The sequence below is a fragment of the Salvelinus fontinalis genome, chromosome 9 (genome assembly GCF_029448725.1).
Source record: "Salvelinus fontinalis isolate EN_2023a chromosome 9, ASM2944872v1, whole genome shotgun sequence".
NCBI classification, from domain to species: domain Eukaryota; kingdom Metazoa; phylum Chordata; class Actinopteri; order Salmoniformes; family Salmonidae; genus Salvelinus; species Salvelinus fontinalis.
In genome coordinates, this window is record NC_074673.1 from 38,295,234 (window position 1) to 38,583,591 (window position 288,358).

The window sequence follows — 288,358 nt, forward strand, 5'->3', positions numbered from 1 at the left end:
AAAGTGTCTAGTGGTACATTTTTACATAATTTCCATCGATTCCCATTTTTAAAGTGGCTGGAGTTGAGTCAGTATGTTGGCAGCGGCCGCTAAATGTTAGTGGTGGCTGTTTAACAGTCTGATGGCCTTGAGATAGAAGCTGTTTTTCAGTCTCTCGGTTCCTGCTTTGATGCACCTGTACTGACCTCGCCTTCTGGATGATAGCGGGGTGAACAGGCAGTGGCTTGGGTGGTTGTTGTCCTTGATGATCTTTATGGCCTTCCTGTGACATCGGGTGGTGTAGGTGTCCTGGAGGGCAGGTAGTTTGCCCCCGGTGATGCGTTCTGCAGACCTCACTACCCTCTGGAGAGCCTTACGGTTGTGGGCGGAGCAGTTGCCGTACCAGGCGGTGATACAGCCCGACAGGATGCTCTCGATTGTGCATCTGTAGAAGTTTGTGAGTGCTTTTGGTGACAAGCCGAATTTCTTCAGCCTCCTGAGGTTGAAGAGGTGCTGCTGCGCCTTCTTCACGACGCTGTCTGTGTGGGTGGACCAATTCAGTTTGTCCGTGATGTGTACACCGAGGAATTTAAAACTTTCCACCTTCTCCACTACTGACCCGTCGATGTGGATAGGGGGGTGCTCCCTCTGCTGTTTCCTGAAGTCCACAATCATCTCCTTTGTTTTGTTGACGTTGAGTGTGAGGTTATTTTCCTGACACCACACTCCGAGGGCCCTCACCTCCTCCCTGTAGGCCGTCTCGTCGTTGATGGTAATCAAGCCTACCACTGTAGTGTCATCCGCAAACTTGATGATTGAGTTGGAGGCGTGCATGGCCACGCAGTCGTGGGTGAACAGGGAGTACAGGAGAGGGCTCAGAACGCACCCTTGTGGGGCCCCAGTGTTGAGGATCAGCGGGGTGGAGATGTTGTTACCTACCCTCACCACCTGGGGGCGGCCCGTCAGGAAGTCCAGGACCCAGTTGCACAGGGCGGGGTCGAGACCCAGGGTCTCGAGCTTGATGACGAGTTTGGAGGGTACTATGGTGTTAAATGCTGAGCTGTAATCGATGAACAGCATTCTCACATGGGTATTCCTCTTGTCCAGATGGGTTAGGGCAGTGTGCAGTGTGGTTGCGATTGCGTCGTCTGTGGACCTATTGGGTCGGTAAGCAAATTGGAGTGGGTCTAGGGTGTCCGGTAGGGTGGAGGTGATATGGTCCTTGACTAGTCTCTCAAAGCACTTCATGATGACGGAAGTGAGTGCTACGGGGCGGTAGTCGTTTAGCTCAGTTACCTTTGCTTTCTTGGGAACAGGAATAATGGTGGCCCTCTTGAAGCATGTGGGGACAGCAGACTGGGATAAGGATTGATTGAATATGCCTTGCGGAGAGAATAGCTACACTGTTTTGTATTCAGTCATGCTTCCGGTCACCTTGCCCTGGTTAAAAGCAGTGGTTCGCGCTTTCAGTTTCACACGAATGCTGCCGTCAATCCACGGTTTCTGGTTTGGGAATGTTTTAATCGTTGCTGTGGGTACGACATCGTCAATGCACTTCCTAATGAACTCGCTCACCGAATCAGCATATTCGTCAATATTGTTGTTGGACGCAATGCGGAACATATTCCAATCCGCCGCGTGATCAAAGCAGTCTTGAAGCGTGGAATCAGATTGGTCGGACCAGCGTTGAACAGACCTGAGCGCGGGAGCTTGTTGTTTTAGTTTCTGTTTGTAGGCTGGAATCAACAAAATGGAGTCGTGGTCAGCTTTTCCGAAAGGGGGGCGGGGGAGGGCCTTATATGCGTCGCGGAAATTAGTATAACAATGATCTAGAGTTTTTCCAGCCCTGGTAGCACAATCGATGTGCTGATAGAATTTAGGGAGTTTTGTTTTTAGATTAGCCTTGTTAAAATTCCCAGCTACGATGAATGCAGCCTCAGGGTGTGTGGTTTCCAGTTTACAAAGAGTCAGATAAAGTTCGTTCAGGGCCATCGATGTGTCTGCTTGGGGGGGAATATATACGGCTGTGATTATGATCGAAGAGAATTCCCTTGGTAGATAATGCGGTCGACATTTGATTGTGAGGAGTTCTAGATCAGGTGAACAGAATGACTTGAGTTCCTGTGTGTTGTTATGATGATCACACCACGTCTCGTTAATCATAAGGCATACCCCCCCGCCCCTCTTCTTACCAGAAAGATGTTTGTTTCTGTCGGCGCGATGCATGAAGAAACCAGCTGGCTGCACCGACTCCGTTAGCGTCTCTTGAGTTAGCCATGTTTCCGTGAAGCAGAGCACGTTGCAATCCCTGATGTCTCTCTGGAATGCTACCCGTGCTCGGATTTCATCAACCTTATTGTCAAGAGACTGGACATTGGCGAGTAGTATGCTAGGGAGTGGAGCGCGATGTGCCCGTCTCCGAAGCCTGACCAAGAGACCGCTACGTTTGCCCCTTTTACGGCGTGGCATAGGGTCCCCGGCTGGGATCAGATCCATTGTATTGGGTGGAAGGCAAAACACTGGATCCGTTTCGGGAAAGTCATATTCCTGGTTATAACGATGGTGAGTTGACGTTAATCGTATATTCAGTAGTTCCTCCCGACTGTATGTAATGAAACCTAAGATTACCTGGGGTACCGATGTAAAAAATAACACATAAAAAAACAAAATACTGCATATTTTCCAAGGAACGCGAAGCGAGGCGGCCATCTCGGTCGGCGCCATCTATGTACATCTTTCGACTCTGTCAATCACTGCATTCTTAACCGGCAGACTCAATAGCCTTGGTTTCTCAAATGACTGCCTCGCCTGGTTCACCAACTTCTTCTCAGACAGAGTTCAGTGTGTCAAATTGAAGGGCCTGTTGTCCAGACCTCTAGCAGTCTCTATTTGGGTGCCACAGGGTCAATTCTCGGGCAGACTCTTATCTCTGTATACATCAATGATGTTGCTCTTACTGCTGGTGAGTCTCTGATCCACCTCTACGCAGACGACACCATTCTGTATACTTCTGGCCCTTCTTTGGACACTGTGTTAACTATCCTCCAGACGAGCTTCAATGCCATACAATTGTCCTTCCGTGGCCTCCAACTGCTCTTAAATGCTTGTAAAACTAAATGCATGCTCTTCAATCGATCGCTGCCCGCACCTGCCCGTCCAGCATCACTACTCTGGACGGTTCTGACTAAGAATATGTGGACAACAGCAAATACCTAGGTGTCTGGTTAGACTGTAAACTCTCCTTTCAGACTCACATTAAGCATCTCCAATCCAAAATTAAATCTAGAATTGGATTCCTATTTTGCAACAAAGCATCCTTCACTCACACTGCCAAACACACTCTCGTAAAACTGACTATCCTACCGATCCTTGACTTCGGCGATGTTATTTACAAAATAGCTTCCAATGCTCTACTCAGCAAATTGGATGCAGTCTATCACAGTGCCATCCGTTTTGTCACCAAAGCCCCATATACTACCCACCACTGCGACCTGTACGCTCTCGTTGGCTGGCCCTCGCTTCATATTCGCCACCAAATCCACTGGCTCCAGGACATCTATAAGTCTGCTAGGTAAAGCCCTGCTTTATCTCAGCTCACTGGTCACCGTAGCAGCACCCACCCGTAGCACGCGCTCCAGCAGGTATATTTCACTGGTCACCCCCAAAGCCAATTCCTCCTCTGGCCAGCTTTCCTTCCAGTTCTCTGCTGCCAATGACTGGAACGAATTGCAAAAATCACTGAAGCTGGAGACTCATATCTCCCTCACTAACTTTAAGCATCAGCTGTCAGAGCAGCTCACAGATCATTGCACCTGTACATAGCCAACTGTAAATAGCCAATCCAACTACTTCATCCCCATATTGTTATTATTATTTTGCTCCATTGCACCCCAGTATCTCTACTTGCACATTCACCTTCTGCACATCTATTACTCCAGTGTGTAATTGCTATATTGTAATTACTTCGCCACTACGGCCTATTTATTGCCTTACTTCCCTAATCTTACCTCATTTGCACACACTGTATATCGATTTTTTCTATTGTGTTATTGACTCTATGTTTGTTTATTCCATGTGTAACTCTGTGTTGTTGTTTGTGCCGCACTGCTTTGCTTTGTCTTGGCAAGGTCGCAGTTGTAAATGAGATCCTGTTCTCAACTGGCCTACCTGGTTAAATAAATGTAAAAAAAAATGTAAAAAAGAATGTTGTTTCTTAACATTCTCTGAACTATTTGAGAACATTCCCAATGTCAAACCAGTTGGAGAACGTTTCTAGAACATTACCTAAAAGAAATGTAACCATGTTTGAACTTTCAGGAAACGTTCTGTTAAAATAATGAAATACCAAGAAAATGATGTTCCTTAAATGTGCTGAGAAGGTTCCAAAGTCAAGCAACTATCCTGCACCATTCCCAGAAAGTTGTGGAAGGTTGTATGCAAAATAACTTTAGGGCAAGTACGCAATCACCAAGCTATTAGAAATATATGGTTCTCAGAATATTATGTGCAAGCTGGGTACAGACCCCTGAGTGGGTTAGGCAGATAACATAAACTGAAATCAACAAGGTGGTTGAAAAGGTGCATACAGGGCCTCCCGAGTGACGCAGCGGTCTAAGGCACTGCATTGCAGGACTAGAGGCATCACTACAGACCCAGGTTTGATCTCAGGCTGTGTCAGTACCGGCTGTGACCGGGAGTCCCATAGGGTGGCACACAATTGGCCCAGCGTTGTTCCGGGTTAGGGCAGAATTTGGCCGGGGGGGCTTTACTTGGCTCATCGCGCTCTAGCAACTCCTTGTTGTGGGCCGGGTGCCTGCAGGCTGACTGCCATCATCAGTTGAGCGGTATTTTCTCAGAGAGAATGGCGGTTTGGAGGATCATGTTTCGGAGGACGCCTGACTCGACCTTTGCATCTCCGAAGTCCGTTGAGAAGCAGCGACAAGATCGCAATTGGATAACACGAAACTGGGGAGAAATATATATATATATATTTATATATATATATATAATAAAAAATGGAAAGATGCAAAGGCCTAAGTAAAAGTGTATTTTCATAGGGGGGATATACTCACTGGTATGTGTCTCTATCAGTTTAAGAAGCTGAACCAGGCCCTCAGCAGCATGGAAAGTCTACACAAGAACTGCTGGCTACAGAAGGAGAGGAGGGTCAAACAGAACCTGAGGAGGCTAACTAGCGTGTCTCCTACTTTCAGAAGCCAAACCCTATTCCAGGTAATATGACGTGTGTTAACATACTGTGAGTAGTGCAGAATTCAGTTCATTGGACTGAGTATGAGGATTTTGAGCATGTGCCTCTCTCCCCTCAAGAGACCTAGTGATAACAGCAGGGCTGAGCTTAGTGGAGGGGGCAGCAGGGTACAGCTCCCCACCTGCCCCCCGTCCCATGCCAGCCGAGAGGACTGCTCCTCCTGCTCTCTCAACAGCCCTCTGTTCAGGATCCCCCAGAGCACCGCCGCCCCATCCCCACGAACCAGCCACAGAAGTCAGTACACTGAAGTACCTGTATCTGTAGAACAAAACACAGAAACAACTATTTTTTTCCTCCTTACTGCAATTAATGACCTACAATCTGCAATAGTAGCTGGTGTAATAGCGTGCTTAAACAACTAGTGTAATAATCTCTGGTCATCTCTGCACCTCTCTCCAGGTCTGATTCTCCCTCTTACCATTAACGGGGACACCATGTCCCCCCACCATCTGTGGCCCAGAGACACCCTGTCAGAGAACCCCTCCTCCTCAAGGGGGGGTAGGCGTTACGGGGGTCTGACCCCACGGCCCAGCCAGCACCCCAGTACCCTGAGCTTGACCCCCAGTACCCTGAGCCTGGATGGCAGCACTACACCCCTGCTCCCCACCCCCAGCCTGCTGGCCTTGCTTCCCCCCCAGCTGTCCCCGGAGCTCCATGGACTGCAGGAGGCTGTTCTGGGCTTCCCTCTGCTGCAGAAGAGGGTGAGGGAGCTGATCACTCGGGCTAGGGCCACTGAACAGGAGAGACAGGACCGACGCAACCTCACACTACGCCCCCTGGAGGCCCTGCGCTGCAGGTGAGAAGAGATACATACAGTATATTACCGTTTTTTTATCGCTTAGGTGCAATTTTCACAAGTATGTGGTAAATCCCAGCTCTTAGTAGAAAACTCAAAACAGATCATCATAAAGGCACTTGTTTCAAAACTCTAAGCACATTTTCAGTTGACTAAGTAGTATTTCTGTAAGCCCATTTGTGGGGAAAAACTAATTCTGATTGGCTGGCCCTGGCTCCCCAGTGGGTCAGCCTGGCTTCCAATTGGATGGGCCTATGCCCTACCAAGCCCACCTATGGCTGCGCCCCTGCCCAGTCATGTAAAATCCATAGATTAGGGCATAATTTATTTATTTCAATTGACTGATTTCCTTATCTGAACTGTAACTCAACAAAATCTTTGAAATTGTTGCATGTTGCATTTATATTTGTGTACAGTATATACTCGCATGTACTACTATGATGATGACTATTATGATTTTACTTCACAGTAAGTGAAGATCTGAGATGTACTATATGTAACAAATCAAATCAAAGTTTATTGGTCGGGTACACAGATTAGCAGATGTTACAGCAGGTGCAGCGAAATGCTTGTGTTTCTACTTCCTACAGTGCAGTAATGCAATATCAATACAATACCAATATGCTATGCAAATAATCCAGAAAGTCCAAAACAAGAAAGAAATGCATCCCCGGTACAGTAAATCAAATATGTGTCCAAAATGAAGTTGCTGGGGTCTTTTTGATGGGGGGTGGGCGGGGGGGGGTACAATACAACTTGCTGACTTGCCTAGTTAAAAAAAGGTTATATTAAAAAAAGTACAATACAATACTGTAAAATACAGTACAGAATTACAGTAAAGGTGGAAGATGTACATATGATTTCCATCCCGCATGGGCGTACCACCCTCAGTCAGGCCATAGATAAGGCATGCAGTGATTGAAACCCAGACCTATGTCAGGCTTGGATTCGCCATACAAAAAGGTTTTTCCCCAGGTGCATGAACAATGGGTATACTACTGCAATTTCCATGAGAACATATGGCTAAATGCTCAAGACAGGCTTGATGCAAACTAGTGCCTGCTAAATATTGTTTATTTTATTTCATTTGATTACATTGTGAAAGATACTGTGCATTCGGAAAGTATTCAGAGCCCTTGACTTGCTCCACATTTTACTAAGTTAGAGCCTTATTCTCCCGGGCTCCTGAGTGGCGCAGCGGTCTAAGGCACCTCAGGGACCTAAGGGACTCTCAGACCATGAGAAACAAGATTCTCTGGTCTGATGAAACCAAGATTGAACTCTTTGGCCTGAATGCCAAGTGTCACGTCTGGAGGAAACCTTGCACCATCTCTACGGTGAAGCATGGTGGAGCAAGCATCATGCTGTGGGGATATTTTTCAGGGGCAGGGAGACTAGTCAGGATCGACGGAAAGATGGACGAAGCAAAGTATAGAGAGATCCTTGATGAAAACCTGCTCTAGAGAGCTCAGGACCTCAGACTGGGGCAAAGGTTCACCTTCCAACAGGACAATGAACCCTAAGCACACAGCCAAGACAACGCAGGAGTGGCTTTGGGATACGTTTCTGAATGTCCTTGAGTGGCCCAACCAGACCCTGGACTTGAACCCGATCGAACATCTCTGGAGAGACCCTAGCTGTTCCCATCCAACCTGACGGAGCTTGAGAGGATCTGCAGAGAAGAATGGGAGAAACTCCCCAAATACAGGTGTGCCAAGCTTGTAGCGTCATACCCAAGAAGACTCAAGGTTGTAATTGCTGCCAAAGGTGCTTCAACAAAGTACTGAGTAAAGGGTCTTTTTACTTATGTAAATGTAATATTTCAATTTTGTTTTTGTTTATAAATTTGCAAAAATTCTAAAAAACCTGTTTTAGCTTTGTCATTATGGGGTATTGTGTGTAGCTTGAAGGGGGGGGGGGGGGGGGGGCGATTTAATCCATTTTAGAATAAGGTTGTAACGTAACAAAATGTGGAAAAAGTGAATGGGTCTGAATACTTTCCAAATGCTCTGTATCTTCAATGATCACACCTTTGATCACATGGGATAGAAATAATGAAATTTGATGTTAAGTCAATTATTATTTATTTAACCTTTATTTGATCAGGGAGTCATACTGATACCAAGGTCTCCTTTACAGATGAGCCCTGAAATACATAAATTCCAGAAAATACACACTTCAAAATATAAATACAAAATGCAAGCAGAAAGAAAAACACAGTCATAAACAAACAAACACATTCATCATTAATAAAGTTCTCAATCAGCTTTCTGAATTTCCCTATATGCATGAGAACATCAAATTTAAGAAAATTTCAACGATTGTTCCACAAATAAGGTGCAAGAAAACTTAAAGCTGATTTATCTAACTCAGTGGAGACCAAAGGAATTTCCAGAGTTAACTATACCTGAGACCAGTTGTGGTAACTCGTATGTCTAAAGTTTAGTAATGATGTTAGGTACAGTGTGACTTTTTGTAAAAGGGCTTCATAAATGAAAACATAGCAATGTATCAACCAACGTGACATCAAAGAAGGCCAACCAACTTTCTGGTAGAGAATGATGTGACGAGTACTAAACCTGTTGCCCGTAATAAAGCGCAGTGCGCTATGAGAAACTGCATCTAATGCCTTTAATGAAGTGGCAGCTGTGTTCATACAGATGATGTCGCCATAGTCTAGGACCGATAGGAACGTCTACTGAATAATCTGCATTCTACTATTTAGCGAGAGGCAGGACCTATTTCTATAGAAGAAGCCCATTTGTATTCTCAGCTTCTTAACTCATCAATATGCTTTCAAAGGACAGATTTTCATCTATCCAGATGCACGGATATTTAAAAGCACGGACACGATGAATATGGCCACCACCAATACATATGCTTAAATCAGTCTTATTTTTATGCGCTTTATTGAACAACATATACTTAGTTTTACCTGCATTCAGTACTAATTTCATGCCAATAAAGTTTTCCTGTAATACAATGAAGGCAGACTGTAGTTCAGAGCCTGGTCAACCGTGGGGGCAGTAGCATACACAACAGTATCATCGGCATACAAGTGCAGGTAAAAAAATTTGACAGACAAGTCGATATTGTTATTGTTAACAGTAAAAAGTACGACCCCTGCGGGACACCTTTCATAATATCCAGGAAACCTGATTTAACACCATCAGTAGACATACAGTGCATTCAGAAAGTATTCAGACCTCTTGACTTTTTCCACATTTTGTTTTACGTTACAGCCTTATTCTAAAAATTCTGAAATTTCCAAAAAGAAACTGAAATATCACATTTTCATAAGTATTCAGACCCTTTACTCAGTACTTTGTTGAAGCACCTTTGGCAGCGATTACAGACTCAAATCTTAGGTATGATGCTACAATCAATCAATCAATCAAATGTATTTATAAAGCCCTTTTTAAATCAGCAGATGTCACAAAGTGCTATACAGAAACCCAGCCTAAACCCCAAACAGCACGCAATGCAGATGTAAAAGCATGGTGGCTAGGAAAGACTCCCTAGAAAGGCAGGAATCTAGGAATAAACCTAGAGAGCAACCAGGCTCGGAGGGGTGGCAAGTCCTCTTCTGGCTGTGACAGGTGGAGATTATAAGAGTACATGGCCATTTAAGGCCAGATTGTTCTTCAAGATGATCACAGTGGTTGTAGAGGGTGCAACAGGTCAGTACCTCAGGAGGAAATGTCAGTTGGCTTTTCATAGCCGAGCATTCAGAGGTCGAGACAGAAGGTGCGGTAGAGAGAGAGAGTAGAAAATAGCAGGCCCGGAACAAGGTAGCACGTCCGGTGAACAGGTCAGGGTTCCCTAGCCACAGTCAGAACAGTTTAAACTGGAGCAGCAGCACAGCCAGGTGGACTGGGGACAGCCAGGAGTCATCAAGCAAGGTAGTCTTGAGGAATTATCCTAGGGCTCAGGTCCCCTGGGAGGGAGATAGGGAGAGAGAGAGAACTAGAGGGAGGATACTTAAATTCACACAGGACACCAGATAAGACAGGAGAATTACACCAGATATAACTGACTGACCCTAGACATAGACAATTGCAGTATAGATACTGAAGACTGGAACAGGGGTGGGTCGGGGGACACTGTCTGTCCCGTCCGACAATACCCCTGTACAGGGCCAACCAGGCAGGATATAACCCTACCGACTTTGCCAAAGCACAGTCCCCACACCACTAGAGGGATATCAACAGACCACCAACTTACTACCCTGAGACAAGGCTGAGTATAGCCCACAAAGATCTCCAGCACACGAGCCTGAGATGGTGCAAAACCGGACAGGAAGATCACATCTGTGACTCAACCCACTCAAGTGACGCACCCCTCCTAGGGACAGCATGGAAGAGCACTAGTAAACCAGTGACTCAGCCCTCGTAATAGGGTCAGAGGCAGAGAATCCCAGTGGAGAGAGGAGAGCCGGTTAGGCAGAGACAGCAAGGGCAGGTCGTCGCTCCAGTGCCTTGCCGTTTACCATCGCACCCCTGGGCCAGACTACACTCAATCATAGGACCTACTGAAGAGATGAGTCTTCAGTAAGGACTTGAAGGTCGAGACCGAGTCTACGTCTCTCACATGGATAGACAGATAATTCCATAAAAATGGAGCTCTATAGGAGAAGGCCCTGCCTCCAGCTGTTTGCTTAGAAATTCTAGGGACAATAAGGAGGCCTGCGTCTTGTGACCATAGTGTACGTGTAGGTATGTACGGCATGACCAAACCGGAGACAGGTAGGAGCAAGCCCATGTGATGCTTTGTAGGTTAGCAGTAAAACCTTGAAATCAGCCCTAGCCTTAACAGGAAGCCAAATGTAGAGGCTAGCACTGGAGTAATGTGTTTAAATTTGGGGGTTTTAGTCAGGATTCTAGCAGCCGTGTTTAGCACTAGCTGAAATGTATTTAGTGCTTCATCCGGGTAGCCGGAGAGTAGAGCATTGCAGTAGTCTAATCTAGACGTGACAAAAGCATTGATCAGCTTTTCTGCATAATTTTTTCACAAAAAGTTTCAGATTTTTGCAATGTTACGAAGATGGAAAAAAGCTGTCCTTGAAATATTCTTGATAAGAGAGAGAGATCAGTGTCGAGAGTAACGCAGTAGTCCTTCACAGTTTTATTTGAGACGACTGTACAATTGTCAGATCCAACAGCAGATCTCTTTGTTTGTTGGGACCTAGAACTAGCATCTCTGTTTTGTCCAAGTTTAAAAGTAAAACATGTGCCGCCATCCACTTCCTTATGTCTGAAACACAGGCTTCCAGGGAGGGCAATTTTGGGGCTTCACCATGTTTCATCGAAATGTAGTATCATGACTACTTTCATTAATCTGATGACTGTTATTTATTTAATCCACTAACTATGTTTAATTGTTACCCAATTCAATTAATCATGTAACAATGAACTAATTAGGATTTGGGGTACCACAGAATAGGTTGTTTAAAGAGTTACCATCTCCCAAATTAAACTCTATAAAGGTATATACTGTATCTATTTCATCGATAAACAGCCATTTTATTAATCATTACCTCTTATCATATCATCATTCTGAACAGTCATCTTATTAATCATTACCTCTTACCATATCATCATTCTGAACAGTCATCTTATTAATCATTACCTCTTACCATATCATCATTCTGAACAGCCCTCTTATTAATCATTACCTCTTATCATATCATCATTCTGAACAGTCGTAACCTCATGCATCTGCAAAAACCCCAGCCTTGCTCATGATTCAGCACTACACAAATTGGTTTAATTACTAGCTAACTAAATAATAACAGGATAACAAACACACTTGATACATGAGAAATAAGTCCCTAGAGGACTGACAGAATATGGCATTTTACCCAACAACGTGGAGAGAGAGAGAGAGAGAGAGAGAGAGAGAGAGAGAGAGAGAGAGAGAGAGAGAGAGAGAGAGAGAGAGAGAGAGAGAGAGAGAGAGAGAGAGAGAGAGAGAGAGAGAGAGAGAGAGAGAGAGAGAGAGAGAGAGAGAGAGAGAGAGAGAGAGAGAGAGAGAGAAAAAAAAAGACACTTATCGTCAATACATTTCAGAATTATTTTCACATTAATCATATAGTTTGCACACAACCGCGGCCCGTTTGGAATAAGAAATCATGAATGTATTTGCGTGTGGGTGTCTTTGTCCATCGTGTAGCCCTGAACAGAACTACAGAGTTCACCCTTCCATTACGCAAGGTTAAATGAATATCCTCAGTTAGGTGGTTAACCGATTTTTGTACTCCAACATTCATCAGGCTTGAGCCATGTTTCAGTTAGGCCAATGACATCAAGATTATGATCAGTGATTAGTTCATTGACTATGATTGCAATGGAAGTGAGGGGTCTAACATTAAGTAACCCTATTTTGAGATCTCTTTCAATAATAACAGGAATGGAGGAGGTCTTCATTCCAGTGAGATTGCTAAGGCAAACACCGCCATGTTTTGTTTCGCTCAACCTAGATCGAGGCACAGACACGGTCTCAATGGGGATAGCTGAGCTGACTACACTGACTGGGCTAGTGGCAGACTCCACTAAGCTGGCAGGTTGGCTAACAGCCTGCTGCCTGGCCTGCACCCTATCTCATTGTGGAGTTAGAGGCCTGTCTATGTTCATAGATAAGATGAGAGCAACCCTCCAGCTAGGATGGAGTCCATCACTCCTCAGCATGCCAGGCTTGGTCCTGTTTGTGGGTGAGTCCCAGAAAAGAGGGCCAATTATCCACACATTCTATATTTTGGGAGGGGCAGAAAACAGTTTCCAACTAGCGATTGAGTTGTGAGACTCTGCTGGAGAGCTCATCCCTCCCCCTACAAGCTTGGCACACCTGTATTTTGGGAGTGTCTGCAAGGTTCTCTCATCTCCACAGAGGAACTCTAGAGCTCTGTCAGAGTGACCATGGGTTCTTGGTCACCTCCCTGACCAGGGCCCTTCTCCCATGATTGCTCAGTTCGGCCGGGCGGCCAGCTCTGTGCCTCAGTTCTGTGCCTCGCAGCTCTACGAACAATTCCCTCAACCTCATGGCTTGGTTTTTGCTCTGACATGCACTGTCAACTGTGGGACCTTATATAGACAGGTGTATGCCTTTCAAAATCATGTCCAGTCCGTTAAATTTACCACAGGTGACTCCAATCAAGTTGTAGAAATCTCAAGGATGATCAATGGATAGCAAAGGGTCTTTACTTATGTAAATAAGGTATTTCTGTTTTTAGTAAAAAAATTGAAAAACCTGTTTTCGCTTCGTCATTATGGGGTATTGTGTGTAGATTGCAGAGTAAAAAAAACATTTAATACATTTTAGAATAACACTGTAACGTAACAAAATGTGCAAAAAGTCAAGGCCGAAGGCACTGTACATTGAATTCAATCTGTCAAATAATTTTTAAACCAATTACATGCAGCCTGGTCTTGGCCAATTGAAGAAAGCCTATCAATTAGCAGTGAGTGATCAACAGTATCGAAAGCCTTTGACAGGTCAATGAAGAAGGCAGCGCAATGTTGCCTTTTATCCATACAGTTAACGACATCATTTATAACTACGGATGCAGCAGGGATAGTGTTATGACCTGGTCTAAAACCTGACTGATGTACATTTAGAATACGTTTTCAAAAATAAGATCTTAGCTGAGAATGAATAAAAGATTGAAATATTTTAGCTAGACAAGAACGTTTAGAAATACGTCGGTAATAAGGGTCACCACCTTTTGTGAAGGGGGAGTACATGGGCCGCCTTCCAAACCAGTACCAGATATAATTGTCAGGTTAAAAATATGGGTTAATGATTCAGCAATCAGGGGGGCAGAGAACTGCAGCAAAAATGGATCAAGCATATCAGCCCCAGTGGATTTTTTAACATCAGTTTTAAGCAAGTTATGTAGCACATCAAGGATAGTAAATTGTTGAAATGAAAAGTAACAAAGGGGTTAACCATCGAGTCAGCTAGAGGCTAGCAGAGGGAAGAGCATTCGATTGACTGACCAGTGTAATGTATAGTGGGTAGTGCAAGTGTATTGCCTAATGTGAAAACAGTGTTATGAATGCACAACTAAAAGGCTTTAAAACATGTAAGACTGACTGCGTTACAAGTGTTACCAGTTTGGAGTTTTGTACTAAGATTTTTTCTAAATTCACCAAAGAGATAAAAAAAAAAAAAACGTATACTGCAGCCTTCAAGCTGTTCTAATATATTGAATCCAATCACTGATAACGCAGTTGGAATATTGATATTAAGATGAAATGGTATTAATTGCAATGCAACAGCCGCATGCTGTAATGACTGCTGCAGTACATCATGCTACGTGTGTGTGTGCAGGTACCTGCGTCTGTCTGAGAGTAACATCAGAACTCTGCTCCAGCAGTGTAAGGACAGTGGCATCGATATGGACATCCATCCTCATATGAAAGACTCTGACATTGATATCAGCAAGCTATTCAAGGACTCTCCCCCTCCATCCCCAAGATGAGATACAGACACAGATAGACACACATAAATCATGAACACACACATGATAAATACATTCTTGTAAAGTTCAACGCGTACAGCCTCATAACTGTGATCTGTCCTTTATATCTTCAAAAACAAAATACTTGAAATGTGTTTTCTTTTTTTGCTGTGTATAAAATAAAAGCTCTCCAAATTCATTTACAAATTCAACGAGTCAAGTCAGGGGTGAAAAAAACTCAACTTTACCAGAGATACTGTATATAATGACGAGATGGTCTTGTCTCCGCCCTAACAATGAGAGTCGTTGAACCAAAGGCAGTTTATCATGGTATTCCCATGTGGACAGATTTTGACAGGCATGGACCTCTCGCTTCACCGCTTCCTCTGGCTTGACTCAAACCTAACTTGTAAGTGCATGGTAAAATGTGACAGAATATGCAGTGTTTCCATTAGGCCACTAGAGGAAGCTGGTGAAGCAGCAGAGTGGTGGATCATCACCTGTCGGTCTCTGTCTGTCGGTCTCCTCACATCATAGACCATTTCCAGCCTGAGCAGCTCCCATTGGTCCATCGGGATGGTCATCTATTGGCATAATCACAAACTACAGGAAATAGGCTTTCGTTTCTATTCGAAAGCGATGTTAACAACCACACTTGTACATTTTTCTCACATTCTTTAACTATCATCTCCTGGTATTTTGAGGTTCTTTGTTGTATATAGACATGTAAAATCTAGCAATGATTATTTCAACAAATTAAGGGCAAATAAATTTCAGTTCAATTAATAGAGCTTTATTAAATCATACAGCAGATAAAAAAACATTAAGGCAGACTAGCTGTGAGCAATAGTTGCATGATGGGAAGTAATAATTAAATTCAAGGCTGATCTGTTAATATAAAAAATGTAACGTTATAAAGCCAGACAGAAAACCAAAAGCTGCTGGTATGAACCCAAAGATGAAAACACCATACTTATTTCAACTGGGTGTATTATGGCTGCTTTCGAGCTGTCCAAGCGATTCAATGCAATGATGGACAGGAACTGTGTGTGTGTGGCAAGTTAGCGTTTTTCGTCATGAATCTTGTTCTGGAGGCAGCTCTGCAGTGGTCACTAGCTGGCACAGTCACAAAGTCATAAAATCAGATTTTAAAACTAACCCTAACCTTAACCACACTGCTAACCCTAACCTTAACCACACTGCTAACACTTATGCCTAACACTAACCTTAACCACACTGCTAACCCTTATGCCTAACCTTAACCGCACTGCTAACCCTTATGCCTAACACTAACCTTAACCACACTGCTAACCCTTATGCCTAACACTAACCTTAACCACACTGCTAACCCTTATGCCTAACACTAACCTTAACAACACTGCTAACCCTTATGCCTAACACTAACCTTAACCACACTGCTAACCCTTATGCCTAACACTAACCTGAACCACACTGCTAACCCTTATGCCTAACACTAACCTTACATTAAGACCAAAAATAATTCGATTTTTTTTCTTCTTCAATATAGACAATTTTGACTTTGCAGCTGGCCTATCAAAGGGGAAATTGCTCAGTTCTGCCTCCAGGACAAAGACTCATGACAAAAGTCAACCTGCGCGTGCGTGTGTGTCTGTGTGTGCGTGCGTGCATGCTGACAGGACTGTCTTATAAACATAGTTATGGGTAAGTCAGTAAAGTGCAGATATTTACCTTTTGAAGGTAGAAAGAATTTCATTACAGTCTTCAAAATAAATTGCCTGCTGTTTGATCCTCTGTGGTTCTCTACTCTTACCTGACCAAATGAGTAGGGAAGAATCTGTGAACATCGTCACGTAGTTACTAGAGGTGAGGGACATTTGTTTGAGTCAACGTTTCATTGCACCATGATTGATCTAAACATAATTTCAAAACAAATTCCATTGAATCAAACAAATAAAATCGATACATTTAAAAGGACAATACATACTGTAGGTAAGACATTTGGTTGTTTTTCCCCAACTTAGGTAAGGAGCAATATGGTTGCCTTCTTACATTAAGCTGAACTTGGATCCAGATGACAGCCTCTTTCTCTGTGTCATGTAAGACAATGCCTGAGAAGGCAACATGGTTTGTCCCCTGGAGAGCCCATCCTCCAGAAACCTCTTACACTGACACAATAAAATAACAGCTAATTGGTTAAGATATGTAAGGAGATACAAGCCCATTGGATGGAAGGATGAGCAGTTAACAGAAATGGGGTCACAAAAAGGACAAAACATCTCCAAAGTCAACCCCAGATCTGCCACTGGACCTACTATTGCAAACAGAGTCTGACTGTGGACTGCTTCTCTTGCAACACTGAAAAAGCAAATACCTAACAAAAGTAAAGAACGGATGGATCTTGGAAGTATCTAGAAGGCCGCATTACTAGTGTCATTGCTGAGGTGCTGTGCCATGACAAGGAAGTATATACTGTAGGCGTGTTATAGTGTAAGGGGTAAGGAAGAGAGACACAGGAAGTGGGTGAAAAGCAGGAAAAACTCTTCCCAGTCTTAATCCGCCAACCCAAAACCCCCACCCCACTGTCCTACTGGTCCAGAGAGAGTCCCAGAGCCCTTCACTCCATTTTCTTGGTCCATTCCATGTCATCACTCCGAGGCGTGTGACCTGTCACTCTCTCTATCAACCTCTCCATCCTCCGCCAGAAGCCCACCTTGTCCAGAGGGTAGTTCAACCACCCTGAGAAAGAGAGGGACGGAATTGGGGGGGGGGATGAAAAGAGAGCGAGGGTATTGGGAAGAAATACATCAGGCAAGTTAACAAAAGGAAGATATCAAATGAAACATGCACACATCCCCCACACCACACCGTGTTCCAGGCAGCAGCAGATACAGAAGCTCTCAGAGGATCTTTGCTCCCTGCGGAGAGGAAGGAGATCTGGCTTTGGCACCAGAGTAATGCACACACTTACAGTTATAAATATGTACCGCATCTCCACACACCATACATCACACAGGGCCTGCTGAACTCAAATACCTCACATCCACCATCCACCCTGAGCCATGCTATAGAATCAGACACCCACTCCCAGGAGGGTTAGACATCAAATACGTTTTTAGTATTACACATACACGGGAAGGAAGAGAGCGAACGCACGTGGTTGTACACACACGCAAACCCACGCTCACACACACACGCTCACACACGCTCACACACGCTCACACACGCTCACACACGCTCACACACACACACACACACACACACACACACACACACACACACACACACACACACACACACACACACACACACACACACACACACACACACACACACACACACACACACACACACACACACACCTGAACACTTTATTTGGATCCACAAAGATACTGGAAGCAATGTAGGAATTGCCACACATACACACACACAGATATACAGTATTGATAGAGAAATACACATTCAGGGATACAGTATATATAAGGACTGTGTGCACACACATCAAACAGCCTATAGAGATCCATACTGCACACACAGTACATACACATACAGTGAGGGCATACAGTGAGGGCATACAGTGTGGGCATACAGTGAGTGCTGTGCATGCATACAGAGTAGAGTGTGTTGTGCATGCAGTGTGTCTGCGGTCCCTCTGTCCCTCTGGTGAACCTCTCTCTCCAAGAGGAGAGCAAAGCAGCTCCGTTTATTTGTTTGATTTCTCCTCTCTCTCCCCATGCAGGCCTATTTGTTAGCACTGACAGCAGGTTAGCATTAAATATACATGGAGATTGTCAGCCACTGGCACACAAAGGCAGGCGGCAGGCCGCGGGGACCCAGGCAGGTAAGGTGAAGGAGTGGGGACAGAGCTGTGGTGCTCCCCTGTGGCTGCTCCCCCCCCTCCACTCTACTCATCACAGCCCCCCCCCCCCCCCACTGAGGTTAGGGACTGAAGACGAGGGGAGGAGGGAGAGTCAGGAAGATTGTTCACACACACACACACACACACACACACACACACACACACACACACACACACACACACACACACACACACACACACACACACACACACACACACACACACACACACACACACGTGCGCTCACACACAAACACCCCTCTGCACACACACACACATCTGTTTTCCATAGGGGGGCAGGGTGACGCACAAGCATCCTCTCTCCAGTGCACTCTCTCAGACACACACTGAATACTCGATGTGGATCTCTTACTCGGGCCGATGCTTACAAACACACACATCATAACCAAACAGATTGCTTTTCCATGTTATTTATATCTACCACCACCTTTCAATGGAAGAAACCATTTGAAAATTCTTCTTGATTTATCGGTTTAGCCGTTAGCTCACCCGTGTTTAGCACGTTGTCATATGAACTTCTATGTTTTCTTCTAGTGGTAGGTCTAAGGGGGATAGCTTCTGTGAGCATGGAATGGTGCATGATATTGCAGTGTTCTTGGTAGGTGGATCCCTGCAATTTACCTATACTGTTCCACACTGCACTGCTGTAGAGGTCACTAATGTTTGATCAGTGACAATTCCTCTGCAAATATGCAGTGGCTTACTGTTAGTAGCCATGGTGATGCTGTGGTTACAGTAGGCGGTATGTCAGTAATGTGTTACAGTAGCCACGGTGATGCAGTAGTAAGTAGTATGTCAGTACTGTAAAGCACAGTACTGTGTATTACCTGTGGCTATGCAGTATTAATAAGTATATTAGTTCAGTATTGTACAGTACCTCTTAGGTAATATACAGAGTAGCGTATCCAGTGAGTATAACAAACATTAGGAACACCTTCCTAATGTTGAGTTGCATCCCCCCTTTTGCTCTCAATTAGTCGGGGCGTGTCGAAAGCGTTCCACAGGGATGCTGGCCCATGTTGACTCCAATGGTTCCCACATTTGTGTCAAGTTGGCTGGATGTCCTTTGGGTGGTGGACCATTCTTGATACAGGGAACTGTTGAGCGTGAAAAACCCAGCAGAGTTGCAGTTCTTGACACAAACCAGTGCGCCTGGCACCTACTACCATACCCCGTTCAAATGCACATCAATATTTTGTCTTGCCCATTCACCCTCTGAATGGCACACATACACAATCCATGTCACAATTGTCTCAAGGCTTAAACATCCTTCTTTGACCTGTCTCCTCCCCTTCATCTACACTGATTGAAGTGACATCAATAAGGGATCATAGCTTTCACCTGGATTCACCTGGTCAGTCTATTTCATGGAAAGAGCAGGTGTTCTTAATGTTTTGTATCCTCAGTGTAGTACCTGAAGTGATAAAGTAGTAAGCGGTATGTCAGTACAATATTGTATAGTACCTGTGGTGATGCAGTAGTAGGTCTCATGAGGGGACACATGGTGGATGCGGTGGTGTTTCCGTGGTAACACCAGGTGACAGTCCTGCAGAAGCGTCACCCAGCGGGGAAGACCAAAGTAGGAGTGAGACCATTTATGGATCTGATTGGTCAACGTCACGAAGACTGCCAGTGCAAACACAAAGCACTGCCAGGGGTAGGTCTCTGCTAGGGCATCTGAAAGAGAGAGAGAGAGAGATAGAGATAGAGAGAGAGAGAGAGAGAGAGAGAGAGAGAGAGAGAGAGAGAGAGAGAGAGAGAGAGATTTGTTGTTGAGGGAGAGAATTGTGAGATTCATTGAAAATGACAAGGTGGTTTCAGTACATGAAGCATCTTCACATGTAAATGAGTAACAACCCAATTTATACTATTTAAGATATTCACTTGCAAGTATGAAACAGTATCATATTATCAGCATATTTTGGAGAACCAGTGTTGGTGAGATGACAAGAAAGTCTATAAAGTTGTGGTGGAGTCTAGTTTGTTTGGCTCCAATCTCATGGTGGTCTTGCATGTTCCTCCATGTCCCCCTCTCCACTCACCTTGACACTCAGTGGTGAGTCTTACTGTGACACGGCTCATGACAGGGTCAGTGACCTCCGGCTCGCTCCGAGCCACCCTGAAGCCCTGACATCATGTCTCTTGTAAAACACATCACCCTGTCATGGTCTGAGAGTAACCCGCGTCTGTCTATCTGTCTACAGCTCCACTCCGCGTTGTGTCACACACACATCCTTTATGGATGAGACCTTGTTCAGGTTGTAATGCATGGGTGTGTGTGTGTCCATCCCCTCTCTCTCTCTCTCTCACCTGGCTGGTACGTCAGGAACTTGTAGGCCATATGTGCCAGGGGCAGTATTGTGAGCATGCAGTTGTCCCCATTGGTCTCTATGAAGTCATGTCGAGTGATGGCTGTGGGGTCAATGTGGTGTTCCCGGAATGGGCGGATGAATGCCTGGAGAAAAAGAGAACAAGATAGAGGAGGAGGGGAGGTAGTTAGAGGAATATCATTATGATAATTCACTTACATCTGAATATTCAGTGTAATCCAATCATGTCAGACACAAGGTAAGATGGGCTATCAATTGCAGTCACAGACAGAGGTCTACCTAGCCTGTACCTCCTCATTATCTGAAGGGCAACAAAATACCAAAGATTTCCCAAAACAATAAAATGGTCATCAGGTGTCGTTACTGGTTCAAATCCGGGTCGAAGGACCATGGCAAATATTTGAACTTGTGCAAGATTGGTATGGGTAGCTTTCACAGTGCCGTGTCCATTAAAACACAGTGCCGTGTCCATTAAAACACAGTGCCGTGTCCATTAAAACACAGTGCCGTGTCCATTAAAACACAGTGCCGTGTCCATTAAAACACAGTGCCGTGTCCATTAAAACACAGAGCCGTGTCCATTAAAACACAGTGCCGTGTCCATTAAAACACAGTGCCGTGTCCATTAAAACACAGTGCCGTGTCCATTAAAACACAGTGCCGTGTCCATTAAAACACAGTGCCGTGTCCATTAAAACACAGAGCCGTGTCCATTAAAACACAGCGCCGTGTCCATTAAAACACAGAGCCGTGTCCATTAAAACACAGCGCCGTGTCCATTAAAACACAGAGCCGTGTCCATTAAAACACAGCGCCGTGTCCATTAAAACACAGCGCCGTGTCCATTAAAACACAGCGCCGTGTCCATTAAAACACAGCGCCGTGTCCATTAAAACACAGCGCCGTGTCCATTAAAACACAGCGCCGTGTCCATTAAAACACAGCGCCGTGTCCATTAAAACACAGCGCCGTGTCCATTAAAACACAGAGCCGTGTCCATTAAAACACAGAGCCGTGTCCATTAAAACACAGTGCCGTGTCCATTAAAACACAGTGCCGTGTCCATTAAAACACAGTGCCGTGTCCATTAAAACACAGTGCCGTGTCCATTAAAACACAGTGCCGTGTCCATTAAAACACAGGGAAGAGATGCTGTAGGATGTAAAAGGATTGGAAGCTATATTATGTAAGTTGTCAGGTGGTGTGTTATGGTTGGGAATGGGATTTTCTACATAAATCCTAAACCCTGGAGCGAGACATGATAACCTGTGTTCGAGCAAGGATTCCAAAACTTTTTTGGCCCATGTCACCATTTTCATATCTGAAAATTCTCATGACCCCAACCATGTGAAAAAAATATGTAATTAACAGTCAGTGTTGACTTATTTATTTGGGGCTATGGCAGTCTATTGAAAAACATTCTAAGAATATTTCTGATTGTATTCTCAACTCAACATCATGTAATTTTAATGTGGGGCTATGACAGTCAATTGCAAATTAGTCTGGCATAATTATCTCACCACCACTAATGCTTGATGCATGTCATGTCGGAGCTTCTCCAAGTCAGGGGGCGTGGTCGACAGTGCGCACCTCTTCTCTGCTGTCACATCCAACCTGGATCAGTATTAGGTTTCAATGCAGACGAGAGCACTGAATCCAGCTTCACACATATATGAGCTGGCAAAGGGTACCATGAGTTCTATGGTGCTTTCAAGACAACTGGGAACTCTAAAAAATAAGAGGTCAAATCATGACGTCAGTGAACTTCAGGTTGGAAAGTCTGAGCTCTAGAAAGAGGCCCAAGTTCCCAAGTTGGAATTCTGAGTTGGATAACCTATTTTTCCCAGTCAGAGCTCGTTTTTTCCGAATTCCCAGTTGTCTTGAATGCACTGAGGTCAGAATTCTGAGATTTCCGAGTTCCCAGTTGTTTTGAACGTGGCATTAATACTCAGAGGGAGACAGCAGGGTATTCCCTTTCAGTCAGGAACCAAAAATCTTCCGCAATGATCCATGAATGCGTTGTCTGCAGCATTCGGTCACGACAGCTCAATCAGCTGTTTGATTTCACTTACCGGTATGTCAACTGAGCCAGGATCACAGTCAAATGGATTGGGAAGTAGGTCCCAAAGTGCTGTTCCAAGTGCTGGAGGTGAGCAGTCATCACTCATGTGGGACACTTACTGATGCTGTGTTCTGTTAGAAACAAGCACAGCCGAGGGAAGGGGACATGGTTCGCTTGGAAAGACTCTGTCTACAATAAGAATTATTTCCGGCCTCCCGAGTGGGGCAGCGGTCTAAGGAACTGCATCGCAGTGCTAGAGGCATCACTACAGACCCAGGTTCAATCCCGTGCTGTGTTGCAGCTGGCCGCAACCGGGATTCCCATGAGGGGAGGGTTTGGCCGGCCGGGATTTCCTTGTCCCATCGCGCTCTAGAGACTCCTTGTGGCAGGTTAGCGCATGCACGCTAACTGCAGTCACCAGTTGTACGGTGTATTCTCCGACACATTGGTGCCGCTGGCTTCCGGGTTAAGCGAGCAGTGTGTCAAAAAGCAGTGCGGCTTGGCAGGGTTGTGTTTCGAACGACGCATGGCTAGCGACTTTCGCATCTCCCGTACGGGAGTTTCAGCGATGGGACAAGACTGTAACTACCAATTGGGGAGAAAAAGGGGTAAAAATAAATAATAATAAAATCTTTCCAACACTATCTCCACATAGATTTGTGAACAGGTGTGTGCTCAATGGATGTGGTTTGATGTAGTTTAAGTTGTTTCGGTGTATCATACAATGTGTCGATATGGCAGAGGGAGACACATAACTAGAGTGCAGAGGCCTGCCCACCGTCCCGCCATAGATGGAGCCCCACCTGGGCAAAAAGCCCACCCTTCGATCCCCATTGAATCTGTTTTTCGTCAATATAGCCACACAGCACACTGACAGCACAGCACAGCACACAGGAAACTGTGCTGTTTCCTGCTCGGGAATCATGAGACATAACAAGATCTTGTGAATAGAATCCGCCGACATGTATAGCGGACAAAAGTCAATGCATGGGCATCTTGGCCCTCACAGCTAACATCCATTTGGAGAGCAGAAGCTGAGGAGTTTCAGTCGTTCTTCGCTCAACAGTGTTATCTGACGAAGGCAGTGATGTGAGTTGCTGTGCCCTCTCCTCCCCACTCATTGTTTTCACCATATCAATTGCAGGTGGTAATATCAAAGTCTCTGCAATAGTGTGTGGTTTCATAGCGTAGCGGGCTTAGCCATTCACCGTGGGAATGATTCAAGTGCAACGGTCAAGTACGACCTTTTCCCATTATCTAAGGGTGCTCTCTGGTTGAATTGTATCTTTCAGATTTGAATACATTTCATATCAGGCGACACGACATCGTTTTGGGAACCACTGGGTTAGAGGTTGGAGTTGGTCTCACAGTTAAACTCATGATCCACTGCCCTGTAGAGGAGTGTACATGAAAGCTGGAGGGGAAACATCTCCATCACGCTAAAAGGACCAGAGAGATAACTTGCTATAAAATACCTTGTAACAGCGGTGCCTGTCACTCACAACCAGCACCGCGTTAAGCTGAGACAGATACCTGCTTGTAACAGCGTGGGTGTCACAAATGAAAGGGACAGAGGAAGAGAATCACATGAGCACAAAGAGAAAATACGCAACCAAGGTCATTTATTTCCCACATAAAAAGAGGAATCTTTTGGCACCAAATTACCATAGCGTGTCACTGACGGTAAAAAGTAATTATCCTGTGTTTGTGGGCAGAACTCAATCACATGTATATCTGAGGACACATTGAGACACTGCTGGAGCAAGGGACACTATCTGTCAATATTTTGACAATTATCTTTCTTTCCGTTCTTCTCGTTCTCTTCTCCCAGTCAGTCTGTGAGATTAAAGGAGCGGTAAACCCCAGACGGCACACAGAGCGGGTGTGTGGACTCCTCGGCACACTGCAGCCGCCCCGAGTCACACCAGCACTAATCCCACATCGTTTAACGGCCTGCCTCGCCTGCCTTTCACTAATCAGGACTCACATCTACCATCGTCCTGGTTACCCGGCCATGGAAAGGAAATGTCCCTCCCCTCACCCTCGACTATGGACTGAACTGGTTTAAGACGTTCAATTATAGTTTTTTCTCCTCTAATCACTGTCATTAATGATTCTCCCTCAAGTGAAGTTTTTCTGTTTGAACCTCGGGACAAAACGGCGTATCCATCCACTAAGTGTTTCCTTTAATTTGCTGGTTAAGGGTCTTAAAGCACTCCTTTCTAGATGTCTGTAAATTCCCCCGCTCTTTTTGAAGTCCGATCGTTCCCAGGTGGAGAATCCTAATTATCCCAGACAGCGAAAGGATCGACAGCGAGCAGTGGCCATGTTACAGAGTCAGAGCAGTAAGCGCTGCACGGCGGGGCGGCAGGCTGAACAGGGACTGAGCCGTTCTGGAACTCCAACCAGACAGGCTGCTGATGAAAGGAGTGCAGGCAGCAGGCCCGGGCCCCTTAGCTGGAACTACAGGGGGCAAGCAGTCTGCTCTGCTAGGATGGCCCCCCTCTGCCTCACCAGGGCACAGGAATGAGGAATATACTACAGAGGAGAACAAGGCCTTTGTTGCAGTACAGTAACATACAGTAGCCAACATGTAGGCCCCTACACATCTTTAAGAAAGGTCCATGACCCACAATTGGGCTATTTACCTATTTGTTTTTGCTTAATTGTACACGTTTAACACTAGGTGTCGAGGTGTTCAGAATGTATATTCCTTGACATTATGTCTCATATTCCTAGTGATGTGTAGTCTAATATGTGGTGAGTCCTGTCATTTCAGAAAGCCATAACACCCCCCATCTCAGATTGTTCTGAAATCTTTTCTGTAATATGACGACCCTCCCACTCTGTTTGCCGAATTCTTTCTCTTTGCTCTTGTTTTCCTTAAATCGGATGTCGGTGGGCAGAGCCGGGAGGTTCGTCAGCGAAATGGTACACACCTGGGTGAGTGGATGCGTGCATAGATGGTGATAATGAGGGGTGTTTAGAGGTGCCAAAACAAATGAACACAAAGTAGCCCCAAAATGCCACAACCAAAAATAACAGTGTGTCTGCTTGGAGAGTCTCCTCGATGTATGGGGGAAAGGTGTATTTATCCCCGGGACACACCCTCCCCCAGGTATGTCCCATTTCGCTGACGACCCTCCCACATAAAACCAGGGACCACCAAGGACCACCAAAGCCCATAGCAGTAATTAGAAACAGATAAGATAAGCATTCCTGCAACATTATTTTGTTGATAGACTATTTCAACTCTGAAAAATTAAGCTAATTGATTGCACCCAAATTGTTCATTTCAATTTATAGATCTCATATAATATAATAGATAAAAAGGGCAGTAGCAGGAACAGCGGCTTCTAGTGGGCAAAACCTGGTACTTTCACTTAATTTATGGGAAAAATGCAAGCGACATCAATGGCTAATTTCTCTGAAAAGGGGAAAAAATCTAGCCAGTAAGAATAAACAATACACCGAGTCACAGATTGTCAAACATAGAGAATTGATACTGTACACTGGTCATTGGCGTGGGGTTTGACCATTTATTTCGATTGCTCACATTTGAATTATTGTTAAGAAGAGTTCTTTGTGCAAATCGGATGTTGGGTACTATATTGATTGAATATTATATGAATCCTATAATTGAAAGTGCCACTTTGGGTGCAATCAATTAGCTTAATTTCTCAGAGATCAAATTACATATATATAAAATAATGTTGCAGAAATGCTTATATTATCTGTTTCTAACCACAGAAACAATTTCAGAACAATCGAAGACGGTGGGTGTCAAACCTCTATTGTGCTTTTTGAGGTAGAATGACCCTGGTACTGTCTGTACACCTGACTTCACCACACAGCTGTGCTTTGGTCATAGAAACAGTCTGGTTACAGTCAAAATACAATACATCATATAATGTACGCAGAATAACATAAATCACTGTGAAGATCAGTGATGCCATTACACATACTGATCATAAGCAGAGCTGGAGATTAAAATGCCAATTCCTTTTCTCCTCCTGTCCCCCCTGACCCCTGACAATAGAACAATAAGCCCCGTCATCAGCAGATATACACACAGACCCAGCGATTCATCACCTCAAAGACGACACCCACTACACTGGACAACTTAAGGGCCAGGTGCTCTTTTAATTGGACAGGATAAGAGCGACCTTTTCTTTAATTGGGAGAGGGGAGCATGACCAAGTTGTGCTCGCGCATTAATACGGAGCCCAGGGTGCTGGAACCCCAGCCCCAGAGGAGTGGGTGGGGTGGCTGTGGTGGTGGTGGTGGCTGGCTTGGGGGGCAGGCAGAAATGTACTGTAGTGGTATATCCTGAGGGATAGAATGACATTTTGCTTGGAGCAGCCAAGGGAGGATGAACCACAAAAGACCAACAAAACCCAGAGCTACTGTATGGTAATAACCCTGGATGGCTGTACCCTTCACACAACTGGGGTGGAGGGGGGACAGGAAGGGGGAGACTGGCTGGATGTGGCCTTCTCAGCACAGGAGCAGGACGATGGGTGTGCTGGGCGGTGGTTTGCAGAAGGACAGGTCATGTATACAGACAGTGTGGGTGTGGCCACTGATATAGCTCATTGAGAAATGGGATTATATTATGTTTTGCCTAACAATCCCTCATATGACTGATATGTACAGTGCCTTCAGAAAGTATTCATACCCCTTGACATTTCCACATTTTGCTGTGTTACAGCCTGAATTCAAAAAAACAATTCTCACCCATTTACACAATACCTCATAATGACAAAGTAAAAACAGGATTTTAGAAATGTTTGTAAACGTATTGAAAATGAAATACAGAAATATCTAATTTAACATAAGTATCCACACCCCTGAGTCGATACATGTTAGAATCACCTTAGGCAGCGATTACAGCGGGGAGTATTTCTGGGTAAGTCTAAGAGCTTTGCACACCTGGAATGTACAATATTTCCCCATTATTCTTTAAAAAATGCATTATTCTTTAAAAAAAATATTCAAGCTCTGTCAAATTGGTTCAAAACTGTAATTCGGACACTCAGGAACATTCACTATCTTCCTCAGTGTAGATTTGGCCTTGTTTTAGGTTATTGCCCTGCTGAAAGGGGAATTCCTCTCTCAGTGTCTGGTGGAAAGCAGACTGAAACAGGTTTTCCTCTAGGATTTTGCCTGTGCTTAGCTCCATTCCAAACATTTTTTTATCCTGAAAAACTCCCCAGTCCTTATCAATTACAATTATACCCATACCATGATGCAGCCACCACTTTGCTTGGAAATATGAAGAGTGGTACTCTGTGTTTCACTGGATTTGTCCAAAACAAAAACAGCAAAAAAGTTAATTGCGTTGCCACTTTTTGGGCAGTATTATTTTATTTTTGCAGTGGCTGGGTGCTCAAATGGAAATTCAATGTTTGCTTCTTCTTTTTTCCCCCCCATCTACCAATAGGTGCCCTTCTTTGTGAGGCATTGGAAAACCTCTCTGGTCTTTGTGGTTGAATCTGTTTAAAATTCACTGCTCGACCTTACAGATAATTGTATGTGTGGGGTACAGAGATGAGGTAGGCATTAAAACATCATGCTGAACACTATTATTGCACACAGCATGAATCCATGCAACTTATTATGTTACTTGTTAAGCACATTTTTACTCCTGAACTTATTTAGGTTTGTCATAACAAAGGTCTTGAATACTTATTGACTCAAGGTATTTCAGCTTTTCATTTTTTATTCATTTGTAAAAAAAAATAATAATAATAATTATCCGCTTTGACATTATGGGGTATGTGTGTAGGCCAGTGACACAATCTTCATTTAATCCATTTTGCATTCAGGCTGTAACACAACAAAATGTGGAAAAAGTCAAGGGGTGTGAATACTTTCTGAAGGTACTATAGTCATTTGTAATCCTTCTCAAGAGTCAAATGATGAGTCTAAGGTCTGGGAATGACCATGAACTCAGAACCCTGTCCCTTACCTTCCCAAGGACAGGGATGTCCACAGAGCCCCAGGTGTCTGCTCCCCAGTGCACCATACCAGATGCAAAGTCTGCCATCACTATCCCCATTACTGTAGTGCGGAACAAAGGAGGAAAAGTATTTTACCAAATCTTTTGCCATAATATCAGACAACAAATGTTTTGGAGACGTAATGTAATTTCAGACTATTTCAAGGTCATTTCAAACAGAAAACCAATTTTTTTTTAGAGAAACTCACAGATACCGAATATGATTTTGTAGATGTGCACAGCGGAGAAGTTGAGGAGAAGGAAGGAGAGGTTGATGATGAAGAGAGAGAGGCACAGAACTACACTGATCCACTCCTGTAGTCGCTTACCTGAGGAAGACAGGAAATCACACATTACCTGAGGAAGACAGCAAATCGCACAACATTACACATTACCTGAGAAAGACAACAAATCACACAACATTACATGAGTCGAAAACATCCCACAGCCCATGTTGATGCCAATGCTTCCCACAGCTGTGTCACATTGGTTGGATGTCCTTTGGGTGGTGGATTATTTTTGATACACACAGGAAACTGTTGAACGTGAACAAAACAGCAGCATTGCAGTTCTTGAATCAAACCGGTGCACCTGGCACCTACTACCAAACCCTGCACTGAAGTATTTTCTCTTTCCCATTCACCCCTGAATGGCACACATACACAATCCATGTCTCAATTGTCATGAGTCTTAAAAATCTTTCTTTAACCTGTCTCCTCCCCTTCATCTATTCACCTGGCCAGCCTGTCATGGTATGAGCAGATATTCTTAATGTTTTGTGTAGTCAATGTGAATACAAAGATACGGCATAACAGATACAGTAATAAAGCAACAGAAACTCAAAAGTACAGTACATTTTCACTTTCACTGAACAATTGTGCTGATGACTACATTCTAAAGAGAGGGTAGAGTAACTTTCTTCCATTCAGGGGACCTGTCCTGTGATCTATGGTGTTAATGAGCAGAGAGAGGTCAGCCCTGCTACCAGGAGAACATCCCTCGGAGCTCTGTAGGGTCATGGGGTCATCCGCTGGTGGCGCCGCCACATCTTTGTCTGTCCACCACAGTCTGTGTGTGTCCCATCAACCACAGTGTTAAGAGGTAATCGGTTCGATGAAGACAAGTGTATGCCGAGGCTGGAGCTGTGAACCCTCGTATGCGGAGCAGCACTGACACAGCTCTAAACTCACAGGTCAGGGTGGGCCGGGCACGGGCGGGCGGACCACCGTGTCGCCACTCTGCCCCAGCGGGGGGGAAGGGGTGAATAATTCAGCAGTGGTGCGGAGTTGCTTAAGCTGGAGCTAGCCGCCCACTCCTGTACTGGACCTCATCACCACATCCACGGAGACTAGCCTGATCCCCTCTCCCTCTGCTTCCTTCTCACATTAAACCTCTCAATTCAGATTTCCTTATTTTCTTTCTTTACCTTTTAACCTTTGTGTCGCTGTCCGTCACTCTCTTCTCCATATCCAGCGCTTCTTTCTTTCTCCTTTTCCGTGGATGCAAAGCGTCAAGTGCCACAGTGAAGCCAGGCCTTCTGAAACTTTAATGCCATTAGACTTTCCTAATGCAGTAGATTGGCGTGCTAGGAGTTAATGGGATATTGATGACAGATTTTAATAAAGCCTCACAGGCTCAACTGACACCAATAACCTAAACCAAGTCCAATACTCATGGGTATATTAGTTTCACACCTCCCTCTCACAAGACATAGAACTGGCCCTCAATCATCACAGTCCACACACAACCCTTCACCTGTGTACTGTCTCATCTCTCACACAGCACTTGTTTAAGCTGTACTAGTACTGATGATGGAGGACACTGGAATGTTCCTAGCTGTTATGAGCTGCTCTAAATGAAACAGATGAATCAAGTGAGAAGCATCCAGGTGTGCACGCTCTGTGTGGCGGTGAGGCCAGGTGTGCTGTGGCCAGCTGTGGAGGCCAGGTGTGCTGTGGCCAGCTGTGGAGGCCAGGTGTGCTGTGGCCAGCTGTGGAGGACAGGTGTGCTGTGGCCAGCTGTGGAGGCCAGGTGTGCTGTGGCCAGCTGTGGAGGCCAGGTGTGCTGTGGCCAGCTGTGGAGGCCAGGTGGGCTGTGGCCAGCTGTGGAGGCCAGGTGGGCTGTGACCAGCTGTGGAGGCCAGGTGGGCTGTGACCAGCTGTGGAGGACAGGTGTGCTGTGGCCAGCTGTGGAGGCCAGGTGGGCTGTCGCCAGCAGTGAAGGCCAGGTGGGCTGTGACCAGCTGTGGAGGCCAGTTGTGCTGTGGCCAGCTGTGGAGGCCAGGTGTGCTGTGGCCAGCTGTGGAGGCCAGGTGGGCTGTCGCCAGCAGTGGAGGCCAGGTGGGCTGTGACCAGCTGTGGAGGCCAGGTGGGCTGTGGCCAGCTGTGGAGGACAGGTGTGCTGTGGCCAGCTGTGGAGGCCAGGTGGGCTGTGACCAGCTGTGGAGGCCAGGTGGGCTGTCGCCAGCAGTGGAGGCCAGGTGGGCTGTGACCAGCTGTGGAGGCCAGGTGGGCTGTGACCAGCTGTGGAGGCCAGGTGGGCTGTGGCCAGCTGTGGAGGACAGGTGTGCTGTGGCCAGCTGTGGAGGACAGGTGTGCTGTGGCCAGCTGTGGAGGACAGGTGTGCAGCAGAGGCTCCTGCAGAGGAATGCCTTCAGAGACTGGCAGGCCTCTACCACTTACCCACTGTCTGACCTCACTTCTTACACTGGGATGCTAACAAAATGTGTGAAAGATCCTTTCAAAGGTCTGTAATTCTTGCAGGATGTGATCCAACATTTAAGAGATGGTACCGTTCATCAAGGGGGGAGCAACCTAATACTACAGAACATATATGGACTATGCTTCCCACAGTTGTGTCAAGTTGGTTGGATGTCCTTTGGATGGTGGACCATTCTTGATACACACAGGAAACTGTTGAGCGTGAAAAACCAGAAACTTTGGCCCAAGATAATATATAGACCACACCATTTACAGGAAGGTTAATAGCACCATAGGTTTGTTGTCTCCACACTAAATATGACACAATTTCTACCATTCTGTCAATTTCACACATCCCCCACACACACCCACACATACCCATGGTTGAGCAGTCGGGCCACTGTCAGGTGATCTGCATCAGCCCTTGGATCCCTGATGAGAGGAGAAACTAGGCCAGGCCTCGACAGAGCAAACGCACGCAGCCAGAAACACAGTCCCCCTGTCCATAGGACCAGAGTGGTGTGCTCATTAATACAGTCCTGACAACAACATGCTCCCTGGCAACCCTCTTCCATCGCTCACACCAGCAGCCCCCGACTCCGCACGCTGGCATGGAATTAACCTGGGAGAGGCGGGAGATGAGGAAAGGGGGGTGCTAATAGGCTGAAATTAATCAACGACGCCTGATTCGGCGCAGAGGGACGGCGCCAGCACCAAACAACACCCTGTGAATGCTAATGGCCTTCTCCTCGCTCTCTCTCTATCTCACCCTTTTACCTCCCGCACCGCTTTACAGCGCAGCAGCAGAACGGGCCCCATCCCTCCTGCCATAGTGGCGCACCACACTGACAAAGGAAGTGATTTCTGAACCTCTCAGTTCAAATAATCTTGCAATATGAGTAGCTCGTGACATGGATCTCTGTGTGAGGGTGTTGGTAAAATACATGAACCAGGAGGAAGGAACCCAGGTTCTTTTCTCCTTCCTCCTGATACATGGGTCTGATTGAGTGTGATTGGGGTCTGCCTCTGTATTCCAGGAAAGGGCCTCCGTGTACCTGGCCTAGTCTGCTGTACAGATGGCTTCAGTGAATCGACAAGCATGTACCATAACGTTGTGTGAATATTGAGCAGAGCCCGAGTAGTCACAAGTAGTCAATATCTTGCTATTCCTGTGTAAAAAGATGCATGATTCGCATGCTTTCTGTACAGCACTTCAAAGCTTGCCCAGTATTCCGCCTCTATCTGGTCTGGACAAAGGGCTCTTTTCTTCCCTCTCTCCTGACTGTGTTGTCCTAAACGCTGAGGCCTTGTGTTCTCAGAACAGAGTCCCTTTGAAAGACAGCCTCTCACCTCCTCCAGAGCCACAGACAAAAACTAACTCAAAAACCCAGAATGTCTGCCTTTCACGGCACAAAGACCGAGTCAGTGGTGCCAACATACCATGACAGCATCATTCTCTTCCTCGCTTCTCTCTCTCCCATATCCCCCCCCCCCCCACACACACACACACACACACAGGCGCGCGTTCACACACACACTTTCACATGAACATTCACAATACAATTACGAACATGTATTCATAGTAAATCTGCCCTTTCTCCCTCTCTGTCCCCTTGTCCAGTTCTCTGTAGGCCAATCTTCTGGTGGGGGGGGGGGGGGGGGGGTGTAGTAAAAGTGGGTCATATGCTTAGAGCGGGAGAGACAGAGAGACTGAGAAAGAGAAAAAGACAGAGGTAGAATTCCCCTGATCAGGATGAACGGATCAGTCACAGGCCTCGTTCCTTTCATCAGTTCTCAGTGGACGGCTCAACCTGGGAAACACATCAAACACACACACACATACACATACCGTACACACACACACATACAACACACATACCATACACAACACACATACCATACACAACACACATACCATACAAACACACACACACACACACACACACAACACACATACCATACACAACACACATACCATACACACACACACAACACACATACCATACATAACACACATACCACACACACACACACACACAACACACATACCATACACACACATACAACACATCACACCACACAGAACACACATACCATACACACATCACACAACACATCACACCACACACAACACATCACACACAACACAACACACATACCATACACACACACACACACACACACATACCATACACAACACACACACACACATACCATACACAACACACACACAACACACATACCATACACACACACACACAACACACATACCACACACACACAAACCATACACACACACACACACAAACACGCAACACACATATCATACACAACACACACACACACAACACACATACCATACACACACACACACAACACACATTCGATACACAACACACATACCATACACAACACACACACACACACACACACACACACACACACACACACACACACACACACACACACACACACACACACACCACACACACAACACACATACCATACACACACACACACAAACACACAACACACATACCATACATAACACACATTCCATACACACACACACACATACCATACACACACATACACACACACACACACACACACACACAACACACACACAACACACACACACACACACAACACACATACCACACACACACACACACACACACACACAACACACATACCACACACAACACACATACCACACACACACACACAACACACATACCATACACACACACAACACACATACCATACACACACACACACAACACACATACCATACACACACACACACACAACACACATACCATACACACACACACAACACACATACCATACACACACACACACACACAACACACATACCATACACACACACACACAACACATCACACACAACACAACACACAACACATCAAACACACACACAACACACATACCATACACACACACACAACACATCACATACACATCACATCACACACACACACACAACACACATACCATACACACACACAACACATCACACCACACACACAACACAATACATCACACCACACACACAACACATCACACCACACACACACAACACACCACACACACAACACATCACACCACACACAACACATCACACCACACACAACACATCACACCACACACACCACAAATCCCCCACACACACACACACACACACACACACACACACACACACACACACACACACACACACACATCACACACAACACAACACAACACACAACACATCACACCACACATCACATCACACCACACCACACAACACACAACAAACATCTCACACACACACACACACATCACACACACAACACAACACATCACACACATGCAAGCACACAAAACACACACACCAAGCAACAATTACACAGAGAATCCATACATTAACCTATGGACAAGAACTACAACAACAAAATTAATGTGACAAATGTGACAGATTTAACAACTGCATAACAACACCATACCACTCTCTTGGGCCGTGTCTGTGTGTGTATCTAGGCTTGGTTCCATCCTCTTTCCCCTGTGAACAGGGAGAGAAAAGAGGATGGACAGATCCCGTGGTGTGTGTGTTGGCGATGTCGAATGAGCATGATGGGAGCCGCAGATGAGTAGGGTGGGGGAAGGGTGACGGAGAGATACGATACAGTATAACACGTACACACACGGAGACTGGGGTAATATTTGTCCTTTGTATTGTATTTATACCACACATGCGACCCATGATTCAAATTTGCCATTAGCCTATTAAAATGTTTATCTGACTCCATTTAACATTATATTATACCCGTGCAGGTTTAGAAACCAGTCTGAAATTTACAACACAATTGCTTTTATGATTTGTCTGCTGAGAATGTGGAAATATAAATCCTAACATTGATTGTTATTTTCACCGTGCCAGAACATTTTCGTAACTTATTTGATATAGCTTCTTATGTCTTGTTTCTCTGATTTGAATATTCTAGGATTTGATTGTACTCATTTACTTTCTGTACAATAGGGGTGGGAAGGTATTTGCTCAACACTATACTAATTGTTTTCTAGTGTTCTGATTTGTTTCCAAACTCATCCCTCTAAAAGGGAAGAGCACTAATTGTTCATTACTGCATATTGTTAGAATTTGGATTTGAAATTATGTTGGATGGTATGGTTTTATGTTGTACTCGTTTCCTCCATCCAGATCATGTGTCTCCTAACTCGTCATCTGTTTGGATCAGGCAGTTGATGGGATAACTTTGTGGGCTAGTTTTCATATTAATGATAGTGAAACTTTATTCCCAATTTATTGTTGTCATGAGACATTTATTTCGTAATCTGTATTTGTCATACATTGCAGAGGATGATATCATGATGTGTTTACTTTTACTGCTATTTCGAATGTTTTCAAAGTCTTTCACAAACAGTGGTGCGTTTTCAACGTGAAACGGACTCAGATGATGGGGCCTGACCTGTCCAGCTAAGCCACACACCTTCTGATGGAGGATTCCATCAGTGTCTCCTGACCCCTCCTGTCTCAGCCTCCAGTATTTATGCTGCAGTAGTTTATGTGTCGAGGGGCTAGGGTCAGTTTGTTATATCTGGAGTACTTCTCCTGTCTTATCCGGTGTCCTGTGTGAATTTAAGTATGCTCTCTCTAATTCTCTCTTTCTCTCTTTCTTTCTCTCTCTCTAGGACCATGCCTCAGGACTACCTGGCATGATGACTCCTTGCTGTCCCCAGTCTACCTGGCCGTGCTGCTGCTCCAGTTTCAACTGTTCTGCCTGCGGCTATGGAACCCTGACCTGTTCACCGAACGTGCTACCTGTCCCAGACCTGCTGTTTTCAACTCTCTAGAGACCGCAGGAGCGGTAGAGATACTCTTAATGATCGGCTATGAAAAGCCAACTGACATTTACTCCTGAGGTGCTGACTTGCTGCACCCTCGACAACTACTGTGATTATTATTATTTGACCATGCTGGTCATTTATGAACATTTGAACATCTTGGCCATGTTCTGTTATAATCTCCACCCGGCACAGCCAGAAGAGGACTGGCCACCCCTCATAGCCTGGTTCCTCTCTTGGTTTCTTCCTAGGTTTTGGCCTTTCTAGGGAGTTTTTCCAAGCCACCGTGCTTCTACACCTGCATTGCTTGCTGTTTGGGGTTTTAGGCTGGTTTTCTGTACAGCACTTTGAGATATCAGCTGATGTAAGAAGGGCTTTATAAATACATTTGATTTGATTTGATTCCACATTGGGACAGCTGACATAGGCATGGTACCCCTGGAGACTGACGTTGCACCCTGGTGGGAGGATACCTTCTATGAGGAGAGTACCGTGACCCTAACGACCATGGACAAAAAGTTAATGCAGGCCAAGTAGATGGCGACTATCTTGTTGAGTGTCTCGACTGTGTCCTGGCAAGCCTTTGGGAGGTAGCTATTACATGGACCCAAGCTGTTATTTTTTTTAAAGTCTAGTCACCTCTCTCCACATATTTCTCTGGTTCCTCTGATTGTCTTCTGCAATGCAGAGTATCCATGTAGTGGATAAATCTGAGAAGGTGATACAGGTGAGAGCCAATTTATCTGTGGCAATCTCTAAGACGTTCAAGACGTTCCAACAGAATTTCTGGGGTCACTGACACCAGGAGAGGTGTGAAGACTGATGAAACTTGAATCGACGAAATGTTACTATGTGAATTAAATTGTCATATTTGGATTGTTTCAAGAGTTCATAAAGAGCTACGACTTTTTATCTGTTCTATTTTATATGTAAGTGCCATGGATTTGTTACAGAGAAACTGTGTCATTCTGTTCATTGGACAGCGGCTAGTTCAAAGAGGAGCGACAGGTTTGCGCTCCTATCATTTAAATTGAGTTGATTAGATTAGAATCTGGGTGTGTTTTCCTGCCTATTGTTTTAACTAGCAAAGTGCAAAGAAATGTTAATTCAGGTTGGGCGTGAGTTCCAGCTTGAATTTGAGAACTTGGTAGAAAGCTCCTGTGTGTATCACACACACATAGTTTATTCTATTAGAAATTATTTTGAATTGAAGACACGTGTAACCACATTAAGTCTTCTTTATACTAAACAGAAATATAAATGCAACATGTAAAGTGTTGGTCCCGTGTTTCATGAGCTGAAATAAAAGATCCCAGAATTTCTCTATACGCACAAAAATCCTATTTCTCTCAAATGTTATGCACAAATTTGTTTACACCCCTGTTAGTGAACATTTCCCCTTTGCCAAGATAATCTATCCACCTGACAGGTGTGGCATATCAAGAAGCTGATTAAACAGGATGATCATTACACAGGTGCACCTTGTGCTGGGGACACCTTGTGCTGGGGCCACTTTAAAATGTGCAGTTTTGTCACAAGCTTTGAGGGAGCGTGCAATTGGCATGCTGACTGCAGTAATGTCCACCTGAGCTGTTGCCAGAGAATTGAATGTTCATTTCTCTACCATAAGCAGCCTCCAACATTGTTGGCAGTAGGTCCAACCGGCCTCAAAACTGCAGACCTATAAGGGCACAAGGCAAGACCCAAGTGCAGACACAAAAGGCAGATAATTGAGCTACGATATTTATTATATCAAAAGGGGTAGGCAAAAGGCAGGTCAGGGACAGGCGAGAGTTCATAAACCAGGTCGGAGTCCAAACAGTACCAGGCGATAGGCAGGCTCGAGGTCAGAACAGACAGAGTGGTCAGGCAGGCGGAGTCGGCGTCAGGACAGGCAAGGGTCAAAACCAGGAGGGGTAGGAAAAAACGGAGACTGGGAAAAATAGGAGCTAGGAGAAACGCTGGCACAGAGAGACAGGAATCACAGGGATAAATACACCGGGAACTAATGGGGAAAACAGGAGACATCTGGAGGTGAGTGGAGACAATCACCAAGACAGGTGAAACAGATCAGGGTGTGACAAGACCACGTGTAACCATGCCAGTCCAAGACCTCCACATCCGGCTCGTTGAAATTATTGCATGATGCATTTTTATTTTTTGTTCAGTATAGTTGATAGTCATTTACTCTGTGTTGTTCTGTAACGTATCATGTATTTCACGTACACTAACTGTTTGAGTGTTTTTTTATTCATTTTTATTCATTCAACTACAGATGCACACACATAAACAAGATCACACATTGCTAAATGGAAAGCGTCCTCTATTCAAGCAATGGTCAAGGTCAACAGTCAAATCCATACTGCAAGCTCCATGCTTTATGTGTCCTGTGTCCATGTCTATTGTTTTCAGACATAATGAACGTTGGGCTCTGGATCTGAGAGCTCAAGGAATTTGAAAAATGTCAGCTCTAGTTCTTTAAAGTGGAACAGACAGTGTTTTAACTACTTTGCAGATATGAAACAAACAATCATAATGTCAGTAAAAAATATATCAAATTTCCAGTTTATGCAACAAAACCAACTTTATAAACAGGTTTTAAGAATAGGTTCTATTTGACTCAACGTTCCATGATGTACACTAAGCATTGTTGGCAGAATAGATGGATGCAGTTTAATGCATGATTAATATAATTCACCAATATATTTCTTGGTAATCACAGCTGGCCTGGTACATTGTTTGCTGCTGTAAGAAATTGTAATAGAGACTGGAAACTAGCAATAACTACACTTCAACATAAGCCATATATTATACAAAAATACACATACTCCTCATTTCTCTTGGACATATGCTGGACTTAAGACGCCAACTACAGACACACATAATTCCCCTCCCCCATAATAACCACAGAACACACTCAACCCATGGTTGGAGCCCAGGACAAAGAACTATCTCAGGAACCAATGGAACGTGGACACTAGGCCTGATCAGGACTACCCAAGACCCAGATCGACCAATCGGAAGGCCAGACTCGCAGATCTACCTACTTGGCTTGTTGTCTATATAGTACTGTACAAGTCTTGAAACTCTCTCTTTCCCGGACGATTCAATAGGAGTCAGACAGAAAGAGCCTTGCTGCAAGATTTTACTAAGATATCTTTACATGTGATTAAACGGCCTTATTATAAAATTATCCACCTCGTCCTATTGTCTCCTCTTGTTCTCCTGTCAACAGTAAACGTTTTACTAACACTGCCTCCTTTCGGGATGGACTGTTTCAATTTCAATGACTCAATATTTTGTACAAAAACGGACGAATGTAACTAAGGCTGGGAATGTCAATACAATCAAACTAGCTAGATAGCTAGCTACAGTGGTTCTTCCTTTAAAAGTTGCAGCATACTGCAGCACAGCTTGCAGGGTGCCACACAATTCTATGGCACATTATTTAAGTGTCAGCCATTGTTGCCAGAATTATGCAATTAACCACAATCTGCCACCATCTACCACAAACAGTCACTGCATAAGCTCAAAACGTTTAAAGGAAGAACCACTGTAACTGCTAGGAGGATGTCATGTCATTGGAGAAGTGGGTGAGTGATTGACTTTTTCCCCTCATATCGTTGTCGGTTGCTATAAACAGCTAGAGATGCAGGTGTCATTTGGTTAGCTAGCAAGGAATTGAACGACTTTTACAGTATCCACTTAGCATATCTCTTGCATTTGCAAATTCACCCTGGCTATCTACTCCGATTTCAGAGCACTCTCGTCTGAGTGTGCCAGAGCACAGAATAACTGATGAATTTACGAACGGGTACCACCTATTGAATATGTTTGTGTCAGTAAACGTAGTCAAAGAAAGCAATTTAGTCACAAAAGCTAGATAACATGTAAACAGCCTAGCTAACGAGGTCTGCTTGGGCGAGTGGGGTGTTCTCTTATTTGTGTCCGGAAGTAGCTAGCTACATTGTGACTAGCATTAGTTGTTGATTTTGTTGTTGTTGTTGTGCAAAACTGCGGGAGAGAGAAACGACCTTTTCATGGTTGTTTGATCAATATCAATAAGACTGTAAAGTTCCCAAATGTAAGAGGTAAATACGTGGTATTGACATATTTGCAGAATACCATTAAGGTATAGTTTCTGCCGAATGCGTTCTAATAATCTAATTGCTGCAACTGCCTGTAAACACACAGTCCAGTTCAAAGTGAACGATGGCAGGCTTGTGTGGCAAATGGCTTGTTTGCATAAAGGCCTACAGTAGCTCTGGTTGGCTATGGTCCTAGCGGCGACAGATGTTTTTATTAACTGCAGTGTCTAGTAATTGTCCAAATGCACGGCAGCTTTTCCACTATATATTGTTATAGAATTTCACAAATGCCTTAGTATACGTAATTCCCAAACATTCTAAGAATTGATGAAATCTGAAAATGACCATATCTAAGTGCTCGCTTGTCAGAATATTTAAAGTGTCATATTCTTCCTATGGGTGTATATGAATATATTTTAATAAGATTTAATGTTGCTAAAATGCTGTCAGTTCCACTTTAAGTCTGTATCCACTTTAAGGTGGATACCCTTTCAAATGAGTGGATTCTGCTATTTCAGCCACACCCGTTGCTGACAGGTGTATAAAATCGAGCACATAGCCATGCAATCTCCATAGACAAACGTTGGCAGTAGAGTGGCCCGTACTGAAGAGCTCAGTGACTCGTAAAATTTCTGTCCTGCTAGAGCTGCCCGGTCAACTGTAACTGCAGTAATTGTGAAGTGGAAACGTTTAGGAGCAACAACGGCTCAGCCGCGAAGTGGTAGGCCACAAAAGCTCACAGAACGGGACTGCCGAGTGCTGAAGCGTGTAGCACTAAAAATCGTGAAGGGTAGAGGCTGTTCTAGCACCAAAGGGTGACTAACTCCATATTAATGCCCATGATTTTGGGGCTCCCGGGTGGAGCAGCGGACTAAGGCACTGCATCTCAGTGCTAGAGGCATCACCCGGGCTGTATCACAACCGGCAATGATTGGGAGTCCCATAGGGCAGCGCACAATTGGCCCAGTATCGTCCGAGTTAGGGGAGGGTTTGGCTGTCATTGTAAAATAAGATTTTGTTCTTAACTGACTTGCCTAGTTAAATAAAGTTTAAATAAAAAATAATTACAAAAATTAGATGTTCGACGAGCAAGTGGCCACATACCTTTGGTATCTGAGTAGACGGAGCTTTAAAAATGTAAATGTTCCCACAAACCCATTTCCAAGTTCTGCTCCACACTGATGGGAGGGAAATATTCAGTTTAATAACAGTAATTAGACCAGATTCCCACTGCCTCCATCCTCACTATAGCAAAGTCACCAGAAGATACAAAGGACAGAAGGAGAGTTCAATCAAATATTAATAACAGGCTTTGTCCTAATGTATTTGGGCAGAACATGTGTGTGTTTGAAACTATGCATCCAGCCTAATGTATTTAGCTACTCTGGTGGGTGTATAATTGAGGAGCACAGCAGGGGCAATGGCAGGTAGCCTATTTCTCTCTCTCTCTCTCTCTCTCTCTCTCTCAGCAGCACACATGCAGTCAGGTTTACAGCGGAACACACAGCGTCTAACAAATAGCCTGCTCTTGTTTAATGCATGTATCCTGTATTCTGCGCTCTACCTGGGATGGTCCAGAGGCCCAGTCTTTCCCAGGTCGATCCGGGTCAGACACAGAGCACAGGTCAGTCAAGGTCAGCGCACTGAGCTCCACTCTCAGCCTGGCCTTGAAGCCGTGACCCTGGGGTCAGGAGTCCAGAGCCGGCTTTTAACCCAGAGTGAGGGGCTTCAATAATTCAGCCTTCTGCCAGAGTACAGTGCGTTCACTTCTCTAATGGAGGTGACTGAGGTGGAGGGAGGAGCTTTGGGTGTGGAGGAACTCTGCTGGCAGACAGGAGGCAGTACTGGGCTAGTGGGCTCTACTCTGTTGCTAGGCTGGGTTGGTGTAATGTTCTGTGTTGCTGGGCTGGCTGGTGTTTGAGTGTACATTTACATTTGACATTTTAGTCATTAAGCAGATGCTCTTATCCAGAGCGGCTTACAGTTAGTGCATTCATCTTAAGATAGCTAGGTGGGACAACCACATCTCAGTCATAGTAAGTATATTTTCCTCAATAAAATAGTTTTAGCAAAGTCAGTGAGAGTGTATTTTTGTATTTTGGTGTTGGGGGAGGGGTGGGGGGGTGGATGGGTGCTGTGGGATTAATTAAGATACTCTTTGTAAGGTTCTGTACTGCTGGGCTGGGTTAGTGTAAGGTTCTGTACTGCTGGGCTGGGTTAGTATAAGGTTCTGTATTGCTGGGCTGGGTTAGTGTAAGGTTCTGTATTGCTGGGCTGGGTAGGGCTAGTGTATGGTTCTGTACTGCTGGGCTGGGTTAGTGTAAGGTTCTGTATTGCTGGGCTGAGTTACTGTAAGGTTCTGTATTGCTGGGCTGGGTAGGGCTAGTGTAAGGTTCTGTATTGCTGGGCTGGGTAGGGCTGTACTTTTCTTCACTGGCTCGGGCCGGCGGATCCTCCTCCAAAGACAAGAGGCCAACTGCATGTGGACAAGCTGTCCTGAAGGACAGTAAGCTGATATAACATTTACTCACCTTTACAGAAGGTCAGTTAAGTGATAGATAGGACACAGAACCAGAGACCATCACGGTTATTTAAGAGAGATTTGAATCTAGATCCACCTCTTTACACTACACAAGCATCTCCCCTGGACCTAGTTTGTGTTGTCAAAGTAGTTTAGTGTAAAGAGACCCAATGTGGTCTAACAAACTGTTCTTCCAACAGCATATGTGGGAACTGGTTCTGTAAGGTTCTGTACTGCTGGGCTGGGTAGGGCTAGTGTAAGGTTCTGTATTGCTGGGCTGGGTAGGGCTAGTGTATGGTTCTGTACTGCTGGGCTGGGTTAGTGTAAGGTTCTGTATTGCTGGGCTGGGTTAGTGCAAGGTTCTGTATTGCTGGGCTGGGTTAGTGTAAGGTTCTGTATTGCTGGGCTGGGTAGGGCTAGTGTAAGGTTCTGTACTGCTGGGCTGGGTAGGGCTAGTGTATGGTTCTGTACTGCTGGGCTGGGTTAGTGTAAGGTTCTGTATTGCTGGGCTGGGTAGGGCTAGTGTAAGGTTCTGTATTGCTGGGCTGGGTAGGGCTAGTGTAAGGTTCTGTACTGCTGGGCTGGGTAGGGCTAGTGTAAGGTTCTGTATTGCTGGGCTGGGTAGGGTTAGTGTATGGTTCTGTATTGCTGGGCTGGGTAGGGCTAATGTATGGTTCTGTACTGCTGGGCTGGGTAGAGCTAGTGTAAGGTTCTGTATTGCTGGGTAGGGCTAGTGTATGGTTCTGTACTGCTGGGCTGGGTAGGGCTAGTGTAAGGTTCTGTATTGCTGGGCTGGGTAGGGCTAGTGTATGGTTCTGTACTGCTGGGCTGGGTAAGGCTAGTGTAAGGTTCTGTACTGCTGGGCTGGGTAGGGCTAGTGTAAGGTTCTGTACTGCTGGGCTGGGTAGGGCTAGTGTAAGGTTCTGTATTGCTGGGCTGGGTAGGGCTAGTGTAAGGTTCTGTATTGCTGGGTAGGGCTAGTGTATGGTTCTGTACTGCTGGGCTGGGTAGGGCTAGTGTAAGGGTCTGTATTGCTGGGTAGGGCTAGTGTATGGTTCTGTACTGCTGGGCTGGGTAGGGCTAGTGTAATGTTATGTACTCCTGGGCTGGGTAAGGCTAGTGTAAGGTTCTGTATTGCTGGGCTGGGTAGGGCTAGTGTAAGGTTATGTACTGCTGGGCTGGGTAGGGCTAGTGTATGGTTCTGTGTGTCAGGTTGGCAGGGTGTTAGGTTCAGTCAGACTGACATGGGCAGGCAGTGTCAGGTGTAATGCTGTAGAGCAGCCTAACGCTGTAGAGCAGGTCTAACAAACTGTTCTTCCAACAGCATATGTGGGAACTCCTTCAAGACCGTTGGAAAAGCACTCCAGGTGATGCTGGTTGAGAGAATGCTAAGAGTGTGCAAAGCTGTCATCAAAGCAAAGGGTGGCTACTTTGAAGAATCTCAAATATAACATATATTTTGATTTCTTTAACACATTTTTGGTTACTACATGATTCCATATGTGTTATTTCATAGTTTTGATGTCTTCACTATTATTCTACAATGTAGAAAAAAGTTAAAATAAATAAAAACCCTGGAATGAGTAGGTGTGTCTAAACTTTTGAATGATACTGTATATAAAGGTCCCACAGTTTACAGTGCATGTCAGAGCAAAAACCAAGCCATGAAGTCAAAGGAATTGTCTGTAAAGCTCCGAGACAGGATTGTGTCAGATTGGCACAGATCTGGGGAAGGGTACCAAAACATTTCTGTAGAATTGAAGGTCCCCAAGAACACAGTGGCCTCCATCATTCTTAAATGGTGTCACGTCCTGACCTTAGAGATCCTTTTTATGTCTCTATTTTGGTTTGGTCAGGGCGTGAGTTGGGGTGGGCATTCTATGTCTTGCATTCTATGTTCATTTTTCTATGCTTTCTATTTCTTTGTGTTTGGCGTTTGTGTTTGTGTGGTTCTCAATCAGAGGCAGCTGTCTATCGTTGTCTCTGATTGAGAACCATACTTAGGTAGCCTTTTTCCACCTGTGTGTTGTGGGTAGTTGTTTCCTGTTTTGTCACCTTACAGGACTGTTGTGTCGTTCACTCTCTTTGTTGTTGTTTTTTGTCATTCAGTGTTCAGTTTATTTAATTAAATTTACTATGAGCACTTACCACGCTGCGTGTTGGTCCGATGATTCCTATTCCTCATCATCAGACGAAGAGAAGGAGCATTACAAATGGAAGAAGTTTGGAGTCCTAGACTTGGCCGCCCAGCCAAACTGAGCAATCGGCGGAGAAGGGCCTTTGTCAGGGAGGTGACAAAGAACCCAACGGTCACTCTGAAAGGGCTCCAGAGTGCCTCTGTGGAGTTGGGAGAACCTTCCAGAAGGACAACCATCTCTGCAGCACTCCACCAATCAAGCCTTTATGGTTACTGTGGAGTGGCCAGACAGAAGCCATTCCACAGTAACAGGCACATAACAGCCTGCTTGGAGATTGCTAAAAGGCACCGAAAGACTCTCAGACCATGAGAAACAAGATTCTCTGGTGTGATGAAACCAAGATTAAACTCTTTGGCCTGAATGCCAAGCGTCACGTCTGGAGGAAACCTGGCACCATCCCTACGGTGAAGCATGGTGGTGGCAGCATCATGCTGTTGGGATGTTTTTCAGTGGCAGGGACTGGGAAACTATTCAGGATCAAGGCAAAGATGAACAGAGCAAAGTACAGAGAGATAGGTTGATGAAAACCTGCTCAGGACCTCAGACTGCGGCGAAGATTCACCTTTTAACAGGACAATGACCCTAAGCACACAGCCAATACAACGTAGGAGTGGCTTTGGGACAAGTCTCTGAATGTCCTTGAGTGGCCCAGCTAGAACCCGGACTTGATCGAACATCTCTGGAGAGACCTGAAAATAGCTGTGCAGCAATGCTCCCGATCCAACCTGACAGAGCTTGAACAGATCTGCAGAGAAGAATGAGAGAAATTCCCCAAATACAGGTGTGCCAAGCTTGTAGCGTCATACCCAAGAAGAGTCGAGGCTGCAATGGCTGCCAAAGGTGCTTCAACAAAGTACTGAGTAAAGGGTCTGAATGCTTATGTAAATGTGTGTCACGTTCGAAGGAATAAATGTCGGACAAAGGCGCAGTGGATGTTGAGTTCCACATAATTTAATGATTAAAGTGAAACTTAGCAAAGACAAAAACAAATAAACAATAAACTAACAACGAACAGCGACTACAGAGATGCTACGTGCACTAACTCAAAACACATTCCCATAAACACAGGTGGGAAAAACAGCTACTTAAATATGATCCCCAATTAGAGACAATGATTACCAGCTGCCTCTAATTGGGAATCATACAAATCACCAACATAGAAAATAAACTAGAACACCACATAGAAATAAATAAACTACACTGCTCAAAAAAATAAAGGGAACACTTAAACAACACAATGTAACTCCAAGTCAATCACACTTCTGTGAAATCAAACTGTCCACTTAGGAAGCAACACTGATTGACAATAAATTTCACATGCTGTTGTGCAAATGGAATAGACAAAAGGTGGAAATTATAGGCAATTAGCAAGACACCCCCAATAAAGGAGTGGTTCTGCAGGTGGTGACCACAGACCACTTCTCAGTTCCTATGCTTCCTGGCTGATGTTTTGGTCACTTTTGAATGCTGGCAGTGCTTTCACTCTAGTGGTAGCATGAGACGGAGTCTACAACCCACACAAGTGGCTCAGGTAGTGCAGCTCATCCAGGATGGCACATCAATGCGAGCTGTGGCAAGAAGGTTTGCTGTGTCTGTCAGCGTAGTGTCCAGAGCATGGAGGCGCTACCAGGAGACAGGCCAGTACATCAGGAGACATGGAGGAGGCCGTAGGAGGGCAACAACCCAGCAGCAGGACCGCTACCTCCGCCTTTGTGCAAGGAGGAGCACTGTCAGAGCCCTGCAAATGACCTCCAGCAGGCCACAAATGTGCATGTGTCTGCTCAAACGGTCAGAAACAGACTCCATGAGGGTGGTATGAGGGCCCGACGTCCACAGGTGGGGGTTGTGCTTACAGCCAGGACGTTTGGCATTTGCCAGAGAACACCAAGTTTGGCAAATTCGCCACCGGCGACCTTTGCTCTTCACAGATGAAAGCAGGTTCACACTGAGCACATGTGACAGACGTGACAGAGCCTGGAGACGCCGTGGAGAACGTTCTTCTGCCTGCAACATCCTCCAGCATGACCGGTTTGGCGGTGGGTCAGTCATGGTGTGGGTTGGTATTTTTTTGGGGGGGGCCACACAGCCCTCCATGTGCTCGCCAGAGGTAGCCTGACTGCCATTAGGTACCGAGATGAGATCCTCAGACCCCTTGTGAGACCATATACTGGTGCGGTTGGCCCTGGGTTCCTCCTAATGCAAGACAATGCTAGACCTCATGTGGCTGGAGTGTGTCAGCAGTTCCTGCAAGAGGAAGGCATTGATACTATAGACTGGCCCGCCCATTCCCCAGACCTGAATCCAATTGAGCACATCTGGGACATCATGTCTCGCTCCATCCACCAACGCCACGTTGCACCACAGACTGTCCAGGAGTTGGCGGATGCTTTAGTCCAGGTCTGGGAGGAGATCCCTCAGGAGACCATCCGCCACCTCATCAGGAGCATGCCCAGGCGTTGTAGGGAGGTCATACAGGCACGTGGAGGCCACACACACTACTGAGCCTCATTTTGACTTGTTTTAAGGACATTATATCAAAGTTGGATCAGCCTGTAGTGTGGTTTTCCACTTTAATTTTGAGTGTGACTCCAAGTCCAGACCTCCATGGGTTGATAAATTTGATTTCCATTGATAATTTTTGTGTGGTTTTGTTGTCAGCACATTCAACTATGTAAAGAAAAAAGTATTTAATAAGAATATATCATTCATTCAGATCTAGGATGTGTTACTTTAGTGTTCCCTTTACCATAGAGAAACAATGGCTCTCTATGGTCAGGGCGTGACAATGTGATACCGTTTTATATTTTATATAAATTAGCAAAAAAATCTAAAAACCTCTTTTTGCTTTGTCATTAAGGGGTGTTGTGTGTAAAAAATTATGAGGATTTTTTTTTTTTTTAACCAATTTTAGAACAAGGCTGTACTGTAACAAAATGTGGAAAAGTCAAGGGGTCTGAATACTTTCCGAAGGCACTGTACATCACATACCCCCCACAGTGGTACAGTGTAAAGACAGCTGCTCCCCCTCACCACATGTCCCTGCAAGAATTACCTTAATTACTTAATACCAATAGACAGCATGTTTGCTCTGTTAGCCAAATTGAATCATTGCATTAATCAAGTGCATCATTATGTGCAATATGGTTTGGATGAAAAGCTCCTGTATAGGTTTGGCCACAACACATCCAAGGCTAAATGGTATACAAAGGAAGACACAACCGTGATCTGCCCAAAGATGCCTTTCTACCAGACGAACTCAATGCATTTTATGACAACAACATCATCATGCCAAGAATGAGGGCCGTTACTGACCCAGAGGATTGGGTGATCTCGCTCTCCGAGAGCGACGTGTACAAGGTCTTTAGTCAGGTCAACACCCGCAAGGCCGCGGGACCCAATGGTATTCCAGGGCGTGCTCTCAGATCATGCGCAGAACAGCTGGCCAGCATATTCACTGTAATTTTCAACTTCCACTTGTTCCAGTCTGTAATTCGCATATGTTTTAAGATGACTACCATCATTCTTGTCCCAAAGAACTCTAAGGCTTCATGCCACAATGACTACCACCCTGTAGCACTCACTTCTGTAATCTTGAAGTGCTTTGAGAGGCTGGGTATGGCACAAATTGATCCACCATCCCAGCCACCCCTAGACACATTCCAATTTGCATACCGCCCCAACAGATCCATAGATGACACAATCTCAATTTCTCTCCACACTGCCCTCACCCACCTAGATAAGAGGATTACCTATGTGAGAATGCTGTTCATTGACTACAGCTCAGCGTTCAACCCCATTGTCCCCTCCAAGCTTAGGACTCTGGATCTGAACAACTCCCTCTGCAACTGGATCCTGAACTTCCTGACGAGCCGACACTAGGTAGTGAGGGTAGGCAACATCACCTCCACCACGCTGACCCTCAACACAGGGGCCCCACAGGGATGTGTGCTTAGTCCCCTCCTGTACTTCTTGTTCACCCACGACTGCGTGGCCTTGCACGACTCCAACACTATCATCAAGTTTGCTGACGACACAAAGGTGGTAGACCTGATCACCGGCAACAATGAGTCAGCCTACAGGGAGGTCAGTGACCTGGCAGTGTGGTGCCAGAACAACAGACTCTCCAACAACGTCAGTAAGACCAATGAGCTGATCGTGGACTACAGGAAAAGGGAGGGGGGGGGGGGGGGGGGGGGGAGCAGGTTGAGAGCTTCAAGTTCCACAGTGTCCAAATCATTAAAGACTTAAAATGGTCCAAACACACGCGTACAGTCGTGAAGAAGGCACGATAGCGCCTCTTACCCCTCATGAGGTTGAAAAAGTTTGTTATGGCCCTCAAACCCTCAAAAAGTTCTGCATTTTGACTGTCTGCACCACTGCTTGGTTTGGCAATAGCACCACACTCGATCGCATTGCGCTACAGAGGGTGGTGCGGACAGCCCAGTACATCACTGAGACCGAGCTCCCTGCCATCCAGGACCTCTATATCAGGAGGTGTGGTAGGAAGGCCTGGAAATCATTAAAGACTCCAACCACCCAAGCCATAGACTATTCTCTCTGCCTCCGCACGGCAAGCGGTACATCAAGTCTGTCCCCAACAGGCTCTTGAGCAGCTTCTATCCCTAAGCCATAAGATAAATAGCTAACAAAATAGCTACACGGACTATCTGAGTTAACCTTGTATCCTCATTGACCTATTTTTGCACTGTCTCTATGCACACTCACAGGGCCCTACACACTCACACCATCATCTGCTAACTCACACATAATATGCACATACATTGATACGGACTCTACACACAAGCACACCCACTCACATACAAGTTGCTGCTAGTCTGTTTATCCTCTATCCTGATGCCTAGTCATCTTACCCCTATACATATCTACCTCCATCACTCCAGTATCCCTGCACATTGTATGGTATTGGAACTGACCCTGTATATAGTATGCTTACTTACTTATTGTGTTCTTCATATTTATTATTTCTCGTGTGTTTTTTTTCTAGTTATACATTGTTATTGATTATTGCATTGTTGGGATTTGAGTTTACAAGAAATGCATTTCACTGTACTTGTGCATGTGACATTAAACTTGAAACTTAATGAAAACAGAAAAGTTGCAAATCTAATGTTGAAGAGAGATCGATCTCATTAGACATATTTTACTAATGTAAATCTACCCTAACCTACTGTGCTTGAACTATGTGTGCAGTGCCCAGTTGGTCAGAATCAGAATTGCCTTAATTTGCCAAATACATTTTCATGTACAGGAATTTGACTCAGTGAAATGGTGCTGCCACAATAAACAGAATACACAGACAATAAACAGAGTATATAGGCAAAATATTGTTTATAGACACATAATTTACACAATCCACATACAGTATGTACACTGCGAACACTGAAGCTAAAAACTACAGAAGCGGCCAAACATTGTGGCTGCCTCTGGTCTATCTGATGGTAACCACACCGTACTATCTATAAATGGAAGCTGTTGAATAAGAGTCATAGAAACAGGCCTGAGATGTGGACAAGGGCAAAAAAAGATTACTATCACAGTCTAGATCGCTTACAGCCAAGGAAACTAGATCTTAAAGAGTAATGTAATAAGAACACCCCCCCCCCCCCCCCACAAACACACACACACACACACACACACACACACACACACACACACACACACACACACACACACACACACAAAGCCAGTGGCCTTGAGACCAGACCAAGACGGCTGGTGAAAGTAATCAGGAAAACAGAAAGCAGGCAGAAATGCTGTTTACTTCCAGGCAAATCCGTAAAGTGGGATAAAAAGCGCAAAGAGCAGTCAGCCGTGCATGACACACAGACATATGGCAGAGAGATACGTCCAGCTGTTTGCCTGTCCTGGGGTTGCTGTAATGAGCCTTAGCCTCCATTGAGCCGACCAAAGCTTCATCAATCCAGTCCTGCCGCTAAGCCTCAACATGTCCACAAACACAGCCCTCTCATTGCAACCACTCCTCGCCTGCACCTCAACACATGTCTGCTAGGTCTACTGCCATGGACCATGAATCCCTGACATACCTCTTCTCCTATTACTGCTGTCCCAGACTCGCTCTCACTTTGTGTCTCTCTGGATCACTGTATATTGGCAATTCCCTGGTAACGGAATTACACTGAGATTTAATTTTTCACTTTAAAATGTATGCCAAACAAAAACAATTGATTTCAAAGTTTAAGAAGCCCTACAACTATATGGACAATGACTACATTGAACAATTTACTGTTAAGAGAATTATGTTCTTAATGTTCATAAACTGAACTTCAATTAAACTACTCGGTCTGCTACCAAGAATTTATAAGGTTCTTGTTGAAATGAAACAGACAAAGGCCAGTCTAAAATAGTCAGAATGTTTATTTACGAGAGCTCTGCCAATCATTTCATGTACATTGGTTTATATACCTCTCATTTCGTCATAAATGTCCCTCCTCCTCTCAGACAATTACAATGCTGTTTTACAATTTCATTCCAACAGAAATATTGTTTATCGTATGCTGCAACATGTTACACAATCTACTGCAAGCCCAACAGTTTCTCCCCTCTCTGGGTGGTGAGACTTCCTTCCCTGTTATCAGATTCACAGTGGTCACAAGTTGTCTGCCATAGTTCCTTGTCTGCTAATAGTTCCTCTTTTCTTATGCACAAACATTCTTCATCATTATACAGAGACAGGGTATAATTATGTTAGTTATAGTCCTATCATTACTTTAAATGTATACATCATTTAGTCATTATACATAGAGTTCATAACATTTACACAATAAAAAAAACTGGAAAAACTGTAGATGTAAAGTTTGGTAACAGAATTATGGTAAAATCTACATCAGTCCTTGTGCATAGAGTTCTATGGTTTGTTAAACTTTGAAATCAATGGTTTTTGTTTGACATACATTTTAAAATGAAAAATCTGAGTCTCAGTGTAAAACCGTTACCATGGAAGAGCCCATATGGCCCACTAAACCGCCCAGCCATTTAGTGACTTGGATAAAATAGGACCCCAAATGCATGGGGAATCCTCTTAGAATAGTTGTCCATAATCAGAGACTTGAAGAGTCAAACATGCAACTCTGGTTTTACAAGATCATGTCCCTTTCATCTCTGTGCTGTAACAGTATCATCCCTCAACCCTGAGACCTGTCACTCCATTAACTCAACAGACGGATACAGTAAGAAACCTCTTAGATAACATTAGAGGAGTCCATGTAATGGAATGGGTGTTCTTGTGAACAGCTGTGATGTTGCAGTGTCTTGAAATCTGGTTTTGTGTTACTTCCAGGCCAATGTGTGGTCCAATACCACACGCTAATAGCTGTTCACAACCCTCTCACACTACTATCCTAACCCCAATCCCAACCCTTTCTTCCACATACACTGATACATCACACTCTTTCCCTTCTCTTTATTTATGTTTTGTTTAGTCTGATATTTTGACTCCTGTTTTCTTGTTTTTCTTTTTATAATTGTAAAGCAACTTTGGGTCCTTGAAAAGAGCTATATAAGTCCCATTTATTAATATTACTACTACTACTACTACTATTATTATACTAAGCAGAGTAACAGATTAGATATAAACTGGTGTGAGAACCAGCTTCACATCTGTCCGAAAGAAAACACTCTTCAATCCCCCATTACCAAGAACATACATTAGTACATTCATTTATTAACCATGCACTCTCCCCTCCATCCATCTACACACATGCACAGTAATTAATAACATGTGCCAGTAGCAGCATCATATGTCTGGCAATAGACAAACACACCCAGGAAAATGGCTGATCATTATCACCCTAATAGCACTCTGAATTTTGAATAGATGTAAAACCTAAACACAAGGAATCACAGTCCAGGACAAGCATAGAGGTGGACTATAGTCTTCTTTTCTCAGTAAAGCTCCCCTAAGTCTTTAGGCTTTCATGTTCCAACTGATCCCTGCACTGTCCAACTGATCTCAACTCTCCATAGTGTGCAGAAACAAGGCTCTCCTCTCAACCCCACTTCTGGAAAAGCACCAAATCAGTGATCTGCATTTTACAGCTCTAAAGTCTGTATAGAATAAACAAGCCTATGACAGAATTCAAATATGATATATATTTAATTATAGATGTGTAATACAGCATAAACGCACACAGTATTACAAGGTCCGTATTCCGTGTGATCTGTGTCAGGTTAAAATTATTTGGGGATTTTGGTTCAGAAATAAAAAACAATGTAATATCATATTAGATGAGTAGCCTACTCCTACACATGTGCATTAAGTGCACAGTACCTGCTTGGATCAGCTCATATTTATAAATGGAGGACACTTTCATTTCTATGAAAAAGTCTGGTGCTACAAATATAGAACTCATAATTTTATGTTGAAGCCAATGCAAGTATTATTTCTATAACAAAAGGGTTTTGCCCTTTTACCCAACGTTTAAAACGTTGGAATACTCAGAGAGGAAAAAGCAAAGCGAGAGGTTTTACTCTGCCCAAAATCTGTCCACGAAAATAAGACCACAAAGTCAGGAATTTTTGTATGGAGGGCAATGTGTCGAATTTGGTCAACAACAAAAATGGAATTGCTCATTTACAACGTGAGGCTTATAGAAGTTTCGTAATGGTTAGGTTGTTACAAATGCACTGATATAAGTGGACACACATGGCATTTCGGCAATACAATAAAATAAAAGAATATCTGCCCTCTCATTGGCTAGAATGGTCCCACCTGATCTCGCCTACTAACGCATGCCTGCCATCTTTGAGGACATATATTTTAATCGTTAGAGCGGTCACTCTACTATCTTGTCAATATAATACAAAATCTTTGCTATACTTCATCTCAACAATGACAGGTGTTATTATCATCCTCTATATAAACAGCCCATTACAGTTTTGGCGAATTATCAGCAGCGTGGCGCGCGTAGTTAGGTGACAGCCCTAATCTTAGTGAGGTTTAGTGTCCTTCATTAATTAAAAAAGTATTCTCCCCAGCTCATTGTCTTACCAGGTGAGTACAGTGTTGCAAGTTGTCGGGCCCCTGCATGCTGCGGTCCCCAACGAGGCGCCGTGCTGCGGGCAGCCGAACCGTGCTCATTCCCGTTAGGATCCTCCTCTGCCATAGACCGATGTTGAATCTCTCTCTCTGACAGTAGTACTGGCGCTGCCACCGCGATCCTCCCTTCCATTCCTCCAGTTTGAACTAAAATGCATAAATCATGTATTTCTTCAAACGAAGCCAGTTATTTGATTGCTAGGGAATGTTTGTCAGTGTGCTCTCCGCACCGGAGCTACCCAGTAAAACCCGGAACTACAATACGGATGAACCGCCTCTGACAAACAGACTTATAACGGCGGCTATAGTGCTACGTTCCTTTCGTCTGATTGAGACAACAGTTTATATAATTCTTCAAAGACAACAGCCTAGTGTGCCTATAACTGGCGTGTTTTAGAGCAGCGCTTTCATGTTCCGTTTATTATTGTAAACACTTATTTTTGCATTTCTCCATGCTTGCCAGAGTGTAGGGATAGTAAAGTTATGATATCAAAAAAGGTCTAAAACAAAAAGGTCATTGTTTATGGAAACTACTTAAATAGGTATTTTAAAAAATCTTATATTTTCTCTGATAATGACAAAACCACAGCGATAAATACCTGGCATTGGACCGTACGTCTGTGACTGACTTTCTTTTCCTCCAGCACTTCAGAGATTCAGCTGTAAAATATTGAGGATCCCTAATGTCCTGGCGCAACAGCGAAGTGAACCATGGGGCGTATTCATTACGGAAACCATGTACTGTTTAAGAACCAAAAGGAAGAAAACGGAGCAAAACTACAGTTTCTATTGGACAAATTTAGGTAGGTCCATCCCCGTTTAGTTCAGTTTGCTTCCGTTTGAGACACGTTTTGCAACAGAATAGGCGTAAGGAATACACCCGTGGTTCGAGCTGATACGCGGGTGATGCCATTGCCCACTGGCACCGATCCAACAGTGCACTACAAAAACAAAGACCAGTTGGTATTTCACAAACTTTAATGATTAAAATATGACACCGCAGGCCCATATTCTCTATTCCTTTATAGAGTTTAGTTAATTCAATTGTCCTTCCACATTGTTAAACAGAAATTGTCTTACACCGGCAATTCCTCTTCACAGCATCTGGTTTTCTCATGCAGACTTGTTGAAATGTAAAAAAAAAATATATAATCTTAATTTAAATCTTTCAAGTTATCACATTACCTTAGATTGAATGAAGTAAACGGACAACATAATAGTGATACATTTCTGTTGGCTAGGCTGCTTCTGACAAAGTAGCCTAATGATTGTATTCAACTGCACCTGTTGTGTGTGCTGGCAGGAGTCCCCATAGAGATAGTTAGTAGATGCAACATTGTATATGTTCCATTTGGCGACTGTGTGAACTTGGGCAGCAACATTGAGGCATCTCCATTGTGAAGTAGTACATTTTCTTCTTCTACTACTTCTAAACTCAGCAAAAAAAGAAACGTCCTCTCACTGTCAAATGCATTTATTTTCAGCAAAGTTGTGTAAATATTTGTATGAACATAAGATTCAACAACTGATACATAAACTGAACAAGTTCCACAGACATGTGACGAACAGAAATTGAAAATGTGTCCCTAAACAAAGGGGGGGTCAAAATCAAAAGTAACAGTCAGTATCTGGTGTGGCCACCAGCTGCATTAAGTACTGCAGTGCATCTCCTCCTAATGGACTGCACCAGATTTACCCCACTCTTCCACCAAGGCACCTGCAAGTTCCCGGACATTTTGGGGGGGAATGGCCCTAGCCCTCATCTTCCGATCCAACAGGTCCCAGACGTGCTCAATGGGATTGAGATCCGGACTCTTTGCTGGCCATGTAGCACTCTCTGTAGATTCTCACAGTACGGACATTGCAATTTGTTGCCCTGGCCACATCTGCAGTCCTCTTGCCTATTTGCAGTATGCCTAAGGCACGTTCACACAAATTAGTAGGGACCCTGGGCTTCTTTCTTTTGGTGTTTTTCAGAGTCAGTAGAAGGGCCTCTTCAGTGTCCCAAGTTTTCATTACCGTGACCTTAATTGCCTACCTTCCATAAGGAGTTAGTGTCTTAACGACCGTTCCACAGGTGCATGTTCATTAATTGTTTATGGTTCATTGAACAAGCATAGGAAACAGTGTTTAAACCCTTTACAATGACGATCTGTGAAGTTATTTGGATTTTTACCAATTATCTTTGAAAGACAGGGTCCTGAAAAAGGGACATTTAGTTCTAAAAGTAGTGTGTTGTTGGAACAGGTATAAAGCCAATGTTGATGATTTATTGCCACCTGCAGTTATGGCATGTTTTCTCAAAAGTATAATTCATTGGCCAATCCCTCCTGATGACCTGGATGGAATTATGTGATCATTCCTTAACTCATAGAAAGTCCCACCCAGTTGACTACCTAAGAATGGTGAAAGTCATCAATGGCACTGCATACTCTATGCCCTAGAGTCTACTGTCTGAATAGCCACCCTGGCTCTTCTCCGGGTACGTCGACAGCGGTGGACAAACATCTGGGCCGAGGGTAGGCTGAGCTCCTGCTCTTGTTCTTGGAAGAGTGGAGCACTTGCAGCACTTGAAAGGGGAGAGTCCCGTGGCAGAACAGGGAAGGGTGTTCCGGGCATACTCCACCCAGACCAGTTGACGGCTCCAGGTTGTGGGGTTGGTTGAGACCAGGCATCTCAAGGTGGTTTCCAGATCTTGGTTGGCTCGCTCCAACTGACCGTTGGTTTGGGGATGGAATCCATATGACAGGCTGGCCAACGACCCAATAAGGGTGCAGAATGCCTTCCAGAACTGAGACGAGAACTGAGGACCCCGATCGGAGACAATGTCTACCGGGAGTCCATGGATCTGGAAGACATGGTGCACCATAAACTGGGCCATCTCCTTGGCAGAAGGTAGTTTGGGGAGAGGGATAAAATGGGCGTCCTTGGAGAACCGATCGACTACCGTCAGAATGACAGTGTTGCCATCAGACGGAGGGAGCCCACATCCGAAGCATCAACTTCCACCACAAATTGACGCGAGGGGTCCAGATGGATGAGCATGGGAGCTGTTGTGAACCGATGCTTCAGGTCCACAAAGGCTTTGTCAACAGCTGGAGACCATTTGAACGGTACCTTGGGAGAAGTGAGTTCCAAGACGGGGGCCGCCAAGGTGCTGTGATCCCGAATTAAATGATGGTAGATGTTAGCAAAACCAAGAAACCCTCACAACTGCACCCTGTACGTTGGTTGAGGCCAATCCACCACTGCTTTCACCTTTCCAGGATCCATCTGAACATTGCCCTCAGCAATGACACATCCCAGAAAGGTAATAGTAGAGCGGTGGAACTCACACTTCTCAGCTTTCACAAACAATTGGTTCTCCAGGAGGCACTGAAGAACCTGCCTGACATGAAGAACATGTTCTTGGGCAGAAAAACAGGAAAAAACTGGATGTCGTCAAGGTACACGAACACAAACCGGTTTAGCATGTCCCGGAGCACATCGTTGACCAAAGCCTGGAAAACAGCGGGGGGGCATTGGTGAGTCCAAATGGCATGACCTGGTACTCATGATGTCCACTGGCTGTGTTGAAGGCTGTCTTCCACTCATCCCCCTCATGTATCCGAACCAGGTGGTAGGCATTCCGAAGGTCCAACTTAGAAAACATGGTGGCTCCCTGGAGAGGTTCAAACGCAGAGAAGAGGTAGGGGGTAGCGATTTCTTTACCGTAATGTCGTTAAGTCCCCTGTAGTCAATGATACAGACGCAGGGTCTTGTCCTTCTTTTCCACAAAGAAAAACCCTGCGCCGGCAGGAGATGCAGATGCACAGTGGCCAGAGACTCCTCTATGTACTCCTCCATAGCTTTGGTCTTTGGTCCAGACAGAGAATACAATCGACCCGAGGTGGTGTAGTGCCTGGGAGAAGATCAATGGCACAATCATAAGAAGGGGGAAGGGAAGTAGCACATGCCTTACTGAACACTTCCAGGAGGTCATGGTATTTAGTGGGAATAGCTGAGACATCCACAGTCTTGCTAACATCCTGAGGAAGACGACTTGGGGGAAGACTGTGCTGCTTGAATGCAGTGGGAATGGCAAAATGGGCTCCAACCCAGGATGGGGCTTGTGGTCCAGTCATTCACCAGATTGTGCTTTTGTAGCCAGGAAAATCCCAAAATAACCGGAACATGGGGAGATGCAATGAGGAGGAACTGTATAGTACCAGAAACCCGTAATTGAACGGGCACAGTACTATGGGACTTCCCCTATAGGGCGGCCGTCCAGTGCCCTAGCATCCATGGGGACAGAGAGAGGCTGAGTGGGAATACCAAGCTCCGAAGCAATAGTGGCATCCATAAAACTTTCATCAGCCCCAGAGTCAATGAGCACTCGGATAGACTTAGATTGGTCTCCCCACAGCACAAAGACAAAAAAGGGTGTGCGGGTGATGGGAATTAGGGAACTCCCAGTCTGACTTACCATAGTGCTGGTACCCACGAGAGACAAGGGTTTCATAATAGGGCAGGTAGATTTACAAGAGGGCTTGGGTGGCTTCGAATCCTCTCTGAAAAGCTGCCTCCGGAAACTTCCGGAATCCCTTGAAGGTGAGCGAGCCATAGCGGGTGCACGAGTGTGCCCGAGACCAGACTTCCTCTCACTCCTACGTTCCCTTAGGCGTTCATTGATTTTGATGGTTAGGGCGATAAGTGAGTTGAGGTCCACCGACAATTCCCGAGCAGCTAACTCATCCTTTACATCCTCAGATAATCTGTGCAGAAAAGTATCAAAAAGAGACTCCAGATTCCAGGCACTCTCGGCAGCCAATGTGCGAAAATCAACCGCGTAGTATGCCACACTACGGGAGTTCTGACGTAAGTCAAGCAGTTTACTGGCCACCTTTCTCCCAGATACCGGAGACTCAAATACCTTTCTCACCTCTGCCATAAATTCGTCCAGATGACCACAAATGTCTCCCAAACTGCCGTAGCCCAGGAGAGCGCCCTTCCCGACATTAGCGTAATGATATACACTATCTTCGATCGGTCTGAAGGAAACGAAGATGGCTGTAGCACCATAATAAGCGAGCATTGAGAAAGAAAACCCCGGCAGGAACCAGGATTCCCCGAATATCACTTCGGAGGAGGTAAGCAGGGTTCTCGGGGAGCTGGAATAGGCTGTGCAAACTCACCACAGAGAGGGAAAAATGTACTGGGTGATGGTTTTTCAGAGGTGGCAGGCAGCCTCTGAGCTAACTCCCTGATTTGTTCCATACTAGCCTTTAACCCATGGTCGTGGCGTTTCGTCAAGGAACTGGGCCCTTCCAAAAGGCCCTGTAACAACTCCTGATGTCTCCAAATGGTGGCTCCCTGCATGGAGACAGCGTGGCTCCCTATCATGACACAAGGCGAGACCCAGATGCAGACACAGGAGGCAGATGGTTGGAGTCTTACAATGTTTATTAATCCAAAAGGAGTAGGCAAGAGAATGGTTGTGGACCGGCAAAAGGTCAAAACCAGATCAGAGTCCAGGAGGTAGAGAGTAGCAGACAGGCTTTTGGTCAAGGCAGGCAGAATGGTACAGAAACAGGCAAGGGTCAAAACCAGGAGGACTAGAAAAAGGAGAATAGCAAAAAGCAGGAGAATGGAAAAAAACGCTGGTTGACTTGGAAAAACATGCAACACGAACTAGCACAGAGAGACAGGAAACACAGGGATAAATACACTGGGGAAAATCAGCGACACCTGGAGGGGGTGGAGACAATCACAAGGACAGGTGAAACAGATCAGGGCGTGACACACACAGTCCATCTAATATTATTACACATACTAGGCCTCTAGTTTATAAGCCTCGCTACCTGATCTCGCAAGCTTACATGAATGGTTCGCTACCTCCATCAATCTAGTAATTGCGAGGACCTATCGTGGTTCAAACACACCAACACAGTTGAGGGCACGACAACACCTCTTCCCCCTTAGGAGGCTGAAGATATTTGTCAGATCCTCAAAAAGTTCTACAGCTGCACTATTGAGAACATCTTGACTGGCTGCAGCACCGCTTGGCATGGCAACTGCTTAGAATCCGACCGTAAGGCGCTACACAGGGTAGTGAGGCCCAGTACATCACTGGAGCCAAGCTCCCTGTCATCCAGGACCTCTATACCAGGTGGTGTCAGAGGAAGGCTCAGAGGAAGGCTCTAAAAATTGTCAAAGACTCCAGCCACTCAAGTCATAGACAGTTCTCTCTGCTACTGCACTGCAAGTGGTCTGAGACCAAAACGCTCCTGAACAGCTTCTACCCTCAAGCCATAAAACTGCTGAACAGTTCATCAAATGGCTACCCTGACTATTTACATTGACCCCCTCTTTATTTGCACTGACTCTGTTGCACCGGCTCTATGCACACTCACTGGACTCTATACACACACACACACACACACACACACACACACACACACACACACACACACACACACACACACACACACACACACACACACACACACACACACACACACACACACACACACACACACACACACACACAGAGAGCTTCTACTCGGTTTATTATCTATCATGATTGCCTAGTCACTTTTACATATTATCTCTACTACCTCGTACCCCTGCACATTTACTTGGTACCGGTACTCCTTGTATATATCTTCCTTACTTTTCAACTTTGCATTGTTGGGAAAGGGCTAAGGGAGCATTTCATGGTAAAGTCTACACCCGTTCTATTTGGCGTATGTGACAAATGCTATTTGATTTGAGGCTAACAGTTTATAACCTGCTATAACCATTGCAAAGTCTATAATATTTTCTAACATCTAGGAAATATCAATTCCATGTTCTGATTATAAATGTTGGGCTCAAAATATATTGAAATGTAACATTTAAATTGTAAATGATTAAAACATATCCCTTAATTTTTCAAGGAAAGCTGGCCAATATATTTAAAGATACAGTACACATGCATTTGCCAGTTGTAGTTCAAATAAGTTATATGGCAAGTTGACTCAAGTTCAACTGCTCCCAGGGCACTGTGGTATATCAATGCGTTCCGATGACTGATTTCTGGGAACGGTACCGACCTTCTGTCCAGCAGAAGCCATGAGACTCAACGGCTGAACCAGCTGCTTAAACACATGGATGCAATTAAAGCAGAGCCGTATGGTCGTCAAACCAAACCAACAGTATTATTGTTAGTTTAAAGGGAGGTGGAAAGAGGTTTTATATGGCTGGCTTTAGATGACATAAGCTAATTTCTCTCTGTTATATTTTGTATAATCCAGATTTCAAAGTCATACATTGAAAATAAATTCCTGATATGTTCATCAAATGTTATAAGATTTAGGGAAATATTATATTAAATGTATTATAAACAAGTTCATTCAATCATCAGTGAATGATTTCTGGAGTAAGCTTTTTTTATCCTGCTGTACTAGGAAATGTGTTTCCACATTGATTGTACATGTTGTTTAAGTAGTATAGCGATCATTGCAGTTATATACATTTTATTAGGCCCTAAATAATTGTGTAAAAGCAAATGGGGGGAAAAATCATAATCATGATCCACAATTAGTTAATGATAGTCCCCCCAACAGATCCTTTCCCTGAATGTAAAGACCCCATGTTCTGAGAAAACGGAAGACATAGCTCCACATATTACATTTCATACATGTGTTATGATCAGTTTTCAGATAGAAACATGTCTACCCCTTATGAGTCACTGATAATGATGAGTGCTAGGTAGCTGCAATCGGAGTGTTTGTGGAGTGTAAAAGATGAAACCATTAGTTTACAGTGAGAGCATGCTGTAAGTGAAGGTATGTTGTCCTCTCCAGGGTACCTCGCTGACTTTCATTAGAAAAACAAGACACACAACACACACACACACATTCCCTTTATTTGTGATTGATTTATTTGTAATTTTTTTGACCGTACTAGTTGCATTCTGGTTAATTCACATTTAAAAAGCAGACGTCATCCAGTTTCACTGAAATTGATCATTTTTACAATAACCTTTAGGTCCATAGATTGGAAAATCCAATCAAACCATTATGTTTTTCTCAACTTTATTTTGTTTTATGTCTTTTTATTTTGTAATTACAAAAAAGAAAATATGTAACAATAATAATAAAAAGGAGGAAAACGCAGAAATATTACGACTGGCAAACAATCACAACACAGCACAAGTACCTAGTTACTGCAAGGTACAAAAACAAAAGAGAAGAAAACATATGCAAAAAAGGAGAAAAGATTTGGCACCTCTGAAGTTTGATACAAGAAGCAACAGAGGCCAAGGGAAGCCTTTCTAGAGACTAAAATCAGACAGAGGCGTTTATTTTTCTCTCCCGTTTTTTCTTTTGTTAAAAAAAACCTCACAACCGGGAAGCAGGGACGATAAAAAATACTGCACGTACAATACCTCTTCTCTCCTTCATATCCTTTTTCTCTCCTTTTCTTTTTTAATAGCATATCCCATTAATATTCATTCCCCACTGCTCGTAATAGCTGCGCCTGGTGGCGGAATCCTTAGAGTTTTACATGTGAGTAGCAAATGACACTTTGATTGGCTGTGATGTTGAAATGGTCCTCCCCCACCGGGCCTGGGTCGGGGTTCTGGGCTGAGCCGGGAGTCCTGCCGGGCCCAGTCTCACGGCGCGTGCTGGCTCAGTGTGTGGTTCTGGAAGGGAAGAGAGGAGAGGAGAACACATGAGGAGAGAAATAATAAGCTACGTGCCCACACCTCCGAGCCCCCACAGCCACCTACCCCCTCACGCTATCCCTATCTTTATACACAACCGTCATGTCTGTCTGTCCGTCCATCGGATGGCCCCAGCCTCCTGTAACATGAACTACCTGCTCTCCACACACACACACACACACACACACACACACACACACACCATTTCTATTCATCTTACATAGAGCTGCAGATAAACACAACAGTCATATTATATTAATCCATGGAAACATGAAACAATGATTTGTTTATTCAAATTTATGAGGCATGCATCCCTTCTGATATTCTTCTAAATATTTGAAAACACCATCTCAATACCTTATGAGGCCCACCTTTCAACGGCTCTCGAGCGCCACACATAAATTCATAATAAATACGCACAAAACACCTTTATCAAAACTAAATTCACAACACCCCCAGAAACAACTGCAGGAGCTTATATTCTATGCACACCTCAACCAGAGGGTATAACGTCACAAACCAAACCAGATATGATGTGAAGAGTTACATTTTCAATCACAGCAGATATGGGGCTCCCAGAGGCTTGTGTGTTAGGGAGATTTCTGGTAGGCTGGCTGGTTCCTCTGCGCTCTCCCCTGGACCATAAACCCAATTCCCAGGGAAAGCTCAGCAATCATCCCCCTCTTTTCGCTAAAAGCTGCTTTCCAAGATTAATCTCTCACAGAAAGATAGGCCCATGTTTTTGTGCACCACTATGAAAAAAGAAAAGGGGGGAAAATCTGTAGGATTAAACATGGTTTTCCGTTGATAAATACTTATTCTTTGGGCCTTATCTTGGTGCGCATATTTTGCACACGACTGTTGGCAGAGCCAGGCTGCACTAGTTCAGCAGAGGAGGCCAAGCGCCCAGTCCAGGTCTTAAATCCTTCAACTGTCTGATTGCAGCCGTTCAGAGCCAGTCTTTCTTTTCCTCTTTTAGTCTCTCTTGCTCTAACCCTCCCCCTTTTCCTGTGCCCCTCCCCCACGTATGTGAGCAAGAACACGCACAAGGGAGGCTCTCCAGTGAGGAGCTGTATCTCACTGGGAGCCACTGACCCCATTATGAGAGCAAACCACTTCTCTCTCTGAGCCTCACCGCCTGCAGTTCTGCCCCCCTCCAGCAGAGGTCAGGATTGACTCTCCCTCTGCCTGCTTATCCTGTTAGTCAGACCACAACAGACTGGAGAGCTCCAGCCAGAGGAGAGGAGGAACATTTTAGACAAAACAGAATACTAGATCTGGATTTCATCATCATCACGTAAATGCACATGTCAGTTGTATCTGTGCTTGCTTTTTGTGTACTTTGTCCTTCTGTGACCGCAAATGGCATGCATTTTTTGGATGCGGCCTTGTCTTATCTTAGTAAGGGAATGTGTTTATGTGTGTGTGAGAGGGAGGGAGAGAGAGAGAGAGAGAGAGAGGGAGTGAGTGAGTGTGAGTGCATGTTTCCCCCAAGGTTTCCAGGGTTTTGCTGGTATGTATTGATTTGCAGAAGGATGGGATTGAGAGGCAGCGGCTACTCCCTTGGGTCCCGGGTTACACAAGCACCGCAGTGGCCTGATGGAAACAGTACAGCTAGGGAGAGCAGAGGAGAAAGTAGCCACACAAACACCCTCACCTACACTGCTGCACATTCCACAGGATGGACACACCGTTTTACAGACACACACAAACACGCACGAACACACAACAAGTAGCACTTGTTTAATTTGTTAATCAGTGTTAACGTACACACTGCGATGCTGGTCTTAGTTAGCGCTCTTCATTTGAAAGCGGCATCAGGGGCAGGAGTATTGATCACGCCGCAGGCGATCAATGGGGCGAATGCCGTGCGTCTCTGAATCTGATAATGACTCTCAGTGTGACATCAGTCCTTTGCAGCTGTAATTGATATATTCTCCAGGATGAGGAGATCAAGGGCTCTGCTCTTTAAACAAGTGGAGACGGAAAAATACACCCCATCATCTCACAGAGGATCACCCCAATACTGTACCTGACAATCTATCCCTTAAACCCCTACAACCTTAAGAACCAATAAAGACAGTAATTGATCCTGAAACAACCTCCTCCTCCCTGTCTTGGACTGCATCATATCTCTAGCCAACTCCACATTACAAACATCTAACCAGAGCCAAGACAAAGACATCTAGTGTACAAGATAACCTAGCCACTGTACTAACAAAGGCAAGACATCACTGACAGTGTTATCCCTTTGTATTGTACCATCAAACTAAATGGAGAGAGCCTGCTCTCATGTCACCATGTAGCAGGGGGACACTGTGTGATGGATGGAACAGCGCCACTCTGCAGGGGGAGGCTATGCAGTGGGCAGAACAGCCCCTCACTGCTCAGTCAATATCTACGCTGTCATTGTTTTCCTAAACTGGTTATAAAAGAGAGGCTAAATCCTGCCGAGCTGTGGGCTCATGGGAAATATGGCCCAGTCGCATTACTAATGCAGAGACTGCGAGACTGCTGCATACACACAGGAAGGGAGGGGAGGCAGGAGATAAAGATAAAGGAAAATCAAATCTATGTTTCCAACACGGTGCTTTTTCTAACCATGTTAACAACGCGTGAGAACCTGGACAGGGCTGCCATCATGTCACTTTCAATAAGGCGTCTTAGGCGCCGCCGCAGGGCCCCCTGGCCCCTCCCGGCTCCTGGTTTTGTGGCGCCCCCTGGGGAGCAGGGAGGAGTGGGGAGACTCAAACATGTCAGTTCACTAGGCGTCCTTTAGCAAACACAGGAATCGAATGTTCTGTACACTAGGGGTTGGAACCGGTTCAGGGAACAGAACTGAAAACTGGAAAATAACGACATTTTTCAAGTAACAGAATCAGAACTGGGAGCGAAAGTAAAGTATTTTTTTCAGTCTCACAAAAAACGCAACAAGGTGCCTATGCAAAGCCCTCACTTCGTCACTCAGAAACTTGTTCTAGTGTCTGCCTGCCAGCTGAAAATCTTTGGCAGTGTGTGTGCAGGCAACCTGCCTTTTCCCCTCCGAAGCATAAGCTACTGTAGCCTACTGACGTTAGATAAAGCTACTGTAGCCTGCTGACGTTACATAAAGCTACTGTAGCCTGCTGACGTTACATAAAGCTACTGTAGCCTGCTGACGTTACATAAAGCTACTGTAGCCTACTGACGTTAGATAAAGCTACTGTAGCCTACTGACGTTAGATAAAGCTACTGTAGCCTGCTGACGTTACATAAAGCTACTGTAGCCTGCTGACGTTACATAAAGCTACTGTAGCCTGCTGACGTTACATAAAGCTACTGTAGCCTACTGACGTTACAAGCGTGATTCAGAAATTAGGGAGAAATGTTTCATTAGAGAAAAATTGATAAATTTTTTCAATGCTAATTGCAGACACTATATTTATCACGTTTCACATTGGATTTATTAACTACTAAAAAGGTAAGAGGTGTTTTTAATTCAGGTGCTGCTCTGCACACACACGCTTGTTAGCGAGCTAGCTCTGGTCCAACTTTAAGCCAACTCTCAGAAGTTCAAAAACATTCAAAATTCCTCCATAGACGCTGCTTGAAAATAAGGAGGCAGTTACTCAGTGATGTGTTGGAGTTTCCTCAAATATAAGGCTTTGCATTTAGGCCAAAAAGTATGTATTCCTTTGCCGTGTTTTCTTGCAGTATTACTTTAGTGCCGTATTGCTTACATATGCATGTTTTGTAATACTTTTATTCTTCTTTTGACTCTGTCATTTAGGTCATTATTGAGTCACTACAATGTTGTTGATCCATCCTCATTTTTTTTTTCTTCCAATCACAGCCATAGCGGTTTTAAATCACCAATGGCCTCATGGTGAAATCCCCAAGCAGTTTCCTTCCTGCAGTTCAGAATGACGACTGCATCTTTGATGCGTTTAGGTGGTTTAATACGTCATCAATAGCATTATTATTAACTTGACCATGCTTAAATATATATCCAATGTCTGATTTGTTATTATTACCTATATACCAATCACTACCCTTCGTTATGAGGCTTTTGAAAAGCTCCCTGGTCTTTGTAGTCGAATCTGTGCTTGACATGCAATACTTGATTGAGGGACCTTTCAAATGTTGTATGTATGGGGGACAGAGGAAGGGGTAGTCATTCAAAAATCATGTCAACCCCTATTATTTCACACAGTGAGTCAATATAAATGATTATGTGATCTGATAAACAAAGGGTGTGAATACTTATGCAACGACTATATTTTAGTTATTACATTTGTATTAATCTGGGAGAGGCTCTACTCAAAGGACTAGCCTGTCTTTCTCTGCTCTGTTTTTAACACAAAATTAAAAACCACCTTTGCCGCCCGGTGCACTTTAGTGTGCCTTATTTTTAGACCGCTGACAGTCTTCCAAGGGCCGGAGACTAACAGATGGGCTGTCTTAAAGCTTCATATGTTCCCAGGTTTTCACCTCCGAGAGACAGGAAACTCACTGGGGAGTGCGCTACAAATAAACGCCCCCCTGCCCTCCCCCTGTATTCCCTCTTTCCTCCCCCCGCCTCTCCTTAACCTCACAACCCACCCAATAACTGTGCCCGTTCTCCAGACATGTCCTGTTTCGCCATCCTCCCCCCTTGCCCCCACCCTGTCACCCAAGGGGGACTTCCCCTCCCCTGCTGCTATCCTTCAGTAAAGCCAAGCTCAGACTCAGAGACAAGCGCATCCAAAAGACTCACACACACAAACACTCCCAGAACTGGCTAGCCATAAGACAAAACCACATAGAAACACACTAACCTAGTTAGACCTACTATAACATCCTAGTTGAAATAGCTTCAGCTAAATTACAGAAAATAGGCCTGATTCAGCTGGTGCCAGTAATGAGTCTCTCCTTGGCCTACACAGGTATGGGGTTCAGTCCCTCATCATCCCCCTGTATAGGCTAACAAATTAACACACCTACCCTGACCTCCTGATCCAATTGCTGACTGGCATACCCTCTAAAATGCAATATGAGTGTTGTGTTAGTGTGAGAATATCCCCTCAAATATTTATTGGTTTACATACACAATATGATAAGAACATGTGCACCCAGAGAGAGAACAGAGAGGGGGCCTGTGGCTGTACAGGCTCTATGGGGCGTAGTGGAGTGCCTAGTGCCAGATGAGCTCAGGGGCCCCAGACGGACTGTGCCATGGGTGACAGAGTACAGAGAGACATGCAGTGCTACTTTCCCATTCGCTATCCCAGCCCGCCCGGCCTGATCACTAAAGCACACTCCCATTCCCTTTCCGTGTCACTGTCATAACAGACCCAATCCCCACAGGCCCCCAGGGAGTCCACCAATTTGATTACAATGCACCCTAAACTGAGGGGGAAAGCTAATAGTAGGGAACAAAAGTGCACAGAGAGGGGTGAGGGGAGGGGTTTGATGTGGTGCGCTTTGTGGTGTCACAACTATGATCACCCAGAGGGGGAGAGAGAAAGCGAGCGAGAGAGAGAGAGAGAGAGAGAGAGATGGGAACATTTTACAGAGAGGAGAGCGCGAGGAAGGGTTGATGGTGCGACTGTGAGCTGTCAGTGGTGTGTGTGATTTATAGAGTGTGTTTGTGTCAGCCTCAAGCTGCTGAACGGAGAACATCAGGGTGTAAAAGACCCCATCCTATGTGTTCTCTATGATGGAGATGGAGAAAGAGAATGACAGAGATAAAGAGACCAAGAGAATGACAGAGAGAGAGAGGGAGAGAGAAAGAAAGAAAAGACCATTACCAAACCACCAGTGTGGTGATGTATGATGTTGATCTAGTGATGTAATCCACATCTTTGTGGTTGATCAAATCAGATCACAGTGTAACTACGTCTCTACACTGTTTAGTGCCATGAGAACCCACTCAGGGACAATACCCCGGCTCATACGTCACTGTCACCGCCATGACAGTTCCGGGCCTGTTTTGGCATGAGTGGAACGACACCGCACCATACAGCGCTAGTCCTGTACCGCGACAACACTTCTCAGTTAAACTGTCATGTCTGACTAGGTACGATGCTTTGCTCTGTGGAGGCAGACACACAAACAGGGACAGGTTCCAGGAGGAGAGAACTTCCCCCCTTCCCTTCCTCCTTCCCCCCTCACTCTCTCCTCTCGCTCTCTCTCTCTGATAGAATACAAATCATGGAATGTAACAGACAGATAGAGAAGGGATGGAGAGGGTGAGAAGAGAGATAGAATAGTTGATTCAATCCCGATGGATCTCCCTCCTCTTTGTCCCAGCCTTTCTCTCCCACTTCCACGCTGGCCCCTAAATTATTCAATTTCTACCAGACACCTCATCTCTCCGGGCATCAGGGCAGCCATGGTCTCCCTCTCTCTTCATATCACTTAAGTAGGGTTGTTTCATGAGGGGGAGGTTTGTGACAGAATCTCTATGGGGAATGTGTGTGTGGGTATTATACAGGGTGTCATTGGATCTTTAGTAAACAACCCATATTCACAGAGTCCCTTTCAGAGGCTTGTAGCAAATAATGCTTGCGCACACACACACACACACACACACACACACACACACACACACACACACACACACACACACACACACACACACACACACACACACACACACACACACACACACACACACACACACACACACACACACACACACACACACACACACACACACACACACACACACACACACCATGGTAAGACGACAGGATGTGAATGTCTTGATTCCCTCGGAAGATTAGCTCACCCCATGTAGAGCGTTTTTCATTTGAATTCACCTCACTCAAATTTGTCTGAGTTTCTTTCGCAGTGCGGGAGTTCGGGAACGAAAACAAAACACACAGAAACAGGTAAACAACTTAAACATGTCCTGGGGCTGAGGATGTGAGGGACGACAGTATGTTCCTGTTCCATCTCCTCAGAGGTCTGCAGGTTGTTCTATGCAGAGGTTGTTCTCACCCCCCCCCCCCCCCTTAACCCTCTTTCCAAGCACGACTCAAAATCCCTGTTCTCACCCCAAGTGTTGTTGCTATACAATTAACGTGATTATTGAGCTGAAAAAGACAACACCATTGATACCGTGACAACAGCTTCACACCAATGCCTGATCACTAGACCAGTGTAGGCTACCACAGTGGACCATAGTGTTCTGCGGTGCAGCTCAGACAGACAGGTATGCCAAGCCAGACAGCTGTATCTTGTATGTGGTGCATGCAGTCCCTACACTGCATCTCTCTGAGCTGGCCAATCAGCTTGCGGGAGGGAGCGGGGGGCAGTGGGAAAGTGAGGTCTGCAGAGAGCCCCCCTGGTCCCCATTCTAATAACATGGAGCGACACTCTGCACAGCGGGGCAGCTGGGACTCAACCAGACACCGCCACTGGGACACCTAGATCAAATCTTGCCTCCACACTGTGGCACGCCATGGTGATCAAACTAAGGACTCCCCAGCCACCTACACACATATCCAAAAACACATCCTTAGTTCAGAGAGACACACTACAATATTGACACACTGTAGCGTAGCTACGGCAGCGAGCATTGACAAGGACTATTAAAGAGAACACTACTTAGACTCCATAGCGCACGCGTTCTAAAACAGACACATTTCCTAACGTGAACATACACGAGGCTAACAAAGACACTGCTCAGTGCACAACTTGTCCAATCAAACAAGGCAGGCCGAGAGATCAGACACTGCATGTTAATCGTGTGCCTTCTCTACTCTTAGACCCAAACCCCAGCTCCTACCATTATAAGAGAATTGTGTGAGAATGCACTACACTCAAATATTCAACACTTTCGGGATGTAGAGGGAGGAGGAATCAACAAACAAACAAGCCAGAGGACCCCCCTACTTCCCTCCCCCATCCCCTCCCATTCTAAACTGCTGACTGGAGTTAAATATTTACTAGTGCTAAAGGAAATAGTGTACACACATGCCAACAGAGGGGGTGTGCTGGCCTGGGTGGGGGCGCTGAATTAACCAGCATAGTGTAAAGCTCAGCCATGTGGTCAGCCAATGACAGCAGACCACAGAGGGGTGAGACGGGGAGGTGGAGGCTCTAAGGCACCTGGGGGAGACAAACAACAACCACAAAAAAAACAAGTCTCTGAAGTTTCCAGTAAAGGAATCCAGATCTGGCAGGCTGGGTATAGCAGTGCTGATCAGGGGCAATAAGCATCACTTATTTACCGGCTTACGTCTGTACTATTTATGGGGCACTGGGGAGAGGCACAAAGGACTAGAGGAGAGAGGAGCTGAGAGGGGCTAAAATATGCATGGGGGCTGGTACATGGGACTAGGATAGAGAGAAAGAAAGAGGGAGGCAAAAGCAAGAGAGTTCAGAAAAGTAAGGGAGGTGGGGTAGGTGGCCATGAGGGAGAGAGGATGATGCAGTGACGTGTCCCACCAAAGGCTCGTGGGAAGGCTGAAGGATTAAAGGAGGGTGGCCCTGGGTGGGCCCTCAGAGTGCTGGGGTAGGGAACCCCAAGCACGGCACAGCCCAGGCCAGCCATCCATTCAGACCTCATTAAACACAAACACCACAACAACCAGCCTCACTACTAACCTCCACGACCAGCCCACACCCCCCACTCAGACCACTCCATCTCCCCCACTTAGACCTGCTCCTCTTGGGGACAGGCAGAGCGGTGGGCTGGCGGGTGGGGGTGGTTAGTAGGAGTCAATGCTCAGATATGGAACAGGGCCAGGAAATGGAAGAAGGATTCACACATCAGAGGATGCTGCTGTGGCCATGTGAGTGTGGTGTTCCAACTTGGTGATGGAGTGAGTGGTCCTACGTAAAGAAGCTCAGAGAGGAAAATGACTTATTATTGACGGTGTGACCCGGTCAGGAGGGGAGAGGTGTGGTCAGGATGGAAGGAAGGGAGGAAAATGGAGGAGTGTGGAAAGGTGGAGAGGCACGAGGGGGCCGTGCCACACTGTGCGATCGGCTGGTGTTTATCTCTCAGTCGTTCGGCCTCGGGGTGAGGCAGACAGTGACCGACAGGGTCCAGCGCTCCTCCTGCTGCTAAATGGACTGACCGGCCATATGCCCACTGCCGCCGGCCCTACATCACTGTCACGGAAGGGTGGGGGTGGGGGGTCTGGGCAGGGGCTTGAGGGCTCTGTGGACCGGTCAGGAGATTTAGGTCATAGCCCCAAAATGGAGCCATTGATATTATTTGGACATTAAGCTCACAGGAAGCTCACTCCCAGGGCTAGCATACACACAGACCCTCTCCTCTACCATCCACCCTAGTGGAGCGGGAAGGAGCCACATGAGGAGGAGCGGGAGGGAGGGTGTGGTAGTAACAGGCGGCTGGGTGGGTCCATCCTCCAGCCTTTAGCTCATTGCTCAGGGTGATGGATCCAGCCACGGGCAGGGCAGAATAACGCTGACCCCAGCTGCCCACTGGACCCACTCTTGAGTGAGTTATACAGAGCTGGGTCCTCCTCGATCTGTCTGGATACTAACGACCCAACATGGCCAGAACCCTGCCAGGACAGGGTGGGAGGAAGGAGAGGGGACGGAGGGAGGGAAGGAAGTAAACCTGATTAAGGGGAGGGGTGGCTGGATCTGGACATTATTGTGTGTCAGTGTCCTCTGTGTCTAAAACAGAACGAGTTAGTATAAGTGTGGATGTACTAATATATATTGAAGTATGTGGTTGCGCAACGTGGACTCGGGTAGACATAGCATAGTAAACGAAAATCCGGGACACTCAAATTAGTATCATATGTTACATTTGGTATGCAATAATTTGTGAATGTCCATCATCCATTTCGGATGATATGTTACGAATTACAATTCGCATGATATGTTATGAATTGCAATTTGTACTATGTTATGAATTTGCAATATTTAAGATATGTTACGATGTGGCGAACATTAGCTAGGCCAGGGGAAGGGTTAGGAGTTAGGTTAAAGGGTAAAGTTTAGGGTTAGGGAAAAGGTTAGCTAACATTAGCTAGACCAGGGGAAGGGTTAGCTAACATTAGCTAGGCCAGGGGAAGGGTTAGCTAACATTAGCTAGGCCAGGGGAAGGGTTAGCTAACATTAGCTAGGCCAGGGGAAGGGTTAGCTAACATTAGCTAGGCCAGGGGAAGGGTTAGCTAACATGCTAAGTAGTTATAAAGTAGTAAGCTGCAAAGTTGCTAATTAGCTAAAATGCTATAGCTGTCCGTGATGAGATTAAAACACACAGCCTTTGGGTTTCTAGACGTTCACGTTATACGCCCACCTATTGACCCCAACCAACCACCCTCCTTTTGTTTTTGCCTTAAAACCTGTTGAGGATGGGGGCGCTGTTGTGACTATTTATGCTAATCGTGTAATTTTTGAAACGGCTTCCCACAAAATCCTTGATCGTACAATATGCATATTATTATTATTATTGGATAGAAAACAGTCTATAGTTTCTATAGGAGTTGAAATTTTGTCTCTAAGTGGAACAGAGCCCATTCTACAGCAATTTCCCTGACATGGAGTCAGATTTCAGAAATTTTGGCCCCTGATCTGGAGTCAGTTAAAAGGGCACTGTTATTGCTATGAGTATACGGACACTGCTTACGTCTTCCCCTGGATGCCTTTACGTGATGACGATTTGAATGGGGTCGATTGCGCGTTCACAGGCACTACAAATTAAAAAACCCTGAGGCTAGTCACTCTTTTGGAGCTGCGTCATGCGCCTAGAGGACACAAACCCGGACCTGTTCCAAGCATTAGTGGAGGAAGTAATAATACTCGGGTCATGTATTCTACTCGTTATGGGATTTAAAAACATCAAAAGGTAGTTAATTTAAAGCGTTTTATAGCAATTTATATCCGTTTAGTGCGATTTTGGGACATTTATTTCTGAAACGCTGTGAATTGCTGGGCACGCTTCCAGTTCATCCCGAACGCAGTTGGCATTTCCACATGGCAAGAGGACAGCTTTTCACCAAAAGACGATTACTCCCAAGAAAGGATCCTTTGCCCAAGATACTGATGGAAGAACAGCTCAAAGTAGGACATTTTTATTATGATAAATCGTGTTTCTGTCGAAAAATGTTAGTGGCTTAGGACGCCATGTTTTTTGACGTAGCTTCGCTTGGCGCAAACTGTATTGAAAAGTAAGGATAAATTAAAAAATGTAATTCCGCGATTGTATTAAGAATTAAATTGTCTATCAATCCCTGTCCACCCTATATTTTTTAGTCACGTTTATGAGTATTTATGTATAAGAGTAGATCACTGTCTAAGTGGCGCACGGACATTTTCTCACCAGCTTGGCTACATTTCACATTGTCTAACCATGATTTTGGTGGCTAAATATAAACATTTTCGATCAAACTCTATATGGATTGTGTAATATGATGTTACAGGAGTGTCATCTGAAGAATTCTGAGAAGGTTAGTGAAAAAATTAATATATTTTGGCGATGTTGACGTTATCGCTCACTTTGGCTAGAATCAATGCTGGGCTGCTATGTGCTATGTGCTATGCTAATATAACGATTTATTGTGTTTTCGCTGTAAGACACTTAGAAAATCTGAAATATTGTCTGTATTCACAGGATCTGTGTCTTTCGATTAGTGTATGCTGTGTATTTTTACGAAATGTTTGATGATTAGTAAGTAGGTAAACACGTTGCTCAATGTAGTTTTTCTAGTCCATTTGTGACGGTGGGTGCAATTGTAACCTATGCCATCTACCTGAAATATGCACTTTTTTCTAACAAAACCTATCCCATACCATAAATATGTTATCAGACTGTCATCTGATGAGTTTTTTTCTTGGTTAGGGGCTATAAATATCTTAGTTTAGCCGAATTGGTGATAGCTACTGGTGTTGGTGGACAAATAAAAGATGGTGGATTATGCTAATGTGTTTTTAGGTAATAGATGTACATCTTTACATATTGTGTCTTCCCTGTAAAACATTTTAAAAATCGGACATGTTGGCTGGATTCACAAGATCTGTGTCTTTCATTAGCTGTATTGGACTTTAATGTGCGAAAGTTAAATATTTTAAAAATATATATTTTTTGAATTTCGCGGCTCTGCCTTTTCAGTGGGGGGGGGGGGGGACAGGTTAAGTAACCTTCCTTCTTCTTAACCATACCAATCTCAACATATCACACTTAATGGAGTGTCCCTGATTTTTGTTTACTGTGTTACATCTAGTCTATGAGACCAGGCTGGGTAGTGGTACCCCATCTAAATGATGGCCTCTCACTATGGTAATGGTTTCCTGGACGTGTGTGTGTGCGTCAGGGGAGGTGTGTGTGTGCGTCAGGGGAGGGGTGTGTGTGCGTCAGGGGAGGGGGGGGGGGGGGTGTGCGTCAGGGGAGGGGGGGGGTGTGTGCGTCAGGGGAGGGGTGTGTGTGTGCGTCAGGGGAGGGGTGTGTGTGCGTCAGGGGAGGGGTGTGTGTGCGTCAGGGGAGGGGTGTGTGTGCGTCAGGGGAGGGGTGTGTGTGCGTCAGGGGAGGGGTGTGTGTGCGTCAGGGGAGGGGTGTGTGTGCGTCAGGGGAGGGGTGTGTGTGCGTCAGGGGAGGGGTGTGTGTGTGTATGCGCGTCAGGGGAGGTGTGTGTGTGCGTCAGGGGAGGGGTGTGTGTGCGTCAGGGGAGGGGTGTGTGTGCGTCAGGGGAGGTGTGTGTGTGCGTCAGGGGAGGTCGTGTTAGTGCGCGCACCAGAGGGCCTAGCCCAGCTTCTAGACAGAGATTGTACAGTATACTATATCTCTGTCTAGCAGTATAACACTTGCAAGTTATTCACCGACCTGTGTCTGTGCCTGTTTGGTGATGCTTTCCCACTTCCCGAAGCTATACCCATAATCGGTAGATGGTTCTGATTGGGAGGTCGTCGTCTGCATGGCCGAGCGGTGCCCAGGAAATAATTAAATCCAATTGTTAGATTCTACCACCCCCCTCCAAATCAAAACCAAAACATGGATTCCATGTTGTGTTCTCACTTTGCGCACACACCAGTCTGTGTTTCACACCTGTTTGTCTAGCTAATCAGCCTTGCAATGTGCACCATGCTGCCCCAGAGGGGAAGTAGAGGAAACGTGTGCGTGCAAAGCGAGAACAAAACATTGCCATCCATATGAGCTGTAGATATTGCTCCATTAGGAGCAATTATTATTGAAGTCAGATCATATGATTTCAGATGATATTGGTTGAGTGGTGCCTGGCAGACATGCTGCATGGTGCTGAGAGATGACATCAGTCTGTGTCTATATGTAGTTAGTACTGACCTGGAGCTCAGTCTGAAAGAAGAACTTCTGTGGACACTGGGAACAGTCGTAGATCTTGTCCTCCTGACCGTGGACGGCAAAGATGTGCTGCTGCAGCTTATTGGCCTGGACAAAGACTGGGGGTGGGGAGAAGGAGAGGGCGTGTTAGATTATTGGTTTCGGATTAAAAAGACCAGTGACAGGGCAGAGCTATGCTAAACAGTGAGCTAGGTTACTGAATGAACTATGGAGGAAAAGTGGGAATCTGTCGCTCTAAGCGCAAATACAGAGGCGAGGGAAAGACACTCATTGCACTAAAACAACAACTTCAACAGCATAAATATAAATATAAAGAGAAAAGAGCGATGACAGGGAGGGGATTAGATATGGAGAAATGGGGAGGCAGCCGGGGTTTTTTCTGTTTTGTTTCAGTAAACTTAAGTTTGCTGTGTGTGTGTGTGGAGAGTCTGAATTATTAACCCTCCCCAAAGGAGCAGCATCCCCTTACTTATTCATAACCCGCACAGGAATAGAGTTAAACTTTTTTAAAAGAGTGTTGTGTACCTGTGGGGGAAGGGAGTGAGGGTGGGGGGAGAACACAACCAAACAACTATTGAGAGGGAGGGAGAGAGAGAGAGGGAGGGAGACGGGGGGGGCTGCTTCATGGTCTGAGCTTCTGATGCAGACAGACTAACAGAAACCGACAGACAGACAGACATATAAGCAGGTAGACTCAGCCAGACAGCGAGGGATGTCCAATTGATAGAGAAACATACAAAAAAGCAGACAGACAGACAAGCAGGAAGTAAGAGAACAGGCAGGAGACAATGGATAAAGACAGACAACATTTAGTCTCAGCTGCGGTCAGCCATGTCTGTGTCTCAGTGTCTATAATGATTTCTGACTCCCACAGCGGAGCTGGAAGTCCAATGTGACTTTGAGCCTGCTGCCTGGAGAGGCCTGGCTGCTTAACTCGGAGGACACGTACAGAGGGCCTTTAAAACAGCCGGACGGCCACAGAGGATTAGTTACCCTCCTCTTTCAACCTGCTTTTTATTCTCTGACCTCTCAGGGCCTTTCTGATCCGGGGCACATCAGACACAGGGGACCACGGCCAAGCCTGAAGAACCTTGAGGCGCTCTGCTTGGCCTGAAAGTCTTGGCTACACCTGGCCAGCCCGGTGCCGGTTCCCTGTGATGGTCGCTGTGACGGAATCATGCCGACTGTGGCTGGGCTAGTCTCTGTGCTAGGCCAACCCTGCCCTATGACTATGGCTGTGACTGAGTGGAGCTGACCTTGTCACAGGGAGTCTGGCCTACTCAAGGGGTACATCGACTCTAACTTTCCCATCAGCAGGACAGGACTGTTAAAGGACCTGAGTTCTCCATCTCAGAAGCACAGAGTTGACCTCTGTGGAACATTTCTGCTAGGTCTACTTGGCTATTTGTCATAATATTTTCACCTTCTTGCACAATGGATTTGATTCCAATGTGTGGCGTGAGTTTTTTCTATTTTGGCTAATTACTACATGGACTACCATGTCTTTCCTGAGTCAGGACTTCTCTCCAACCCAACTCTTTACCTCCCACTGAACTGATCGTTAATACAGTTCAATTCAGTAGTGGAGGAGGAGGGCTGCATGTTACCACAGGAGGGGTTATAGGGTGGAAGGTATGGAGAGAGGAATAAGGAGATGGAGAGGATTTATCTGGGTCAATGTATTAGCATCGCTGCTATTCAATGGGCGACAAAGTGCAGTGCAACTTTGTGTGAGGGCCTTCAGATCTAGTGGAACATGTGTTCATATCGTGTCTCTGTGTGTATGTTAATGTTGGTCAGACACTCAAGCACCTTGACTGCCCTCCACCTGGCCCCCCTCTGAGGCCCCACACCGACCCCTCACCTGTGAAGCAGACGGGACACTTGAAGGTGCCGCCCATGCCCTCGAAGCTGTGCTCGATCAGGTGACACAGGAGCTTGGCCGGAGAGTCAAACATCTGGTTACACAGCTTGCACTCGTGATTGATGCCTTCCTCTGCAAAAGAAGAACACACCATACAACAAGGAGGGTCAGAAAGTGAAGGCGGGGATAAACATATTATACACACACATTATCGTCAAACACACACACTCTCACTCATACACAGACACAAAAGGAAAAGTGTAAGCTCATGTACAGGTAAGTTTGTGTACTAAAGTATAGCAGTTCAATTCAATCATTGCCTCTCTCCTGCCTGTCTGCTCATGCTGCAGCACGTTGCACAGCTCCAACACATGCCTGTCCCTCTGCCTTGGCCACAATGTCCCTGTCACAGAGCCCAGAGAGGGATACCATGATCCTGCACTAACAGGTCCAGTCTGAATCCTACTGAGAGAGGGCTGTCTGTCCTTCCTTGCGTCTTTCCCTCCATCCTCTCCAGATCTGGCCTGTGTGACCGGCCCGCTCCCCCCCTCCCCTTCTCCCAGTGCCTCTTCTCTCCCGGCCGGTAATTGCCTGCCACCCCCAGTGGTCTGGGCTATGTGCCCTCCCCCTGCTCGCCGCTCTATTTTAAGCCTGCATGAATGCCATCAGCGGCCCCCTCCGCCGTGGGACAGATGAAAGGTGGGCGTTGGGTCCTGGCTGGGTGCCTACGCTCCCGTCTTATCGGCCGAGCGTCACACAGGACCGAGCCGCGCCCGCCCCCGCGCCATCATATTGCCTCCACTGCGCCCCAATCCTAGCCCCTCGCTGAGTCCCGAACCGTGGAAGCCACCGCCGCCGGTCTCTGTCCCCCCTGATGGCAGTCTCCCCTGCCGTCCCACCACAGACAGCCTCCCCCCTATGCCCCGAGGTGCCCCGCTGCTCAGCAACAGGGGCACGCAGGGTTGATAAAGTCTTCAATCAAACATCCCTGACACCCCCATGACCCCCCCCCCATACCCAAACCACCTTCACTGATTCAAATCTCCTCTCTGTCTCAAAGGCCTCCACAAGGGTGACTTAATCCCTGTCTGAATGGCTAGGGGAAGGAGGGGGGTGTGGGGCTGGGTGCGGACGGGGCTTAGGGGGATTGGCGAGGGCACTCCTTTGCTCTGCCCGTCCCCGCTGCTGCTTCCTCAAAGACATCATGTTTTGGTGGGATGCCTTTCGGTCCCAAACCACACTGAGATGGAGGTTGATTACCATTTCAAATATTAAATTGAGGTAAGATTGAAGCAGCAGGTGAAATCTCTCATGAACCCAGAGACACAGAGAGAGATTCCCTCAGAACTGTCTTTGAGAGAAAACCCTAGAGCCACAACCACAATCAACAGCATCAACTGACCAATAGAATCCTGACCTACAAACACCAACTGACCAATAGAATCCTGACCTACAAACACCAACTGACCAATAGATCTAGCCTACAGGTCCAAAAGTGAAAACCAAGGTGAAATGAGGGTTATGTATGGGAGACATCGGGAGAATTGAAGGCAACTATGAGTAAAGAGAGAACAGAGCTCAGTACAGAGAGCAGGGGATAATTGGGCTGTCTGACAAGGGCCGGGGGCGCAGAGTGAGGGGGCCCAAAGCGTTTTTCTGTGTGTGTCCTACGAAAGTAATGTATTTTCTATGACAAATACAGTGGTTTTGATCAGTGAGTGGGGAGTGTACTCTGTCTGTCCTCCCTTTCAGAGCGTGGAGGGAGGGCTGGTGAGCACTGACAGGCACAAAGCGGACTGGGGTTGGGTCGGTTGGGCTGTGTGTGTGTGTGTGTGTGTGTGTGTGTGTGTGTGTGTGTGTGTGTGTGTGTGTGTGTGTGTGTGTGTGTGTGTGTGTGTGTGTGTGTGTGTGTGTGTGTGTGTGTGTGTGTGTGTGGGGGAGGGAGCCATGGAGAGATGACAGGACCCTGAAACATCCTGATGGCCCGCTTTGTGTCTGAGAGAGCATTTGATCCGCGAGACGGCCACACAGCTGCATGGCTGCTGCCCCGGGAGGCCCACGCTGGGGTAGGATGGGAGGGAAGGAGAGCAGAGGTTTGCTGAAGGTGAGTCCTATTAGTTTCACTAAACTAGAACACAAAACCAAACTATATTCAACTTGCAGAAAGTGTATAACATATACAGTAATTACTCCTGTACTACACTGCTATTAAATCACTGATGCAGAATATCATACATACAATCCTTATTAGTGGTTGATCTCTTTGCTATTCTATGACTATTAGACTACTGGCACCAACCGGTTCAATTGATTAACCACAAGTAAGAGGTTTCCAGACTTGGCACGTTAGATGAGTGTAGGCATGTTTGGTAGTAGCAGCATATAGAGCAGTCATTAATACGGCAGAAGGGAGAGGTTAAATAGCTACAGGACATTTCATTCTTCAAAAGGCCCCACTTCAGCTATCTGTACCACAGATCAGACACGGAGAACAGGAAGAAAGAGTAGGAAAGAAAAGAACGGGGAAAAACACTGATCTGTTAAGAGGCTTGATCAGTATGCAGAGTGAAGAGAAGAAGAGAGAGTGTGTGAGGGCGAGATAGAGAGACTGGGAGAACATTTAACTCCGATTGAGAGGGGAAAAAAACCTTCCCCACCTCCTAAGGTATGCACCATCTTAATTGAGAAATGGCATGACGCCGCCACATATACGCAGAATTACTGATGAAGGCTTGCCAGGACACTAATGGGAAAGAGAGAGGGAGTGAGACAGAGGGAGAGCGAGAGAGAGACAATGTGAGACATGGAAAGGGGATGGGAGAGTGAGGAAGCGAGAGGGGAGAAGAAAGAGCGATACAGGGAAAGAAAGAAGGTAAAGGAATACAGACTGAGGTGGATAGAGAGATTGAGGGCCTTGCAGCAACGGAGAAAGGAAAGGTGTGAAGAATCAATATTTATGTATTATTCCTAAACTGTTATTCCACCGACTGAACAGGAGTCTTATCCTGTACAAACACTGCTGCGGTACAACGGGGCGGCTGCCTCTGTTGCTGCTTAGCCAATGTGCTTCCAGCTAATTGACCAGGGGGAGTCAGGTGGAGCCCTCGCTCGCAGCCCTCCCCGGGGACTGTCCCGTCTACACAAGCCCCCCCCCCCCCCCCCCCCCCCCCCCCCCCATCCCCTCCCCCTGTCGGCTCCTCTCCCCCACCCACCCACAACACCCTGCAGCGTGCACTGGCACACAAATGAGCTCCTTGGTTGGGAGCTGGGCCTCCCCTGGGCCCCGGCCCCACTCCCCTCGCCCTGCGGCCTAAAACCTGGCCTGGCGATTGATGGCAGGGACGGCAAGAGATACACCAGGGGAGAGCAGAGGGAGGGAGGGGGGCAGGAGGGCTGAGTGGTTGAGGGGGTGAGATGGAGGTGCTTGGCTCCTCTAGGGGGCTAGCTCAAGGTGTGTTGCCATGGAAACACAGAGGGAGAGGAGGGAGAAACGGAGGCATTCTGAGCTTGACCCATGGTGGTGGGGCGGCAATGTGGGCCAGAGTATACACACACACACACCTGCTGCAGAGCTGGAGGGGTCCCAAGAGCTCTCCACCTCTACTCTTCCTCTCAGACACACACAGAATGCTGCAATGCTGAGGTGATCCCTGGAGCTCCTAACACCCACACATAGACTCTCACGCGCCTTCACTCAATCTCTCTCTGACACAAACATCTTGTTTACACACAAACAAACTCTCCGTCTGCCAGTCCGTCCATCAGTCATCGCTATTCACTACTCTACTATCACCAGTTTAGTGACTCTGCTAGTGACTATCCCCCTCTATTCCTCTCCCTCTCTCCTGGCCACGGCTCTGGTTCACACGTTTCCTATTATCTGTAGTAAATATATCCGGAGCGCACTCTCCGGCGGCCAAGCGTGATGGAGTCTCCGGCTCCAGATATTTTTGGCAGACGTGGACAGCATATGGAGCTGACCAGCTTGGAATCTCCTATCATATTACATAACAGTAGGATGCTGGATCTCTCCACCCTGTAGAAACCGACCTTCATGCAAACAGACAAACTCTCCTTCCAAAGCACACTAGATAATCACAGTTCTTTCCCCCTCACTCACTCTATCATCTCCCCCTCCTCTCACCAACTCCCTCCATCAAAATTATTGTTAAAACTCTGCCATTCCTTGACACTAGGAGGTTCCTCAGAAGAGGAAGGGGAGGACCATAGTAAATAGTGAAACTAACTGTTTTGCAATGAAGGTCTAGAGTAGCCACAACAGCACTGTAGGTTAGCACCTCCTCTGGGTACATTGACTTCAATACAACATTTAGAAGTCTCATGGTTCTCACACCTTCCATAGACTTACACAATAATTACGACAACTTCCGGAGGACATATTTCAACCTATCAGAGCTCTTGCAGCATGAACTAAAAGTTGTCCACCCAATCAAAGGATCAGAGAATTAATCTAGTACTGAAAGCATAAACTACAGCTAGTGAGTACCGCAGCGCATTAAATGTGGTGACGAGTTGACTCATCAAGAAAGACAATACAGTGGCATGCGAAAGTATTCACTCCCCTTGGCATTTTTCCTATTTTGTTGCCTTACAACCGGGAATTAAAATACACTGCTCAAAAAAATAAAGGGAACACTTAAACAACACAATGTAACTCCAAGTCAATCACACTTCTGTGAAATCAAACTGTCCACTTAGGAAGCAACACTGATTGACAATAAATTTCACATGCTGTTGTGCAAATGGAATAGACAAAAAGTGGAAATTATAGGCAATTAGCAAGACACCCCCAAAAAAGGAGTGATTCTGCAGGTGGTGACCACAGACCACTTCTCAGTTCCTATGCTTCCTGGCTGATGTTTTGGTCACATTTGAATGATGGCGGTGCTCTCACTCTAGTGGTAGCATGAGACGGAGTCTACAACCCACACAAGTGGCTCAGGTAGTGCAGTTCATCCAGGATGGCACATCACTGCGAGCTGTGGCAAAAAGGTTTGCTGTGTCTGTCAGCGTAGTGTCCAGAGCATGGAGGCGCTACCAGGAGACAGGCCAGTACATCAGGAGACGTGGAGGAGGCCGTAGGAGGGCAACAACCCAGCAGCAGGACCGCTACCGCCGCCTTTGTGCAAGGAGGAAGAGGAGGAGCACTGCCAGAGCCCTGCAAAATGACCTCCAGCAGGCCACAAATGTGCATGTGTCTGCTCAAACGGTCAGAAACAGACTCCATGAGGGTGGTATCAGGGCCCGACGTCCACAGGTGGGGGTTGTGCTTACAGCCCAACACCGTGCAGGACGTTTGGCATTTGCCAGAGAACACCAAGATTGGCAAATTCGCCACTGGCGCCCTGTGCTCTTCACAGATGAAAGCAGGTTCACACTGAGCACATGAGCACATGTGACAGACGTGACAGAGTCTGGAGACGCCGTGAAGAACGTTCTGCTGCCTGCAACATCCTCCAGCATGACCGGTTTGGCGATGGGTCAGTCATGGTGTGGGGTGGCATTTCTTTGTGGGGCCGCACAGCCCTCCATGTGCTCGCCAGCCAGGAAGCATAGGAACTGAGAAGTGGTCTGTGGTCACCACCTGCAGAATCACTCCTTTTTTGGGGGTGTCTTGCTAATTGCCTATAATTTCCACCTTTTGTCTATTCCATTTGCACAACAGCATGTGAAATTTATTGTCAATCAGTGTTTCTTCCTAAGTGGACAGTTTGATTTCACAGAAGTGTGATTGACTTGGAGTTACATTGTGTTGTTTAAGTGTTCCCTTTATTTTTTTGAGCAGTGTATATTTTTGGGGGGGTTTGTATCATTTGATTTACACAACATGCCTACCACTTTGAAGATGCAAAATATTTTTTATTGTGAAACAAACAAGAATTATCACAAAAAAATCGAAAACTTGAGCGTGCATTACTATTCACCCCCCCAAAGTCAATACTTTGTAGAGCCACCTTTTGCAGCAATTACAGCTTCAAGTCTCTTGGGTTAGGTCTCTATAAGCTTGGCACATCTAGCCACTGGGATTTTTGCCCATTCTTCAAGGCAAAACTGGTACAGCTCCTTCAAGTTAGATGGGTTCCGCTGGTGTACAGCAATCTTTAAGTCATACCACAGATTCTCAATTGGATTGAGGTCTGGGCTTTGACTAGGCCATTCCAAGACATTTAAATGTTTCCCCATAAACAACTCAAGTGTTGCTTCAGCAGTATAATTAGGGTCATTGTCCTGCTGGAAGGTGATTCTCCGCCCCAGTCTCAAATCTCTGGAAGACTGAAACAGGTTTCCCTCAAGAATTTCCCTGTATTTAGCGCCATACATAATTTCTTCAATTCGAACCAGTTTTTCAGTTCCTGCCGAGGAAAAACATCCCCACAGCATGATGCCACCACCACCATGCTTCACTGTGGGGATAGTGTTCTCGGGATGATGAAAGGTGTTGGGTTTGCGCCAGACATAGCATTTTCCTTGATGGCCAAAAAGCTACATTTTAGTCTAATCTGACCTGAGTACCTAATTCCATATGTTTGGGGAGTCTCCCACATGTCTTTTGGCAAACACCAACTCTGTTTGCTTATTTGTTTCTTTAAGCAATGGCTTTTTTTTCTGGCCACTCTTACGTGAAGCATAGCTTTGTGGAGTGTGCGGCTTAAAGTGGTCCTATGGACAGACACTCCAATCTACGCTGTGGAGCTTTGCAGCTCCTTCAGGGTTATTTTTGTTCTCTTTGTTGCCTCTCTGATTAATGCCCTCCTTGCCTGGTCCGTGAGTTTTGGTGGGCGGCCCTCTCTTGGCAGGTTAGTTGTGGTGCCCTATTCTTTCCATTTTTTAATAATGGATTTAATGGTGCTCTGTGGGATGTTCAAAGTTTCTGATTATTTTTTATAACCCAACCCTGATCTGTACTTCTCCACAACTTTGTCCCTGACTTGTTTGGAGAGCTCCTTGGTCTTCATAGTGCACTTTCTTGGCGGTGCGCCTTGCTTAGTGCTGTTGCAGACTCTGGGGCCTTTCAGAACAGGTGTATGTATACTGAGATCATGTGACACTTAAATAAAGTCCACCTGTGTGCAACTAATTATGTGACTTCTGAAGGTAATTGATTGCACCAGATCTTATTTAGGGGCTTCATAGCAAAGGGGGTGAATACATATGCACGCATAACTTTTCCGTTTTAAATTTTTATTTTATTAAACTTTTTTTTTTTTTTTTCACTTCACCAATTTGGACTATTTTCTGTATGTCCATTACATGAAATTCAAACAAAAATCTATTTAAATTACAGGTTGTAATGCAACAAAATAGGAAAACGCCAAGGGGGATGAATACTTTGCAAGGCACTGTAGTTTAACCATTTTTAACAAATTAATATCTTAAATGGAGGAGCAAGAGAGAGAGAGCGATAGCTATATTCCGTCTTTTTTTCCCACTTTCACTTAGCTAGCAAATGCAGCTAGCTAGGTTAGCCTACTCAAACACCCGGCTCAAACAGAGGGATGCTATGTTACCTAGCTGGCTATTCAACACTGGAACTCTTCCAAGTCAAGGTAAGCTTTAGGTTTTACTAATTTATTACCACCGGGGCCCGCCGGTGTAACTGCTAAACTGCTTACTGACTGTACTGCATGATTGTAGCGGGTTTACTAACATGTTAATTCTATTAGCTATGTTGACAACGACTTAGGCTGTGTGTAACAGTTATGATATGAAGGTTTGGCTTGGAAAGGTTGTTTCGGTTGGTTACAGACAGCTGATGTGTTGTTCACGGAAGTCCATAAGCAAAGGGAAAAGGTGAGAAGAGCGGGTAGATACAAACAACTTGTTGCATTCCTTATCGTATGTGGCTATGAAAGTGAACTGTTTGTGTGTGATCAGGGGTGTATAAACAGAAGCAAACGGTCCAAAATGGGGATAAACATTCCTGAATTAGTCCAACAGAAACTCTTGTTTGCAACTGTTAGACTAATGATTACACCCTAGATCAGCTAAATGCAGGCAAGAGTGTGCAAGGCGATATTGAATGTGTCACTGTCTGTCACCTCAAATCTTTCTCTCAACCTGTGTGCACCTATGTTGTAAACGTTCATTCATAGGCTAGGTTGTAGCAACCTCATGATGGGTAGAAGGAACATTTGAGTATCATGTAGTAGTCTAAACCTATCAATGTTACATTGAACTGGGTGAATTGAATATGAATGGCAGTCATCCAATATGCTTTAATAGAAATAAGGCCATACTCAAAAAAAATGATCATCCTCACTCATCTTAAACTGTACCGACCGCCACTGCTTGACACGCTTTTGGCGAGCTTGTGACCTAAAGACTGGTGTACTTGGGGAACAGTGGGAAAATGTCCACCATGATAGGTGCACAATGTTCGGGGCCCAAGGTTTTCCATTCTGATTGGGTCTGTTGACACACTGTAAGGTCAAATGGACCAAACGGCTCACTCTGAACTGCAGAACAGAAGCCATAGTACAAAAGCCTCTGTGACTGGAATCCCTCATCTCCAAGATCCCCCTCATCTCTGACAAGGTCCTCAATAACCCTGCTAGTACTATTCTACTGAACTACTAACCACTACTCTTTTTTCCTCAGACCAACTCCCCACCTCCAACCAATCACATCTCATCCCTCCTCCCCAACACCTGGGCTCCACCAATCAAGTTTAGGCAGTAGTCCCGTGCCCCCTGCCCAGCAGCCCTGGCCGCCCGCTGTCCATCCAGGCCTCTCTCCCTGGGAGAGCTGCTTCTCATTCCCCCCCCCCACACACAGATAAAGAGGCAACACACAGAGACACAGGCAGGGACCCCCCAGCCAACGCCAGAGAAATGGGAAATAATCAACTAAATAAGCCTGGAAGTGCTGCGTGTCCTCGGCTTACACCTAGCAGCCTATATGGTGACAAGATGATTATGTTTAGGGATCTTGAGAACACGTCAAAAATAATGACAGCCACATGAAAGAAAAAAAACTGCAAATCAAAAAATAAATTATATGTCATTTTAAATCTCAGGGTCGAAAAATATATATATTTTTTAAATGTACGTGCACAAGTCCAGTGAAATGCCTTTCTTGCATGATCCAAACCCAACAATCAATAATCTGTCAGAGCTAGGTTAAAGCGAGAGGGAAAATATGGAAATTATATTTTCAAATGCCAGACTTACACAATAACAACACCAGACAGCCAAGACGGATTGTTATGAGCGGGGAGTATAATGTATGCACAGATATTTGTGTTTTGAATGTTAATTGAATGCTCAGAAGTGCCCATGTGGGAATAGTTCTAATCAGTGCACCAATAAAACTGCCATATGATCTTTATAAGTCTTTATAAGTGCAAGTCACTCCCAGGGCCTCCATTTATTTCAAGTGGTGTTCTACATCTTCCCTCCTCTACCTTTTACTGACCCCATCCATATGTTTCCATATGCCTCTGTCTTTTAGCCCACATCATCAGCCCACAGCCTGTCCTTAAAGGCTGCAGATAGACCACATGATGAGACACTGACACACAGGCCCCACATAACACATTAGTTCTAATTAAAAGGTGCTATTTGGGAACATACACTGAATGCACAAAACATTAAGAACACCTGCTCTTTCCATGACACAGACTGACCAGGTGAATCCAGGTGAAAGCTATGATCCCTTTTTGATGTTACTTCTTAAATCCTCTTCAAACCAGTGTAGATGAAGGGGAGGAGACAGGTCAAAGAAGGATTGTTCAGCCTTGAGACATGGATGTGTCCCGTTCAGACGTGTATGTGTGCCATTCAGAGGGTGAACGGTCAAGACAAAATATTGAATTGCCTTTGAACGAGGTATGGTTGTAGGTGCCAGGCGCACAGGTTTGTGTGTGTCAAGAACTGCAACGCTTCTGCTTCCCAGCTTCCCTGTGAAACGCTTTCGACACCTTGTCGAGTCCATGCCCTGACAAACTGAGGCTGTTCTGAGGGCAAAAAGGGAGGGGTGCAACTCAAAATTAGGAAGGTGTTCTTAATGTTTGGTATACTCAGTGTACGTTCTAACTGACATTATTAACTGGGTGGTTCGAGCTCTGAATGCTGATTTGCTGACAAACGTGGTATATCAGACTGTATACCACGGGTAAGACAAAACATGTATTTTTACTGCTCTAATTATTTTGGTAACCAGTTTATAATAACAATAAGGCACCTCAGGGGTTTGTGGTATATGGCCAATATACCACGGCTAAGGGCTGTTTCCAGGCACTCCGCGATGCGTCATGCTTAAGAACAGCCCTATGCCGTGGTATATTGGCTATATTCCACCCCCCGTGCCTTATTGCTTAATTAACCATCAGCCAACATCACTCTCTCCAGTGGAAGGCATTGTGACTCTGTGGTAGTTCCCACTGAGAGCAGCAACACAAATCATCATAACCCATCCAACCAGGTTACCAAGCGCTTCTGTTCTGTATCTACAGCTGATCACCATGGCAACAACGATTGACTGTAACCTGTAATCAAGGCTGGTGTGAATAATGTGTTCCTTTTTATACAGTTATCTGTGTGACTGGAGCTTTCTCTGGCCATTGCTGGCAAACACAGCTGTTTCTGAGATTGAGGGACAAGGTTTTCAGAACAGATCTGTGCCAAAACACTGCAAAACTAAGAATCTGTAATAAGGAGACAACTAAACGAAGGAAAACATGATGGTTATTTTACTCATTGATATTGCTCATACAAAATGCACTGCTGTCTAGCATACACCCGCTGATCTAACCTGCTGCCCACAGACTTCAAGGTGAAACTCAGCACTTATTCCATGCTCAAGACTCAACTTTAATAGTTGCAACACACATACAGAATATATCTACACAAACACACCCATCACAGATTGCTAATTGAGGTGACTGAAGATTATGTAGATAGTGTAATTAGGAGTGTTGTAAATGGTGGTATAGGCTTCTGCCTGGCTGCTGCTGGCCTGTATTTCTGGACAGCCCTGGTCTGAGAGAACCTTATTGAATCTGAGGCCTGGCTGCTGCTGGCCTGTATTTCTGGACAGCCCTGGTCTGAGAGAACCTTATTGAATCTGAGGCCTGGCTGCTGCTGGCCTGTGTTTCTGGACAGCCCTGGTCTGAGAAAGCCATATTGAATCTGAGGCCTGGCTGCTGCTGGCCTGTGTTTCTGGACAGCCCTGGTCTGAGAGAACCTTATTGAATCTGAGGCCTGGCTGCTGCTGGCCTGTGTTTCTGGACAGCCCTGGTCTGAGAAAGCCATATTGAATCTGAGGCCTGGCTGCTGCTGGCCTGTGTTTCTGGACAGCCCTGGTCTGAGAAAGCCATATTGAATCTGAGGCCTGGCTGCTGCTGGCCTGTGTTTCTGGACAGCCCTGGACTGAGAGAACCTTATTGAATCTGAGGCCTGGCGCTGTGGGCTGGCGCTGTGGGCTGCTAGAGAGGCAAGGCACCTGACCGGACTCACAACTAACACCACTGGTCATCAATCTTCACAAGGTGCTTTACTACCCTCACTAGCTGCAAGAGATGGTCTGTAGTAGTATAGTATTCAAACACATTTTGCACAAAGAGACACACTGTTGATCATTAACATAGTGGTGGTGGACCATCACTACACTGAAGACAGCTTCATCTGAGAGAATGTTTCCCTGTACTGCCATGGCCTTCAACAGAGCATATCACACAGCCAGGCCAACAATGCCACTGCACTGTGTGTATTGGTGTGTGTGTTTCCACATTTGTTCATTTCTGTGCTTTTATGTGTGTATTTCTAATCCTACCATGCTGTGGTGCATGTGTGTGTGTGTGTGTGTTCATCTGTATACATGTGTGTATGCATGTGAATGCCTAATCCTACGCCCCTGGGTGCACTGGGGGGGTTTATCCACGGTAGATCTCCCAAATGCGGCTAAAAAGCAATCTCCATGAACCATTCCACAACAATTTCTCATTGTCATCTCTTCCCTAAGGGAGATGACAGATTCCTGGGACTTAATTTCCTGTCCCCCACCCCCAGCCCAACTCTCAGCTGCGAGGGGAAATAATCACAAACAACAACCCCAACGGCAGCAGATTTGAGCGATCACACAGATATGCAAAAGACATTCCAACCTACTTTGTAGCTAGCGATCGGCAGCCAGGGTCGTGTGTGTGCCTGCCGCCCTGCTCTTCCCTTTATGTTGTTCCTTTTTCATTAAAACACCAACTCAGCCTTTGGCCGGCTGGTTGTGAATTATCTGGCCGCCAAGGAGGGGGTGAAAGAATCTGAGCAAATATGAGGAAGCAGCAGGATGCTAATAATGCCCCTCCTGCTGTTCAAGTGAACCTGCAAATGTGTCCATCTGGGGGGAGAGAGAGGACGGAGAGAAAAATAGAGCCATAGAGGAGATAACTATATACCAGGGGAAATCTGGGGGAAAATGGAGACAGACAATTAAAGGAATTCTTTATTAAATGATTTTGGGGGGGGGGGGGGTCAAACTGAGACCAAGGTTTCCTTTACAGATGCGCCACGAATTACATAGAGTACAGAAAAATACACACATCAAAATGTAAACACAAAATCCAAGCAGAATTTCATTATTTATTTAATTCCCATCCAGTACAATGCCTTGGCAACATTGATTCCCTCATGTCAATAAAGCGATAACATCTGAGAAAAAGAGTGATGTAGAGAGAGAGAGAGATGGTCTCTGGCTGAGTGCCTGCTCTGTGGCTGTAATAGTGAGTGGAGCATTAGGAGTGACCTTGGCTGTCCCGCCCCCTGCCCTGAGCCCAACTGTGCGTTGCCTCTGGATATTCCACACTGGGCCGGGCGGCACCGAGCCAAGCCCAGCCAAACCCCACCACGCTGGGCTGTGCTCAGGCCCTCCATGCCCGGCCCATGGTAACACTCTACATCAGCACACCACTCACAGATAGACATCCCAGCACACACACTAAACAGACACACACACCACAGACACACACACTAAACAGACACACACACCACAGACAGCACATCCATTCTCCACCCAAAAAAGCATAAAAATACTGCAGCTTTAATGAAGACAATAATAATTTGTAGGTCATGCGTGTGAACCTCTGCCAGAAGCATCAACTGTTACAACCCTCCCTCTGTCTCTTCACGAAGCGTGTATGTTGGCTGGTGTGTGTTCGCAGACTCTACTGTTAGGGTTTGGAGGGAAAGGGGAGAAAAATGTAAAACGGAACCAAGTCCAGACGACAGAACAAGACGACTTGTTGAAAAGTAAGAAAATCAATATACCAAATGTAATTGGTCATCCTAAACTCTACTCTCTGTCACCCATAACTTTGATACATTTTATGATGTGAGAGAGGAACTCAACTCACAACTCCTATCAATTGGAGATCATACTGGGAACAGAGCCGGAAAGGAAATTGCTGCCAATCATGGCTCCTACATGTGAGGGCATATCGGTGTGTGAGACTGAAATAATTCTACAGCAATTCAAAGGAATCAGAGCAGGCACAAATACCTGTAGAGCATGGTGGCAAACCGGTGTGATCAGTGTGACCAGAGCCAAGAGAGCTCTGTAATACCAGGAAGAGAAGCGTTCGTTTCTCCGAAATAAAACCACAAATGGCTGTCCCTCCTACAGTGCAGAGCACTTTGCTCCCAACAATTTGATGTCAGAGAAAGGAGGAACATTTTTACATTCACATTTTAGTCATTTAGCAAACGCTTTTATCCAGAGCGACTTAGTTAGTGCATTCATCTTAAGATAGCTAGGTAAGACAACCATATCAGTCATAGTAAGTACATTTTTCCTCAAAAAAGTAGTAGGAAAAGACAAGTGTATTAAGGATGCTCTTAAATGCCCTTTTCCTCTGGAACTCATTCTCCCAGAATTCATAGCTCTACTTTGTTTGTGAGTTAGTGTAGCAGCAGAGCCTTTTAAAAGCGTCTCGTTGTGAGCATGATTCCCAAATGAGTCTGGGATTCCGCACTGATAGGGGCAGAAAGAATTCAAGCCTAACTAGCAGCAGTGAAGAGCGGAGTGCAGGACATAACAGAACATAGGCAATCAGTCTGCAGAGGCACCAGAGTTCACACTGGCCACAGGGTGAGACTGCACCAGTGATACACACAGCTTACCACCCAGCCCCCAAGCCCTGCCTGCCTGCCTCACTCGGCACTGTGTACTAACGGCACCACTTAGCAGCCAGACAGGGGCTCCTAACCAGGGCTGTTTGAAGGTTATCTGTGGTATAAAGCAACACACTAATATTAATATCAGTGTGTCAAGGATGCAAGTTATTAAAGATGACTAAGCATTATGAGGTCATGTGAAGGGAGACCTTCCCCTGGGGGAGACATCAAACAAGATGTTCATAGACCCCCAGTCAAAATAAATCAATATTAATGCACACACATCCACAACAAAGGACGCTATGTCAGCGCCCCCATTTAGAGGACGCTTTTTCATCTTAACTTTGCCTCCCTCTTTCTCTCTACTTTCCCCCCCATAGAAGGAGGGAGGAGGAGGGGGAAGAGGCTGTTTATCCCCCTAAGCAAGCTCATGTGTCCCAGCTAAGAGGCCCTCAGTCAAATCAAAGGCTCTCCCGCCATGCCAGGGCTAATGTGGTGTCACCTACACACTGAGGCTGACAACCAGGTAGATGTAGGGAGGCAGTAGGTGGAGGGGCTACTATTTCTCATCCTCCTACTTCCTCTCTGTACCTGACTGTCGGACGGGTCTGTCTGGGTCTGTGTCTCCAGAGCTGCACAGTGACTGCAGACAGGTAGAGTAAAGGCGTCTGTATGCTTCCCAGCCGAAACAATTAAAAAATGACGCCATTTTGAGACTAAGATCTCCTCTGCAAAATAAAAATACAAATCTATGACAGATTTCTTGAGTTCTCTCAGATTAATTCTGACTAGTTTGAGGAAGTGTATACTGGCTACGGCATCTCAAAATGGACAAACAGTACTATTGTTCTTGTTTTTTCAAGCAAACGTCTTTTAAGAGAGTATGTGAGCACACTCGTTCGGTTTGCCTAGCAGAGTTCGGCTAGGCGCCAGCCCAACTGAAGCATGCTGACGCCTTAAGTGGCTGTAAAATGTCAGAGGGGGGGATGTGGAGTCTTTTCCCTTAGACTCTAAGAGAATCAAAGTGTCACAGGCACCAAATCCCATCTGAATGCCTCCATCCTGTTCTGGTGGATTCTGTGGCTTTGGACTCTGTGAAAGAAGTGAAAGAAGTTCCTAGAAAAGTACCTAGATTACACTTACCATGAACTTCTGATGACTTTGCAAGTGAAGGAATTAACAACTTTACTGGTACAAATACAATAGTGATAGAAAGGACCTGCCTACAAATATGTCTTTAGTGTGCCCGTCCAACAGCGTATGCAATTTTTAAATTGCACACATTAACATACATTACACACACATGACCACAAACACATTATGCAGAGATAACAGCTGGAGCTGCATTCAACGTGAGGGCAGAGGGGGAGCCTGTGCATAATATCATTGTTGTTTTGTTCTCTGTTCCCTCCCTCTCAGTCCCTCATCAAAATAACATCTGTTTGCATCATACCGACACCTGACAGGCAGCTGATGTCGCCCCCTGCTCCACTTCTCAAAATCATAAAATCAGCCCAAAAACTGGCCAGCGTGTGTGTGTGAATCGGAGTGTGTGTGTGTGGCGGAGCACATCTGGGTGCAGAGCACTCATCCTCATCCAGATGTGTGCTTCCACGCTCTGCAGCCTAACGCACACCTGGACACCGTCAGCAGCCAGACACAACGGGGGGGGGGGGGGGGGGGGGGGGGCTAGCCCCTCCCCTCCAAAACAACAACAAAATACTCACACACACACACAATTAGCCAAATACATGTCAGAGGAGCTTTGTATTTCCATGGACATGGACGGTGCCCATTAAGGTAATAAATAGATTGTGTGTGTGGGTTGGTTGAGATGGTGGTTTTCTGCAAGGTACAGTATGTGATAGGATACAGCCCTGGTTCCCTCTCTCTCTCTCTCTGCAGTGTTGGGTGAGGTAAGGTGGGACTCAAGAGGGAGGGATGGCTGATCTCCGTGTAGTCACTAACGGCTGCCTGCCTGCGCCCTGTGCTTGCCCCTCTACAATCCCCCACACACAGCAGCCCCAGCCTAATCCCCCATGATACACCTGGGCACTTTCAGAACCACAGAGACCCACGCTGCAGCTAGAGGCTTGCATACGGACATCCAGATGCTGAGTGTAATTAACTTACCTACCTCTGTGTGTGTGTGTGTGTGTACATGTGTGCATACATGTTTGATCTGTAGGAGATCTCAGTATCTCACTATCCTGCAGAAAACAAAAGCAGAATAAGTTTCCTTCAGCCCACATCAGGCATGCACACACACACTGGCACACAGAGATTGCAGGCAGCCCTTTCAGAGTGCGAGAGTGAGATCAGGGATGGATACCTGCTGTGACACAGAGGAGGCAGTTCTGGGCTAGGCTATGCTCAGGGTCTTAATGACTTAATTGAGGTAATTATTTGGATAAGAAGTCCAATCACCTGGTTCTTTTCCTGAAGGTCCTCATCAGGATCTAATTAAAGAGCTGGTCCCAGTATGAGCCCTCACTGCCAACCAGGCCTGATGCATCAGAACAGAATTCAGGCTTAAAACTGACTGCGGTATAACAGGTAGGTAAAAACAATGCAGCTCAGGGACCGACTCCCTTCCGCGTCACCTCTCTGTGACCTCCGCCTCTCCCTCTACACCATCTCTCATTTCATTCCCGCTGTCAATCTCCCATTCACTCAGTCCATCTGCACTACTACCTCCTTCATTCATCTCTCCATCACTCTCTCGCAGTCCCTCTATGGATTCCTTTCTCTTCTCCAGCTCCATCCTTTTCCCCTACCTTCTTCAAGCCTCCCTCCCTCCCTCCCTCCCTCTTGGTAGTGGAGCCAGGGTGCGTGTGGAGAGGATGCTCTCCTCTCCTGCAGGAGCGCTGCTGTGCTGGTTTAATTGCGACAGCACCCTCATGAGTTAGCAGAGCACGTGGCGTGTCAACACCTCCACAGAGTGTTCAAGGGTAACCAACGGGGGTGCAGAGTCCCCCCGTCCTCTCCAGCCCCCCAAGCTGAATCCTGAAACAGGCACCAAGAGAGCACCCATCAAAATCCCACTCCTCACATCTCATTAATCAGCTGCCAACATCAAACAGCAACTCTCCCCGCTTCCCGGGGGCCACCGGGCCGCCCGCCTGTCTAGCTGTTTGGGCGGTTGTGTGTTGGCAGCTCTGTTGTGTGCCACTTGTTGGGTGTGTTGTGTTAGATGCGTAGTTGAAAGTTCAATAATTGTGTCTGTTATGTGTGTATTGTCAGTTGTATTTTGTGAGTGTCATGAGTGTGTAGTGTCTACTGTGTGTCATGTATGTCACATGTGGTGTCTGCAGAACGAATGTGTTACAGGACAGTATATGTTTGCGTCATTTATGCTATTTGCATAATCAGACTACAAAACACGTCTGAGTGTCTGAGGAACTTTCTGAATATTATTTATTAAAGCATATTGATAATCTTTTGTGCCACTGAAATCTGACTCCACACGCAGCCACCACACGCTCAATAAAGCTCTAACTCACTGCCCCACACACACAATCACACACAGCCACCACACGCTCAATAAAGCTCTAACTCACTGCCCCACACACACAATCACACACAGCCACCACACGCTCAATAAAGCTCTAACTCACTGCCCCACACACACAATCACACACAGCCACCACACGCTCAATAAAGCTCTAACTCACTGCCCCACACACACAATCACACACAGCCACCACACGCTCAATAAAGCTCTAACTCACTGCCCCACACACACAATCACACACAGCCACCACACGCTCAATAAAGCTCTAACTCACTGCCCCACACACACAATCACACACAGCCACCACACGCTCAATAAAGCTCTAACTCACTGCCCCACACACACAATCACACACAGAGAGCAACACAGACACTGTGTCTACCACTCAAATTCTCCTTGTGTGATGAATAGCTCGGAATGCACTTCCTTAATGACAGCAACACATCGAGTGTGAGACATAGAGCGAGCGAGAAAAAGAGGGAGCTCAGACAGCCCACTCACATACCATGGCCCCAGTAAGCGAGGGGCCATGCCATCTCAGTCTCTGCACTGGGCCTCATGGTGCTGGGAGCTCATCTGAATGGAGACCTCATTAACAGGTATACAGTAGCCAATGGGTAGATAGAGAAGATGCTAATGAACACACTAAACAGAGGAGACTCCACCACAAATCTGCCCGCCTGTCATTACTGCTTTCCTCCACAGCCATATGATAGTTAGGCCCAACTAATGTGTTACTTACCTGCAAACAACTAAAATCCTTAGACATTTTAGATTAGTTAAGATTTCTAATATGAATTGCTTTATTTCATGGGGATATTATAGAAACAAACAACCATGTCTTAATATTGGGTACAACAGCAACAGCAGCAGCCCCTACTGCAGCCAGAGAGTCAGTGGTTCAGCCTCAGCCTGTCTCCCACCCAGTCCATTGTCCTGATAGCCATTGACTTAGAGCGTAGAGTACACAGGGTTTCCATGGCCGCCCAGCAGGGTCTGTTCCCTGAGGTCCAGCCATGCATTTGCAGTGGTTGCCGGAGCCTCCCTCCCTCCACGAGCACAGTCCAGCAGAGCCAAGCACAGGAAGAGAAGAGCTCAGGAGCTGGGCTGACTTCCTGTGGAGCCACGGCAGTAATGGCAACCAGACACTGAGCACAGAGAGAGGCCTGCCTGCCAGCGCAGAGGAAGTACCAGCGCCACCCGTAACCTGATCTCTGCCCACAGCTGTCCAAACACCAGGGTGAGAGAGGGAGCGAGATGGAGAAACAGAGGGATGGAGGAAGAGGGTGAGGGGTGAGGGAGGGGGCCCCTGGGGGCCTAGGGCAGGCTGGCGCTCCCCACAGTGAGGGGTACATTCTTTCAGCTCCTCTCGGTTCTCCCCCACCCCCTCTCCCCTGACACTCTCACCCGCTCCATCTCCTCCTCCTCCTGCCACAGTCTGCTCCAGGAGATGGGCCAATCAGGGGGGAATTTTGGAGAGGGTTGGGGTGGAGGGAGGGGAGTGGAGGAGCACAGAGTCAGTGTAAGTGTCTTTGTGCGTATGTGTGTGCCAATGCTCAGTGCTCTGCTCTTATCTGGCCTCTGTAGATTGTGCGGGTATGTGTGTGCCCATGTGAGCGGGGTTGTGGGTGTGTGTGTTTATCCCTCTGTGTTTGTGGGGGGCTGAGCTCTAATCTGGCTCCTGTATGCCCATGTCAGTGTGTGCTTTCTACTCTCTGCTCACTCTCCTGGGGATGGTGACAGTAAAGTCGCTTTAATCCCTGCCAGCCCCGGCTCTACAACACACCTCCCACAGCATGCTATTAAGGTCCGAACACACGCACACACACACTTACAGGTCACAGTCAATGACACACATCTCTAAGCCACGGCCACGCACCACCTTGGTGAGGGCTGCCTGTCACACCTGAGCTAATCCACCAGCTCTGGCGCTACTAGGGAAGAGGGGACAAACCGTCTCAGCCGCCAGGTTAGGGTGCCCTCTGCCTCCTTACGCAACTCTTCCACACATACACAGAGGTAATGCCTGATTAAAATAACCATGATCAGGCATTAGGCCTCACTGTGTCTGCCACTGTCGGACAGCTTCCTGACCATGGCAGTAGCGATATCCTGATCATCTGCGTTCTCAGCCACATGAATATGGGCCTGCCACACTATACTGCCTCATACCGAGTAGCACCACAGTACAGAACACAGACTCACACAGGTCCCAGATGCAAGGTAGAGAGGCCCATCACAAAAGGACAGCAATTTCTCCTTCCCATCCTCCCGCTCTCTCTCTGGTTCTCTTCTCTTCCCACGTCTCTCCATAGATAAGCACACTATCCTCAGACAGACAGACTCAGCCCAGAGGGGAGAGGAGACAGAGTATGTTCAAATGAACAGAGCAAAAGAGAAATAAATCCTAATAACTACCCCCCCCTCGCCCCCTCAAAAACACAAAATGGGGAAAAGCTGGGAAAAGGGCCTGTGCTGTTTCTGGATTAAAGCAGAAGGGAATAGGGGGGGGGGGGGGGGGGGGGGGTAGTTGGTGGAGGAGGGGGTGGACACGGGAAGGGCTCATGAAGAAACGAAGCGGGAAGTCACATCTAAGCCCCAACACTCCTCCAAACACTCCTCCGAAGAAAAGGATTTACTCTCCCAGGGAGGTAGAGAGATGGAGGGAAGCTGGAGAAGAAGAGAGGCAGGGGGAAAAAAACTGCAGAGGGAGAAAGACAGAATGGACTGAGAAAATGGAGGATGCCATTAAGAAAGAGGGAAGCTGTGGAAAACAAGAGTCATTTGTCAGATGCTATGAACTGCTCTCCATTCTCTAGGTTGGGTTAGGGTCCTATGAAGGCCAGACCACTTGCTTCAGGCCAATATTTCTCTGAGGCAGGAATGAAACTCCCCACACTACATAATCTGTCTGCACTGTTACCAAGCACATATACTAGACTGCCAGCACCTAAAAGAGAGGAATGGAGCTCTAGAATGTCTTGAACCAGAGGAATGGAGCTCTAGAATGTCTTGAACCAGAGGAATGGAGCTCTAGAATGTCTTGAACCAGAGGAATGGACCTCTAGAATGTCTTGAACCAGAGGAATGGAGCTCTAGAATGTCTTGAACCAGAGGAATGGAGCTCTAGCATGTCTTGAACCAGAGGAATGGAGCTCTAGCATGTCTTAAACCAGAGGAGTGGAGCTCTAGCTTGTCTCCACAGTGGAGGAGACCAATAGAATAGGGCTGTGGGTGGAATGGCTCAAGTCCACCATTATGGAGACCAGGTCTGTGTGCTGCCAAATCCATGTCCTCATCTCCTCCCTTTCCCCCCCATCCCTCCATCCCTCCCTTAGTAGGGCTGTATGCCCACACTGGTGATCAGCGTGTGTGTGTGTCCCCTCCCAGCTGGACAGAGCCTTTCCCCACGAATGAAAAGGCTCTCTTGTCAGCCCTTCGATTGGTCTGCCTGTCCTGCCGGGCGGCGTGCAGAGACCAGGAGGGGAGGGGCCACAGAGTGGCAGGGCCAACTGCATCCAGGGAGGCCGAGCCTCATTCATCCACAGGACAGGACGCTGGCACCACCCGCACGCTTTCATCAGGATCTGAGATGCCGATACACACACACACACACACACAAAGTACACAATACTAACGCATGCACGCACACACACACAACCTCCCTACAGCAACAACAAAAGGAGGGTACTCTCACCAGGGTTAGCATTCTTGTGGTGCTGCAGCTTCAGAATAGACTAGAGACATGTGTGCATGGTTTGTTTATGAGGCGAGCTCCAGTGTCATTGTTCTGTTTTCATGGGTGAGGGCATGTGTGCGTGACAGAAGTCCCCCATGCCCAGCCCACAGAGCCCCACTGACTCCAGCCTCCGCAGCAAGCCCCAGTCCCCCATGACGAGAGCCTGTCAGTGTGTGACTGGGAATATGTGTGTGTGCCTGTGTGTCAATGTACAAGAGAATACTTCACACACGAAAACAAAACCAAATCTGACAAGACAATATGATGTGAGCAGCATCTGTTTACTATGCGTCACACTCCTTGCATGTGGCTGTGCTCGCTGCTGTTCCTCTCCCCTCAGTGATCCACAAAGACGGCTCTGTGGATCACTGCTGTACCACTGAGCTGTGACGAAGGCTGGGTTCAACACTGACCATTGGACCTTAAATGGCAGACAGGACTGGAGAGGTATTATAGAGAACTTGTTAACTCTAACTAAAATCATCAGTTTCCCCAGGATTTAACCCACGTGACCATTCTAAAGCCTGTAGTAATACAGAACAGCAAAAGACATTCTCCTGTCCTAAATTGCACCTGCAACACCCCCCCCCCCCCCACACTCTCATATGGCTGTTGATCCTCTGTAAACAAACGATTAGCCACCAACTACCCTTCCAACCCTCCAGCCCCAGGCCTGCCCCCCTCTAGCCCAAATCTGGGGGTGGCGTCCTAGGTTTGGCTTGGTTCTTTGGGGCTTGACCGTCCTGTGCTCTCAGGGCTACTGGGAAAGTTTGGCCTGGGTGACAGCTGTGTTGGGCCCCTCCCAGCCCTCGGCCTTGGCCCGGTGGGGGCTCTGATGTACTTCATTCGGGCCCGGGAGCTGCTTTTAATCTACCAGCGGGGCTCCGCAGCTGCTGTAAAATAGCCCAAAAACGTCTGTCCACACGCTCAACTCCTAGTAACCCCTTCAGCACTGCCTGTCTGCACCCCCTGCCTCTTCTCTTTCACCCTCTTTATTTTTCATTGGTGGCCATTCAGTCGTTCTCCTCTGCTTTTCATGTTCTCTCCTTCTGTTTTCCTACAGAACGTCAGCCAATGCAATATAGCTACCAGATCATCAGTCTGCCAGCTACTAATAACATCAAAGCTGATTCTAACCCACAAAACAATATTTTCATGGTTGGTTTATTACGGTCATTTCCCTGCTTCCCTTCTGACCAGAATGGACCCCTGTATGTGATCAGACAGGAGAGATCAGTGGGAGAATGTCAGAGGTAGAGGACACCCCCCTCCCCCGTCTCCTGTTCTTTACACCCACCAGGGCCACAGCCAACTGCTGACCACTGCACCTCTCCACCCCTCATTAAAATTCCAGGTCAAATCACCCACTAAGAAGGTTGACGGAAAGGGGAGGGACGGGCGGAGAAAGGGAGGGTGGGGACGAAGGGAAACAAGAAAGAGGGCCAAAAATACGTAGAGAGAGAGGGAGAGTTGGCGATGCTTTGCTCTACCTTTCCCAGTGGTGTAGTGGAGGGTATACACATGCATACCTGGCAGAATTACATGATTATTTGCATCATTCTAGCGGCCATTTGTTTTGCAAACTCCATCTCATGTGCTACAAAAATACCACTAACCAAACAATAGTGCTAGGTTCCTGCACACCCGAATTCAAGGGTAACTACACTCAAAAATCGAATATATATTTATTTTTTAAATGGTCTCCTGATGTGGTTTAAGCATTGTTGTGGACTATTACAAAAGTGTGCCAGAGCGAAAACTTGAAAACAAATGGGAAAAATCTGAAACCTGTGAATTTCTGACTCGTGTATCTATTTCAATAGTAGTCTTACTATTAGCTTACTTGCATAGTACAGCTTGGGTTGGCCTGACTGTGAAAGGCCAATATGGGATTTATCATTTAGAGTATATGTCACTGTTTCTCATAGAATTGTTCATACAGGGCACCTTTCCGTCACCGGGCAGGCAGTTTGGGAAAATGTTGCCAAAATTACAATATACCCACTTCTCTTGGCACCAGTACACTACTGGCCTTTCCTAAAATGGTGGCGTGTGTTGGCAGCGGCCTGGCGCAGCAGAGTTTAATTCAGCCCTTTATGACTCACACGACTCTTCCCAAACTGCCCAGCTGTCATTCAGAGTCCATCGCTTGCCCTCCCCACTTAAACAGTACATGCATATGCATACACAAAAATTCCCTATCATGCCCATACACGGACAGTTGCATAGGGAGCACTGGGGACAGTTGCATAGGGAGCACTGGGGCAATGTCACCCGATAACTGTCACCCTCCCACTATAAAAACATCTATATCTGTTTTACAATCAGTCTTAATGCCATGTATGTTTTATGGGTATTTGTAAGTGCTTTAATGCAATACCATACTAACAAGTAATTGTTCTAATATATATTTCATGCAACAAAAATCTCTAATTAGTGCTTGGTAACAGAGTCACAGCCAGTTAACATATATTTTGGGGGAAACATGCAAAGCAGCATAACATGCGGTACTTTAGTCATTATCCATTATGTAACATATCATCTGATAAGGTACTTAGTTGACTATATCAACACCACTTTTGGTATCATTTGATGTAATATTTTATCATGAAAATACAGATAACCCAAAGAGATTTTTCGGTAACGGAGTAACATGGTAACAGAGTAACATAACGGAGTGGTAACAGAGTTACATGGTAACGTAACGGAATAAAACATTTGCGAAATAGCATATTGCAATAAAAATATCTATCGGTATTTGAAGGACAATTTCCTTCCATATTGCAAGATTGATTGTGTCATGGAGTCATATGGGAGTCATAAAATTAATTAAGATTATTTTAATTTAATTTAAATTTATTTATTTATTTATTTGTCATTTAGCAGACGCTCTTATCCAGAGCGACTTACAGTAGAGTGCATACATTTTTATTACATTTTACATACACTATGTAAAATAAGATGTATTGTTTTGTTTCTTTCATTGCCAAGCACTAATACATTTTTGGCACTAAAGATATATTCAAACAATTACACAATTAACAAAAATATAAAACACAACATGTAAAGTGTTGGTCCCACGTTTCATGAGCTTAAATAAAAGATCCCAGAAATGTTTAATGCGCACAAAAAGCTTATTTCTATCAGATTTTGTCCACAAACATCCTTATTAGTGAGCATTTCTCAATCCATCCACCTGACAGGTGTGGCATATCAAGAACCTGATTAACTTCTTATGGCTGGGGGCAGTATTGAGTAGCTTGGATGAATAAGGTGCCCAGAGGAAACTGCCTGCTCCTCAGTCCCAGTTGCTAATATATGCATATTATTAGTATATTTGGATAGAAAACCCTCTGAAGTTTCTAAAACTGTTTGAATGATGTCTGTGAGTATAACAGAACTCATATGGCAAGGCAAAAACCTGAAAAGAAATCCAACCAGGAAGTGGGAAATCTGAGTTTGGTCGATTTTCAACTTAGCCCCTATTGAAGATACAGTGGGATATTGGTCATGTTGCACTTCCTAAGGCTTCCACTAGATGTCAACCGTCTTTAGAAACTTGTTTGAGGCTTCTACTGTAAAGGGGGCTGAATGAGAGGGGATTGAGTCAGAGGTCTGGAAGAGTGCCAGGAGCTGGTCACGCGCATTCACATGAGAGGTAGCTTCTGTTCCATTTGCTTTTTCTGAAGACAAAGGAATTCTCTGGTTGGAACATTATTGAAGATTTATGTTAAAAACATTATAAAGATTGATTCTATACATCGTTTGACATGTTTCTACGGACTGTAACGGAACTTTTTGACATTTCGTCTGCAACTAGTGAACGCGCTTCGTGAGTTTTGAATTGTTTAGCAGACACGCTAACAAAAGTAGCTATTTGGACATAAATGATGGACATTATTGAACAAATCAAACATTTATTGTGGAACAGCGATTCCTGGGAGTGCATTCTGATGAAGATCATCAAAGGTAAGTGAATATTTATAATGTTATTTCTGACTTCTATTGACTACACAATATGGCGGATATCTTTTTGTCTTGATTGGTCTCTGAGCGCCGTACTCAGATTATTGCATGATTTGCTTTTTCCGTAAAGCTTTTTTGAAATTTGACACAGCGGTTGCATTAAGGGGAAGTGGATCTAAAATTCCATGTTTAACATTTGTATCTTTGATCAACGTTTATTTTGAGTATTTCTGTTAATTGATGTGTCTCTCTGCAAAATCACCTGATGTTTTTGGAACTTCTGAACATAACGCGCCAATGTATACTGAGATTTTTTATTTAAATATGAACTTTACCGAACAAAACATACATGTATTGTGTAACATGAAGTCCTATGAGTGTCATCTGATGAAGATCATCAAAGGTTAGTGATTAATTTTATCTCTATTTCTGTAACGGCAGCCTTCCTTCTCTTCAAGAGAAGAGGAGGTGTAGCAGGGATCGGACTAACACGCAGCGTAGCCAGTGCTCAACATGTTTAATTAAATGATAAACAGAGAACACTTACAAATACAAAATAACAAAAAGTGGCAAACCGATACAGTCCTAGCTGGTGCAGAGAGAACACAGAGACAGGAAACAACCACCCACAAACCCCAACACAAAACAAGCCACCTATATATGATTCCCAATCAGAGACAACACAAAACATCTGCCTCTGATTGAGAACCATATTAGGCCAAACATAGAAACAGACAAACTAGACACACAGCATAGAATGCCCACCCAGCTCACGTCCTGACCAACACTAAAACAAGCAAAACACACAAGAACTATGGTCAGAACGTGACAATTTCTGCTTTTTGTGACTCCTGACTTTGGCTGGAAAAATGGCTGTGTTTTTCTGTGATTTGGCGGTGACCTAACATAATCGTTTGTGATGCTTTCGCTGTAAAGCCTTTTTGAAATCGGACACTGTGGTGGGATTAACAACATAATTACCTTTAAAATGGTATAAAATACTTGTATGTTTGAGGAATTTTAATTATGAGATTTCTGTTGTTTGAATTTGGCGCCCTGCACGTTCACTGGCTGTTGTTAACGGGATTGCAGCCATAAGAAGTTTTAAACAGCATGATCATTACACAGGTGCAACCTTTTGCTGGGGACAATAAAATGCCACTCTAAAATGTACAGTTTTGTCACACAACACAAGTTGAGGGTGTATGCAATTGGCATGCTGACTGCAGGAATGTCCACCTGGGCTGTTGCCAGAGAACTGAATGTTCATGTCTCTACCATAAGCCGCCTTCAATGTCGTTTTAGAGAATTTGGCAGTACGTCCAGCCGGCCACACAACTGTAGACCACGAGTAACCACGCCGACCCAGGACCTCCACATCCGGCCTCTTCACCTGCAGGATCGTCTGAGACAAGCCACCTGGACATCTGATGAAACTGCGGGTTTGCACAACCAAATAATTTCTGCACAAACTGTCAGAAATCGTCCCAGGGAACCTGACTGCAGTTTGGCGTCGTAACCGACTTCATCGAAGGTGAGCATTTGCCCATTGGTCACTGGCACGCTGGAGAAGTGGGCTCTTCACGGATTAATACCGGTTTCAAATGTACCGGGCAGACAGTGTGTATGACGTTGTGTGGGAAAGCAGTTTGCTGATGTTGACGTTGTGAACAGAATGCTTCATGGTGGAAGTGGGGTTATGGTATGGGCAGACATAAGCTATTGAGATGAGAACGGACACAATTGCATTTTATCAATGGCAATTTGAATGCACAGAGATACCGTGACGAGATCCTGAGGCCCTTTGTCGTGCAATTCAACCGCCGCCATCACCTCATGTTTCAGCATGATGAGGCACGGCCCCATGTCGCAAGGATCTATACACAATTCTTGGAAGCTGAAAATGTCCCAGTTCTTCCATGGCCTGCATACTCACCAGACATGTCACCCATTGAGCATGTTTGGGATGCTCTGGATCGATGTGGGTGTTCCAGTTCCCACCAATATCCAGCAACTTCGCACAGCCATTGAAGAGGAGTGGGACAACATTCCTCAGGCCACAATCAACAGCCTGATCAACTCTATGCGAAGGAGATGTGTCGCGCTGCATGAGGCAAATGGTGGTCACACCAGATACTGACTAGTTTTCTGACCCACACCCCTACCCTTTCTTTTTAAGGTATCTGTGACCAACAGATGCATATCTGTATTCCCAGTCATGTCAAATCCATAGATTAGGGCCTAATGAATTTATTTCAATTGACTGATTTCCTTATATGAACTGTACCTCAGTAAAATAATTTGAATTGTTACATGTTGCGTTTATATTTTTGTCATTTGTACTTTTTTTTGTTGTTGCATTAAAGCACTTACAAATACCTACATAGCATTAATATTTGGCACTGAAAAATACATTTTTATAATGGGAGTGTGACTCCGTTTCCGCATGGCCTAGCCCAGTGGTGACTCACATGGCCCCTCGGCAGCACCCTCTTGCCACGTCGTTCCCAGCTTCAAACTCAAATAGTTTCACACGACTGGGCGATAAACAGCGACAACTGTTGAAAACCCAACTACCTCCTCCTCGCTCTTTTCTGCTTTACCCTGCTCTGGGTATATACCTTCCCCCTCTACCTGAGACAAAAAGACACCAGACTCTCTGAGGCATTGTCTGCTACGGCAGTCTACTCTTTCCTTTCTCTCCTGACTTTTTTCTTCTGAAACTCAGTGATGTTGATTCTTCCCAGGAAATAAACCAATCAATTGGGAGGAGAGAAAGAGAGAGGCATAGAGGGAGAGTGACAGAGAGAAAGACAAGAAAAAAAGATACAGAAAAAGAGACATTAGTGCGCCCACACCTTCTCTCTGATCTCTCTGGGCTCTCTCACATTAAATACATATTGTAAATGAAGCGTTATGGCCTGGGCAACGCAACTGCTAATAGGCACACCACAGGCAGCCGCGTGTGTGGGGGGCTGTCACTGAGGTAAAAATCACTGATGAAGGAGACGGGGAGAAAGGAGGGAGGGATGGAGGAGAGGAAGGGAAGGGAGGGAGGGAGAGAGAGAGGGAAGGAGAAGACGGAAACGGCAGGGGACAAACACAGGAGGAAACTTTTAAATTATGCGCTGGAAAATCTGTGTTCAACAGATCGTCAATGTGCCATCACGTTCTACTTTTCTTCACACACAGAGAGGAGTCTGTCGAACACACAGACACATACTGCTGCACTGGCTGGAAGTAGTCTTTCATGGTCTCTAAGCATGAACACACACAGACACACACACACATTCACACTAGCATACACACTAGAAAGTGGAGGGGAGGGGGTGAGGGTATTTTGACAAGGTCTCTAGGACTGAACAGTTTGTGATAACAGTGGTTAAAGCACTTAAGCTGCCGTAATTAGTGGGAGCTCCGTGGTGACAGAAGATTCACATTTATCTGGCGTTTCACAAGCCAGCGTGAGAGGGATAAACAGCAGAGACTAACAGCTCGGCAACAACACCAAGCTTTTATACTGACGAGGACCCACACACAGACAGACTAACATACACTACACTATCTCACAGACACGCATATTAAAACTCACACATTCAAATAAACAACTCCTTTAAAAGCAAGAGTGGTAACAGGCCTGGTTTAGGTTAATTGGATTAGCTCAAAGGGGCTAGGATAACTAATTTAAAATAGAGGGAGAGCTTGGTAATCTGGTTCAGACTGGAGACCAAACAGTGTCCTTTAGCTGGCCTTTGTTTATGCACACTATAGTGCACTGGTCTCGGGCTGGTAATATACCTCCAGTGCTGCTTCGCACCTCCACACTCCCTTTAACCCCCTGAGAGACATAATGGAACAGACCTCCAGTATCCACTACAGAGGGGGAGGGGAGTGGTGGCGTACCACCAATCTACGGCCAAATAAAAACAGCTTCAGTCAAGTTCTCTTACAGTGTCCATACTCCACACCCACCACCTCTGCAAATGTCCCCTTTTCACTATTCTGCCTGCCAACTGCTAAACCCCCAACCCCCATTTCAGCCCTCAGAATGGGAGAAGGGAGTCAAGTCTATGCAGGCCAAACCCTGATGCCCCAGGGTGCACTATGCTGAGAGCTGAAGATGGATGGAGGGAGTGAGGGATGAATGGAGGAGAGTGGGGATAGAGAAGAGTTAGGGATGAATGGAGGAGAGTGGGGATAGAGAAGAGTGAGGGATGAATGGAGGAGAGTGGGGATAGAGAAGAGTGAGGGATGAATGGAGGAGAGTGGGGATAGAGAAGAGTGAGGGATGAATAGAGGAGAGTGGGGATAGAGAAGAGTGAGGGATGAATGGAGGAGAGTGGGGATAGAGAAGAGTGAGGGATGAATGGAGGAGAGTGGGGATAGAGAAGAGTGAGGGATGAATGGAGGAGAGTGGGGATAGAGAAGAGTGAGGGATGAATGGAGGAGAGTGGGGATAGAGAAGAGTGAGGGATGAATGGAGGAGAGTGGGGATAGAGAAGAGTGAGGGATGAATGGAGGAGAGTGGGTTAGAGAAGAGTGAGGGATGAATGGAGGAGAGTGGGGATAGGGAAGAGTGAAAGAGCAGAGGTTATACTCCCCTCTGTATTTAATTGGACAGTGAAGCTAACATGTGTTCATTTGGCTCTATACTCCAGCATTTTGGATTTGAGATCAAATGTTTTATATGAGGCGACATTACAGAATATTTTCATACATATCTGTTTTAGCGTTTAGACATTAAAGCACATATGCATCTAGTCGCCCCATTCTATTTTTTGTATTTGGACAAATTCACTTATAGTGTATGAGTCTCTGCTTTGAGACAGTCCAAGGCTATAGACCTAACATTCACCTTTCCCTGAGTCATTACCCCATAATCATGACTTGAGCTTGTAATACTGCCAAAGCATTCAATTGAAACACTTCTCTCTTGTAAACAATGGCAATTATTATTATGCTAATACCAATGGTCTGCTGAGGACACGCAATGCAAGATCAGGATTCGGAATCTTCTTGTTTCTGCGGCAACAACATTAATTCATTAATTAAGTCCTTCAGCTCGTTATTTTTCCGACAAGGTGTAATTTTGCATCATCCTTTACTAATGATGTGCTACAGCTCACCTCTAATCACGAAATCACAAGAGGGCAGAGGCGCGAGATGAGAGGTGCGAGGCATTCTACTGTTCCGTGAATGGAATGTAGAAGTGATCAGAGAGGAACAGACACCTCCCCCCCACACACCGACCCAATCAGCACCCATCCTGGCCATGCCGAGCCAGGGCTTCATTAGCAGGTAAACATCCTAATCGTCACATTAGAGCCGAGAACGATAGGAAAGCTGAGGAGAAGAACGCGAGGGAGTGGAAAGAAGAGTGGATAGCGGAGGCCATTATTGTTACAGACACCTTGTCAGTAGAGGTGAGGAGACCAGACTGGCCTCTCAAATGTAGAATACCCCCCCCCCCCCCCCCCCCATTACTAAACCCCTCACCCCACATCTCTGCCCACTCACCCCAGAATCACCTCCTCACCCCTGTACCCAACACAGGCATCACTGCCTCTCACACCGCCATACTCCTCATTCACATATCTATCCTTCCTGTCCCGCTAGTTCATTTCCTGCTTCCTCTAACACTGCCCCTACAGGCCACTGCTCACACAGACACAGCAGACACATCCACATTACATTAATGAACAGCATCCATCATCATGAATCTGGCCAAAACATACTGGGCACATCATTACACCTGTAAACATAACACAAAAATACAAAATATTACAAATACCCTTATTCTACCCATAAGCCAGTGCTGTTGGCACCCCTTCCCACAACCCCCACCTGCAGTAATTAGAGGTGTCCTTGACTGCGAGATGGACTGCTTTTCACACTCATGGACCCTTCCACTTCAACAACTCTGCTCCAATGAACACCCACTGTGTCTGCGCACACGCACACAGTTGGGTTGATAGAAAGGTATGGTTTTGCAGCCCATTGTTAAGTTCTGTCCTGGTCTGATTGAGGTTGCTGATGTCTGGGTAAGTGTGTTAGGAGGAGCTCACACAGTAGACACACTGGTATCTAACTGGTATTATTAGCATTCATACTCTGTGTGTGACCGTGACCATGCCTGTGTGTGACCGTGCCTGTGTGTGACCGTGCCTGTGTGTGACCGTGCCTGTGTGTGACCCTGGCTGTGTGTGACCCTGGCTGTGTGTGACCGTGCCTGTGTGTGACCGTGCCTGTGTGTGACCCTGGCTGTGTGTGACCCTGGCTGTGTGTGACCCTGGCTGTGTGTGACCCTGGCTGTGTGTGACCGTGCCTGTGTGTGACCGTGCCTGTGTGTGACCGTGCCTGTGTGTGACCGTGCCTGTGTGTGACCCTGGCTGTGTGTGACCCTGGCTGTGTGTGACCCTGGCTGTGTGTGACCATGCCTGTGTGTGACCCTGGCTGTGTGTGACCCTGGCTGTGTGTGACCCTGGCTGTGTGTGACCCTGGCTGTGTGTGACCCTGGCTGTGTGTGACCCTGGCTGTGTGTGACCGTGGCTGTGTGTGACCGTGGCTGTGTGTGACCATGGCTGTGTGTGACCATGCCTGTGTGTGACCATGCCTGTGTGTGACCCTGGCTGTGTGTGACCGTGGCTGTGTGTGACCCTGGCTGTGTGTGACCGTGGCTGTGTGAGCGCATCCAGGCGAATGTGATAAATGCAGCAACTCCTTCACAATCACACTTAAACTCCCCCTCACTTTCTCTTTTTTAGTTTAGTTTATTAATTTGACCATTTAAAAAACAAGCACACATAAAACTTGAAAAAGCCATACATGCACACACAAAGTCTGGGACTTATTTACACTGTGGTCCTCTTGAGACTGGTCTGATTGAGGTTGCTGCCCCTGAACAAGGCAATTAACCCACTGTTCCTAGGCCATCATTGAAAATAAGAATTTGTTCTTAACTGACTTGCCTAGTTAAATAAAGGTCAAATAAAAAGTAAAAAGACAAGATGCTAGACAAGATCAAACACAGTATGGCAGTGAAATAATCAAACAAAAACATCATTCCAGTTACATCATAGGGGTTATTCATATGGGCACAGAAGACATCAAACATATTTTTACTTCATTTTTAAAGCAATGGCCGTGTCTGTCTTACTTTAGTATCTTGCGTCAGTATCAGAGGGCCAATACCAAACCCACAACCATCTGGCCAAGTATGTCATACATACAGCACTGTCACTGGCTCAACCTGTGACCCATTTGGAAAAGTGGATGTTTATGCGGTTCTCTCTCTCCATACTCCTGTTTGTCTCCTGTGACCGTGTCTGAAATCTGTCTTGCCTACTATTTACTAAAACTACATCCTGTGTGTTCTGATCATACTACTTTGAAATGTACCATTTAGTAAAAACTAATGCAGTAAGCAACACATAAACAGACCTGGTTCAACCATACTTGGAATACGGCAACTAATGTGCGGTTGTGTTGACGCCCGCCATTCGTTCATTTTGGTACAGCGCATCATTTTATCCAATTATCAGCCATTGTCAAACACACGTAAGTCTGAAAAGACGATTCTCTTCTTCAATAGTGTGCAGCGAATTCTACTGGATCCAAAGCCGAAATGAGTATGACATCCTGGCATTCAAAGCATACTCACTTTTTGAAATGACACATATTATACTGTAAAACACTATTTTTGCATACCCAAAATACTATTTAGAACGCAAGTACGGTTATTCAGACTAGAGGTCGACCGATTATGATTTTTCAACGCCGATACCGATACCGAATATTGGAGGACCAAAAAAGCCGATACCGATTTATCGGACGATTTTTGTTGTTGTTGTTGTAATAAGGACAATTACAACAATACTGAATGAACACTTATTTTAAATTAATATAATACATCAATAAAATCAATTTAGCCTCAAATAAATAATGAAACATGTTCAATTTGGTTTAAATAATGCAAAAACAAAGTGTTGGAGAAGAAAGTAAAAGTGCAAAATGTGCCATGTAAGAAAGCTAACGTTTAAGTTCCTTGCTCAGAACATGAGAACATATGAAAGCTGGTGGTTCCTTTTAACATGAGTCTTCAATATTCCAGGTAAGAAGTTTTAGGTTGTAGTTATTATAGGATTATAGGACTATTTCTCTCTATACAATTTGTATTTCATATACCTTTGACTATTGGATGTTCTTATAGGCACTTTAGTATTGCCAGTGTAACAGTATAGCTTCCGTCCCTCTCCTCGCTCCTACCTGGGCTCGAACCAGTAACACATCGACAACAGCCAACCTCGAAGCAGCGTTACCCATGCAGAGCAAGGGGAACAACTACTCCAAGTCTCAGAGCGAGTGACGTTTGAAAAGCTATTAGCACGCACCCCGCTAACTAGCTAGCCATTTCACATCAGTTACACCAGCCTAATCTCGGGAGTTGATAGGCTTGAAGTCATAGTGCAATGCTTGAAGCATTGCGAAGAGCTGCTGGCAAAACTCACGAAAGTGCTGTTTGAATGAATGCTTACGAGCCTGCTGGTGCCCACCATCGCTCAGTCAGACTGCTCTATCAAATCATAGACTTAATTATAACATAATAACACACAGAAATACGAGCCTTAGGTCATTAATATGGTCGAATCCGGAAACTATCATCTCGAAAACAAAACGTTTATTCTTTTAGTGAAATACGGAACCGTTCCGTATTTTATCTAACGGGTGGCATCCATAAGTCTAAATATTCCTGTTACATTGCACAACCTTCAATGTTATGTCATAATTACGTAAAATTCTGGCAAATTAGTTTGTAATGAGCCAGGCGGCCCAAACTGTTGCAAATACCCTGACTCTGCATGCAATGAACGCAAGAGAAGTGACACAATTTCAGTGGTTTAAAAATATACTTTTGTGTATTGGTTTTAAGAAAGGCATTGATGTTTATGGTTTGGTACACGTTGGAGCAACGACAGTCCTTTTTCGCGAATGCGCACCGCATCGATTATATGGAACGCAGGACACGCTAGATAAACTAGTAATATCATCAAACATGTGTAGTTATAACTAGTGATTATGATTGATTGTTTTTTATAAGACAAGTTTAATGCTAGCTGGCAACTTACATTGGCTTCTTACTGCATTCGTAACAGGCAGGCTCCTCGTAACAGGCAGGCTCCTCGTGAGGCAGGTGGTTAGAGCGTTGGACTAGTTAACCGTAAGGTTGCAAGATTGAATCCCTGAAATGACAAGGTAAAAATCTGTCGTTCTGCTCCTGCACAAGGCAGTTAACCTACCGTTCCTAGGCCATCATTGACAATAATAATGTGTTCTTAACTGACTTGCCTAGTTAAATAAAGGTGTTAACAAAACAAAAAAATTTAAAGGCAAAATCGGCGTCCAAAAATACAGATTTCCGATTGTTATGAAAACTTGAAATCGGCCCTAATTAAATCGGCCATTCCGATTAATCGGTCGACCTCTAATTCAGACACGGCCATTGTGTGATCCAGCTTGGTCTGTCTCTGTGCACGTGTCTGTCTTGATCCTGCCAGTGTCTGTGCTGTGCTCTCAGCCTTGCTCAGTGTGTGTTCTGTCCAGGTGCTGGGACTGCTGTGTGTCCCCGAACAGGGACTCAGAGGGCCCCTGGCTCCCCTTCGCCATGCGTTAATGAGCAGTGCATACGCAGGCCATATCGATCCAGGGGAGAAGGCATGGGCAGGCGCTCTGCGCCCCGTTAGCCAGCCACACAGGACCAGGGCCTCGGGGCACGAGCACCTTCAATCAAACCATCCATCACTATCTCTTCATCTGCATACAAGCCCTCCGAGCCCAGCCCCACGCCGCCACACACATACTAAAGAGTAGAGCAGCCACTCCTCCCATCACCAGAAAATAACACTTCCCTCATTAGGACTGTCTGTCATACCTCTCAACTCTTCCTGGTTTAGGAGATACAACCTTATAGCTTCTGAGTGTCTTCCCGGTCCACCAGAGTCGACGCTACCTTTAAAGACAGAGGTAGGCCCTAAATGAATTGTATTGGTGAGCAGTACACTCCACCCAGCACTGTGCCCTCCCTGGTCCAGAGACCTAGCTCGCTCTATCTCCCTCCCTCTCCCTCTCTGGCTCATGCAGGTATCAGATTAATTACTGCAGGAGTGCTCTTAACATCTGGTCGAGTGTCAGGCCTATCGGGGGAGTGTGCTCCGTCGCCTCTCAAAGGGGCCAAGGTGTGGGATAAAATAAGAACAGAGGCGGGCGTCTGGAACAGCGTGTCTCTGTGTGACACCGGCAGGGTGACAGTCTAGAAGACTAGTAATGGGGTGGGCTGAACAATGTGTTCCCTCTGGAGCCGTGTGGGAGTGTGAGGCTAGGTGAGTATATGTGCTGCTATGTATGAATAGTCATGTAAGCAATGTATGTGTGATAGGATGTGTTTAGGTCTTGTTTGACCACGTTTGTGACAGTATTCGTATTATAACATCCTTTATTTATGACTGACAAGGCTCCGGACCTTGCCCACCTCTCAATCTGTAGGGTTGTAGTGAGCTGCAGGTATACAGGTCAAGAGAGCTGAAATTAAGGCGTGGGCTGCCAGCTTTATGTTTTCTGTAATTAAAACAGCATTAGGCTATTTATTTCCTCTCCCCGTGCGGAGCTGATTGGGCATGAGGGAATGCGGGACGTGTCTAAGCAGAGAAGAAGCACAATTACACGCCATCAGCAGACAACATTAACTCACTAAATAGGAACACGGCAATACAACGTTATTATTTTGGGGGAAGATTAATTCAGGGTCAAAGCTAACATTTATAATACTTTGCGATGAGCATCACGTGGGGCGGTAGGACAAAGGGGGCTAGGGTCACGCTACACAATGAAGAGGATGGGGAGGAGGAGGAAGGAGAAGGGGGTGATTTTCTTCTCTTCTTCCCTGGTTCCCTGGCCTATAGGAGGAGAGGAGGAATAGGAGCTCTACAGCTCAGCCAGAGAGCCTCTCTCTCATTAGCCCCATCGGTCTCAGGACCTCCATTAGCCTCAGAGCTAATGTGTTTCAGTGGGCAGGACTGACCTTAGCTCTGGAGGGGGTGGGCTGTCACTACTGCCACTGGGAGAGGGGTGAAACTATTCCCCCCCCACACTACCCCCCAGACTGGTACGTCCCTGAGATGCTGTCCACCATCTAGCTTAGAAAAACCAGGGCAGTGAGTGTTTCATTGTCTTAGTAGAGGCCTCTATGGGTAGTGAGAATATAGAAATGGGTTAGAACTCAAAAACAGTCATTATTATTACAACCTGAACACCATGTCAGGTCAGTGAGAAACTAGGAATACCCAAATGTAATGCCAAGACAATTACAGAGTGCAGATTGCAGGGGGAAAAAGTGAGGGAACAAAATAGCGGAAGGAAGGAACTGAGTTTGCATGAATAAGCAAGAGAGAAAGAGAGGCATAGGTTGGAAATGTAGAGAAATTGTGCGACAGTTGCTAGGTCGCTTCCCCCTCTTCCCTGGGCTGAGGGGAGAGAGGGATAGAGAAAGAGAGAGAGAGGGATAGATAAAGAGAGAGAGAGGCCTGCCCTCCTTTAGCATTCTGTCCACATTGGGGGGATAAATTATTCACGCCCGTGGAGACAACCGCCTCATGGTGTAATGAGAAGGACACGCATTTATACCAAATATTGCTGTTGGGAAACTATCGATCAGAAAGCTATTTGTTGAAAGTTTAGTGTGGAAACCAAGACTGTCAGCGTGTTTTAATGTGACTGGCAGACCAGCCGCAAGTCCCACCCCTCACTCTCCCTCTTTTTTCTCTCCAGCCAAATAGCTTCAGTCTCTCAGAGAAAATTAACATGTATTTGTTCTAGAGGGTTGAGATGGAAAGAGAGAAATAGGGAAGAATGAAATGTGTAAACCAGACATTATTGTTGAACATGTTGAGAGAACACTGATTGAAGACACCATGGACCCTTCTTTAAAGGGACAATCCACCCCAACCATTAATTCCTATGATTAACAGTTAAATAGTGTTATATAACACTAATATGTGATTTTTTTTTATTTTTTTTTACAAACAAATGTTTAATTTTGTTGTCATAACGAGGTTGGTAAAGAAACTCTAGAAACATTTTTGGAAATCTGTTGCAGCTCAAGTCAACTACAAAACCCACAATGGAATTATATTTTTCTCTGGGCTGGCTGGCTGGCTAGCTAGGTAGCTAGAAAACAACTGCACACAATAATATGAAAGTCAATATCAGCATGTGAAGTAGCTATCTGTAAAATCGCCTAAACAAACTGCACTGTCAATTTAGGAGTCTTACTCACTGAGTTCAACTTGCAGGTTGTCTCTGCCAGTGAGCTATAAATGGCTAGCGTTGTAACGTTGCTTTTTTAGTTTTTGTAAAGAGATGGGAAACTCCATTAGAATCGTATTAACGTCCATTATGTTGCCCATAATTCATCAATGGGCCGCATGGTGCATTCTGGGTGATTCTGGGCCAAGGAGAGCTCTCCTTCAAGGAGTGATGAGAGTCAATTGGGCGCTAGTTCAAAAATAAAACATTAGCATGAATTTTGTGAACAAGGAGTACAACATTGCAAATATTTTCCAAGGTGTGAGATAATTAACTTGTTCTTTGTAATATCGAATAACTTTGGAATCGTGACATTACGTACTTTCGAGGAAAATAGGCAGGTTTCTTTCAACTCATACCCTAACTCTGAGAATGGTTTGCCTGACGATTAGCATAGCAACACCGTGACGCAGCATGACAACGTGAATGCGATGGTTCGACAGTCAGTGGGGGGGGGGGGTTGGTTTTCCACAGACACAGGGCAAATTGCGACATGGTACTTGAAGGAGAAGCAGAGTTGAATAATTTGGTACATTGTTTAGATTAAGCACATCTAAGCGAAATATATACTTTGTCATGACGATATAAACAGACGGATGTGTTCTAGACAAGTATGGCCATACCATCTATTCGCTGATTTGGCGATCTGGACTACAGGTAATTGTTTTAAAAGCGGTATGAAAAGTGATAGTGTTCATCTCCCGAGACGAGAGTTATATAGCCATGACACGCTCCCACACAATTTCCTGATTTTCACAGACGGACAACTTAGAAGTTAAATCATGGGGACAATTTTTATTTGACCCACTGACAGAACATAGACTTTCACCAAATTGACAGGAGTGTCCAGAATTGTATTTCTGGGGATGGATTATCCCTTTAACCCTTGATATCTCATGTTAGCAGTTACCAGGGCTGGATAGAGTAGTCTGGCAGTGGTACCCTTCAATCACTGATCTGATCCATACTACACTGGATTAAACCAGGGGAGATGGCACTGAAGTTACATTACACCACTGTTCACACCAGTGATACCAGAGATATAGAGATGACGATATGAGATCTCAGTTTAGCCTTCAGTTTGGCTCACACACACTGTCTCAGGCTAGGACTTCATATTTCCTTTAGGGTTGAAATCAAACAGTGCTTGGATTGGCATGCACCAGAGGAAGCCTGTCAGTCCTATGGGTAGTGGCTCTTCAGAGGGGGTTTATGGTTAGGGCATGTTCCTCTATTAGGGAAAATCTGAATGATTCTGAAAAGAGCCCACACATACACACTCACAAGTACACCCAGAATTATAACGCCCTTGCCATTTCTTTACTTGTGCTAGTGGATAGATTAACGATGGACCAGGCGTCATCATAGCTTAACTTTAATGCAGGTCTGCAAGAACTCCCAGAAAGAAAAAGGAACACTCCCGTGCCCCCTACCCCTCCTGCTCTCTCCATACTGACCCCCCACACACATCCCCAGTAGCCCCCAATTCCCCACTCCCCTCCTGGCCTCCCACCATCTCTCCTGCAGCAGTAATAGATGAAGATATTCCTGGCTGGTAGGGCGCAGGGGAAATCAGAGCACTACCTGTGCAGAATGTGTGTGGGCTGGAGGGGATAGGGGCCAAGGGCCTGGGCACTCTCGTGAATACCTGCTGGCTGTCAGGGGGAGAAATGGGGGAGGGGGGGGGGGGGGGGGGGGCGCTTCCATGGATGTTGGGGTTTCTAGCTGGAGGGAGAGGATGCATTGATGAAACTACATATAGCTCTTAAACTACACACTCTTCAGTAAAGAGTTCCACAGGTAAACCTAGCGTAAGCACTCATACCTTTTTCTAACTACCATTGAAGACATTCCGGCACAGTCTACTCTAAGTCTCTCCCCATCACCTCATGCACTGCCATGTAGTCAGCCACAGCTGGTGTGTGTGACGGCCCAGGCAGGGAGCAGAAGCTGTGCTTTCAGGTCTCAGCTCCGTCAGGAGATGCTAATAACCCTGCACTTACCGCCAGCGACACCTTTCCCCTCCCAGCCTCTCCCAGCCGTCCCAGCCCCAGACAGCTATTACTGCCTCACTATGCACTGGGCCTGCCAAAAACAGCACTACAATTACAATATCAGGGATATGCACAGGGCTGCTGAAGTAAAGGAAGAGGGGGAACTAAATAAAATACTGACCCGACATGCAGTGTTGCGACTGAAAGAAAGGTGAACTATGATAATTGCGCAAGATCATCACTGTACTGACGCAGTATAGGAGTTCTTGGAGTACAGCTCTCAACTCAGCTCTCACGGACCAGGGTAAGAAGTATTTCTGTTACATTAGACAAAACACCCTCAAAATCATACAGACAATCCTAACACCCACAGCATCATACATAACGCATGCACAAACACACATGCGTTGGGGGCACCGTAGCATCTCCACTGGTGCAGGTCTCTAATGAAGCCCCAGTTGTGGCGGTATGGAGGCGTCTCTCTCGCTCCAACGGGATAATTACGCTGCTCCCTGGCAGCTGAGTTTGGCAGATGTATGGGAGGCAGCGCGCGGCGCCGAGCGCACCATAACGAGCGCCGGGGAGCGGAGGTGGGATTCGGCAGGACCCCGCCATCCGCCATTAGCAGGTTGGCACCGTCACAAATGAGTGTTTTTCACAAGAGCCCGGGAAGGCTGGGAAATTCCAATAAATTTTTGCGCTATGTCGCAGCACATGAGACAGTGTTGGGAGAGAAAGAGAGAGGGATGAGAGAACCAGGGAGGAAACAGAGAAAGACGAAGGGTGAGAGAGAAGGGAACAAAAGGAAAGGTTCACGCTGCCATGACCGGATTAGTCACCTCTCTCAGCACAGGGAGCCCAGAGCAGTGCACCCTGGGAAATTACTGAATCAGAATGCATTGATTTTCTGTGGGGAGGGAAAAAAAGTGAAAGACAAAAAAAGGCCTGAAAAACAGTCATGGCTGAGAATTAGGGAGGAGATTGTAGGAGACCTTTGTATTATTATTGGGAGCAGAATAGAGAGAACACCATTGTACACAGCTGTTTGAGAGGGAGACGATAAGAACGGGACACTATTGTTACAGCATTTCTCCAGTGCCCTCTCTTCCTTTCATTTCAGTCTCTTCCCATCGTCTTACTTTGTAATTAGGAAAACACAGCCAAGATAAACCTTGAGTACGGGGCGGCAGGGTAGCCTAGTGGTTAGAGCGTTGGACTAGTAACCGAAAGGTTGCAAGTTCAAATCCCCGAGCTGACAAGGTACAAATCTGTCGTTCTGCCCCTGAACAGGCAGTTAACCCACTGTTCCTAGGCCGTCATTGAAAAATAAGAATTTGTTCTTAACTGACTTGCCTAGTTAAATATAAAAAAAATAAAAAAAAGGTAAATTTGTAAGTCGCTCTGGATAAGAGCGTCTGCTAAATGACTTAAATGTAAATGAGTACCTCACTGCTAAAACAGCGTGTCCGTGCGTGCATGCGTGCGTGTGTGTGTGTACAGAACATGCCTGGTTGTATCAAATGCCATCATAAACTACCCCTAGTGTTACTATCCCAACGCCACAGCAGCAACCTTAGATCAGTGAGATGCAGTGTACCTCGTCCGGCTGCATTCACCCACAGCTGTATTCCATATGCATGAGGATGACTGGTACTGGTTTGATCTGCTGCCATGTTCTGCCTCCCTCCACATCAGCAGCAGCTGTATCATTTAACGGTCATTTGTAAAACGCCGTCAACAGCAATCAGTGATCACCAATCACTAATGAACCAACCCTACCTATGTCTTATTACAGCCTGAATCACATCCAGGAATCAGTACACACTTACTCATGACAAAAAAAGAATGGGCGCCTCGCTCTCTTCCTCTCACTCCATCCCTCTCTCCCTCCATCCATCTCTCTCTCTGATGCTAAACGATCGATTTCAAGGTGACCCTGGCTGAGGAGAGTGTTTTCCTCTCGCTGCTCCAGCCTGGTCCCAGTAATTAACACCAGCGCCTAATGAAGTCCAGCTGCTCACCCGCGCAGACTGAACGCGTGCCAAAATCCGGGAGAGCCCCTGTCAGGCAGCCATCGCTCTCCTCACACCCCCACCCTCTCTCCTCTCCCCTCCTCTCTCCATCCTCCCATCCCTGTGTCCGTCCCTTATCCCTCTCTCCATCAATCCCCTGATCTTAACCTCTCCGTGGCTTTGGAAGGTCAGCCTCCTTCCATCAGTGGCCATTCTGGACATCTCTGCCCCCCTCCAGGTTGCTGCCATCAAAAACACTGATCATGCAGTCCTCCACTACTTCTCCACCTCTTCATCGCACTCCCTTTCCCTGCCAAATTACCTTAATTCCCCACCGTCCAACTGATCCCTTTTCCTGCCAACTCCCACATCCCTCTCTCTCCACTGACCTAATAATCTCTTACTTACTATTTCTCACTCTTTCCATCAGTACTGTCTGCCTAACTGCCTTTTCACCAATGAGACCAATTCAAGCCCAGTGTAACCACAAAGTCGACAACTTCTTGATTTGAATTTGGGGATTGATTCTATTATTTGGGGAGTAATAATATACAGTAAAACAAAAAGTTTGTAACAAATATTTTGAAATCCCAGAAAACCCGTGGCAGCTTGGATCTTAATCCACATCAGGTTGCCAGAGTTCTCCCAGCTGTACCGTTCCCTCATGTTGCCTCCCTCCTCCCCTCTCCTATTTAACCGTGTGATGCTCACTAGCCCTGTATCAAAGCTGCACGTGTCTGCCAGCCTGTCACCTCTCTGGGAGCCTCGCTTTGCATCCTGGGAGTGGGGCTTTGAACACAGAGGACGCCTGCCTCTTCCACACACACACACACACACACACACACACACACACACACACACACACACACACACACACACACACACACACACACACACACACACACACACACACACACACACACACACACACACACAGAAGCTAATAGGGGGGGTGGGGGGGTGCCGCGCCGGGATCTCCACCCACGCCCCTCAGCAGCTTTAAGGAAGGGGGCGTTCTGCAAACTTTCCCCACAATCCTTTCTAGCTGACATCCCGGGTTGATCTGGGAGTGGAGAGAGATGAGCTGTGACATCCTCTCATAAATCCCACCTGGAGCCTCGCTGACATATCAGACTCAAATCACCTCCAACAGACAGACAGGAGATGCTAATTAGCGCAGATGAGTTAGCAACTTATCATTTTACCTGACTTCATCAGAAAGACTAAAAACTAACTGCCATTCTAAGTGAACTATGAGGTACCAGGCCATTAAGACCCTTAGAGAACCATGGAAGTCAAAGATGAACTGATTTGTTCTCTGTTGATTCACTCGTCTCTATTACTCTCCTCCCCGTCCAGGACTACATCATTCCTCCATCTCTGCTCTCTGTCCTCTGCCGTGAGCTCGCACTCAGGACAGTGTGATGTATTACGGTGTGTGATTCTCTACTCCCATGCACCCCTCCCCCCAAGCCCCCCCGTACTGTCTCTCACCACCGCACGCCACACCTTCCTCACCAGCTGCGACAGATGCCGCCGTCACTCGAGAAAATAAATTCAGAATACTTAACGAATTAAGTGAGGAGCTAATTGTGGCTGGCCCGTGTTCATCATGCGCAAAAAGGCAAGCGGCTTGTTTGTCTTTTAACAATTACCAGACAGAGCAGGGAGAGGGGGAAGGGAGGGGGTAATTGTCCCATTCTCCCCAGCAGCTGGCTCAGCCACACCTGGGCGGGTGTGAGAGCCGGGTGGGGCGGGGACGAGGGGGGAGAGGAGATGGGCAGGTGCACCTCTGCCATCACTAAACTAAGCACGAGACGCAAATACACTCTCTACCACTGTATAACACAGACATTAAAGTCTGGGCTGGCATTAGTGCTTGTACGCACAAACTAGTGTTCATACTTACACTGGTATAAAACACACACTTAAAAATGTATTACATGCTACACCCCCTTTTCTTTCTCTTCATTCTGCACACACACACACACACACACACGCCAATTTTCCATTCTGTTCCCACACATTTTGGAGGAGCTCCCCCTGAGCAGTTCTCTTATAGATCTCCAAACAGCTTGTAATTACTTTTAATAAACAGCATAAGAAGCAAATCAAGCGCAAACATGGAAAAAACAAGCTCTCAGGGGGATCAAACAGCACTCAGCCTTGCAAACAAACACTTCACCAACATCAGAGCTATTTTATTCTTTCTTTTTTACATTCAAACATGTAATGCTCAGTGGGGGTAACTAGAGGAATGCAGTAGAGACCGGCACAGAAAGACAAGAAGTGAAAGAGGGAACGACAGGAATACAATGGCCGGAAAGTAGTTACTATTATTGGGTTAGTTGCTACCTAGATTCTGTGGGAGGCTACCTGACTCTGACTGGCTGGTTGCCTATGACCATGTGCATACGTGTGCTCATGTGCATGTAAACATTGCAACAACATTACATTATGTTGTCTCTATGACAAGAGGTCTCCTGACATTCTGTGGAACAATTGACACCTCTCACCTCCTATCACAGCGAAACAGTCTAGTAGATCCATAAAGGAGCAAAACCAAATCTACTCAGCCTCCTCTCTCCATCCATCCCTTTATCCTACATCCTTCTCTCCCTCCATCCATCCCTTTATCCTACATCCTTCTCCCCATCCCTCTCTCCCTCCATCCATCCCTTTATCTTACATCCTTCTCTCCCTCCCCCTCCATCCATCTCTCCATCCATCCCTTTATCCCCCATTCCGCTCTCCCTCCCCCATCCCTCAATCCCTTTGTCTTCCATCCCTCTCTCCACCAATCCTCCTTCCCTGTATCCTCTATCCCTCTCTCCCTCCATCCTTCATCCCTCTCTCCCCCTCCCATCCTCCCTCTAACCTTTTCTCCCTCCAACCCTTTATCCTCCCTTCCACCCTCTCCCTCCCTCTCTCCCTTTATCCTCCCTCCCACCCTCTCCCTACATCCCTCATCCCCCTCTCTCCCTTTATCCTCCCTCCCACCCTCTCCCTCTATCCCTCTCCCTCCAACCATCCCTCTCGCCCTCCATCCCCATCCCTCTCTCCCTCCATCCCCCTCCCTCTCTCCCTCCATCCCCCTCTCCATCTTCCATCCCTCTCATCCTCCCTCCATCCTTCTCTCCCTCCATCCCTTTATCCTCCATCCTCCCTCCATTTATCCTCCATCCTTCTCTCCCCTCCCCTCTGGTGTTCTGGCTGGCTGGCTCCAGGTGGTGAGGGATGTGCATGAGGGGCCTGTCATCTGTTCCCATGTTCGTAGCATCTCTACTGTGTGTTACTACGTGTGTTACTAGGTGTTCAGTGGAGGCCAGTAGAGAACCAACATCCTCCAACAGACCACATTTACACTGCAATGTTCTACAGTCAGGGGGAATAACAGTTATGGAGGAATACTTCAGATGGTGACTATTTGAAGGAATTTCATAGATGATACAATAATTATTTGAGCAGTGGACTGAAGGCAGAAGGCAAAGCTTTCATCGCTCAAAAACGCTGCCTTATGGCTATCAGGCTGGCACGGGGCGCACACACACTCATGCACGCAGTGGAGTGAGCCATCATCCACATTATCCACATCCATTGACTCCTAAAGCTTTGTGTGTGCTGCCTCATTAGGTCTTCAGTGACACACAGAGCCCACACCAGGCCTCTCTCTCCAGCACCTCTCCCTCACTCGCTCTTCATCTCGACACACACACACCACGCGCAAACACTAAAAGGAGACTGCTCAGGCACTGCCCTAGGGAATACTCCTCACACATTACTAGTGGAGCGCAACACAGGCATACATCACTAGAGGCCGATGGCTGGGCCGTCACAGGAAGAGTACAGGTCTGGCCTCAGTATAAAGGGTTAGTCTCATGATGTCACTGAAGAGCATGCATGGAATAACACTTAAAACATCACAGGAGGACAGAAGGCATCTTAAACATCACTCATGCATTAAGGGTAACATATGACTTAAAGTTCTAGACAGCACCACTACCGTTGGGAACGTGGCTCTGATAGTAGGCGCTGATTTACCAGTGAGAGGTCAGGTGTGCGCCAGAGTAGAGGAGCAGTAACATGAATAGTAAAGTACTGTGACATCACTTCTGGGTTAAAGGGATCAGCCGGGACGCCTTTCCGCCCCGCTGCTCATCTGGGTTCATGCTCGGGGCGCTAGCTCGCTAACTTCCTTGAAATGAATAAGTAAGAATTATGAATGAGAATGCATCATTAGCTGGGCTCCCCCGAGGGCAATTAGTTTCAGGTGAGTGGCTGTACCCTGGGCCTGGCTGGGAGGGGGTGTTCATCATGCACACACAGCCATCGGGGGTGGGGGGTGTGGACCTTTACATTGGTGTGCAAAGAATATGAGAGGGTTTGTGTTGAGAGTGGGCGCTACAGATCATCTTTACACTGTAGCCATGCCAGTAAGCAGTCTGCTGCTATTTCTATTTGATTTGGAGTATTTTACACTCTTATCTCATGTGCATCATGCAGTGTCCTGCCATATGGCCCTGTTGCCCTATGTAGCCCTATGGGCCGGTCCCCCTCCCCACTCTTTCCCAGTGCTCAACAGGCAGGGCTCCATTCACACAGCTAGGTACGGAGAGAGAAGGGGGACAAACCTTGCAGATGGGCAGGTTCTCCTACAGGCCGTCCGACAGGCAAGGTGGGTGGAAAGAGAAGGCAGGGTGACAGTTAGTCAGTAGGTCCATGATTAGATGGGGGTTAGAGGGGGGGGGGGTTCATACATGGGGGGTTATGGTGGGGCAGCGGCTACCGTAACATGCACCGGATACTCTCTCTGTATCATTCAATGTGATAAACCAACTCACTCCTCTCTGTTTTCCTAAGACTCGGGTTAATATCCAGTCACAGCTCATGTCCCAAGCAAATAAATATGATGGAAATACCCATGAAATTCATGAGCATCAGTCATAAGGCTACAGCGCTCAACTAAAGTGGTTGGATCCAGAGTTCGGTTTTTCAGACTGTGGCCTTGCTGAGGGGAGAAACTCTAGTAGATGCTTTAATGCGTGTCTCCATTACACTGATCTCTTCCACTGGTACAGTTACTGGAATGGGGAAGAGGGGGAGAGCGAGGGGGTGGGGTAGAGGAAAAGAGAGTGAGTGGGGGGGGGGGGGGGTACAGCTAAATCTACCAATAAAAGAAGATGAAAGTCAGGTTAAACACAATATGCTAATTGAAATGTGTTGGCTGATTAAGGCGATTGAAAGGAGAGTGGGCGTGCTGTGAGTTCTGGGCGCCGGTGATTAGTGCGGCATTAGTGTCTGCATGCTTTTCCTCAGGACGTGGTGGAGAGAGCAGAGCCGTGTGTGTGTCGATGTGTGTGTAAAGGAGAGAGCGAGAAGGGGTGGGGGAGAGGCCATGCGTGTGAGATGGGAGAGCTCCTCAGCCTGTCCTGAAGTATGTCTGCCCACGCGCACAGACATGCACAAAATGGCGCGCCGCTCGCATATTCTGGCCAAATATCAGTAGTAGCAGTAGTACCGTACAAATATTTGTATCAGCTACCATGAGTTTGTACAACAGAAGGTAAAGCTAAAAACAGCTGGGTATCTACACCACAATACAGTCTCTCTCTTTACCTTATTTGTTGCTGTAGGTTGGGTTGCTAAGGCAGTCTCTGCTCGCTCTGAATTCCCTTTTCACTCTTCCTCTCCCTCACTTCTCTCCCCGCTCCCTCACTTCTTCTCTCCCCGCTCCCTCACTTCTCTCTTCTCTTTGTGTGTTGGTGTCTCTCAGGACCACACTGGCCTTTTTTTCGCAGGCTTTATTGTTTTCCGCTGTGCAGCTGCAAAGCATGGAGGAGCCCCCTGCAGGTGTGAGTATGTGTGGTAACGCTCTGCCCCCCCTGCTTCTCCCACCCCTGCCAGCAGGGGGCGGGGCAGCGCGCTGGGCCCGTTGCCCCGCTGAGCCCTGCCAAACCGGGGTTAAAATTACGCTCTGAACGCATAGAGCACTGTGATTAACCACACAGGTGGGACCCCCAGTCGAGGGCCCAGGGGGTGGCCCCACTGTGGTGCACAGCACCCCCTCAACAACCCCCCCCCCAACCTTACACCCCTCTAGCCTATAAATAGGGAAGATGCAGAACCACTGAACTGTATGCAGTTTCCTAGAACAACCCTTCCATCCCTATTCCCCGTCAATCTGAGGAAAACAAAATGGCGTCGACACTGCTGTGAGAGCTTTTGTCTTAAACGTAAAGGCTTCACCACATCATACGAAATAGTCATTTGTAGTCATGCCTGATTGCCTGTAGTTAAATAGCTACGTCTTCATGGACATTTACAGGCTCTTAAAATCCAAACCTCAATCCCCACATTAGTCCTCACTAATGACTTAAATCTGTTCTTTAAATATTCTATCGTTCTCTACTCTGTTCTTTAAATATTCTATCGTTCTCTACTCTGGTCTTTTCTCCTTTACTTCAGAATTTCCCAGCTTTCCCTCTTTCAGCAGCCACCTTTCTAATATATTGTCATCTCTCCTCTGTCTGTCTTGCTAGTGGTATCCCTCCATCCGAGGGAAAGAAAATGAAAGTGATCTGGCCCTCTGACACTCTCTCTCCCTGGGAAATGAGGGGCTCTGGTCCGACACTCCTATTGTTCAGCATGTGGCCTCTCACTCCCTCTCTCTGTCTGCTTCCCCCTGGAAGGGCTGGACTATTATTATTGCGATTATCTCCATCGTGCGCATGCACGCAGACATGGGCATCAGTCACAGCCCACACGGCAGGCACGCCGCAGGGATTTACAACACAATAGCAGAACACTGGGGTGTCCCCACTGGCAGGTTATCACCCCGGGCCAAAATGGCTTCTCTCTCTCTCCTCTGCTCTCTATCTGAGGGTGAGAGATGAGATGTAGAGTAGCTGGCTGTTTGGCTTTGGGAGTGTGTAGAAATGTATCGTGGGCGGAGAGTGTAAATAGTGTACACAAAATAGCAGTTGGTGGGTGTTAGTATACTGTAGGATGTACTTATTGGAAAAGTGTAAACATATGTCAAATGTATTATTTATGACACAATCAAGTTGTTTATTCCTATTATGAAACATGGTGTTAGGAAGAATATGGGCACTTACTTTAATGATCAAATACACTGTTGAAGAGGATTCGAGTACTAAGGAATTACCGTATTAATACATTCATGTTGAAGAGATTAAGAGGAAAAGGTACAAGTCTTTAATAAGAGAGCAGTTTCCCCTCTCTCTCTCTCTGTGTCTCTCTGTTCATCCCATTATATCTGATTTAGTCTGACAAGGTTTTTAGGAGGCCATGGGTACACTCTACACTGCTTTACCCTGTGAGCAGTTAGTGCAGCTTTGGGGGACTCTATCACATTACTGGATTAGATTATACAGTTGGAGGTCTCTCTGCCTCCCTTCAAATCACCTGTCCACCAGGACAGAGACAAACGCTGGCACAGCCATGAGGAAAGCTGTATAATCACATTCCAGTCTCCCGAGCTCTCAGTGCAAGAGGCGTCACTGCAGTACCTGGTTCGAATCCAGGCTGCATCACATCCGGCCGTGATTGGGAGTCCCATACGGCGGGGAGGCCGTCATTGTAAATAAGAATTTGTTCTTAACTGACTTGCCTAGTTAAAAATATAAATAACTTCCCAGTGGAGAAACGCTTGACAGGTCAATGACTTAGATACTGAGTGACATGCTGACAGGCCAATGTAATGGGGGGGTCTTTAACAAGGTGAGGGAGGATATAGGTAAACAGGTTTATCTGTGTGTTTGTTGTGAGTGTACGTGTCGTGTGTAACAGAATACTAATTCTGCTAGCGTAATCACACGTGACAGTGTGAGCTGTCTGAGCCGTGTTGTCTCCTCTCCACCCAGCCATGGTACGTCTACATTAAACAATCAGAGAAATAGGAATGGACGGGCAATGGGAGAAATACACCCATTCCCCTAGGCTCACTGCCTCCTGGAGAAGGCCTCTCGTATGGCAGTTGCCTGGCGCACCACTCAGGTGAATTAAAACACCAGGTTTTTACACCCCCTTTTCTCCATGTAATCAAGGACTTTTCCATGCCTGCTCCTCCACTTCTCCCCGTCTCATCGATTATCCTCCGCACTCAAACTTGGCTAGCAACACGAAAATAAATCCGCAGCTAGTGAGGATGCATGCACAACAAGCCATCTGAGGGGAGCATCAACTTCAGCTGAACACATCAGTTCACAGAGTTTTGCTAATCACCCATGTACCTCTTCACTCTACAATAACTGTGTCACAACTTTTCCACAGAGACAGTTCCAGGTATAGGCTTTAGGGAGATCTCACCATCTTCAATGCTAAGTGAGTTTGTGTGTGTGCATCCCCACACTCTGTGGGGTAGAGGTGTATAAGAAAAGTGACAGTGGGGAAGTTGCACAAATCCCCCCCCCCCCCCCCCCCCCCCACACACACACACACACACACGAGTATACTCGCACAGGAAGGAGATAGGATTGAGCAGATGTTGGAGCTTTCAGGAGGTAAACTGATTGAGATGCAGTGTCACCTTGTTAATGATCATCCAAGACAAAACTGGGAGGGGAAAGCGGGAGTATGATCACACCTTCACAAATGTCACCGTGGATAACAAGGCCGGGTAGGTGAGGTGTCTGCAGTTAACATCTTCACCGTGCAAATGTGAAGAGAGCAGGGATGTACAATTGGGAGGTGTGTGTGTCAATGTCAACTGCGCAGGTGAGTTTATTTCAGGTATCTCAGTTACATCAGGGGGATTTGTTATGAGAGGGGCTGAGATAGTATATATGACAAAAGATACCCACCCAAGCTCAACCACAACACACACATCTCTCTACCACACACAGACCTGTGACGGCAGATGCACATTAATAACATTTATGGAAATGTAAGGTGAATGTCTGAACACCAGCGAAGTAGCGGAGAGGAAGAAATGAGGTCGACATGATTATCACTGCTGACAAATGCGTCGACAAGTTATCATTAGTGATGTGACGCACAGACAACACACACTGAAGACCTCTTGTTCTAGATCCCTCTCTCCAAAACTACCTGTCTGCCACAATGGGGATGAAGACTGTATGCATCACCTTACAAACTGTAAACAATGGAGTAGAATGAAGAATAACTTCACTGTTGCTACTGTTCTAGCTAACAAACTAATGTATAACATAGAATGTGTGTACAATGTAAAAATCCGAACATGTTTCAGGACATTTTAGGTTGGAAATGCCTAGTGAGAACTAAGACTTGCGCATTCTGAAGGGTTTCTATAAGGAGAAAAGAGGGTAAAATATCAAAGCTCAGGGATAACCTCAGCAGTCACATATCGAAGCTCAGGGATAACCTCAGCAGTCATATATCAAAGCTCAGGGATAACCTCAGCAGTCATATATCAAAGCTCAGGGATAACCTCAGCAGTCATATATCAAAGCTCAGGGATAACCTCAGCAGTCATATATCAAAGCTCAGGGATAACCTCAGCAGTCATATATCAAAGCTCAGGGATAACCTCAGCATTCATATATCAAAGCTCAGGGATAACCTCAGCAGTCATATATCAAAGCTCAGGGATAACCTCAGCATTCATATATCAAAGCTCAGGGATAACCTCAGCATTCATATATCAAAGCTCAGGGATAACCTCAGCAGTCATATATCAAAGCTCAGGGATAACCTCAGCAGTCATATATCAAAGCTCAGGGATAACCTCAGCATTCATATATCAAAGCTCAGGGATAACCTCAGCATTCATATATCAAAGCTCAGGGATAACCTCAGCATTCATATATCAAAGCTCAGGGATAACCTCAGCATTCATATATCAAAGCTCAGGGATAACCTCAGCAGTCATGTATCAAAGCTCAGGGATAACCTCAGCAGTCACATATCGAAGCTCAGGGATAACCTCAGCATTCATATATCAAAGCTCAGGGATAACCTCAGCATTCATATATCAAAGCTCAGGGATAACCTCAGCAGTCATGTGTCAAAGCTCAGGGATAACCTCAGCATTCATATATCAAAGCTCAGGGATAACCTCAGCATTCATATATCAAAGCTCAGGGATAACCTCAGCAGTCGTATATCAAAGCTCAGGGATGACCCCAGCAGTCGTATATCAAAGCTCAGGGATAACCTCAGCAGTCATATATCAAAGCTCAGGGATAACCTCAGCATTCATATATCAAAGCTCAGGGATAACCTCAGCAGTCATGTATCAAAGCCGATAGATAGCGTAACTTTTTAATGATTGTTTCGTAATCTGCTCAAGAAAGAGAGGAGCGACAGGGAGAGCAGAAAACTCCTCCTCTGTGATCTCTCCTCAATTTTCTCACCACAGACGCCTCACCAGATAAAGGTAAAGACACTGCTCTTTTTCACTGTTGAAAAAACGTCATCCATTTTTGAAGAGGGGTTCGAAATAAATAAAATAATAACATTATTGAAAATAATCTGCCTCAATTCCATAATTAATCTCCAGTTTTTCTGAAATTTACGATGTTAATTAACCCAAAATTCCCTCCATGGAGGCTGAGAGAGACAAGCGTTCAGCCTGCCCCCCTTCAAGCCCCCCCCTATCTCTCCCCATCTCTCCCCATCGCGTTACAGAAAGGAGAGGATTCTCAGGGTAGAGGGCTGAAGGTGGAGATGGGGGAGGAGAGAGAGCATGGGGACATGGATGGGATGGGCTTTCAGCCCTCAGATAGGAGAGGAAAATGAACACAGTGTGATGGGAAGTAAGAGAAAAAGAAAACTGGGCTGGTGAATGAATCCAGTGGGGAGAAGCTCTGTTCCCAGCCAGACTGGGCTGGGCTAGGAAGCAAGCCTGTACACTATAGCTGTGGTTCTGTTCTGTACCAGCTCTCTCTCTCCAGACAACTACTGCAGGACTCAGGAGGACCCACGCACTGAAAATCCATCAACCGGCACAACTCCGATATCAGCTGTCAGGCCTGGAGAAGGCTGGGGAGTCGCTGCGGCTCTCAGTGTTCTGCCGTTTGTTCTCCCAAATTACTCACAGGCCAAGCTTGTTAATCTACACTACAGTACACTGCGGCAGCAATTATTAGTTACAGAATAACAACACAGAGGGAGGAAGCCCGTAAAAAACTACAGAGGAACTTTTCAGTTGAGCACACATACCTCTGTGCTGCATCAGAGCCTGTTAACCTGACTTGCCTCCAGATAGCATGTGTTGGGAAATGTCATCCACCTGGTGGGAATCAAGGGGGAGTCTGTCTGGCATCTTTGGGCTGCTTTTAAGGTTTCGCTAACTTTGTGGAGACCTAGTTACAACATATTATTACAATGATATGCATACTGTGGGTGAGGTAATATGCCGCCCTCATGTGATCGTCCCTGCCTCCTAACTCTCCACTGTGTCCTCTACATCCAGGTGTGGATGTCAGTGCGCGGTGGTGAACACACAAGGTAAGTAGTGGGTGGCCAATCAGACCATACAAAGGAAATGCTCTACAGTGCCATTATTTTATACTGCAGAGGACCATGTTGGTTATTCACCATGTGACTGATTCATAAATTACTAAACTGAACCTGCTATTTACCGAAACCTTAGCATTTTCATATATTGTACGTAGACTTTAATGTTACTGGTAGAGCAGAGAAAAAACACTTCATCCTTATAATGACCTAGAGTGTTGACGAGAGCTATTGCCTGGGAGAAATTCCAGTGATGAGGAGGAAAAAGGGAGAGCAAGAAAAGGAAATGTTTGTTGCCCTTTTACTGTACACCACGGCCTGCAGTCACAGCCCTGGTCGCATAGTGAAGAGTTAACGGAGCAATCAGACCTGCAGCCGCGGCCTCAGCTGCGCAGTCAAGTGTTAGACAATGGAACAGCTGTCGAGTGCGGCAGCTCCAGAAATAGAGCTGTTCATTTCACCTGTCTGTCTCACACCTGTGTGCTGTGCAGGCTGGGGAGAGAGAGGGCGAGGGCTAGGCCAAACAGAAGGCTGTGGAGCCAGAGGAAACTGAAAGGAGAGACGTGCACAGAGATAACAAACACACGCGTAAACACACAAACAGGAAGTGACTAGGCTGACTCACCAATCATGTGATTGGCGACGTGGATCTGGATCTCCCGCTCTGTCTCGAAGGTCATTTGGCATTTGATGCACTGGTACGTCTTCTTCTGCAATGCAACAGACAGGTAGACAATCATTTTAGAGAGGGAATCAAACTGCTCATTCACTGACACAATACAAAAAGGATGTACTGGGGGGAGGGGGGGGGGGGATATCTCCTTGCTGTTACACAGAGCTGAAACAAAAGCGGAGCTAAGGATTGAGCGTCCCTGGGACCTCACTGTCAATATCTAGTAGAGCGAACAGGCCACACAATGCCTCAGCAGGGCCGAGCTGCAGGCCCCGCCAGGCCCAAATGAAACGCAGCCATGAATTCACACATCTAACTGAGCACAAGTTCTTACTGACACGCTAGCCACTGGGAACTGACACACTGCTAGAAAATACTGTTAAAATGCTTATAGTATTGTATGAGGGAAATCTTTTAAAAGCGAGGCTATTTTTGCACCCATGATAAGTATAAGTGGGAACAACATGGCGTCAACTGACATAATAAAATAAAAATGACATTAAAATATTTAGATTTCAGATCACACAAAAAGGATTAGGAATGATTGAATACAATGACGTTCATTAGATTTGTCTAAATGCAGGGCATTAAACGTTTTGTTGGGTTGGCAATAACTTCCATTTATTTTATACTGCAGAGGACCATGTTGGTTATTCACCATGTGACTGATTCATAAATTACTAGACTGAACCTGCTATTTACCGAAACCTTAGCATTTTCATATATTGTACGTAGACTTCAATGTAAATCAATGTGCTGATCCAGCCATAGTAGGGGAAAACATTATAAGTGTGTTCTTACTTTAGGGATAGAAGAGGCATCAGTCACCTTCTTGGCCCCGCTGTTCTCTGGGCTCATCTCGGGGTGGTCCACCAGAACGTGGCTCTCCAGGTCCTCCAGGGTCTCAAACTTCACAGCACACTCGGGGCATCGCAGCCCAACCACAGCCTTCTCTCCGCCGGCCTCCTGGGGCGTGGTGCCCCCACTGGGAGACTGGCCGTTGGTAGCCCGGCTCATACAGCCAGCACACAGCCCATAGGGCAGCCCGTTCACATCCAGCTTCACCAGATCCTGCTTGTTCTTGAACTCCTTGAGGCACAGGGCACACTTGTAGTGCTTGTGTTGCTGCAGCTGGCCATTGGGGGAGGAGGAGGCTGAGCAGCCCCCGCCGGCTGAGAGCTTCTGCATGTGGAAGGTGCCGTGGATCTTGAGCTCCAGGGTGGAGGTGACCGTCTGCATGCACACCACACAGCGGAAGCCCGTCAGAGAGTTCCTCAGGTCCGGGTGCATCTGGCAGTGCTCTATGAAGTCCTCCTCGCTCTGCAAGGGCATCTTACAGATGCGGCACGTGCCCGTGTCCAGGCTCTTGCTGTGGGTGACCTTGTGTTCGGTGAGCGTGAGCAGGGAGGGGAAGCGCTCTCCACAGATAGGGCACATGTAGTGCTTGGCGGGACCACGGTGGGTCTGGGCATGCTCCCTCAGGCCGTTCTCAGAGAAGAAGGTCCGTGAGCACACGTTGCACTTGTGGTTTCCCTTGATAAAGTCGGCCTTCTTCTTGCGGGTGCCGGCGTCGTCGTCCCCGGGCTGGATGTTGTGGTCCCTTAGTCGGTGGTTCTGCAGAAGACTCTCCATAGTGTATGCCGCTCCACAGATATCACAGGCGTACATGGGCTCTGAATTGTCCAGCTCCTCCTCCCCTCCGCTGGCCTCATGGCTGTTGGCTACATCCTGACTCACATTCTTTAGCAGCATGTTCTGCAGGTCAGCCTGCTCCGTGGCCACTGTCGATCTTTCGCTTCCTCCCCCACGCTTGGAGCTCTGGGTTACACCGTTGGGTGTGCCATTCTGGCTTCCCCCATTCCCAGTGCCATTCCCCCCATCAAAGACACAGTGCTTCTCCCTCAGGTGCCTTTCCAGCAGAACGATGGCGTGGAAGGCCTTGCCACAGAAGCGGCAGTTGAACTTCTTACTGTGGGTGGTGATGTGGCACTGCAGCTCCACCTCTGTGCAGAACGTCTCCCCACAGAAGATGCACTTACGGGCCTTGCTGGTGACACCGGGGCCGGTGGGGTGCCCCAGGTGACTGTGTTTAACGTGCAGCTCAAGGTCACTCTCCTTCCGGAAGTCCCAGGTGCAAGCTGTGCAGCGGAACATCTTCTTCTCGTTGCTGTGCTTGACAGCTAGGTGGACCTGGATGGACACCTTGGAGTCAAACACTTCCTGGCACAGCGTACAGTGGTACAGCACAAAGGTGTGCATGTCCAGCAAGTGCTTCTGCAGATCATCCACTGAGGAGAACTGCTTATCACAGCTCTCACAGACGTACTGGGTGGACGTGGTGGTGTAGTGGACTGTCAGGTGCTGCAGCAGAGACTCCTGGGAGTCGAAGTCCTCTTTGTTGCACTGCGGGCAGGACTGCCTCCTCAGAAGCATCTCCAGGTGGGACTTGAGATGGGCTTGAAAGCCCTCGAAGCTGCTGAAGCGCAGGTCACACTGGTTGCAGGGGAAGTCTCCATTGGACCCTGCCGTGGTGGAGTCCCCAGCCAGCCTATGGCGTTTGGGGGAGGAGATCTCCACATCAGAGGAGGCGGGGCTGAGTTCCGCCACCTTTGCTTGCCGCTTGTTATTGGCCAGTGGGATGTTTTTGTGGTTCTCCTTGATGTGCTTGGTAAGCTTGAGCAGGGAGCCGAAGATGGGCGAGTTGGTGCAGTAAGGACAGGAATAGACCTCCATGAAGGACTGGGAGGGCTGCAGGACGGGAGACTCCATCTTGGGCATGCCTCCTCCACTGCAGTGGGTCTGCTGGATGTGCTCCGTGAGAGAGGACTCCGTGAGGAAGCCCATGGAGCACTGGTTGCAGAAGAAGGCGTGGTTGCCCTCCAGGGTGGTGGAGCCTGCGACCATTCCTCCAGGCAGACAGTGGGACACACGGATGTGCTCCTGCAGGGTGTTGATGTCTGCAAACATGTCTGGGCAGTAGTTGCAGTGAAAGGCTGACACGTTGGTGAACTGAAGCAGGGGGAAGGCCGCTGAGGCGCCTCCACTGCCTCTGTGGGCTTTGCGGATGTGTTCGTTGAGGTTGTAGAGCGTGGGAAGGGTGTCCAGGCACAGCTGGCAGGTGTGGTTCTGCTGGGGCTTGTCTGCATGGATGGTCTTCAGATGAATCTCCAGAACGGCCAGGCTGTTGAAGTCTCTCTTGGAGCAGTAGGGGCAGCTGTAGGTCACCTTGGCCATCCAGTGACCCCCGTCGTCATGGTCAGAGTTCGGGGCCAGCTTGCGCCGGCTCTGGATGGGCTTCAGGGTGGAGTCTGGGGTGGAGCCCCTCTCCAGAGAGGCGCTGGAGTCCGGGGTGGCGCTGCTCATGGATGCCACGCTGCCCAGCACGGGGTCAGGGCTGGGACTGTGATTACTGGAGTCGGGCTGCCGGTGGCTGTCCATGTGGCAGTAGACGTCCTCCACAGAGGGGAACTGCTCTGAGCACACGGGACACTTGTGTTTGTGGTTAGCGTGGGACGTCTCGATATGGGAGAGCAGCAGGCCCTCATCGCTGAAGATCTCGGGGCAGTGGATACACTGCAGGTCGGAGCGGTCAGACAGCTGGGGGTGGCGGGTCACTACGTGCTTCTCCAACTCGTCGGTCTGGCTGAAGGTCTCCTCACAGTAGTCACACATGTACAGGTCCTGGTCCATCTCCCCTCCACTGCCCGCATTGCTGCCACGCTTCCCCCCTTCCTTTTCAGCACGCAGGGCCAGGTGCTCCTTGTTCTTCCTGTGGGCCTGCATGTGGCTCTGCAGAGAGGATGTGGAGGAGAAGCCTCTCTTGCACACGCTGCACTTAAAGGGCTTGCTGGAGCTGTGGGTCTTCAGGTGAATCTTGAGATGGTCGCTGCGGGAGAAAGCCGCCTCACATTCCTGGCAGCTGTATTTCTTGTCTCCGGTGTGGAGCTTGACGTGGCGATCGCGGCTGCGCTTGTGCTTGAACAGGCGGCTGCAGAAGGTGCACTTGAAGGGCAGCTTGTCGCTGTGGATCTGCTCGTGGCGCTTCAGGTAGCTGAGGCGGCTGAAGGACTTGTCGCAGAACTGGCAGGGGTAGGGCAGCCCCGCGCCCCCTTCCTCCTCCCCCGTGCCCATGCCCAGATCGCTGCAGCCGTCCCCCAGCATCTGTGACGGTGACGCCACGTCTTTGCTGGAGGGAGAGGACCCTACCCAGGAGAGCCCAGGGTCATCATCACCATCTGGAATGCAAAACACAGACAGAATTAAAGTGTTAGAGAGGAGATTTAAACCAAATCTAAAACAGAATAGAATTAAAGAGTCCCACAAGATTTAAGAAATAAGGACAAATTGTATTTTCTCTCTCTTCATCCTCCCTAAGCAAACATCCCCCACCCCCTCTAGAATTACATCTGCCTTATCATATATTGTCATTATGGGGACAGGGTTGAAATTCCGAAAACCGATTAGAAGACGCTCAATAGTGAGGGTATATTCTTATATAACAATGTGAATGGAATAAAACACGGGATTCTGCATGCTTTTCTCCAGTTTGGTGCTGACACAAGGGGAAGTCTATTAATGCACACATAATATAAATATACACAAAGAGCATATATTAACTCTGTCCTGCTTTGTGTAGTCTGAGGGGGCCTGCCACAGCCCTCACGTCATCTATTTAGCATCTAAACTAGAGCCCTCTGAAGGAGAGGAGAAACGCTCATGACTTATTGAGCAGGAATGCTGCGAGCCTGGAGTCCCACAGTGGCTCAGACAAACCCAGAATTCTCCAGCTCAGTCTGTTTGCTTTATTTGACTAAGTTTCACACTCTAAATGTGTGAGGAGAGAAGCCTCTGGTAGTCATCACACATAACCAAATGTTTACAATAAGTAAACAGCCTCCCGCATTTCCCCTCTCCACACATACATCTTATAAAACACGCTTTTTACATGAAACTAGTCTGTAGCTAGAGGGCACGTGACTCAATCTGCATCTCATTTGTATTTTGGCTGACAATCACAATCAAACAGGTAACTGTCCTCTCAGCAAAATTAGGCTTTAAAACAAAGTATTAACAACATTCTTTATCTAAGAAGAGAAGTAATTTGCTACTTATCTCTGTGGAACTATGAATATTTTTCCATTCCCACTACCCACTCCTATAGTATGTGTTATACAAAAGGTATGCACTGCAGATTTGGTGGAAAATAGATGAATGTGATGAATCGATACACTCGAAAATGTAGATGCTGTGCAGAGCAAATAAAAAAAACTGCAGGGGTTTGTGGGTCATTTTGTTGTAAAAACATGAATTATGAATTTAGCTTGGAGCTAGGAAAGAAACCTATGCTCTAAAAGACTGTAAAATAGAGATATTACATGGAAGCTAAAGGCAACAGGAGAAAGATGCCATCCAGCAGCAACAATCAGGAGAGTAATATTACAGGACGAGTGCAAATTAATAAATAAGTATGAACAACACCAAGGAAATGGACAAAGCTGGAAAGAAAAGATGTTGGGAAATATCTTTGAGAGAAATTGTACAGAGATAGGGGAAGCAGGAGAAACTAACAATTACAGCCTATTAATATGCTACAGATCAAACCAGTAACACGCTGTTTTGTTGAGTACATAAATCCTAACATGAATGCTATTTTGAGCCCGAAACGTAGTACCACCTGCTTTACCTGTGTGTGTGCATGCGTGCATCTGTGCTAGTGCGTGAGTGTGTGCTGTATTTATGTGTGGGTAACTATGTAAGCGTGATGGAGGGCGGGAACAACTCTGTTTCTCAGATTACAGTTAAGGCCTGTACCCCACTGTCTACACAGCTGGGGTGTCTGGACATCCCCTCCCTATTGTAGCCATTCCCCCCAGTCCTCCTCTCATGCCTTTGTGTCCGTGTCAGGATAAGAGTCATCCTGACACAAGTTAAACCCCGGCAACACAGGAGCGAGAGAGCGCCTCGGCGGCCCGAATAAAGAGAGGGGATGAAAAGCCCAAAAGGGCCTTAACTGGGGTGAATTCTTTGGCTGCACAATGAAAGCGTGGCCCCTGACAGGCTGGTCTCTGATGTGAGCCGAGTGGAGGTGAGAGAGCAGAGGGGAGAGCTGCTCACGACTGACAGGTACGCCGTCCTGCCGAGCCCCAGCCATGTACTGCACCACATCACACCACATACAAAGGAGCACTTGCTTGAGCATGAAGAAGAAGAAATAAATAAAATGAGAGATAATAAGTAGAGAAGTGGGAGGGAGAAAGAATAGTGAGGGAAGAAGAGAAGAAAAAAAACTCCTGGCACATGTGGTCATTCTGGCGAATTCTAAATCTATTAATGCTAATGCAATCCCTCCGACTGCAACAGAATGTGAGAAATCACTTTTGAGAAAGGAGATTATAGTCATTAAATAGCCTTAATCCTCAGAAGTGTGGCTGTCGGAAAATGGAAGATCACATGGCTTTTAGAGGGCTTTTGTCATCGGTCCGCCGGGGGACTTGGCAAGAGCACTAAACAGGGTAAGAAATTTCAATGAAAAGTTAAATTAGAAAAGAAACAGAAAATAAAGAGGGGGAAAGGCGAGGGGGAAGCCGGGAGAAAACCGAGAAAATACTGGGATGGGCACGCAAACACATGCTGCTCCCATGTCTCCTCACTCCAGCGTTCCCAAGCACACCCCTGATGGCTTCTCTGTCTTTATCTCGCTCTCCCCGTCCGTTCCACCCTCCGTCCGCCCATGTCTTTCATGTTGTTACTCATTACTGAATTAACAGGCTACAGTCATGGCTGCCCCTGGCGCTGGCCTTCACCTCTGCTGCCATGGCCCAGGTGGAGGGGTGGGGCCAGGCAGGGAGGAGGGAGGGCCTGGCAGATGGAGACACTGCAGTCCAGAGGAAGAACGGCCATCCTGCCTCCAATCAGGGCCCAGTAATTGGAACTGGCCGAACAAAACACATGGCCACAGACGAAGGCCCCAACTGAGCTCTACCTGAGCACGAGCATAGTGGTAGGGGATGGATGGAGCAGGGATGGCCACTTTGGTCTGAGTTTCAAGAGGACGCCCCATGCTGCCCCACCCCCCACCTCGCTCTATCCAGACTGGGCCGGCCTGATGACGCCTGTCCCCTCTCTAATAGGCTGGCCAGCCAGCCGGCATGCCGAGGCCGGAGCGTGGAGGAAACACGGTAATGAAGACATGCCCAGCCTGTCGTCCCCAGCTCTAGCCTGCTCTTCCCCTCATCAGACACAAGGACAGAGGCCCGTCTCCCCGTGTACCCCATCCCAAAACCATGCCACCCCTGAGAAGCCGCTGTAGCGGCGTCTCCTCTGATGTGCAATGGAAACACAGCCCCAGAAAGCAAAAAGCCAGGCTGTTCATTAGAGCAGGACGGCCTCCCTCTGTTTCCACATGATGTCCACAACACTGACTGGCAGACAGAGACTGCCTTCCTTCATGTCCAAACAATGTGATCATTAATAATCTGTTCTATCAACTGTACTGCCACTAAAGCTGCTCCATATGCATATGGAGATAATCTGCAGTGTCAACGTGCTCCTCCTGGGGGGAAGAAAAAAGAGCAAACAGCCAGCTTGACTGGGCTGACATCTCTCTGCTGAGACTTGATTAAAAGCAGGGGGTCTGTTTCTATCCTATTCTAGAAAACAGTCGTGTGTAGTCACTCAGGCCTTGAACAACCGTGGTGTGTCTGTTATTTATGCTGTACACATCATTTCAATAACACACAACATGGTTTGGACTAGGACAAAAACAAAGTGGGTGACCATTGAATCAATATTTATGGATGATCGTAATGAAGGGCCATAGCTGCTGCCACCCCCCAGTGGGTCAGAGACAACAGGAATCAGGTAACAAGACTGGCTCTACTGAGGGAGCAGTGGGTAACGCGGAGGTATTCTCTAATAAGACTACTGTACAGTATGTGTGTATGTTTATCATATGGGCTCACCTCGTCACATTCCCCTGCACTCCACTCACACCCCTCCTCCCTAATTAACATTTCCACCTTTCAGTCTGGCTCCCTGCCCAAACTTCCACCAAGCCCCCTGCCTGGCTCCCAACCCCAACCCCATCCCCTTGGCCCCCTTCCCATGGCCCCAGGCAGCAGAGACGCACCGTAGGGGGCAGAAAAACAACTTCCACCCAGGTCTCTGACAGGGCAGCGCAGCACGCAGGCCAGACAAGCCTGGAGCAACGGACAAGCCGACAGGGGGAATGAAACTTTCAAGAGGAGAACCTCTCCCCATTTTCCAGCTACTTCCGTCCTTCCTTCTCACCTCTTCTCCCCTCTTCCTTCCTCCCACTATCAATCCATCATTTCCAAACTTTTCCAGGGTTAAACTATCAACCCAAATCTTGTGGTATGCTATGCTATAACTCATTCCTCAGTCAAATACTGTATCACAACACACACTGTGACTTCTGATGGGGTCTGAAGCCATGTGGGGTTGTTGTTGACCATCAAAATGTTTAATCTCCCTCTTTCGCAAAAGTACACACATTTATCTCCCTAGAACTAGTCTGTCTCTAGAGGTCTCCAGTCCACTGCTGTCCCTCAAACCCATGGGACGCAGTCTGTCAGGGACCTGAGTACTGGAGGACACACACACACAGGGTGGGTGAAGTCAGAGCGGACACAGTCTGTCAGGGGCCTGAGTCCTGGAGGACACAGTCACACGCTGCCCACAGCCCATATGGAGCAGTTGGCGCCCAAAAGTGCCCAAGCAGCCGGCCACATTCCCAGGGCAGAAGGTGAGGGGCAGGGGGCATCGGGGTGAGGGGGGCATGGGGCGGAAACAGCTGACAGGCCTCTCCTCTCTTCACCGCCCAAGAGACATTCAGGTGACAGGAGGGGAACTGGGACAAACATGGGTGAGGTTGACCATTATGAGTCACTCAGTCCTATAGAGACAACCTTGAACCACTAAGGACCTCCATCACCCCTCGTACAGTACATTCTGAAAGTATTCAGACGCAATGACTTTTCTCACTTTTTACATTACAGCCTCATTCTAAAATGTACTACAGATTTTTTTCTTATCAATCTACACACAATACCCCATAATGCCAAACGAAAACAGACTTTTAGAAATATTTGTAAAATTAAAAATCAAAAACAGAAATACCTTAATTACGTAAGTATTCAGACCCTCTGCTATGAGACTTGAAATTGAGCTCAGATGCATCCCGTTTCCATTGATCATCCATGAGATGTTTCTATAACTTGATTAGAGTCCACCTGTGGTAAATAAAATTGATTGGACATGATATGGAAAGGCACACACCTGTCTATATAAGGTCCCACAGTTTACAGTGCATGTCAGAGCAAAAACCAAACAATAAGGTCGAAGGAATTGTCCGTAGAGCTCTGAGACAGGATTGTGTCCAGGCACAGATCTGGGGAAGGGTACCAAAACATTTTTGCAGCATTGAAGGTCCTCAAGAACACAGTGGCCTCCATCATTCTTAAATGGAAGAAATTTGGAACCACCTTCCTAGAGCTGGCCGCCCGGCCAAACTGAGCAATCGTGGGAGAAGGGCCTTGGTCAGGGAGGTGACCAAGAACTTGATGGTCACTCTGACAGAGCTCCAGAGTTCCTCTGTGGAGATGGGAGAACCTTTCAGAATGACAACCATCTCTGCAGCACTCCACCAATCAGGCATTTATGGTAGTGGCCAGATGGAAGCCACTCCTCAGTAAAAAGCACGACAGCCCGCTTGGAGCTAGCCAAAAGGCAAGGACTCTCAGACTATGAGAAACAAGATACTCTGGTCTGATGAAACCAAGATTGAACTCTTTGGCCTGAATACCAAGCTTCACGTCTGGAGGAAACCTGACGCCATCCCTACAGTGAGCATGGTGGTGGCAGCATCATGCTGTGGGGATGTTTTTGAGAGGCAGGGACTGGGAAAATAGTCAGGATTGAGAGCAAGATGAAGAGAGCAAAGTATGGAGAGATCCTTGATGAAAACCTGCTCCACAGTGCGCAGGACCTCAGACTGGGGGTGAAGGTTCACCTTCCAACAGGACAACAACCCTAAGCACACAGCCAAGACAACGCAGGAGTGGCTTCGAGACAAGTTTCTGAATGTTCTTGAGTGACCCAGCCAGAGCCCGGACTTGAACCCAATCAAACATCTCTGGAGAGACCTGAAAATAGCTGTGCAGCGACGTTCCCCATCCGACCTGACAGCGCTTGAGAAGATCTGCAGAGAAGAATGGAAGAAACTGCCCAAATACAGGTGTGCCAAGCTTGTAGCCCCATACAGAAGAAGACTTGAGGCTGTAATCGGTGCGAAAGGTGCTTTGACAAAGTACTGAGTAAAGGGGCTGTATACTTATGTAAATGTGAAATAAAAAACAGTTTTTGCTTTGTCATTATGGGGTATTGTGTGTAGATTGATGAGTGGGGAAAAAAACGATTTAATACATTTTAGAAGAAGGCTGTAACGTAACAAAATGTGGAAAAAGTCAAGGGGTCTGAATACTTTCCGAATGCACAGTATGCCAAACAAAAACCATTGACTGCAAAGTTTAACAAACCATACAACTCTATGCACAAGGACTACTTCTAACAACTTACACTGAAAATGGAAGTTTGGTAACTGAATCTTGGTACAATCTCACTCAGTTTGTTATGCCTACAGATTTTCAGAAAACTCTGTTAAATATCTGCTCTGAATTAAGATTAAACGATGTCTGCAGAAAGAATGGGGTGTCAGCGATTTTTTGGGGGGCGGGAGTTATTGAACTACATGAAGTGATTCAGATTTACACCGGGTAAAGTTACTACATAACTAGAAAGTAACGTCCAATAAAATTCATAGAATTGTGAATGTGCGTCGAGAGAGAGAGAGAGGGAGACCGACCGTGATTGGTTAAGATGAGTTTGACTCAAGTCTTGGTCGGTCTGTGAGAGCTGCAGGAGCCAGCACTGTTAAACAGCTGCACATTAATTACATGTGAAGTGTACCAAAACAAGCCTTGCTACAGAGGCCATGTGGAGGAAGACGGCAGGCATCTGGTTCCTCTTTCTCCCTCTCTCCCCCTACTCCATCCTGCACTCTCTACCTTTACTTCTACTCTCTCTCTGCCCATCTCTTCTTCTCGTCCCTCTCCAACCTTGCCTCTCTCTCGCTCTACCTCGCGCTCTGCCTCTCAGTCCCTCTCCCTTGCCTGTGTCACAGTGGTATAGAGGTGTGTGAGTAACAGTTTCGGAATGTTCCCTCTGTCAATGGGAAACTGTGGTGTGATCCATGGATGAAATCAACACCACAAACCTTCAACAGACCCTGCTTTGCTCAACCGCTATGGTTTCACCTGCCACCATAGCTGCACCACCACATCATCTGTTAGTCAGCCCTTTGTCCGGCTATGGTGCTCTTATTCTCTGTGATCTGAGCGTCCTCTCTTTCCCTGGGCTTTAGGCAGACCCCACCGAAGCGTTTTCTCCGTCGTTCAGCCCTCAACCGCTCCCCTATGATCAAACACATCCATTCTCTCACAGCTCACCAGGTCCTCTCGTTGCACGTAACCCTCTTCCCTCTCTCCTGACTAGACTCCAGGGCTTTTCAATAGGTTGTGACTCACGTCTTATGACGCTGTTCTGTTCTGTAGGGTTATGAGTCAGACACCGTGTTGGTCTCTGTGCTGTGACTAAGGTGTATGCTGAGGATTTTCTAGGTTAGAGCCGTTCTCTCAGCATCATTCAACAGAGCTCAATCAACTAAACCTCATTATTAAAAATAGCCGGCATCGCCGGCGGCAGGTTCAGAATAGGAGGAGTTTAGTGGAGGGGTTAGCGTGTGTACTCAGAAGGAGGGGCCTTGGGATAGAGGAGTTACCAGGAGACATCAATTACGTAATGTAACTCCTATCTATCTGTGGTATGACAGCCATGTCCACTCAGAAATCTAACAAGAGACATATGGTCTTTAGTAAACACAAATGGAGTATGAAACAAACAACCCTTTACATACTGTCCAGGCCTGGCTAAGAACACCAAAACAAAATCTGCTTCAGAAAATCAGCTACCCCAACAACTAGGGACATTGCCACCTAGAGTCTGCCTGGGAGAATACAAGGCAGTGGATGGTGCCAAAATGCTTCCACAGTATACTGCCCCAAACATGCATCCATATATCTACTGAATGAGATGGGGGAAATACATTACACCACTACATTGTGTCAGTCAAATGACAAATAGACAGACAAAATGTCCTCATGTTGTGAGCGACTACAACCAGACTAACGTACACTCTCTGTACCTCTACCAGTGGAGCAGAGCTAGTTGTCATTCTGCCAGTTTTCCTGTTCCTCTGAGGTTACCCCATGTTTGTAGACCCCCCACCCCCACCCTGGTGTAGTAGGGCCTGTAAATAAGTCATGCAGGCAGCTGGAGCTGAGCAGAAGCAGTAGGCTGAGCTGTGTGGTTTCAGATGGGGAGATGGAGGCAGAGAGGCAGGCAGCAGCAGCCTGGGCTGAGAGATGGGGGTTAGGACTGGGGCTCCTGGGAGGCTTGAGCCCCAGGGGACCCCCAGCACAGGCAGAGAGAGGCGGGTACCTCCTGCCCACTGTGACACCCTAGGAGCCCCCCGGCCTCTCTGGGGAGGAGCGGCACTGAGAGGAACACCTGGACCTGCCATTAGTGACACACTGAGGGAGTAGAGCACAGACGGTGAGTAGGAACCACACACACACTGGCAGAGACACACACACTGGCAGACACACACACACACACACACACACACACACACACACACACACACACACACACACACACACACACAGAGCTACACACACACACAGGCAGAGCCACAAACACACACACACACACTGGCAGAGACAGACAAACACACACTGGCAGAGACACACACATACACACACTGGCAGAGACACACAAACACACACTGGCATAGACACACACACACTGGCATAGACATACACACACAAACACTGGCACACACACACACACACACAAACACTGGCACACACACACACACACACACACACACACACACACACACACACACACACACACACACAGGCATAGACACACACACACACACACACACACAGGCATAGACACACACACACACAGGCATAGACACACACACACACCCACACTGGCATAGACACACACACACACACTGGCATAGACACACACACACACACAAACACACACACACACAGGCATAGACACACACACACACACACTGGCATAGACACACACACACACACACTGGCATAGACACACACACACACTGGCATAGAAACACACACACACACTGGCATAGACACACACACACACACTGGCATAGACACACACACACACACTGGCATAGACACACACACACACACACTGGCATAGACACACACACACACACACACACTGGCATAGACACACACACACACACACACACACACACACACACACACACACACACACACACACAGGCATAGACACACACACAGGCATAGACACACACACACACACACACACACAGGCATAGACACACACACTGGCATAGACACACACACAGACACACAGGCAGAGCCACACACACACAGGCAGACACACACACACACACACAGGCAGAGACACACACACACACACTGGCATAGACACACACACACACTGGCATAGACACACACACACACACACACTGGCATAGACACACACACACACACACACAGGCATAGACACACACACAGGCATAGACACACACACACACACACACACACAGGCATAGACACACACACTGGCATAGACACACACACAGACACACAGGCAGAGCCACACACACACAGGCAGACACACACACACACACACACAGGCAGAGACACACACACACACACACAGGCAGAGCCACACACACACACCGGCAGAGCCACACACACACACACTGGCAGAGCCACACATACACACAGGCAGAGACAGGCGGACACACACAGACACAGTGCCACAAACACACACAAAACCTCTCCGATTCAAGGGGACAGGCATGGATACACAAGCAGTAACACAGAATAGGAACCGATACAGAGCACAGGCCCTGATTGACAGGTACTCACACACACACACACACACACACAGGCAGGCAGAGCCACACACACTGGCAGAGCCACACACACACACAGACAGAGCCACACACACACACACACACACACACAGACAGAGCCACACACACACACACACACACACACACACAGACAGACAGAGCCACACACACACACACACACAGACAGAGCCACACACACACACACAGACAGAGCCACACACACACACACACACACACAGACAGAGCCACACACACACACACACACAGACAGAGCCACACACACACACACACACACAGACAGAGCCACACACAGACAGAGCCACACACACACACACAGACAGAGCCACACACACAGACAGAGCCACACACACACACACACAGACAGAGCCACACACACACACACACAGACAGAGCCACACACACACACACACAGACAGAGCCACACACACACACACACAGACAGAGACACACACACACACACACAGACAGAGACACACACACACACACACAGACAGAGCCACACACACACACACACACACAGACAGAGCCACACACACACACACACACAGACAGAGCCACACACACACACACACACAGACAGAGCCACACACACACACACACACACACACACACACACACACACACACACACACACACACACACACACACACACACACACACACACACACACACACACACACACACACACACACACACACACACACACACTGACAGAGCCACACACACACACACACACACACACACTGACAGAGCCGCACACACACACTGACAGAGCCCCACACACACTGACAGAGCCACACACACACTGACAGAGCCACACACACACACTGACAGAGCCACACACACACACAGACACACACAGACACACAAAACCCCTCCGAACACACAAAACCCCTCCGATTCAAGGGGACAGGCATGGATACACAAGCAGTAACAGAATAGGAACCGATACAGAGCACAGGCCCTGATTGACAGGTACTCACACACCCACACAGTGAGCAACAGAGAGGGGGGCAGGGTGAAGGAGACACCTGGACAACACTGCTATTGTGACTGTACACTGTGAATAAGGACAGGATAATTAGTCCGTTATTAAACTCCTCAGGGTGACACCAGAGCACCCAGCTGGGGTTCAAGGACACAGAGAGAGCTCCACCTCAACACTGTCATTACACCACCTCTCACTGTCACACAGAGACCGGGTGAGGGGGGTGAGGTAGAGAGACAAAAATAGGAAGATGTAGAGGAAGAGAGAAATAGGTTGTTAGAGAGATATTTACAACTAGAGCTGCCCAAATCATCTGCAGCAACAAAAAACATTTTCTCCACAAATGTTTGGATTTTCCTGTTCTGTAAACCTCTCCTGGACAGGTGATGGGAGAGCTGGTCAGAGTACAGCGATGTGTCTGGGCAACATGCCTTCAGTCTGCAGCGCTAATCTACCACACACACAATTCGTTTTACTATCCTTTAGGGACCAAAACATTTATTGCCATTTATAATCCTATTTCCCTAAACCCTAACCTAAACTCTAACCTAAACCCAAACCTAACCATAACGCCTAACCCCAAATTGTAACAATAAACCTAACCCCTAAGCCTAAAATAGCCTTTTTCCTTGTGGGGACTAACTTCTGGTCACCACAAGAATAGTAAAACCACACACACACACACACACACACACAGGCTTTGTACAGATCTCAGAGTAAGCCCAGCCACCTGCCAAGCTACACCTACAATACTCTCCACTCATTTCAAGTCCAATGAAACTAGTACTCACCGCAATTTAACTGCAATTAGGGTTAAGAGATTTGTACTGATTATGTATAGCTACAATTGCCTAGCTGTAGCTGACAATACTGGTGTGATTGAACTGCCTATGGACTGTGTGGATACACGCTAGCAATTAGCTGAGCAGAATGGCTATATCAAATACACAGGGTGGTGAATCAACAGGCCATTATTGTAGCTTGGCCATTACCTTCCAAACAAACAAAGCCTGTCCCTGCTTCCACCCACACAGCCACACAGTCACAGCTAGGCCAACCAGGATCAATGCCTGGCAGGACTTGTCTCTGACAGGGAGCTACACAGAGACAACAGGTGGGGTTCCCTGTTTAGTGTACTTCCACTTTCATAATTGCATTATTATTTTCCAACTAACAGTCCCTGGCCCGCTCCTACACACATACACGCACCATGCATATGCCTCATAATTGTTTACTGTTCAAACAAGGGGCGGGACCTTTGAACGAGGGACAACGGTCAGAGGGGGCATGTCTGGGAGTCGGTCAGGGCTGGCTCAATGATGGGCTGATTGTTGGCTTTGTGGGTCTGCTTCACACAAGACCAGAAATAAGAGAAGAGCTTTTTACTTAGAACTACAAAGTCCCCCCCAAAAATCTGTATCAAGTTCAATGTGGTCATCAACAAAAAGAGCCCAACTTTAAAACGAAAAATAGGGGAAAATATAAGTTTCTTTGTGTATTAAAGAGCGCAGAGCCGCACAGTGTGTATCAAAAGGGGGTACGGACAGGGGGAAAGGAGCCACAGAGAAAAGAAACGGAGGACGAGACAAAGGTAGAGCTAGTGGGGGGAAAAATATCTGTCCAACATGAAACAGATCAAAGGCAGAGGCCGGGAGAATGAGAGGCCAGGGGGTCCTGTAATTACGGTCTACATCCGCCAAACCATGGAGCGAGAGAGGGAGGATGGGGGTTCCCAAAAACTTCTCAAATCCATTGGCTCCTGGGGTTGCCTTTGCTCTAGTCCTCACCCCCCCACCCCCAAACCCCCACCAGGCCGTACAAACAGTGCCAGATCTAGTTCTGCCCTCCTCCCCGCCAGCGAGGCCCCAATCCACTCAGGGGTCCTCCCGCTGGCCTGCGGGGGGATGGCTGTCCACTGTGACTGCCCGACAGAGAGAAAAAAACTTTTGTTGGGAACTTCTGGCATCGCCCCAGGGGCTGTTCTCTGGGAAGGAGAAACCAAACTGACCTTCACACACACACACACACACACACACACACACACACACACACACACACACACACACACACACACACACACACACACACACACACACACACACACACACACACACACACACACACACACACACACACACACACACACACACACACACACACACACAAAACCATGAAGCAAACCCTCTCACATTATGTTACATACAAAAACATGCATTCAATAAGCCATCAACATGCCTATATGTGAGAGAGAATGCTTACACACACATACACTCGCACACAACTGGGTTTTGGGGATGCATAGTGGAAGGAATAGATCAATAGTGACCACTGGCTGGTTTGACTCCACAGCAGAAAAAAGGATTGCAGAGGGACCAGACAAAAAATACTGCACCCTCCCGACTTCAAACACCTTACCACCTCCACGTTTTAATAAAGCACAAGAACAGAAACATGGAAATGTTAGGAAAAAAGCCAATGCGGCTTTTAGCTCATTGTGCTTTCATGCCTTTCTACGGACCCCACGCCCTCCCCCGCCTATCCAGCTTTCTAATGCTGCCTACCCTCGGCATGCTAATGACAGATCACCCGTTTGGCTGCCCGTCAGACTGTCACGATTCAGGGTACAGTAGACCACAGTACTCCTCAAAAGACACCATACACCCCACCTGGTCCTGCAGTAACATACACCCCACCTGGTCCTGCAGTAACATACACCCCACCTGGTCCTGCAATAACATACACCCCACCTGGTCCTACAGTAACATACACGACCACCTGGTCCTGCAGTAACATACACCCCACCTGATCCTGCAGTAACATACACCCCACCTGGTCCTGCAGTAACATACACCCCACCTGATCCTGCAGTAACATACACCCCACCTGGTCCTGCAGTAACATACACCCCACCTGATCCTGCAGTAACATACACCCCACCTGATCCTGCAGTAACATACACGACCACCTGATCCTGCAGTAACATACACCCCACCTGGTCCTGCAGTAACATACACCCCACCTGGTCCTGCAGTAACATACACCCCACCTGGTCCTGCAGTAACATACACCCCACCTGGTCCTGCAGTAACATACACCCCACCTGGTCCTGCAGTAACATACACCCCACCTGGTCCTGCAGTAACATACACCCCACCTGATCCTGCAGTAACATACACCCCACCTGATCCTGCAGTAACATACACCCCACCTGGTCCTGCAGTAACATACACGACCACCTGGTCCTGCAGTAACATACACGACCACCTGGTCCTGCAGTAACATACACCCCACCTGGTCCTGCAGTAACATACACCCCACCTGGTCCTGCAGTAACATACACCTCACCTGGTCCTGCAGTAACATACACGACCACCTGGTCCTGCAGTAACATACACGACCACCTGGTCCTGCAGTAACATACACCCCACCTGGTCCTGCAGTAACATACACCCCACCTGGTCCTGCAGTAACATACACCCCACCTGGTCCTGCAGTAACATTCACAACCACCTGGTCCTGCAGTAACATACACCCCACCTGGTCCTGCAGTAACATACACCTCACCTGGTCCTGCAGTAACATACACCCCACCTGGTCCTGCAGTAACATACACCCCACCTGGTCCTGCAGTAACATACACCCCACCTGGTCCTGCAGTAACATACACCCCACCTGGTCCTGCAGTAACATACATCCCACCTAGTCCTGCAGTAACATACACCCCACCTGGTCCTGCAGTAACATACACCCCACCTGGTCCTGCAGTAACATACACCCCACCTGGTCCTGCAGTAACATACACCCCACCTGGTCCTGCAGTAACATACACCCCACCTGGTCCTGTAGTAACATACACCCCACCTGGTCCTGCAGTAACATACACCCCACCTGATCCTGCAGTAACATACACGACCACCTGATCCTGCAGTAACATACACCTCACCTGGTCCTACAGTAACATACACCCCACCTGGTCCTGCAGTAACATACACCCCACCTGGTCCTGCAGTAACATACACCTCACCTGGTCCTGCAGTAACATACACCCCACCTGATCCTGCAGTAACATACACGACCACCTGATCCTGCAGTAACATACACCCCACCTGGTCCTGCAGTAACATACACCCCACCTGATCCTGCAGTAACATACACGACCACCTGATCCTGCAGTAACATACATCCCACCTGGTCCTGCAGTAACATACACGACCACCTGGGCTCGGCACAAGACCTGAATTACTGGAGCCAGGTGGTTAATGCAGTAATATTGCATTCCATTTCACAACCATAGAGACTTTTTAGCCACTGGCTGAAAGGACAGGAACATTTTATTCAATTTCCTAATTTTATTAAAAGGGTTTGACTGATTGAGTTTAAATCTGCATGACTTCAACATGTCAAGAGAAAATAAGGACACGGCAAAACAGAAGCTGCCAAACTCAGAATCTAGGCCATTCACCTGGATGCATATTCACACCTCTTACAGTACGTCCATCCACACACCACCACCCCTCCTCCTGTGACACAAAGCTCGACGCCAGGCGAGGCTAAAAGCCCATGCCTGCCCCAAAATTTAATTAATATAACAATTAAATTAAATCAAACCCCCAAGTGTTGTTATTACTTACTGGTGTTCCATTACTGAAATTGTATTACAAAAAAAGAAATAATTAAAGACGTGGCTATCTAGAAAAAAACAATTCCTCTTGCCTTGTTTAATGTGGGTTTTCCTTGTTGACCCTCTCTCTGCTCTGATATTGATACCTGAGTTACAATGATGGGACTATGGGGTCAGGCCTGGAGTTGGGTGGGGGGGTCTAGTGTTGAAGGTAAGCAGTTATGTTGGGAACCACTTTTACCATAATGCTAGCTAGCTACTAGCTAGCGACACAAGTGGACACTACAACACTGTGTTCCATCAGCCATGGGCCAAATGGAGAATAGTGGACCAGATCATTCTCTCTTCCAGATGAACTTACCAAACAGGAAACAGCAGCATAGAGGCCCATGAATGGAAGGTGGCTGGCCATGAGGAAAATAACAAACCAGTGACTATCTTCCAATCTACACTTTGCTGAGATGTGATTTGTGTATCTTGACAAGCTGTTCATTGGTCTCCTCCTCCTCATTACCCAACACCCCCAGTCTCTGTGCTCCCTTCAGCTTTCCTTAACTTTTCCACACAGTGGCAGAGTGCTGGAGGATTATTAGTGTTCTCCTCGTGCCTCCGATCCATACCGACCCTTATCAGCCCCTCACCAGTCAGCCCTAAGTCCCTCACAGCTGTCAGCCCCCCCCCCCCCCCCAGCCTCTCCTCCCAGCCTCCCCTCCCCCTTTATCTGCTCACTCACAGGCCGCACTGTTTGGCAGCCGACCGGGGGGGTGAGCAAGTCTCTCTCTTCTCTCCAAAGCCACAGCCACCCCCCCACATCAGCAGCAGCATCATCACCACCCCAGCCCTCCCTGCCTTCCCCAGCACATGGAAACAGGCCCGCATTGCTGTGCCGCGTCCTGGGGGAGTTCATTACTCGAGCAGGGCGCTCCCACCAGTGAGCCAGAGTGCAGGCCCGCCACGTCCCCACCGCGCTCCACTGGAGCTGCTCTCATTAAAAGGAAAAAAAGAACGAAGGAGAAAAAAAAGAATGAAAGAAAGGAAAGAGACTTCTTGCTTCTGAAAAGACAGTGATGCAGCAAGACTAATAACGTGACCGCTTTAAAAAAAAGAAAATTGTTGTTGTGTGTTTTGGGTGTTGGGTATTCGAAGTCTTGTCTGATTCTATCCCCTGTGGCTCTGCTTACTTATTTAGGAGTATGTTTTCGATCATATTTGAAAATGAAAAGCAGATTTAAATATTTCAAAAGGTCTCCTCTGTGCGTGGGATGTGGGGAAGAGGGAATATAGGGAGGATTCTCTTGGTCCTTAACCCCAATTCTGGGCCTTCGGCTTTGAGCTCACTGCCTGGCCCCACAGTGCTCCCCACCCCCTACCCTCTCCTTGGGGTGGCTCCAATGTCACAACCACTGACAAATCAATGCTCACTCACCTATACACATTTTGTTTCCCCCAGCAAAAACAACTCAAATATGCCTCCCCCCACATCATAGCCAACTTCTCTACCTCACCCAGTGTGGATGCACCCCCACTCCATCACCCACCGCCCCCTCATCTCCAGTGACTGCCAAAGAGCAACAAATTCGAATCAGGCACTAAGCAGGCCGGCTATTTCCAGGGACAAAGGACAGGGAGAGGAGCAGTGTGGAGCAGGCCTGTGGGGGAGGGGGAGGAGGGAAACAATGGCTGCTCCAGGCACCCAGGGAAGCAAGCCAGTCACATGCTGACGTCAGGGGGTGGGGTGGGGGTAAGTGGGTGTATGAGAGAGGCTGCCAGAGGCTGGTCCAAGCCCCACTGGGGAGCCCTTCGTACAGGAAGAACTGGAGAACAGAGCCTCCCCTAACTCCCATCCAACCGTAGCATAGCTGACATCACATCGCCTCCTCTGTGGCTGGCTGCTCTCATCAACTTCACTGTAATGTCTTCTGTTGTCGCTACTAGCGCTGCTTCCTCAAAATAATATGCTGTCCACTCCGTCTCCCTCCATATCAGTCTGTCCTTTTCCTCCCTTTCTCTATGTGTCGTTCCATCTCCTCCCGTTGTGCCCCCTCATTATGGTTGCTGAGTGGTCTAGCCTGACCCAGACATGGGCTGCCTGCCTCACGATTAAAACATCCCCTTTAATGCAAGCCTACAGCCTCTCAGATTCCATCACACACACACACCTCAAAGCCGCCCTCTAAGATTACAGAACAGTCCACACATAAAAACGGGGCCAACCGGTCTGACAGAGAGCTGTAAAAACAACAGAGTGTGTGTGTATGTATATATATATAGTTGAAGTCAGAAGTTTACATACACTTAGGTTGGAATCATTAAAACTCGTTTTTCAACCACTCCACAAATTTCTTGTTAACAAACTATAGTTTTGGCAAGTCGGTTAGGACTAGTACTTTGTGCATGACAAGTAATTTTTCCAACAATTGTTTAGAGACAGATTATTTCACTTTATAATTCACTGTATTTCAAGGGCTACCTTCAAATGCAGTGCCTCTTTGCTTGACATCATGGGAATATCAAAAGAAATCAGCCAAGACCTTAGAAGAAAAATTGTAGACCTCCACAAGTCTGGTTCATCCTTGGGAGCAATTTCCAAATGCCTGAAGGTACCACGTTCATCTGTACAAACAATAGTACGCAAGTGCAAACTCCATGGGACCACGCAGCCGTCATACCGCTCAGGAAGGAGACGTGTTCTGTCTCCTAGAGATGAACGTACATTGGTGTGAAAAGTGCAAATCAATCCCAGAACAACAGCAAAGGTGCTGGAGAAAACAGGTACAAAAGTATCTATATCCACAGTAAAACGAGTCCTATTATCGACATAACCTGAAAGGCCACTCAGCAAGGAAGATGCCACTGCTCCAAAACCGCCATAAAAAAAGCCAGACTATGGTTTGCAACTGCACATGGGGATAAAGATCACACTTTGGAGAAATGTCCTCTGGTCTGATGAAACAAAAATAGAACTGTTTGGCGATAATGACCATCGTTATGTTTGGGGGAAAAAGGGGGATGCTTGCAAGCCGAAGAACACCATCCCAACCGTGAAGCACGGGGGTGGCAGCATCTTGTTGTGGGTGTGCGTTGCTGCAGGAGGGTCTGGTGCACATCACAAAATAGATGGCATCATGAGGGAGGGAAATTATGTGGATATATTGAAGCAACATCTCAAGACATCAGACAGGAAGTTAAAGCTTGGTCGCTAATGGGTCCTCCAAATGGACAATGACCCCAAGGACAACAAAGTCAAGGTATTAGAGTGGCCATCACAAAGCCCTGACCACAATGCTATAGAAAATTTGTGGGCGGAACTGAAAAAGCATTTGCGAGCAAGGAGGCCTACAAACTTGACTCAGTTACACTAGCTCTGTCAGGATGAATGGGCCAAAATTCACCTAATGTATTGTGGGAAGCGTGTGGAAGGCTACCCGAAACATTTGACCAAAGTTAAAACAATTTAAAGGCAATGCTACCTAATACTAAATGAGTGTACGTAAACTTCTGACCCACTGGGAATGTGATGAAAGAAAAAAGCTGAAATAAATCATTCTCTATACTATTATTCTGACACTTCACATTCTTAAAATAAAGTGGTGATCCTAACTGACCTAAAACAGGGAATTTTTACTAGGATTAAATGTCAGGAATTCTGAAAGACTGAGTTTAAATGTATTTGGCTAAGGTGTATGTAAACTTCAGACTTCAACTGTATATATATATATATATATATCTCCTCCCTCACTCCTCCCCGGCACTGCTTTTCCCTGACATTTCACATGACAAAAGGTGAGCCACACCTGTACACAGGGTTAAAACTATTATGAGCTCTCCCATACTGGCCTTTGCCACTGCTATGTGCGTTTGTCTGTGCGTGTGTGTGCGCGCGTCTGTGTGCTTGTCTGTGTCTGCGTGTGCGAGTCTGTCTTCAGCGGTGTGTTAGATAATGTGTGAGGCTGTGTCCTGTAAATGACCCAGAGGTTTTCTGCAGTTTGTTCCAATATAATGTGAGGTCCTCTAGAAAATACGCACGGAGCCCATGTGAGGACCCGCCATGTCCATTCAACAGGGGAGGAACGGTGACAGAGGCAGGAGGAAATTCTTATCTACAGGGATCCATCTCAGGCCTACAGCCCAATGGGGACCAGACTGGACCCAGGCATAATGTTCAGACAAGAGAGATCAGACAAAATATGTGTATGTGACCGACAAAATATGATTTGATACAAGCTAGTGTTGTTAAGGAGACTTTGCAGTGTGAAGGAGACTAAGTGAGAAAGAGGGACATGTTTGGGGCAGACACTACAGGGTGTATGAGACAGAGAGAGAGAGGGGCAGTTTTGAGGTCTACTCAACAGGGTGCATGGGAGAGGGGGTGTGACGAGGGGCAGTTTTGGGGGAGACTCTACAGGGTGAATGAGATGGGGGGGGGGGTCCAAGAGAACAGTATGTTCCTCATTATCCTGGCTCACATACTAAGACACACACGTATTGTACACAACGACAAAGGAATAACAGACCCTAAATTGAGGAGGTAGACACCCATTATCTTCCTGAAATATTTTGCATACCTGACAGCCTACAGGAAATTACTGACAAACTCAATCATCTGGTCACTTAGTCTGAACATTGAACCACCATGTCAATGAGGAATAAAACGACAATGAACTGAAACATATGACATTGGTCTCAGCACATAGTCAATTACAATGTTATGTACATTTATATGTTTATAAGCTGCATGTCATCGCTGTTTGAAGAAAACCTTGTTTTTGTGCCAATATACACTACCATTCAAATGTTTGGGGTCACTTAGAAATGCTCTTGTTTTCCATGAAAACATACATGAAATGAGTTGCAAAATGAATAGGAAATAGTCAAGACATTGACATGGTTATAAATAATGATTTTAAAAAATAAATAAAAATGTGTCCTTCAAACCTCCATTTGCAGCAATTACAGCCTTGCAGACCTTTGGCATTCTAGTTGTCAATTTGAGTTTGAGTTGATTTTATTTTTACAGGGACAGTGCACATTAATCTACGTTTCAGTAAAAGTGCCGGTTTTAGCCAGCCAGCTAATTTGTTGAGGTAATCTGAAGAGATTTCACCCCATGCTTCCTGAAGCTCCTCCCACAAGTTGGATTGGCTTGATGGGCACTTCTTATGTACCATACGATCAAACTGCTCCCACAACAGCTCAATAGGGTTGAGATCCAGTGACTGTGCTGGCCACTCCATTATAGACAGAATACCAGCTGACTGCTTCTTCCCTAAACAGTTCTTGCATAGTTTGAAGCTGTGCTGTGGGTCATTGTCCTGTTGTAGGAGGAAATTGGCTCCAATCAAGCGCCGTCCACAGGGCATGGCATGGCATTCCAAAATGGAGTGATGGCCTTCCTTCTTCAAGATCCCTTTTCCCCTGTACAAATATCCCATTTTACCACCACCAAAGCACCCCCAGACCATCACATTACCTCCACCATGCTTGACAGATGGCATCAAGCACTCCTCCAGTATCTTACATGTTTTTCTGCATCTCACGAATGCTCTGCTTTGTGATCCGAACACCTCAAACTTAGATTCGTCTGTCCATAACACTTTTTTCCAAACTTCCTCTGTCCAGTGTTTGTGTTATTTTGCCCACCTTCATCTTTTATTTTTATTGGCCAGTCTGAGATATGGCTTTCTCTTTGCAACTCTGCCTAGAAGGCCAGCATCCGGGAGTCGCCTCTTCACTGTTGACGTTGAGACTGGTGTTTTGCGGGTACTATTTAATGAAGCTGCCAGTTAAGGACTTGTGAGGCATTCTTTTCTCAAACAAGACACTAATGTACTTGTCCTCTTGCGCAGTTGTGCACCGGGGCCTCCCACTCCTCTTTCTATTCTGGTTAGAGCCAGTTTGCGCTGTTCTGTGAAGGATGTAGTACAGTGTTGTACGAGATCTTCAGTTTCTTGGCAATTTCTCGCATGGAATAGCCTTCATTTCTCAGAATAAGAATAGACTGACGAATTTCAAAAGAAAGTACTTTGTTTCTGGCCATTTTGAGCCTGTAATCAAACCCACAAATGCTGATGCTCCAGATACTCAACTAGTCTAAAGAAGGACAGTTGTATTGCTTATTTAATAAGCACAACAGTTTTCAGCTGATTGCAAAAGGGTTTTCTAATCATCAATTAGCCTTTTAAAATAATAAACTTGGATTAGCGAACACAACGTGCCATTGGAACCCAGGAGTGATGGTTGCTGATAATAGGCCTATGTAGATGGGCCTATGTCGTTTCCAGTTACAATAGTCATTTACAACATTAACCTCTTTGGGCTCAAGGGGCAGTATTGAGTAGCCAGATAAAAGGTGCCCATTTCAAAAAGGCCTCGTACTCAATTCTTGCTCGTACAATATGCATATTATTATTACTATTGGATAGAAAACACTCTCTAGTTTCTAAAACCGTTTGAATTATATCTGTGGGCGAAACAGAACTGGACTTAGAGCAATTTTGCTATGTGTATGTCAGAATGCAGAATTTTGCTGGCTGTTCTGAGACCTGTGTATTAATTTGCCTGTCCTCTATTGGTTGAGATGCACTGCATACGCCTTCCACTGGGTATCAGCGAATAGGGAGAGTTGAAATGGAGTTTCTACGTAGGTCCCAAAGGTTATAAATTGCTTGGAACCGAAGTGTCCCATCTTTCCACTCTTCGCTCTGACGCAGGGAGGGTCTTGGCATGTCATTTTAGAAGCTCCCGTATTAGCTCCTAGATATATCCGTCTCTGTTTTTATTCGATATAGGGGTTGAAGACATCGTAATGTTGTTATTTTAAACCAAATTATATCAGTTTATGTCAGTATATTGCGATTTTCGGGTATTTATTTTCGTGACGTTTTAGGAAGTTGGGTATCTCTGGCCCACATGGCTATTGTTTACTGCTAATTGCAACGTTGAAGACGACGTTCTCATTTACATTTACATTTAAGTCATTTAGCAGACGCTCTTATCCAGAGCGACTTACAAATTGGTGCATTCACCTAATGACATCCAGTGGAGCAGCCACTTTACAATAGTGCATCTAAATCTTTTAAGGGGGGGGGGGGGGGCAGAAGGATTGCTTTATCCTATCCTAGGTATTCCTTGAAGAGGTGGGTTCTCCAACCTAGCAACGATTCTTTTGGACAAAGGACACATTTCCCAAGATTCTGATGGGAGTTCATCGAAAAGAAAGAACTATTTATGCTGATAATTCATTGTTCTGTTGAAAAATGTCAAATGCATAAGACGCCATTTCCTGCAGTGTAGCCTTGCGTTATCGCAGCCTGTATTGCGCAGTAAGGTTAATTTTAAAAATGTAATTCAGCGATTGCATTAAGAACTAATTTGTCTTTCAATTGCTGTCCAACCTGTATTTTTTTAGTCAAGTTTATGAATAGTTTTCGATAAGAAAAGGTGCCTTTACAAGATGGCGCCGGACAGATTGCTTGACGTTATGGACACTATTCTCATTGTCTAAGCACGATTTGTGCCGCTAAATATGCACATTTCCGAACAAACTCTATATGCATTGTGTAATATGATGTTACAAGACTGTCATCTGAAGAATTCTGAGAAGGTTAGTGAAACAATTAATATATTTTGGTGGTTTATACGTCATAGCTATTTTTGCCTTGAATCAATGCTGTTGTTATGTTTGCTATTGTGCTAAGCTAATATAACGCTATATTGTGTTTTCGCTGTAAAACACTTGATAAATCGGAAATATTGTCTGGAATCACAAGATGCCTGTCTTTCAATTGCTGTACACTATGTATTTTTCAGAAATGTTTTATGATGAGTATTTAGTTATTTGGCGTTGGTGTCTAATTTTTCTGTCTGCTTTCAGTGCAATTTCTGACTGTAGCTGCAATGTAAACTATGATTTATACCTGAAATATGCACATTTTTCTAACAAAACATATGCTATACAATAAATATGTTATCAGACTGTCATCTGATGAAGTTGTTTATTGGTTAGTGGCTATTTATATCTTTATTTGGTCGAATTTGTGATAGCTACTGATGTAGTAAAAAACTGATTGAGTAAAAATAGTGGTGTATTTTGCTAACGTGGTTAGCTAATAGATTTACATATTGTGTCTTCCCTGTAAAACATTTTTAAAAAATCGGACATGTTGGCTTGATTCACAAGATGTGTACCTTTCATCTGGTGTCTTGGACTTGTTAATGTGTGAAAGTTAAATATTTAAAAAAATATCTTTTGAATTTCACGCCCTGCACTTTGAGCTGGCTGTTGTCATAAGTGTACCGACGTCGGGCTTGCACGCCAAACAGGTTAACAATGTCTACATTGTATTTCTGATCAATTTGATGTTATTTTAATGGAACAATTTTTTTGCTTTTCTTTCAAAAACAAGGACATTTTTAAATGACCCCAAACTTTTAAACGACAGTGTATATATATATATATATTTTTTTTTTTACATGTATTGAAATCAGTAACTCTCCTCAATGTACTCAATGTCCAAAGAAAATGTATTTAAAAAAACTTAAATATATATGTTTGTTGATGGCAAAACATGGCTGTTTTTAAGGAGAAGTTTATCTTTAACTGTTATACATGTATAACACTTGTATCTTTCATCAAAGTTTATGATGAGTATTTCTGTAAATTGACGTGGCTCTCTGCAAATTTACCGGATGTTTTGGAGGCAAAACATTACTGAACATAACCCGCCAATGTAAACTGAGATTTTTGGATATAAATATGAACTTTACCGAATAAAACATACATGAAGATCATCAAAGGTTAGTGATACATTTTATCTCTATTTCTGCTTTTTGTGACTCCTCTCTTTGGCTGGAAAATTACTATGTTTTTTTGTGACTAGGCGCTGACCTAACATAATCGCATGGTATGCTTTCGCTGTAAAGCCTTTTTGAAATCGGACACTGTGGTTGGATTAACAAGACGTTTATCTTTAAAATGGTGTATAATACTTCTATGTTTGAGGAATTTTAATTATGATATTTCTGTTTGAATTTGGCGCCCTGCAATTTCACTGGGTGTTGTCAAATCAATCCGGTTAACTTCTCTAGGGTAGGGGGCAGCATTCGGAATTTTGGATGAAAAGCATGCCCAAATTAAACTGCCAGCTACTCATCCCCAGAAGATAAGATATGCATATTATTAGTAGATTTGGATAGAAAACACTCTGAAGTTTCTAAAACTGTTTGAATCATGTCTGTGAGTATAACATAACTTATTTAGCAGGCGAAACCCCGAGGACAAACCATTCAGATTGTTTTTTCTTTTGAGGTCACTCTCTTTACAATGGATTTTCATTGGGAATCCAGGTTTCTAAGGGACCTTCTTGCAGTTCCTACCGCTTCCACTGGATGTCAGTCTTTAGAAAATGGTTGAGGTTATTCCTTTGTGTAATGAAGAAGTACGGCCATCTTGAACGAGGGTCACTCGAAGTGTCCTGTTTGTTAGAAGCGCATGATCAGAAGGCTAGCTACAGTTTGTCTTAATCCTGTATTGAACACAGATCATCTCGTCTTCAATTTTATCGATTATTTACGTAAAAAATACCTAAAGTTGTATTACAAAAGTAGTTTGAAATGTTTTGGCAAAGTTTACAGGTAACCTTTGAGATATTTTGTAGTCAAGTTTCACAAGTTGGAACCGGTGTTTTTCTGGATCAAACGCGCCAAATAAATGGACATTTTGGATATATATCGATGGAATTAATCGAACAAAAGGACCATTTGTGATGTTTATGGGACATATTGGAGTGCCAACAACAGAAGCTCGTCAAAGGTAAGCCATGAATTATATTTTTATTTCTGCGTTTTGTGTCGCGCCTGCAGGGTTGAAATATGCTTCTCTCTCTTTGTTTACTATGGTGCTATCCTCAGATAATAGCATCGTTTGCTTTCGCCGAAAAGCCTATTTGAATTCTGACATGTTGGCTGGATTCACAACCAGTGTAGCTTTAATTTGGTATCTTTCATGTGTGATTTAATGAAAGTTTGATTTTTATAGTAATTTATTTGAATTTGGCGCTCTGCATTTTCTCTGGATTTTGGCCAAGTGAGACAGTAGCGTCCCGACTAAACTCAGATTTTTGGATATAAATATGAACTTTACCGAATAAAATACATGTAACATGAAGTCCTCTGAGTGTCATCTGATGAAGATCATCAAATGTTAGTGATTAATTTTATCTCTATTTCTGCTTTTTGTTACTCCTCTCTTTGGCTGGAAAAATGGCTGTCTTTTTCTGTGACTTGGCTCTGACCTAACATAATCGTTTGGTGTGCTTTCGTCGTAAAACCTTTTTGAAATCGGACACTGTGGCGGGATTTACAACAAGTGTATCTTTAAAATGGTGCAAAATACTTGTATGTATTTAGGAATTTAAATTATGGGATTTCTGTTGTTTTGAATTTGGCGCCCTGCAGTTTCACTGGCTGTTGACGAAGGTGGGACACTAGCGTCCAACATACCCTAGAGAAGTTAACGGGATTGGCGAGGGAAGGGATCACTAAGAGGTTTTAAATGTCCTGAAAAGTGTCTGTTTTCAGACAGCATTTGACGTGTAAATATCTGAGAAATTTACACCAAAACCCCGTAGCACAGGAATACAAATGAATGTATGGAAACACATGCAGTCCTCTTTTCTCCCCCTCTTCCTAAGACCCTGAAAAAACTCAGTGTGGATATTCCACCAGATTAAGGCTTTTTTCCTGGGAACACACAGACAGCACAAATATTTACTATCTGCTCTTCAGACTGCGAGCTGAACATGACGGCACACAAGAATAGAGGGGGAAGTTACATTTTTAATCGTACGATTTTTTGCCTTCAAGCAAACAAGCTGAATACAAGAAGGCTAGCGCCAACACACACACACACACACACGTTGTGTCCTTCGGCAAATTCTCCTTTTTCACTCTTGCATGAAGTACAAAAAAATGAAGAGGAGAAGAGATGGAAAGGGAAGAGAAAACATCCCCACAGAGTTTTTCTCCCTTCCTGGTGCGAGCGCGGGCCCCCGCAGAGCCCCTATGTAATTTCCAGTCCCTCAGAATTCAGGTATTAATAAAGGCCCCATGGGGAACTGCACACAATATAACCCTACATTTTCAGGCATTATGAAAGGACGCCCCCAGGGGTCTTTGGCTCAAATGTATGAAATGCAGGCATTGTAAAAAAAACACCCCAGGGGAGTCCCCCTGCAATAGAAATCTGCTGAATTCAAAGCATTTTCGGGGCTCTGGTGGGAGCCATTACTCCCTCTGGAAGCTTTTTTTTCTATTATTTTTTTTACAAAACATGTGTTGCTGACATGTTGACAGATTGCTGTTTAGGTGCATGCACAAGCCGAGTCTTTTCAGAGACAGAGCACCGCACTCTGCCAGAGGCTCTCAGCACTCCGCGCCCAAAACGTGTACCATCCATATTTTATAACAGGGAGAGGAAAGTAGGCTGGAAGAGAGAGAGAAAGAGAAAGTGAAGAAGAAAGAGAGGGACGGAACGATAGAAGAGGAATAGAAAGATAGAACGAGGGAAGGGAATAAATGGAGGGAGGAAGAGGGAGAGAGAACTTTGTGAAAAATGAACCCTGTGATGAACAACAACCCTCCTGCGCCTCACCCCACTTCTCCCGCTCTCTGCACGCTGTGCCCCCCTTCCCTCCTCTCAATCCTCCTCTCCTATAGAGGCAGGGCTCTTGCTCTCCCTGGAAAACCTGAGTTTACAACCAGCTGTGACTGCATTTGTATCTGTGCCAAGGGCTTAGTGGAGGAATCTTCAGGCCACCCTTAGGCTCCAAGCAGAGGGAGGGAGGGAAGGAGCGCGGGAGGGAGAAAGAAGGAAATGGAGGGAGAGACAGAGAAAGCAGCAAAACCCAGCTAACACCAATAAGATGTGATATACCCACAGTCCAATGTGTTTACGCTGTCAAACACACTCGAATCAAAATAGATTTTACTTAATAGACAGAAACAGACAAAACCACACACAGACAGTACCATATGGTGTGTACACACACACAGTGTGTAAAGAAAGGAGCTGTCTGGTGATTTTGCCTCAGGTTGCAGGCCTCTCTCATCCCAACCTCTTCTCACTAGTCTCTCACTACTACTCTCCCTCCCTCAACCCTCCTTGCCTTCTCTTTCGCTCCATCTCCCTCAACCACTCTCATTCTCCTTGTCTTTCTCCCTCCCTCTCGGTTGAGGAAAGTGATCTGTGGCTTTAATAAGAGCCCTGTCCTCGTGTCGGATCCAGCTGCCACCATGACGACAGGCAGGAAGGAGAATGGAAATGTATTCATGGCGTTGGGAACCTGGGGCGAGGGGGGCACGGGGCACCCTAGAGACATCCAATCACCCAGGGACCCCAGCCTTAAACAGACACTCTATCCTTTCCTTTCTCCCTCCCCCTCTCTTTCTAGACAGATTCCCTGGCAGGCAGGCTGGGGGCTCCAACACCATGCCCACCTGCTGAGGAAAGAGAGCACAGCTGCACCCAGAGATAGAGAGAAATTGAGTAGGAGAAATTATATGATCTTAGAGGGAGAGCGAGAGAGAGAGAAAAAAGGGTGAGAGTGAAATGGAGCAGTAGTGAGAGTCAGATTCCAGTCTCCTCGTCTCATGGGTGACCGTGCCAGGCAGACAGAGGGCATACGGGGCATGCCGGAGCTCGACCTAAATGTCCCAACACCCTTACCCTCTACCAAACACACACAGCCTGTGCTTCATGTCCTGCATGAACACACACAAGTAAACACCAGTATGCTAGCACTTGCAATAGCCTTATGTCTTAGAATGTATGCATGTTTGCATTTGTATGTATGAGACCAGATGTGTATCTGTAAGAGGAAAATAGCTATACATCAACTGCCGTGTTGTTAGAAGGATGCTGAAAGTGTCATTCTCCCAGTCCCCTCTCTCTCGCTCACTCTCACGTCCTCCCTCGCTCTTTCTGAGGTGAGGGTGTGAGTAATACAGTGCTTTCTAACTGCCGAGTCTGTAACCCCCCTCTCTCACACATACACACTCTCTCTCTCTCCCCCGCGCTCCTAACAGCTCTTTTCAGTCTCCTGAAGGCGGGTTAACTAGTGCTCACCTCCTATTTATATCTGACAGGCTGAAGCACCACCCCCCTCTCCTGACTGACAACTCTCTCACCCACCCACAGAGCTCCACTGTTCAGCACCAGCAGACCCGTCACTGCCTACCTCGAAACTCTCCCTCTCCCAGTATCTTGCCGTATTATCCTCATTTACTGCATAGATACCCTGGACAATTCTCTGTGTGTGTGTGTGTGTGTGTGTGTGTGTGTGTGTGTGTGTGTGTGTGTGTGTGTGACAATGTGCTAACTCTGCCCCCCACTTTCCCGCTGCTATGCCACATGGGTTGAAGAGCAGAGGTGTGTCTGCTATATATAAACCAGCTAAACTAAACAGAGGATTGCAGCAGGGATTGCACAGGGACCCCACAGAATGGAGTGGAGGACGAGCCCGTTCAGGCCTGAGCGGGGGGGGGGGGGGTCTGAATGCTGCCATTGGCTCAGGCTGGCCCACTGGTTCTGTGATGGTACCTGTGGTGTCTTATCCCCGGGGCCCACACCTCCTCCTAACCCACCCCCCGGCACTCAGCTCCAACCCTGCCAGGCGGGCAGGGGTGGGGGGGGGGGGTCATCTGTGCAGTACCGCGGGGGAGAAGGGGGATGCAGATGGAGGGGTTCTCACAGCCAGAGCCCAACCTTGACCGGTTGCAGGGCAGCGGAGCAACGAATGTTCTCCATTTGATCTCTAGGTTTTTTCCAAGCTCTCCTCAGGGAGCCAGTGCTACAGATTTCTTATCCTGTTGAGACTCTCCACAGACTCTTCCCACACAACGGCACGCATGCACAGATCAACCTCTACTATCGGTCTCTCTGACACACACACACACCACTCCATGTTCCACAGAAACACAGACGTACACACAAAAAACACAAACTAAATTAAATAGAAAAAACACACTACACAGGCCTATGTCAAGGAAATAGACATCCTCTAGCAAACACACCGCTTCCACACAGACGTACACACAAACACACCGCTACCACACAGACGTACACACAAACACACCGCTTCCACACAGACGTACACACAAACACACCGCTACCACACAGACGTACACACAAACACACCGCTTCCACACAGACGTACACACAAACACACCGCTACCACACAGACGTACACACAAACACACCGCTTCCACACAGACGTACACACAAACACACCGCTTCCACACAGACGTACACACAAACACACCGCTACCACACAGACGTACACACAAACACACCGCTACCACACAGACGTACACACAAACACACCGCTTCCACACAGACGTACACACAAACACACCGCTACCACACAGACGTACACACAAACACACCGCTACCACACAGACGTACACACAAACACACCGCTACCACACAGACGTACACACAAACACACCGCTTCCACACAGACGTACACACAAACACACCGCTACCACACAGACGTACACACAAACACACCGCTTCCACACAGACGTACACACAAACACACCGCTTCCACACAGACGTACACACAAACACACCGCTTCCACACAGACGTACACACAAACACACCGCTTCCACACAGACGTACACACAAACACACCGCTTCCACACAGCTAACACGAACACACCGCTTCCACACAGCTAACACAAACACACCGCTTCCACACAGCTAACACAAACACACCGCTTCCACACAGCTAACACAAACACACCGCTTCCACACAGCTAACACAAACACACCGCTTCCACACAGCTAACACAAACACACCGCTTCCACACAGCTAACACAAACACACCGCTTCCACACAGCTAACACAAACACACCGCTTCCACACAGCTAACACAAACACACCGCTTCCACACAGCTAACACAAACACACCGCTTCCACACAGCCAACACAAACATGGCCTCTCCAGCAGAGTCAACAGCAGCAGGAGGAAGGATGTATTGCAGTGAGTTTTCCTCTATAAAGGCCCAGCCCTGGACTAGACTAGACTGGCAGCCAGAGTATGCTAAGAGCAGCTCATAGTCTGGCTGATCACAGGGCTTCTGTACACTGGGTGGCCTATTGGTCATAAGAATATTTCAGGGATGAAAACTAAAACATAAAATCTAATGTGGCCTGTTGGGACTCTTATTAGCTGAAAAAGATGAGAGAGAGAGCGCACGAGAAAGAGACGGGGGTCAGATCAGGGGAGACTATTACCCCATTAGGGCTCAGAGGGTGGAGGGGGCAGGCAGAGAAACCACGTGTTGAAAAGGAGTTTTGGGTGAGGCGGTGGAGGGAGCAGAGCAGCCCTTCAGCTCAACAGGCTGCCCAAACAAAGCTCTGGCCCACCAGGCCCCTACCAACACAGCTGCACAGCCCCGATACACAGACACAGTCTAGAGTTACTGCTTCTCTCGGATACGCCCAGGCAGAGCAGGTCTGTGTGGGCCATGGAGTGAGAGACCAGCATGCAGCACGCAGGGGGATATTACAGGATTTCAGGTGAAATTCACCGGTCACACTGGCTTATGTCAGCCGTGGAATGGAATTACTCCATGGCATTATGCCTGTGCTCAGTCCCCCTGCAGACAGTATGGCCTCTCAGACCATTATGCCTGTGCTCAGTCCCCCTGCAGACAGTATGGCCTCTCAGACCATTATGCCTGTGCTCAGTCCCCCTGCAGACAGTATGGCCTCTCAGACCATTATGCCTGTGCTCAGTCCCCCTGCAGACAGTACAGCCTCCCAGACCATGATGCCTGTGCTCAGTCCCCCTGCAGACAGTATGGCCTCTCAGACCGTTATGCCTGTGCTCAGTCCCCCTGCAGACAGTACAGCCTCCCAGACCATGATGCCTGTGCTCAGTCCCCCTGCAGACAGTATGGCCTCTCAGACCGTTATGCCTGTGCTCAGTCCCCCTGCAGACAGTATGGCCTCCCAGACTCACATGTACTCAGAGAAATAGGAAATTAATGGAGCCACTTTATGAACCTGCTGCCGAGTGGCTGAATTACCTGCCACTTGTCTAAACACCTGGGACCCATCCTCTAGTCTACTTCCATCTCCACAAGATGGCCTCCCAGCTCTGACTACCACCCATACCAAGATGGCCTCCGATTCTGTGAATCCCTAATCAAGTAAGCATGTGTAAGCGCACACACGTACGCGCACACGCACACACAGAGTGGTGGCGTGTGTTTATCCCCAACAGATAGAGGGACGGAGGCAGCACAAGGCAGAATCCCACGGGTGCCACAGAGAACTTAAAAGGATTCGTCAGTGAATGTTTTTTAATTTACCGTTCTTTTCAATAATAATATTAAAGCTGAGGTCCGGGGGGAATACCAGCCACCAGTCGAAGCCTGGGATTATTCTGCAATCTCCACCACTCACTCCCTGGGGACTGTATGTTTTATTTCATTTCTTTCTTTCCTTCTTTTCTTCCACTCTCTCTTCACTCAGCAACATGTAGTTCTCCCTTGACTCTGAGCTGAAATCACATCTCCCAGCCTTCACTCTGACAGGAGGCAGGGAGGCAGTCGCCAAAGAGGAACATCAGTGTGAGACACGTCTCAGTTCTGGGTCATCCAGTGTCGTTCAGCATTAGGGTGTACGCAACACAACACGTAAACGTTAAGTATCTAATGTCCAACCAACCCCTGGGTCACTCATAGTCATACACCTACCCTGTGTGAGCTCAGGCCATGCTCCCTCTCCCTGTCTGAACTCACACTAAGCCCCCCATAGTCCCCAACATGACTCCCCCTCCCCTATCAAACGCACACACACACACACAAAATCGTGCTAAGGGCTGTTATGTTAGGAGCTTGAGTGGCTCTGTCGATCGTTTTTGCGGTCATTAAGGAGCCTTGATTAATCTGGAACCAGATGCCCCTGCAGGGGGCCCTGGAGCCTTCCATTAATTCCAACGCTCCTAATAACTCCTATTGTGTGACCTGTGTTAGCTTTAAAACAAGTCTGTCCCTTAGGAACACTAAGCAACACTGGTGTTAGTGGCGTATGACTACAGCCAACAGCAATAGGAGCCCGGAGAGTGGGGGGGGCATTAGCCAGTCAGAACCAATCACGTGTCTAAGGCTTGATGTGAAATATAAATGTAAATGTGCTCACATATCTCACTTGTTTAGTCTACAAACCTCTAGTACACCAAGGTCTGAAAGGAATGAAACTGATGGGTCAAAAGGTACAACACTGGATATACATACCAAAACAAATCCAGTCAGACAGTCACATAAGGACACAGACACAGGGCCCGATTCAATCCAGTATATCATGGCAATGAGTACGTATTCACACATCTCCTTATTCTGAAAACTGCAGGCTTTAGCTACCCGTGATTGGAGTCCACCCAGCATTTACTGTACACATTTCCTACAATTCAACAATATAAAGACTATGAGGAAAAGTTATTTGATATGCTACCATTTAAAGATGCACTATCAAGACATTTCTCTGCCATTTCCTGGTTATTACAATTCTTACACAGTACCAGTCAAAAGTTTGGTCACACCTACTCATTCAAGGGTTTCTCTTTATTTTTACATCGTAGAATAATAGTGAAGACATCAAAAATATGAAATAATACATATGGAATCATGTAGTAACCAAAAGTAACCAAAATAAAAAATATATTTTATACATTGTAGAATAAGAGTGAAGACATCACAAAAAAAGAAAAAAAAAGTGTTAAACAAATCAAAATAGATTTCCTATTTGAGGTTCTTCAAAGTAGCTACCCTTTTCCTTGATGACAGCTTTGCACACTCTTGTATTCTCTCAACCAGCTTCATGAGGTAGTCACCTGGAATGCATTTCAATTAACAGGTGTGCCTTGTTAAAAGTTCATTTGTGGAATTTTTTTCCTTCTCGCATTTGAGCCAATCAGTTGTGATGTGACAAGGTAGGAGTGGTATACAGAAGATAGCCCTATTTGGTAATAGACAAAGTCCATATTATGGCAAGAACAGCTCAAATAAGCAAAGAGAAACAACAGTCCATTATGACTGACATGAAAGTCAGTCAATCTGGAAAATGTCAAGAACTTTTAAAATTTCTTGAAGCGCAGTCACAAAAACCATCAAGCGCTATGATGAAACTGTCTCTCATGAGGACCGCCACAGGAAAGGAAGGCCCAGTGGTATCTCTGCTGCAGAGGATAAGTTCATTAGAGTTACCAGCCTCAGAAATTGCAGCCCAAATAAATGTTTCACAGAGTTCAAGTAACAGACACATCTCAGCATCAACTGTTCAAAGGAAACTGTGTAGATAAGGCCTTCATGGTTGAATTGCTGCAAATAAACCACTACTAAAGGACACCAATAAGAAGAAGAGACTTGCATGGGCCAAGACACACAAGCAATGGACATTAGACTGGTGGAAATCTGTCCTTTGGTCTAATGAGTCCAAATTTGATATTTTTGGTTCCAACCGCCATGTCTTTTTGAGGCGCAGAGTAGGTGAACGGATGATCTCCACATGTGTGGTTCCCACCATGAAGCATGGAGGAGGAGGTGTGATGGTGCTTTGCTGGTGACACTGTCTGATTTATTTAGAATTCAAGACGCACAACCAGCATGGCTACCGCAGCAATACGCCATCCCATCTGCTTTGCGCTTAGTGGGACTATCATTTGTTTTTCAACAGGACAATGACCCAACACACCTCCAGGCTGTGCAAGGGCGATTTTACCATGAAAGAGAGTGATGGAGTGCTGCATCAGATGACCTGGCCTCCACAAATCAACTGACCTCAACCCAATTGAGATGGATTGGGATGAGTTGGACCGCAGACTGAAGGAAAAGCAGCCAACAAGTGCTCAGCATGTGGTACCTCCTTCAAGACTGTAGGAAAAGCATTCCAGGTGAAGCTGGTTGAGAGAGTGCCAAGAGTGTGCAAAGCTGTCATCAAAGCAAAGGCTGGCTACTTTGAAGAATCTAAAATATATTGTGATTAACACTTTTTTGGTTACTACATGTTTCCATATGTGTTATTTCATAGTTTTGATGTTTTCACTATTATTCTACAATGTAGAAAATAGTACAAAAAGAAAAACCCTTAAATGAGTAGGTGTGTCAAAACTTTTGACTGGTACTGTAGTTCGCCCAATTTCAGTTTGTGACAAAACAACCAAGTATAGTGTAGAGAATCATTGTACCATTTAAACCGCTGTGAAATATATTTTCCATAACAAAAATGTTTGTATTTTCAGTGGATTGAAGCTGGTGTACAAAACCGAAAGTAAAAGACGCAAAAACAAAATGTAAGAACGGGAAGCATAGAAATAGAGCACATAAAACATCTATACGTCACATTTCTATGTGAATTTGGTCGGGTCACCCAAAACGTTACATAATGTAGCTTTAAATACTACTCAAGGTATTGGATTGATTGAATTGAAAGGGGGTAACGACCCGAGTCCCCTGGCCCCAAAAGAACTCAGTGTTTGTGGATGTAGCCCACCCTGTGTTTATCTTACCTGCAGTGTAGTGTATTCATTTCAGTGTGTGTATGATGTCTTACCTGCGGGGCAGTGGTTGGTGCGGTGGTCAGTCAGCTTCGCCAGACACTCAAAGTCCTGCTGGCAGTTGTCGCAGGTGAAGATGGACTCATCGTCCAGGTCATCATCCCCAATGTGGTCGTCATGGCTGGTGACACTGTGGTCCCCATCCTCTAGGGCTGCACGCCGCTCCTTCCTCGCCGCCTCACGGTCCAACGCAGCAGGGACATCTGGTACAAAAACACAGAGAGAGGGAAACTGAGTACCAGCATGTGACTCATACAGCCGGAACTACTGATCTACTGGAGATTGGTCAGAGGTAATAGATTATTTTTTGATTGAATCCATTTGTACCAGCAATTGAACAGGACAAGCACTATTTCAAGTCCATCTCATACTAAAGATATCCCTGGTCACATGACCTGTGTGTGCTCTCTAATGGAGGGTCTATGTGAGGTGGCATTAGAGGGTGTATAAGGACTCAGGACTCTGGAGGGAGACGACTCATGCCAGCCTGTGTGCCCACACTGCCACCCATGGCATGCAGAGAGGAGGACCAGTGGAAAAATCGGCCTCCACAATCCTCCCTCCACCATTGTGGCTCCATTTTCACACCTTATTATCACATTAAACGCTCTGTTCCAAAAGGACTGCACTGGAGACTGAGGAGGGAGGGAGGGAAAGGGACAGAGAGAAAGAAAGAAAGAAAGAGAGACATGGGGAATGTCAGTGCAGAAGAGGAGGGCGGTAAAGGGAAAGAGAGGGAGAGGGAGTGGGGGTGGTTTTGCTGGCTGGCTCCCTAAGGCTCCACATCCTGTCTAATCATGGTGGACTTGTGCAATCAGAGGAGAGCAGGAGGAGGCCATTCCTGCACTCCACAGCTTTGATTTGGCAGTGCCCAGCGGTCTGCCCGCCCGCCATTCTGCTGCTGGTAATGGGCTCTGGCCCATGACCCCAGCCCCACAGCACAACTTAGGTTTTAGGTAGGTAGGTTGGTAGGGAGAGAGAGAGCGTGTCTGGGCTGGATCAGGGAGATAGAGACTGGGTGTGGAGGTGCTCTAATTCCACACTCGTCCTCTCGGGGAGAGATGCGGAGGGTGGATGGTGGGATGAATGGATGGAGGGATGAATGGAGCATTTAGGGGGAAAGGAGTGGGAGGGAGGGTTATGGCCATCTGTCCAGTGGTGAGAGCACCGTCTGGACAGGGAGGAGAGTGGCCCCTAACTGATGCTACACGGACACAGTCCTACACTGCAGTCACAAAGACACAGGCACCTTTACACATCTAGACATGAACATACCCACATATTCTTTGATATGCGCCTTAAACAATCTTTCATCCATGACAGAGGAAATGCATATTAGCAGTCAAACACATGCACACACATGAATGCACAATCAAACTAACATTAATACATGCATGTGTACACACACACACACACACACACACACACACACCGTCATTCCCCCAGGTGCCCTCACGCCAGAGGTATGGGTACTGCCAACTCCAGTACATGCCAGCACAACCGGCTACCATGACAACAAGGGAGGAGCCAGATGGGACCTTGCTCTTCCCCTCTCCACCTCCTCTTTTCCCCCTCTCTCCTTCCCTCTTCTCCACAGGGCTCAGGGAGATGGATGGGGCTCGGCAGGAGGAAGAGGAGAGGATGAGAGTGCCTGGTACAGTTGGGAGGGTGTTTGGTGTGTGAGGGGGGGGGGCGCCCCATGCCATCCAGCAACCACTCCTCAGCCCCCCACCACCCTCACTCTGCAGCAGCCCCCCTCCCCTCCAGTAAGCCTTTCAAATCTCTGATGGAGGAGGTGGTCTCAGGAGGGGGGTCCGGAGCACACTTCATTTAGAGGCCTTCTACACAGTGCTGCTGCCTCCGTCATTAGGCCTCCCTGGATGTGCCTGCTACTGGGGAAGATTGATACGGTGGTGGTGCGCACCCCAGCTGTACCCACTGCAGCTCCAGCAGTGGCCCTGATGAACACAGAGCACACTATTTATCTGGAAGGAGGAGATGAGAGGGATAATGGTCCTGATTGGCGGAGATTTGTTTTTCGGGAGAGGTGACGGATACTAGTCAACGTAAACAAAGTGAGCTGGCTTCTCTACCTGGTGTAGACCACACCACTGTAATAGGACTCACAATGGATAGGAGGGGGTTTACAGCTAAACACTACTACACAGTTGCAAAGTCTAACACTGGCACCATATCTAAGATAAAGTCCATTAGTTGAATGTTATCATCCACACAGCAACACTGCCCTCACAGGCAAAGACAAAATTCACTACAATATTACCCAACCAGACGCACACACACCTAGATGTGCCGTAATGTGTGCTGAGGTCATTACTAATAAGGCTCTGCAGAGTCGTTTGAGACGCGCAGAGTGTTTTCAAACATCATTCAATTTGAGGGGAGGAAACCGAAATGAAATGAGGGCTTACGTTGGAAGTGGTGTCCAAGGAGACTAATGATTTCTAAATGGCCATTCAGATGAACAAGGCCTCTTTATGCCCCCAGATATATTCTGAGAGACCATATTTCTCATCCAGACAGCCTGCTTTCTGCCTACCTGTCTGCTAGGTTGGAGAGCTAAAGATACACAGAGCTCTGTCAATGGTTAATGCAATGACAGCCCTGCTAGTGACCAGTTTTCCTCTGCGAATAGTAAACAATAATGTTCCTAGATATCATGTAGCAAACACAAATGACATGTCTGTGTGAGGTCAATAAGGTCGTAGGTCAAACACCTTTCTCTGTTAGGCAGGCATGGCAGTTGCCAGCGGTTATTCTGACAAGATAGTTGTGGAGATAATGATTGATGCGTTTCATCTTAAAATACGTGCCGTTTAAACTCAATGCTCCTGACCACTGTCTGCATAAAACAACAATACCTACCCAACAACAAATTTTACCCTCACAAAGACAGTTTTAACAAAGACAGTTTTAACTGACCCCATTACATTATCCTATAACCCCTCTCCTCCTCTACTTTTGCTTTCATATGTTTGTTTTATCACTCATTTAATAGTCCACTCCTGGCTGCCCCCCTTCCCGGTCTCCCATCCAGAGTAGGGACACTTAATGAGGGCCTGGGGCTTCCAGGGGTGGGGGAGTGTTGGGGACACAGGCAGGGTCTGCATGGCGTGCAGCAGCAATCCCAGCAGCACACGTCATGTCTCCCTGTGCCAGCTGGAGCTCCTGTCCCCCACTCTGCGGAGAGCCATTATCTCTGAGTCACAGACCGTCACCACGCCAAGAGGCCGACCAAAACACACACTTATACACACATTTACACAAACACATAGTAAACACACACACACAGTCAAATAAAATTAACTCACATACACAAACACGCACCAGGCTCGCGTTCAAATACTATTTCAAATATCTCAATTACTTTCACATACATTGGAGGTAAGTATTCAGATACTATTTATTTGAAAAGACAAGTAGTTAAATGTAAAATGTATTTGGAAATAAACTTGGAAAGTATTTAAAATACTCAAATACATTGACTCAAATACACTCCCATTCAGTTAACCTAGGTATTAGAAAATACTATTTTAAATAAGTATTTAAAAATACTGTCAAATACAATTTGGCAGACTATTCACATACTTATTTTGGGCTGAGTATTTGAAAACAACACTGGTGTTAGTGGCGTATGACAACAGACAAATAGTAATAGGAGCCCAGAGGGGGAGGGGCTTAGCCAGTCAGAACCAATCACGGGCCCGAAAATAAATACCAGATACACATGTATTTTAACCCAGGTCTGGGGCGCACCCAGACACACATTGTGAACTTGAAGAAACAGGTAGGACAAATCGAAGAATTCAGAGAGAAAATGTACAATCTCCATATATCCTCCCCAAAAATCACCTGGGACAGATGATGGGGTGAAGGTGAGAAAGAGAAGAAGAGGGGGAAAGTGGAGAAACACTTGGAGAAGAGGTGTACATTTGAGAAGAGACCAGTGGAGTTAACAGGGTGAGAACATGGTCCTACAGTAATGATAGGACGGTCATCTTAACCCTTCCCCTTAACATCTACAACTGGACTGGCACTTCCTGGTTGTAGAGGGGAAAGGAATCACTGCATACCAGCAGGTTGTGCTCAAAGTAATACCCTTACAATATACTGTAATAATCAGTAGTTGTTTTTATTTCCGTTCGCTTTAATGCTATGGAGATACAGTATGCTAAGAGTAATCATTCGCTCGTTGGCAAGTGTACTTTCAGATTTTATTAAACTAATTATTTCCTCATGAATAAGGTCACACTTTTCATATCTGCTGATTAAGCCTCATAGATAGTGTGTGTGTGTGTGTGTGTATGTTTATGAGAGGGAGGAGGGTGTCTAATGTTTGTAGATAATGCCCCTCTCCCGCTCTTGCTCCCTCTCAGAGGAAAGGCAAACAGACATGTTTGTGTGGGGTAATTAGATGAAGAGAAGTGAATTAACAGAATCCACAGAGCAGTGGTGTTGCCGAGGAGAGCCCCGCCTTGCTGGGACCCGCTAATTACCGCTCGTTAGGTTGATATGTTTTTGTCCCCCTGTTTTAACGGTGCAAAGCTCCAACGTGAGATTTGGAAATAATTAGGAGCTGGGCGATGTGGGCTTAATGGACACCGTCAGGCATGCGACGGGGGAGACATGACAAGACAAAGGCAACAGCAAAGACAGAGAGCCTCTCTTTCTCCCTCCCTCACTGCAACACCAGAGTACAGCGATCGCCATCTTAGAGGTACACGGAGGGGGATGGATCTGTGGGCAGGTAAAGAGATCTACTCTCACCTCTTATAATCAGCTTAACAAATATTATTTGACTTGGAATAAACATCAGCTGAACTGAAATACTAATCGAATGTCGGGGAATGTTCATCTATACTCCCTCCCCTCCACTCAAAATGCTCAGAACCAAAAACTACATTAAGTGCCTATTGAGTTTTGACATTTAAAGTGAAGCTTGTTACGATCCCCCTGGCTAGTTCCAGTCCCAATGTCCTGACCTCTGGAGGCAGAGCAGTTTCCTATTACTCATACAGTGGGCACGCAACGGAAGTGAGACTTGATCGTACTGTACACAGAGGGAGAATACAGGCATACCACAAACAGAATACAGACACTTTAATGGAGTCCTCAGAGAGAGTGAGTGAGAGAGTGAGTGAGTGAGTGAGTGAGTGAGTGAGTGAGTGAGTGAGTGAGTGAGTGAGTGAGTGAGTGAGAGATAAACTGTATGAGCGGTTTGAGCACAGAGTCAAGACTAGGTGTTGGAGCAGTGCTGTGAGCCAGGACGGAGGCCTGTTTGGGACAGAGAGGCGTAAATCTGCAGGACACCCGGCCCTGGGTCGCCCAAACACGGCCCGGTACACCACTCCACCGCCATCACTATCCAGCCTGCCTGGGAGAAAGAAAAATATGAGCTCCAAGTTCCACAAAACCAGTGTTTTTATAACAAGCAACACGAGTACAAGGCTGCCTTTCAACTCTCCACAGCACACAAACATTCAAACCAACCGGCGGCAGCCAAGTGAAGTATAACATGGATGGACTGCAAATAGCTCTAGCGGAGTATGTTTGAGAGGGGATTCAGAAGGAATGCTCCACTTTACTGAGAACATGAGTCAGGTACAGCACATAGACAGTAAGAAAAACAGGCCTGGTGAGGTACATACAGTTGAAGTCAGAAGTTTACATACACCTTAGCCAAATACATTTAAACTCAGTTTTTCACAATTCCTGACATTTAATCCTAGTAAAAATTCCCTGTCTTAGGTCAGTTAGGATCACCACTTTATTTTAAGAATGTGAAATGTCAGAATAATAGTAGAGAGAATTATATATTTCTGCTTTTATTTCTTTCATCACATTCCCAGTGGGTCAGAAGTTTACATTACACTCAATTAGTATTTGGTAGCATTGCCTTTAAATTGTTTAACTTGGGTCAAAAGTTTAAGGTAGCCTTCCACAAGCTTCCCACAATAAGTTTGGTGAATTTTGGCCCATTCCTCCTGACAGGGCTGGTGTAACTGAGTCAGGTTTGTAGTCCTTGCTCACACACGCTTTCAGTTCTGCCCACACATTTTCTATAGAATTGAGGTCAGGGCTTTATGATGGCCACTCCAATACATTGACTTTGTTGTCCTTAAGCCATTTTGCCACAACTTTGGAAGTATGCTTGGGGTCAATGTCCATTTGGAAGACCCATTTGCGACCAAGCTTCAACTTCCTGACTAATGTCTTGAAATGTTGCTTCAATATATCCACATAATTTCCCTCCCTCATGATGCCATCTATTTTGTGAAGTGCACCAGTCCCTCATGCAGCAAAGCACCCCCACAACATGATGCTGCCACCCCCGTGCTTCACGGTTGGGATGGTGTTCTTTGGCTTGCAAGCCTCCCCTTTTTTCCAACCATACATAATGATGGTCATTATGGCCAAACAGTTATATTTTTGTTCCATCAGACCAGAGGACATTTCTCCAAAAAGTACGATCTTTGTCCATATGTGCAGTTGCAAACCATAGTCTGGCTTTTTTATGGCGGTTTTGGAGCAGTGGCTTCTTCCTTGCTGAGCGGCCTCTCAGGTTATGTCGATATAGGACACGTTTTACTGTGGATATAGATACTTTTGCACCCATTTCCTCCTGCATCTTCACAAGGTCCTTTGCTGTTGTTCTGGGATTGATTTGCACTTCTCGCACCAAAAGTACGTTCATCTCTAGGAGACAGAACGCATCTCCTTCCTGAGCGGTATGACGGCTGCATGGTCCCATGGTGTTTATACTTGCGTACTATTGTTTGTACAGATGAACGTGGTACCTTCAGGCATTTGGAAATTGCTCCCAAGGATGAACCAGACATGTGGAGGTCTACATTTATGGCTTCTTGGCTGAAGTCTATGTAAACTTCCGACTTCAACTGTACCATTGTATTCACTATGCCTGGTAAATGTCTCAAAAAGAAGGTCAAAACTATTTATTGAGCGAAAAAAACGTGTAGAATATTCTGAATGACCAAGGCATGTGGCTCTTCCTGTTCAGGAAAAAATGTAACACCTTGTGCCCTTAAAATAGCCACCTCTAATCACTATGGGAGGTTCACTGGGTTTACAGTGTGAGAAAAGGTTATTTACCATTTGTACAATGTTGTATGAATCTGTGATCCTCTAGGCTTCACGTCCGCTGTCAGGTGCGCCCAGTATGGGTACTAACAAAAGGTCTGGGGTCTGGGACACACAGACACAGGCTGAGCAGGTGCAGCCGCACCGCCCCCCGTCTCTCTGGGGAGCCCTCTCCTTCTCCCAGTAAACACGGGACCTATTTAAAGCAGGCCTCTCTCCACAGCTCCCCTGTCCTCTGCCGACTGTTTTTTCAAAATACAGGGCTCCCCCCAGGGAGCCAGAAGAAGCACTGTGTACCAGGCTCAGTGTGTCTCTCCCCCAACCCCCACCCCCCCCAGAGAGGCAGAGAGGCAGAGAGGCAGGGAGGCAGGGGAGCGCAGCACCCAACACCAGCCCCTCCACCCAGAGAGGCAGGGGAGCGCAGCACCCAACACCAGCCCCTCCACCCAGAGAGGCAGGGGAGCGCAGCACCCAACACCAGCCCCTCCACCCAGAGAGGCAGGGGAGCGTAGCACCCAACACCAGCCCCTCCACCCAGAGAGGCAGGGGAGCGTAGCACCCAACACCAGCCCCTCCACCCAGAGAGGCAGGGAGGCAGGGGAGCGCAGCACACAACACCAGCCCCTCCACCCAGAGAGGCAGGGAGGCAGGGGAGCGCAGCACCCAACACCAGCCCCTCCACCCAGAGAGGCAGGGGAGCGTAGCACCCAACACCAGCCCCTCCACCCAGAGAGGCAGGGAGGCAGGGGAGCGCAGCACACAACACCAGCCCCTCCACCCAGAGAGGCAGGGAGGCAGGGGAGCGCAGCACCCAACACCAGCCCCTCCACCCAGAGAGGCAGGGAGGCAGGGGAGCGCAGCACCCAACACCAGCCCCTCCACCCAGAGAGGCAGGGGAGCGCAGCACCCGACACCAGCCCCTCCACCCAGAGAGGCAGGGGAGCGCAGCACCCAACACCAGCCCCTCCACCCAGAGAGGCAGGGGAGCGCAGCACCCGACACCAGCCCCTCCACCCAGAGAGGCAGGGGAGCGCAGCACCCAACACCAGCCCCTCCACCCAGAGAGGCAGGGGAGCGCAGCACCCAACACCAGCCCCTCCACCCAGAGAGGCAGGGGAGCGCAGCACCCAACACCAGCCCCTCCACCCAGAGAGGCAGGGGAGCGTAGCACCCAACACCAGCCCCTCCACCCAGAGAGGCAGGGGAGCGTAGCACCCAACACCAGCCCCTCCACCCAGAGAGGCAGGGAGGCAGGGGAGCGCAGCACACAACACCAGCCCCTCCACCCAGAGAGGCAGGGAGGCAGGGGAGCGCAGCACCCAACACCAGCCCCTCCACCCAGAGAGGCAGGGGAGCGTAGCACCCAACACCAGCCCCTCCACCCAGAGAGGCAGGGAGGCAGGGGAGCGCAGCACACAACACCAGCCCCTCCACCCAGAGAGGCAGGGAGGCAGGGGAGCGCAGCACCCAACACCAGCCCCTCCACCCAGAGAGGCAGGGGAGCGCAGCACCCGACACCAGCCCCTCCACCCAGAGAGGCAGGGGAGCGTAGCACCCAACACCAGCCCCTCCACCCAGAGAGGCAGGGGAGCGCAGCACCCGACACCAGCCCCTCCACCCAGAGAGGCAGGGGAGCGCAGCACCCGACACCAGCCCCTCCACCCAGAGAGGCAGGGGAGCGTAGCACCCAACACCAGCCCCTCCACCCAGAGAGGCAGGGAGGCAGGGGAGCGCAGCACCCAACACCAGCCCCTCCACCCAGAGAGGCAGGGAGGCAGGGGAGCGCAGCACCCAACACCAGCCCCTCCACCCAGAGAGGCTGATGAAAACCAAAAGGAGTGTCATGGAAGGGAGCGAATTAAATCACACACAAACAGCCTGACAGCTGCTTACCAATGCCATCACCTGTTCCAGCCCGTGGCTTCACACACACACACGCTAGCACACACCTCCTCCTCGCACATTAAAACTGTTTTCCTGTCGTTGCCTTGGGGAAATTAAAAAATATATTATGGACCTCCAGAGGTTTATATAGGGAGATGGAGAGAGAGAAAAAAAAGGAAGAGGGAGACAAATGAGAGAACGAGAGAGAGAGACACGTGTCCTCTTTTTCAAACTGTCATCTAGTCTACATCATCAAGATGTCCATACATTAGTTAGTGAGGACAGAAAGGAGGGCCATCTTCCTGTGTCTCAGTCTGCCCCTTGTAATATCTTCTTCTCCTCCTCCTCTTTCTCCTCCCTCCTCTCCTCCCTTCAAAGGGGAAAATAAAACCAGTCCATTCTTTCCCCCGGACGGCTGGCGCACACTCAGGTTGGAGCCCGGAGGGGACTGAAAGCGTGCACAGCCACGAGACTGACTGACATCTCACTTTGCAGAGAGAGAGACAGTGGAGTGATCCAACACACACTGTTAAAGGGACATCCTGGAATCAAAACAACACACACACACTATAACCCAACAAATACACAGACAACGCACAAAACCTTCAAACTATCGTGGAAACATCATCCAAATTACAGTACACATGATTTTTTTTACTAATTGAATCCCTAACTGTTGGATTGGACGTCTGGGATGTTTTCAATAACAATAGTCTTTCTAGAAACGTTCTTCTTTGAAAAATGGGTGCATGTGTTGTGATGCTTATGCCTTTGATGCCTGTAGTGTTAGCTTAGCATCTCATTTAGCATCTCTGTCTGCTGCACTGTCTTCACACCATTCTGTTCTTATGTCGAGAACACCATTCTGTTCCTATAGCGAGAACACCATTCTGTTCCTATAGCGAGAACACCATGCTGTTCTTATGGCGAGAACACCATTCTGTTCCTATAGCGAGAACACCATTCTGTTCCTATAGCGAGAACACCATGCTGTTCTTATGGCGAGAACACCATTCTGTTCCTCTGTCGAGAACACCATTCTGTTCCTCTGGCGAGAACACCATTCTGTTCCTATGTCGAGAACACCATTCTGTTCCTATGTCGAGAACACCATTCTGTTCCTATAGCGAGAACACCATTCTGTTCCTATAGCGAGAACACCATACTGTTCTTATGGCGAGAACACCATACTGTTCTCCTATGTCGAGAACACCATTCTGTTCCTATGTCGAGAACACCATACTGTTCTCCTATAGCGAGAACACCATTCTGTTCCTATAGCGAGAACACCATTCTGTTCCTATGTCGAGAACACCATACTGTTCTCCTATAGCGAGAACACCATACTGTTCAGTAGTGAGGTCACAGACAACACCCACAGCCCAAGCCCAATGGTGTAATGGCAGGGCCGGGAGGGAAAAAAGCCCTTCTCATTGGTGTCGCTGATGCAACGGCCATCCAATGGCTACGGGAGGAAATGAATGAAATAATCTAATTCAGCTCCATTACAGCCCCTTATCGGCCCTTTGCTCAGGGATATGAGACTACTTTTTCCACCATGAATCACAGTCCACATGGACAGGGTGCAGTGTGTGTGTCTGCATTGATTGTGTATGTAAGAGGTCATGGAGAAACCATCACCTCGGAAAATTCTGCCTGTAGCATAGCGTGTATATAGCCAAGTTATCGCTACTCATTGTGTATTTATTATTACCTGTTATTATTACTTTTCTATTATTTCTGCATGTTTTTCTCTCTGCATTGTTGGGAAGGGCCTGTAAGCATCTCATTGTTAGTCCACACCTGTTGTTTATGAAGTATGTGACAAATACAATTTGATTCGAGCATGTGTTGTGTGCTTAACCCTGGTGTTCTCTATCAGACAGTGAAGCAGGAGGGTCTTTCCAACAGGAAGCCAGCAAAACAAGGCTGAACTTCACAGCTCTGGTGGCACTTATTAAAACATCACCACAGACTGCCCCTCCTCCTCCTTCCACAGAAATGACAAACGTCTGTACTACTCTCCAAAAACTCCCCCCCCCCCCTCTCGCTCCTTCACTCCGTCTCACTCGTCTTCTCCATGCTTTCCACCCTCTCCCTCTCTTGGTCTACAGTGTCAGACCTGGCTCATTTTCTGTCTTTTCTCTTTTCCGTTTCTCCCCCTCTGGGCCAGGGATGGATGTGTTGTTTTTCTGTCTCAGGGAGGCTGGGGTGGAGGGTGGGATGTGGAAAGGAGGGGGTAGGCAGGCACCTCCTGTGGGACAGACCGAAGGGGCCCTCTGAGGTCCTTGGGGGTGGGGGGGGGGCACGTCCCTCAACCCCCCCCCCCCCCCCGCTGCTCTTTCCAAACTCAACACACATTTTCCAGAGAAGGGAAGGAAAAATATTTGAATTTAATACCAGCAAAAGCCTGCCAGTGTCCTTGTCGACATCATCTCCCAGGGAATAAAAGGAAGGAAGGTTTTTTAGATTTTTAAATAAGAAATGGCGGGCAGCCCCCCTGAGCCTGAACACAGGAGCACAAACAAACACGAGAGAGAGAATGATAGAGAGAGATTGTGAGTGTGTAGGGAAGAGGTGAAGAAAAGCAGCAGGGAGGAAGAGAGCAGAGCTAGTGAGAGCACTGGGACTCCCCTTCCTGCTGTATCTCACACATAAAGCACTTTCCAGCCACCCAGGACCTCAGTCAGCACCCCCCCCCCCAACCAGAAGCCCCTGCCTCATCACACCCTCGGGGCCTCACTTTCCAATTCCCCCTCCCAGATGAACCGACAGAGTGAGGGAGGGAGAGAAGGAGGGCAGAGAGAGAGAGCACCGTTTAGATAAAGAACATCCAGCTCTCTTATCTCTCTGCTGTAAAATAACAGAATAAATATTCTCCTTCTTCATAATGTTGGGCTGACTCAAAGACTAGAGGCCAACATGCCACCATAATCAGTCAGTCACCATCCTCATACCGTGTTCTGTAAAAATGGGTCCATTTAGCTGCTGCATCATCTCCAGGTACAGCCATACCAATGACTCCATGGGTGTGACTGTGGGTCTGCACTGCATGTAAAGAACATTGAAGTGGGTGCCATGCTTTAATCAAATGGAATCCTTAACAAATGATCTTGATTGCATTCACCATGATGCTATTTGGGCCCATCAGGAACCCATCCCACTGCTGTGCTATAGGCCCTATGTGAATAGCTGGATAAAGCAGGCTGGGAGGGAGGACAGGGAGGGTGATTCAGTGCAGCTACTTTACCACAAAACCTCAAACAGGATGTGAGACTGCTGGAGCCCCAGAGTCCTGTCTGCTCTCACATGCAGGCCTGGACATCAGCGTCCTGTGAAAAGCTTGCTGTCCCTCACGCCATATCTCCCTCTCTCATCCCCCTCTCCCTCGGAGCAGAACATTCTGGGCCATGTGGAATTGATATTAAAGATTCTGATTCAGTGGGTAGTCTGGCGGTGGACCTGGAATGTGACATATAGAATCTAATCTGTGTCGCAGATCTGACAGCTGCCTGGCAGGCTGCACACTTCCGAATAACAAAGCGGATACCTGTTTGGACGGACGATGAATCCCAGTTCCTTGCAAACTCCGACGACTCGCCTTCTTCTACCGCTAGAGAGAGGGGGGGGGGGGGGGGGGGGGGGGGAGAGAAGAAGGAGAGAAAGACAAGAGAGAGGGATGCTTAGAAATACATACAGAATCTGTAGGACTACATCATTTTGTTGGTTTATCTTAATCTACATGACAGTGCCTTAAAAATACCAAAGGTAGATCTCAAAACAAGTGTTCAATCATTCATTAGCTGGGTGGTTGGGTGGGAGAAAGACAGACAGGGGACCTTTGATGTTGTCTGTCTACCCTGAGTGACTGGGAATGTGTTCTCCTCGTTTTGATGTCCTAATTTCAGAGGCGTGAGATATGTAACAACAGCAACCAGATCAGAACAGGAAGGTGTGATGAAGGTTTTCCTGGGCACTGCAGAGGAAGGAAGCACCGCTGGCACACAAACAGGAAATGGCAGTAGTCAGGACACAATGAGGACTCCCCCCCCTCCTTCCCCTCTTTCCCCTCAACCCCATGGCCCAGGGTATTGGCCAACAACAGTCTAGTAGAAGCCACGAAAACAAACTGTCAAAACTGTTTTCTTTATTAGCGAGAGGAGGTGGTAAGAAAGTCCCAGAGCTAGTACGTAGACACTGAGTTTTTTTGTTAATGTGTGAATTCCCCACCTAAATTTAAATAAAGTTCAGGAAAAATAAAAAGCTTATTCCACACCATAATACTAACAGACCCATTCCAGAAATAACACTCCTCTTAATGGTCTGAGTGTGCAGACTGGACCATGCAGTGGCCAGTCCATTTTCCCATCATGCTCTTGGTCTGTCCAGGCAAAACTCAGCAGGGTGGTCAGAGTGGACTCCTCACCAGACCAGTAACACTGCGTTTCATATTCCCCAACAAAGCCAAGGGCAACAGACCCTGTTTTCCATTCTTCAACCATCCCATGTTCATTTCATGAGTGCGATCCAGACATCCAGAGCTGGGACCAGTGTGTCGGCCAGACTCCAAGAGGACTGGCCTTGTTGCTGATGGCCTAGAGCTAAAACCCAGCAGGCTCCCAAGCCCCTGGAAGACTAGGGTCAACTCTGGTCCTGCACCATAACATCTCTCTCCATCTCTCACTATTCCTCTCTATTTCTCTTTCTCTTCCCTGAGCTAGCCAGGACTCTGTCGAGAGAGAGAGTCTAAGCTGCCAAATGGCAGCGCTTCAGCTTGAGCAGTGTCTCTCAGTAGTACCTTTTCACCATTCATAGAGTATTCCCATAGTACAGAAGACTCAGAGTTCCCTCTCTCTGGGTGTTTCTGAGGAGAGATCACTCTTCATGCGTGTTTGGGGGAAACTGTGGGCTGGATCTGGACCAAGGTCCCATTAGAACTGTAGTAGGTACGGGCCCAGACTGCTCTAAGATCCTCCTAGAGGACATTTACTGAACTCCACGTGTTGTCTGCAGCCTATGGCTCATACACCAGGTGCTCGGGAGGGATTCAAGGCACTATTTGGACTGTCATATAGAGGAATTATACTATTTGGGGAAAAAATACAATTTGTCACGCCCAATGAGGCATTTTCTTAGGAACGAGGACACAGTCTAAACCCCACTGTGTCATAACACATGCTAGATCCAATACAAACGGCGGCCAAAGTCTACAGTCAGTTGATCTTCTTTAAATAGGTCTAGCCTGCAGTGGACCTGTTCATTCCTAAAAGACACTGCTTTCCCAGCAGAGGAGGAAAAGCACTAAATTACACCCAATCAGGGCTCTACTCATCCTCCATTTAGCGCTTCATTAGAGGGGGAATATTAAAGTGTAGTCAGGCAGAGAGGAGAGCAGAGCAGGGTAGAGGTGGTTCTTTCTACAAACACAACTACCCAGTACTACTGCACTCAGCTACCTGCAGGCAACAGCACACAGCAACCCCATCCACACTCAACTGTACACACAGCTCCCCAGCTAAAACAAGTGAAGCTCGGGACACTACCAGGCCCCAGCCTCCCACACAGAGCTATAGTGCACTGGGTGTAATGCAGAAAAACCGTCCATCTCTGATGGAAGCAGACAGGATCATTACCGGCTTTAAAAAACTAATTTAGAGATTACAGACACCTATTGATTGGTCTGGGCTTTCCTGGAGGGATTTATCTCCAAATGTTGCTAGATTATGTTTTCTAACCTTTATTTAGATTCCATAGATTCCTTTCCACTACATTTAAGAATGCAGAAGGCCATCATTGGGATAGAGTTCAGAGGCAATGCAGATGCTCACACTACACACTGAACCATACACCGTCTTGTTGCTATGGAGAGGCAAGGTAAGGGACGGGGAAAAGGAGGGGAATGCCAGTGCTGACGGACCGGGGTTTGGGGCTTGGCCCTTGAGATGTGGACACAGGACGGGATACAGATGTTTCCCGGAGAGATTGGTCCTGCGGGCGAGACCTAGTCCACATGACCAGAAACATACTCTGAAAACAGCCAGCGGAGGATAGAGACAGACCTCACACCACGATCACCAGGCAGCCAAACAAAGCAGGAGAAACAGACAGAGAGAAAGAAAGAAAAAGAGAAGGGGGAGATAAAGATAACGATCATTAGAAAGAGATAAAAACACCATTCTAATAAAAGCGTGACCGTGGGGAATTGCTCGTCTTCATTAGCAGAGAGGATATATTTATTTATTTTCAGATGTCCTCCCCCTGCCTGCGTCCCATGTGTACAGAGCACTGTTCATGTGAACCCTGAAGCCAGCGGGAGGTAGAGAGAGTGGGAGAGTAGTGGAGGGGGGGACTGCTAAACAGAGGCAGAGAGAGTGGGAGTATGTAGCAGAGAGAGAATGTAAGGTAGGGGAAGTATATGCAGAGTACTACTTTATATACAGTAGGTCCCTCCCCTGTTTTTAAATTCCCTCAGAAGCTCTGTGACGTCATCATTAACCCACAGTAAAACAGCCCTGTGAGAGGAACGGGGGGGTCTAATGAATCCAACATGTTTCAGTAAGTTACCTTGGATACCCTCTGTTTCCTACTTACACTGACCAGCCTTTGCCAAAACACACACCGGGGATGTGAGAGAAATGGGAAACCGATACCTAGAACTCAACAACCAGAATGGGATCTCCGTTTGCCCTCCTCCCCTCCCAGTCCACACACCACTGAGGTGTGGTTCAGCCCCTCTTTCACCAACTGGGACTATTTCCGCAAATCAGAACCTAAGTTACAGACTGGGTGTACTCAGTATTGGTGTTCCTCCCTGACCACTATAACAGTCCCCTACCATCTCTTAACACCTGTCAGTATGAAACTGAGAGTATCTGAGCCAGGTAGAGAAGGGTTAACTAAATACATGTTAACCAGAGTATCTGAGCCAGATAGAGAAGGGTTAACTAAATACATGTTAACCAGAGTATCTGAGCCAGATAGAGAAGGGTTAACTAAATACATGTTAACCAGAGTATCTGAGCCAGATAGAGAAGGGTTAACTAAATACATGTTAACCAGAGTATCTGAGCCAGGTACAGAAGGGTTAATAACTCCTAGCTCCCAGAGGGAGCACACTGTGTCTAGCAGCATTGCAGGGGCAGGCTCCTCTCCTACTCCCTCCCTCTTTAAACTATTATTTAAGAGATTGAAAAAAACAAAGCTCCACACACACACACCTACCCAATCCTTGACACAATTTATTTCTATATTATTGAAATGCCTCTGTTAATTGCTGCTCTGGCGGTGCGCGTGCTGCTATTTGCATTTCTGGGCCCTGTTGCTGTAACATCCTGACACACCAGCGAATGTAGCTGGGGTAGCGTTGCTGTCGGAAACACAACAATCAGCGTAGCAGCGAATGGCGCGGGGGTAGAGATCAAACGAGACCACTCTGGACGACCTCACAAACAGTGAGCGTGAATTTACCCGACAAAAAGCCCTTGTGCCCATAAGGGGGATGGGAGAACAGCACTGTGTTCCAAACGCGCCCTTTCCAAACGAGCCCTTTCCAAACGCGCCCTTTCCAAACGAGCCCTTTCCAAACGAGCCCTTTCCAAACGAGCCCTTTCCAAACGAGCCCTTTCCAAACGAGCCCTTTCCAAACGAGCCCTTTCCAAACGAGCCCTTTTATTTATCCACAGAACGCAAACAAGGTGCGGGGGACCTCGGAGCACACACCCAGACCCCCGATCAGACAAAGAGCCTACCTCACTCAGCCTCTTCATTCAACCCCAAACACACACAAACAACTGTCCTCCGGTCTACCCCAGGGAGGGCCTTGCATTGACAAAGAGACTGCTCAGGTACAGGCAGTAAAGACAGCCTGAGTCTGCAGCCATGTCCTAGCCTAGTGTTTCCCAAACTCTGTCCTCGGACCCCAAGGGGTGCATGTTTTGGTTTTTACCCTACCACTACACATCTGATTCAAATGACCAAAGCTTGATGACTAGTTGGTTAGTTGAATCGGCTGTGTAGTGCTAGGGCAAAAACCGAAAACGTGCACCCCTTGGGGTCTGAGGACAGAGTTTGGGAAATGCTGGGCTAAACCTTCTGTTAGTACACTGTAGAACACAGGGCTTGTGCTAGACACATATAGAAAGAAAGGACAGAGAAGGGAAAGGCTGCTACTTCATGCAGATTGGATAATGAACACTAACAGAAGGACATGTAAAGGAGTGTGTGTCAGTGAGAGAGCTCTGCAGACCTAACCAGAGAGCGGTCTCACCTGGGCCCAGCTCCACTGCAGCCGTCTGCAGGAGAGGTAGACACAGAATACGTAATGTGTGTGGAGCCGCTCCCCTGGCCACGAGGGGCGTGCTGCACAGTCCTGCTGCTAGCCCCCGGCCATTCTGTCTAATTAAGTCTTCTACACTTAAGGGATAAAACCTTGCTCTCCCTATCTCCCACTGGAAGCCATTAGCAGCACCCTATTTGCAGGTCCATGAGTGTGTGTGTGTGTTGTACAGAGCACGTGTGATTTGTATGAATTTTTAAATGCATCCGATAGTGTGTGTGTGTGTGTGTGTGTGTGTGTGTGTGTGTGTGTGTGTGTGTGTGTGTGTGTGTGTGTGTGTGTGTGTGTGTATACTAGAGTGTGTGAATGCATTTCTTTAAGAACAAAACTGCAGCCCTACGCCCTGGGAGCCTACCCGGCAGGCAGCAGCAGTTTGTTACAGCCCAGAGCAGAGCCCCGTTAGAGCCCTGCTAGAGCCTAAGCCGGACCCCTTCATTAACATGAACTCGCACTGGATCCACAGGTCCACCGCCTCACCCCTGCACCCTCCCATACCCCCTTACCACAACACCCTGCACCCTCCCATACCCCCTAACCACAACACCCACTACATCACCCTGCACCCTCCCATACCCCCTTACTACATCACCCTGCACCCTCCCATACCCCCTTACCACAACACCCTGCACCCTCCCATACCCCCTAACCACAACACCCTGCACCCTCCCATACCCCCTAACCACAACACCCACTACATCACCCTGCACCCTCCCATACCCCCTTACTACATCACCCTGCACCCTCCCATACCCCCTTACTACATCACCCTGCACCCTCCCATACCCCCTTACTACATCACCCTGCACCCTCCCATACCCCCTTACCACAACACCCACTACGTCATCCTGCACCCTCCCATACCCCCTTACTACATCACCCTGCACCCTCCCATACCCCCTTACCACAACACCCACTACATCACCCTGCACCCTCCCATACCCCCTTACTACATCACCCTGCACCCTCCCATACCCCCTTACTACATCACCCTGCACCCTCCCATACCCCCTTACCACAACACTCTGCACCCTCCCATACCCCCTAACCACAACACCCTGCACCCTCCCATACCCCCTAACCACAACACCCACTACATCACCATGCACCCTCCCATACCCCCTAACCACAACAACCACTACATCACCCTGCGCCCTCCAATACCCCCTTACTACATCACCCTGCACCCTCCCATACCCCCTTACCACAACACCCACTACACCACCCTTCACCCTCCCATACCACAACACCCACTACGTCACCCTGCACCCTCCCATACCCCCTTACTACATCACCCTGCACCCTCCCATACCCCCTTACCACAACACCCTGCACCCTCCCATACCCCCTTACCACACACCCACTACACTGCATCGCGTCAAGCAGCAATGGTGCAGTCCGCAGCTAGACACACAATCAGGCCTCATGTACGCGGAACAACACACACACATCGTACCTGAATTATGGCGGTTTGATCTCCGCACATAAGATGATCTCTGTACACAGTTTTAGATCTCTATACATTTATAAAACAGACAGAGAGTAGAGAACACATCCCTCATCTCACCCTTACATAAACATGAAAGCGGTGAAATCATTACAAAACTCCAGCGCTCTACTTCCTAGTTCTATTAGCCATGTACAACAGGAGCTGTGCGCTACTTCCTAGTTCTATTAGCCATGTACAACAGGAGCTGTGCGCTACTTCCTAGTTCTATTAGCCATGTACAACAGGAGCTGTGCGCTACTTCCTAGTTCTATTAGCCATGTACAACAGGAGCTGTGCGCTACTTCCTAGTTCTATTAGCCATGTACAACAGGAGCTGTGCGCTACTTCCTAGTTCTATTAGCCATGTACAACAGGAGCTGTGCGCTACTTCCTAGTTCTATTAGCCATGTACAACAGGAGCTGTGCGCTACTTCCTAGTTCTATTAGCCATGTACAACAGGAGCTGTGCGCTACTTCCTAGTTCTATTAGCCATGTACAACAGGAGCTGTGCGCTACTTCCTAGTTCTATTAGCCATGTACAACAGGAGCTGTGCGCTACTTCCTAGTTCTATTAGCCATGTACAACAGGAGCTGTGCGCTACTTCCTAGTTCTATTAGCCATGTACAACAGGAGCTGTGCGCTACTTCCTAGTTCTATTAGCCATGTACAACAGGAGCTGTGCGCTACTTCCTAGTTCTATTAGCCATGTACAACAGGAGCTGTGCGCTACTTCCTAGTTCTATTAGCCATGTACAACAGGAGCTGTTCTCTTTTAGAAGCCTTTGGGTGTTCACTTCTCTCCAACTCACATACGGCACAGGGTCACACTGATAGCATGCATCCTGAACAAACCCCAGACAGACTGCACACTAACATCTATGGGCTGCCTGACTATTTAGAATGGCTGATTACTGTCCTTTTTACTCATGGTGCCCTTGTGTCTTTTCAAACCAAATGGTCCTCTACGACCACAGACACACCTCTGAGCTACAGGTGCAGCCAATGGCTTTACACAGACACACCTCTGAGCTACAGGTGCAGCCAATGGCTTTTACGTAGACACAGCAGAGGGAAAGACAAAGAGTCTTGGGTTTCAAGATAATTAATAAAAGATAAAAGCCTGGCTTGTTCTGCATGGCTTAATGGATTTGAATAGCTGGGAGAATGATGGGGACACGCACAGTGCAGTCTGCATGTGATGGACCAAACTCCCCCTAGGGAACAAGCAATACTACTGACGACACCCATCTCCTCACACACACAGCCCTGCTCACATGATCTGACACACACTCTCTCTCTCATTTTCCTACACACGCATTCACTCAAGAGAGACTCATCCACTCGGTCTGTCTCATCCTCTCATATACATTCATACATACGAACACAGTTGGGGATTAGGGCTTGGTGCTAGACCGTGTTCACTCTTGTGGCTCACTACATCGTGCGCAAACACACAAAGACACGCGACTGGAATACAAGAGGATTCCTCTGCCAGTGAAGAGAGCTGAACATCATTGTAGTCCTGACTAGAAGGCCAGCAACCAGGGCCGTCTGCAGCTAGACACACTGACTGGCACGTTGGGACTAACACAGGGGAGGACTAAACCAACTCACCACTAACAGCAAGACAACAACAATGTAGTCATAACTGAGAAAACAACAAGCCATTAAAAACTAATATCTACACAGCTATAAGTCATTCATCAAAGTGATGGAAGTGTAGAGCTGAGTGCTGCAGTCAATCTGTATCTCTATCCCCCCTCTCCTCACCCCCACTGCAGCTAAAGCTTTACCACAACGCATGCAGGGCCCCATTGTCTGCCCTGCCGTTCCCCACCAAACCATAATCAAACGACAACGTGCGCACAATGGCGGGGATGTCAATACCCAGGGTGCTCCTCTGCGCTAGCTGTGTTCACAGAGGAAGTGTGGACAGAGGGGGCTGAGAGGGGCCTGCAGGGGCTCTTATCACTGCACCGGGTCACTCTGGCCAATCACACACTGACTACAGGCCCAGGAGGGCGGGGGCCTGGAATTTCCTGCTGGACAGGACACAAGCACATAGATCCAACCTTCCCATCCAACCCCTACCCCTGTCCCCACCTCTTCCCCCTCGGATCCTGGGGGGGCTTTCCCATTGGCTGGCTGCAGTGTCCCTCTGGTCGCCGCTGCTCTACCACTGGCCAAGCGTGATGCCAATCTGCAGCCCAAGCCATCCCCCGGGGAACTCTAACTTCAATGGTCTGTCCTCCAAGCCACCACCATGGGACAGCGACAGAAGCTGATTAACCAAATACTTTTATCAGCACTGAAACCGCTCTGCCGCACAAAACAGCCTTAAAAACACAAACCACCACCACTGGCCAGAAAAGCACAAATGGGTAAAGAGGGAACACAGCAGAGAGCTTAGATGGCAAAGAGAAAAAAAACACAAAGCTTGACGGGGCCCACAGCTCTGCCTCCCTCACTGAGGGCATTGCTGCTCCAAAATCCTGTCCAGCCGCCCCCCCCCCCCCCCCACCACTAGCCCCCTCCGTAACCAAACACCCCCCTCTAACCCCCGCCTCTACAGGAGCATGAGTTGAGGCCGGAGAACTAGAGGACAAGCGAGAATGGCGAGAGCTGGAGAGAGAAAAAAAAATGAAGGATAGGAGTGGAAGAGCAGAGGATGGAGGATAGGAGTGGAAGAGCAGAGCATGGAGGATAGGAGTGGAAGAGCAGAGCATGGAGGATAGGAGTGGAAGAGCAGAGCATGGAGGATAGGAGTGGAAGAGCAGAGCATGGAGGATAGGAGTGGAAGAGCAGAGCATGGAGGATAGGAGTGGAAGAGCAGAGCATGGAGGATAGGAGTGGAAGAGCAGAGCATGGAGGATAGGAGTGGAAGAGCAGAGGATGGAGGATAGGAGTGGAAGAGCAGAGCATGGAGGATAGGAGTGGAAGAGCAGAGGATGGAGGATAGGAGTGGAAGAGCAGAGGATGGAGGATAGGAGTGGAAGAGCAGAGGATGGAGGATAGGAGTGGAAGAGCAGAGGATGGAGGATAGGAGTGGAAGAGCAGAGCATGGAGGATAGGAGTGGAAGAGCAGAGCATGGAGGATAGGAGTGGAAGAGCAGAGGATAGGAGTGGAAGAGCAGAGGATGGAGGATAGGAGTGGAAGAGCAGAGCAGAGCATGGAGGATAGGAGTGGAAGAGCAGAGGATAGGAGTGGAAGAGCAGAGCATGGAGGATAGGAGTGGAAGAGCAGAGGATGGAGGATAGGAGTGGAAGAGCAGAGGATGGAGGATAGGAGTGGAAGAGCAGAGGATGGAGGATAGGAGTGGAAGAGCAGAGGATGGAGGATAGGAGTGGAAGATTAGAGCATGGAGGATAGGAGTGGAAGAGCAGAGCATGGAGGATAGGAGTGGAAGAGCATGGAGGATAGGAGTGGAAGAGCAGAGGATAGGAGTGGAAGAGCAGAGGATGGAGGATAGGAGTGGAAGAGCAGAGGATGGAGGATAGGAGTGGAAGAGCAGAGGATGGAGGATAGGAGTGGAAGAGCAGAGCATGGAGGATAGGAGTGGAAGAGCAGAGCATGGAGGATAGGAGTGGAAGAGCAGAGCATGGAGGATAGGAGTGGAAGAGCAGAGGATGGAGGATATGAGTGGACGAGCAGAGCATGGAGGATAGGAGTGGAAGAGCAGAGGATGGAGGATAGGAGTGGAAGAGCAGAGGATGGAGGATAGGAGTGGAAGAGCAGAGCATGGAGGATAGGAGTGGAAGAGCAGAGGATGGAGGATATGAGTGGAAGAGCAGAGGATAGGAGTGGAAGAGCAGAGGATGGAGGATAGGAGTGGAAGAGCAGAGCATGGAGGATAGGAGTGGAAGAGCAGAGGATAGGAGTGGAAGAGCAGAGCATGGAGGATAGGAGTGGAAGAGCAGAGCATGGAGGATAGGAGTGGAAGAGCAGAGGATGGAGGATATGAGTGGAAGAGCAGAGGATAGGAGTGGAAGAGCAGAGGATGGAGGATAGGAGTGGAAGAGCAGAGCATGGAGGATAGGAGTGGAAGAGCAGAGGATAGGAGTGGAAGAGCAGAGCATGGAGGATAGGAGTGGAAGAGCAGAGGATGGAGGATAGGAGTGGAAGAGCAGAGCATGGAGGATAGGAGTGGAAGAGCAGAGCATGGAGGATAGGAGTGGAAGAGCAGAGCATGGAGGATAGGAGTGGAAGAGCAGAGGATAGGAGTGGAAGAGCAGAGGATGGAGGATAGGAGTGGAAGAGCAGAGGATGGAGGATAGGAGTGGAAGAGCAGAGGATGGAGGATATGAGTGGAAGAGCAGAGGATGGAGGATAGGAGTGGAAGAGCAGAGGATGGAGGATAGGAGTGGAAGAGCAGAGGATGGAGGATATGAGTGTGGGTGGATGACTAGCAGCGGTCGTGCGTTTTCAGGTTCGGTCTTCTCAGGCAGCTCTTGGCTGATGCCCTGGGGAGAACTTGGCTAGTCTGAGCCAAGCAGAGCTCTGTTAATCGCACACTGTCTCCCTGGCTTGATCACTCACTCTCTCTTTCTCTTGCCTGGAGCATCCAAGCAGCAGCACCCACGCCAAGACTCAGCCTTAGCCCCAGCTCTACAACCAGAGGAGCACTGGCAGAACCAACCCCAGACACAACCAAAAAGAAAAGGCCTTTATCTGGTGGAGCAAGTCAATGGAGGAGCAGAATGCCTGACTGGCGTATTACATTCCACCACAAAGCAGAGTTCCACACCAGAACAGGATCCACCTGGCTGGTCTCCAACCAACACCAGAGATGAGGGGTGTCAGGTGTGGAAGGCTCTGATCACTCTCTTTAGCCTGGATCAAACAGACACACACACGGAAGAAGTCCTGTTCGAATAGGGTCGTAAAATCAGGGTCAAGTAAGAGCTGGGACACTGGTGACTCAGTGGAAGGGAGAAAACGGGCAAATGGAAGACAGTTTCCTTTAGATAGGCCAATTATGTTTACACTCACAGGATAGGTCCCGTGTCTTCACAAAGCTGTGGTTTTATCACACACACACACCTCCTCCCCTTTGTACACATGTCACACTCCTGACTGTGCTGTGTTTCTCACTCTTGTCGTCAGCAGGCATTTCCTGAAGAAAGCCCTGGGTGCTGTGTCAACTCTCCCCATTCCTTTTGATTCTGCACCGTCTGCACCGTCTGCACCGCCTGAGCCTGCCTGTTCTACCTTTGTCTCAGGGAGCTAAGGAATCCACACACTCAGCTTCAGAAACAGAGCCAAGAGCTTATCAGCCGACAACAAATCCACCCTTCTCCACACCAAGAGAAACACTCAGCTTTATATGTATATATACACACACACACCTGTCTCCACTATGTTAGAGAGCAGACAACACAGTGGAAGATTAAAGGGCCTCTCAGATCTCCAATGTGGTTTTTCATCCTTCTCAACTGTCAGAGCAGAGAGGGAAAGGATTTCAATATACCTCCAGCTTGTACATAAAACACCAGAGAGGAAGAGAAAGAATGTAGGAGGGAGGGAGGGAGGGAACAGGGGATAGAAAAGAGGACTAGAAACATTTGTGAAGAGAAAAGCAGACATGATTAAATCACAAGGGCTGCCTCCCGCTGTCATTGAGTGTGACACAGGTTCACAACAGGAACACGCTGACGAGGGTGACGAGGTAATCACGTTCCAAACGCTCCGCTATGATGCCATCAAAAGGGGACGGGGCAGAGAAAGAGACAGACTTCTGTCCCTCCTCCCCACCCCCACCCCAAAAAGATAGCATTTGACTGGTGACCTAGGAGGAGGAGGAAGGCCTCTCTGGATTAGAGGCCCTCAGGAGACCCTCCAGGAATAGAAGTGCTGCACAGAGCTACACCACCACTGTACCCAACTCACAGCCGCATGTACAGATAGAGACCCGCTCATATAGACATTCACAGAGACAGGGAGAGACATACACATTCACATGTACAGGGGAAACACAGACACACAGGGAGACACACATGCACTTAGGCTGCGTTTACACAGGCAGCCCAATTCTGATCTTTTTACACCTATTGGTATTTTGACCAATCAGATCAGCTCTTCTGTTTATAAATGTGCAAAACATCAGAATTGGGCTGCCTGTGTAAACACAGCCTTAGGGAGGTACACACATATTCACCGATCCAGACACACACACTGACAATGGCATCAGACTCAGAGAGGACTCGGGGCAGCTTGGGAGAGAGAGAGAGGCAGAATGGGGACCCTTAATTGCCTTACCCTGTAGTACAGTCTGGGGAGTGCTTTTTGACTTGAGATTCCAATTTCACACTAAGGCATTATTTAGTTTGATACAGACTTGATTAGGCATTACAGCAGGCCCCTTTTTCTGGAGGAGCTTTGTGGCTCTCAAATCACTAGAGGAGAGATTAACTCTGCAGTCACGCTCCTTCTGAGATCCACAGCCTCACACAGCCTGCCGCCTGCCTGCTTGGTGCGGCAGGAGAGGGCTCCTCTTATCCCAAACACTAACACATTCAACTTTTACTAGTCACCAGTCAGTCTCCTCAATCACTGCCGCTAACTTTAGTAGAGCCTTATAAAATCTGTTTTGTTTGTCAACTGCACACCAGCCAGAGACCGTTGTTTGATTAACAATATACTGCAGAGTTTGCAAAACAAGTGGCTACTGGATTGGTGCAAATAATCATGATATCATTCTGTCAGATAGGCATGGGCTACTTTGTAGTTAACATTTCATTGAGAAGGTTTTTGGTAACCTTTCCATCTACAAGAAGACAGTTGTCATGACATCAGCATCATCGCTAAGTGGTAGACAAACGTGCACACACATACAGGGGAAAACTCTTCAGAAAGTTGAAGGAAAATACAAATCACTGATGCATTTTGTTCATGTCTGACAATAATCTTGGGCAAATGAATGCATTTTCTAATAAATTCAATACATTTAGTTGATTTCCTACAGTTAAATTCCGTTTTAATGTCTGGACACCGTGAGTCCTACTATAGCCAGACGGACCGTGCTGAGAAAGGGAACATTTTACAGATGAAGTTGAGGTGAAGATGCATGACTATGGAAACCCCTAATAGCTTCCAACTAGTCATTCACTGTAGAAGCTGAGCAGGGGATTACCATGGACATGGTGATGCAGGGCACCACTCTAATCCAGCCTCCTCTGCCCTCCCAATGTATGTTCGGGGAAGAGGAGAGGATGGTCCCTGGACTGCACATCAACACGGCTGGACCAGGGCTAGACTCTACATTTTTAAAACAGAGATCCATCGACCAACACAGGGGCCCAACAGAACACAGCAATATCTTCTCACCCGCACTCCTATTCTCTTTCTGCAGACTCTCACGCTGTCTCTCAGCCTCTGTTTGATGGTGACATAAAGGATTTATTAGTGGAAAGAAAAATGGGAGAAAAAAATACTGATTTATATATTTTTTAAGACTTTTCATCTCTTTCAACTCCTTCCTTCACACACACACACACACACACACCTTTGTGTAGTCTGAGTGATGGACTCAAAAGCCTCAGACGGTCTACTCAGACTTTTGCCCTTCGAGTGGCACTCACAGACAGAGATGGTTTCAGTGGACAATGTTGGACAGATAGACTACTCTTCTTGTTGTTTGGCTGGTGGGTCGGCACAATCCTCATTAGACTACAAGCTAAACTTCCCCCTGGAAAGACTACTTCTTAAAGACAAACACATTTCTCTCTATCTCTCTCTCACACATCTGCACCTCGTTCCCACACCCACCTCTATTCTCCAGTGGCTTCCAGTCACTCATGGCATTGGAGGTAGAACAATACAGAGCTGTGAATGGGAGCAGAGGCCTTCCTTCTCATCTTCACACATCTCAACATATGGACTCTGTTTCCGGCCATCAACGCATCAATTCACACGGACCCTAATTCTAACCCTAACACCTAAGCCTAAAATAGCCTTTTTCCTTGTGGGGACCAACAAAATGTCCCCACATGTAAGAATTTTCCTTGTTTTACTATCCTTGTGAGGACTTCTTGTCCCCACATGGATAGTAAATCCAAAAACATACACACAAAACTTCCCTGATTTAGATCGTTTCATTTGAACTTCAATAGGAAAATGACAAGAAGTGTGAGAAAGGAGGGAGACATGGAAGGGGGGCCTTTTCACCCTCTCTCTCATCTGTAAGTAGCTCACCATCCAACAATGTGTGTGTGAAGTGAAAATGCACCACGGACAAGACTAACAGCAAATGAAAACATGTCAGATGTGTGCATGCTTTGTGAATGTCATTTTTGCTCTGAAATCGAGAACGACTTTAATAGTGTCTTCCCCCCTCCTCACCCTGCTCTTTGCACGGCATATTGTTCTGGCCTCTGTAGGGGGTGCTCGCCATTTGACAGAGGAATTGAATTAAAATAAATCTGAAAAACACAAGTGACTTCATAATCAAGGACTAGCCATTCTCCGAGGTTGTGAGGCCAGCATAAAGGAAGGCTACAATAAGGGCTAATTCTGCCTGCGCTAAATACTAATGTGTGATGCGAGGTTCTAGGCAAGTGTCTAGCCCTGGGATAGAGAGAGGCTGCTTCACAGCTTAAATCAATTTGGAGATGACATTGCAAGCTGTATCAAGGCTCTATACTGCAAAACACAGAGCAGCGCTTTTCTCAAAACACAAAGCTCAAAAGACGAGGCACAGTTGCAGATGGGGATATTTTTTGACGATATTACGTTCGTTTTAACAATATCGCAATATTATTTTGCGCTAGCCGCACCAACACTCCAGTATTTTTCATTCATAGCTTGTTTCTCCATCTTCTTTTAAAATAGGGAGCCAATTTGTTTTCAGCACTTTTATTTCCATGACTGATCAAAACTCGTTTGCTCTTGTCCTGCAGCAGACATATGGAGATCAATATGTTTGGAACATCGAATTGCAATAAAATCATAGTATCGAATCACAATACATATAGAATCGTGAGAATATAATTCCCACACCTAAATATCATGATAATTTTATATCGTGAGGCCTCTGGCAATTCCTAGCCATACTTTTAACCATGACTTTATTCAGGTTATACAATAAAGTCTGTGGCATGGTGCAGCATTGTCATGCTGATAGAATCAAACATGTAGGCTTAAAAGCCCAAGCAACAAGACCAAGACAAATATTGGACCACTGAAAAACATTTCAAAGAATAGGATATATGCTTCTGTTTCAAAAATATTTTAACATTCTCATACAAAATGTTCAGCATTTATTTATCTGTATTTGTATTATTTTTACTGCTCTGGGGTTATAATTATTGCTTGGATATCCTTATTTACTATTATGCATTGATTTCTTTTTCAGTCTGTGCACTGCACAGAACACCGGAAGAATGATTACTGAATTATCACATTATTGTAATGTTTGTTAATGGGTTAATTAATCCCGTAAAGGATAGGTTGCCAACTGACGATTTGACACGAATATAAATGTCATTCATTCATGTAAAATACTTTGCTAATCATTACTAAAATATAATAATATACCTAATTACCACTTCACACTTGGATGAAGTGGGAGTTCTGTGTTTCTTCATCTTCTTCCTGAATGTACTTGATGTTTTGTGATTCAAAGAGCTATTTAATAACCCAACACAGCGAATGTATACACACAGCCCAGGGCACTCAATCCATTGGAGTAATTTCTCTCGGTTTTTAACTCCACGCGTTTTTCAGAGGAAAGTTTCCAGGCGCAGTGGAATCAATAGGTTGAGCAGAAGGAAGCTATTGGAGGATTTTTCCTGATGCGTGGGCACAGTAAGTCTCCCATCTCCCACCCAGGACTGTTCCAGTTGCCTCCCCCTGCAGCTCTGAGACCCATACTAGCCCTGGAAGGAGCCCAGGACCCAAGCAGGATCCATTATCCAGGGCCTGGCCAGCAGGAGGCCTAGCAACTCCTGGCAAGAAGTAAAAATCGAATCCAATTTATTTGTCGCATGCTTGGTAAACAACAGTTGTGGACTAACAGTGAAATGCTTACTTACTAGCCCTTCCCAACAATGCAGAGAGAAAGAACATAGAGAAATAATAGAAAAGTACAACACGTAATACACAAGGCAGGCTGCAGGGGTCAGAAGGGGTCAACACAGGACCAAAGCTCTTCATTAATGACTTCGGCATCAGGCCCTCTCCTCTCCCCTCCCCTCCCCAACAACCACCCTTTAATCATCAGAGCTGGGACGAGGAGCCTTCCAAGCGAGTAGCTTCTCAATAAATATATGCATCAGCCAGGTGTGGCGAAGGTGCTTAATTGCCCCCTTTGCTTATGTTTAATGTACAGCCTACAGAGAAACTGTGGGGTCGAGGAGCAGCTGCCTAGAGAAAGGAGCATGAACACAGCCTCACGGACATCATGGCGGGCCAAGGAGACAGAGGAGATGAGAGGAGAGCAGGAGGAAGAGAGGTGACAAAGACGGGAAGGGTTGAGGGTTGAAGGAAACTGAACAGGAAGAAATAAAGTGGGAAATGAACATGAAGACCTCTGCCTACGCTGTTGGACCAGACAAACAGCAGTGTTCTGCTGTTCTGCAAGTGCTGATCTGGCTCTTGTAGCAACCCTCCAGAAGGTTCATGGTTCTGGCCTTCTCTCTCTGAGGTCAAAGCAGAGCTGGGTCACAGCCCTCTGCCCACACTGGAGACACTGCACTGACATTTGCACACAAAACCCATTAACACACTCACTCACTCACTAAACCACTCACAGGCTCACAAAGAGCTGAGCTTGACATATCCCATTTACGGAGCCTGCAACTTGCTCAGGCGTTTAGGCCGGTTAACTCTGGGTGTCTGCCACAGATCAGCCTGGTTCAACAAACGTCCTCAGGTTAACATTGCACAATATTTGACTGTTCTCATTTTTATTTTATTTTAAAGAACAGCACACGACAATGAAACAAAATAACAAATCCTACATCTACTCCCACACTTGGCTTGTAGGGTAGAGAGAGCATTGGCCGTTCTGAGGTTACGGTCCTGTACACATCATTTGCACAGGAAGGAGCCGATTAGGAACAAAACTTTCTAAAAGCATTGTTCCAACACATTTTAATCCGCCCAATGCAGCAGCACAATCAAAGTTTGAGAGCGAGGGACCTAGGAGAGGACAGACTCCACAGGGAGGTACTGGTGGGGGAGCTGTGGTTGGCAGGCTGGAGGGGTGGGGGTAGAGGGTGGGGGGTGGGGGGGTTCAGGGGGAGCAGTGGAGAGGGAACCAACCACACAAACATAATTAATAGCAAAAGTCACCCCGGCGTCGCTCGCTCTTTAGAAAGGAAGCGCGGAGCGGAGAGGGTCCTGAGCGGGCAGTGGTTACGGCCCAGTAAGTCTAGAGCGCTGATAAACCCTGGTGCTAAGCCGGTACAATGGCACAGCCTACGACTGAGCTCTTCCATTAAGACAGATCCTTCCATACACACTAGCAGGCAGGCTGCTGATAAGGAGTTGTCAATGGCAGACACACTGGTCGCAAGGGAGCTCACCCTGCCTGGGCACACACATCTCCACACCAGTAGGGACCGCTGTAGAGTAAGACTCTACACTACAGGAAGGCTGGCTGCATCACCGCTTGGTTTGGCAACTGCTTGGCATCCTACCGCACGGCGCTTCAGAGGGTAGTGCATACGGCCCAGTACATCACTGGGGTCGAACTCCCTGCCATCCAGAACCTCTATTTCAGGCGGTGTCAGAGGAAGGCCCTACTAAATATTGTCATTGACTACTGCCACCCAAGTCATAGACTGTTCACTCTGCTACTGCGCACCAAGTCTGACAAAAGGCACCTGAACAGCTTCTACCCCCAAACCATAAGACTTCTGAACAGTTCATAAAAATGGCTAACCGGACAAATTACTTTGAAACTCTTTTTTATTATTTGTCTTAAATTGTTTTGAGTCCATTGCACTGGCTATATGTACACTCACTAGACTCTACCCACACACTAATACTACACTGACACTCCAACACACACACACTTTACATACACTGCTGCTACACTGTTTATTATACGTCCTGATTGCCTAGTCACTATTACCCCTACCCACATCGTACACATTCACTCTGTACTGGTACTCCTTGTATATAGCCTCGTTATTGTTTCTATTGTGTTACCATTTACTTTTTTTCATTTCAAAAATATTTGTCTTACTTTTTACCTGCATTGTTGGGATAGGGCTCATAAGTGCATTAAACCGTAAAGTCCACACCTGATGTATTCAGCGCCTGTGACCAATAACATTTTATTTTGAAGGAAGGAAGAATCAGATCCATCCCTGACAAGATCTTTAAAATAACCGACTGATTCTAAAGCGACGTTTATTATAAGTATCAGACCACTATAAGCAGTTTATTCCATTTCCTATTTCAATGACTCATGTAACTGAAGAGCACTGTACCTTTAAAAAAGACCCCCTTTCCCCATCTTGAAAAATGTGCAAAATCCATATAATATTGTGCAAACCAATAAGCTCTATATAAAAATAGACGACCGCTGTGGCTGAACAATGACCAATTACTTTTTTGGTCATATCAAAATACAAGACAAAAATCGCTCTCCCTGCTGTGTAGTCAATGAACATTTTACAAAGGCTTAGAAAAATCTATTTTGTGGTTCATCTACCATTAATACAGGGCAACAGTCTTCTATACTCACAGATTGAAAAAACTATTGCTAAAAGACATTTCATGCATGCCTGCCTGCTGCTAGTAAACACAAAGGCACATAAAAGTGTAATATCACTGTGTGTATATAATGTGAAAGAGACAAACCGGACTTTCTCGCTTTATTTTTCCCTCTTACGCACGCGCGCGCGCATGAGAATAAAGACAGGAGAGCAGGCTCTCATCACTCAATCCGCACTGTGGTATCTCACTTCACTGTTTTATAACAGCCTGTTGACCAATGAAACTTTGGCTGTGCTACCAAAAGCCTAGGTGACAATAAAAATGCCATTTAATGTTAAAATAGATGGTTTTAGGAAGGCAGAGAGAGGGGTAGAGGGATGCCAGGGATATGCTTCACACACACACTTCCTGAAAAACGAATCCACATCAATCCATAACAATATGCAGCAGTAACACTTTCAATGAGATGCTCGCCTGTATATAATTAACACTATAATTACTTGAGTACCAGCATTGTTGTTACAGGGTGCTCAATTGCTTTGAAAATTGCATAGTTTGTGTTATAACAAAATATGTAATAAAGAAGAATCCATTTTCTTCTTGTATAACAAAAAACACTCAACTCTATTACTATGCAATTACTGAAGCGCTATGTCACATGTTAATACAATGTTACTACTTAGGTAACTACAGTGTTACTACAAAGGTGTACGAGCAACTGAATAATCTAACCATAATGTAGATTGAGAGATGATTTAACTGCACAAATAATACAATCAAGTAAACTCTATTATGTCAACATAAAACTGGCACACAAAATGAATATCTACACTACAGAATCTAGAGAAGAGAAACATTAAAATCTCAGCCAGGTGGAGCTAAATAAATAGATTAAGATTTTTGAAGATTTTACTGCAACTTAGAAAAATGTTGTATTGATAGGGGAAGCTGGTGTAAACAGTAGTACTGGTGGAATTTGCGTGGAAAGAAGGGGGAAAGCAGAGGGGAGGTGGAGCCCTAGACAAGCCTTGTTCCAACGGCTCCTTCTCCTCCATCCCAGGTTAAAGGTCCTATTTGATTTGATTGACTAAACAACACTGTGGAAAATAAATAAGTGCTCTCTCGCTCCCTGGATGTCATGTGCACTCATTCCCGCTTAATGTCCTGTAAATGAAGAGGATTTATTAATGTGTAATTAAGTAATAATCATCACTACATAATGCATGAAATACTCATGGGGACGGGGGAGATATGAAACAGAAATACCCCGGCCAGGCACTCTACGCAAAGACACACATTAAAAAGGGATTAATCGGGAGAAAGAATATTTTGATAAGAACCACTCGCTTCCCTCTCCCCATTAGTAAAACAGCCAATCATAGCTATTAATGCAACCTCAATTAGCCATCTACAATTAGGAAAGAAAATCCCCCCCACCACAAACTACTGATGATAACAAGGATTGGTGGTTTCATCAAATCCTTTTTCATCATAGCCGGTTGACTGTGTGTAGCAAAAGAGGAATAAATATGAGTCTCAATGTGTTGAATGACACTTTAATAATATTTACATACTGCTTTGCGCATCTCATATGTATATAGTGTATTCTATTCCACTGTATTTTAGTCAGTGCCCCTCCGACAATGCTCAATCTATTATTTATATATTTCCTAATTCCATTCTTTTACATTTAGATGTGTGTGTACTATGGTGAATTGTTAGATACTACTGCACTGTTAGATACTACTGCACTGCTGGAGCTAGTAACACAAGCATTTCGCTACACCTGCAATAACATCTGCTAAATATGTGTATGTGCCTAATACAATTTGATTTGAGCATTGGCATTGACAGGCACTCGTAGGAGTTGAGTGAGCAGGTGAGAGACAAGAGGACACGAAAAACACAAATAATCCCTGGTGCATGCCCTGTACCACTGACGCTCACTCATAATTTGAGAATATGCCAGTTAGTGAGAAAGGTGTTGTGCGGAGATAGCAACAGAACACATCTTAGTTACACATAGATCTGGCCTCTGGCTGCTGTGCATCACTGACTGAGCACAAGCTTTGTTTATTCAAAGCCACAAGCTGCCACTGCCAAACACACACACTCAGGATACAAAACAGTACAAAGACTAGCTATCTTTATGCAGAGAAATTGGGATTTGTTTTCACATGACATATAGTACATGTACAAGTAACTGTCAAAATAAAGGAAACAGCGTCTTAATAGGGCATTGTGCCACCACGAGCTGGCAGAACAGCTTCAATGCGGCTTGGCATAGGGTCTACAAGTGTCTGGAATTCTATTGAAGAAACGCAACACCATTCTACCACAAGAAATTCCATAATTTGGTGTTTTGTTGATGTGGTGGAAAACGTTGTCTCAGCCACCACTTCAGATTCTCCCATTAGTTTCCACTTGTGTTGAGATACTTGTGATTGACACACCCGCCCACCATGCTCCTTTGAGACCCCTCTTGAGATCTTTAACTCTAGCCATAGCAGCCGAAATAAAAGGAAACTGGGCATTTTTATACATGACCCTAAGCATGATGGGATGTTAATTGCTTAATTGATTCAGGGACCACACCTGTGTGGAAGCACCTGCTTTCAATATACTTTGTATCCCTGATTTACTCAAGTGTTTACTTTATTTTGGGAGTTACCTGTAAATGCCGTGTAGTTAGTTCACTAGTATTAGTAATTGTTGAAATAATCAAGTGATCCCTTTTCCACATTCAGCCTATATGTGATCATTTTAAAATGTCTTGCTTTGAACCAGTGTATATTTTAGTAGACACCAAAGGTATCCCGAGAGGTCATGACACCAATCTCTGTTGACTCAGACTGGGTCATCAACCCAGTTTCAACTTGCCATTAGTCTTGGTGAACCATTCACATAAATTATTAAAACAATGTAGGCTTTATAACCTATCAACCTAAATATACCATTGCACATTGTTGCCATCAATTAGAACAAAAAGACAAATTGGGGGAGGGGTAATAATTCGGGACCACATGGCCACCCCATTGCCCATCTGGTTTCCACAGAGGCAAAACGAGCCAAATGCCCCTTGCCCGTCCACTTCACTGTAATGGCTCAGTATCATCTCGCTCTCAGTTCACGGATGCGGTCCTATTGAATTTGACTAGAAAATACAGGTTACCAAGAAAACGGTCTAGCAAGTAAAACACAAACCAATAAGCCTATGCTTTAATCATGGCGATGGAAAAACAACATATGCAAGATGTGGGAATGCATGGGCATAATGCGCGTCATACACAGCAAGGGTGACAATCAATACGCACACCTCCACGATACAGGTGAACAGTAGCTAATGAAACAAACACATTGCAGTCTAGTCAAGTAACAAACGTGGTCACAATTTTAAATCAATTACGTAATCAACTGACCAGGGAAGACCCGAGTCACTATTGCAACACTACAGAAAGTTGGCTGTTGGACCGGATAAAATAGGCCTATCTATTATTTCCCCCTCTTTAAATTGCTTAGGCTTTTGTTTGACTATATATAAATAAAACACTGAGGATATTTAATCGTTGAATTTCTTAGTAGCCTAGGCCAAAAGGTAGTCATGAAATCTTATTGGTCATGCGAGAGTTTGTCCCCATTAAAACAACTTACCTTTTACGGAGCGCGGTTTGGCCTGTTTTCGTCTAGACATCTCTGGATTGTGAAAGTATTTTCTTCTCGAATCGATCTCTAATGTTTTGCGAAAACAGTCATATAGATGGATACTTCAGCTGGCGTGTTTTTCACTTCTTTGCCTGTTGCAATGCGGCAACTTAAGTCTCTGATAGTATCCTATAGTCCAGTTAAAGGGGAGGTGAGTAGCCTATACAATTTGGAGCTGTGGAGAGGCGCTGCGCCCGGATACTCCAGCAATTTAACTTCTTCGGCTGGACTCAACCTGTAGAATTAACCGAATAACGCGTCTTTCTTTCGGAGTCCGTGACGACAGTATCTTTTGCTTCTTTACGTTCATAAACACCTTAGGTATAGCGCGACTTAATCGGTAGAGTCCAAGTTTCAAGAGGCAGCCAACGCCAAAATGACAGCCATGCGGTAACACCTGATCGGGCCGTTAGAAAGGTGCCAATACATCAAAATACGATGACATTGACTATACAATTATAGAATTCCGTAAAATCAAGCGTTACGTTGTCTTTTCCTCTTCGTCTTGAGGGTTTGTTGTGCAGTTCTCGGAATAAGTCTCTTTTTCACCCTAATCTTGCGAGCACCGAACCTCCCTTCGTCCGTTATTTTTCAGAAGGTGGCATGGGTAATGCAACCTTACCCAGCATTTTCACCCCTCGGGGTTTTGCGTTTTTAAATCCTGAAATCAGTCAAATGTTTGTAGTATTTAGCCTCTCTCTACCTTTTTCTTTGTCCTGACTCTGGTCTTCCCTCCGCCTTCCGATCCGACTGCTGGCGGGGCTGCAGCGCAGACACACATAATAAAGCCAGGCTTGGCTGGAAATGTAGCCGTGTCCCAGCAGGAGGATGTGAGAGTAGGGTCCCGGCGGGGGAGCGCTCTGATCCCGCAGGGAGCTATGCACAGCCTGGGTTGAACAGACAGAGAGAGCCAACAGCACCAAACCATGGTCAGCCATGGAAACTACAGCTCAACTTGGAGCACGGATCGGGGCCAAAACACGGAGCATCAAAGAATTCTGCACAGCGCATGAAAAATACGGACCGGATTCAGTTTTAGTCCTTTCCATCTTAAATTGGTTAGTCGTGCGCTACTTTCTCACTAGGGGTGACGATTGCCAATTATGTTGAAATTCTTTTTCTAAAAGTCGGTGGTCGTGAAATGCAACCTGATATTTTTACATACATAGGCCTAATTGTTTATATTTTATCATAAATTAACCTGACTGGATTGTATTTTTTATATGGGCCTATATTGTTCGTAGTGGCTTTCTAAATGCACCTAATGCAAATATAAATCCATGTCATGTAATTATTCACATGTTTTATGTATTTGAAATAATCGGCCTAGCAGTGTATTTATGTTGTTTTATCAAAGGGGTCTGGGCCCTCACTCGTGGTAAGCTTAACCCTCGGACAGGACCTATTAGAGGGCCATATGTTTTCAATACCAACTGAACTCATAATGTCAGGAGTTATGTGTTGGGGCAAACTGCTGAGCCCTAACAGTTCAGACTAGGACTACAATTCGTGTGTTTGTCTCCTACAGAAAAGGGACATGTTGCCAATATGAGCCAGAAAAATATTTAAAATCACATGGTGCTTTGTTATTTTCTCTCCTGCACAGTGTACTCTTTGACGGAGCTAGAGCTGCCCGAACGTTGTCATGGATAACTTGGTCCCTCCCTGTCTTGACCTGCGGGGTGTCTTGCAGATTGAGCCTCGCCCCCGTCGTGAGACGGAGCGGCCTTTAAAATTGACCCCCGTTGAGGTGGGGGCCCCTCTTGTCTCGTCTGAACTCCCCCTGAAATGAGCGCGCGCCTGGAGACCGCTTTTAAAGCGCTTGTGGCGTCCCAGAGAGAGGCCGCTGGCACACAAGGGTAAAATCTCTCCGCAGTGGTCCCTTATTCTTCGATAAATACAAAGGAGGAAAATAGCCCACATTACAAGCTCCTTAAGGGTCAAGGACAGCCGAGAGATGAATGGTTTCTAAAAGTAGTATTGTTGAATCACATAGCACGCGATTACACCCTCTGTCATCGTTCGGATTTGGTTTTATAGAGCATCAACCAGCTTTGAATAAGGCAAAAAGACATGTGGCTGATATTAATTAAGACAATCTCTGGTCTAGCAGTAACAGCGCAGGGACATATGAATATCCTGCTTGCCATTTTGATTCCCCACACTGGGCCAGTAGAACCATTAGGCAAATCTAAAAGGGCTGTGGAAGTATTAGGAGAAGGGACATGTAATATAGTTGAATAATAATGCTGTTCTGTTTAACTGGATTTTGTGTTAGAAAACCAGTTTAGCATATTTGATTTGGGGATGTCTACATAGTTCATGTAGGCCTAAATTGATTTAGATCAGCATGTGAAATGTGCATTTTACTGACTCACATTACAATGTAGACATCACTGTGTTGTTGCTTGATTTGAAATGCTGTTTGATTATTGGTAACACAGTTAATGATGACACATGAAAACTGACAAGGATGTGAAGGAGCACACAATACACCTGTCACACAAACCATAGACAACACAGTTGATGGAAACAACAGTCAGTTTCCTGTCTGTCCCTCTCTCATTGCCTCTCCACCTTAAATACATGTATATGGTGTAGTAGGACTAGCCTCAGAAAGCCCTGTTAAACACTCCCTCACTGTACCGTCACAAGCCTGGAGAGTTCATGTTATATTTATGTTGCCTACAGCGGATTCTCTCTGTTCTGTTCAGCTGAACTCTTGCCAGCTCTGCTAGCCCCCCCCCCCCCCCCCCCCCCCCCCCCACACACACACACACTTCCACAGACAATGTTACATCTCATTGGTTTTGCCCTAGATAAGCTATTTTTAAAGGAAATAATTAGACATAACTGATTTAAATACTGCAAAGCCACACTCTTTTTGTCTCGTAAGCGTGGTGTCTGTGTGTGGATAGTGAGCAAAAAGGTGAGAGCAGAGGAATCATTTTGCCTCTAGTATCTTTTTTAATAAATATGCATGGGAAAATACACATTTGACCAATATTTAACTGTATATTCTTTTGTCACTTAAGATTAATTCATTTCCTCTGACTGTGTTAAACTCCAGCCAAATGTGCATGGAGGAATTCTTTGTTCTGCTGTTGCTCAGGTTCCCCACCACAGTTTGGGGTTTGGCAGCACAGTGATTTCAGATGCTCTACACATGAACAGGCCAAGGACAAGAGAACAATAATGATGATGAGGGGAGATTGGAGGAGGAGGAGGAGGGTGCTGGTTGTTGGGATATTCATGTATCCATGTACAGAGGGGTCTGAAATTGACACCCTTGATAAAGATCAGCAATAATGACAGTATAAAATAAATGAATCAAATACAGAGCAATATTGTATGCTCAAAAAATGGGAAAGATATATTATTTTCTACTAATACAATTGCTCAGAGAAATAGATTTTGTTGAACAAGTAATACTATTTCTCAAAAAGGTAGGGATCAAAATGATTGACACCCCTAAAGATTCTTAGAAATAAAGTAGTCAAAAGTTTAGTATTCAGTCCCATATTCCCAGCATGCAATGACTACGCTTGTGACTATACAAACTTGTTGGATGCATTTTCAGTTTGTTTTGGTTGTGTTTCAGGTTATTTTGGCCCAATACAAATGGATAATAATGTATTGGGTCATTTGGGAGTAACTTTTATTGTAAATAAGAATAGCGTAGGTTTCTAAACAGTTCTACATTCATGTGGATGCTACCATGATTACGGATCATCCTAAATGAATCGTGAATAATGATGATAGAGAAAATTACACAGGGTCAAAGATCATAGCTCCAAAACATGCTAACCTCCCCTGTTATTGGTAATGGTGAGAGGTTAGCACCATTACCAATAACAGACGACTATATTTATAAGAATCTATAGGGGTGTCAATGATTTTGACCCATACTTTTTTTAGAAAAAAAAAAATTCTTCCACTTATCAATTGTATTAGTATAAAATTATATTTCCCCATTTGTTTTTGCGTAGAATATAGCTCAGTATATATTATTGATCATGTTTATCAAGGGTTTCAATAATTTCAGACCCCACTGTACATCTATTATGTTTTCCGTTTGTTAAGTTAAGATTTTCTCCCCACCTAGAATATGCCACTCAATTCATGACTTTTGTGTGAATGCACATTCAATGCGATTTCTGCCCATACTGTGTTTAAAAAGTGTGTTATGTGTGTTTTTGGCAGTGAAAGGGGGAAGAGGAGGCAAAGGCAAGGATGACGGCACTCCAGCGAAAAAGCTTTTCTGGTGAGCTGCAACAATGCACTCACTCCCACGACATCAGCTCTCTGTAGGGAGTCTCCTCCTAATTTCCTTCATCCATAATAATAAGAGCTACATTAAACAGTGCCATTAGTGCCAGCAATTTGTTTTATTCTCAACAGAAAGAGAAATGTTATCTGTGGCGGACAAACTTAACCCAATTAAAGCCTTTTGTGCACAGGGGCTTTGCCGGATCTGTCACTGATGTTGAGGAACTGAGGAATGGCGGCACAGTCAAACCAACCAACTTTGGGGAGGAAAACTGAAGGAAAAAAAGAGAAAAGAGAAAGAGAAGCATGTTTTTGCCAAATAGGCAGAGGAGAAAAAAGGAAATGTGTCTTGAAGAATGGATGGAAACAAAATACACAGCCTCTCATCTCTCTGTACTGTGTGTTTGTGTGAGAGAGAGAGTCAAAGAGTGGGTGACTTCACTCTTATTCCATGCATACACTTCATACCACAAGACACAAATACATGCAGACTACAGTGCACATTTCCCCTCAATAATAAATGTCCTACAATACACATGATCAAAATGTACCAGAGACACGTGCTCAATCATAATATAGAGGCTTTCTGATTGACCCTCCATCACATTTAAATGAGAAAGGGGCATCAATCTAGACAAACAACGCTACCTACCCCAAATCAATCAACCCCACCCCTTATAGATACCCACACATTGTAATGTTAATGGTTGTGATAACACCTTACAATAACAGGGGTCTAATTATCAACATGTTTGGCTGTTAGAGTGCCTACCTGGCACTCATCCGTGGCAATGGCGGGGGGGCGGAACTGGAGGATCCTAATGAAGATCTCATTCACAGTAGCACACACAGGCCCAGTGTGGGGTAAAGGTAACGAAGAAACAAGTCCTATTAAGAGCCAACTGCAGATCAGATCCTGTGAATTCTGACACAATAGTGCCAGGAATAGTCATAGTGATACATTTTGATTGATATCCAATTGTGAACTCAGGAGTGGAAAGTATATGTAGGCTTCAGGGGAGGGCCATCCTGTGCAACAAAAAAAATCAATTCTCAACATGATTACTTCCTGTACGTAGGCTTACATGTGCAAAAACATGGGTTAAAAGTTGGAGGTATGCGTGCAATTTGTTTTGTATTTAAGCGGTTGATTCGTCAATCTGATTATCCATCTTTCAGTCTAGCCATTCTTCTGCTTCATAGCTTGTTTTTCCCTTCTCCCACAAAGCTCCAATCAACATTTCTCAGCTGGTGAAATGAAGCATAAACATTTTGCTATTACTTTGAGAGTCGATGGATTCTTCACAGCTGCAGCTGAGGGCCTGTGATCAGGAATGGGAGACAAACAACTGGTGAACATGCCTGGCCACACACGTCCACCCACTCATACAGTCACACGGACTCTGTGTGCCACTATCACACGACGAACTCCTAAACTCAACACCACAATCACACCCTACCACCAACACACACTAACTCTAATCCACCCATGACTGTGTGCATCCTGCAATACACACAGCCAAATAAGAACAAACAGTAGTAGATTTTTCCCCCCAACTTGTTCTTCAGCAATGTACAACCGACAGTGTACTGGAAATACATATACAGTCTGTATCTCAGCCAACAATTACTTTGTTTCTCAGCACTGATAGACATTTTCTGAAAGTAAAGTTATTGGATTCAAACTTTGAATAGAGCCATCATTACTGTTTTATTGGAAACAATATTTATTGCCTATGTCCTCATGTAAGCCTCAATGGTGTTCAGACTGGGTACATCTTAATAAACTTTTTTATGCCACAGAATCAAAACATAATACAGTTGCCATGGTGCACAACATGAAAAGTATGAAAATAGAATTGAAGAGAAGTTGATTTCATTCTCAAAAAGTCTGGCACCTTTATCTGTTGCAGAGCATTTTCAGTAACAAGATTGTTTCCCTGTAATCTCAATTATGAGTTCAGTGCTTCTTCTACTTAAACTAATACAGAACAAGAAATTACTAAGAAAGCAAATAATGAAAAATATTACAGGCCTGTGGCAAAACAGCAATGAAAACATTTCAACTGGGACTTCTGATATAATAGATTTTAGCCTTTTCATTTCAGAGAAGACCTAACATTTGATATTGGCGATGCAGCGGTTTCAAAAATAAAAGATGAATGGCTCTATAGCACCATCTAGTGATAAAAAATGGTTTGATTTTTACAACGTACCACTGCCTAAGGTTGGAATAGATACATTTGACCTCATCCATGTTTGACAAACTCAGCAAAAGAAGAAACGTCCCTTTTCAGGACCCTGTCTTTCAAATATAATTCGTAAAAATCTAAATAACTTCACAGATCTTCAATGTAAAGTGTTTAAACACTGTTTCCCATGCCTGTTCAATTAACCATAAACAATTAATGAACATGCATCTGTGGAACGGTTGTTAAGACACTAACAGCTTACAGACAGTAGGCAATTAAGGTCAGAGTTATGAAAACTTAGGACACTAAAGAGACCTTTCTACTGACTCTGAAAAACACCAAATAAAGATGCCCAGGGTCCCTGCTCATCTGCGTGAATGTGCCTTAGGCCTGCTGCAAGGAAACATGATGACTGCAGATGGGGCCAGGGCAATAAATTGCAATGTCCGTACTGTGAGATGCCTAAGACAGCACTACAGTGAGACAGGACGGACAGCTGATCGTCCTCGCAGTGGCAGACCACATATAACAATACCTGCACAGGATCGGTACATCCGAACATTACACCTGCGGGACAGGTCCAGGCAGGCAACAACAACTGCCCGAGTTATACCAGGAACGCACAATCCCTCCATCAGTGCTCAGACTGTCCGCAATAGGCTGATAGAGGCTGGACTACAGATTTGTAGGCCTGTTGTAAAGCAGGTCCTCACCAGACATCAACGGCAACAATGTCGCCTACGGGCACAAACCCACCGTCGCTGGAACAGACAGGACTGGCAAAAAGTGCTCTTCACTGACGAATCGCGGTTTTGTCATACCAGGGGTGATGGTCAGATTCACGTTTATCATCGAAGGAATGAGCGTTACACCAAGGCCTGTACTCTGGGGGATCGATTTGGAGGTGGAGGGTTCGTCATGGTCTGGGGCAGTGTGTCACAGCATCGTCGGACTGAGCTTGTGGTCATTGCAGGCAATCTCAAAGCTGTGCAATACAGGGAAGACGTCCTCCTCCCTCATGTGGTACCCTTCCTGCAGGCTCATCCTGACATGACCCTCCAGCATGACAATGCCACCAGCCATATTGCTAATTCTGTGCGTGATTTCCTGCAAGACAGGAATGTCAGTGTTCTGCCATGGCCAGCAAAGAGCCCGGATCTCAATCCCATTGAGCATGTCTGGGACCTATCGGATCAGAGGGGGAGGGCTAGGGCCATTCTGCCCAGAAATGTCTGGGAACTTGCAGGTGCCTTGGTGGAAGAGTGGGGTAACATCTCATAGCAAGAACTGGCTAATCTGGTGCAGTCCACGAGGAAGAGATGCACTAAAGTACTTAATGCAGCTGGTGGCCACACCAGATACTGACTGTTACTTTTGATTTTGACCCCTCCTTTTGTTCAGGGACACATTATTACATTTCTGTTAGCCACATGTCTGTGGAACTTGTTCAGTTTATGTCTGTTGTTGAATCTTATGTTCATACAAATATTTACACGTTAAGTATGCTGAAAATAAATGCAGTTGACAGTGAGAGGACGTTTCTTTTTGTGCTGCGTTTAGGTTGGAGGTTTTGAAACATCTCCACAATAACTTCTTAATTTGGATGGGCATGTCATATTGAGGGTTTCTAATAGAGAACAGATACCAGCTAATGCTTAGCAACACTGTCTATACTGTCCTAAACACTTGGTATAATTTGTGGTAAAAATATTATTTGATCATGGGAACTTATACAAGAAAAGGAAATAACATGAACGTTCTTGAAAAGTGCATTCATTTCTCAGACTTTCTACTGAAAAAGTTCAAATGGAATTTGTTCTTCTAATAAAATGCCTGTTACAAGCATTTCGCCTTTACCTGTGATAACATCTGCAAATGTGTGAATGCGGTCAATAAACTTTGATTTTCAATACAGAGCCTAAGAAGCAGAATTAAAAGCTGTTGTTCAGAACAGCTTATTCCAGTATTACCAAATACTTACCTAGTTCTCACAAAATACATTTTGATAATGTAAGTTGATGCCTCAGGATGTTACAATGTTCAGAGCACCTTCATATTTAACACATTCACGGGATATCATGATTATCTTGAATCGCTAGCATACTGGCATCATATCCTCCTAAGCATAGGGCAGATCTGGGATGCAAAGACAGGCCATTCTGACTGAGGGAGACAGCAGCCAAAGATATGAGAGAAGATTGATGCATGAAGAGGCTTGCTTTTATGAGGAAATTAGTATAGATATTTTGGCTTGTTTAGCCTTTAATGTGTTATGTATTACCGGCATAACATTTTACAGACAATTCCCAGTTAAAAGAAAGACAAAAACAGACAAATATAAAACAAAGAATGAAACTTAAAATCGGATCATTTGTCCTGACTGGCTCCTGAACATAGTAGTGGGTCAACACACACTCATAAAAATTGAGCTGTGAACTCCCAAATAGTCCAAGGCAACTCACAATATTCCATTTCAGTTTGCTGAACTATGGATCCTCTATCTACACATGGCTCTGGATGAGGAGTGCTAGTGTGGGTTCCTGAGGGGGCAGCAGAGGGCACTGAGCTGAAGAAGATCCCACTCCTCAGGCCAGTATGACAATGAGTCCTGATGCTTTCTGCCGTCTGTCCATGGTGTTCTAGAGATGATGTTCTCTCAGCGCCTGGGTGTGTTAGGGAGACCACCTGATCAGACAGGAGAGAGGAACATGGTTGGATAACATTTGTGGATATTGACATGTTACATCAACGTTGCCGTTTTGTGTGTTGAGTGTTGCTGACACAAAGAGGGAAGACACGCCACGTCACATACACATGGTTAGCAGATGTTAATGCGAGTGTAGCGAAATGCTTGTGCTTCTAGTTCCGACAATGCAGTAATAACCAACGAGTAATCTAACCTAACAATTCCACAACTACTACCTTATACACACAAGTGTAAAGGGATAAAGAATATGTACATAAAGATATATGAATGAGTGATGGTACAGAACGGTATAGGCAAGATGCAGTAGATGACATGTTTCACTGCTATGCGGATGACACACAGCTGTACATTTCAATGAAACATGGTGAAGCCCCAAAATTGCCCTCGCTAGAAGCCTGTGTTTCAGACATAAGGAAGTGGATGGCTGAAAACTTTCTACTTTTAAACTCGGACAAAACAGAGATGCTTGTTCTAGGTCCCAAGAAACAAAGAGATCTTCTGTTAAATCTGACAATTCATCTTGATGGTTGTAAAGTCGTCTCAAATAAAACTGTGAAGGACCTCGGCGTTACTCTTGACCCTGATCTCTCTTTTGACGAACATATCAAGACTGTTTCAAGGACAGCTTTTTTCCATCTACGTAACATTGCAAAAATCTGAAATTTTCTGTCCAAAAATGATGCTGAAAAATTAATCCATGCATTTGTTACTTCTAGGTTAGACTACTGCAATGCTCTATTTTCCGGCTACCCGGATAAAGCACTAAATAAACTTCAGTTAGTGCTAAATACGGCTGCTAGAATCCTGACTAGAACCAAGAAATTTGATCATATTACTCCAGTGCTAGCTTCCCTACACTGGCTTCCCGTTAAGGCAAGGGCTGATTTCAAGGTTTTACTGTTAACCTATAAAGCGTTACATGGGCTTGCTCCTACCTATCTTTCCGAGTTGGTCCTGCCGTACATACCTACACGTACGCTACGGTCACAAGACGCAGGCCTCCTAATTGTCCCTAAAATTTCTAAGCAAACAGCTGGAGGCAGAGCTTTCTCCTATAGATCTCCATTTTTATGGAACAGTCTGCCTACCCATGTGAGAGACGCAGACTCGGTCTCAACCTTTAAGTCTTTACTGAAGACTTATCTCTTCAGTAGGTCATATGATTGAGTGTAGTCTGGCCCAGGAGTGTGAAGGTGAACGGAAAGGCTCTGGAGCAACGAACCGCCCTTGCTGTCTCTCCAGGGCCGGTTCCCCTCTCTCCACTGGGATTCTCTGCCTCTAACCCTGTTACTGGGGCTGAGTCACTGGCTTGCTGGTGCTCTTTCATGCCGTCCCTAGGAGGGGTGCGTCACTTGAGTGGGTTGAGTTACTGACGTGAACTTCCTGTCTGGGTTGGCGCCCCCCCTTGGTTGTGCTGTGGTGGAGACCTTTGTGGGCTATACTCGGCCTTGTCTCAGGATTGTAAGTTGGTGGTTGAGGATATCCCTCTAGTGGTGTGGGGGCTGTGCTTTGGCAGAGTGGGTGGGGTTATATCCTTCCTGTTTGGCCCTGTCCGGGGGTTTCTTCGGATGGGGCCACAGTGTCTCCTAACCGCTCCTGTCTCAGCCTCCAGTATTTATGCTGCAGTAGTTTATGTGTCGGGGGGCTAGGGTCAGTTGGTTATACCTGGAGTACTTCTCCTGTCTTATCCAGTGTCCTGTGTGAATTTAAGTATGCTCTCTCTAATTCTCTCGTTCTCTCTTTCTCTCTGAGAACCTGAGCCCTAGGACCATACGTCAGGACTACCGGGCATGCTGACACCTTGCTGTCCCCAGTCCGCCCGGCCTTGCTGCTATTCCAGTTTCAACTGTTTCTGCCTGCGGTTACGAAACCCCTACCTGTCCCAGACCTGCTGTTTTCAACTCTTAATGATCGGCTATGAAAAGCCAACTGAGATTTATTCCTGATTATTATTTGACCATGCTTGTCATTTATGAACATTTTGAAAATCTTGTCTCTCTCTAATTTTCTCCTTCTCTCTTTCTCTCGGAGGACCTGAGCCCTAGGACCATACGTCGGGACTACCGGCCGTGGTGACTCCTTGCTGCCCCCAGTCCGCCTGGCCTTGCTGCTATTCCAGTTTCAACTCTTCTGCCTGCGGTTATGGAACCACTACCTGTCCCAGACCTGCTGTTTTCAACTCTTAATGATCGGCTATGAAAAGCCAACTGAGATTTATTCCTGATTATTATTTGACCATGCTTGTCATTTATGAACATTTTGAAAATCTTGGCTCTAATTTTCTCCTTCTCTCTTTCTTTCTCTCGGAGGACCTGGGCCCTTGGACCATGCGTCGGGACTGCCGCCCGTGGTGACTCCTTGCTGTCCCCAGTCCGCCTGGCCTTGCTGCTATTCCAGTTTCAGCTGTTCTGCCTGCGGTTATGGAACCGCCACCTGTCCCAGACCTGTTGTTTTTCAACTCTTAATGATCAGCTATGAAAAGCCAACTGAAAATTATTCATGATTATTATTTGACCATGCTTGTCACTTATGAACATTTTTGAACATCTTGGCATAGTTCTGTTATAATCTCCACCCGGCACAGCCAGAAGAGGACTGGCCACCCCTCATAGCCTGGTTCCTCTCTAGGTTTCTTCCTAGGTTTTGGCCTTTCTAGGGAGTTTTTCCTAGCCACCGTGCTTCTACACCTGCATTCTAGCTGTTTGGGGTTTTAGGCTGGGTTTCTGTACAGCACTTCGAGATATTATCTGATGTACGAAGGGCTATATAAAATAAAATTGATTGATTGATTGATTGATAGATGGTATTGAGTACAGTATATACATATGAGATGAGTATTGTAGGGTATATAAACATAAAGTGGCATAGTTTAAAGTGGCTAGTGATACATGTATTACATAAAGATGGCAAGATGCAGTAGATGATATAGAGTACAGTATATACATATACATATGAGATGAGTAATGTAGGGTATGTAAACATTATATTAAGTGGCATGGTTTAAAGTGGCTAGTGATACATTTTTACATAATTTCCATCAATTCCCATTATTAAAGTGGCTGGAGTTGAGTCAGTACGTTGGCAGCGGCCACTAAATGTTAGTGGTGCCTGTTTAACAGTATGATGGCCTTGAGATAGAGACTGAAAAACAGCTTCTCGGCCCCCGCTTTGATGCACCTGTACTGACCTCGCCTTCTGGATGATAGGGGGGTGAACAGGCAGTGGCTCGGGTGGTTGTTGTCCTTGATGATCTTTATGGCCTTCCTGTGACATCGGGTGGTGTAGGTGTCCTGGAGGGCAGGTAGTTTGCCCCCGGTGATGCGTTGTGCAGACCTCACTACCCCCTGAAGAGCCTTACGCTTGTGGGCGGAGCAGTTGCCGTACCAGGCGGTGAGACAGCCCGACAGGATGCTCTCAATTACCTGCTGGGTGTTGAAGAACAGTGACAATTCAACATGTAGAAGCATCAAGAAGTGAAAAGAACATGACGGCCAGTTTTCTATGGTCCGTGGCGATAGGACGGCCACCCACTTCTAAATCCCTCTGGTGCGTTTCCTCTAAGACGCTTACATTTAATTTTAATGGAACAAGTGAGGCTAACCTGAGATGACGCGTGACGGGCACGAAACAGTAAAGCATGTGACTAACCTGGACAGGTGAACAGCCCAGGCTGGGCTCCCATATGAAGGCTCTTCAGTGAGGGTGGGGCTCCTCGGGGACCGTGGTGGTCCTCGATGTAATGGACCGTGGAGGCCGTGTGTAGAAAGGGGGGCGCGAGGGGGTGGGGGACCATGAGGGGGCCCTTGACCCTGGTGCATGGACAGCAGTGGAGGGGGCCTGGTCTTGGGGTATGGGCCTAGATAGGAAACAGATCAGAGACTGTCGACACGCACATATACAATCATAGCCATAACAAGTGACTCATGAGTCTGATTTTAGACATTTGCCATCTAATGCCAATCTGTCCAGTAGAACATTTCTAGTTTTAGAACAGTTATTCACCTAGAGAAGTCATGAGGGGGGTAGCAGAGTGCTCTCTCATCCCAGGGGGTGTCTCTCTGCCACGAGGGCCTGAGGTGGTGGGTAGCAGCGGTGGGGGTTTCCCTAAACCAGGAGGCAACATCTTCGTCCTCTCAGGAAGGGGCCATCACCTGTCTCAGTGGACGTGGCTGGGAAAGAGAACAAAACAGAAAAACCCAATATAGTATGATATCCTAAAAATACAGTTACTATAACTCAGCATTGTCACTTTTCTAGGATAGTCTAAGAATACAATAATCTCCACTACATAATGACAATGCATGGTGTAGTTAGAAACAAGAAATAATCACATTAAGTATTAGCAAATAAGGATATACACTATATTTACAAAAAGTAATGTGGACACCCCTTCAAATTAGTGGATTCAGCTATTTCAGCCACACCCGTTGCTGACAGGTATATAAAGTCAAGCACACAGCCATGAAATCTCTATAGACAAACATCGGCAGTAGAATGGCCTTGCTAAAGAGCTCAGTGACTTTCAAAGTGGCACCGTCATAGGATGCCACCTTTCCAACAAGTCAGTTCGTCAAATATCTGTCCTGCTAGAGCTGCCCCGGTCAACTGTAAGTGCTGTTATTGTGAAGTGGAAACGTCTAGGAGCAGCAACTCAGCCGCGAAGTGGTAGACCACACAAGCTCACAGAACGGGATCTCTGAGTGCTGAAGCACGTAGCACGTAAAAACAGTCTGTCCTCGGTTGCAACACTCACTTACGAGTTCCAAACTACCTCTGGAAGCACGTCAGCACAGGAACTGTTCGCCTTGAGCGTCATGAAATGTGTTTCCATGGCCGAGCAGCCACACACAAGCTTAAGATCACCATGCACAACGCCAAGTGTTGGCTGGAGTGGTGTAAAGCTCGCCGCTATTGGACTATGGCGCAGGTGAAACATGTTCTCTGGAGTGATGAATCACGCTTCACCCTAGACAAATCTGAGTTTGGAGGATTCCAGGAGAACGCTACCTGTCCGAATGCAAAGCGTCAACTGTAAAGTTTGGTGGAGGAGGAATAATGGTCTGGGGCTGTTTTGGGGTCAGGCTAGGCCCCTTAGTTCCACTGAAGGGAAATCTTAATGCTACAGCATACAATGACATTCTAGATGATTCTGTGCTTCCAACTTTGTAGCAACAGTTTGGGGAAGGCCCTTTCCTGTTTCATCATGACAATGCCCCTGTGCACAAAGCGAGGTCCATACAGCAATGGTTTTTCGAGATTGGTGTGTTAGAACTTGACTGGCCTGCACAGAAACTGACCTCTACCCCATCGAACACCTTGGGATGAATTGGAACGCCAACTGCGAGCCAGGCCTATTCGCCTGACCTCACTAATGCTCGTGACTGAATGGAAGCAAGTCCCCGCAGCAATGTTCCAACAGCTATTGGAAAGCCTACCCAGAAGAGTGGAGGATGCTATAGCAGCAAAGGGGGCACCAACTCCATTTAATGCCAATGAATTTGGAATGAGATGTTCGACGAGCAAGTTTCCACATACTTTGGGTCATATCATTTGCTGTTCTAAATAAAAAGACTGTACTGTGCATATGTACACTATGGTTGTGTGGCTGCACCTTGCAGATGGGTCCTGGCGGTTGTGGAGATACTCTGCAATGGTGCTCAGCTCCTCGGGGTACAGGTGGACTCCATCGGCCAGGAAGAGCAGCTGGCGGGTGTCAGAGGGCACAGCATGCTTCTCCACCTTCTCCCTCTCTAGGTAGTCATCCACCAGCTCGGCCGCCTGCGCCCCCGTTTCTGCAGGGTCATTCTGCTGCATCCGCTTCCCAAGCCCACACAAAGTCCATGGCATGTTCCTTGGGCATGTTGCGGGAGACTAGAAGAAGAGGGGTTTGAAGGTCAAAGTTAAAATATTATAATAAATACACTGCTCAAAAAAATAAAGGGAACACTTAAACAACACAATGTAACTCCAAGTAAATCACACTTCTGTGAAATCAAACTGTCCACTTAGGAAGCAACACTGATTGACAATAAATTTCACATGCTGTTGTGCAAATGGAATAGACAAAAGGTGGAAATTATAGGCAATTAGTAAGACACCCCCAAAAAAGGAATGGTTCTGCAGGTGGTGATCACAGACCACTTCTCAGTTCCTATGCTTCCTGGCTGATGTTTTGGTCACTTTTGAATGCTGCCGGTGCTTTCACACTAGTGGTAGCATGAGACGTAGTCTACAACCCACACAAGTGGCTCAGGTAGTGCAGTTCATCCAGGATGGCACATCAATGCGAGCTGTGGCAAAAAGGTTTGCTGTGTCTGTCAGCGTAGTGTCCAGAGCATGGAGGCGCTACCAGGAGACAGGCCAGTACATCAGGAGACGTGGAGGAGGCCGTAGGAGGGCAACAACCCAGCAGCAGGACCGCTACCTCCACCTTTGTGCAAGGAGGTGCACTGCCAGAGCCCTGCAAAATGACCGGTTTGGTGGAAAGGCACACACCTGTCTTTATAAGGTCCCACAGTTGACAGTGCATGTCAGAGCAAAAACCAAGCAATGAGGTCGAAGGAATTGTCCGTAGAGCTTCGAGACAGGATTGTGTCGAGGCACAGATCTGGGGTAGCGTACCAAAAAAATTCTGCAGCATTGAAGATCCCCAAGAACACAGTGGCCTCCATCATTCTTGCTGGGCAGCCAACTCTAGGAAGAGTCTTGGTGGTTCCAAACTTCTTCCATTTAAGAATGATGGAAGCCACTGTGTTCTTGGGGACCTTCAATTATTTGTTTTTCTTATCTTACTTTAAAAAAAAAATGTATAAGTATTTTCTTAAAACTGCATCGTTGGTTAAGGGCGTATAAGTAAGGTTGTTGTATTGTACCTGTTGTATTCGGGACATGAAAATTTGATTTGAATGTTGCAGAAATGTTTTTGTACCCATCCCCAGATCTGTGCATCGACACAATTCTGTCTCGGAGCGCTACGGACAATTCCGTTGACCTCATTCCTTGGTTTTTGCTCTGACATGCACTATCAACTGTGGGACCTTATATAGACAGTTGTAGAAACATCAAGGATGATCAAAGGAAACACGATACCTGAGTTCAATTTTAAGTCTCACAGCATTTCTAAAAACCTGTTTTCGCTTTGTCATTATGGGGTATGGTGTGTAGATCGAGGGGAAAAATATATATTAAGTCCATTTTAGCTTAAGGCTGTAAAATGTAACAAAATGTGGAAAAAGTCGTTGCGTCTGAATACTTTTCCGAATGCACTGTATATGATATATGTTCAAATAAAATGGCACCACTAAATGAAAGTGGCATAATACATCATTTTTTTGGAACCTTGTTTGAAGCTGTAAAGTTACATGTCAACTGGTAAGTGGATGTTCTGGCCACATTCAGTGTATACAAAACAGGATCTTCCTTTTACACGGATGATTCTCATTCAACAATTTAATAGGACTTCACGTCCCTGCACTAAATATTTTTATTAAAAAAGGTAAATCGAGAGCTATTTTAGATATTTCTAAGCTGTATAGTACACCTTTAAGAAGCTATTTATAACAGTATAAGCCAAATACATTTTAAGAATGGTCATTGTCACACTCTTTGCTCGTTTAACATTTCCTGGGGATTTATACCAAGCAATTTATACCCGTCTAATGTTACTGCATGCGTTTGTGAATTATTTCAAACCTAAATTAATATTTTGGTGAATAAAGCTATGTATGATTGTATAATGTGTGAGCCTTTGATGATGAGGCGGTCTTAACTGTGAACCACTGAGTTCTGAGGACAACCACAGAATGAAACTAAATCTCCATGGAAACATGTCATGTTCTTTGCCCTCAAATTGTCTCAATTTACAATCATTATCAGGAATGTTTGGTTTGGGGTATTATTGTTCTTTTAGAGATGCATTGTAATTGCTTTGTTTAAAGGGGGCAGGTGACTGTGGGGACTTCCTTTTGAGGGATTCTGAAAATACGATTACTGTGCACGAGGACAGAGCTACATTGGTCTGTTGGACGAGAATACATAAGGGGGAACCGTCGGAGCGGAGATCTTGTAGGGCCCGGGTCAGGCCCGACTCCGCCTGCAGGTAAATCATTTCCACTGAGAGGCCGCGGTCCTGCAAACAGTGACCTATCGATTTGGGGTAATCCTTTTGAAAGAAGAGAAGAAAGCTGGTTATTGACTTCTGCACACAGACAGAGGGGTACACAGACATGACGTGTGAGAGGAGCAGCAGCATGTCCAGGCCTGGCGTCAACAACCACACGAAGACAACTCAACTTTTCACACCTAAACTGAATCGTAACTCTCATCAAGTTGTAGTTAAGTGACCAGTGAAGATCAGGATAGCTTGATATAGCCATAGGCCTAATATTGTAAAAATGGATGTGATAGGTTGATTCAATAAAGCTGTGAGTTTGTTACTTGCTGCTGTGCATTGATTGTAAATATGCTTATCGTTTGTCTGTTCTTAAACATCTTACGACAGTGTTGAAAGAGCACAAACAGTATATACTGACCAGTTACAATTGTCATGCAAACCACTTGTCTACTGTGAGTAAAATAGAATATGTTGAGGAGGGTGGGACAATGAGGTCTCTTGAAGCCCACAACAAGCACATATCATAGCAACACCTGTGATGAATGTTTAATCTATTTTACTGAGCAATTTACTTTATGATCGTATTCTTATCTTTTCTTATTGTTGTTGCATTGTTCAGAAGGAACCTGTACGTAAGCATTTCATTGGACAGTGTACACCATGTGTACCCCATACATACGACTAATAAAACTTAAACCTCTGCTTCATTAACACAGACTATTGTTGATTAACATTGCACATATTGAATTTCTCAGTATGTAGGTCTTTCCTGCTCAGCAATGCTTTTTGGCCTGGGGTGACAATTTCAAAATACAGTATGCATAAAGCTTTGTCCACAAGGACCAAGATGAGTGTGAGTTAACAATGTAAGGATGTCATTGAATAGGACATTCGGGTTTACAGTATTTAACATTGAGAGAACATACAACTTCATAGCACACTGAAGAAAATAATAAATATCAGTAGATAGTGTTAAGGCTGGGCATTTTTTGGTAGGCTATATTCAACTAACATTCTTATATTTGTGAGTGTCAAACTTTTCAGCATGGAAATGATTATATGTTTGCATTTAAGAATGACAGCAAATTCTGTCCTGTTACTACTATTTACACGTGTAAGTAGCTACCAAGCAGTGCTAAAGCAGGCTACTTACTGTAGAAAATTAAAACCTAACGGGTTAACCTAGGTTACCAGAACCTAGGTTACCAGAACTTCTATTTGAAAATGCAGATTGGTTTGAGTGTATAAGCGCCACAGAGACTTAAAGGATCTTCCCGTTCTTGGCAAATAAACACGTTTCGTTGATAGACCACATAAGAGAAATGTGAGCTTTCCATTTTGTTGACATCATTCATAGTCCACGTTGTTACCGGAGTAGTCATGCTGTTGGTCTAACTCCTCATAACTGAAAGAGTAACACATTCCTGCATGAAGTGATGGTCATGTACCATCTCAATCATTGCCCCCCCCCCCCCCCCCCCCCCCCCTTCTACTCTGCATCCTATGACTCACTGTCCCCTCCCCTTTGTGGGGCTGCCCACTGGGCACAGACAGCAATTCAACATTGAATCAAGTAATTTCAATGACAAAGGTCCTGGATGGCGCAGAGGTCAAAAGCACTGCAATGAAGTGGGGTTCGATCACAGGCTGTGTCACAACTGGCCGTGACTGGGAGCCCCATAGGAGGGCACACAATTGTCCCAGTGCCGTCCGGGGTAGGGGAGGGTTTGGCCGGTGGGGCATTCCTGAGCTCATTGTGCCCTAGAGACTCCTTGTGGCAGGGCCGGGCGCCTGCAAGCTTATAACGGTCATCAGTCGAACAGTGTTTCCTCAGACACATTGGTACGGCTGACATCCGGGTTAAGCGAGCAATGTGATAAGTAGGCGGCCAGGCAGGTCATGTTTCAGAGGACGCATGACACAACCTTCGAGCCCATTGAGTCGCCGCAGAGATGAGCCAAGGGACCTAATTCGGGGAGAAAACTAAGTTAAAAAAATAAGCTGGTGGCCATACCACCCTGAACACACCTGTTCAGAGTCGGTCCTGGTTAGTACTGGGATGGGAGACCGTCTGGGAATACCTGGTGCCCTAAGCTCCAAAAATGTTATTAATAACGACGTGGAACCAACGTTGATCAACCAGTGTGTGCCCAGTGGGTGAGTGACTCACTGCAAGCTTACAGAAACGGGCTGCGGACAGCAGAGCAAAAATTAAGGAAAACTAAACTTCCAGAGGACCTATCATGCTTTCAATCCCTCCTCTCTACATTCTCTTCTGTATACTTTGCTAAAGCCACTTTCTATCACAAGCTTCTGCGTCGAACCCCAGGAAACTCCCACCTTCCTCCCTCAATCCTCCACCCCGAACCTCTGAGGATGACTTGGTCAACCACTTTGAAAAACAAAAGGTTGACGACATCTGCTCCTCATTCACTCAGCCTAGAGTCCACTGGTCCCACTCCCACAAAACTACAACACACATTGACCTCTTTCTTCCCTCTCTATCCAGATGAAATCCTGAGACTAGTGTGGTCCAGCCACCCGACAACCTGCCCGATCGACCCCAACTCCTCATCACGATCATCTCTGGAGACAGTCTTCCATTTCTCATCCCTGACCACTGGCTGCACCCCTTCTTACTTCAAAATGTCCAGAGCCCCTCTGCTCCTCAAGAAACCAACATCGACCCCTATGACATCAAACAGACCAGTATCCCTTCACAAAGAGCAGTCCCTCGCTATCCCTCTCAGAACCATCTTCTTGACCCTAACCCTACTCGGCTGTCAAATCCTCACACGGCCTCTTCTATCATTGCTATGTGGATGACACTAAAAACATTTCTCCCCCCCTGACAACCAGGTGTTGAAACGCATCTGCGTGCCTGGCAGATATCTTAGCTTGGACGTCAGCCCACCACCTTAAGCTCAACAAAACGGAGCTGCTCTTCCTCCCGGCGAAGGCCTGCCCGCAACAAGACCTCTCCATCACAGTTGGCAACTCCAGTGGCCCCCTCCCAGAGTGCAAATAACCTTGGCGTGACCCTGGACAACACCCTGTCGCTCTCTGCAAATATCAAAGCAGTGACTCGCGCCAGCTCCTCGTACGACACCACCTCACACAGGAAGCGGCGCAGGTCCTAATCCAGGCCTTTGTCATCTCCCATCTGGACTACTGCAACTCACCCGCTAGTGCCATCAAAACCCTGAAACTTATCCAGAACACTGCAGCAATCCTTGTGTTCAACCTTCCTAAATTATGTTGTGTCAATCGCTCCTCCGCACACTCCACTGGTTTCCAGTCGAAACTCGCAACCACTACAAGACCATGGTGCTTGCCTAAGGAGCAGCAAGAGGAACTGCCCCTCCCTACGACACCATACACGACACCATACAATGCTGTCTGCCATCTGCCCGGTACAGTTGAAACCGGGATTCAAACACGAAGAGCACACTTCTCCAGCATTCATCAAAGGAGAGCATTTGCTCACTGAAGTCGGTTACGACACCAAACTTTAGTCAGGTCAATACCCTGGTGAAGATGACAAGCACGCAGATGAGCTTCCTTCTGGCAGTTTGTGCTGAACTTCTTCGGTTGTGCAAACCCAGTTTCATCAGCTTTTCAGGTGGCTGGTCTCAGACGATCCCGCAGGTGAAGATGGATGTGGAGGTCCTGGGCTGGCGTGGATACACATGGTCTGCGGTTGTGAGCCCGGTTGGACGTACTGCCAATTTCTCTAAAATTACGTTGCAGGCAGCTTATGGTAGAGAAATTAACATTCAATTATCTGGCAAAAGCTCTGGCGGACATTCCTGCAATCAGCATACAAATTGCACACTCCCTCAAAACAAGATAAATCTGTGGCATTGTTTTGTGTGACAAAAGTGCACATTTTTGAGTGGCCTTTTGTCCCCAACACAAAGTGGATCTGTGTAATGATCATGCTGTTTAATCAGCTTCTTGATATGCCACAACTGTCAGGTGAATGGATTATCTTGGCAAAGAAAAAATGCTCACCAATAGGGATGTAAACAAATGTGTGCAAAATTGAGAGAAATAAGCTTTTTTTCAGCACACTTTACATGTTGCATTTATATCTGCGTTGTGTAGTATAGGCCTGCCTTCTGTATCAGTGATACGCTAACATGTCAAGCTCTGTTCTCAAAGTAAAAATGTTACAGTAGCTCACTTGTAAACAAAAACCTTACTAGGCCTGGAGTTTTTCACCCCTTCCTACACACAGGTGTGCCTACTTTCTTCTTAAAATGGAGTGGACAGCATAACACCCCAAGTACTGTATCTGTCATTAGCCGATTATGGTGTAATAATACAAAACCTTTGCATTCATGTTTGTGAAGGATGGTTTTGTTCTCTTTTAACATAAATATATGCCTTATAGAAAAAGGACATGTTAATCACAAAACATAGCGTGACTGAGAAAAGCTGTTGTTAATCTAGGGTGTCGACTGTGCAAACCACAAGGTTGAGACAATTTGGAAAAATGCTGAATAACAAGAAAACAGGAACTGAGGAATGTGTAGAAACCAACAAATCAGCTCAATCTTCACAAACACCATTCCGGACATTTGAATCCTGAGTGCTGTGTCTGGGCACCACCGATAGGCTAGCAAGTTTAAACCACGCTAAGCCTCTACTGTGACAGGCCAACTCTAAAGTTGGAACTTCCCCTGACACAGTATAAAAGAAGATGTCTGTACTATTTCAGTCAGTTCCCTGCTTGGTGATACAGTGAACCCGTATATACGAAAATTGCATTTACCATGCTGAGCTTATGTTAAATAAAAATACTTAAAGTATATTTGGTGACTTTGAATCACATTTTATCCTGATACCAGATTTGATTAATGCAACCTTTCACATGTTTCGGTGCGTCACCTCACCATCATCCCCCTAACCTGCCATTAACATTTATTAACAGTCAACCACGGGATGTTGGCAGACTGTTTAGCTAACGTTAGCTATATTGATAACTAACAATTTTGATAACATTAAGTTACAGCTTACAAGTTAACTACCGCTCAGAGTCCTTGTGGTCGTTCATCCAGTCTTCTCTCACGGGGTATGGTGCTGGTCTTCGAAATGGTCGAAGAGGTTTAACTACTAAAGAAGGAGATTTACAGTTAGCCAGCTATTAGCATCATAACTAGCTAGCTAATGTCAGCTCTACGCCTAGCCATTCCTTGAAATTTGAGTTAGTTAACGTTACACACTCACAATTTGCTTACACAATAGCTAGCTATCCGGTTAATAGCTAGCTAGTGTTAGTTAGGGTAGCTACAAAGATGACTATAGTCATAGCTAGTTTATTATCTAGCTAGTTAGGATAACTAGAATTTAACTGAATGAGGCTAATGTTAGCTAACTAGCTAATAACAGTTAGCCAGCTCACTAGCCAACTAATGGTAGCTTGCTAGACACTTACCCTTCGTTTGGGTTGCGCCTTGTCCACACGACGACATTGCACCTTAGCCAGGTGGGACTAATCGCTAAAGAACCTGTGGGAAAATAACAAAATTGTGCTATGTATTTTACCAAACGGGCTAATGTTTGTTTGCAAACACTGAACCGCAAAGTAAAGCTAGGCTAGCGCAGGTCACAAGATCATGTGACATGACAAGTGGGCGGGGTTAGCAACTAAAAATGCACCAATGGAATCGTGCGGAGGGCAAGCTGATCCTAGATATATCTATCTATTCTATACTATATGCACCCGATTGAACTGCAGTCCCATCAAAAAAAGGAGGAAATCATCATACCAATCACACCATTAATATATACAAAAGTATGTGGACACCCCTTCAAATTAGTGGATTCTGCTATTTCAGCCACACCCGTTGCTGACAGGTGTATAAATCGAGAACACAGCCATGCAATCTCCATAGTCTAACATTGGCAGTAGAATGGCCATACTGAAGTGCTCAGTGATTTTCAACATAGCACCGTCATAGGATGCCACCTTTCCAACAAGTCCGTTCGTCAAATTTATGCCCTGCTTGAGCTTCCCCGGTCAACTGTAAGTTGAAATCGCCTGTCCTCGGTTGCAACACTCCGAATTCCAAACTGCCTCTGGAAGCAACGGTCAGCACAAGAACTGTTCATCATTGTGTGCAGCCGCACACAAGCCTAAGATCACCATGCGCAATGCAAGTGTCGGCTGGAATGGTGTAAAGCTCGCCGCCATTTTACTCTGGAGCAGGGGAAACTCGTTATCTGGAGTGATGAATCACGCTTCACAATCTGACATTCCAACGGACGAATCTGGGTTTGGTGGATGCCAGGAGACCGCTACCTGCCCGAATGCATAGTGCCAACTGTAAAGTTTGGTGGATGAGGAATAATGGTCTGGGGCTGTTTTTCATGGTTCGGGCTAGGCCCCTTGACATTCTAAACGATTCTGTGCTTCCAACTTTGTGGAAACAGTTCGGTGTGGAAGAACTTGACCGGCCTGCACAGAGCCCTGACTTCAACCCCATCGAACCCCTTTGGGATGAATTAGAACGCAGACTGCGTGCCAGCCTAATCGCCCAACATCAGTGCCCGACCTTACTAATGCTCTTGCGGCTGAATGGAAGCAAGTCCCCGCACCAATTTTCCAACATCTATTAGAAAGTCTTCCCAGAAGAGTGGAGGCTGTTGTGGCAGCAAAGGGGGTATCAACTCCATATTAATGCCCATGATTTTGGAATGAGAGGAGCAGGTGTCCACATACTTTTGGTAATGTAATACATCAATCTATCTAAACTCAGCAAAAAAAGACACGTCCCTTTTTCAGGACCTTGTCTTTCAAAGATAATTCGTAAAATTCACAGATCTTCATTGTAAAGGGTTTAATCGCCTCCCGGGTGGCGCAGTGGTCTAGGGCACTGCATCGCAGTGCTAACTGCGCCACCAGAGTCTCTGGGTTCGCCCCCAGGCTCTGTCGCAGCCGGCCGCGACCGGGAGGTCCGTGGGGCGACGCACAATTGGGCTAGCGTCGTCCGGGTTAAGGAGGGTTTGGCCGGTAGGGATTTCCTTTTCTCATCGCGCTCCAGCGACTTCTGTGGCGGGCTGGGCGCAGTGCGCGCTAGCCAAGGGGGCCAGGTGCACGGTGTTTCCTCCGACACATTGGTGCGGCTGGCTTCCGGGTTGGAGGCTCGCTGTGTTAAAGAAGCAGTGCGGCTTGGTTGGGTTGTGCCTCGGAGGACGCATGGCTTTCGACCTTCGTCTCTCCCGAGCCCGTAGGGGAGTTGTAGCGATGAGACAAGATAGTAATTACTAGCGATTGGATACCACGAAAATTGGGGAGAAAAGGGGATAAAAAAGGGTTTAAACACTGTTTCCCATGCTTGTTCAATTAACCATAAACAATTAATGAACATGCATCTGTGGAACGGTCGTTATGACACTAACAGCTTACAGACGGTAGGCAATTAAGGTCACAGTTATGAAAACTTAGGACACTAAAGAGGCCTTTCTACTGACTCTGAAAAACACCAAAAGAAAGATGCCCAGTGTCCCTGCTCATCTGCGTGAACGTGCCTTAGGCATGCTACAAGGAGGCATGAGGACTGCAGATGTGGCCAGGGCAATAAATTGCAATGTCCGTACTGTGAGACGCCTAAGACAGCGCTACAGGGAGACAGGTTTGACAACTGATCGGTACATCCGAACATCACACCTGCGGGACAGGTACAGGATGGCAACAACAACTGCCTGAGTTACACCAGGAACGCATAATCCCTCCATCAGTGCTCAGACTGTCCGCAATAGGCTGAGAGAGGCTGGACTGAGGGCTTGTAGGCCTGTTGTAAGGCAGGTCCTCACCAGACATCACCGGCAACAACGTCGCCTATGGGCACAAACCCACCGTCACTGGACCAGACAGGATTGGAAAAAAGTGCTCTTCACTGACGAGTTGCGGTTTTGTCTCACCAGGGGTGATGGTCGGATTCGCATTTATTGTCGAAGGAATAAGCGTTACACCGAGGCCTGTACTATGGAGTGGGATCGATTTGGAGGTTGAGGGTCCGTCATGGTCTGGGGCGGTGTGTCACAGCATCATCGGACTGAGATTGTGTCATTGCAGGCAATCTCAACGCTGTGCGTTACAGGAAAGACATCCTCCTCCCTCATGTGGTACCCTTCCTGCAGGCTCATCCTGACATGACCCTACAGCATGACAATGCCACCAGCCATACTGCTTGTTCTGTGAGTGATTTCCTGCAAGACAGGAATGTCAGTGTTGTGCCATGGCCAGCGAAGAGCCCAGATCTCAATCCCATTGAGCGCGCCTGGGACCTGTTGGATCGGAGGGTGAGGGCTAGGGCCATTCCTCCCAGAAATGTCCGGGAACTTGCAGGTGCCTTGGTGGAAGAGTGGGTTAACCTCTCACAGCAAGAACTGGCAAATCTTGTGCAGTCCATGAGGAGGAGATGCACTGCGGTAGTTAATGCAGCTGGTGACCACACCAGATACTGACTGTTACTTTTGATTTGAACCCCCCTTTGTTCAGGGACACATTCCATTTCTGTTAGTGACATGTCTGTGGAACTTGTTCAGTTTATGTCTCAGTTATATGTTCATATAAATATTTACACATGTTAAGTTTGCTGAAAATAAACGCAGTTGACATTGCGAGGACGTTTCTTTTTTTTGCTGAGTTTATCTGTCAGTGTATAGGAGACGTTGTACCCACGTTGTACCCACTGTGACTAATAAGCTCATCACTAAGCTTGAGGCCCTGGGTCTGAACCTTCCCTGTCCAACTGGGTCCTGGACTTCCTGACGGGCCTCCCAGGTGATGAAGGTAGGAAAAAACACCTCCGCTTTGCTGATACTCAACACTCGTCCCCCACAAGGATGTGTGCTCAGCTCGTCCTGTTCTCCCTGTTCGCCCATGACTGCATGGCCATGCACGCCTCCAACTCAATCATCAAGTTTGCAGATGACACAACAGTAGTAGGCCTGATTACCAACAATGACGAGACAGCCTGCAGGGAGGAGGTGAGGGCCCTGGGAGTGTGGTGGCATGAAAATAACATCTCACCCAACGTCAACAAAACAAAGGAGCTGATCGTGCACTTCAGGAAACAGCAGAGGGAGCACTCCCCTATCCACATCGATGGGCCCGCTGTGGAGATGGTGGAAAGCTTCAAGTTCCTCAGTGTACACATCACTGGCAAACTAAAATGGTCCACCCACACAGAAAGTGTTGTCAAGAAGGTGCAACAGCGCCTAATCAACCTCAGGAGGCTGAAAAAAGTTAGCTTGGCACCTAAAACCCTCATAAACTTTTACAGATGCACAGTTGAGATCATCCTGTCAGGCTGTATCACCGCTTGGTACAGCAACTGCACCACCCACAACCGCAGGGCTCTCCAGAGGGTGGTCTGGTCTGCCCAACGCATCACCGAAGGCAAACTACCTGTACTCCAGGACACATACATCCCGCGATGTCACAGGAAGGCCAAAAAGATAATCAAGGACAACAACCACCCGAGCCACTGCCTGTTCACCCCGCTATCATCCAGAAGGCGAGGTCAGTACAGGTGCATCAAAGCTGGGACCGAAAGACTGAAAAACAGCTTCTATCTCAAGGCCTTTAGACTGTTAAATACTGTTTAGTAGCCATCACTAGCAGAGACAGGCTGCTGCCCTATATACATAGACTTGGAATCACTGGCCACTTTAATGGGACACTAGTCATTTTAATAATGTTTACATATTTTGCATTGCTCATCTCATACACTTGAAGTTGGAAGTTTACATACACCTTAGCCAACTACATTCAAACTCAGTTTTTCACAATTCCTGACATCTAATCCGAGTAAAAATTCCCTGTTTTAGGTCAGTTAGGATCACCACTTCATTTTAAGAATGTAAAATGTCAAAATAATAGTAGAGAGTGATTTATTTCAGCTTTTATTTCTTTCATCACATTCCCAGTGGATCAGAAGTTTACATACACTCAATTAGTATTTGGCAGCATTGCCTTTAAATTGTTTAACTTGGGTCAAGTGTTTTAGGTAGCCTCCCACAAGCTTCCTACAATAAGTTGGGTGAAGTTTGGCCCATTCCTCCTGACAGAGCTGGTGTAACTGAGTCAGGTTCGTAGGTCTCCTTGCTCGCACACGCTTTTTCAGTTCTGCCCACAAATGTTCTATAGGGTTGATGTCAGGGCTTTGTAATGGCCACTCCAATACATTGACTTTGTTGTCCTTAAGCCATTTTGCCACAACTTTGGAAGTATGCTAGGGGTCATTGTACATTTGGAAGACCCATTTGCAACCAACCTTTAACTTCCTGACTAATGTCTTGAAATGTTGCTTCAATATATCCACATAATTTTCCTTCCCTCATGATGCCATCTATTTTGTGAAGTGCACCAGTCCCTCCTGCAGCAAAGCACCCCCACAACATGATGCTGTCACCCCCGTGCTTCACGGTTGGGATGGTGTTCTTCGGCTTGCAAGCCTCCCCCTTTTTCCTCCAAACCTAACGAGGGTCATTATGCCCAAACAATTCTATTTTTGTTTCATCAGACCAGTGGACATTTCTCCAAAAAGTACGATCTTTGTCCCCATGTGCAGTTGCAAACCGTAGTCTGGCTTTTTTATGGCGGTTTTGGAGCAGTGGCTTCTTCCTTGCTGAGCGGCCTTTCAGGTTATGTCGACATAGGACTCGTTTTACTGTGGATATAGATACTTTTGCACCTGTGTACTCCAGAATCTTCACAAGGTCCTTTGCTGTTGTTCTGGGATTGATTTGCACTTTTCGCACCAAAGTACGTTCATCTCTAGGAGACAGAATGCGTCTCCTTCCTGAGCGGTATGACGGCTGCGTGGTCCCATGGTGTTTATACTTGCGTACTATTGTTTGTACAGATGAACATGGTACCTTCAGGCGTTTGGAAATTGCTCCCAAGGATGAATCAGACTTGTGGAGGTCTACAATTTTGTTTCTGGGGTCTTGGTTGATTTTGTTTTCCCATGATGTCAAGCAAAGAGGCATTGAGTTTGAAGGTAGGCCTTGAAATACATCCACAGGTACACCTCCAATTGACTCGAATGATGTCAATTAGCCTATCAGAAGCTTCTAAAGCCATGACATCATTTTCTGGAATTTTCCAAGCTGTTTAAAGGCACAGTCATCTTAGTGTATGTAAACTTCTGACCCACTGGAATTGTGATACTGTGAATTATAAGTGAAATAATCTGTCTGTAAACAATTGTTGGAAAAATTACTTGTGTCATGCACAAAGTTGATGTCCTAACCGACTTACGAAAACTATAGTTTGTTAACAAGAAATTTGTGGAGTGGTTGAAAAACGAGTTTTAATGATTCCAACCTAAGTGTATGTACACTTCCGACTTCAACTGTATGTATATACTGTATTCTATCCTTTCTACTGTATCTTAGTCTATGCCGCTCTGACATTGCTCTCCCAAATATTTATATATTCTTAATTCCATTCCCTTACTTTAGATTTGTGTGTATTGTTAGATATTACTGATAGATATTACTGCACTGTTAGAGCTAGAAACAAAAGCATCTCGCTACACCCACAATAAAATCTGCTAAACACGTGTATGTGACCAATAAAAATTGTACCATCCTGTTTCTATGTATATCTTTTGTACCACTTGCTTGGCAGTGGTAATATGTTTCTCCAAGGTCAGGGTTGTTACAATATGGATCAACAGTGAAATTGATATTACGTTGTTTCCATTGCCAGATGATCAACCCTTGAATAAGAGATGATTCATTCATCATATCTGCAGTCGATAATATCTACTTGGAATATAAATTACTCTTTTTTTTTACCATGTGCTTTTGAAATTGGTTTTATATGATTACTTCTGTCTTTAATTAAGTTAAGCAGACTAAAGCCCTCAAATTAGGATGCATTGGAATTAAAGCAGCTTTTCCAATTCACTCCTGTGAGGATAAAAAAACGAATCAATCAAATGTTATTTTGCCGGCGGTGCAATGTCATGCCATAAAACCGTAACTTCAAGGATTTTGTAATTCAATTCCAAAGCAATTTGAGGAGGGCTCAAATTGAATGCCGTGCAAAGAGATGAAAATATAAGTATTCACCCCCTTGGATTTTTTCCTATTTTGTTGCGTTACAAAGTGGGATTTAAATTAATTTAATTGTGATTTTCTGTCATTGATCTACACAAAATGCTCTATCAAAGGAAGAAAATTTGTATTTTGAACAAATAAAAATATGAAAAATAAAACACTACTATACCTTGATTATATTAGTATTCAACCCCCTGAGTCAATGTCAATACACCTTTGGCAGCTATTACAGCTGTGAGTCTTCTTGGGTTACTCTTTAAGAGCTTTGCACCCCTGGATTGTGCAATATTTTCCCATTATTCCCATTATTCTTCTCAAAATCCTTCAAGCTCTGTCAAGTTGTCAGAGATCATGGCTAGACAGCAATGATCAAGTCTTGCCATAGATTTTCAAGCAGATTTAAGAAAAAACTGTAACTTGGCCACTCAGGAGCATTCACTGTCTTCTTGTTAAGCAACTCCACTATAGATTTGGCCTTTAGTTGTAGGTTGTTGTCCTGGTGAATTCTTCTCCCATTGTCTATTGTAAAACAGACTGAAGCAGGTTTTCCTCTAGAATCCTGTTTTCTTTTTATCCCGAAAAACGTACAGTTATCAATGTAACTACTGTTCCCTGATGGAGGGAACGAAGTTCTAACAACAGAGCACTTGCAGTGACTTGATAATGCATCACGTGTCGGCTCAAACCCCCAGGGAAACTGTGGTATCCCGGATAAAAGCATTATCTGCGCACTGCCTAACATACTCCTGGACCCAGCCAGAAGAACACTATGAGCCGTATTGGGAACAGATGCATCCAAGTGATTAAACATCACAAAGGTATGTGGGGAACCCCAACTCGTTGCAGCACAGATATCACCAATTCTCATCCCCTGAACACTGCCTAACACCGTCACACCCTCAGTGGAGTGAGCACACACACTGCTGAGCAAACCTTGTCCTTTGCTGTCATATGCCAGAGATATACTGTAGGCTCCACAATCCAATGAGAAAGACGCTGCTTAGAAGCGCCCTAGCGCGAGATGAATTACCGAAATAGACAAAAAGCTGGTCACAAACGCAGATATCCTTGGTCCTATCCATATACAGTACCAGTCAAAAGTTTGGACACACCTACTCATTCAAGGGTTTTTCTTTATTTTTACAATTTATAGAATAAATGTGAAGACATCAAAACTATGAAATAACCCATATGGAATCATGTAGTGACCAAAAAGTGTTAAACAAATCAAAATATATTTTAAATTTTAGGTTCTTCAAAGTAGCCACTCTTTGCCTTGATGACAGCTTTGCACACACTTGGCATTCTCTCAACCAGCTTCACCTGGAATGCTTTCCCAACCATCTTGAATGAGTTCCCACATATACTGAGCACTTGCTGGCATTCTTTTCCTTCACTTTGTGGTCCAACACATCCCAAACCATCTCAATTGGGGTGAGGTCGGGTGATTGTGGAGGCCAGGTCATCTGGTGCAGCACTACATCACTCTCCTTCTTGGTTAATTAGCCTACCAGTTCTCTGCTGCCAATGACTGGAACGAACTACAAAAATCTCTGAAACTGGAAACACTTATCTCCCTCACTAGCTTTAAGCACCAGCTGTCAGAGCAGCTCATAGATTACTGCACCTGTACATAGCCCATCTATAATTTAGCCCAAACAACTACCTCTTTACCTACTGTATTTATTTATTTTGCTCCTTTGCACCCCATTATTTCTATCTCTACTTTGCACCTTCTTCCACTGCAAACCAACCATTCCAGTGTTATTTTTTACTTGCTATATTGTATTTACTTCGCCACCATGGCCTTTTTATATTTTTATTTATTTATATATATATTTTGTTTGCCTTCACCTCCCTTATCTCACCTCACTTGCTCATATTGTATATAGACTTATTTTTCACTGTATTATTGACTGTATGTTTGTTTTACTCCATGTGTAACTATGTGTTGTTGTATGTGTCGAACTGCTTTGCTTTATCTTGGCCAGGTCGCAATTGTAAATGAGAATGTGTTCTCAATTTGCCTACCTGGTTAAATAAAGGTGAAATATTTTTTTTTTTTAAATTACACAGCCTGAAGGTGTGTTGGGTCATTGTCCTGTTGAAAAACAAATTATAGTCCCAAGGGGGTGCAAAACAAATGTAATGGTGTATCGCTGCAGAATGCTGTGGTAGCCATCCTGGTTAAGTGTGCCTTGAACTATAAATAAGTCACTGACAGTGTCACCAGAAAAGCACCCCCACGCCATCACACCTCCTCCTCCATGCATCACGGTGGGAACCACACATGCAGAGATCATCCGTTCACCTACTCTGCGTCTCACAAAGATACGGCAGTTGGAACCAAAAATCTAAAATTTGGACTGATCAGACAGATTTCCACCATTCTAATATCCATTGCCGTGTTTCTTGGCACAAGCAAGTCTCTTCTTATTATTGATGTCCTTTTTACTAGTGGTTTCTTTGCAGCAATTCGGCCATGAAGGCCTGATTGATGCTGTTCCTTCTTTTTTTTGTTTACCTTTATTTAACTAGGCAAGTCAGTTAAGAACAAATTCTTATTTTCAATGACGGCCTAGGGACAGTGGGTTAACTGCCTTGTTCAGAGGCAGAACGACAGATTTTTACCTTGTCAGCTCGGGGATTCGATCATGGAACCTTTCAGTTACTAGTCCAATGCTCTAACAACTAGGCTACCTGCCGCCCCTGAACAGAAGATCAAATCAAATTGTATTTGCCACATGCAACGACTACAACAGGTGTAGACCTTACAGTGAAATGCTTACTCACAAGCCCTTAACCAACAATGCATTTTTAAGAAAAAATACAAAAAATACGAAATAAAGTAACACATAATTAAAGAGCAGCAGAAAAATAACAATAGTGAGGCTGTATACAGGGGGTACCGGTACAGAGTCAATGTGCGGGGGCACCGGTTAGTCGGGGTAATTGAGGTAATATATACATGTGGGTAGAGTTATTAAAGTTACTTATGCATAGTCTTATGGCCTTCCTCTGACACGGCCTGGTATAGAGGTCTTGGATGGCAGGAAGCTCAACCCCAGTGATGTACTGGGCAGTACCCACTACCCTCTGTAGTGCCTTGCGGTCGAAGGCCGAGCAGTTGCCATATCAGGCAGTGATGCAACCAGTCAGGATGCTCTCGATGGTGCAGCAGTAGAACCTTTTGAGGATCTGAGGACCCATGCCAAATCTTTTCAGTCTTCTGAGGGGGAATAGGTTTTGTCGGGCACTCTTCACGACTGTCTTGGTGTGCTTGGACCATGTTATTTTGTTGGTGATGTGGACACCAAGGAACTTGAAGCTCTCAACCTGCTCCACTACAGCCATGTCGATAAGAATGGGGGCGTGCTCGGTCCTCCTTTTCCTGTAGTCCACAATTATCTCCTTAGTCTTGACCACATTGAGGGACAGGTTGTTGTCCTGGCACCACATGGCCAGGTCTCTGACCTCCTCCCTATATGCTGTCTCATTGCAATCACCCAGCAATCACCCAGCCCCAAATCCCTCTGGTGATCAGGCCTACCACTGTTGTGTCATTGGCAAATTTGATGATGGTGTTGGAGTTGTGGCTGCCCGTGCAGTCATGAGTGAATAGGGAGTACAGGAGGGGACTGACCACGCACTCTTGAGGTGCCCCCGTGTTAAGGATCAGTGTGCCGGATGTGTTGTTACCTATCCTTACCACCTGGGTGCGGCCCGTCAGGAAGTCCAAGATCCAGTTGCAGAGGGAGGTGTTTAGTCCCAGGTTCCTTAGCTTAGTGATGAGCTTTGAGGGAAATATGGTGTTGAACGCTGAGCTATAGTCAATGAATAGCATTCTCACATAGGTGTTCCTTTTGTCCAGGTGTGAAAGGGCAGTGTGGAGTGCAATAGAGAGTGCATCATCTGGGGATCTGTTGGGGCCATATGCAAATTGGATTGGGTCTCGGGTTTCTGGGATAATGGTGTTGATGTGAGCCATGACCAGCCTTTCGAAGCACTTCTTGGCTAGACTGAGTGCTACGGGTCGGTAGTCATTAAGGCAGGTTACCCTGTGTTTTTGGCACAGAGACTATGGTGGTCTGCTTAAAACATGTTGGTATTACCGACTCAGACAGGCAGAGGCTGAAAATGTCAGTGAAGACAATTGCCAGTTGGTCAGCGCATGCTCGGAGTACATGTCCTGGTAATCCGTCTGGCCCTGCGGCCTTGTTCATTTTGACCTGTTTAAAGGTCTTACTCACATCGGCTGCGGAGATGGTGCTGGTGCTCTCATGCATGTTTCAGTGTTACTTGCCTCGAAGCGAGCATAGAAGTAATTTAGCTCGTCTGGTAGGCTTGTGTCACTGGGCAGCTCTTGGCTTTGTAGTCTGTAATAGTTTGGAAGCCCTGCCACATCCGACGAGCATTTGAGCCGGTGTAGTATGATTCGATCTTAGTCCTATATTGACTCTTTGCCTGTTTGATGGTTCGTCGGAGGGCAGAGCGAGATTTCTTATAAGCTTCCGGGTTAGAGTCCCACTCCTTGAAAGTGGCTGTTCTAGCCTTTAGGTCAGTGCGGATGTTGCCTGTAATCCATGGCTTCTAGTTGGGGTATGTACGTACAGGCACTGAGGGAACGACGTCCTCTATGCACTTATTGATGAAGCCAGTGACTGATGTGGTATACTCCTCAATGCCATTGGAAGGATCCCTGAACATATTCCAGTCTGTGCAATCAAAACAGTCCTGTAGCTTAGCATCTGCTTCATCTGACCACCTTTTTTTTTAACCGAGTCACTGGTGCTTCCTGCTTTAAATTTTGCTTGTAAACAGGAATCAGGAGGATAGAATTATGATCAGATTTGCCAAATGGAGGGCGAGGGAGAGCTTTATATGCGTCTCTGTGTGTGGAGTAAAGGTGGTCTAGAATTTTTTCAACCTCTGGTTGCACATTTAACATACTGATAGAGATTAGGAAAAACAGAGTGAAGTTTCCCTGCATTAAAGTACTAGGAGCGCCGCCTCTGGATGAGCATTTTCCTCTTTGCTTATGGCGGTACACAGCTCATTGAGTGTGGTCTTAGTGCCAGCATCGGTCTGTGGTGGTATGTAGACAGCTACAAAAAATACAGTTGACAACTCACTAGGTAGATAGTGTGGTCTACAGGTTATCATGAGATATTCTCCCTCAGGCAAGCAAAACCTAGAGACTTCCTTAGATATCGTGCACCAGCTGTTTTTTACAAATATGCATGGACCGCCACCAATTGTCTTACCAGAGGCTGCTGTTCTATCCTGCCGATGCAATGTGTAACCCGCCAGCTGTATGTTAATCATGTCGTCGTTCAACCACGACTCAGTGAAACATAAGTTATTACAGTTTTTAAAGTCCTGTTGGTAGGATATACGTTTATTTAGCTTGTCCAATTTATTTCCCAGCGATTGTGCGTTGGCCAGTAGTACGGATGGCAAGGGCAGATTAGCCACTCGTCGGCGGATCCTTACAAGGCACCCCGATCTCTTTCCGCGATATCTTTTCCGTCTCTTTCTCCTGTGAATGATGGGGATGAGGGCCTGTTCGGGTGTCTGGAGTAAATCCCTCTCGTCCGACTCATTAAAGAGAAATTCTTCGACCAGTTCAAGGTGAGTAATCGCTGTTCTGACTTCCAGAAGCTCTTTTCGGTCATAAGTGACTGTAGCAGCAACATTATGTACACAATACGTTACAAAAAATGTGGGAAAAAAACAAAATAGCACGGTTGGTTAAGAGACCATGAAACGGCAGTCATCCTCTCCGGCGCTATTACGAGATATGATGTTGAGATGTGTCTGTTATTTGAACTCTGTGAAGCATTTATTCGGGCTGCAATTTCTGAGTCTGATAACTCTAATGGACTTATCCTCTGCAGCAGAGGTAACTCTGGGTCTTCCTTTCCTGTGGCGGTCCTCATGAGAGCCAGTTTCATCATAGCGCTTGATGGTTTTTGCCACTGCACTTGAAGAAACTTTCAAAGTTCTTTAAATTTTACGGATTGACTGACCTTCATGTCTTAAAGTAAAGATGGACTGTTGCTTCTCATTGCTTATTTGAGCTGTTATTGCCATAATATGGACTTTTACCAAACAGGGCTATCTTCTGTATACCACTCCTACCTGGTCACAACACAGCTGATTGGCTCAAACGCATTAAGAAGGAAAGAAATTCCACAAATGATCTTTTAACAAGGCACACCTGTTAATTGAAATGCTTTCCAGGTGACTACCTCATGAAGCTGTTTGAGAGAATGCCAAGAGTGTGCAAAGCTGTCATCAAGGAAAAGGGTGGCTACTTTAAAGAATCTCCAATATAAAATATATTTATGCCACAACCGTCCTGTTGTCGGACCTTAGCAACACATGATCACCCTCCAACATCTGAAGGAAATGCCTCAGCACTAGCAAAACTGTCAGCAGTTGTAGGTAATGTATATGCAGCGTCCTTTGCCCTGTTGACCAAATCCTTCTTTCCGAGTAGCCCACACATTTACATTACATTTAAGTCATTTAGCAGACGCTCTTGTCCAGAGCGACTTACAAATTGGTGCATTCACCTTATGACATCCAGTGGAACAGCCACTTTACAATAGTGCATCTAAATCTTTTAGGGGGGGGGGGGGGGTTCAGAAGGATTACTTTATCCTATCCTAGGTATTCCTTAAAGAGGTGGGGTTTCAGGTGTCTCCGGAAGGTGGTGATTGACTCCGCTGACCTGGCGTCGTGAGGGAGTTTGTTCCACCATTGGGGGGCCAGAGCAGCGAACAGTTTTGACTGGGCTGAGCGGGAACTATACTTCCTCAGTGGTAGGGAGGCGAGCAGGCCAGAGGTGGATGAACGCAGTGCCCTTGTTTGGGTGTAGGGCCTGATCAGAGCCTGAAGGTAGCTAGGTGCCGTTCCCCTCACAGCTCCGTAGGCAAGCACCATGGTCTTGTAGCGGATGCGAGCTTCAACTGGAAGCCAGTGGAGAGAGCGGAGGAGCGGGGTGACGTGAGAGAACTTGGGAAGGTTGAACACCAGACGGGCTGCGGCGTTCTGGATGAGTTGTAGGGGTTTAATGGCACAGGCAGGGAGCCCAGCCAACAGCGAGTTGCAGTAATCCAGACGGGAGATGACAAGTGCCTGGATTAGGACCTGCGCCGCTTCCTGTGTGAGGCAGGGTCGTACTCTGCGGATGTTGTAGAGCATGAACCTACAGGAACGGGCCACCGCCTTGATGTTAGTTGAGAACGACAGCGTGGTCTCCAGGATCACGCCAAGGTTCTTAGCGCTCTGGGAGGAGGACACAATGGAGTTGTCAACCGTGATGGCGAGATCATGGAACGGGCAGTCCTTCCCCGGGAGGAAGAGCAGCTCCGTCTTGCCGAGGTTCAGCTTGAGGTGGTGATCCGTCATCCACACTGATATGTCTGCCAGACATGCATAGATGCGATTCGCCACCTGGTCATCAGAAGGGGGAAAGGAGAAGATTAATTGTGTGTGGTCTGCATAGCAATGATAGGAGAGACCATGTGAGGTTATGACAGAGCCAAGTGACTTGGTGTATAGCGAGAATAGGAGAGGGCCTAGAACAGAGCCCTGGGGGACACCAGTGGTGAGAGCACATGGTGAGGAGACAGATTCTCGCCACGCCACCTGGTAGGAGCGACCTGTCAGGTAGGACGCAATCCAAGCGTGGGCCGCGCCGGACATGCCCAACTCGGAGAGGGTGGAGAGGAGGATCTGATGGTTCACAGTATCGAAGGCAGCCGATAGGTCTAGAAGGATGAGAGCAGAGGAGAGAGAGTGAGCTTTAGCAGTGCGGAGCGCCTCCGTGATACAGAGAAGAGCAGTCTCAGTTGAATGACTAGTCTTGAAACCTGACTGATTTGGATTAAGAAGGTCATTCTGAGAGAGATAGCAGGAGAGCTGGTCAAGGACGGCACGTTCAAGAGTTTTGGAGAGAAAAGAAAGAAGGGATACTGGTCTGTAGTTGTTGACATCGGAGGGATCGAGTGTAGTTTTTTTCTGAAGGGGTGCAACTCTCGCTCTCTTCAAGACGGAAGGGACGTAGCCAGCGGTCAGGGATGAGTTGATGAGCGAGGTGAGGTAAGGGAGAAGGTCTCCGAAAAAGGTCTGGAGAAGAGAGGAGGGGATAGGGTCAAGCGGGCAGGTTGTTGGGCGGCCGGCCGTCACAAGACGCAAGATTTCATCTGGAGAGAGAGGGGAGAAAGAGGTCAGAGCACAGGGTAGGGCAGTGTGAGCAGAACCAGCGGTGTCGTTTGACTTAGCAAACGAGGATCGGATGTCGTCGACCTTCTTTTCAAAATGGTTGACGAAGTCATCTGCAGAGAGGGAGAAGGGGGGGAGGGGGAGGAGGATTCAGGAGGGAGGAGGTGGCAAAGAGCTTCCTAGGGTTAGAGGCAGATGCTTGGAATTTAGAGTGGTAGAAAGTGGCTTTAGCAGCAGAGACAGAAGAGGAAAATGTAGAGAGGAGGGAGTGAAAGGATGCCAGGTCCGCAGGGAGGCGAGTTTTCCTCCATTTCCGCTCGGCTGCCCGGAGCCCTGTTCTGTGAGCTCGCAATGAGTCGTCGAGCCACGGAGCGGGAGGGGAGGACCGAGACAGCCTGGAGGATAGGGGACATAGAGAGTCAAAGGATGCAGAAAGGGAGGAGAGGAGGGTTGAGGAGGCAGAATCAGGAGATAGGTTGGAGAAGGTTTGAGCAGAGGGAAGAGATGATAGGATGGAAGAGGAGAGAGTAGCGGGGGAGAGAGAGCGAAGGTTGGAACGGCGCGATACCATCCGAGTAGGGGCAGTGTGGGAAGTGTTGGATGAGAGCGAGAGGGAAAAGGATACAAGGTAGTGGTCGGAGACTTGGAGGGGAGTTGCAATGAGGTTAGTGGAAGAACAGCATCTAGTAAAGATGAGGTCAAGCGTATTGCCTGCCTTGTGAGTAGGGGGGGGAGGTGAGAGGGTGAGGTCAAAAGAGGAGAGGAGTGGAAAGAAGGAGGCAGAGAGGAATGAGTCAAAGGTAGACGTGGGGAGGTTATAGTCACCCAGAACTGTGAGAGGTGAGCCGTCCTCAGGAAAGGAGCTTATCAAGGCATCAAACTCATTGATGAACTCACCGAGGGAACCTGGAGGGCGATAAATGATAAGGATGTTAAGCATGAAAGGGCTGGTAACTGTGACAGCATGGAATTCAAAGGAGGCGATAGACAGATGGGTAAGGGGAGAAAGAGAGAATGACCACTTGGGAGAGATGAGGATCCCGGTGCCACCACCCCGCTGACCAGAAGCTCTCGGGGTGTGCGAGAACACGTGGGCGGACGAAGAGAGAGCAATAGGAGTAACAGTGTTATCTGTGGTGATCCATGTTTCCGTCAGTGCCAAGAAGTCGAGGGACTGGAGGGAAGCATAGGCTGAGATGAACTCTGCCTTGTTGGCCGCAGATCGGCAGTTCCAGAGGCTACCGGAGACCTGGAACTCCACGTGGGTCGTGCGCGCTGGGACCACCAGGTTAGGGTGGCCGCGGCCACGCGGTGTGAAGCGTTTGTATGGTCTGTGCAGAGAGGAGAGAACAGGGATAGACAGACACATAGTTGACAGGCTACAGAAGAGGCTACGCTAATGCAAAGGAGATTGGAATGACAAGTGGACTACACGTCTCGAATGTTCAGAAAGTTAAGCTTACGTTGCAAAAATCTTATTGACTAAAATGATTAAAATGATACAGTACTGCTGAAGTAGGCTAGCTTGCAGTGGCTGCGTTGTTGACTTTGTTTGAAAGTGTAGCTGGCTAGGTAACCTCGATAGCTGGCCAGGTAACTGGCTAGATAATTAGTCTAAACTACACAATTGTCTTAGATACAAGGACAGCAAAGACAACTATGTAGCTAGCTAACACTAGCTAGCTAACACTACACTAATCAAATCGTTCCGTTGTAATGTAATAGTTTCTACAGTGCTGCTATTCAGTAGAAGTTGGCTAGCTAGCAGTGTTAGCAGTGTTGACTAGCAGTGTTGACTAGGTAGGAGAACGACAGCGCGGCGGACGAAAATAGCTGGCTAGCTAACCGAAATTACTCTAGACTCCACAGTTATCTTAGATACAAAGACAGCAAAGACAACTATGTAGCTAGCTAACACTACACTAATCAAGTCGTTCCGTTGTTCCGTTGAATGTAATAGTTTCTACAGTGCTGCTATTCGGTGGCTAGCTGGCTAGCTAGCAGTGTTGATTACGTTACGTTACGTTAAAAGGACGAAAATAGCTGGCTAGCTAACCTAGAAAATCGCTCTAAACTACACAATTATCTTTGATACAAAGACGGCTATGTAGCTAGCTAAGATCAAACAAATCAAACCGTTGTACTGTAATGAAATGAAATGAAATGTGATACTACCTGTGGAGCGAAGCGGAATGCGACCGGGTTGTTGAATGCGGAAGTTTTACACACACAGCGCTCCTCATCCCAGTAAGTATGTGTCTGTCGTGATCACCCTGCAGGACACTACCCGGCCCATGAGAACCCCCTGTAACAGCAGTCGTGGGTCTCTCCAAGGAGTCAATGCCTTTAGGCACGACGAGGATACCTTAAGCAACCGATGACAGTGGCGACATGCGTCCATACGTGTATCAATCACCCAGCCCTGAAACAGACGCATCAACAAAAGTCCCAGAGGCACCACAGCTGTCATAGAGGCCATCAGACCCAATAACCTCAGGGACAAGTGATAAGGCACTGAATGCCCCAGCTGAAACCGTGCCAGACAGAGCCGGAATGCGACCCCCCTCTGTTGGGACAATGCTTTGATTCAGAAACGAGTCCAGAACAAGACCCAGAAACTAAATGCACTGAGCCAGAGTCAAACAACTTTTCTTGTGATTCACTATGAACCCCAGAGACTGAATATGACAAACCAGCGTGTCAGTGTGGCACTCCCCCTGTTCCCTCGACTCTGCTATGACCAGCCAATCGTCCAGACAGGCCAATACTCTGATCTCCTGGCACCACACCGATGCCAAAGCCGCCTTCACCACCATAAAAAAGGTGTGGGCGATAGGGCGATTGGGAGGATGTATAGCACATGAAAATATGCATCCTTCAGTTCATTTTTTTGTGTGTTCTTTTTACCCCTTTTTCTCCCCAATTTTGTGGTGTCCAATTGGTAGTTACAGTCTTGTCCCATCGCTGCAACTCCCATACGGACTCGGGAGAGGCGAAGGTCGAGAGCCATGCATCCTCTGAAACACGACCCTGCCAAGCCGCTCTGCTTCTTGATACACTGCTCGCTTAACCCGGAAGCCAGCCACACCAATGTGTTGGAGGAAACACTGTACAGCTGGCGACCAAGGCCCTCCACAAGGAGTCGCTAGAGTGCGATTGGACAGGGACATCCCGGCCTGCCAAACCCTCCGCTAACCCAGACAACGCTGGGCCAATTGTGCGCCACTTCATGGATTTCCCGGTCGCAGTCAGCTGCGACACAGCTTAGGATCGAACCCTGGTCTTTAGTGATGCCTCAAGCACTGCAATGTAGTGCATTAATCTCTTAAGCTTTATTTCGTTATCCTTGATTCTTTTCTTAAATTGTATGTGGAGGCGTCACCAGCTGGAGCGCCCTTATGTATGGATTTTACAAATTGTAAAATAAATTCAATCAATCAAGACAGCTGCGCCACTCGCGAGGTGCATCCTTCTGTTCTATTGACGTGAACCAATCGCTGGGACGCAACGACTGCCATGGCTGCCGAAATGTGAGCATTTTTTATGTGCAACCTTGAGATGCTCGTTTAAAATACGCAAGTACAGGATGGAAAGCAACGTTCCATCGTTATTGAGAACTAAGAAGTACGGGCTGTACCAACCGCTCTGTACTTCTGACACATGGGCCACTGGAATAGCCTGTTTTTGAAGGACAGAGGAAATCTCCTCTCTCAAGACAGGCGCTAGGACCTTGAGGACAGTTGACATAGTGAAGCCACGAAAAGGAATAGGATGCAGAGAGAACGGCAAACCGTAACCCCTCGTCACTATCCTCATCACCTATGGTGAAACTGCGCATCCCTGCCACTGGACTGAGCATGCTGCAAGTCTCCCATCCATTATCTCCTGAAGGGGCAGAGTGCCACCCTGAGGACTAGGATACTTTGTTGTCATGCTTGTTTTCAAATCCACCACACTTGACAACCGTGTGTTTGAGCGTGGGGAAGGAACTGTTCGTTCTGATACCCGGCCCACAGCGAGTTTGGAGACCTCGGCAACCAGTAACATGCCCCCATTGACCAAGACACTTGGGAGCACTGTAAATGCTTGGGAAGGAGGGCCCTTACCCAAACAACCTTGTTGGCGAAATTGGCTCATCCAAGCGTCCCTCTCAAGAATCCTGAGAACCAGCTCTGTTTATTCGTAAGCACCGTACTAGGATTAGCCCGTTTGTTAGCCTATGGAGCTAAGTAACTCACCATTCATTGGCAAAATCTTTAAACAGCTCTGCAGGGACATGAGGTATACTTTCCTCCAAATGCAATCAAAGGCACATTCACAACCAATGGTTCATTCTCCATTCAGTCCCTCCTGCAGCAAAGCACCCCCACAACATGATGCTGCCACCCCCGTGCTTCACGGTTGGGATGGTGTTCTTCGGCTTGCAAGCTTCCCCGTTTTTCCTCCAAACATAACGAGGGTCATTATGGCCAAACAATTCTATTTTTGTTTCATCAGACCAGAGGACATTTCTCCAAAAAGTATGATCTTTGTTCCCATTTGCAGTTGCAAACCGTAGTCTGGCTTTTTTATGGCGGTTTTGGAGCAGTGGCTTCTTTCTTGCTGAGCGGCCTTTCAGGTTATGTTGACATAGGACTCGTTTTACTGTGGATATAGATACTTTTGTACCTGTTTCCTCCAGCAACTTCACAAGGTCCTTTGCTGTTGTTCTGGGATTGATTTGCACTTTTCGCACCAAAGTACGTTTACCTCTTGGAAACAGAACGCGTCTCCTTCCTGAGTGCTATGGCGGCTGCGTGGTCCTATGGTGTTTATACTTGCATACTATTGTTTGTACAGATGAATGTGATACCTTCAGCCATTTGGAAATTGCTCCCAAGGATGAACCAGACTTGTGGAGGTCTACAATTATTTTTCTGGGGTCTTGGCTGATTTCTTTCGATTTTCCCATGATGTCAAGCAAAGAGGCACTGAGTTTGAAGGTAGACCTTGAAATACATCCACAGGTACACCTCCAATTGACTCGAATGATGTCAATTAGCCTATCAGAAGCTTCGAAAGCCATGACATCCTTTTCTGGAATTTTCCAAGCTGTTTAAAGGCACAGTCATCTTAGTGTATGTAAACTTCTGACCCACTGGAATTGTGATACTGTGAATTATAAGTGAAATAATCTGTCTGTAAACAAGTGTTGGAAAAATTACTTGTTTCATGCACAAAGTAGATGTCCTAACCGACTTGCCAAAACTATAGTTTGTTAACAAGAAATTTGTGTAGTGGTTGAAAAATTTGTTTTAATGACTCCAACCTAAGTGTATGTAAACTTCCGACTTCAACTGTATGTCGATATAAACTGTACTGAACAAAAATATAAATGCAACATGTGAAGTGTTGGTCCCATGTTTCATGAGCTGAAATAAAACATCCCAGAAATGTTCCATATGCACAAAAAGCTGGGGACAATAAAAGGCCACTCTAAAATGTGCGGTTTTGTCACAGAACACAAAGCCACATATTTTTCTCAAGTTTTGAAGGAGCGTGCAATTGGCATTCTGACTGAAGGAACCAGAGCTGTTTCCAGAGAATTGAATGTTAATTTCTCTACTATAAGCTGACTCCAATGACATTTTAAGGAATTTGGCAGTACGTCCAATCAGCCTCACAACTACAGATTTTCTGAAAACTTACGGATTTTACACACTGCGTGAGTCTGTTTTATTAAGACAGTACGCATATTTCCCCAATTTATTTTCCACTGGCAACCCATTATATCAAGTTAAGGAGGAAACTGATGCATTTCAGCCTGAATGGAGAATGTTTGATGTACGAGCTGGTCCACGGAGAACAGAAGTGTATTATCAGCTGGGCTGACTGCGTCGACACTTAGAGGTAATACTACATCAAGAAGAACTATGCCCTTTAGGAGTCTCGGCGTTGCTTTAGGCATTTCTATCCTCTGACTGTCTTTGGGTAAAAGAGGTTTCAACCAGTTAATTGCACCCCTGTCATTGTGGCTATGGTTTAGCCCAAGTGGTGGCACTAGGTATTTCTACCTGGCTTTTCCAGTGTACTGTAAACTCTGATAGAAAGAGTATCCATTGGTAGGTTCTTTCGCGGCCTACCCAATGTTTGTCCTTTTTTAAATAATTTTTTTTTCACATATTTTGCTGACATTATTATTCATCTAACCACTGCCATTACCATTATTTTATTAATAAATCAAACAAAAAATTGCCCTATAGGCCTAATTTGCCTCCTGCCTGCCTGTGATGGTTTACATGCTACTTAATAAAAAGTAATTGGTGGTAAGTTGATCGTTTTCTTTCTTTTCTTGATTGAATAACTCATTGTTCAATAACATGACAATATAACATAAGATTTGAAAATTGTATTTTAGTAAAGTGCAAGACTTCCTGAGGTAATGGACCTTTTAATTTAGCATCTATCCAGGGCCGACTCTAGTCTTTTGGGGGCCCTAAGCAAATTCAGTTTTACAGCTAATTTCCTGTAATTCTACCCATTTTGTAAAGACGTATGCCATGTTAATTATATCTGAGTGAGCGTGACTAACAAAGTCAATGGGGGCCCCATGGAGGTAAGGGCCCCTGGGCACGTGCCCTGCGTGACCGGTCGGTATTCGGCCGTGACAACTACATGTTTAGATAGCCGGCTAAACTAATTTACCAATCAAAAAATTGTTAGCTGACCTTGCTAAGTGAGTAACTGTCAGTGACTGACATAACAGGATAAATATGGCTGAAGCACAACCAAATTTTGGACTTGCATCTTGTGTATTCTACTACTCTAACTAACAACAGTAAGTTGAGACCCCGAATAAGTACATTTGGGGGGGGGGGGGTTGGAGGCCCCTAATGGCCTAGGTCCCTATTGTCGCTTATGCCTGGAGCCGGCCCTGTGTCTATCAGGGGAGCAAGTTGAAAGTGTGAAAGTGATGAGCCATTCAATATGCCCAAGGAGAGATCCATCTGGTGTGCCATGAAAGGATACTATAATGTAATTATGTTAACGTTGTGACTAGGTGATGGAGCGATTGAGGACAGTATTTGATTTATGTCGATTGTTGACCTCAGAATTGTGAATAAGTGTGATAGCAGGAAGCAGGTCTAATTAATCTTTCATCACGAGAGAGCTATGAGGTGATTTAATGTACTCTGTGTTACTGGCCTAAAGATGGGTCTATTACTGTAATGCAGAAGTATACACATAATTACAAGAGACTGGAGTTTACATTGAAGTCTGTAGAATATCTTATTTTTAAAAATCGGAATAATTTTTATACCGGGACATCTGATAGGCTTCACAAAGAGGGAATGTAACATTATAGGTAACCAGTAGGTGGCTCTCTTATACCAAGGAATGTTTTTGAACATTTAGGATCTGCTAAGATGTCACATGTGGGCTTGAGTGTAAAATGATATAATATATATACACTGAGTGTACAAAACATTAAGGACACCTGCTCTGTTCATGACATAGACTGACCAGGTGAAAGCTATGATCCCTTATTGATGTCCACTTCAATCAGTATAGATGAAGAGTAGGAGACAGGTTAAAGGAGGATTTTTAAGCCTTGAGACAATTGAGACATGGATTGTGTATGTGTGCCATTCAGAGGGTGAAGACAAAAAATGTAAGTCCCTTTGAACGGGGTGCCAAGCGCACCGGTTTGTGCCAAGAACTGCAATGCTGATGGGTTTTTCACACTCAACAGTTTCCTGTTTGTATCAAGAATGGTCCACCACCCAAAGACATCTAGCCAACTTGACACAACTGTGGGAAGCATTGGAGTCTACATTTGCCAGCATCCCTGTGGAACGCTTTCGACACTTTGTAGAGGCCATGCTTCAACAAACTGAGGCTGTTCTGAGTGCATAAGCAACTCTATATTAGGAAGGTGTTCCTAATGTTTGGTATACTCAGTGTATATTACAGATAATAGTGCTATAATGTAGGCTATTGAGCATTGAAATGTCTACTGTATATTGGCTATCATCATCTGCTCAGCTGGTGTATGGACTCATCTCAAGACTGGGACATCTTTTATCCTCTCATATGGTTAGGCCAAAAAATGGTGTTTGGTGTAATACATTTAGTCTAATCTCTATAGAACATTATGTTTGTTGGACAGATGGCAGCACACACTGGTCTATGGCACCTTTGGCTTACCTGTGACCTATACATCTATAGGCTATTAGTAGCTGGAGGAAATAGAGGGCCTATAAGGGAGTTTTGTTACTGTGGAAAAATGTTGTGTTTTATTTTTCAAAGCTGTCTATGTATAACATTCCTCATGCATTTGGCTTTTCATTCATTTTACAAAGCACATCATATGTTTTATAAGAATGCACATTAGTAGTTTTGCTCTTCCACTCTGGGTCAGAACAGGTACCTCTTGCAATTAATACCAAGGTTTGGTTAATTAATTCAAAAAACACTCTTCTGTTAAGGTGCTGTGGGTGATGTGTGTGTTGTGCATCTGAGACAAAAATAATACATTGAAATCAAAGCAGTCCCAAGGTTAGTGTTTTCACCAGGGAACACTGGAGTCCAGAACAACGGTTTACTAATTAGGTAAGCAACAAATGTCCAACCACAGTCAAATAGTGTAGGTAAGACTAAAATGGGCAACATACAAGCTGGTTTTATATGATTTATTAGGGTGAAAGGGATACTTTCTTTACCCACCTGCTCATAGATAGGCAGTGTTTTGTATTTGCTCCGTATTCCAAAGAGACACACACCAACCTAATTCAGTTGTCACTTTACTTGTCCAAAATTAGGTGTTAATGGATTTTCAACACAGTTCAATATTGCAGCCCTTCTCTGCCATGTCGCCTACTGTTGGCCAAAACCAGGAGAATTCATTAGAACTGATTTAAAGCTGTCTCCACTGGAATTCATCCTTCATCTAAAAATAATTCTGCACTTCCTTTTGCTCTCTAATCGTGGAGGAACCTTTTTCACATTCCCTTTTTTTTCTCCAAAGGAAATTGTCTTACAAATGAGGGTCATCTCTTTTCAAGGATAGAATGACCAGGAGAGTCAGTGGCTGGTAGGCTCTGCTCTGATAAAAAGGTGTGCCAGAAAATGTGAAAGGCCTCTCTTTCTGGCTGAGATATACATAGTATTTTTATAATAGCTCTAATATGAATATGTGATCAGTTTACATTTCTTCAACTTTCCATACTTGAATCACTTAGCCTACCTTTTCTACTTTCATCTCATTTGTCAAATCAATTCATCGTAAATGGAAATTGATGTAATATCTACATTAAATACAGTTATTTGATGATATTTGATCTCATGTCAATCCTTGGTTGATTCTCAGTTTCAGCTCCAACAGCTAAAGCAGACGCAGAGCCGAGACGCAAGAAGGATCTGTGGAGGCACTGAGGAAGGCAGGCAGGTGTGGAGACCTCCTCAAAAACATATTATGTGAGTTTGAGACTTTTTTTAACCAATAATTTGTCTCCTTTCAGCCTTCTCTAAGCACAACTCCCAGATTCCTTTCCCCTCATCAAATTGCCAGATTTCTTTCACACCAAAAACTGATCCAACCTAGACTGGTTCACCTCTCACCTGTCAAACTGTATTGATTTATGTTGCTCTGGTTACAGGTGCCATGTACTGTACATTACTGTGACCTCTGCCATTGAAATGGGCTTGTTCTCCCCACTCTTGTTGTCTTCTGAGAGAGGCTTACTCCTGATGAGTGGTCTCCAAGGTGAGGACATTGGCACTTCAAATATAAAACAATGCCTCACCCATCTTTCTCACTCTCAGTAATAGTTTTTACTTTTAGGCCTATTGTACTTGGTTTGTTGAATTCTCATTTGAAACATCAAACTATTTTGTAGTGGGGACTGGTGGTGTGGGTTGAATGAGCCAATTATAGGTAGCAATGATTGTATGAGGGGCCAGGTGCCATGGACTCAAGGATGGTAAACTCTGCAGGAGTGTCACGTGCACAAAATAATTGTTTTTATCCTGAAATCATAGTCGTCTGATTCAAACTGAAATTAGAAAAGGAAGACAAAACAGTGTTAGGATGAGCCATCTGCCATGTTTTCACACACTATATGGATTTCACACATTTTGTGTCTGTACATATATTGTCTGTATTTATTTTTAATGTCATGATCTCTCTCAGTGGGCTATATCATATTTTGTGTATTTTTTTCTCTGTACTCAACAGGCCATGTCCAACTTCAAATTTTCAACTGGGCTTGTCTGACATCATTTTCCATAAGATGTTCAGAAAACACCTACCACACCTATTTGAGCTTTCTTTGGGTTGTGAATTGCGAGCTGCCAGCAGTGACCCTATACAAGCTTCTCTCTGCTCTGGCTCCCTGTAGGAGTTACTCTTGGGAGGCTTGGCCTGCTCTGCTCTCTCCATCTCAGGGTAGGTAGAGACATGACAGAACGGTCAGCACAGTGCATGGAAATGTCTTTGACTGTCTGAAAGCAGAATGGGGCTGGTGATGGAGCAATTGAAAGAGATTTATTGCTTTGTGCTGATCCACTCTTCTTCGGTGTGCTGGTCCTCCATGCCTCACATCTCCCACATGTACCCAATGCCCCCCATTTCCCTCCAAAGGGCTTCACGCTTTCTGAGCGTTCTGAGCAGATGCCCACTCTACCCTGACTGGTGGGAAAACAGCAACCCATAGAGGGCAGCAATACTACAGTAGAGAGCACCACTGGAAACGTGTGTTCTGTTCAGGTCTTGAGAAGGCTCTTCCTCCCTGGCAGGAAGCAACACAGTGGTGGGCAGTCATAATTAGCAGATCACTATTTATATTCCCTCCTCTCCCCCTTCCCTATATTTCCACCCTCTCTCTCTACGGACAATTGAGTCGGAGGAGATTGACAGATTGGCTATTTCTGTTTATCAACTGTAATTAAAAATAATTTAGGTTGTTGATGACACTTCCCCCCAGTGGATGGATGGATTATAGGTATTCTATAATGCACACTTGGCTCCCCTGCCTTATTGACCAGGTAAACACTCAGAGCTCAGGATGTGACAGATTACGCAGGAAGATAAATCCTTCAAACCGGTCCTGTCTGTTTTTCTACCAGCCTCACTGCTCTGTGGTCTGGGCTAGGCTGGGACTGCTCTCCAGCTTGATCCTAGTATCAGCTTGATTTACAGCCCACAGCCCAGTAAGAGCTAGAGGCTTAATATTTCAGGAAGTATGGATGCAGAATGGATTTTAAAAGTACATGTCTGTCAAAGCCAGTATGAATTTGAGGAGGCTACCTATGACTGAGCATTTAATAAACTTGGGTTGTCTTTGATATTTAAGACTACTTCAGTCCACTGAGCTAAGTCTAGGCATGAGCTATGGGAGTCTCCAGGTTTCGGTGAAGGTTAGTCATCACAGAAACATAGTTCCCCAAACCTCCTCCGCTACACAGTGCACTCAACTTGAATGAAGTCGATTATACCCTATACTTTTAATGCATCTTGCAATTTATGTTCCGTTAGCTCCTCCGCTGGATCAGGACCGGTTAATAATTGTCCCTCTATCTGTAGTCATGGGCAATCAGCGATCAGGTGTGTATGACTTTATGCAAAATCAAAATCAATGCTCTAATGGGTTGTGCAATGAGGAGTCATTATCTGTGGATTTTGATGTAACCAGTGAATTAGTTTACCAACTTTCCTTAAACCCCGCCCCCTCCCACCCCCCTCTCTCGCTATGAGACATTTTTTTTGTTCTGATGAAAAGTGTTTATACTAATGGAAATTAATTATTCATTGCTTACTCTGAGTTTCCAGTCTAACCCTTTCTCTGCTCAATGCCGCCCATATTTATAGTATCATGTCTTTTTTCTCCTTTTCTGTCTTTTACTTTTAGCCTTTCTACATGAATTCAGACGAACTGTCGAATGCATGAACTTCCCCTGCATACAGTCATTTCAACAGTGTCATTCACAACACGGCACTGGGATGTACCAGGGAGATACACAGCGGAATATGTCTCTCTCCTGACACACAGTGTGACATATTGAAAGGGAACATGGTCTCACTTTATGAACTGAGCTCTAATTTAAATAGCTTCACCAGCTGGGCTGACACAGTCGTCGCCTCATGAATCCATGTTCTCTTGGCAGTGAAAGGAAGAGGGGGATTCTGTGACAAACCGTTTTCTTATTTCTTATTTTCTCGCTGGGGCTGGGTTTATTCCTGTTCCCTCCGTCTTCCTCCTCTCCTTCGTTTTGGAATCTGCGTTGCAATAGTAGAGCTGATTAATTGGCCCTGTCTTGCTTTGTGGAGGGGGGAGATGAAGGTGCCAGTTCTCTCTCCAGGGTGCCACCCCGCCTACCCTCACTCCGCACTGTGGCTTCTCTAAGAGCATCTCCCTCTGCCAGACTCTGGAAAAAGAGTTTCATATAAATGCAAATCCAATTCAAGCCATTCAGTCATTCACAGGCACTTTCAATACTGCAGTCGAATAGAGAAAATGAAAAGGAAACAAAAAGTTGATTTAGCCGGACAAGGTGATAGACAGATATAGCCCAGTTTGGTTTAATTGAAATGTAAGAGGTAAAGGCCGGCCAGAGAAATAGCTCGATGCAATCCGCCACACAGGCAGGGGAAATAAAACACTTGCCTTGATCAGTAAGTGCCAGCTCATTATATATTATTTATTTATTTGCTTTAATATCTGGTGCATTGGAGAGGAAATCAGCACCATGGTATTTCCTGAAGAGCCTGTGGGCTTGTTAGTAAATTGATGTAGGCTAAAAAGAGGCATGGGAAATTAAAGTACTTTGATATATCAATGGTAATAACACTTCATCATAGTACCAACACCATCACACTTCTCCAATCACCACTCTGAGCCCTGCAGGGTCCCCATCCGTCTCTATCACAGCAACCGCTGGCCTGTTAGCAGATCAGGATGAGCGATGATCTAAGGCATTGATCACTGTGGAGCTGGACAGTTAATGAAACAACTTCAGTCAGGCTGCACATGGAAGTCAGAGTATGAACCTCCATCAATATTGACAAAAGGAGAGAGAGATTGGTTGGTTTCGGAGATAGAATTAGGATTTCTGTTTTGGCTCACGCAGAGGCTCGAACCCAGGACCTCTGCCTTGCTAGAACACATGACCGCCCTCCTGAAGCATCTTACCAGTCGGCGCAATGCAAAAATTTGTTAGAAGCAGATCATTTCATCTTCTTTATCCTGTGCCAAACACATTTATTCAGTGAGTCTAAATTAACATGAGCTGCTGGCTGCATGACTGCATCAACCTAGCTATGTCATATTAGCTAGGTATCTATCTACCTGGTAGCTATCTACTGATTTTATCAACACATACCTCTAAAGCTATCTAGAATTATCCAATCGCTCCCAAGTGGCACAGTGGTCTAAGGCACTGCATCTCAGTGCAAGAGGTGTCACTACAGTCCCTGGTTTGAATCCAGGCTGTATCACATCCGGTTGTGATTAGAAGTCCCATAGGGTGGCGCACAATTGCCCCGTCTGGGTTTGGCTGGGGGAGGCCGTCATTGTAAATAAGAATTTGTTCTTAACTGACTTGCCTAGTTAAATAAAAAAATACCTTGTTTTCCATGAAAATTTGTGTTCCCTCTCTCATGAGGCAGGCAACCGCAGAGGCAACTTTTTTTCTATGACGTGAACTAATGAATATGTCTGGTAAAAGCATTCGGTGCTGCTGCTTTGACAGTGGTGTGAGATTGAAAAGCACTTGGGGAAATGTTATCTCGCCACACATTTTCTTGCAGCTCTGCCACTCAAACTTACACAACAGCAAACCCAGCGTGGAGCTTAGCGCAACCTTTACAGTGTTCCGGGTCACAGCAACATTGTAAAGGACGTCATGCTGCTGCTAAGTGAGTATCACTTCCTCCTGATTTGGCTAACACGAAGCTCAAACCCAGGACCTCTGCCTTGCTAGCACACATAGGGTCGCAAAGGAAATGTATATTACTGGTGACTTTCAAAGTTGACCAGTAAACTACCAGAATTTGGGTACCTAAGATCGTCACAGGTGTCTGTAATTATCTCTGGCCTTATCGTATATAAAATAATCAAATAAGATAATTTTACTCTCATTATTGTAATTGAGTACCTTTTCCGAGTACTTGTACATTTTTTACAATTGTACTTTTACTTAAATGTGATTTGAAATAAGTATTGTACTTCTCTACCTTTTTAAAACCATCTGTAAGTACAATTCTGTACGCTATACATAATAGAAGATCATGAGAGCAAAGCAAGTTGGAAAGAGCCCCTCGGAGCCAGAAGATGGAGACAGAGGAGACTGTGACCAGTTCTCCTTCAAGCATAGGAGATGCAATGCAATGCAAGCTTTGCTTACTCGGGATGGCGGAGGTGGCAGCCTACAAAAACTCTGCTTCGAACTTATGGAAACATTGTAGAGGTAAGATAACTAGCTAGCTATAAATTATCAAAAATGTCGCTATGGATGGCTTTAGCAGCTAGTATAGCTATCTATCTAATAGTCTATGGGATTTTCTAATTTGGGCAAAAGACCATCCCCCATGCTCTCTCCTCTGCCCTCTCTCCTCCGTGACTTGGAAACCAATAGGTGGTTGAGGAGTGTGTCAATTTTTCTTGTAGGCAAACAAAAGAGTGTCCCACCCTCCTCTATAGCCACCTTTCATCGAGGATACTCATGTGTATCCTACCGAGGAATAGTTTTGAAATCTGCCACACCCTTGTATCAGCTTTTGTTTTGCCGGAGAAGAAAAACATGCACATGTTGGAAAACAATATGCTACTTCACCTATAAAATGTCTTGCACAACTCATTTAATTTGTTTTTATCACATTTATTTTGGGATCCACTCGTGTAAACGTCATTTGCCTAATGATGGGGCAAGTGGAGAAGGACAGTCTCATTTCAAGCAAGCGCGTTTCCATCCACGCTCACTTTCCTCGCCGACTCTCCTTGATTAACTTTGACCTTTTCAAAAGGTGGCGAGAGAGGAAGGAGAACAGAAGATGCAGGAGGTGAGAAAATCTAATTGATAAAAGGCCTATGTGTGGTGGTGGCTATCTGTGCTAGGTAACAACAGTAGGCTAATGTAAGCATTTGAGCTAGCTATCTAGCTAGCTTTCTAATGTAAGCTTGCTTAATCATGTCATACAGTATTTAGAGAGACTTAGGACTATGTATTGTACTTTGTCTGTGTAAATTAGGATAATATCTACAAGCCAGAGGCTCAGTAAGTCTAACTGTGCATATAACTACACAAGTCTACACAATAAGTACAGCTAGACATGGACTCATCTCAATATTAGACAACTTTTTAGGTCTGAGAACATTTTACAAACTCATTTCAGTCTTAGTATTTGAGAATAACAAGTGTGGAAAGTCTATGTTTGGGCTATTGTAATGTCAGTGATATGATGAACTAAATTGCCACATAAAGCAGAGATTTCAGAAATATGAAATATATGCGTTTGCCACTATATCTGACACAATGACACAGGATGAGACAGAGCAACTGAGGCAGCATAGCGAGGCTTTTTTCTCGCCCCCAACAGACAAGTTGCTTCCACCCCAAGCGGTGTGTGACGATATCCGGTTGCTGTCGATAGTTTAAGATATGTTGTTTGTGGAAGAACTTGTATCCTTTATTTAGTTTAGATCTCTTGTCTGGGAATGTTTGTGAATGATATTAGCTACATCACTCATGCCAAACTTTGGCAAATTGAGCAGTGACTGGGAAAACTCCATGTTCAAATTTCGTGGAACACTACAAAGGTAAGAGAGTACTTAAAGTGACCAGTTGAGATAGCTAGCTAACTAGCTATTTAGCTACAACATTACCAACTTGGTCAGAGCTAATGTTAGATAACATGAGTTTGCTAATGTTAACGTTACCTCAGATTTGTCAGACTTAGCTAGCTAACTAAAATGAATTATTTGGCCAGCCACTGTAATCTATTATTTGTTTCTAGCAAGCAACGTAGCTCATTAGCTAGCTATATCCAGCTCAGTAACTTTAAGAGTAGCAACACTAACTTACTAGCATACATTCATTTCATGTTGTCACTAGGCAAGTCAGTTACGAACAAATTCTTACCTACACCAGCCAAACCCGGACAATGCTGGGCCAATTGTGCGCTGCCCTATGGGACTCCCAATCACATCTGGTTGTGATACAGCCTGGATTTGAACCAGGGTGTGTGTAGTGACACCTCTAGCACTGAGATGCAGTGGTAGTAAGGGAAAGGTGTCACAGATCGATGAGGAAGAATGAGGAGCCCCATTTATTGCAGGTTACCAAATATGATAAGCAGTTAAGTGCTTAGTGTTGCTGCAGTTACAGTTTACCTGTATTTTGTTCATATGTTCAAAATAATCAAACTTGTTTGTATCTGTTCTTATGTCCCTGGACATGCAGTAGGCCTAGTTCCTTAGATGTTACTGATCTGAGTCTGGATAACATTACAATGATGGCTAGAAGACTTTTGTTACAGTTGCTCAGTTACGTTTTAATGGGAAACTTTAAGACAAAGGATCATGACCTTGCTGCCGTAGATGATAAAAAAAACTGTGTGTGACGACTATGTGCAGATGTTTTTTCTATATGTTCTTTCAGATCACATTGCAAGCATCCAAGGAGTCTGTCATCATAAACAGCTTTTCCTGTTCATGTGCAGCTGGGAGAGCTTTGTACAATCATCTGGTGGCTCTACTCTTCCAGACTGCACATTACACCACACATATAAGACCGTGCCACAACCATTGCCTTGCACAGGGGTATTGCATTTGTGGCAAAGGCCATGGAGAACACTCATTTTGCATTTCTGCACATCGTCCTACATTCATCCTGAATCTTTTTTTATGAACTTTTTTAACCAGGGGATTTGACTAGAGCCCAACGATGAAATGGTTTTGACTCCCTGGTTGATTTAACAGATCAAGGGCTCAGGTCACTTGACCAAGGTAAACTTGTGGTAATTTCTCTATTTTAGTGCTACTTTTGATCATGATATAATGTTAATGAAATTGTGTCACTATGGATTTGATAACACCTCATTAAGATGGTTACAGTGTTGTCATCAGAGAGCAGTTTACATTCATAAATTGTGCCTATTCTGAACCTCATTCTGTATGCTGTGGTGTCCCACAAGGCAGCTGCCTAGGACCTCTTATGCACTTGCTGTATAAAATTGATCTCCCTCTGATGCTCTCCAATTCTATGGCAACCATGTTTTCTGACGATACCACTGTCTATGTAACAGGCAATTCCATGGGACAGGTAAAAGAGGCTCTTGAAGTTGACATAAGTATTTCAAATTGGATAACCAAAAACAAATTAGAGTTAAATACAAAGAAAACCAAGGCAATGCTAATATGTATGAAGAGGAAAAGGAAGAAACTACCCTCCTTACAGCTGACAGTTGGCGGAACACCCATAGAAGAGGTTTCAGAGACTAGGCTGTTAGGTGTGCTGCTAGACAACAGTCTCTCTTGGTCATCACACATTTCACAGCTCTGCAACAAAATCATCGGCACCTACTGTATGCGCAGAAGGATTGCGAAATATATGCCAGAGCAAATTCCAAAACAAATCTCACAAGCTCTCATCCATAGTTAAATGTACTACTGCTCTGGAGTAATGCACATGTTGGTGAGCTATAGAGACTGCAGATAGCACAAAATAAGGCAGCCAGAATGGTTCTGCAATGTGGTTATGAGAGGTCCTCCATAGAATTACATAATACACTCAAATGGCCGACTGTCAAGGAAATTATCGGAAATAATATACAAACCGCTTAATACTGTATATACCAATACTTTTAAAAAAGTTATTCAAGTATAAATTACCTATGTTACCATAGATTGCCATAGATGACTTGTTAATTACCAAAATTACTGAAGATTCCACTAGCTTTGGTAAATGACCGATAGTTTTGGACACCCTAGCACACGTGACTGCCCTCCTGATGAGTCTTACCAGTCGGCACCACGTGAAAGCAATTCAGCAGTGCAAGTGGCAACACTTCAGGCTAAGGAGTACATTTTAAACATCCCCATGTGTTACACAAGCTGTTGATGAGTTGTATACACTGCATCACTCCGAATATTGATATGCTACATATGGTGTCGTGCCACACTGTTCCTGAAATATGGTACAGTAGCTCCCCTGTAGGGCAAGATGAAATGAGTAGTCTGATTCAGAGATAACTAGTGCCTGTGTGTTGTGTAGCTTGTGGGTGGATGTGTTAATCAGTGAAGGAATTTCAGGCAAACAATTTGTGTTCTATTTACAATACTGAAGGGGGAGGGGCTATTGGTGGAAGTAGAAGGTAGAATTAGAAATACTGTGATATATAATAATGTGGTAAAGAAAAGTTTGTGGTCATACACACATCCTTAAAAACATAGGGGCTGGGCTAATAAAGGATACTAGTATAGAACAAGAAGGCCCACACACTGTTAAAGCTCCCAATTCACTGATTTATTGACAGTCTTCATCAGGTCAAACAAATAATGTGGTAACAATTGTTCAATTCTATCTACATCAATAAGTCATACACACCAAATCGATATAATGTAACAGCTTTAGTTACATGTTCAAATGTGTTATTAAAACCCTATAGTACATAAACTGTCTTCAAATCACTTTTCTTACTTTCTCAGTTGGTTCTCTCAATTCCACTGAGAGAGAACTCCAGGATGTGACATTAGAGTGTTGAAATGGAAGACCAAAGACAATGGATCCATCAAACCTGTTGTTCTCCAACAACAAAAGTCTTAAACAATCTTGTTCTTACATAAGGCCAGACAGATTAACCCATCCAAGCTACAACATATAAATAAATACGAAGTAGAAGAGGAGGAAAGGAAAGTTCCCTTTGGCAGTTGGGCTGTCAATATGCGATATGCAGCTTATGGTCTCCTTCTTACAGAAGCCCCTGCTGCTGTTCATTGGCTGTTCCTTCCCTCTAGTGACTCCAGTAACTGTCTGCAGGCTGAGCACACTCCTCCCGATTGGACTCCCACTCTATAATTGTCCCGTCCGTCTTCCCGGCCTCACACTTACAATGCATGTAATCTTCTTATAGTGGCAATATCATGCAGATAAAACAGTGGAATTAGATTGCTTAGGGATCAGGGAGGGTGTGGAAGAAGATGTCAGGTTTTGGTGGGTAATGCAGGGATGGGTAATGCAGGAAGGGTTGATTCAGGGAGGTGTAGGATATTGGCTGGTTGCTGTGAGTTCAGTCTCTTCAGCTTTTAAAATGTGAATTACAGTTGTTCTGCCTGAGTTCAGGTGTGAATTGAAGAAGAAAATTGTATACTTGGGAGTCAAAACTTGCAAAATTAAATGCTGTTGTCCCCCCCTATGTACATTAAATACAGCCTCACCTGTGCCATGCCTGTATCGCCTCTTTATACCCCTGTGCCTCATTTCTTCTGCATCAGATATAGATTACATTTCCATCAGATTGCCATTGCTTACAATTCCCAGGAGGCACATTTTAATACTCTTATCAAGCGAGGTAGCCTAGTTGAATGGATAGCTATCTTTCGATGCCTCTTTTTCTGTCTGTCTGCCGTTCACACATACCTACATGTTTCACAAACACATTCAGCATGTGTGCACTGGATGTGTGCACACTGAAGTAAATGTGGTATGTGACATTCTAGAATGATACAGTATCTCCATTTAACATCAGAGGCGAAAGGCAATCACCTGGTGGAGAACACAGGCTTCCAGGGTTTAGTTACCGTTAGAATGTCTGACGTTTTACGGTCTCCTAACCAACTGTGCTATTTTGTTCGTTTTTTCCCGTTGTTTGTAACTTATTGTTTTACCTATTTTGTACATAATGTTGCTGCTACCGTCTTTCATGACCGAAAATAACTTCTGGAAATCAGAACAGCGATTACTCACCTTGAACTGGATTTTTTTTAACGAGTCTGACGCGAAGGATATACTGTTTTCTTGGGATAGGGCCCAAATCCCCGTGAAGAAAAGACGGAGAAAAAGGGGGTTGAGGTCAGGCTGCCTTCTGAGAATTCGTAGGCGAGTGAGTAAACTTCCGCTATCATCCGTTCTATTGGCCAACGTGCAATCATTGGAAAACAAAATGGATGATATATGATGAAGACTATCCTACAAACAGGACATTAAAAACTATAATATCTTATGTTTCACCAAGTCATGGCTGAACAATGATAATATAGAGCTGGTGGGAATTTCCATGCATCGGCAGGACAGAGAAGCTACGTCTGGTAAGAAGAGGAACGGGTGTGTTTGTCTATTTGTCAATAACAGCTAGTGCTCGATGTCTAATATTAAAGAAGTCTCAAGGTATTGCTTGCCTGAGGTAGAGTACCTTATGATAAGATGTAGACCACACTATCTACCAAGAGAGTTATCATCTGTATTATTCATAGCCGTCTATTTACCACCACAAACCGACGCTGTCACTAAGACCGCACTCAACCAGCTGTATTAGGCCATAAGCAAACAAGAAAATGCTCATCCAGAAGTGGTGCTCCTAGTGGCCGGGGACTTTAATGCAGGCAAACTTAAATCCGTTGTACCTCATTTCTACCAGCATGTCACATGTGCAACCAGAGGAAAAAAACTCTAGACCACCTTTACTCCACACACAGAGATGCATACAAAGCTCTCACTCACCCTCCATTTGGCAAATCTGACCATAATTCTATCCTCCTGATTCCTGCTTAGAAGCAAAAACTAAAGCAGGAAGTACCAATACGGAAGTGGTCAGATGACGCTACGCTACAGGACTGTTTTGCTAGCCCAGACAGGAATGTGTTCCGGGATTCATCCAATGGCATTGAGGAATATACCACCTCAGTCATCGGCTTCATCAATAAGTGCATCGACGACGTCGTCCCCACAGTGACCGTACGTACATATCCCAACCATAAGCCAGGAATTACAGGCAACATCCGCATCGAGCTAAAGTCTAGAGCTGCCGCTTTCAAGGAGTAGGACACTAATCCGGACACTTTTAAGAAATCCTGCTATGCCCTCAGATGAACCATCAAACAGGCAAAGCATCAAGACAGGATTAAGATTGAATCCTACTACTAATCCGGCTCTGACGCTCGTCGGATGTGGCAGAGCTTGAAAACGATTACGGACTACAAAGGGAAACCCAGCCATGAGCTGCCCAGTGACGCGAGCCTACCAGATGAGCTAAATGCCTTTTATGCTCACTTCGAGGCAAGCAACACGGAAGCATGCATGAGAGCACTAGCTATTCCGAACGACTGTGTGATCACGTTCTCGGTATGGGCCAGACGGATTACCAGGACGTGTACTCAAAGCATGCACGTGGCAAGTGTCTTCACTGACATTTTCAACCTCTCCCTGACCAAGTCTGTAATACCTATATGTTTCAAGCAGACCACCATAGTCCCTGTGCCCAAGGAAGCGAAGGTAACCTGCCAAAATGATTACCTCCCCGTAGCACTCACGTCGGTAGCCATGAAGTGCTTTGAAAGGCTTGTCATGGCTCACATCAACAACATCATCCCGCATACAAAAGGAACACCTATGTGAGAATGCTGTTGACTACAGCTCAGGGTTCAACACCATAGTGCCCACAAAGCTCATCACTAAGCTAAGGACCCTGGGAGTAAACACCTCCCTCTGCAACTGGATCCTGGTTTTCCTGACAGGCCGCCCCCAGGTGGTAAGAGTAGTCAATAACACGTCTGCCAAGCTGATCCTCAACACTGGTGCCCCTCAGGGGTGCATGCTTTGTCCCTTCCTATACTCCCTGTTCACCTACAACTATGTGGCCAAACACGACTCCAACACCATCATCAAGTTTACTGACTACACAACAGTGGTAGGCCTGATTACCGGCAAGATGAGACAGCCTCAATGTGAGCAAGACAAAGGAGCTGATCGTAGACTACAGGAAAAGGCGAGCCGAACAAGCCCCCATTAACATCGACGGGGTTGGAGCGGGTCGAGAGTTTAAAGTTCCTTGATGTCCACATCACCAACAAACTATCATGATCTAAACACACCAAGACAGTCATGAAGAGGGCACGACATAACCTTTTCCCCCTCAGGAGACTGAAAAGATTTGGCATGGGTCCGCAGATCCTCAAAACGTTTCACAGCTGCACCATCGAGAGCATCCTGGCACCATCGAGAGCATCCTGACGGTTGCATCACCGCCTGGTATGGCAAATGCTCGGCATCTGACAGTAAGGTGCTACAGAGGGTATTGCGTACGGCCCAGTACATCACTGGGTCCAAGCTTCCTGCCATCTAGGACCTATATACTACGCGGTGTCAGAGGAAAGCTCCAGTTATCCAAGTCATAGACTGTTCTCTCTGCTACAGCACGGCAAGCTGTACTAGAGCGCAAAATCTAGGACCAAAAGGATCCTTAACAGCTTCTTCCCCCAAGCCATAAGACTGCTGAACAATTCATCAAATGGCTACTCGAACTATTTACATTGATCCCCCCCATTTGTTTTTACACCACTGCTACTCACTGTTCATTATCTATGCTGTGACGACCCTCCCACTCTGTCTACCGTTTTCTCTCTCTCTTTGCTCTTGTTCCTTATTAGGATGCCGGTGGGCGGAGTTGGGAGGGTCGTCAGCTACATGGGAAACACCTGGGCCCACTCTCCCAGGATAAATACACCACTTCCCCATTCATGGGGGAGACTCTCTCCATGTAGACACCTTGATAGATTCGGTTATGTTTCATGGTGCTTTTTGGTTGTTTGTTTTAGCATCTTTCAACACCCAGCATTATCACATTCATGCATGCAAAACATTCACTTACACTACTGATTACTGATTACACACCCCATTGTATATTATACTTAGTTTCGTTATTTAATAAATATATTTTGTTACTCCTTATCTCCACGTGGTCTCCCTTTTGTTACGGGATCTGAGCCGGTTCGTGACAATGCATAGTCACGTTACCTCTACATACATTAACAAATGACCTCGACTAACCTGTACCTCCGCACATCGGTACTGGTACCCCCTGTATATAGCCTTGTTATTGTGTTACTTTTTATTATTTTTTACTTGCATTTATTTGATAAATATCTTCTTAACTCTGTCTTGAACTGCGTTGTTGGTTAAGGGCTTGTTAGTAAGCATTTCACGGTAAGGTTGTATTCAGCGCATGTGATAAATAAAGTTGCGGTGTGCCTGTCTGGCTCCTGAGTGGCAATGACCTCACATGTGGATGGATGTTATAGCAGTGCAAAAGGAGGGGTCTTACTCACTGTCTGACTGGTGCTGTTATGGGATCATTGCTTACTGCTTACATCACTTGTGTGTGTTCCGTTTGGTAACATACTGTATATCTCTGATTTTGGTCCTTTAACATTTTTTGATTATGTTGACAACACAAGATACCTTTGAATAATTAGATACATGTGGATCATCAGAAGGGAAGGGTTGGAGGAATTCTGAGGAGATAGAGAGGACATTCTAGTCCTAATCTGCGTACTGTACTCAAATCTGTGATGATTGCATGTTTCATGTGTTATGGGAGAAATCCTTGTATTTTGAATGTACCAGTTATGTCAATAGAAACGAGAGAACTCAAGCGTTAAATTACTCATTATCATGTCTTCGCATGACATGCTGCATTTGCATATCTAATCATGATAAGTCTGATGTGCCCTTGGAGGAGAGGTGTGAGATGGTCCCATGATGCCGAGGGTCTACTGTCCCTCACATCACAGTGTGCCAGTTCTTATTATAGCTCATACCATACGGCACACTTCCTTCTAAGACTTGGAAAGCAATCAGAGAACTAGTGATTTTCATTGGAATGGGAAACTAGGGATGGAAGGCAGTCCAAGAGCCTATATGGTGTCAAATAAACACAAAGGCATTGCTGGATGAAGCCGTACAGTATTTGAAGCACCTTTTTTAATGAAAATTTGAATGAGAGTTCTTCATCTGTAAAATTGACATGTAGGCCTAGGCCTAGGCTACACTACGTTTCCAGGCAATAAAGTATTTATCAATATCCATCCTAATGAATATTGGCCACTATGTATTTCATTTGGTATATGAATTCAATATTTTGCAAGACATTGCTCATAGTTTAGAGGAATGCAAAAAAATGCAGTTACGGAGCAGCTCTTTTGATAGCAAACTATGACTTGTCCACAGTGGTAGGCTTTGGTGTGGAAACTTCTATGGTTACATATGATTATCACTGACTAAATTTAGATTTGATAAGTAGATTTATGTGGCCCTCGACATACTCCAATGCATAATTTACTCAAAAGTGTTGGCCCTTAGTTTTCACAGTGTTCGTTAATTCCTCCTTGAGGATTCAACTTCTGTTTATTATAATCTGACAATAATAAATCGCTGTATACTATCTCTGTTTGAATATGAAGTGGAAGTAACTGTACAGATGAGAACTTTCCTGCAATGCACAAAATGTAAAACGTGTAGTTTATTTGAGGTTTAAAATGCTTCGGAAGTTTGTAATTTCCACTTTGAAATTTCAGACTTAATTTTCCCTTATGAAAAATGTATCAACCCCTACAAAAATGTCCATTAATTATAATCCACATAATAATTCACATTTCCTGTTGCTGCAGGATTATTATCCTCGACATCTGTATCTCTGGCGCTCTAGCACAGTTTTTCATTCTGATAAATTACAGTCCTTTTCTTAGGCTGTGTGTATGTTTTACTCATTGTTTTCTATTAGGCAACTTCATAGCCAAATGTATCAGTACCAACCATGATTCAGATGGTGAATTCCACTATCTTAAAACAGGCTTGTATCCCCTAATAGAGCTGAGTGGAGTGGAGAGGCAGTGTGCAGCCTGCCCATATGTATGTGAGAGAGTGAATTACACAGTTCATTCCTGGTAAGTGTGATAATGGGGAAAAGCATTTACAAGAAAATGTGCTTAATTCTCCATCATCTAATGTCCTCTTTCTGTCTCTGTGCGTTGTCTAATGCTTTTGCCTTTGTGTTTTTCTCAAGGTGGATGGTGCAGGCAATAGTGAGACAAAACATGTACCATACAGCCACTCACACAGACACCCAGCCACTCACACAGACACCCAGCCACTCACACAGGCATCCAGCCTCTCACACAGGCACACACATAGGCACCCAGCCACTTACACAGGCGCCCAGCCACTCACACAGACACCCAGTCACTCACACAGGCACTCGCTCAGGCACCTAGCCACTCACACAGGCACTCGCTCAGGCACCTAGCCACTCACACAGGCACTCGCTCAGGCACCCAGCCACATACACAGGCACCCAGCCACTCACACAGGCACTCGCTCAGGCACCCAGCCACTCACACAGGCACCCAGCCACTCACACAGGCACCCAGCCACTCACACAGGCACCCAGCCACTCACACAGGCACCCAGCCACTCACACAGGCACCCAGCCACACACTCAGGCACCCAGCCACTCACACAGGCACTCGCTCAGGCACCTAGCCACTCACACAGGCACTCGCTCAGGCACCCAGCCACATACACAGGCACCCAGCCACTCACACAGGCACTCGCTCAGGCACCCAGCCACTCACACAGGCACCCAGCCACTCACACAGGCACTCGCTCAGGCACCCAGCCACTCACACAGGCACTCGCTCAGGCACCCAGCCACTCACACAGGCACCCAGCCACTCACACAGGCACACACTCAGGCACCCAACCACTCACACAGGCACCCAGCCACTCACACAGGCACACACTCAGGCACCCAGCCACTCACACAGGCACACACTCAGGCACCCAGCCACTCACATAGGCCCCCAGCCACTCACACAGGCACACACACAGGCACCCAGCCACTCACACAGGCACACACTCAGGCACCCAGCCACTCACACAGGCACACACTCAGGCACCCAGCCACTCACACAGGCACTCGCTCAGGCACCCAGCCACTCACACAGGCACCCAGCCACTCACACAGGCACACACTCAGGCACCCAACCACTCACACAGGCACCCAGCCACTCACACAGGCACACACTCAGGCACCCAGCCACTCACACAGGCACACACTCAGGCACCTAGCCACTCACACAGACACCCAGCCACTCAGACAGGCAGTCACTCAGGCACCTAGCCACTCACACAGGCACACACTCAGGCACCCAGCCACTCACACAGGCACACACCTAGGCACCCAGCCACTCACACAGGCACACACTCAGGCACCCAGCCACTCACACAGGCACACACTCAGGCACCCAGCCACTCACACAGCCACTCACACAGACACCCAGCCACTCACACAGACACCCAGCCACTCACACAGGCGCCCAGCCACTCACACAGGCACCCAGCCACTCACACAGGCACCCAGCCACTCACACAGGCACCCAGCCACTCACACAGGCACCCAGCCACTCACACAGGCACCCAGCCACTCACACAGGCACCCAGCCACTCACACAGGCACACACTCAGGTGCCCAGCCACTCACACAGGCGCCCAGCCACTCACACAGGCACACACTCATACAATAATAAATGTCTGAAGAGAATAACTGATACATTTATTGTTCAAGCATTTTACCTGTAGTGAATGAATGAATAAATTCATAGAGGAAATAATGAATACATGTATGATGTATAAGTCTACAATGTTGAAAGCTCTTGTAATTGTGTATGACAGTTGATCCTATACGGCACGCTTTGTTTGGAGCAAAGTGTGCCCACGTACTGTATGAGAAATACGGTGTTTACATGTGTGTCCTCCAGTACCCAGGAGATATGCACTCTTCACTGGTTATGCTGTCGCTCCACTGCCCTCTTTGCTTGATGGAGTCAGACCAACATGCATTAAACATGAGCAGGATGGAAATTTGGCCCATCCCAGGATTGACATCACGGATGACTCCAACTCAACATGCATTTTCTTGTTGTATTAAACACTAATGGTAGGAGATCCAGTGTATTTGAACATACTTGAACATGTGTACTTAAGGGTGAATGATTTATGAGTTAGGTATTGCCTGAGTGCTCAACATTGCAAGGCAAGCTCTCTTTAGAGCAGCAGAAGACTAACAAATGGCTTGGTTTATTTCCCATGATGTCAGCATCAGTACCACACAGAACCTGCAGAGCTGCAGTCTCTGGCTGTAGGGAGAGAAAGAGAGCAGGATAGGTAGTTTGCATGCGGCCTGTCTGTGTGGTAGAGGACTGTGGCGCTAAGATAAATGCAGATGACTTAATTTAGATTAGATGTACTGTGGACCGTGCTTCAGAAATTCACTGAAGTCTAATCCTTGATGTGTGGCTCCATTATTCTGACTGGTTTGTATACGTACATAGACAGTCTACAGCCAATTCCCTCAGGTACACTTTCCGGTGATGCACAGGCAAGTGCACTCATTTAAATAAACCCACAGACACACACACAGACACACACACAGACACACAGACACACACACACACACACACACACACACACACACACACACACACACACACACACACACACACACACACACACACACACACACACACACACACACACACACACACACACACACACACACACACACACTTTCACCCTCATGTTGTTGCCAGTTACAAACTACCCTGGCAGTCTCACATACTCGAACCAGCACACTGAGGCTTGTCAGCCACTAGTTTGGTGGGATGACTAGAGTAAAGAATATGGAACTGTGTTCGGGACTGAAGACTGAGAATGCCCACCGTCTGCCATCAATCATTTTTTATGGTGTGTATACCGCTCATTCACTAATATGTCTGCAGAGACGGACCGTGTTTGAATTGGCCATTATTTGCTGCTTAATGTCAATTCATCTCAGGAGAAATAGTTCTCATCTACAGAGGAGCGACTGTAGGTACAATATGTGGTTTTTGGTTAAATTTCTGTTTTTTCTTTATTATTTAAAAAAAATTACAGTCAACTGCTCCTTTTATCTCCCTGATGGTCCTGCTATTGGAGGGAACAGACAGACACATCAAACCACTGACGATTTCTTCCAGAGGTTGAGCCTTGTAATGTATCTGAATAATGCTATACCAGTAATGTTTCAACAGAGATACTGTAGAGGTAACGTTAATAAGGTTGGCATAGCCAGTGTGTCCAGTATGCTTTGTGGAGCTAGATGTGTCCAGCGTGCAATGCTGTACACTTAAACTACAAAATATTCAAACATCATTTGAATTATGTAAGTAACCTACAGTATCGTTCTCTTTCCAGTCCCTGTGTTGTGTGAATCAATTAGAGCTTTTGTGCAGCTGATTGTTTTTCCAGCCTGTTTATTTAATTATCTATGTATTTATTGTTTGTAGTGTCCTTGTGACTTGTAGCACAGCCGTTGTCTCTGATTACTTCATGCTTTGTTAGTGAGCGTGATTGTCATCATCATCCTCCTCACCAGGGTAGTGGAACTGATAGTAATGGTAATTGTGTTGTCAGCAGGTGAGCGTGCGTGTACTTTGTCTTCTGTGTGCACTTTTGCTGCCTGGCCTAGATAACGTGTGATTAGGTGGTCCTGTCTCTCAGCTTCAAACAGTCTGTTGTTTTAGACAGAGAACCATGTCTTTTCAGACAGCAGAAATAGATTTTTAACAAGCTAAAATAAAGTTTACTCTGGTAAGGTCAAGCTTTCATGCTTTTAAATAAAGACCATTAATTGAAACCTATACAGTCTTCGATTTACTTTTTTTTCCAATATGCTCATTTCTATTCATCACTTATGTCATCACAAGCATATCTATCAAGTATTTTCAATGGATGTTATGTAACCTTGTAGAAATATTCAATTTGTGGGGTTTTATTCAAAAATATATTTCAATCATGCTGATAGTTCTATTCAAGATAGTTTTAGTAGTTATTTAATTGGAACAGACAAGGATGTTTATGAAAATGATGTGAAATAAATTGTGTGAAAGCATGCAGCCTGGCTTTATAAGCAACCTCTTTCTGTCACTCCTTTCGGTGACTTTGGACAGGTACTGGCTGCTTACTCCAGCCCATGCCAACACAATACCAAAGAGAGAGCTAATGAACACCACTACCACCAGCCTCTCACTATAATTACCTCAGTAAAACAAGCCATGTCTTGTTTAGGGAGCCCATCGTCTACATGTCTTATCCCTATAGCTGTCGTACCCAGCCATGCACTTCAAATCTAGGGGTGCTCTCTTACTGCCATATGAGTTTAGTGCCATCCTGGATTACCATGGGCTCAGATCCTCTCTTTCCCCTTGACAGATATTTCATGTTTGAATTTAAACGGATTCGGTAGCTTGCTCTGCATGAGAGAGAGCGATCTAAAGGTTTACTGTTCTTCAGAGCTGATTTGATGGTAAGCCAAACACTGGATGTTTAGAAAAATAAACATTTCTCCTTTTTATGGCTGGCTATAATCCAATACAATGCGTAGTGCATATAAAGTCTCGTTCACTCTGCCATACAAGAGCTGGATCCTGCAAGACATTGACAGTGAAAGTGGTTAAAGTGCCACATCCAAGGACACTCCAGCAGCTGAACCCTTTCTAAACCACAGCTCAATACCGTCTCCCCTCACAATAGGCACATTTTATTGCGTACAGGTATTACCAAATAAATCACATTGTACATTTTTTTTTGGGGGGGGGGGGGGTGATCTTAACCACTCAAAAGCATTTCCTAGGAGGGGCCGTTTCGACAGATCACCGGAAATAAGTGTTTGTAACTGTACCTGCTTGTTTTTCTGCCCATAATGGGTGAATCTTATTTTTTGGTAATATCTTTCTGCTCAAGCCAGCTCTACCCAGTGTGGAAGGCCAGCATTGAGTGACTAGCCCACAGCTACTCTCCCCAGGCCCAGTGACACTCACCACACTGCAGGGCTTGTAACACATGTGTCAAATCAGAGCTCATTTGGTGCTGCATGGAGGCCATTAACCTAGAGCTGTTGTTTCTGTCGGCCCTAATGGAGGTTAATGAAGCGCTTCTGCTGGATTTGATGTTTTCTATCCTAAGCACAGTAACAGATAAATAGATACAGCAATAATTAGATAATAATGGTATCTGTAATAGTGTGATGAATGTGGCTTGGGCTGCTAATGCAGAAGATTTGATCTGTGAGATTCTGTAAACTTCTGAGGGTCCTGAGGACCCACAAAACTCTACAGGAAAATAATAACACAGCCCAGTGATTCCCTCAAGTTATATAAAAAATAGATAATTTAGCAGACACTTGTATCCAGAGCAATTAGGGTTAAGTGCCTTGCTCAAGGGTACATTAACAGATTTGTCACCTAGGGGATTGAAACCACCAACCTTTTGGTTACTGGCCCAACGCTCTTAACCACTAGACTACCTATTAGTATAGGAAACACCATAGTATCTGATAACCGTAAACATTGTAAATGTGTAACATTGGCAGTTAACAAAAATTAAAGAAGTTTTCACATGCTGACTATATTTGATCCAAAAATATCTGAATCTTCAGATAAAGAATCTGTTAACTTAGACGATGGGGCAATCCATCTAAACATCCATTTTTTAAGCAAAACCAAAGTAGACTTTACTGGGCAGCAACATTTATCTGACTACTTATCTCTACAAAAAACCGTGCCATCTGTATTTAGTAATAGCCATGTTATTGTCCATTTGAATCATTTGCAGGTCAATGCAAATAGGTCAATGACTGAGGGGGTTAATTTGCGTATGAACAAAGACTCAAATCCTGGAAATCATTTAAAGCCTTGTTGGAGCCTCAATGACTAGTTCTTTACCTTCAGTGCCTGTTATTTAGGACAGTATTTACCCGGACAGACTGAACATTCCTGTCAGAGAGGACTAGCCTGTAACCACAGGTGTTCTGACATGACTGTACCCCTCAACCATCTATCCACAGCCAGCCCTGCCACATCATCTGACAGCAGGGCATAATTAGGTTTTTAATTAGCCCTGGGGTTGGATGGTCATTCCTGTCTGCCTCTGTCCTGCTTCTGGGCCGTCAGGTTAATAGATATGTGGATGGGATGATGTGGTGTGGGGGAGGGGGTTAGAGCTTGGGAGAGTAAACAGAATTAGGCTGTCGGTCTGACCCGTCATACACCTCAAACAGCAGCATCCAGGTAAACACCATGTAGGCCTAATCCCTTCCTCTCGTCATTTCAGTACACCTTTCATTAGTATAGCGTTCGTCTGGAATGTCATTAGCATTTTCACATTTTGACAGATTGAATACACAAACTTCCTTAAAAAGCAGAGATGGAATCCTCAGCTGACAACTTGAGTTAGGATGGGTATACATAGTTACTTTTGGGGAAAAACCATTACTTCAGATGCAAATAACTCAAACTTTGGAATCAATTATCCATTGATGTTAGTGTAGGATTTGAGATAAAATTCAAGTTATGTGATGTGTGCATATCTGAAATTTGATGTCTATTTGATCTGTGTGACTATGTGAGTAGCAGTGTTGGGAAAGCAAATCTGAAAAAATTATCATATATATATACTATATATATATATATATACACACCAGTCAAAAGTTTGGACACACCTACTCATTCAATAGTTTTTCTTAATTTTTACTATTTTCTACATTGTATGGAGGAGTTCAAGTAACAGACACATCCCAACTGTTCAGAGGAGACTGTGTGAATCAAGCCTTCATGGTGAAATTGCTGCAAAGAAACCACTACTAAAGGACACCAATAATAAGAAGATACTTGCTTGGGCCAAGAAACACAAGCAATGGACATTAGACAGGTGAAATCTGTCCTTTGGTCTGATGATTCCAATTTGAGATTTTTGGTTCCAACCGCCGTGTCTGTCAGGACCCGGTGTGAGAAACAGTCACCAATAGTCGGCAGAACCCAGAAGATGAGGCAGACACAGCAGTACTAGAGATGGTTGTTTAATAAAGGAAAAAGATCTTCAGGCAAAAAATATAAATCCACAACGTCAAAAATAAAGGCAAGAGAAAAAAATGGATATCCACCAAAATACAAAGAAAATCCACAAAGTGGTAAGAACAGCAGGGAAAAACAAACCTCAAAAGACTAATCAAAAAATATACAAGAACAAAACCAGAGAACCTCTGGAAAATCCAACAAGAGAAATATATGTTCACAGCAAGGCTGGGGCTGGGTGCTAACATACAAACACTGAGCAAAGAACTGAGGAACACACAGGGTTTAACCTGTCTAGGATCAGCGTGGCGCTAGCGGCACACCCCCCCCCCCCCCACTGAAAAACCAGTGCCGCGAAATTCAAAAAAAATATTTTTTTAAAATATTTAACTTTCACACATTAAAGTCCAATACAGCTAATGAAAGACACAGATCTTATGAATCCAGTCAACATTTCCGATTTTTAAAATGTTTTACAGGGAAGACACAATATGTAAAGATGTACATCTATTACCTAAAAACACATTAGCATATTCCACCATCTTTTATTTGTCCACCAACACCAGTAGCCATCACCAATTCGGCTAAACTAAGATATTTATAGCCCCTAACCAACAAAAAAACTCATTAGATGACAGTCTGATAACATATTTATGGTATGGGATAGGTTTTGTTAGAAAAAAGTGCATATTTCAGGTATATGGCATAGTTTACAATTGCACCCACCATCACAAATGGACTAGAATAATTACAATGAGCAACGTGTTTACCTAACTACTAATCATCAAACATTTCGTAAAAATACACAGCATACACGAATCGAAAGACACAGATCCTGTGAATACAGACAATATTTCAGATTTTCTAAGTGTCTTACAGCGAAAACACAATAAATCGTTATATTAGCGTAGCACATAGCACATAGCAGCCCAGCATTGATTCTAGCCAAAGTGAGCGATAAAAGTCAACATCGCCAAAAGATATTAATTTTTTCACTAACCTTCTCAGAATTCTTCCGATGACACTCCTGTAACATCACATTACAACATGCATATACAGTTTGATCGAAAATGTTTATATTTAGCCACCAAAATCATGGTTAGACAATGTGAAATGTAGACAAGCTGGTAAAGAAAACGTCCTTGCGCCACTTAGACAGTGATCTACTCTTATACATAAATACTCATAAACGTGACTAAAAAATATAGGGTGGACAGGGATTGATAGACAATTTAATTCTTAATACAATTGCGTTATTACATTTTTTAATTTATCCTTACTTTTCAATACAGTTTGCGCCAAGCGAAGCTACGTCAAAAAACATGGCGTCCTAAGCCACTAAAATGTTTCGACAGAAACACGATTTATCATAATAAAAATGTCCTACCTTGAGCTGTTCTTCCATCAGTATCTTGGGCAAAGGATCCTTTCTTGGGAGAAATCGTCTTTTGGTGGAAAGCTGTCCTCTTGCCATGTGGAAATGTCAACTACGTTCGGGATGAACTGAAAAGCGTTCCCAACTTTTCACATCGTTGCAAAAATAAATGTCCCAAAATCGCACTAAACGGATATAAATTGCTATAAAACGCTTTAAATTAACTACTTTGTGATGTTTGTAACTCCTATAACGAGTGAAAAGATGACCGGAGAAATATAACAGGCTAAACTAATGCTTGGAACAGGAGAGGGTCGGTGTCTTCCACGCGCGTTACGCAGCAAGAAAAGACTTGCTAGCTAAAGGTTTTTTTCATTTGTAGTGCCTGTGAACGAGCAATCGAGCCCGTTGGAATCGTCATCACGTAAAGGCATCCAGGGGAAGACGTAAGAAGTGTCCGTATAGTCATAGCAACGACAGTGCCCGTTTAAATGACTTCAGAAAAGTGGCCAACGTTTCTCAAATCTGACTCCATGTCAGGGAAATTGCTGTAGAATGGGCTCTGTTCCACTTAGAGACAAAATTTCAACTCCTATAGAAACTATAGACTGTTTTCTATCCAATAATAATAATAATATGCATATTGTACGATCAAGGATTTTGTGGGAAGCCGTTTAAAAAATTAGCCACATTAGCATAAATAGTCTAAACAGCGCCCCCATCCCCAACAGGTTAAATACCTACAAGGAAATGACACACAGGTGCAAATAATAATTAGAACAAGAAAAAAACTAAAGGTTTAAAAAAAGGCGCAATGAGGGCATCTAGTGACCAAAACCTGAACAATCCTGGCCAAATCCTGACAGTGTCTTTGTGAGATGCAGAATGGTGAATGGATGATCTCCGCACATGTGGTTACCACCATGAAGCATGGAGGAGGAGGTGCGATGGTGTGGGGGTGCTTTGCTGGTGACACTGTTGTGATTTATTTAGAATTCAAGGCACACTTAACCAGCATGGCTACCACAGCATTCTGCAGCGATACGCCATCCCATCTGTTTTTCGCTTAGTGGGACTATAATTTGTTTTTCAACAGGACAATGACCCAACACATCTCCAGGCTGTGTAAGGCCTATTTAAACAAAAAGGAGAGTGATGGAGTGCTGCATCAGATGACCTGGCCTCTACAATCACCCGACCTCAAACCAATTGAGATGGTTTGGGATGAGTTGGACCGCAGAGTGAAGGAAAAGCAGCCAACATGTGCTTAGCATATGTGGGATCTCCTTCAAGACGGTTGGAAAAGCATTCCAGGTGAAGCTGGTTGAGAGAATTCCAAGAGTGTGCAAAGCTGTCGTCAAGGCAAAGGTTGGCTCCTTTAAAAGACCCTAAAATATATTTTGATTTGTATAACACATTTTTGGTTACTACATGATTCCATATGAGTTATTTCATAGTTTTGATGTATTCACTATTATTCTACAATGTAGAAAATAGTAAAAATAATGAGTAAGTGTGTCCAAACTTTTGACTGGTACTGTTTTCTGCCCAAACTCACCATATCCAACTACGATCTTGTCTCATCGCTGCCTCTCCCTAACGGGCTCAGGAGAGGCGAAGGTCGAGTTATGCATCCTCCGAAACATGCCAAACATCCCCGCCAAACTGCGCTCCTTAACACCTGCCCACTTAACCCGGAAACTAGTCGCACCAATGTGTCGGAGGAAACACCATTCAACCGACGACTGAAGTCAGCCTGCAAGCTCACGGCCCGCCACAATGAGTCGCTAGACCGTGATGAGCCATGTAAAGCCCCCCCGGCCAAACCCTGCCCTAACCCAGACGATGCTGGGCCAATTTTGCGCCATCCTATGGGACTCCCGGTCACGGCAGGTTGTGACACAGCCTGTGATCTAACCTGGGTCTGTAGTGACGCCTCAAGCAATGCGCCACTTGGGAGGCTCTGAAAATATAGTTTAGCAAGCTATCAATAATTCACAGTGGAAGAAGTTAAGGGTATCTCTAGTGTAGCTTAAGACAGATATAGTTTACTTAACTAAAGTTGCTTTGAAAAAGTATCATCCAAACTACTCTGTGATAAATTATCACATCTAAATCTCAAATGTGCCTGCAAATTGCAAGAACAGATCACTTTGGAGTCAGATGGTAACAGAATGTGTAATTTAGCATACTAAATAAAAAAAATAGGTTTCAAGTAAGATTTAGGCAGGTCTAATGCCAAAAAAGAAAGGAAATTATTGCCTACTTCACCCATATTTTATTTTCTGTACTTCCATTAGTTACTGTAGCTACACCTCTACATTGAAATAAAAGTAACTACTAAAATACTACCAAGAATTTAATTTAGTTCAACTACCTGCAAGCTACTGCAAAATGTAGTAAATTACTAGTTAACTACAGGATATATATAGTTCATTACTGTCACACCCTGGCCTCTGTTATATTGATTTTCTTTATTAGTTTAGTTAGGTCAGGGTGTGACATGGGATGATTGTGTGTTTTGTCTAGTTTAGGGTGTGTGTATTGTTTAGGGGGTTTTGTATAGTGTATGGGGTTGTGTTCAGTAGAGAGGTTTAGGAAAGTCTATGGTTGCCTGGTTTGGTTCTCAATCAGAGACAGCTGTTTATTGTTGTCTCTGATTGGGAGCCATATTTAAGGCAGCCATAGGCTTTAGGTGATTGTGGGTAATTGTCTATGTCTAACGTTAGTAGCTGTTTGTGCACTTTCATTTGTAGCTTCACGTTTTTGTATAGTGTTCGTTTCATCTTCGTCTCTAATAAGGTGGCTTAGCAGTTCAGACGTATTTTTCCGTGTTGTCGTGTCGTGTCCTGTATATATATATATTTACACCTTTTCTTCACATATCTTTTATTTATTTTATTATCCAAGAACTCAACTACAAAAGCTTTCCTGCAAAAGCTTTCCTGCAACCCGCTTCACCAATTACAATAAGTATTATTTACCTCAATCTGAAAATCCATCGTGGAAGATAGCCAGGGGCTAATTCAGAAGCTAGCCTGAAAGCTAACCAGAAGCTACTCCGATAGCTAGCCAGAAGCTAATCTGTAGCTGCCCCGAAATTAGCCGGTTTGCTGGCTAGCGTTGGTGTTTCAGCTGCCCACGTTTTGCGGTCATCAGCTATTCCTTTAGCTCGATAATCTACCGGCACTTTTGTGCAACGCGACTCGGACCGGAGCATTCCGGGACTTTTTTTCTCTCAGTTTCCCCGGATTCCAACCGCAGCCTCTGGACACTTGCACCTTGATTTCGCAGCTAGCTAGCTGCATACCGTGTGACTATTGGCTTACGTCGACCCCGGAGCTAACTCAAATCATGCTGGAGCTAGCCAGCTGAGGAGTTCCATCACCATCCGGACCCGTTTCTTTGTTGCTGCTGCAGATACGGAACCCCACCGGGCCTTCACGACTGACTGCCGACGTTATCTGCCCGAGGGATTTATCCAACCGGCACCTCCGTCCCGGCGTTACCTGAACGCTCATCTGAGGCCCGCTAATCGTTAGCTGTCTTATCGGCTGCTATCTGAACAAAACCCCACTACACGGAACCTACCGACGGAAACGCACGAGGTATCTACAAACAGACCTCCATCCTATGCTGCTACCGATAGCCATATACCCGGCCAGCTGTCTGGATCGCCACGACCCCAACCAACCTCTACTCACTGGACCCTTATTGATCACTCGATTAAGCTTGCCTCTCCTTAATGTAAATATGCCTTGTCCATTGCTGTTCTGGTTAGTGTTTATTGGCTTATTTCACTGTAGAGATTCTAGCCCTGCTCTCTATACCATATCCAACCCTGCAGTTCCACCACCCACATATGCGATGACATCACCTGGTTTCAATGATGTTTCTAGAGACAAGATCTCTCTCATCATCACTCAATACCTAGGTTTACCTCCACTGTATTCACATCCTACCATACCTTTGTCTGTACATTATTCCTTTAAACTATTTTATCGCCCCCAGAAACTTCCTTTTACTCTCTGCTCTAGTAGCTCTAGGCGACCAATTCTCATAGCTTTTAGCCGTACCATTATCCTACTTCTCCTCTGTTCCTCTGGTGATGTAGAGGTGAATCCAGGCCCTGCAGTACCTGGCTCCACTCCTATTCCCCAGGCGCTCTCTTTTGATGACTTCTGTAACCGTAATAGCCTTGGCTTCATGCATGTTAACATTAGAAGCCTCCTCCCTAAGTTTGTTTTGTTCACTGCTTTAGCACACTCTACCAACCCGGATGTTTTAGCCGTGTCTGAATCCTGGCTTAGAAAGACCACCAAAAATTCAGACATTTTTATCCCCAATTACAATATTTTCAGACAAGATAGAACGGCCAAAGGGGGCGGTGTTGCAATCTACTGCAAAGACTGCCTGCAGAGTTCTGTTATACTATCCAGGTCTGTTCCCAAACAATTTGAACTTCTACTTTTAAAAATCCACCTCTCTAAAAACAAGTCTCTCACCGTTGCCGCCTGCTATAGACCACCCTCTGCCCCCAGCTGTGCTCTGGACACTATATGTGAACTGATTGCCCCCCATCTATCTTCAGAGCTCGTGCTGCTAGGCGACCTAAATTTGAACATGCTCAACACCCCAGCCACCCTACAATCTAAGCTTGATGCCCTCAATCTCACACAAATTATTAATGAACCTACCAGGTACCACCCCAATTCCGTAAACACGGGTACCCTCATAGATATCATCCTAACAAACTTGCCCTCCAAATACACCTCTGCTGTTTTCAACCAAGATCTCAGCGATCACTGCCTCATTGCCTGCATCCGTAATGGGTCAGCGGTCAAACGACCTCCACTCATCACTGTCAAACGCTCCCTGAAACACTTCAGCGAGCAGGCCTTCCTAATTGACCTGGCCGGGGTATCCTGGAAGGATATTGATCTCATCCCGTCAGTAGAGGATGCCTGGTCATTTTTTAAAAATGCCTTCCTCACCATCTTGAATAAGCATGCCCCATTCAAGAAATTTAGAACCAGGAACAGATATAGCCCTCGGTTCTCTCCTGACCTGACTGCCCTTAACCAACAGAAAAACATCCTATGGCGTTCTGCATTAGCATCGAACAGCCCCCGTGATCTGCAACTTTTCAGGGAAGCCAGAAACCAATATACACAGGCAGTTAGAACAGCCAAGGCTAGCTTTTTCAAGCAGAAATTTGCTTCCTGCAACACAAATTCAAAAAAGTTCTGGGACACCGTAAAGTCCATGGAGAATAAGAACACCTCCTCCCAGCTTCCAACCGCCCTGAAGATAGGAAACACTGTCACCACCGACAAATCCACTATAATTGAGAATTTCAATAAGCATTTTTCTACGGCTGGCCATGCTTTCCACCTGGCTACCCCTACCCCGGACAACAGCACTGCCCTCCCCTCTGCTACTCGCCCAAGCCTTCCCCATTTCTCTTTCTCCCAAATACAGTCAGCTGATGTTCTTAATGAGCTGCAAAATCTGGACCCTTACAAATCAGCCGGGCTAGATAATCTGGACCCTTTCTTTCTAAAACTATCTGCTGAAATTGTTGCCACCCCTATTACTAGCCTCTTCAACCTCTCTTTCGTGTCGTCTGAGATCCCCAAAGATTGGAAAGCAGCTGCGGTTATCCCCCTCTTCAAAGGGGGGGACACCCTTGACCCTAACTGCTACAGACCTATATCTATCCTACCCTGCCTTTCTAAGGTCTTCGAAAGCCAAGTCAACAAACAGATTACCGACCATTTCGAATCACACCACACCTTCTCCGCTATGCAATCTGGTTTCAGAGCTGGTCATGGGTGCACCTCAGCCACGCTCAAGGTCATAAACGATATCGTAACCGCCATCGATAAGAAACAATACTGTGCAGCCGTATTCATTGACCTGGCCAAGGCTCTTGACTCTGTCAATCACCACATCCTCATTGGCAGACTCGACAGCCTTGGTTTCTCTAATGATTGCCTCGCCTGGTTCACCAACTACTTCTCTGATAGAGTTCAGTGTGTCAAATCGGAGGGTCTGTTGTCCGGGCCTCTGGCAGTCTCTATGGGGGTGCCACAGGGTTCAATTCTTGGACCGACTCTCTTCTCTGTTTACATCAATGATGTCGCTCTTGCTGCTGGTGATTCTCTGATCCACCTCTACGCAGACGACACTATTCTGTATACTTCTGGCCCTTCTTTTGACACTGTGTTAACAACCCTCCAGGCGAGCTTCAATGCCATACAACTCTCCTTCCGTGGCCTCCAACTGCTCTTAAATACAAGTAAAACCAAATGCATGCTCTTCAACCGATCGCTGCCTGCTCCTGCCCGCCTGTCCAACATCACTACTTTGGACGGCTCTGACTTAGAATATGTGGACAACTACAAATACCTAGGTGTCTGGTTAGACTGTAAACTCTCCTTCCAGACCCACATCAAACATCTCCAATCCAAAGTCAAATCTAGAATTGGCTTCCTATTCCGCAACAAAGCATCCTTTACTCATGCTGCCAAACATACCCTTGTAAAACTGACCATCCTACCAATCCTCGACTTCGGTGATGTCATTTACAAAATAGCCTCCAAAACCCTACTCAATAAATTGGATGCAGTCTATCACAGTGCCATCCGTTTTGTCACCAAAGCCCCATATACTACCCACCACTGCGACCTGTACACTCTCGTTGGCTGGCCCTCGCTTCATACTCGTCGCCAAACCCACTGGTTCCAGGTCATCTACAAGACCCTGCTAGGTAAAGTCCCCCCTTATCTCAGCTCGCTGGTCACCATAGCAGCACCTACCCGTAGCACGCGCTCCAGCAGGTATATCTCTCTAGTCACCCCCAAAACCAATTCTTCCTTTGGACGCCTCTCCTTCCAGTTCTCTGCTGCCAATGACTGGAACGAACTACAAAAATCTCTGAAACTGGAAACACCTATCTCCCTCACTAGCTTTAAGCACCAGCTGTCAGAGCAGCTCATAGATTACTGCACCTGTACATAACCCATCTACAATTTAGCCCAAACAACTACCTATTTACCTACTGTATTTATTTATTAATTTATTTTGCTCCTTTGCACCCCATTATTTCTGTCTCTACTTTGCACTTTCTTCCAATGCAAACCAACCATTCCAGTGTTTTTTTTAGTTTTTATTTTACTTGCTGTGTTGTACTCACTTCGCCTCCATGGCCTTTTTATATTTTTATTTATTTATACATATATCTGTTTGCCTTCACCTCCCTTATCTCACCTCACTTGCTCACATTGTATATAGACTTATTTTTTTTATTTTTTTCACTGTATTATTGACTATATGTTTGTTTTTACTCCATGTGTAACTATGTGTTGTTGTATGTGTCGAACTGCTTTGCTTTATCTTGGCCAGGTCGCAATTGTAAATGAGAACGTGTTCTCAATTTGCCTACCTGGTTAAATAAAGGTTAAATAAAAAAATAAAAAAATAAAAAAATAAATAAAAGAAGATGTATTCATATCACTCTGCGTTTTGGTCCGATCCATGCTCCTCCTCAGACGAGGAGAACGAACGTGACAATTACTCCCCAACACTAATGAGCAGTGGCTCTGGGCTGGGGACCATGAGTAAAGACAGGCTACCTGGCTCTCTCACAGCTAGCCCTAACCTCCACTATACTGGTAGCTCACAGAATAGGTTCTGTTCATGGACGCCCATTTGTCCTTTCATGATATTATTATTAGGAAGAGATCATTTAATTTCTCATACTGTGACGCTGGTGTTAACTGGGATGGGATGGCATCTTTGTCATTTCTCTGATGTTAGAATAGGAGAATGTCCTTGATGGACCAACAAAGTTTATCCAGAGCACTAACTTTTCTGTTAGTTTTCCTATGCATACCATCACTGAGTGTGTCTGAGCATATGAACATGCCATGCATGGTCTTACGCAGCTAGCGTTGCATAGAAGCGATGCCACAGTACCCATTGGAAGACAATGTGGTATGAGTGAATATCTGTGAAATCCTGTTCCTTTTTGAAAGATTTAAGATACTATGTATAATCCTGTCTAGGGTCATTACTGTTCTTGTTCTTGGGCTAGGTTAGCATGTGGAAGTCTGTATACTGTATTGGGGTCTGTGCGTCCGGATAATGAAGCTCAAAGTGACAGTGTTTATGTGGTAGCGTTGTGGCACAACTCCATAAAACAGATCAATAGAAGGACAAAAGAGCAGATGGGAAGAGGGAGGTAACACACACACAGAGACAGACAGACAGACAGACAGACAGACAGACAGACAGACAGACAGACAGATGGAATGCAAGGTTGATACACTGCAGGGACTAAACAATGGCCTTTGAACAATGCCTTTCCCTTGCACAGGGGTTGGCCCAAGCCGGCGCTCATAAAGGCCGCTCACCAATTTGGCAGCCATGTGATATCACCCTCTGTACAGAGATCAAATGCACCGGGCAGAGCCAACTGACACAGTCGACTTCCCACCGACTGCTCATAAAAAACGACCCCGTTCCGAGGTGGAATTTCATTGATTTATTTAAATCAAACATTTTCATTTGACTGTTATCCATTAAAGCCGACCCCTTTTGTATATTCTATAAACCTTATGGCTATGATTATATTATCACGCTGACATTTTGTCTCAATACTCCTACTAAGTGTATATCAGGTCACTGTTTACTCAGTGTCAGAGTCATTAATGAGCTTTCTGACCACAACCTTTTAAAATCAGACTATGAAAGTAGAAAGATTATGAGAGATATAAATATAATAGGCCAAAGAGACAGAGCTTGGTTGTATGGGCCAGCCATTCCTCCCATCTTACAAAATCACTACAGATGCTCCAAAGCGTCATCACAGACATTGAGCTATAGTTGGTGGGTTGAAGCAGAAACGAGTGAAGTTGATCGATCCCTGTCGAGGGAGGAGTTGATTTTTTTAGTAAAGGACAGTTAAATATTCTTATGATGACTATAACATTTGTTGGCACCTTCAATTCTGGCACATTTTCTCATAAAAAAGTATATTTCACCACTGTCTGCTCTGGCAAAATTGAGGAACTGCTAAACATGTAATCAATCAGTACTCCAGTACTGTACATACCCCTCGTGATGACGGCAGCCAATGGCCTGCTTCTATCTACGATATAATCTAGAGGCGAAAGAAATGCACACCTATTTAGGCGAGGTGCTGGCTAGCAGAGTGGAACACTTTCAAAAATAAAGGAGAGCCGCACACTCTAGCAGGTCAGATGCAAAAATGTTTATGTCCATCGTTTCGACAGACAAGCGTCTTCATCAGGGTATAATGACAAACACTGCAGGATGACTCATTTATATAGTGTCAAAAGACACACACAGGTGTCTAATCATGGCCGGGTGTGACCTGATATCATTGGTTAAATCTCATATAAAAATAGCACACCTAATGGTGCAACGATGCTCCGAGATACGTACTTTTAATTCACGCTTTGTTTTACCCACAATTTTTACCATAAGGACAAGTTATAAAATATATAACTGCCTTAGTGGATCACGTGATAACACCTTTGATTGGGATCTGTTTCCCTGTTTTTTTTTTTTTAAGGATCTCCATTTATAAGTGCCATTGCATTGAGCACAGCCATTACACTTATAGTTTCCATCCAGTAGGGGTGCAAATACATGTTGTGCAAGGATATCTTGGGGTGGTAAATCAGAGTTTACCAATTGATCTGAGGTTTCTGCCCCACGAGAAAACACATTACCGATACTATCATCAGATTTTAGAATGTGCCAATGTTTGTAAACGATTCCCTTAATTTGTTCAGAGCGCTTTGAATAGCGGGTAGTTAGAATGCAAGAATGCTTCTTTTTACAAGACTGACCTTGAAAAAGGTCATGTCTTGTTTTGTTTTGAATTTTCTCAATGGCAGTATTAATCTGACCATTTTTGTACCCCCTCTCCTTGAATTCTTTGAGTCTCAGCCATATTTCTTTCGAAATCTGATTGTTTTTTTACAAATTCTTTTGATTCAACAGAGTTGGCTGTAGGGCAGACTGTTTTTTAGGGGAAGCTAGCCAATGTTACAGTTTGACTAGACTAGCCAGATACACATGTAGAAAAAGGGTTCCAAAAGGGTTCTTCAGTTGTCCACATAGGAGAGCCCTTTTTGGTTCCAGCTAGAACCCTTTTGGATTCCATGCAGAACCCTCTTTGAAAAGGGTTCTACCTGGAACCAAAAAGGGTTCTCCTATGGGGACAGCTGAATAACTCTAGGTTCTAGATAGAGGCTTCCAAACGTTTTAACTCGGGGCGCCCCTTTCAGCATTGGGGTTCATCCCGCGCTCCCCCTATGCGCTTGCACAAGCCACGTCTATTTCTATGGGCACAAGCACTGTTGTCACAAACTGTTCGCACCTCTCTTGTTTGTGGAGAGAATTTTGCAGGTTTAAAGCTTATTTCTTGCAATTCTACTCGTTTTGTGATGGAGTGCCATGTCTTATGTGATATTTGAGTGACCAAAAAAATAACAAAATCTATGGGCTAAAAAACCTAAATTAAAAAACATGAGCTGACATGGGCTAGTTGATCTGGACATTTTGGCCAAGTTATAAATAGCCCTCTAAGGTATGCAATGACTAATATGACAAGAGGTACTGACCATGCACTACGCAATTGCATTCTACTGTTCCACTTTTAAGAGTAAATTTAGTTGCATTTAAAAAAAAATATATGATAATAATACAAGCCAATACATAGCCTACACATATAGCATACCTTGCAATACAGTCTTCCCTAAAACAGTTGTACAATGTGGTTCAGGTTGTTTACGATGGACTTTACTACTAACCTAAAAGTTGACGGTACGAAAATCTTGTCAATCCATTAATTATACTACTAACTATGACTGAGTGTGACACATGTTTTCCATAATGTATGTTTCATGCATTCCATTCCAACAAAGAACACCATCACAACAGTGAATGCTTGTGGGAGGAGCTATTGGAGGACGGGCTCATTGTACTGCCTGGAATGGAATAAATGGAACAGAGTCAAACGTGGTTTTCATTATGTTTGATACTCCCATTCCAGC

The 288,358-nt window shown here is 45.8% G+C and overlaps 2 protein-coding genes, 1 long non-coding RNA gene and 1 pseudogene across 6 annotated transcripts; all 4 read right to left on the minus strand.

Annotated features, from left to right (window-relative positions):
• Positions 1-15,279: 15,279 nt before the first annotated feature.
• Positions 15,280-54,915, minus strand: si:ch211-212o1.2 (uncharacterized protein LOC492735 homolog). The gene is made up of 7 exons (XM_055934316.1): positions 54,805-54,915; positions 54,158-54,352; positions 28,964-29,083; positions 28,725-28,816; positions 20,672-20,816; positions 19,826-20,038; positions 15,280-17,220 (listed from the first exon to the last, which is right to left on the minus strand). Exons 1-7 carry the CDS (start codon positions 54,809-54,811, stop codon positions 17,099-17,101), a joined length of 894 nt encoding a protein of 297 aa, XP_055790291.1. The 5' UTR covers positions 54,812-54,915; the 3' UTR covers positions 15,280-17,098.
• Positions 54,916-62,090: 7,175 nt separating this feature from the next.
• On the minus strand, positions 62,091-207,291 carry LOC129862547 (zinc finger protein 423-like). 3 transcript variants are annotated; one of them, XM_055934319.1, is made up of 9 exons: positions 206,330-207,291; positions 183,742-183,804; positions 171,188-171,394; positions 132,692-136,098; positions 131,816-131,900; positions 124,362-124,382; positions 78,023-78,154; positions 76,141-76,256; positions 62,091-62,873 (listed from the first exon to the last, which is right to left on the minus strand). In XM_055934319.1, the coding sequence occupies exons 1-9, from the start codon at positions 206,367-206,369 to the stop codon at positions 62,844-62,846; spliced, it is 4,101 nt and encodes a 1,366-aa protein (XP_055790294.1). In that variant the 5' UTR covers positions 206,370-207,291; the 3' UTR covers positions 62,091-62,843. The 3 variants fall into 3 exon arrangements, with proteins under 3 accessions (XP_055790294.1, XP_055790292.1, XP_055790293.1); XM_055934317.1 differs by having other exon boundaries at positions 132,665-136,098; positions 206,330-207,290; XM_055934318.1 differs by lacking the exon at positions 124,362-124,382 and having other exon boundaries at positions 132,665-136,098; positions 206,330-207,287.
• Positions 207,292-215,073: 7,782 nt separating this feature from the next.
• LOC129862549 (uncharacterized) lies at positions 215,074-221,362 on the minus strand (annotated as a pseudogene).
• Positions 221,363-221,386: 24 nt separating this feature from the next.
• Positions 221,387-229,297, minus strand: LOC129862550 (uncharacterized). 2 transcript variants are annotated; one of them, XR_008760782.1, is made up of 3 exons: positions 229,102-229,297; positions 228,684-228,779; positions 221,387-221,419 (listed from the first exon to the last, which is right to left on the minus strand). It is a non-coding gene; the product is annotated as an uncharacterized LOC129862550 (long non-coding RNA). The 2 variants fall into 2 exon arrangements; XR_008760781.1 differs by lacking the exon at positions 221,387-221,419 and adding an exon at positions 222,552-223,709 and having other exon boundaries at positions 229,102-229,296.
• Positions 229,298-288,358: the final 59,061 nt, after the last annotated feature.

Coding starts and splice junctions, on each gene's coding strand:
- si:ch211-212o1.2 (XM_055934316.1), bottom strand. Junction 29,084..54,157: donor TGCAACACTGTACTCACCTG/GTAAGACAATGA, acceptor TGTCTTCCTCAG/GTAAGCGACTACAGGAGTGG. Junction 28,817..28,963: donor CAAAATCATATTCGGTATCT/GTGAGTTTCTCT, acceptor TCCGCACTACAG/TAATGGGGATAGTGATGGCA.
- LOC129862547 (XM_055934317.1), bottom strand. CDS start 206,369: ATGTCTAGACGAAAACAGGCCAAACCGCGCTCCGTAAAAG. Junction 171,395..183,741: donor TTCATCGTCCGTCCAAACAG/GTATCCGCTTTG, acceptor TTTTTGTACCAG/ATGTCCCTGCTGCGTTGGAC. Junction 124,383..131,815: donor CGTCGCCAATCACATGATTG/GTGAGTCAGCCT, acceptor GACGGCCTGTAG/GAGAACCTGCCCATCTGCAA.